Source organism: Calypte anna, chromosome 6 (genome assembly GCF_003957555.1).
Source record: "Calypte anna isolate BGI_N300 chromosome 6, bCalAnn1_v1.p, whole genome shotgun sequence".
In the NCBI taxonomy this organism is placed as follows: Eukaryota; Metazoa; Chordata; class Aves; order Apodiformes; family Trochilidae; genus Calypte; species Calypte anna.
The window spans coordinates 21384546-21598057 of record NC_044252.1 but is presented as its reverse complement, the minus strand read 5'-3'; the positions used below and the strand labels follow the sequence as shown (position 1 = coordinate 21598057).

The 213512-nt window shown below is 47.3% G+C and overlaps 5 protein-coding genes across 12 annotated transcripts; 2 read left to right on the top strand and 3 right to left on the bottom strand.

The window, feature by feature from the left end:
• Window positions 1-8415: 8415 nt before the first annotated feature.
• ARMH3 (armadillo like helical domain containing 3) lies at window positions 8416-133567 on the bottom strand. Of its 5 annotated transcripts, none has more exons than XM_030453731.1 (26): window positions 133547-133567; window positions 126073-126183; window positions 125483-125539; window positions 125207-125353; window positions 123152-123259; window positions 121914-122006; window positions 120969-121043; window positions 120210-120296; window positions 114893-114949; window positions 114023-114066; window positions 111898-111958; window positions 110876-110922; window positions 110138-110213; window positions 107446-107539; window positions 99044-99145; window positions 94978-95036; window positions 93105-93170; window positions 92031-92100; window positions 90596-90656; window positions 87716-87804; window positions 74804-74886; window positions 74548-74674; window positions 71900-71975; window positions 38425-38503; window positions 14836-14952; window positions 8416-9496 (listed from the first exon to the last, which is right to left on the bottom strand). In XM_030453731.1, exons 2-26 carry the CDS (start codon window positions 126172-126174, stop codon window positions 9404-9406), a joined length of 2070 nt encoding a protein of 689 aa, XP_030309591.1. In that variant the 5' UTR covers window positions 126175-126183; window positions 133547-133567; the 3' UTR covers window positions 8416-9403. The 5 variants fall into 5 exon arrangements, with proteins under 5 accessions (XP_030309591.1, XP_030309588.1, XP_030309590.1 ...); XM_030453728.1 differs by lacking the exon at window positions 133547-133567 and adding an exon at window positions 133188-133536; XM_030453730.1 differs by lacking the exon at window positions 133547-133567 and adding an exon at window positions 133042-133085.
• A 79-nt stretch (window positions 133568-133646) lies between these two features.
• HPS6 (HPS6 biogenesis of lysosomal organelles complex 2 subunit 3) lies at window positions 133647-138090 on the top strand. Its single transcript, XM_030453726.1, has 2 exons — window positions 133647-133715; window positions 134037-138090. Exon 2 carries the CDS (start codon window positions 134052-134054, stop codon window positions 136509-136511), a length of 2460 nt encoding a protein of 819 aa, XP_030309586.1. The 5' UTR covers window positions 133647-133715; window positions 134037-134051; the 3' UTR covers window positions 136512-138090.
• Window positions 138091-139962: 1872 nt separating this feature from the next.
• Window positions 139963-150800, bottom strand: LOC103525499 (prominin-1-A). The gene is made up of 25 exons (XM_030453727.1): window positions 150736-150800; window positions 150368-150518; window positions 148989-149050; window positions 148568-148773; window positions 148023-148143; window positions 147825-147888; window positions 147328-147417; window positions 146866-147056; window positions 146710-146784; window positions 146422-146485; window positions 146074-146233; window positions 145649-145801; window positions 145037-145160; window positions 144795-144877; window positions 144402-144486; window positions 144148-144291; window positions 143811-143882; window positions 143512-143601; window positions 143328-143381; window positions 142868-142948; window positions 142473-142541; window positions 142287-142376; window positions 141928-142040; window positions 140757-140774; window positions 139963-140380 (listed from the first exon to the last, which is right to left on the bottom strand). Exons 2-25 carry the CDS (start codon window positions 150495-150497, stop codon window positions 140329-140331), a joined length of 2391 nt encoding a protein of 796 aa, XP_030309587.1. The 5' UTR covers window positions 150498-150518; window positions 150736-150800; the 3' UTR covers window positions 139963-140328.
• A 4609-nt stretch (window positions 150801-155409) lies between these two features.
• LDB1 (LIM domain binding 1) lies at window positions 155410-180118 on the bottom strand. 4 transcript variants are annotated; one of them, XM_030453246.1, is made up of 11 exons: window positions 180015-180118; window positions 160207-160309; window positions 159640-159684; window positions 159341-159416; window positions 158943-159045; window positions 158565-158737; window positions 158121-158243; window positions 157917-158000; window positions 157487-157610; window positions 156926-157074; window positions 155410-156567 (listed from the first exon to the last, which is right to left on the bottom strand). In XM_030453246.1, the coding sequence occupies exons 1-11, from the start codon at window positions 180037-180039 to the stop codon at window positions 156337-156339; spliced, it is 1236 nt and encodes a 411-aa protein (XP_030309106.1). In that variant the 5' UTR covers window positions 180040-180118; the 3' UTR covers window positions 155410-156336. The 4 variants fall into 4 exon arrangements, with proteins under 4 accessions (XP_030309106.1, XP_030309107.1, XP_030309108.1 ...); XM_030453247.1 differs by having other exon boundaries at window positions 156932-157074; XM_030453248.1 differs by lacking the exon at window positions 180015-180118 and adding an exon at window positions 178147-178293.
• A 3684-nt stretch (window positions 180119-183802) lies between these two features.
• Window positions 183803-197061, top strand: PPRC1 (PPARG related coactivator 1). The gene is made up of 14 exons (XM_030453269.1): window positions 183803-183943; window positions 187619-187762; window positions 187873-188028; window positions 188456-188569; window positions 188942-191693; window positions 192078-192131; window positions 192501-192561; window positions 192833-192900; window positions 193062-193857; window positions 195363-195542; window positions 195707-195770; window positions 196003-196124; window positions 196254-196405; window positions 196727-197061. Exons 1-14 carry the CDS (start codon window positions 183803-183805, stop codon window positions 196900-196902), a joined length of 4980 nt encoding a protein of 1659 aa, XP_030309129.1. The 3' UTR covers window positions 196903-197061.
• Window positions 197062-213512: the final 16451 nt, after the last annotated feature.

Genomic DNA, 213512 nt, shown 5'->3' with positions numbered 1-213512 from the left:
GTCACGCTGCTGCTCACGTGCTGCCTGTTTTCACTGTGCCAGGGGTCCTGGGCACATCTCAGGGGGCTGCCCAGCTCCCAGCGTTTCCCATCTCTTCTTCCTTCATCTCCCATGCTCTGCAGAGAGACAGAAGGGAGCAGTAGCTTTAGGGGGTGGAAAAACATCCTGTCCCATTCCTGCACCCAGCCCAGCCCTCACAGCCCACGGGAGCCACGGGACAGAACGGGAATCCAGAGCAGTGAGGAGGGAGGGCCGTGCTCACGCGGCAGCGTGTTGTCAGCGTGCTTTGGTGTCAAGCCATGAAAGAAGCCGCCTTAGCAAGGCAGCGATGCTTAGCAACTGCCTGGATCTAAAAATAAGAGCCATTTAGCAAGGAAAACGCAGTGGAGAAATGCTCAGAGAACTAAACACATTCCCCTGGCCCTGTCTGTGGCCTGACCACCACTGCAGAGCTCATGTGCACAACCTGGCTGGAGAGAAAGTCCTGGGACAGTCCTGGAGATGTGCCCTTCACTTAGCCAGAGCCAGCTAGCCCTGGGACCGTCTGTGCTGCTGGACTTGTCCATCCTGCTGCTCGACCTCCCAATTTTCCTTCCTCCATCCTCTCCATAGCCTCCTTGACCACAACTTCTTGACTTCCCCCAAGGAGAGAGCAGTGTCCCAAGGAGACAGCCTGGTCTGGAGGGCTGTGTGAGCAGTGCCCAGGTTCACTGTCCCCATCTCTGGCATGCTGCAGGTCTGTCCCATTGTGGATGTGGTGGGCCAGGCAGAACTGCACAGAGGAAGTTTTCACCTTCTGCCATCCCTGGTACAGTGGGAGGGAAACATGGCTATTTTAATCCCAGCTAAGTGCTCCTGTTCCTGCAGGCAAGCAAGAGATGCTTTGCCCAGACTGGTGATAGGGGGCAAAGCCGGGCAGGTACTGTGGGGTAGGGTGGAGCAGCCCTAGAGTCAGGCTGACACAGCTGACCCCTCTGTTGTGTAGAAATCGTGGGATACAACTAACTTGCTCGCTGGTCATGCTCCTTCCCTTAGCTGACAAAAGGGCTGGGCATCCTGCCAGCATTCAGAGCCTTTGAGTCTTTCTATGCTCTGGAAAATTGCAAGGTCCTCTTGCCAAAGTGTTCCTCCTGGCACTGGTAGCCTGGGGTCTACAGGATGCTGGAGTGGGAGCAGCCTACTACCAGCTGCTGCTGCTGCCTTTCTGCTGCAGGAATGGGTCTGGTCTGTGCTCACCTGTCCAGAGCCAGGCAGGGCCCTGGGCACAGACATCTCAGTTAGTAATCATGTCTGGCCAGGGATGGGCACAGCAGCAAAGTCACAGTGAAGTGCAAAGAGCATCCTTTGCAGCACGTCTCACCAGGACGTGCAGCAGATGCAGAAAGGCTGGGCCAGGCTGGAGGAAATCACCTAAGTGACATCCAAGGCTTTAATCAACACTCCTGTGCCTCTCACAGCCCAACTGCTACTGGCCATGTCCATGTCTGCCTTGAAAGCAATCAGTAAGCCCAGGGCAGGCAGGAGCTATCTGCAAGCTGGACTGGTGGTCTGTGCTGCTGCAGATGAAGTCAGATTAACTGTTTCCAGAGGGTGGGAAGAACTCTGGTGAGTACTGTGAGTGCAGATTCCAGTTACAAGGGGTTAACTGGGAGGGCCATGCCCCAGCTGGCCAATAAGTGGCATAAGCTGCAGTGAATGGGGCACAGCTCACTGTACAGCCCATACTCTGATGCCCAGGGCCAGGAAACGTGCAAACGACAGGCATGTGGCTGGATCCAGCCTCCTGGGGCAGGGAGGGGTTCTGCTCATTTCTGGGAGATCAGGAGAGAGACATGGAGAAAACATTTCCATGCAAACCAGTCCCAGGGCTTGGTACAGCCAGCAGTGGGTGGGAAGGGGATGGAGAACAGGAGGGCAAGTGGGAGAATCAAGGACAGAGATGAGCTGGGAGTGCCAGGGGTGCTGCACCCTGAGGTGGGCCCCAGGGTGTCTCTCAGTGGCAGGGTGTCCCCAGGACTACCCATCCGCCCTTGTGGTGATGGAACTCACCCATTCACATCAGTCCATGCACGAGGCGCATTCCCTAAGTGGCCCATGCATCACCCTGTCAGTGGCAGCAACACTGCAATACAGTACATCTGCATGGGATTAATGCTGTTGCCTGGGCAGTGAAGCCACAGCCAAGGACAGCTCTGAGCAGAGGTGAGAGGGGCCAGGAGGTGTACACAGGGCCACACTGATCAGGTGACTTCTCTATACCCGGGTCAGTGTGTGGCCGACACAGCCTTACCTGGACTAACTGGTGAAGGGGCAAGATTGGAGGCAAAGCGCTGCTGAAGGCAGAGGTCCCATCAGCCACATCCAAAGCCAAGCTAGGCTGAGCTGAGCCCACCCACAACCACCCCTGTTCCTCTCCAGGACACCCATTGCTTCAGCTGATCCACATCTCCAGCTCCCCACAGGGATCCCCCAGCTGCCTGCTCTCAGCTGCTGCAGGCAGCACATGTCCCCATGGAGTTCCGCTAAAAATCTGGGCTCAACACAAAGCCTAGGATGACCCCAAACTGCTCCTATCTGTCCAAGCAAGAAGAGCCTGGCAAGGAGGCAGGAGTGCTGGAGTCTGCATCCCCCCGATGTGAAGCCGGGTGGAGGCAGAAGTGTGCAGGGGACTCTCCCCCGGCCATGAGCCCTGCAAACCCTCTGCAAAGAGCCCATTGTGGCTGATCCAGAGGGACAAGGAAAGATGTAATTTAACACTTCATTAGGTAACCACGAGGCATCGATCTGCCCTACCCGCCTGTGTGTTGTCTAATTGCATATCTTCATTTTTATTAATTCTGTTGGAAAAGCAGAGAGCAGGACTTGGGAGTCCGATCCTATCTTTAGGAAATTTCAAACAGAGATGTAATTGCCAAGTGCTGTAAATCATGGTGCTTTATCCACTGTTAACAGTATTTTAAAGCCACGGTTATCAATAGCAGTCCTTGGGATGTGCTCTTAGTGGATGCCATTAATCTTATTTTGGCTGCAGTTGCCTGGTGCCTCTGCGCACTCAGTGGTGAGGGACAGCCCTGCTCTCCTGGCAGAGAGGGCTACCAGGCTGGGACATGAGATACAGCACCCAGGAGCTGCTTCCAGGAACAAAGGGTAGAAACAGGAGCTTCTGAAGGCAGTTTCACCCCTTGCAATAATACCAGTAAACATTAGCCTTAAAGGGAGATGAGCAACTCAGCACCAGGAGCTATTTCCCTCCCAGGACCCACACAGGCCCCCCAGCCTGGAGGAAGGGTGCTGGTGGCCATGCAAGGAGCCCGGGGGGGGCTCCAGGCAGGGCAAGTGGCCTTACTCAGGAATAAACTACAATACCTACTCCATCCACTGAGGAAATTTAATCTGGATGGCACGAGACCTGGACAAGCCCCTTGGTCTGTGCAAGCCTGGGGTCCTGAGGACTTGGAGAGAAGCTACAGCAGACCAACAGGTTCTGGGGAGGTGATGTCCAAGCACAGCATCACCCAGGACACGGGCAGGGGAGGACAGCTCCCATCTCTGTTAACCAACCCTCTGGAGGCACACGGGTGGGTGGAAGCCACTGAGAGAGATTCAGATCTTGGTGGAACTTCAGCTGATGAAAATCTTGCAAATCAAGAGGAGGAACAGATGTCTGCAAGCTGCTGGGTAAGCCTTGCAAGCAGGAATGCTGTAGAAGGGAACCTCCTTTGTCAAATGCAAACCAGCAGGTGGGAGAAATCGGAATGTGCAGGAGGGAGAAAGGACTTCATATCACACTCTGCATCCTCGAAAGCTGGTCACCTGCCTCTGCCATGTCTCCTGCAATGAGGGACTCCCTGGTACAGCTCCTTGGTACAGCTGTAAGAGCTGCGGGGGCTCTGTGCCCACTCTGAATATTTCTTTGCCCCTTTTGCATAACAAATTTAAAATGTGTGGACAGAAGCACTTGATTTAGAGAGCAGAGAGTGGACTGGAGTATTCCTGAGCTCAGGAGGTACCCAAGTCTCAAGAGCCTTCTCAGTATTATAGAGAATCTGGTAAGCTTTTGTGTGCTCAGTGCCTGCGGGCTCAGCTTTTATTTAAAAAGGAAACAGATACTGCTTCCAGCCTTCATGCTGGAGGCCTCACCAGAAGCCCTTTCAGCAGCTCAGGTCTGTTACGAAAATAGGTGTGCATCTCTGCTGTGAGTCCATGCTGCAGACATGTGCCCTCCTGCTTTTACCAGGGCAGCATCCCGTGCCTGAGCAAACCTCCACAGGAGGGGCTGTCCATGCTGTGACTGTCTTCTCAGCATGCTGCTCTCTGTTGTAGATCCTGTCCCGTTGTTCTGGCAGTGACCACAGGGTGTGAAGGCCAGGGTGACACAGAGAGGTGCTGCTGGAGCAACACTTGATGCATGCTGGGAGCAACCAGCTTGGAGCTGCTGTGGAGGGCACAGATCCACGGCTGCTGCAGCCACGGGTCATCAGAGCATCCTCCTCTACTGCTGGGAGGGCTCTGGCTGAACCCTGGAGCAGGGGGGCTACAGCTCATTGGTCACTAATTGCTTTGGAGAGGAAAAGAGCAAAACCCAACCTATGCATGCCTGCAGCAGAGTGACTTGTGGACCCTGGGACTTGGCCAGGCTGAACATAACTAAGAAGTGGTTGAGGGTTCACCTGTCAAAGCAGAGCTGGAGAAGTGCCCAGCCCAGTAGGTGTCCATCTCCTTGCAGCCCTACCAGCCCCTTTGTTCCTCCATGGGACTCCCGGGAGCTCCCAGCCTCTGGCAGCAGTCTGGCAAAGATCTGGGCTGTGCTGCAGTAAGCAGCAAGCCCAGCTCATTTAATCTATTCAATTGGATTCAATTTCCAGCCCCATGATTCAATTAGCCCTGAAGGGACAGCATGGGAGAGCAGAGGCCGTGGAGGATGGCCAGGCCCATGCTCCAGAAGCCACCAAGAGGGGAGCACAGTGCAAAGCAGCAGCAGCTGCTGCTGCAGGGGCCAGGACCCTCTGCTTGTCCTAGCCCCCTGGGACATGCTGACAGGATGGGGGCTGCAGGAGAGCCTCATTCTGGCAAGGAGAAGCAAGGGCTTGTCTGTGCACAAGCTGCTGGTTCTGAGTAACATGTGGACAGCTGTAGGGCAGAGGCTGTGGAAGCCCTCTGAGCATCTCCCTTTGCAGCCAGTCACAACCCTGAGTGGTGAGAGCCACTCTGGGTCAGCTCTGAGGTCTGTATGCCCAAACACCTGACAAAAGTGTCCTAAAGATGCTTTCAAAAGACAAGAAGAGCAAGGCAAACAGCCAGTGATGTTCCTCCTTCCAAAGTGCTCCCTGTCCTATCTAGTTTGGGTCACCCCCTGTCCTATCTAGTTTGGGTCACCCCTCAGCTTGATCAATTTGCCCCTGCGCTCACCCACAGTTCTGGGTCTTGCAACAGCACTTCTCCAGCCTCCCAGCCCAGACTTTCTTTCATGATTTACTGTTGTGTCTGCCCTCTCCCTGAAAACATCAGCAAAGGCAGTAATTAGTTTCCAGAAGGGAAAAAGCCCATCTTAACCTGGCTCCTTTGGATGGCTACAGTTCCCAAAGCTGGGCTTTCCCCATTTCCTTCCAGGTTATTGCAATGCCTCATCTGCCAAAAAACCCCACCACCACCTGCACAAGGTGGAGGCACTTGGAGGCACAAACCTTCATCCAGTATGACCCTGCTCAGCACAGACAGAATGCATCCCCTACTCATCCCAGCAAGTACCAAACAAGAAAACAGAGCTGAGAACAAATTTCCAGGAGGCATCGGTGCTGACACCGAGATGGAGAGCTGCTTGTGAGTGCAAAGAGCCAGTTGTAAATCTTACAGCAGACTGCTGGCCACAAACCAGCCCTGACACACATGATGGCAGCTGTGACTTGGCAGGGTAATGGCATCTGCCTCTGCACACTGTGTGACAAGCCAGGAAGGACACCAGCTCCAACCCAGGAGGGACATGTGGGGAGGCAGGTGATGCACACTAGGGCTGATCCCCATGCAAGTGCTGTCTGGGAGATAGCTCTCTGTGTGACCACAGGCTTCTAACAACAGCCACGATGAGACCACCTGGCAGGACTCTAGAGCAGAGAAAAAGTGTGCAGTTCTTTCAGATAGCAAGAGAAAAGCATCCCAATGGGCACCAGGACTGGCCCATATAGAGGGCAGCTCAGTCCTATAGAGATACCATCACCATGCTATGTGCGGGAAGGAAAAGAAGTTTGCAAACCAAACAGCTGGTGGGCAAAGGTGCACCCTGCTCTCTGGCCACTGTACATGAGACTCAGGGGTCTGGTACTACCTGCTTCAGTAAGTACCCTGTGCCTCCTCTGACAGCCTGCAGCCCAGGCAGGGGAGACTCAGGTCCTAAGAAGATGTCTCTCTCCCAAGTCTTCAAGAAAAATGGAACCTGTAAGAGCTGGGGAAGAAGAGACAATATCAAAAATCACAGTGGCACTTACAAATCAATTTTTAATAACTCCCTCCAAAATTTAGCTCAAACTCAATTATTCTCCTACAGAATTTGGTCATTATTTTGTAAATTATTTGTATTCCTGCAGTACCTGCCTAATTTAAAGGCAGCAATCTGATTTCTCCTCCTAACTCCTCTCAAAAACAGTTCTTCCAGTAATAGAGTGGGTTATGAATTAGGTACAATAAAATATACTCAGCTTCGCAGATCATATACAGGAAAGTTTGGGGCCATCAGCCATGTCCTGAGGCTGAATGTTAGAGTTAAATTATTTTCTGCTCAGTTCAAACTAGCCTCAAAACACAAGAAGAAGTAGGGTTAAACAAAACAGGAAAATCTGCAACTGAATTTGTGAGCAGGGGGTTGCTGTCACCAGCATTATAACACACATAAGTAGATCTCACATCCATGGGCTCTCAGCTTGCTTATGTTTTCCGTACTGGCAGCCCCAAGGATATGTAAGAGGCAGAGGGGTGCTCACTACTGGCTGGTACCAGCAGCCTGGACCAAGGGGGAGGCACCACTGAGCAGCACCACATCCTCCCTCTGCAAAGGGAGAAGAGCCCAAGGGCAGGGAAACCCCCTGCTGCAGCCAGTGTGCCAACAGAAATGGGGCCATCCTCATAACTACCCCACTCTCCCCTCTGTGAAGGACAAACAGTGCACACTCTGGACAGGCAGGGCTCTACTATTTATTGAGCTCTAGGTTTGTATGTGTATCTACAGTGCTTGGTTTAGTGACAGTGTGATAAGAGGATATGTCACAGTCTGTCCAAGCTCAGCTTTGGGTGAAGGAGCCGCTGCTCCCAGTCACAGCATGGGCTTCCCAGTTCATCCCAGCAAGCAAGCACCTTGGGGGAGATGAGATCTTTGACAGCTGGGCCTATAGCAAAAAGCCAAAAATCCCTGGGGCTGTGGAAGCAGATGCATGCCCAACTCCCTCACCTCTCTGTCTAGCCTCAACCTAAGCAAAATCAGACAAGAGGAGGCATGGGGACCACTGAGTGACACAATGCCCCAACAGCAGTGACACTGGGGCAGCACCTCAAGGAAGCAACTTCATCCTCCTTTGGGAAGAAACAGATGAGATGGCTTAACAACACATACAGAGAAGTACCATGTGCTGCAAACCATTTTTACTCTTTTTTTTTCTGGACAAATAGCCTCTTTCTAGATGTCCTGGCCTGTTCTCAAGCAGAGTGATTTTATGGAGCCTGCTTGCTCTCCCAAGCACTGTTCCTCCAACATCTATACATTCCCACACACTTGCATGGCAGGAAAGCAAATAAGTGTCTGGCTCAGCTGATAGAATCCAGACAATTCTGTGTTGAGGCAAAGTATCCTATGCTGGGAGAAGCTGGTGCTCCCAAGCAAAATATACTGTCTTCATTGGGTGCTGTGACCAGTGGGTGGCCAAGGGCACAGCTTTCAGTTTTCCATGCTTGTGGCAAGTAAAGATGAAACATTAACACAATTAGCACATGCTAGCATGAATAAGCCTTATCTAGAAATGGCTGAGAATGAGCATGACACTCACATCACTCACACTAACCTAATGAGGCTAAGAGTGGGGCTAGGCACTTAAAAAAAAATTCTAGAGAAAAAGAAAAAAAGTGGATCTGGGATGTAAATAACTTCTCTGCTTCAGTCCATGAAGTCGGGCAAGATCCTAACATCACTGGTGGGAGCTGAAAACCCATGAGCAAGGAGCAGGTGTTTATGCTGCATATTCCTGAGCTGGCGGACTGACACAGCACTCAAACAGGCTCCTGGCCACCTCTGAAACACTGGCTCTGGAGCAGGAAGGTCTCCCTGTGCCCCACAGCAGCAGCCTAGAGAGCTCTTCCTCAGGAAGTTTTCAGCAGACTGTTGCTGCAAGTCTCTTAGGGAAGAAGAAAAGGCAAATGAAAGAGTGAAATAACTACTTCTCCAGCTGCATTTTAATTGTGTGCTACACGTATGGGAAAAACCAGGGAGTTCTTAGTTCCTGAAGGTCACCAGGCATATGCAAACATGTGGAAGGCAGACGTTCCAGTGAGGAAGAGGAGGATTGTCACAATGCAGTCTCTGAAGGGCGGAAAGGGGAATGGATAGAGGGGTCAGCCTGCCCTCCACCCCATGGAAACGTAATATCTAAAAAAAGTCCCTCAGCATAAGAAACAGCAGAGATAAGCTGGGCTACTGGAAGCAACAGTGATCCCAAACAGAGCTGGTTTCCAGTTACAAAGTGCTCTCTTTGATGACCCATACTCTGGCATACTGGCTCAGACTGGACCCTGTAAGCCAAGAGTCTTGGAGGGAAAGTTTCTCCTTCTACAGCAGTTTGATGGTTTGGTTCAAGTGACACCTTCTAACATCAAGAGCTAGCAGTGCACCGAATGTGCTCCTTGGGGAAACTGCTTTATATCCCAAAGCTGCCCCTAATGGGACAGCAGTGGATTTGACCTACATTGCAGGTTCATCCAGGCAGAAAAAAACAGCCCTCACCTGGGATCAGAGAGCTTTCCTCGTAGAGCAGGTGAGCAACCCAGAACTGTCTCACAGCTGGACTGATTTTATTATTTTGGTTGTGAGCTCTCCCCAGCTCTGCTACAAAGACTTCCAGTGAATCTTCCCTGAGGCTGCAGAGGGAATCTCCCACTGCTATGTCATGGGAAGAGTTGCCCATCCCTATGACACCTTACAAAATTTGCTTCCTCCTATTCAGCACGTTGATCACCTCTCCTCAGCCCCAGTCCAGTTGAAACGCATGCCTTTGGGATCAAACACAGAGCAGCAAGGCTCTCCCCTAGAAGAAATGCAGTCCCTTCTGCAGATGGAAGGCAAGGGGTGACTGGCTGCAGATCTGTAGTGTCCCTGCCCACACAGACCCATCTCTGGTCAGCCCTGCGCAGTGGCTGAGTTCCTGCTTCAAGAGATCGTAGAGAATTCCTTCAGCAGCAGTTCCTGGCTCAGAGTGTTGAAAGCAAGGTTCTTCCTCACATTGATGCTGATGGACCGAACCTGACAGAGACAAAACAAGAAGTTTTAGTCAAGGGACTTCACCTGGCTCCCTGTGAGCATGGAGCTTTACCAATGCTGACATCCAGGTTCAGCATGAAGCTGGTTTGCATGCTGTTACAGCCCCAGAGAACTTGCTGCAGCCAGCTCTCACTGAGATTCCAGTTCAGCAAAAAATCCCCAAGGATTATCTGCTTCCTGGAATAACAGGAATGTCTATGGTGACATCCCAGAACAGAAATTAAATTCCAAATGGGACAGGGATGAGAGAGGATGATGTGTTTGCCATCGTGAGCTATGACGTGTTTCCCATTCTAGGGCAAAATGATGGGCTGAGTGAGTGCTTCCAGGTTGCATCTGGACAAGCATTTTTGAACAGTGTCCACCAGAGTGCCAGCCAGCATTCTCCTGGATGAATGCAGCGCCATAGCCTCTGTCCAGCTCCAGAACCTGCAGAGTCAAGGAAAGGACAGAGGCCATACTACTGTGCTGTAAACACAAATTATCAACCAAGCTGGCAATAAACCACAGGTTCAGAGCCAGCTGTGTGTATTTTGTGCTGAGTGCCCTCCACCTAAAGCTGGCTCACTAGGTCTCTATAAAGAAGAGACACCTTTCTGCCTTAATGATGCCCAGACCTCTGATCACCCCCAGAGTCTGCAAAGAAGAGCTGAGAAGCCCTGCTGAGCAGGAGCTTCCCTTCTCCCTGTGTGGCTGGCCCAACATGCAGGCCCCACACTGGGCTCAGTCTCAGACGCACTTGGCAACGAGAAAACAAAGTCAAATATCATCTGTGTCAGCGACTGTGCAGCAGTGACAGAAAGCAAAACTGACACAAGCTCATCCAAACAACGGGATTACAGTTCCCAGAGACTTGGAGCCTCTGATAATAAGGTTGCTGCTGACCTGGTTAATGTTTTGTGCTTTTGTAAGCGCTAAAGAATAAATTATATAGAAGCAGAATGAGGAATCTAACACTGGGGGCTGAAAGTGCAAGTTAGCAGTGTTCAAGTGCTGAGGGTCCAACTTACTGCCCTGGTGAGAAAAAATAAGAGGAAGGGCAGAAAATTCCTGAAAAGCCAGAATGTGTAGAAGTATGGGAAGCAAATCAAAACACAGAAGGTTAAACAAGAAAGCTGTGAAGTGAACTCCAGTGAGCCCCACTGCACAGACTCTAACCACTTGAGCTAGCAAAGATTTCTACACTTAAACTATTTAAGCTTTATGACAACTGCACAAACCACTGACTCTCCCTCCATCGAGATGCTTGGCAGGGACCTCACATGCTGTCATTCCCTTGCAGCTCTTCTCTTGGTGCCTTTTTCCTTATCCCGTACTGAAATAACTTGGGATCAAGACTCATCAGGTAGCCATGCATTATATCCTGTTTGAAACATCACTGCAAGTGGTTTCCAGAACACTGGTTTGCACTGGGCTGTCTTCCTGCCAGGAAGCAGGAATCCCACCAACATGATTTCATTCCCCTCCTACAGAGGGTTCCCCAGGCTCAGTGATCCAGTCTGTTCTGACAGGCTGGAACAACACAGCTGAGCAGATGTTCAGAGTCCTCTGTCATGGGGAGAGCCTGCAGCAAAGGGCCAGCTGCTACATGTAGTGTAGCCAACATCCTTTATTATCACTAGCAGCATTGCTATGGGTCCCAACAGCAGAAAAGAACAAAAAGAAATGAGCTTCAGGAACTGCTGCCAGGGGCCAGACACCAGCAGGAGTAGATGCCAAGCCTGTATACACATCAAGGTCTCCAAGAAGGTTGCAACATCAGCCTCTACAAGCCCAGAAAAGGAGGCTGGAGTGAGAAGATGAGAATACAGGGCTTGGCAGAAATTGTAGCTATGGGGCAGAGAACAAGGTATTAAGCCTGTTTAGCTTGCAAAGAGAAGGGTTAGGAGGAACAGAGCAAAGACTCTCCGATATGTAAAATGAGGTCAGAAGAGAACAGTGACTAATATTTCTCTGGCTCTCCAGGGATGGGGCAAGAAATACTTGGCTTAATTCAAGGCAAAGAAGATTTACACTGGAAAAGAGGTAATACTTTTAAACCTCTGGATTGTGAAGCAGTGGAGTACACCCCCTGGAGCCAGTGTAGAGCTCTTTTTACTTAAGACACCTGGAGGTTTCAAGAGGAGCTTAGACACAAACTTTGGTCAAGAGCAGTCTAGATGGACTTAGATCTCTTTAACACAAGTTGGGGAGGGAAGTAGGCATGGTAACAACACACAAGATGACTCTGACATTTCTACAAATCTCTGCAAGGATGTAAAAACAGAGCATGTGTCTTCTTTTCATTCTGTGTGGAGTATGCTGGAGCACACTAGGGCCAGAAGAGCTTTTAAAATTGTCTTCTCCCTATTAGCAGCTTGGATCCCATTTAAGCCATAGACTTTATACAAACAGAAAATGGATGAAATGCTGACATCACCTAAAGAACAAGGAGCAAATGGAAGACTGAAAAAAGTGGTGGCATTATCCATGCAGGGAAAATGTTATTTAGTCCTAGTTGTGTGTCCCTACAGTTGGATGTGTGACACTGTACTCCTATTTCACAGCAAGTCCCATCTGTTAAACCTGTTTCCAATCAACAAGCAGCTCTTGAGAAATTTGTAAAATGGGAGGAAGGTTTACACTGACTACCACATCTAATTACAAGTCAAATTAGCGTAATTTCCCCTGAAGAAATCAATTCCTAATCAGACTATTTTGAGACTCTGCTGAAATCTATCCAACTGCAAAGACAGTGAATGTTTTGGAAAGATGTTGAATCTTTCCACACACTCCTGCAGCTGCAATGCAAGGGTCACATCCAACCATTCATTCTATCAAAGCAGCACAGACCTCAAATAACATCCCTGAGGGTTCAAAGGAAAAGGGAAAAAAGTGTTAGAAAACTTCCTAACTTCCTTCCTTTAGCCCCTCAAAGGCAGCACAACAGGCCAGAAAACCCAGATGATAAAACACTCTGCACATCACCTTCCACCACAATGTGGCTGCAGTATTGCAGGCCTTTGAAAGCTTCTTTGAACAGGTAACAGGAGAAGAAAGCAGATTTTTCTTTGGAATTAGCAAGAAAGCATGGCACTAAGGCAAAGTCGGAGAAGTGAAGCAGTGCATTAGCAAAGCACGTCAAAGGAGTGAGAACAAGATTTCTAAGCATAAAGGAACCAAGAGAATGGCTTGGGGAAGTTTCTGCTCACCCACTTATTGGGAGGCACAGAGAGATAAAAAAGCACCTGAAAAGGAAAATGGCTCCTGCATGTCATTCCCCACCAAGAAGGATTTTCTTTAATGCAATTGTACAGATGCAGATAAGAAAACCAGGCAGAGTCTGGAAGAAATTCTTTGCAAACAGATCCTGTTCAGGAAGATCTGATGGGACCAGCATGTGTTTGGGAACCATACTGGAAACCTGTAGTTCACCATCAGCTCTGGTCTTTTGGCAGAGCCCATGAAGCAAATGGGAACAACTTCACTCTGCCCCCTCCATCAAATCCTGCATCCCTCAGCAGTACCTGGTATAAAGATGATATGGGGAGAACAGGGCCTTTTTGTGGAGTTGTTTGAACAATTAATAAAGCCATCAGTTACTGTACACCCAGAGGAAAAACCAGCGTGGAGGATGGGAGGCCAGCTGGGTTTGCTGAAGGCAAATCATAACGTATCAGGTTGACTTCCCACTGTGTTGAGGGAACAGCTTAATGGAATGCAGGGGATTTTCTGTAGCTGTGAGTAAAGAACATTTAATAAGGTCCCAATTCTCAGGGCATCTAGAGAAATGTGGATTAAACAGATCCACAACTGGGTCAAATCAGCACATTTAGACAGTAATTATTTAGACTTTCATATGCTCTTAAGGAGAGGGTCCCAGGGGTACCTGGGTGGGCAGTTTTCAGAAGGGAGTTGAGAAGGGACTGGTTATGCTAAACAGATTCTTAAAAGGTATAAAATCGGGATAAATTGGTACAAAAAAATCAGGCTAGGACGAAATTAATTTAGCTGAAGTGTTTTGTAGCTGTGATGATCTTAGAACTGAGGATGTCATTTTAATCAATTGGCATGATCAGCCTGAGCTTCTACCACGCCAAGTGTAAAGTGGGGCATGCGGGAAGCAAATCAATGATGTGGACAAGAGGGTGGGGAAGGAGAAGCTGGCTGAGGAGGGCAGGAGCCCCTGGAACAGAACGGACAACAGTAACAGGAGAAGTCTGTGGCTCAGGAAGGCTATGGCCAAATTTCTTTGCATGTATTCCAGGTATATGGTATCAAACAGAAGGCCAGAGAGACAAAAGCAGGCACAACAGAGAGAATAGAGAAATAGCATGAAAGTGATTGCAAGGGTTTTTTGCCTATATCCTACTCAGTGGCAGTGCTGGAAGGACCCCCAAAAAATAAATTTAAAAGCATTCTGTAGAAGAAAGCAAAAACAATACAGGCATGCTTGCTCTGGAGCACAATAGACAGAAAGAAGCATAACATTCCCAAACTCATGCAGACTCGTGACAGGAGTGGGCAGGCATCAATTACTCATCAATCAGCAAGGACAGAGCTGGGACAATCAGCTCTCAGACTAGTGGAGAAAACTGCCAGAATTAGACATCTATCCCTTCACTGAAGCTGTAATGATTCACAACTGAGGAAAGCCAGGCTCCCCTCAAATACCAGCCACTACAAAAACACTGCCTCCCTGGTGATGGGGCCATTGGACAAGAAAATGCTGTGTTAAGGCTCTCTTCAGCAGGGTGAGCAAGCTGGCTTGCTGAACAATGTAACTATCTAACCAAATTATTTTGACTCAGCTTTCTCTTCCTGACATTAGTAGTCTCCTCTGGAAGGAGACATTTCCAGGGACTGCCATTGCTTTCTTTGCTTGGGAACCTTATTTTGTGAGTCATGATGGAAAGCAATGAGCAGGCAGGTATTTCACCAGCATCACATACTCTGCTCAGTGTCATACATTGTGGTCCACCTTCACATTAGCAAAAAGTTGCTCTGCATGATAAACCCAAGGTGGGAGCAGTCAGCTTCTCCACTATGCAAATTTACCACCACAAAGGAGAAAGGATCCCCATGGAAGAAGGGACAGAGACTCACCGACCAGTTGCTGGCCAGAGCAGTCCAGCGGTTCCTCCCTACGTATGTTATTGCAGGGCAGGGAGCTCCAGGGAGCTTTCAGACCTGTTGAGACATCCAGTGTCTGCCCAGATTCTATCCCTGCCTCAGATATGGAGTAATAATGCTGCTCAGCTATACTACAAATGCCACTGCTCAGGCCATAAGCACAGACTTTGGAAAAAGGTTATTGATTCTGCAGAACCAAGGCAGCTTACCAGCTCTTTGAAGAATGCAGCCTCTTTATGTTGCTCTGAGTAGCGCTCATACTGGTCCAGTCCGTCCTGCAGTTTCAGGGTGAGTGTGTCATAGTTGGATCGTACCACTTCCAAAACCTGCCAGACAGACAAAAACAGCAGAGGAGTCAGCATCCACAGATGCCTCAGAACAGGAGGAGCAAGGCTGAGACAGACCACAGCTCTGGCATCTGGTTTTGCAACATATATGACTTTAACAGCAAGTATTTGGTTCATGACTAACAACACAGGTGGGCACTAAAGTCTTCCTAATGCCAGTAAGGACCAGCCCTCAAATGTACAGAATTTCTCCATTTACGAGAACAGTGGATGAGCCTTTCTCTAGGACAGTAGCAGTTTTCTAAATACTATTATGTCACCAGGACAAGTACACATCATTTCATTGAATTACGTAGCTTATTACCATGCATGCACCCTAGCATAACACAGGAGATACCATGAAAACCCAGCTCTGCCTGATCCCATAGTCTTCCAATGCTAGTTTGCCAGCCCGCTTCCCTCCTGGCTTGCTAATCACCATTCACAATCTGCTAAACTGCCAGTTTCTGCAGCTGCTCAGGTCAGCTTCCACACAGAGCACTGCACTTCTCTCCTGATAGGAACAAGCTTCTGACGAGCACTAAGAGAAGATCAACCCTGGTATGGACTCTGGGTTTGGAAACAGATGGAGACATGAATCTAGGTCTTCCTGTCCAGGAGATGTTTTATTATCTGCCCTCACAGCAACCAAAGCACTCCAGCTTGTATTACTGCACTGCTCTGCTCCCAACACTAGGCTGTACTTGCAAATCCATGGTTACTCATCTCTGTCCTATTGAACTATTCATTTTCCTAACTAGGGAACACTGGAAACACTAAGAGGGACTCCCACAATGCTTCTTAGCTTCAAAACATTGCATGGACAAAAGCATCCCTCAAATCATTTGTGAGTGGTAAGTAAAGACAATCTTCCTACTAGGAACCATATAGCTCAGCACTCCTGGGCAAAACATGCTGGAAACAATTCTCTTCAACACATGAACTTATCTCTTAGCCTGTTACCATTTGATCTGAGAACTAAAGAGAACATCAACATATGAGGTTTGCATTACAGTAGCCTCTGCTCATGGAAAGCCTCAGCCAAGAGGATTAGATAGCATAAGGTGCAAAGGAAGAGGATTCTGCCTCAAGGTATCATAACTCAGAAAAAAATCTAAGAAAATTTCTACTGGCAGAGAGGAAGAACCCCCTGCAATGACAGCCATCTCCAAATTCAGCCTGGCCTTCTTGTTTCTGTGTGCAGAAGCTGCAAGAAGTATCACAGAGCCAAGAACAATGATGAAAGAAAACCACCCAGCTCCAGGAATAATCTACCCTGGGATGCAAATATTGACTAGGGATGGAAAGTAATAGTATAATGTACCTTCTGAGCAATAAGGAATCTAGCAGCTTGCATCAATCAGAGGGGTATCCAAGAGAGAAGCCAAGTTGCCCAACATTAATAAGCTGTAGGGGATAAACCTCACCTTGTTTGAAAGGTGAGGAGTAGAACATTCTTCTGCAGCAGTAACTCAGTGTGGACGCATTTTACTCAGGTCTATACCATTCCCCAGGAGCCTCCCCTTTGGCCCCCTCTTCACTCTTCTGTGCACAGTCCCATAGGGTGCTGCCCAGACAGTGGATGCAGATGCGTGTCCACAAAGCATCAGGATTCCTCCTTGCTCTGAGTAGAGATCTCTTCAGAAAATTGACAGGGGCATCCTCAAACCACAGCGAGGAGTCGTAAACTCCAAGGGCAGCAGTGGGCTCTGTAAACAGTATCCTTTAGATCAGCCCTTCAGTGTCACCTTTGAAAGGCAGCCAAGACCTCAGTTTGACACACCAGGAGGAGGACAGGACAGGAACAAGAGGCCCTGAAATCTCTGCTGTGTCACCCACTACTTATCATGGTCTCTGCAGTGAACTTGAGACAGCTTATGCCTTTAGCTATGTATTTTCTTTAGCTTCCAATCCTTATCTCCTTTAATTATGAAATAGAACTTAAAAAGAAAGGATAAGTTAAAAATAAACAGCTTCTCCTCACTGCCTGATAATTTCCCTTTCTTGCTGCTGCTGAGCAAAAATGCTACGTGGGATCTGAGATAAACCCACTCACAGATCATTTCACTTCATACCCTATAATGGATAGGAACTGTTACTGAGATTAGGACCTGCCATCCTTGAGACGATTTCATCTGCTCTTTAAGATTCAGCTGCTAGACAGAGGAGAGGTTAAAGAGCAGTAGAAGGTATTAAGAGCATTTAACATGAAGGTTTGAAAGACATCAGCTTTCCACAAAGATGACAGAAACTCACATCTGTATAACAGAAAATTGTCTTAGCATCCTTCACCATTCTCCTACATGTTGACTTATACTCAGGAAAACTACAGCAGGAAAAACACCCTTTTGCATTAAACATAGGAGATCTTTATCAGCACCTTTCTATCGGATTCAAAAGCAGGAATCTGATTTTGAGATTAAAGCATTTCTCCTTAAAGGTCTTGTCCAACCTGGTCTTCATAAAAGTCTCGATGGAAGATTCCAAGATGGTGAAGCAAGAATAACTTAAAGAGGAAGGAACTTCTAACTGGATTTTTCCACACATATTTTAAATAGCCATTCAGTTTTTAAAAATCTCACAAGCAGCTGGAAGAACACCACTTCTAGGGTCAGGCAAGGATAGAGGAAAACAGATTGTAGATTTCCAAGGTGCTTGATGTGACACCTCTCAGACTGCAAGGACAAACATGCAGGACAAACTTTATTATTTTTTAAAAATTGGATCTTTTTAGTGGAAAAAGTCCACAACCTAAATCTCTTTTTGTGTGTTACCTTAGGGGGATCAGAGTCTTTAAAAAGCAATATGACAGAAGTGAGCAACTCAGACATGGTCTATACAAGGAAAGCAAAGGCTGCTGAATTCCTTTTACCTGTATTAGCCCTTGAGGCTACATTTGTTCATTTACTCCACTGCAACAAACCAGAAGTCAGTGGAGCTGCACCACTGTAATTTAAAGATAATTTGCCATTAAATTAACCATCTGCTCCACCACTCACTCACCAACTGCTTTCCAGAAGTTCCAGAGAAATGTTACCAACTCAGGTCCTGACTACGTGTCCCCAAACCAACCTTTCAGGAGCTGGCCTGAACAGCAAGTGCTGTGGCACTCAGATTTCACCTTCCTCCTGGCGGCTACAACTGCCCATAACCCATAACTTTCCTCCCCCAGTAACACCTGTGAGCAGAGGCACCCCTCTGGGTAACACAGCAGGGCGTCTGGCTTCCAGCAGAGGGGCTGTTGTGGGACTCAGCTCTGCAGCATCCCATGCCATGCCACTGAACCCAGAAGAACAAGATTATTTCATGTTTTGTCTCCTTACTTTGCTGCATCCACCAGCTTACTGCTCCCTTGCAAACTGGATGGACAGCCTCCGAAGTCAGTGGACTTTTGTGGACACAAGCTCTGGAACTACCTCCTCTAGAATCAACTGCCCCTATCCCAAAATTTTTCGCATTCAGAACAGACTGTGCTTTTCTGTACCATTCTCTATACACAGGTTCCTTTCTTACTGCACAAGAGCTGTTCCCCCTGACTGATCCCCATCAAGAGTTCATTTGCTGCACTTCCCCAGAAGAGACCAGACCTATTGGAAGAGCCTGTCCTTTGGAGGCAAGGGAATTACATGCAGCAGCCTCCAATCCCCATCCTGCCCAGGAGAGCACAGCCACTGTTAGCAGCAAAGCCAGAGAAGGAGTTGCATCAGCAATCTAATGGGCAACACACAGAATGAGTGCCCATCCGTCTGGCAGACACAGTACACTTCACTGCTTAGTAACTTTTCTAATCTGCCAAATCTTTCCTCATCTGCATCTGCAGTCTCTGCCTTAGTACAACATAAAATTAGGAAGCACCACCAATTTACAGCACCCAGCAAAGAACCTGCTGCTGGGGAGGTTCTGGGAAGGATGCACAAATAGTGACAGAAAAATAAAGGAAAAACAGAAGCAAGACAGCAAGGTCTCTGCACAGTCATCAGTGTAGAAAAGGACAAGGATGCAATCAGTCAGCATCACCAGTACCTCACTAAAGCCCCTCCATGCTGTAAAACAGTCATTAGCTACCACGGCACAGAAGCAGTTGGAAGAGAACTGACTGAATGATCTCACATCAAGCAAAAGGCAACAAAAAAATCCCCAATCTCAACAACCCTTGGATTAAAATGCATTTTCTGCCCCCAGAAATCCATGCAGCTCATGAGGCTGGGATGTGGGGGGAGGCTCTCCAGATCAGGCCTAGCAAGCCCCAACAGGAGGGAAGAGCTGTACTTCTCTTTCATGCTAGAGGATGGAGCAGCCTGTCAATGGGGCATGTAATACCAACCCTCAACAGTGCTACTGCACGGACATAAGGGCCAAGGACAGCCAGGGACAGACAAATGTGCCTTCTGTCCTCTCCATAGAGGTGCTGGAATGCCTGTTACTGCTTGTGTATTAAATGGGGACGTCTGGCAGTGCCACCTCCAAAACCTAGGCAAAGTTCAAGATACCATGAGCAAACCCAGCAGTCTGTCCCCTCAGCTCGGAGGATGGAAGCTAAAGGAAGAGGGATTAGGGTTTCCCTATCCTACTAGAAGCTTGACGTGCATTTTACACTGAAGTCTTCAAAGTGTCTTGTTTACTACAGCTTTAGTACAAATCTTCCCCCTTTTTCTCCCCACTAATCTCCAGAAGCAAGTCACAGTCCCCAAGTGATTTTTCCTAGTGAATTCAACTGAATGGCAACATTTCTCATTGTAATGAAAAGGCTGCTGCCACCTGGATGACAAGAAGGCTATTGCCTCTCCATGATAAAGTGGCAGACAATTGACATAAATCTTACAGTAGTATCTTCTAATTAATATGGAAAACTTTTTTTTTTCCCCCCGCCCAAATGGCATTACACTTCTCACAGAGCAACTTAGAAGTTGCGGGTGCAGGCTAGAGTCTTTGCTAGAATTTAATCCCCAGGAGTGCCGAAGACAAAGCACATAATTAAATAATTAGAAGTAAAATAAAAACACACACACAGCTGCCATGTTTTCCAACAGACTCTGTCCAGACCCCAGCTGTACTCACCTCTTTCTCTCTTTCCTTTTTCACTGTCTGCAGGAGTAAAGTTCCAAGAGAGGATCCATTAAGACTGCCAATGCCATATACGTGTTCAAAGCAGATGCCATTCACAATGGTTTAAGGAAAAGCATCCACCCTAGGACTAGCAGCAGCATGGGGCTTTTCTCTGATTTAACACTACCTTATGTTTGCAGATGTCCCAGGGCTAAATGCAGTGCTGATGCTCCAACACCAGTTAGAGACCCTCAGTCTCATCAAGCCATGGGTATTAATTCAATGCTCATGAAGGCTAAGACAAAGAAGATGTTGCTATGACAGTCCAACAACTCAGATTCTCATGATACACTGTTCACAGAAATCACAGAAAGTTAGGGTTTGAAAGGGACCTCGAAAGATCATCTAGTCCAACCCCCTGCCAGGGCAGGGTCACTTACAGGAGGTCACATAGGAGCTGGACAGATAGACAAAGCTGAACAGCACACAGCAAAGAAGCCAGGGAGAGAGGGTACCTCACCTCACTTTCCATTGTTAAGACAAGCACAGGGACTGCTATACAGCTCTTACCAGGTTACTCAGACACTTTTTAGTTTTTGTTTGCCAGTCCTCTGCTCGGCTCACTAAGTATTAGACAGGACACACTATGTCCAGGAGCAAGGAGTGAACAGTCTTTGCCCATCAGTTTGTCCTTTGTCTCTGCCAGTCTCTCCAGGCAGTCCTGCTGTATCCACTGCACTACTCTGTGCCCAGCCAAACACGAGGAAAGACTAACTCTCCATGTTCCAAATCCTTCCCAAGGACTGCTTTTATACATTTGCACTTGAGTGGTATTGAAATCCGGGCCTTGCCAATTCTCTACACAAAACATTAAGTTTTGATCATACATAAAATACTATTATTGTTATTGTTATTTTACTTAGCAACATCAAGGACGGACATTTCATACCCCCTATTCCTTACCTCAGCATAGAGCCATTCTGTCAGGCTCAGATGATATACAGTAGCTCAGCTGTCTGTTCAATGATCTCACTGAGGTCTGTGATTTTTAAAAGAAAAAGCCTACAAAGTTGACAGGTTTTATCCATGGAGTGGGAGGGTCCAGTTGCAGTCTTTCTCCTCTGCCCACAGGTACCTCTTCTATAGATAAATAATTTATAAGCTCACTGAGAAAATTACTGCTGTTCTATGAACTCTGCAAGCAGAAATGGCACCCCCTTTTGGGACAAGTTATCTGCTCCAGAGATGTTTTAAAATCACAGTCCATTAGAAGCCTAAGTTGTTCAAATCTATTTAATGGTGGCAAAAGACTCACTGATCCAGCCAATATGGAAATAACACAGCTTTCAGAAACATCCCAAAGCTAAAACTGCTCTCCAGCTCCACCCAGAAGCAGTTATAAATGAACAAAAGCAGTGCCCACCCCAAGATTTTACAGAACCGGCCTTCGCAATTCTAAACAATCACTTTAAAAGCTCCAAGACTACAAAGTAGGACAAAGGCAAGTAATGACAGAGACATATATGGTCACAGAGATCAGCTATGTGCACAGCTTGCAGAAGATTTAATCTGTAAAAGGTATAGACAAATAGAAGCTACTAATGTGGTTGATAACCCTTGCCATCCCTGTGTTGCCATCACTACAGCTAGGGAGTCCCATGCTAGGAATATGACACACTCTGAGCCCCAGGCATCAGGAAGCTGAAAGCCAGCTCACCACACCAGAAAGCCTATGCCATTAACTCTTTTACTACAGAGTAATTTCAAGAAGTCATGACCATGCACACAGCAACTCCTATCAATGTTAAATTCACTTGGCTCAAGTCATTTGGGTTTGGAGGACAAGGAGTAAAAATGCACATTGCTTTTTCACAAGACCAACCCACTTTTCTTGGTTTCATGGATGGCCATGCATACCGCATTGGCACAAAGAATCCAGCATTCTCAGTGGGACTCTGGGCTCTCTTCCCCAAACTGCAGGGCCAGATTCTCAAGGGGAAATACAGGAGGCAGTTCTGTGTCATTCAAGAGAGGAAAATGGGTTCAGTAGGTTTCTGCCAAGAGAATGAACATCCACATACTGCACAACACTGGCACTTCAAAAGCCCAGGCAGGGAAAATGAAGTAAAAGATCCTGAAACAAATTACCTTTAAAATTACCAATTAATAGAATAAGCACCCTCCAGAGCAGAATTTTAGATCTGGATGAAGAGATCCACCAGAAAGTAGATGAGGTCCACTAAGCTCATCTGTTAGAGATTTTGTGAGGAAGGCAGGCAGCAGCCAGGATCATGGCAGGAACATAAAACCCTGAGACAGATAGGTTTGCTATTTCGGAATTACAGCCCATTTTGGAGTTGTGAACTCTTATCTCCAGCTGGTGGCATTTATGAAAACATTTCTCACAGCTAGGTGTGTAAGAGCACTTGCAATTTTGCCAAAGCTTGAAATGCACCACAGACAGCTATGGACTGGACCGTTAATTTTTTTATTTCCCCATTGTGCTTATAATTAACTTAAGTGCTGAAATGTGATGGGCTGTTCCAGGAGCAGCTTTTTTATGTACCAGCTGCATTCTACCACAACAGTACATCAACTGCTGTCACCAAAACATCAGACAAGAGGGAGAGAACATCCTTATGCTCACTGTGCATATCATCCATTCAGCCTACGTGGGTAACCAACATTCTGAATATGAATGCTGTGATTTATGTACAACCTTTGGTGCAATTCTCAATTTACAGAAGACCTTATCCCCCTGAACACAGAGGAGAAAAACAATCATCAGCAGCTCTCCAGCATCAGTTAACTGACCAAAGTAACAGCAATAACCTCAGTGCACAAAACAAGATTAAAGAGTTTAAGTCATGAGCTGCTGCTTCAGTCAAACTGAGAAGCCAGGACATCCAAAGCTGTTACAGTGATCAAAGACAGATGAAGATTTTAAGAACAGGTCAGAAATAAAATCTAGGGCCATCAAATGGCAAATGTTGAAACTCAAACATATAGCTTTCAGTTTAGACTGCCTTGACGAGGTGACAACAGGATACCTGATGTATACCAGAGGAGTCTCATTCCTAGTCAAGAAATTCTAATTTGCCCATAAGACAGTTGGTTTAGGAACAAGACTGCCTAAAGAACAGATTAAGATGAGGTATGCAACGAAAACCTTTCCATTCATTCTAACTCCAGCAGAAGCAAGTGGACTGTTCCAGTTTGAAGAACCCAAAATCTAATTGTGCCCAAGGGAAAAACAACAGGGAGGCTCATCCTGGTTATGGTCTAATCAAACGTGCAGTCAGAGAAGGTTTCTGGAACAGGTACCTGCCTGGTCAGGTTCACAGAAATCAGTAGGGAATCCAGGAGACTTTGTGCTCCTCACACAGCCACCATGGACTTCTACAGGATATAATGATTACAGACACTGACTTGGAAGAAATGACACACGAGGACCTTGACTTGAAGATCAAACCAAAGAGGAGAACACAGACACTCCCAAAAGCCATGCAGCTTACCACACATTTGTTCTTTCTTTTTTCTTCTTCTTTTACAGCAACTAACTAGAATGCTACTAGTACAGCCTTGGATCTAATACTTGCTGAGAAAAAGCAGATGCTAACCACCTAGCTCACTGCTTTTTTTTTTTTTTTAATGATCAGAAAATTTATTACATTTGGTTTTTACAACATGAATACATTTACTTAAAGGAATCAGCAAAACTAAATAGCAATATATTAAAAAATTGGCCACAACCAAGTGGATGCTGTACATTTAAAGCAAGCCAAAGCAACATAGGGTACGCCAGAGAAATACCCAGTTAGGGTATGGGGGAGGAAGGTATGCATTTGGAGGGCACAGAGCTTAGAAAGCTCAGTTCCATAGCTCCTACCTACAGGTGGTCAATTAAATATTGACAATAGAAGGCCAGCTATTAATGTCACAATGAAAGTCAGAAAAGGCAGTAATTCAGTAGCCTGAGGAGATGCATGAAAAGCCAAGGAAATACAGAGCTCACCTGCCTAACTGACCACATGCACAAAATTTTAATTTTTTCCATTTTAAGTCCATTCTATTTTCTGAAAACCAGAACTTCTGAATACCACCAACAAGTCTGGATAGCCCAGAAACCAGATGAACAAATTACTGGCTATCTGTACTACTTTGCAGTTCTACAATGTCTTTTTTGAAATAAGGACACTGGAATCGATATGCAAGATTTAAAACATGTTTTGTCACAAACATATACAGTAACAACACAGTACTCCTACTTTATTTTTTTCTCAGTTTCTAATTTTCTCTTTGCCTTCTGTTGAGTCTTCAACCAACATTTCCAGGCTTATCACAGTGGCAGTATCTAGAAGACTTTACTACAGCTTGAAGACTTTAAAAGACTTACGAATTAAACCTGCAAAAATTTCTTTTAGAGACTGCCCCAAATCAATAGCTCTATAGTCAATTACTTAGCTACCAGCAGTTATAGCTACAAATAGCTAGAAAAACGTTTATTATCAGTATACTAAGGTAGCTAGCTAATCATGAAAGGTGGACAGCACTTGGAAGTTTGTGTGACATAACCCTATGCAAAAGTTTTAGCTATTAAGGCTTTTGCAAATTTGGAGCTGTAACAGAGAGCTCTAAGCTGCTTATAAACAGTAAATCTTGCAGTGAAAGGGAACTTCAGTTGCAAAATTTCTGCTCTAAAGCTGCAGTTCTAAAAGTGATTTAAGCCAATCCAAGTGCAGACCACCTAAACTGCAATACAAAGTCTGGAGTTGCTCCTTCAAACACGCTTACTTCAGAAGTAAGGCATTCTATTGTGCAACTCAAAAGTCTCTTTAATCTAGACACAAGCACTGAGGATGCTGATGGCTCATGACCAGCACCAGTACTGGAATCAGGAGTAACCAAGAAGGTAAAAAGGAGCTGAGATGACCATCACCTAGGTACTGAGAATGCAGCTGTGCAAATTAAGTTTATAAGAATTATGACAGTGATGAAATTCATACCAAGACAATGGGATCGCATCTGTCCCAACTACGCGACTCCTCACAAACCCCAAACATACTTTTGGATCCTACTCTATTCTGATATGACATGTGGAAAGAGTGAAAATTGTACACTTTAATTTGTTAAATTATCCCCTTCTGTGCTGTTGGAATGTGACATTCTTTTTGAACTCCATCTGGGCAATGCCAAGAGCTGAAGCAGAATGAGACCATTTATGCTTGGAAGCATTCATGACCAGCATAGAAAACTTATTTTGCCTGTAGAAACAGAGCTGCTTAAAGCTGACTGCTAAGATACTTTAAAAGGAACACTTAAAAGGCCAGTGGGACAGCTGGAAATAAAAAGGTTACTGTCCAAGACAATCACTAGCAAGGGCAAGGCTGATGAGATGCTCAACTCTAAGGGCTGAGAGACTTCTTGACTGAAATGCAGATGTGCAGGATAGCTGGCCAGTAGGCAGTCAGAAGGCAAATCTGAGAGCAAGCAGAGAATTAAGCATGGAACGGTTTCTGAGAAATCAAATAGTCTGCCACTTATTATTGCCCTTCTCAGGGAAAAAAAGTCTGTGTGCATTCTCTGAAATAAACAGAGGCAGCAAAAGTTGGTGACATTCAGTTATTTTTAGTAATTTCTCTTTATACCTAACAGAAGCAATCAGGACTCAAGATAATAGCTATGTCTCTCATGAAGGATTCGCACCACAGTAAAATAGCATTCTACAAACCATAGATATTTGAAGGACAAAGAGGGCTTGTGTACCTGGGAACTTAAGTGTTTATTACTGCAACACTTCTGCTTATATACTTAAAGCATCAGATCTACCTCAGCACCAGCTTTCTCATAATTCAGACACACCCAGCAACAACCCCAAGACATCACAGAGGAAAAGTCCCTGCAGAATTCATATTCATGGCTAAGAAGAGACTGAAAAGATGCATCTTACCTCCACGACAGTGACAGTGCTATCACCACAGAGGTTCAGATGCTGAATGGACAGGAAGGACATGACACAAAGTGGAGGTTTATTGGTAATAGGCCAGATAAGATTATTGTGTTGGCTGCATGCCTGCCATTGACATTTAAGGAAAAGGTGACTTGTGCTGGCACTGGACCCATTCTCAAAGGATGAGGACAACAAAACTTATGCTTCTCTTCCAAAGCACCTTTAGCTGTTGACTCCTCAAGCTGAGCTAATCAGTACGCAGAACCATAAGCTAAGAACTACTTGTCCAGCCTACCTGTCCTCTGAATCAGAAATGATGCACCCTCTGCTGTCACAGCTCTAAACTGAACCTTCTGGCTATAGAAATGGGATGTATTTGTACATATAGAACTACTGAAGACTTAGACAAACACAATGCCACTCTCTTGAAGATAAGGAGTTGATCATCAAGACTTCTGTTTTCTCTCTAAATGTCTCCTTTGCCATATTTCTAGGTAAGTAGTTACAGGATCTGTAAATGGAAATATCATCTCCATGGTAATTTCTGCAGTGCTTGGAGGACACCATTGTTCTGCAGCCTAAAAATCCCTGTGTGAGGATTTAGGTCTTTCAAGAGCCTCTTGGACATCAAAAGTTTACAAAGCTATTAGCTCTGATGGGGTTTTGAATAAGGCTCAGGGAAGTGACTCAGTATTTCTCATAAGAAAAAAGTAGCTCTGACCTGGTAGAATAAAAATTACTGAGAAGAAGGAGGAGGAAAAAAGTCCACATGTTCTCTGCAAGCAAGGAAATGAGATTTGATTTACTCCATGGTTCTAAGGTGTGTTCAATTTCAGCTTGAATTTCTACAGCATAAATTCAGGCTGGCTGAGCAATGTCCCCACTAGAGACTGTCCAAAGCAATGTAAGGTGATCCACACAATAACATTTGAATCTGAATGTTCAAAGCTTTTGTTGAACTGGGTTTTTTTAGCATATTTTTGCATGTGCAACTCATAAACCTGTGTCTTCCAAGAAGTTAGAGGAAGACAATATAAAAAAGCAATTAGATACAGTGCATGCACAGCTCCTTTTTGTTGCCAATTAATCAATTTATTTATTTAGCTCACTGGTTAAATTTCCCCTTATAACTTCAGGTCTATGTTTTCCACGATTCAAGGGGATTAGATGACAAGCAAAAGTCACTAGAAGGACTTAAGGGCTTCAGTTCAGGGATTAATAACTCAGCTGCTTTTTTTTTCCTTTTTTTTTTTTTCCATCTTTAAACCTACTAATTTGCACTGCATCAGCTGGTAGTTTTATTTGCACACCTATTTTCATTCTAATATGAATCTTAAGCTCCACTCCTCCTAAAATGCCTTGCCCTCTTGATATTATTCTCATATCTGTATTTTGGACCATGCTTAAAGAGGATTTCATGCTTGCTTAAAATATTTCTCAAGAAACTGCACATTATACTAATACACACAAGTTCAAGTTCTACTTGACTTTTCCTAACTAACCAGGCATATTGGTAAAGCCGTCTCCTCAGGAATTTAATACCACTAGAAGGCAGATTGGGTAGAAGCTTTGGATTAGAACTTTCTGCCTTGGTCTCACATGTCAGAGAAGCTCTACAGAATCTGAGTTTGCATGCATCTCACCACATAGTAACACACCTTTAAGGTGGGACAAACCATTGGGGTCCAGTCTCACCCTGAGTTAACACAAAAATTTGGTACCACACTTACCCTGCTGAGAAACCAAGTGACAGAATTTGAAAGAGGACACATCTGTGCATTGCTCTGCAGAGACTTTGATCTTATAGTTCTGGGAACCATTCACAGGTGGTAGTTTCGGTGAAAACAGTGCTACAATTTGACCCAAATGCTTCCACCACCTTGGGCTGTAAGAATAAAATCCAAAAGCATGTTTGCAGGTTGAAAAAATTCAGGTAATTTAAAGTTTTGGGGTTTGTTGTAAATCTACGGTAGCCTGAACTGGTCTGACTCAGAAAAGACTCAATTCCTTCCATATGCCTTTTTAAGGAATGACTTGTGACTGTGCCTAGAGCTTTTGTTTGGTACATTTTTATAAATGGTAATAAGTAGAGCTGTTCATTTGGTTTACTGCTTCTAGACGACAACTGCCAGCTACAATCAACTGAGAGCAAACAGGAGAGCAGGGCTGGCAGCTGCCACAGGATGCATCACAACAGCAAGTGATGGATGTGCATTAGGAAATCTGCCATCATTCTTCCTTCTCATCTCTAAAGCATGTCAAGGGCACTAATTAACAGAGTATCCCAGGCACACAAAGGCTAAGAAGAAGGATGTCCCTTGTGACCTGTACTAAGATGACTACTGAGGCTGCTAAACCTTCCCAATCACAAGTCTCCAAAATGGGATATTCAGAAAGAATTCCAAGATCACAAGAGCTGCAGTACTGAGAAAAGCAGAAAAGAAATACAGTGACCTACTTTGTATTCTGCTATCACATGTTGAGAGAGACAGGATCATAAAAATGCCAGAAGAGGCACATGTAAAGGAATCCTCTCAAATGCATGTGCTGTCAGACTCCCACAAAAGAAACAAGGGTAGGGAGCAATTCAATACCCAGTGAGAAGGGAACATACAGTAGGAATTATACAGAGTAAGAGAAGCCTGTGACCTGAAATGCCACTCACCATTACCCTAGAAGGCATTAAAACCTCTTCCAGGAAGTGGCACTTCACATCAGAATGATCTGATCGCTTTTTCTAAGAGCAAGTGACAGGAGAAGTGTGATCCTAAATATTTTGTAGATATCTCTGCAGCATCTGTTCTTGACTTAGCATCAAGAGGCAAGGGAGAAGAATCTGCAGCCAACTGTGAGCACCTGGGTACAACTACAGAGGATTACTGGAGATAGGGTTAACCCCTCCAGTACCTGGATTCACGTTTTAAACCACATACAGCTCTTTTTTTGTGACAGTGTAGGAAGGTGATTTTTTTTAATTAAGGGGAATGCTACCTAAATAAAATCCTCCCTACATCTGACTTCTGAAATTTTTGCATCAGAATCAAACCAACTGGCCATTTTTCTTTGAACACTTTAACCTAACCTTTTCTTAATTCATCACAGAAAAAGCTCTCCCCAGCTTACACAAGCTGAGGTCACAGTGAACATGTATGTATGGTCTCATGTACAAAAAGCATGGCAGCTTCAATCCAGCTCTCCCAACAGAACAGCTGCCTCTATCTTCAAACTACACTTCATGTCAAGTGAAGCATTTCTGGGTGAGGATGAGGGACCAGGCTGTCTCAAGCTAACAGTGTAGGTAAGACCACAAGTTTCTGGTTCAACTAAATGGCCGACTTCCTTCTGAGTGCTTGGGATAGAAGTGGTCAGTGGTCCCAGTACAGTGTCCACCTTCTGTATGCTGAGATTTTTTTTTACATTAACTGCCCAGACCCAGCATCCTAGTTCTGAAACATTAATATAATAAATAATGACAGATGCACTTTAGGACTCAAGCAGTCCTGATTATCATCCCTCCGGGTGCTACTGAGGGTGGAAAGCTCAGCAAGTACTGGATGATATGAGAAACTGTCATCAGCTGGAGAAATTAAATTCAGATCATGTTAATATTCTCTACCGAAAAAAGTGTGTCATGCTCAGGTGTCTGTGAATAAGTCTGAGATGAGGCATTACAGTAGCTTTCTTTTTATTCTTCTGAGAAGGGGAGTTTAGCCCAGTAACAGACCTAGGTTTCCTTTCTATGCCTACAAAGCGACTTGTAGGTGGCATGGTAATTAAATAGGTCCATGATTTAAAAAAGAAAGGCACATTTTTATAGCTGAGATGAGAACTAAGAATCTGTAGTGAGATGGTTCCATCAAATTGTTCTTTTTTTCTGGAGCATTAACAACAGGATATAAAATTCCCAGAAAAGCAGTCTGGGTGCGAAAAGCAAAACAGACAATCAGGAAGTCTGAGGTCCACCATGACGACCTTGGCTCCCTTGCAAATTTACGTTTGTTTTCATGAGCTGGAAGAATGCTCCTGTCCTAGTGTTTCAAGATGCTGAGCAAAGAGTACTTCTTGCAAACAAAATGCTCTACTGTATCGCACAGCTGCATTTTTTAAGAAATGGAAGGGACAAAAAAACCCCTGCAGATATCATCACCTGAAGGTCCATCTAGATCCATGTCCTGCCTTACATCCTATTACATTAAATCACTGATAAACTGTAGAGTGACAGCAGCAGTCACGTTTCTGTCATTACTTACATTTCCATGCAAGCTGGACAGGTGCCTGATTCCAGCAAACCACCAATATGACACAGCTAAGCAAAGGCAAGCATCTAGGTTTTGGGAGGAGTATATGGATTTCTAGTGCAGAAGAGAACTGGAAAGGAAGACTCAGCGATCAGCCAGCTGAGCAAACTCTCCCTTTAAGCACTCCAAATGAGAACTGCTGGCAGAAGGAGAGAAATCTGAGGGTAGGATAAGTGTGACCTCCACATTCATTTATGGATTGATACCTCCAGGGTTTGAAACATTAATTTTCACAGAAATAGGAGAAGGTAGCAAAGGACAACACAATGCTTACATAAAAAGGTTGGTGTCTAGCTTACAAGATCAATGGTTTGATTCACAGATCTTGTTAAAGAAACATAACCAAAGGGGAACTGATTGCAGTGCCCAAAGAAAGAAATTCTCACAGTATCACCACAATACTATTATTTCTGGCTTTGTACTGGGTTATACGTGCTCACAGGGCTCCAGGGCAACTCACTTTTGTCAGCAAAGCAACATACAGACCTTCTCAAAGTCAAAGCACGCAAGAAGATAGCTAGCCACATCATGCCAGTCCACTGACCAGCTCCCAGACACTAAATCTCACTGCTAGAAAGATGCAGTGTCCTTCTCTGTCATCATGTTTCACTGCAAGCAGCTGTCATCGTCTCAGAGATGTGCCTTAGTGGAACTGGAACTCACATCATTACAAGTGTGAGCAAAAGCACACGAGAACTTCTCATCTACAGCTTCTACATAGGGCCCTAACCCAGCATTTTCTGAGGAGTCAGGAGCACAAAAGTAAGATTTAAACAGCATTCTGTGTGTTTTTACATGCAACTCAAAAGCAAATGCAATCTGCTGAATTACTGCTACTGAGGAAAAAAATGCTTGGGAAACAAAGGTGGGGTTTGTGCAAAAGCCTTAAGCACAGCATTTTGTCAGTGGGGTTCTGCACACACACAGCAAGACTTAGGAGCAAAATGTCCAACTCAGATGGTACAGTAAATGGTAGGGGCTACTGGAAACAACATTATTAGATGTCAGTTTGCAAGAAACTACCCAGTTTAAATGTTAAGGATCTACCAGGGGTTTCCATACTTAGTCTCTTATTGCCAGGGGTCATCCTAACTAACCTGTGTTTCAAGGAAGACAAAAGGTTTAAACTATAAACTAACATTGATGGAAGTGATATACCACTTAGCATTCATACAAATGAAGGTGTCTGGGTCACATCAGCTTATTTCAGAAATCCCAGCTACTTTCACACAGTAGTCCAGTCCAGTTCATTAGGTTTTTGTCTGGGAGGCTGGAATACACTTTCCCTGTCAGCAATTCTTGCTGTCAAGCAGTTATTGATGGAGAACATAAATCCACGGTTTGGAAAAAATGAAAGAGGAACTCCTACAAACAAGTGCTCAGGTAATAGCAAACACAGGGCTATGAATTAATATCCTTCCACAGACCTACAGTCATGACAGCTATGAGGCAGATGCTGCTGCTAAAACAGCATGTGCTGCTGGCAATATTTAGCTCCCCAGGAACTTATTTGTGCCTTAACTGAGCCATGGGGGAATCCTAGCACCTTCCAACTAAGGCAGTGAAATTGATTTATAGCCCCTGGCACTTGGCTGATGCAGAACCATCCTCCCCTGTTTCATCCCTCTGGACATTCATCCCCCCTGCTAGCCCCCACCCCTTGCTGTCTTTGAATGACACATCTTAGCTCCCTGAGCAATCCCTCTGCCTACCTCACATCTCCCATGAAGACAGGAAGAGTGACACACATTAGAGATACAGCATTCTCCCTTGCTAAAAAGTTTGCATTTGAGATCCCCACTGTGGACAAGAAATTTGAACTTACTGTTTTAAAACTGATATGCCAAGTGTTAGAAAGTCAAAAAACAAAATCTTCAAGCTGAGAAGAGCTCTGTTCAGGTGTGGCACCTTTTGGCTCAGCAACATTTACTCTCCTGCTCTGGGAGGCATGGAAACTGCAAAGCTCAATTTGTTTCTCACTTTGAAACCAGAGCAATGACCCAATTTGTCACTTTTGGGAAACAGTTGCAGCTCCAGCTAGTGGATCCAGAGAAGGAAGGCAGAAAAAATATCAGTTGTTACAGCAGGATGCTACCAAAGAGAAGGACAAGCAACAGTCTCTGAAGGCAGGAGTGTTAGCCTAAAGAAGCCACAGAACAAGCATGGCTGGAAGTTGCTGCAAAGCCTGCTCCCTTTTGAGAGAGAAGAATTTGACTCCAGAACAGCTACTCACAGCCACTTTGCTGTCTGTAACTGGCACAGCAGGCTACAGCCTGTCTATTTCTAGGACTCCCAGAGAGATAACTGAGTGTAAGAAAGCTTAGGGTGGAGCTCAGGACTAAAGCCACAAAGTATAGTACTATAAATCCAGCTTTGTGGGGGGCTATGGAGGAAGTTTGCATAGTATCTATATGTATTATGCACCTGGCAACAGCCAGTATCTATTGTTCCTGTTCCACAAGGGATTAAAGAACCTTCTCAATCTGAAGTTTTACAAAATGCAAATTAAATTGTGCATTCCCACAAGCCAGCCATTGACAGCTCCTCCTTTAATCGTAGCTGTGCAAAGTTGTAATTTAACCTTTATAAAAGCAGGCTGTTTTGATCGTTCTATTGCAATCCTCTGTGGAGCTTTTCCTGCCCTACACAAGTGCTTAGCAGTGACGGCAATCTGTAACATTGCTCTCCACTTCCACAGCAGCCTTCCCCGTCAGATCACACAGCACTTCAAATGCTCCTTAGTTCTCCAAGGCTCTGCACCAGTTGCCCTTCCATTCGGGAGGACACAGGGCTCAAGGTTTGCTCAAGGCATCACAGGGAAAGCTAGGAAGGAGTTCAGATGCAGCCCCTTCCTTTAGCTACCCACAGCCCCTTTTCCAAATTCAGTTAAGTACCAGATACAAAACAAATCTACCAGACATCTTGAAAGTGTTTCATGAAACACATTCACCAGCAGTGCAAGGCAAGCACTGGCACTAGAGCAGCATCAGCCTGCCTCCTCAGGATGGGCTGGGAGCTTCTTACAAAGCTGAATCTGTGGCTCTTGCTCAGGCTGGGCTCATAACTCACATGCCCAAGTCTTGCTTTGGTAGCCTGAGCAAAGAAACTTATCTAATTCCTGGAGAATTTATCCTATTTCTGCCAGCAGCAAGCAGCAGCTCCAGAAGGCAGCTCTTCAGAAAAAGTTGCCAGCATTCAATGGTCACCTATACTACAGCAGTTCCCAGGCCTTTATCAGTCCCTGTGGTACTAGCAAGAGCCAGGCATGGATATGAAAATATCTCTAAGAATGGAAGTTGAGTCTTGTTTTGATGGTTAATGGATTTCTTTTCTTACCAGTTTGTACTTAGAGGAAGTCCCTTATGTGCACAAGAGGACAGCTGCCAGAACCAGTAGGAATCAAGACGTGTCTTAGCATTTGCAATGCATGAAGGGTGGAAAGACTTCTTTACTCTGAGAGCAGTCAGGGGGATCCAGGATCATGCTGCCACCGAGAGGCACAGAGCAGATGAATGCCACTAGTGGTGGCAGTCAGGATGCTCAGGCATCTTTGTGCTGAGCCTGAAAGGAGAGTGATGGGTTTCACCCATTTCTAATTAGGGTTTCTGGGACTGAATTATGAAAAGGGTTATATGTCTCCAGCAGTAGGTGTTTTTAAAAAACAAAGCACTTCTTTTTGTCTCTCTAACAGCCTACCACTCCATGTGCCTCTCCTCCACTGATGCATGGGTAATTGTATTCTGCATGTTAATAAAAGACACTACACAGCACAAAGTCACTGCTCCAAAGATCACCTCCAGCTTCAAACCTCTGTGCAGGGAAATTGATCAGTCCTTGAAGCCTCTTCAGACCCTTTCAGCCTGGGACACTGCACAGTCTGAGGCATTATTAAATGTTTGGGATATTTCTCTGGTAAACCAAATAAAATTAAAAAGAAAAATATCTAAACCACAGAACTCCCCCACCAGCCAAGCAAATCAGCAATTTTCCAACTCCAGAAGATTTTTTATATAGATCCTTTTAAACTTGGGATTCCAACTCCATCCAATGCAGGCTTTTTATTTGAACGATTAAATCTGTTTCAACCCATTAATCATGAGTAGGTGTCTGTAATGAGACCATGAAACCCAATATCCCTGGCTCATTTGCTAAGATGTGATGACTTTAAATTAGGGCTTTGCCTTGGTGACCCCTTAGCTGGAATTTCACATCCCTGCTACAGTGTACAACACAGCAGTAGCAAGCTTGCCACCTTCTACCTCAAAACTCATTGCATTTCAGAAGTGAAGTAGCATTATGCCAAAACCATTTTAAAGTCTTCCTGGAGCCCTCACAACACATTATATTAATGTGAGACATTAGGGGGATTTATTGAAGTAGTACCTAGTACTGATGGTACTCTGCATTTTAAAATATCAAATGCACACGTGCCAGAGTTTTAACCCTTAGCACCACTGCCAGCAGTGCTAAAAAACAAAGCATTTGGCATCTGCCAGTCATTTTGCTGCGAGTTATGGAAACCAGAACAAGTTGGATAAACTGTGACATCAATAGCTCAGATTCAGAATACTTTAGGGCATCTAGAACCAACCGGACCATTTTTTGAATCACTGTGCAACTCATGGGTGTCTCCAAACTACACTTTGGGTTAGTCCCTCAAAGCCGCACCAGATAACAAAAGGCCATGTTGTTGGAGGGTGGAGAGAAACATTTGACATTTGAGATATGACCTCAAGGAAAAGGAAGTGGCTTTGTGAGACTGGCTAACCAAACCGGATGAGAGCTACGTGAGCTCTTCACATCCAGAAAAGGTAGATCTGAGACACTGTCCAGATGATTCATGCCCTGAGTTTTTGGTCTGCCTGTTTTGCATTTGACTTTCTGGAGCAACTGTTGTGTTGCTGTTTTCTCACTGACTTGAACCCGTTCTCAGCAACTGTTTCTGCTAGAAAACATGCTGAGAGCTTCTCAATTCAGATATGGCACAGAGAAAGTCCACTGCCTCCAACATACTAAATACAAGGCAGTCCAGTCATCTGGAGAGTACAGATAAGCCTATGAATTCATTTCACATAAGGTTATTTTGCCCTTTGACTTAAGAAGGGACTGAAATATCTTTGATGTCCAACCCTATCTTTTCAACTGTGCAACATCTTTAAATTCCTTAAAGGACTTGCCAGAAGGAGCCAAGCATGTGGAGAGGGATAATACCACAGAAACACAAAGTATCACTGAAGTCAGGTTTCACCAATTAGCAAGTGAGGGAAGATGCCAGTAACTGGCTAAGACTTTTCCTGTTTCATAGTGAAGAACTACAGCAAGGTCAAAATAGCTAACAAGTAGGAAGGATTGAGTTTGCTTTGTCAAGTAGAGTCTTCGCAGAGTGGCACTGGCAAGGACTACATGGTGTTGATAGACTGAGCTGGCTCACTGTCAAATCACTGGTATTTGCTCGCCCCTGGGAATCTCCCACTCTTTGCTCAAGAGTATATGGAAAGAAGGTCTTTTCCCAGTATTTCTGATCTGAATACTGGATAAACCCCACAACAGTCAGCACAGCAATACCATGAAGTCTTGTGAATGTACCTGCCTAGAGCACAGATCTGATATTCAAACTGTGGTTCCTGAGACTGAGAAAACTGGGGCTGTTTAACCTTAAGAAAAGAAAGGCAAAGAAGGCATCTTATTAATATCTATAAATATCTAAGGGGTGGGCGTCAAAAGGATGAGGCCAGTCTCTTTTCAGTGATGCCCAGTAATAAGACAAGGAATAATGGGTTTAAACTAGAACATAGGAAGTTGTACCTGAACATGATGAGAAACTTTTTTACCATGAGGGTGATGGAGCACTGGAACAGGCTGCCCAGAGAGGCTGTGGAGACTCTGGAGATTATCAAAACCCACCTGGATGCATTCCTGTGTGGCCTGCCATAGGTAATCCTGCTTTGGCAGGGGGGTTGGACTATATGATCTCTAAAGGTCCCTTTCAACCCCAAACATGCTATGATTCTATGATATGAGAATATGGATAAGGCTAGTATCTGGGAAGGTAATCTTCATTAAAATAAAAGTTAAAACAAATGTTCCCAGTAAAGAAATATCAGTCTCCTGAAACTATTAAATAACTGAATGACCTGGCCCAAATGTAGGACCTGTGTGTGTACACACAAGTTAAAATTAAATATTTCCATGTGGTGTTTAAAAAAAAAAAAAACAAAAAGAAAATAACAGGGCTATAAAGGAGGGTGGATTTTATGCAGAAAATATTTATGGAGAGAAGGGCAATTAAGCAAACACACAGATAAAAATGAAAGGTACAGCTGGAAATGTACAAAAACCAAGAGACACTTCAGCAGCCAAAAGGCAATCTTGATTGTCATTCCACATTGAATGGCTAAACCAGAATGACAACAGCAAATTTTTTTACCCCACATAAGCCAGATCCTGTCCTTGATCTCTGCCATCTTCTGTTACCTCTTATGTACTTACCACGTGGGACAGCTCTGATGGAAGGGAAACCACAGACCTGAGCTCACTGGCTAATTAGAAGTAAAGTCAAGAAGTCTCCATCCTCCTTCTCCTTGTGCAGTAAATTGCAGAGCAATGCCTACACACTCTTACTGAGACCCCACAGTCCCTCACCACAATGACATCTCCGTTATTTCTCTGCAGTTCACCAAGGCCTTTTATTGCCTTGTGTGGTTTGATGTTCTCCCTGTGTTGAGAAAAAGCATGAAGGAAGAAAAGAAAAAAGAAATCTGTCTTTCAACTTCCGAGTCATCATCTTCAAAATGCTCCGTGCATCAGCACTGATTTCATTATGTGCCTGCTGCTAGAGATTTTATTTAATGAATGACACACAAGGAAGAAAGGCTTTAACCTAACCTCCCTGAACCGCTGGGGGATGAATACTATACAGATCTGACAATGAAAAGCTCATTTCCCTTCTCAGACTAAATTCAACACTATGCAAAATTCCCCCCTATCCAAGCCCCTAGTTCTAAATTGGGCTATTAAAGGCTTTTCTCTTTTAGGGGCCTGGGTTGCTGCAATCAGTGTACCATCAATGAATAAGGACTGATAACATGAACCATCACAAAGCATAGCTGTGAATATAGTGACTCTCCAAGGCTGAACAATAAAGAAAAATTCAGTAAATTAAAACCAGTGTTCTTTTAGCCAGCTATATTGAGAATAAAAAGCAGTAGGGCCCACATATTTTTTTCCACTGCACCAGTGCAGTATTCAACTTGAGACTTCAGAGTGTTACATATTAGAGTAAGTACAAGTACAGTAAGTACTTGTAAGTTATAGAGTAAGTATCAAGTACAGTAATAAATTAAAAGCTTAGTAGGAAGCATGGAAGGGTATCATCAAGTAATGAGCAAAGACATACTCAGCCAGAGAGAGAAATGAACTGCAGAGCAAGAGGCATTCAAGACTTTTTAACAGACACAAGCACGGGATCCCATCTTCTGCAAAGAGCAACCCAAGACAACTCAAAGGAGGTCTGGTCTAGCCTGTGTACACGGTTTCTTCTCCAGAAGGTACAGAGCTGCTGACACAGCTGTATCTGGGATGATACCCCTAGCTCACAGGGTAGCTCTGTATTTTGTCCACTACAGGCTCCTGCAGAGTCATTTACCTTTTCAAGAGTGATTAACATACAATCCCAACATTTTATTTTGGAAAAATAGGCCATCTCTTCCTTTCCTGAAATCATGCACAGTAGTCTGTTTTTATTAAAAAAATTCTCTTTTCAAAATGTAAAACAAGTGAATTCAATTATGCTAGAAAATTTCTAGCAACTGTTGCCTGATACAGTCAAAAAAAAAATCAAGCTGAGCCCAACACTTTATCCATAATCAGATTTGCTGCCAAAAACTTCCTGCTCCTTTTAAATGCCATCATCCACATAGTCTCCAACCTCCCTTGCTGATAATTTTCATCATTTGTACTCACCCTTCTGCATTTGCTGAACAAAGATGTCTGCATGTGATAGTAAAGCTGGCTAAAGAGTGTCTTGTTTCTCTCCTTGCCCACATCTGAATAAGGACCACAAGAGCCTGTGTTCACTCCTGTTACTGCAGTATCATCAGTCCCATTGAGCACCAAGTACTCTTAACACCTATATTCCAGAGGTCAACATGGAAAAAACTCAATGCACTCTTGGCTTACCTGATCCTCGGAGAGCTGCGAAATGTGATTCACTGCAGCATAAGACTCTATCTTCGGGTTGAAGTGGTTGATGATGGCTCTGAAACAAAGGAGGGAAATTTTGAATTTTCAACAGGTTAGGAATGCAGCAGAAATTCCCTGCGCCCCAGCCAGCGTCAGTGCACATGGACCCACAGCCCTGAAAGTAATTCCTTCCTCACCACACAGTACTGGTTTCTCTGCCAAAGTCACACTCCCAGCTGAGACACCAGTGCAAATTCAGTCACAAGTTCACTGGAAACTGTAAGCACAGGCAATGCCCTATGTGTCAGTGCATTTGTCCCAGCAGCTACTGTGATGTGCTCATTGCCTTACTGGGACTAGGCTGCAAGTTGCTCAGTGTTCCAGTGGCACAGTGAATGTGGCCACCACTTCTCCATCCTGCTCAGAAACTGCATCTCCTCATCCCTTCCAAAATCAGTATTGCCCAACACTTTGCTGTACAGAACTGTTGACTAATGTGTTGAAGTTGATGGTTTATGTCCACTATGTTTAAAATGTTGTAGCTGGTTTTACTTGTAGTCATCCATCATTGCAGCCACTACTTTGACTTCTTCTCATAATGACTTTAGTACTCATCCACAATTTGGACCATTAGAGATAACTTATGGCAGTGTCCCAAACATGGCAGCAGAAAAAGTCATGACTCCTATTTCTCTGCCTTGTTTCTCTCAGTGTCTGTACCAACATACTCCCTTTCCCTGCTAGGTGGATCTAGAGGCAGATGGAATAATCAAACTATTTCCTCAGTCTCTCCTCTGTCTGTCAGGTGCAGCTGAGAAGACAAATGGCAAGACAGTAATGTCTCCCCAGGATAGGTTAGCAATTGGTCCAGGTGGGATAATATTCGTAAGACCCACTGCTGAGGTAAATGCTCATGATGGGAACAGCCCATGCCAGTGCTTAGAAGAGATGTGTGCTGACTGTGCCTGGAGAACACTTGCTTGGCCAAATTACAGTGTAGCAGCAGTCAGGGCTTTCACTCTCATATTCATCAGCATGAAAATTCAGAGCTCCCTCTGCAGCACTTCAGTGGGTTCCTTCCTTTCCACATCTCCCCCTGCAGAAGAGCTTTCAGCTACTTTGTCCAGACTTCATCACAGCTAAAAGCTTGTGCCCGAGCTCAGGAATAAGGGATATTCAGTACTAAAGATCAGAGCTGGTGGAAAGAAAACCCACTTGGAAAGCATCCTTACTACTTTAAATACACATAAAGAAAACCAGTGCGGAGAGGGAGAGGAATGGGAGAAGAGTAAAAAAAATAACAAACCCAAACAATCTGCAGGTTCACTGCAACAATACCAGCCACAAATCTCATCAACACACCAGATGGAGTCCATGTGCAGGAGCAGTCACTCCAGAGTCTGCTCCTACAGCATCAGTACATACTTAGTGCAGGAGGCTCCTGCAGTCTCACCAGCTTTGACAGTTACATCAGTAAAGGGAATTCAGCAGGGCCTCTGCAGGCTTCCCATACCCCTCCCTCTACCCCAGAGGAGGGCAAACAAGCAGATGTGCTCAGATTCTTCCCATTTCAACCCAACCAAAGAAGCCACTCCTGTGAGTCACAATCACATCCTCTATTACCCAGCCTCTCAAACATTGTGGTTTTCAAATTTCATGTTTCATGCCTGGCTGGAGTCATATTTACACTCCTGCAGGACACACTACAAGCTACTGAAAGAAAAGGGAACATATAACAACTTAACTTCTGGCTTGACAGAAGGCTTGGCAGCTCAGAGGGGTTCAATGCACTCACGCAGTTCCAACATTTACCAGGGAACAGATTTAGCATTCATTTGTACTCACTGCTGTGAAGCACTTCAACACAGGCTGCCTGCTCTCAAGTCCCTACGTGGATCTGAGCTAGTGGAGCAGCACCTGCAATTGCAGCTGGGATTCACCCAGGGAAAGCAAACCCAGCAACCAGCTGGCACTGCAGTAAGAATCAACAGACATTAAGGAAGAGAAAAGAATTCAAGTCTTCTTCCTCATTTCCCTAAAGGAAAATAGACAACTCCTCAGTGACTAGAGAAGTTCAGCCATTTAATTTAAGAGAGCTCTTTCACTACAGAGAATTTCTTCTCAATCTGATTTTCTGCAGAGCTGTTTTTCTGAACCTGCAGGCAGCCTGGGGAAGAGTAGCCTGAAGAAGATTCAATCCTGGCTCTGTGTAGTCAGGTTCTTACTGGCCAGCATACGCTACCCAAGGCCAGGCTCTGCATGTGGTACAGCTCCTACTTGCACATTTGCTATGAGAAAATCCATCCCTACCCAGCCCAGGCTGCTGTGTAACTGCAGAGCCTTTCTACATAAACCACACCAATATGCCTCCACTATTCTCCCATATGTCAATATCCATCTCATCCCTGGGGCATCCTTTTAAGCAACTGGCCTCCTAAGCAACAGCTGGAATTTCAGTAGTTTGCAAAGCTGCCACTCCACCCGCATTGCTTCCGAAGGCAACAGGACACTGGAGCTTTTAAGCAGTCTCCCCTTTATGGACAACAAACCAGCAGCTTTGCCATCATAAGTTCACACACCACTACCATGTAACAGCTGAGTCTTAGCAACGTGTTTTCTTTTTTTTTTTTTTTTTACACTGTCACTGCCTTGACAATTGGGATATCAGCCAGTACCTTTGGGGAGGAGGAAGTGAGCAGCAAAAGCACTTAGAAAAGATTTGTGCTGTGCTGTGATCTAGTGAGATCTTAATATTGATCATACAAAAAAGGAAAAAGGGAGAAAGGGAGAAAAGGAGGGGGAAAAGGGGAAAAGGGGAAAAGGGGAAAAGGGGAAAAGGGGAAAAGGGGAAAAGGGGAAAAGGGGAAAAGGGGAAAAGGGGAAAAGGGGAAAAGGGGAAAAGGGGAAAAGGGGAAAAGGGGAACCTTGTGCTTAGTATTCATGAAGCACTAGCATTTGTAGAACAAGGAAAAGGTAGTGTCAACTGAAAGACAAAACTGCAGTATACATTTGATAATGTATGCACTTACAAATTTTCACACTGCAAAGTCTCTCTGTCATTTGTCACACAAATTTCAGAGCACCTTTGTGACACAATTCTCCAGGGACTCCAATACATTTGGAGAGATGCCACTTCAGCAACACTGCCTCGTCTGACAGTGTCCACAGTCTGACTGATCCACAGTTCAGCAGTCAACTGGCAGGAGGGGAGACTGTCACCTGGACAAGAGGAAGATGCTGAGCCAACAGAAGGTGAAACTGGCTCAGAAATTTAAAACTGGGCTCCCAGTGGCTTGTCTTGAGGTTAATGGTTAGTGGTCTAAGGCAGAACACAAGCAATCTCCACATTCTTTATTCCTTGATCTCCAGTGAGTCACTTACACTCTGGCCATGCCAGTGCTTTCAGAAAAACCCACTCCCATCACTTCTTCATGCAACTCTTCAAAAAGCTAGACTCAGTGAGGCCAGAAGCCATGTAGACACATAGATGAATGAACCTGTATCTTCCCCAGGATGAACCACCTAGAACACTTTTATTTATGTATTTATGCATTTATTATGTATTTATTGCATTTATTTTTATCTTTGGGAAGAAGGGAATGTTTGCAGGAAAAATATAAAGTGTTCTGCCCTGATTCAGGAACCTAAGTGCATATTAATCATTTATTTGTACTAGCTGTGTTGATACTCAACCTACTAGACAATAAATGCAGGTTCTACTGCAACAGGTGTGGTACAAATACAGTGTGGTGGAAAGCCTGTGTCTCAGAGAGGTAACCACCATGGTGGTTAACAGAAAATATAGCAGTTCTGTTATTTACTGTCACAAAAAACTTCAGTTAGAGATAAACGAAGGATAGGGGGAAAAAAATCCACACATACACAGAAAAAAACCCCAAACCCAAAAACTCAATAGAAAAGGAATACTAAAGAATGAAGTCCAGAGACTGGAAAAAGGAGACAGAAGGGCAGATAGGATCAAGAAAAGAAGAGGTGAAAAGAGGGCAGGACAGAGATAATCAGCAGCAACAGCAACTGATCCAGCACAGTCTGTCCTCTGCAAATTGGAAAGCTGTGACTGCTGAAAAGTTTCTACTTTGGCTGTCCTTAGGGCTGCAACAATTAACCAGTCCTGAAAGACTGTTATTAGCCCTTTCTCCTTCACAAAAACATGGGCTAGAAGGTGCGAAGCAAGGGAATCCACATGTGAGCCCTATTAGGTGTGGGGGTTTTTCCAATAATGTGGACATCCTACTGCTGCTCTCACCTTGAGCTATGTTGAGAGAAGGTGAGCAGCATTCTCCCCCTCACCACCTTCACTACAACAGGACTTGCTTCTGAAGTAGCTCTCCAGACAGTAACATTTTAAAAAGTGTTTCTATAAAGTCTTTTAAAACTGCATAGTGTTACTCCTTGATGAACAGAAACAACCAGTGCTGCCCTTCAGAGAAGCTCAGGGTGAAAGAACTTCTGAAGATGTGTCTGCTGATAGGAAAGGGCTCCTGTGAAAACCGATCCAGCACACACAGAAAGATAAAATTTAATTGATTCCTCAATTTAATTTGCCACTAGCTGCAACATCACACATGAGTAGCAAAATGCACCAGCAATACTAAGATATCAGTCCTTTAATTCCTAGCACCTTCCAGTCCATGTGTACCCACTGTGGCAAGGAACACCTCAACCTCACAACAAGTTGGTCTGAGTCCAGTGTGCAGGGAAAGCAAAATCACTGTGCTCAGGCGTGTTGCACTTCAGCACGTTTTCTCTGACCTCCAAACTCTCCCCATCAAGTTATTGCAGATGAGCTGTCTAATACCCACTCCTGCTTGACAGCAGCTACATTTCCAGAGTCCCATAAGACATCATTGTCCTCTTGTCCTAAGCAGAGAAATTAAGCATTCTGGAGGTGCTGAAAGTAGGCTAAGGGAAGAAGTGAAAGGTTGCAAAGCTTATTATAGAGCTAGGAGTGCTGAGCCATCATTCACTGCATGAACCTTGTCTTTGCACCTACTTTACAACTCCTATATGCAATGCCTGGCATAAAGCATTCCTGTGGATACCCAAACAATTATTGTACAATAAAGCAGCTCACTTCTTCCTACATCCTGTTACAGTGGCACAGAGAAGCAGCAGTACTTGGTGGGCATTTACCCTATCACAGAAAACCAAAGGTGACTTTATATTTACTATACATATTCATGATGTTCATGCCAGCACAGTGCTCTGGGAAGCAGTGAAGGCATTCCTCTTCACTGCGTAAAGCTTGGTGCCTGGTGAGGGCAGCCAGTTCACCTGACACTACCCAAGATGGATGCACTAAGCTTGTAGAACAGGCAGAAGTAGGAAAGGATGTAGTTGTCTTTTATCACGCTCCGCTTTATAAACCTGCTTTAGTAGTAAAGGGAAACCTGAGACACAGTGGTGTTTGTTGTCCAGGAACAGCAATCAATAAGTGACCAGCTTCTCTCCAATTTGCTGCAGCAGCTCCTCCTCTCTCATGTGCTTAGCTTCTCTTTTTATAAAATGTGAATAAGAACATTCACTTCCACGAAGTGTTTTAAACCAACAAGTTGAAAAGAGCTCAAAGTGTTTTACTATTAGATATGTTGGAAACTGCTCAAGCACAAGGAAGCAAGCAAATTACACATAATACAGAGAACAAAACGAACATAAACCACCCATCTTCTTCTCCTGTTCATGTCATTGTAATCCTGGTTGCTGGAGACCTGTGCAAAACTCCCAGTCACAAGCCAGCCTTCCTGCAACAAGCTGTGTCTCAGCAAGCTGCTGTTTGGGACAAAGATCCTGCTGGCATTGCTCTCTTACACAATCCCAGCACTCAAGACAATAAAATCCCATCTGTTCAGTGCCTGCAACAATTAGATTGAGTTACTCCATATGTACAGTCCCACCTGGCAGGAGGTGAGAGGCTTTAGGTTATTTTAACACATGTCTACAAGGCATTGCTATAAGGTACACATATCTGCCATACCTAAGCTGCATGCAGCAAATAAAAGCAAGCAAACCCCCTGGAAAGGTGCACTAAATTCTTCATTCTACTGTGGTTTAACTCCAGTCTTTTATATTTCTTGTGCTCCTACACTTTACTGAGTACTAACATTAAGCTTGAAGTCCTCAACTCACAGGGGGAGGCATCTTCCAGACACAGTAGCAAACTGCGGGGAAGAATCTAAGACAAAAGAATATTTTAGTTAAAAGCTTTTGCTTTACAGCTCACCAAAAACATTCTAGTCAGCATTGCTGCAATTTTGCAGAAGAAATTAGTCTGATACACCTGTTCAGTTCTGCCATTCTGAAACCTATTGATTGCAATGACAGGCTATATGGCAGAGGGAGACACACAGCCTATTTATTTAACAATGAGGGGAAAAAAGAATATACATGTGCCAGCTAAGCTTCTTGCAGCTCTCAGCATTGTTTTTCCATGCCCCATTCTGCAAGGGCAGAAGCAGAGGATGAAGAAGCAGACCCACCCTGCAGCTCTGTAGTACATCCTTCCACTTCTGTTTGCTGGATACTGATCCAATAACATCATGTCTGTCAGGATATATTCTTCTTACAGGTAATTCCTCATTTAAGCCAATCAAACCAAATACCTCCACCCTCACACCTAAAGGACTTTTATTTGGCTTCTTAACTACAGAAATCCTCATGGGTGTGCAGTTACATCTTTGTGATTGTCCCATGACCTCACTGGAGACTACAACTCAGGGATCCATCCGTTCACATATTTTCACGCAGTCAGTCTATCACTGGAAACTAGTCCAGATAAATTTCTGTTCCTTGTTCTCAATAAGTAGGCACCAAAATTCTTAAGTATACATAACCAATGACACTTCTAATTTAACTGATGTGAATGACATAATAGAAAATATTGCCTAAACATTGGGAGTTAACGTATGGAATGAAGCACAGGGCACTAACCTGGTCTTTATTCTTGCTCTTCTGCCCATCTGTCACTGACTGTTCTACAACAAAGCTATGACTTGATAGAAATAAACTTTTCATCTTCATCATGTAATTCATGTGAGATCAAATGATACATTTTATTGCTCTGAAACACCCAGCTACTGGTGGTGGGAGTATGGTGACAGTTCACTTTTACCAATGGAAAAACATTAAATGCCCAGCCATCCATTATACCTTAGTTACAGAGAGCAGCAGTTAACTAATATTTGCTCATCTCCAACTACAAATAGAATTGGTGCTGTTTGACAGAATACAGAAATGTCACAGATAAAACATCTTGCCTGTGGGCTTGGGCTGCTGGGCACTAAGACCTGCAACTCAACCTATTGTGTTCAAGACATGAGAGCTGACCAGGATACACCAGCATAAGGGCCTAGAGCACAAGTTCTATTAGAGCAGCTGAGGGAGCTGCAGTTGTTTAGTTTGGAGGAAGCTGAGAGGAGACCTTATTGCTCCAATTGCAACCACCTCACAGGAGGCTGGAGCGAGGAAGGAGACAGCCTCTTCCCCTTCGTGGTGTGTGATAGGACCAGAGGAAACAAGCTATGCCAGGGGAAGTTTAGGCTGGATATTAGGAAACATTTTTCCACTGAAAGGGCTGTCAAACACTGGAATAGTCTGCCCAGGGCAGTGGTGGAGTTACCATCCCTGGAGGTATTTTAAATGGCATGTACACCTGGCCCTTAGGGACATGGTTTAGTGGTGAGCTTACAGTGCTGGTCACAGGTTGGAGTGGATGATCTTGAAGATCTCTTCCAACCAAAGACATTCTGTGACTTCAGGCACAATGTCTATGCTTTCACAGCTGTGTTACCAATTTTGAAATTTCAATCACCTTTTTAAATGAGAAGCACTCCTTAAAAGGTTTCTTAATACGTGCTTTTAGAAGGTCCCTATTGCCCCAGGGCTGTGGTCCTGCCTCAATATCTGCACAGATTCGTAACAAACAAAAATAGTATCAAAGTATCTTTTTCAAAATCTACAACTGTTTCTGCAGCACATGTTTCCCAGTCTTATCTCATATATATATTCATTTGTCCAAAGTTTTTCAGATATGCCAAACAACAAAAAAATACAGCCCATGGACCAAACATGCTGTGGTTCTTTTACTATCTAAGCACGCTTTGATGCAAACAGCATGATACTCTCTAGTAGCCAGGCTGTTTAGAGCAATGAAATATGTCATAAAACACTGCTTCAAGACCAAATACAGACCTTCAGCTACAACTACTTTTAACTCCCTCAAGTACAAGGCAATCTGTTCCCCCAAAAAAACACAAGGTTCGAAGAAACATATAACCCAGAAGGTGAGAAAACGAAACAAAAAAAGGGAAAAAAACCCCAAACACATTTGACAGTGGTTTATTAGAGCCACCCTCTCTGGTAATAAAGAACTTTTGGCAAATATTTATTCTCTCCAAGCACTATAAGTGGGATAGCATCTATCTGTTGCTTCATAATTCACATTACACACTGTCATCCAAGTCTTCTTAAACACTCCAAAAAGCTCAAACAGGATCAAAAACTGAAATATTTTAAATTTCTTTTATGCCTATTAGTATCTCAATTTGTATTTTATCATAGAATGTTTAATTTTAAGGAAAGTAGAAAATCAAGCTTATTGCATGCTGTGCTTAGTGCAGAATGCCTTACGGACTGCATGCACCAGCTTCCAAACATACCAAGCATAGAATGAAATCTCAGAAGTTTATAAACTATCCCACTGAGACCTTTTAAAGCTCTCCGAGAAAGGCAATGAGTATGGCTGCTAGTCTAATTAACTTAGTAAACACTTGTCATCAACCCCGTAATATCTCCAGCAAGTACTGCATGAGGCCCTAAGCACACTGTTTGCAGACTGTGCCATCATCAGAAAAACCTCTCTGCTTAGGTCGCATAACATTTCTCTACAAACTCACAATAAATCCTGTGCCTGTGACAAAAGTCTCAGAGGGAAGAAAGGCACTGCAGCATTGGCATTTGTATGGATTGCGTGAGTAAAGGGTTAGAACAATATGATCTAGTTGTGAAGTAGCTGGATATTAAATGACATTAAGGGGAGTGGGGGAGGGGGGTGGGAGGTGTGTGTAAGGAGGGAACATTGCCAAAGCGAGAATCAATCACAGTCAAACCTACTTCCCCAAGGAAATGAAGTTGAGTCCCACAGTGATATTTAACTTAATTTAACTTAATTACACCAAGTGTCAGCTATGGCTGTACCTCAACAGCCATGTGAATCTGAACATAGTTCACAATCTTAACCTTTCAGATAACAGCTACCATGCTGACCAAAACTCATCAGTTGCAGTCCGATCCAATGAAAAAACAAGATGCTGCAAGCCTCACAATGTTTTCTCATCAGACAGCTGAAAATAAGAACTATCTTTGTTGAGAAATGCCTAACAGAGGCAACTAAAGCAATGCCTTAACTTTCAAAATCTAGAACCAAGCACTGAAGCGTGGACTTTGATGAAACTCCCCCATACATCCCAAGTAATACCATGTCTTCGATAAAAATGTCATCACATATTATTTGGGACAAGGTGAACTTCTTTTTCAATGCTAAGGAAAGCTGTAGAGCCAACCAGCATTACACCTGAATAAATGCTACTCTTGTTATTATGATATTTATTTCACATGAGAGGCCAGAGTAGCTTATTAAGATTCTGTTTTCCTGAGACAGGGTACCTGGTTTATAGACCACTGGAGAGCTTCATCTCATTGTAGAGATCTAACTCCTTTGCTATATTTCATGTGTACTAGTCTTCTTTCCTATTTAATTCCCTGCAACCCTGAAAGCCAAACTCCCTCCATCCCAGTATCTGCAGATCTCACAAATCTCACTCTCTACTGAGATCTCTGTTCTCAGTTATCTATGGGGTGATGATCAGAAGCAAATGATTTACTGGAGCTGAACAAGTTAGGTTTCTGACAGGAGGTGGATATTAAATCCATTGTAATTGCAGAATAAAATGACATACTTTGTTAGCCTATGTGCATACACTCATAATTCATCACACAACAGTGAGGACAAAAGGAGAACTGGGGGTCAATTCACCACAGCCCAAATGACAAGTGACAACTTTAACACTAAGGGTTTTCAGCATCACTTCAATGGTGTAAGAGGGTTTTTGTGTTTACTTTCCTTTTACATATCCTTATCCTGAACCAAATTTCAGCCAAGCGTTGACAAATCCCATTCATCTGAACTGGCCACAGAAGGACAAATGTTTGAGGACAGGCTTTCTCATACCATACAGTGGGGGAGAAAGTTATTTTCCTCTCAAATATCCACACTCCCCTCTCATCTACCATCAAACCTGACACACACACCTGTGTTCACCTCTCCCTCAAAGCTTTGGTTTTGTAATTTATTTCCACATTTATTTTTTCTTCTCTGTTCTTTGTCTAGGTATTACTGAAGACAAGTCCAGGAAAGTGAAGTATGTTACCCAATCTAAGAAACAGTGGAGCACCAAGCATTTCAAAGTCAGTTGCTGATGTTCTCCTACCAAGCAAGCCAAAGAAAAAGCCCATCTCCTACAGTGTTTGTTACAGATAAGTCTTTTATGTTTTTAAAGTGTTTTTCAAGGCTCTTACAAAAACATAATGCAAAAAAAGTCACATGTTTTTTTCATCGGTTACATGTGATATAAAACAAGTGGCAGAGGATCTGCAAGTAGTAAAGAGGTCTGGATATTTCTCTGTGAAAACAGAGCTAAATGTTTGCCTCTGCTTTTTCTTTATTATAGCTAATACACAACTACACACTGGAGAGATACATCAGTTCTACCAGGGCAGCAACTTTGAAGAGTTCAAGCCAGTTTCTTTACAAGGCTTAAACGGCACAATTCCTAAACCAGCATCCCCAAATTCAACGATGCAGACTTCAGTCCAACCACTGAGTTACAAAAGAGACTGTGTTTTTTCACCTCCTTTCCTTTTGTTTTTTACATACAAAGCTTCCATGTATTCAGTTGTCACTGACAAGGTTTGCCAACACTCAGAAGACACAGAGACCACACAACTTCCCCAGTTCAGCAACCAAAATTGGGGCCACATTAAAAAATGTTACCCACAATCACATGACAATGCAGGAAAAAACAGGCAAACCTGATGCAGCAAGTCAGATAACCAATACCACATAGGAAATCACCACAATTAATTGCATTAATTAATTGTCATTAATTGTCATTAATTCTTATAAACTCTGATTGAAAAACAAAATGTTCTGAGCATTATAAGGCTCATTATAAATCTTGAATTCTCATTTTGCTATTATACTTGCATTGGTAAAAATGCAATGCTGATTACTTGTTCCTTTTATCTCTTCCATTCTAAGACCAAAGGCAACATTTCTTTCCTAGTCCACTTTGCTGCAGAAGCTGATTACTACTGCTGCCCCATCTCACCTCGTGGGTCTGCATGGAAGGGGTCATGATATTTTTCCTGGTATTTGTGAAACTGTGTTAGCAGCAACACCTCAGCACTAGAAATGCTTGAGATAACAGTGCTGCTATATTCTATAATGGGAAAGCTGTTCAATTTAGGTATTTGGGGAAATATGGAGGAACCTATCTTACAAGAAAAGGCATTCAGTATATATACAGATCAGACTTTGAATCTGCCAGTAATTACTGAATGTTTCTGTGAGTGATATTGCAGAGGCCCCCACTTCAAAGAGGAAAAAAATCTGCATGGCTTCTATTACCTTGGCTAACATTCATTCTGCACATATGCACAAACACTTACTATTGATAAGCACACAATAAATTTCTGACAATTAAACCCAGATTAAACACCACTCTAAACAAACTGATTTAGCATTTATTGACAGGTATTGACCACTGCCAAGACCTTTCTCCAACTATACTATTCAAACTTGAGAAAAAACCTCTTACTGCAACATAAAACAATCAGGATGCTTACTGTTCACCAACCAATCTCTGTTCTCCCTTCACCCACACTGCATTTGCTTAGATCATCATTTTTCTGGCTATATTTAAAAAGCATGCTTTACCACCTGCTCTCCAGTGCTGCATACGTTAGCTTGCATGGCTAAAATTTTCTTGTAACTTGTCTGTTACAAGACTCCTAAAGGAATTAAACCATGCAAGTCATTAGAACTTTGATTATTACTTTAAATAACAGGTCAGATGATTATTGAACCCGTTCTGTATCAAACGGATTAACTGCCACTTTAACAGTCAACATGTGTTAGCTGAGCAACACAGAAAAAGTGATGTGGACTGTGCTATTTGATGCTAACGAGCAATGACACCAGTTTGACAGCACAAAGCTTGGCAATATGCTTACTATACAATAAGAGAAAACTGCATATATCTCTCTCAAGAGAAAAGGGAAAAGAAAAAAAACCTCAGAAAAAGGAAAACTAGAAAGAAACCTTAATGCTATCTAAACGGCAGGTCTATATTTGGCTTAACAGATAAGCCACATTGCAATACTCAACAAGAAAGACTATAAAAATTAGAACCAACCTTAAGATCCCTTTCTTATAAAGAATTTCAAAATTTAGAAATTTGACTTTGTTTCAGATGCTGAATGAAACCGTATGATCTTTATCCTCTCCATTAAAATGTCATATTTATTCTTAATTTGATTACAAAGTTTGGACAAAATTTAGGATTCCAATCTAACTGTACGAGACTTGGGGAAAAAATGTGAAAAGTCTAATTTTTATGTTGAAAGCACCCAACAATTTAAAAATTTAGGTGAAAATATTTTAAAATAAGCATTGAAAATATTGTGAAGTGTTTCGATTTCAGCCTTCCACTGGCAAATTGCTAAATCCAACTGTCTCCAGCACAGAGTAACTCTTTCCACAGTGCATATATACACACAGCAGACCACCTGGCCTCTAACAGCTCACCTACCCTTTCCTCTTGACATGGAGCATGAAGCTCAACTCAAGATCTTTAAACCTTCAGATGCAGCACCCCAGCATTAGGAAGTACAACTGCTCTGTACAAAAAGTCATTGCTAGATAAACGTGGCCATAGGCCCCTGGCAGGAGCCCAGAGGTGCTGACAACAGGACCAAGTTCAGGACATATTATCCTAGGCTGGCACGCCTGTTCATTGCTCAGTACATTTGCTATCCTGCTTTAATGGGAGCCAGTAACTTTCCCTGTGACCTTTACTTCCTGCACCTGAAGTAAAGAAAGCCTGAAAAAGTAACATTCAGGCGACTTCTAAGGTTTCATTCTGCATACTGATGAACAGGGAGAGAGCCAGGAGAGAAACAAAAGAATCTCTAACCTTCAGCCCAAGTGTCACAGGAGAGCAGGAGTAAACAGTGTGCTTAAATTCCTGATCAGCAATGGCAAACCTGAGTGTCAACAAACCTTAATGACTTACTGCCCCAAAACACCTCTGCCATTGTCCAACAGGCAGAATTAACAGGAGGTAAGAAGAGCAAAGACAGACTTGAAGCCCCTATGGGTTCTCAGCAGTTATATGTTGGGACAGCTAATAAAAGCTCCAAACCAGGCTTTACTGAGCTTTTAGATCCCACCTCAGACCAGCTCTTCATTACCTAGTTATAGAGCCACATCACATATTGACTGCCTTTCCCATCACTTTTAAGTGTTTATAGCCATTTCAGGGAAACTGTAGCCAGAGACTTAGCTGCTGAAGGTCATGTTCTCTTCCAGCTCTAGCAGGAGTTAGGATTCAGCAGTTTGCTTTCTCCTGAGAGTGGGATCATTAGGATTCAGTTCCTGCCCTACCTTTACATGTTAAGTGTTTTTATAGGAAATGCCTGTCTTGCAGGCACACATGGAGACGGAGGTGTCTTAGAAGTGCCTTGAAACAGGATCTCTGGTGTCAAAGGTTGTCAATATCCTGACCTAAAGACTCAAGCATCCTCAAGATCACAGTGTTTTAAAAACACCAACACTACAATGCAACAATACTTACTTCATATGTATACACTTTTGAACAGAGAGACTTTTGCTGAAATAAACAGCACATTAAGCCCTTCTCTGGGCTCCCAAAATCCCTGCTCCCAAGTGAAAATAAAAATTACAAACACAAACTATTTATTAGGACATTAAGCTAGTGAACGATTTCTTCACATTTCCTTGCAGCACAAATCCTCTATCCTGCCCCATACGCACTGAGCAGAGCCACCATGCTGACTGTCAACTGCAGAAAAATGTAAAGCTTGCAGTCAATGGACATCTTGAATGTCACCTCTGTGCTGTGGTCTTAAGAGCAATAACTCTTCAAAATAAGTTTCAGGACAGCCATTCTGTTTGATTGCTGAATCAATAAACTTCAATACATCTAAGGCTGATGAACAAATGCAAAAATACAAGTCTGAAGCACAGGACTCCAGAATGAATTTAAGTTTTAAATGCAAAATGAGATCTTTGATCCTGTCTTTAATTAATTCATGAAACTACAAGTCAACAGATTAGCTTATGTGAACCACTGTATATCACAGGCTGTTGCATTTTCCAACATTATCCTTGCACTGTGTAATCTTATGCCAGTAGCCAGTTACAGCATCTTCCACAATAGCATCTAGTTTAGATATGAAGGAAAGAAAACTGATCACTTTTGTCATTTACTAGAATGGCTATTAAAAATTAGTATCTAATTTGCAGTTCCAGTTTGCTTTCATTGTCTGGCCTTACAATCCCCTTTTCTGTTTTAGCATTTTGTTTTCTCAAAGATGCTTGAACACTTTGAAGAGCATACCTCTGGTTTTGTTTTGAAGAGCTTAAGATACTGAAATCTTGAAAGCATTTTTACTAGTCTCTCACCAGAAAAAAAACTGCAAAGTATATATGATTGTAAAATCACTTTCCTAGTAATATTTCAAGGGTCAAATAAACCTTTTTAGATGATCACAATATACCTGGACTGAAGCTGCCATTCAATGCTTCTTGAATCACTGCTTTTCAAGATACAGACTCCTTTGCAAACCTGCTCTTGCTTCTTCATGAACTGCACTGCCTGACAGGTTAGAAAGCAATTCAGATTACACCACCTCATCTACTGTATGATTTAACCTTCTGCCAGTCTTCCAATAACTTGCAAAATTTATCAGAAATTCTTATATCCTTTCTGGTCACTGAAAAAATTTCCATGTGGCACAATTTTCATACTCATCATATAAGGAAGTGCACCCTCAACATCCTTGCTTTCTGGGGATACTCCATGAAAAGTGCTTTGTCAGATCACTCATTCTGAGCATCTGCAGCATTCTTATTGATGCACATTCCAAGCTCCAAAAGAAACACCAAGTTTCATGCATCCATAGAACTTCAGTAATCTCTGCTATAAATCTAACAAACAAATGCTTTTTAATACCTCTCTCCTGTCACAGGTTTTCTAGTTGTGCTGATGAGCTATGATGTATGCATGTCAGCAAACAATACCAGGAGAACTAACAGGGAAAATTTAAAGCCAAGTCTGACCAACAGCAACCTCAATGACTTCTGAAGTCTGTCCCTGCTCTGATGTTTAAGAGCTCTCAAGCACCTTGGGTGCCTGGAGCTACTTTGGTAATAAAAGCTGACAGATATGACCACAAATTCCTAAAAATTCTCTGCCAATGGGCAGAGATGTTCATATAGTTTGTCTGATTTAACCTAGTCAAAGTCCTTGATGCTAAACTATTTGAAGAAGAACTAGTGTGTTTTGAAATTGTCTTATAGCTGTGGTCTGCAAGTGCTATTTGATCACACCAGCAGTTTTGGGGCCATCAAGAGCAGAAAAGTCACAGGAAGACAAGTATCAGCTCTTGAACTAGGCTTCATCCATGTTTCTTCTCAATTAACAATGCTAATAGCACAAAAACACATCCTTCATTTTTGCAACTGTGGTAACTAACATCAAGTAACTGCCAAGAAAACACCAATTAGAAAGAATTAATGAGCATACAAATATGTGCTCTCATCTCTGCAGCAACCACTGTCCATCAGTTGATCTCTTCAATGTAGAGAAGAAACCAAGGTGCCATTAGCACAGACCACTTTGAAGAAAATTCATCCTCTTTCCATAGCATTGATAAGCTGGATATTTCTAACAGAACAAGGAAAAAAAGAAACCCAAACCAAAACAATCTAACAAATACCACATCCTTTTTTTTCTTTCTTTCTTTACACATAACTGGCATAAAAAAGAGCAAAAATCCAATTAGATTTCTAAAAACAGGTCACCTCTAAAACTCCCATATACTTTCTACTAGACTGCCAATGAGTTCTCATACAGATCTGGACCTAGTCCAACCTTAAATACATTTCAGTGCCCTAAAGCCCATAGCATCTCAAAAGGACAAGGACAAATTATTCACCTATGTCTCTGACTAAAATCCATTCTGCAGCATTGCTGGCACAAAATGGCTGTTTGCTATGAGTGGGCAAAATGATTTAATATATATACATATAGCTTCTGAAGCAGTCCTTCTGACAAAGAGGCATACAAATGGGAGGATTATGCAGATAAATCACAGGCACAGGACTGGATTTTACTGTACTTCTATTGTGTGTATATATATGATTTACCACTATTTTCAGACACAGTTTTGCAGTATTTTAGCATTACAAGCTCTTGTTTTATAAAGTTGATTACCACTTTCAAATACCTATCTTCCTACACCTGTGTATTGACTAATACATTAAGCTAGAATAAGACAATATACTTTTTGTTATGCAGCTATTGAGAAACACCTAACCATGATTAGATTAGCTCAGTTCAACCCAGGCCAAAATGTTTTCTGGGATGCTCCTACAGCACATTTCATCTTGTATATCTGCATTATTTATGGCATTTACACAAGGAGAACTGAAGGCTTTTATAAACTAAGACACAAATCAATACAGGCTCTTAGCAGATGAGGCCTTAGTAGGGTTCCACAGCAGCATCGTTCCACACTGAGCTAACTCTTTCAGCTGAATAACTGGTAAGAGAGGGAAGGTTTGCTTGGAAAGCCAAGAACTAGAGGCACCTGAGGCATTAATTTTCAATGAATATTGTACCTGACTCACTTTGAGGCTAAACAGTCAGGGCTAGGTCTATATGCATGCAATAGGTCACTTAAACTGGTACACAACTTCAGACTGCAAGCAATACAATAGCTCCATTTCTTTCCCAAGCTAAAGCAAAAAGGCTGTAATGCAGATGGCTTTCCCTGTCAGAGACACCATGGACTGGGAGGCAAAGTCATTTTGGCATAAATTTAGGTCATCAGCGCACCTCCCGAAGGAGAGACCCCTCAGCCTCTGCTATGTTGATGCTTATTGCAGACAGCACAGGTAGAGGGGCAGAACTGGCCTCCAGGACCAGGAGAGTCAGGAGAACCAGCTGGAGCCACAAAGCCTTAGTACCTCCATGAGGGAAAGTCACTCCATACAGCTATAGCCCACATATGGGCCAACATGGGACATTATGACACATGGCTTGAAGTGATCTTTTAACTCATTTTGGCATATCTTCATAGATAAATGTTCTTTACAAAGTACAGATAATTTTTGAGGCACTTACAGCAGAGGTCTCCCACCCTGACACACGTGTTTTCTTAAACCATCTAGTTAAGCTAGATGGGTTTCCTAACCCAACTAGTACTCTAGTTAACTCATCTAGCACTAAGAATTGAGGATAGGTTGTTTTGTTTTGTTTTTATTCTGTGAAACTAGAGTTTGTCTTCCAAGATTTTGGCAAAGGAACCTTTAAAACATCTATTTATAGAGCAGTGCATGGGGACCTGCAATATCCAGAAAGGAAAAGGAACGAACTATAAATTATCCAACACAAACTTCCTTTAGAACAGTAACCTGAAGCAGAAAAAACATTACTTCCCTGTTTAAATCCTTGCTCTACAAAGGCTCAGTAAAATTTGTCCCCTTAATCAAATTTAAAAAAAAAATAAATTAAAAAAAGGGTCTTTCACTTTTTTTAAAATCAAAGCAGTCTCAAGAAGTCCCACCAACTCAGCCTTCTTCATCTGACAAACAACAGGCTACTATTTTTACAAAGCTTTGTCTTCCCAACTGTTATATCTGAAACAGGGCTCGCAAGAAAGAAAGAAAAAAAAAGACAAAATATCCCGCTGATCTTAATTAAAATCCTGCCTTGCTCAGCTGGCATGGGTTTTACTTTCATGAAATTTATGAGTTCATGATCCTGACAGCTCTCCATGAGTTCTTTCTGGAGGAAAAAGGCATAGTGAAGACAAGAATTAAATTCTAAGGTAAAATCATGAGAGAAGAAAAATTTCCCATGGTTTATCAGTATACTCTTTTCTTCAACGGAGCTCCAGAATATGACATACTTTTCTGCCACTGCCAGAAAAGATCAAAAGGCTGCTAAACAATAGACCTGCTGATAGGAAAGTATAGTCATCCTCCCGAGACATCCCTCTTCTAAATTACCAAGAAAAATATTTCCTGTGTGCACACACAAGCAGAGCAGAAGGTCACAGAAAGGCTGAGAGGCCTTCTCTTGTGTATGCAAAGTTGGTGTGGGTCAAAATGCAGTTAAGAGACTCACATAAGAATAAACCCTTACATACATCTAACACAGTATTTCAGCCTTCTCAACTTTTAACAGTTTGTCAGATTTAACAAACCACATGTAAAAAGCTAGATGGGCAACTGTAAGTACAATATAATCCTTCAATTTTGAAAGCAGTGGGATGGGCATGCTGGCATGTTGCCTTACCCTTGGTAAAGGCTTTAAACCAAATAGCTGATTCCTGAGAAGCTGCTGACAGACAAAAATTATGTAAACGTTGTCATACTGAGTCAGGGAGCAAAGGTCAGCTTACTGTCTAGGCTTTGAAAGTGTCTAGAAATGGAAGCTCAAGTAACAGTACAAAAGAAGATAAGAATAAAATTATACTGCCTTAGAAAGAACTCTTTCTTCCAGCCACATGCAGTTCGAGATGGTATGTGAGGCAGAGGTGGTATCTGTATGATCAGTAACCCATGATGGAATTTTCTTCCATTAATTTGTATAATAATTGCTTTAAATTCACATAACATTTTAGGCATTCAACAGCTTAACCAAGTTTTGCACCAAGGATCTCTTTGGCTTGAGCTTATCCAACCTTCAGATGCACCCTCTTCTTGTAGCTCCTCTTCATCTTCTCCAAAACATTTGATCCTTTTTTTACAAACTCTTGTATATTCTCTGACATCTCTTTTCCAGCCTGAGGATTTGTCATGTATATAAATATTCTTCATACTACATCTAGTTGCATAGCTTCAGACATTCCTGCTTCCCCTTTCTGAAAGCTTCCTACATCTTTTTGAATTTTCTAAGCTCTGGATACACAGCCTATGAAAGACCAAGTTAATTAATACAAAAACTTGCCTTCTCTTTGGGAATCAAATCCAACAGAAGATAATACACTATTTATTGAGAGAGATGGGTTAAGTTGAGAAGTGAATAAAAAAAATAAACATATTATAGCTGGGTAAGAGAGTACCTTCACCTTAGACCCAGAGACCTGAATGACTTCAAACACCACAACTAACAGTTGTGCATTTTAAAGATTTCATCTAGAGTGATAAAGCAGCATAAACAGTAAAAAAAGAAAGAAAATTAAGAAAGCCAACAACTTTGCAATAGAGACATTGTAATGCTGCTGTGGAAACATTAGGATATATGCAAATCCAAGCCTGGTTTTGCAAAAGGATAGGGGTTATTTTGTGCATGCATGTGGTGAGTAGTTGCCCATGTAATTGGATCCCTGGCTGTGACAAAGGGAGAATGAATTAATATGCTAAATGGTGTGGTGAGTTTTATAAAGAGAATTTGAAGTATTTTTTTCCTAAGTTTTCCTTATATTATTTACTGTTGGCCTTCTTCAATAAATTTAGGCTGTTATCACAATTCTGGTGCTGTTTAGTGTCATGTGTTTCCATTTTGTAGGTTTAAAAAATTAAAAAAAAGTCTTGAGTATGGTCAGCTAGAGCAGAGAAGGCCTCTGAGAACAAGGAAAACCCATAAGGTTTTTCCCTCCAAATTTGTCCTTAAACTTCAGCAGCACAGAGACTACTGAACTGGCAGTGCCTTGATTTCAGGTGGGACAAAAAGCAAACATCCTGCCCACTCAGTGAGGTTTACACTTCTCAACAGAAGCACAAAGCTGAGCTGCTATACCCAGAAAAATTCATGCTTGGGTGGCAACTCTCAAAATTTGCCTTCAAAGCTTCAGTTCAGACATTCTTCATTCCTCCCCCTAGGCTACTGCATGGTGAACCTGTGCAAGGTTACTACCATTCTTGTGTTTCTGCAGCACACCAAAGAAAACAGAATGCATCCTCTACAGCATGTGATACCTCTGTAAAGGAAACCCAGAGTATGTCTGGCCTAAGAAAAGGGCAGTAAGATTATAAAGCGGAGGTCAAAAGACAACATACAGGCATATTTTCTGTGGCTAGGAGAACGCATGCTGTGCTAAACAATTTAATAATTAAATTGAAGAAGAAAATACTATTGTAATTAATATACAAAGAAGCAGCATGGCCCAGCTAATCTCATCATGAGGAGATCGAATAAAGTAGCATACATCTTGTGGAGCAATTTCATCTGGCAAGCAATTAATCCTAAGAGCACTAAGTCAAACGAATAGATTTCCCTTTAAGGAGATCACATTCATCATCTGTAATGTATTCTAAACTGCAGTTTGTTAGCCAGCCCCTGAATTTTACAGAAGACACTTACTGTCTTCCTTCCTTTTGTGGAGAAGTGATCCCTGACTGACAGGAGGGAGTGGCATCAGACTTTCTGAACCAGCTAGACAATTAACACTAATAGGTTCTGAATCAATGATGCAGGAAGCAAATAACTTAGAAAAGGCAACTACAAGCTTTTTACAAGCTTTATACTTTAGAAAACACTACAGTGGTATTTACCAGACTGATTGAATTATATCCTAATCCACTGACCAACCTGATCAGATCTATCTCCATAATACCCTGGAGCTGATAACATTACTGATGGGGGCAGAGGGAATTAAAAACCAACCAAACAAGCAATGCTTACTTACATAGAACCTCAGCAGTCATCTCTTATCCATGTTCCTCCTGGTGCAGCTCTAGGACTCTGGCTTTCTCCATTTTCTCATATTTTTAGCTACAAGACAATCCTTGCCTGACTTGTTTTAAAACAAGGATGTAGATCCATTTAGGTTGTGTTTTTCTAGCTGATCACAAAACTGTCCCAGACTCTCTGTGGTTTTCATGTTAGAAATCCTTCCACTTTCAGCTTTTATTTATTCATGACACTCCCTGCCCATTGTTCATGTTAAAAGTTTCCCATTAGTTCCAAAAGCTGTTGTACTTTTCTTGTGTTACCCTTTACATTATTAGTTTTCACTTTACTGGGTTGGGCAAATTGCACACCAAGTATCTTTCAGAATGAAATCATGATTCTTTTTGCTTGCATCTGCATTCGTCCCCATCCAAGTTTATCATTCTAAAAGATGCATGTGGAGGCCTCTCTCTCTTTTTTTTTTTTTTTTTTTTTAGGAAAAGCTTTCGGTTGAGTATTTTCCTATCTTACTGTGTAGAGGACATTATTGTTCTTCTCCCTGAATGTGCTCTTTGCATCATGAAGATTAGCAGGCTGAAAGGAATCAAAGCTCACACCCTCTAGGTGTCCTTGGGCCCAAAGTAATTCCTCCTGAAACACAGCAAATGCTTTAAAAAGTAAAAAAGCCTTATCAGACCAAAAAAAGAGCCCCAAGAACCATTCAGTGCATTTAAATCTTCACAGGGGCCACTAACTTTACCAAGAGATATATGGCAACATTTCACTTCATCTAGAAACCACACAAAATTCACCCAAGTGAATCTATGGGCCATGTCTGAAAAAAGCTTACTTGAGAAATACAGGTTTAGCCAGTGTATTCCTGCCCCAATGTCACTAAGAATCAATTCAAAAGACAGATTTCTTCAGTGCAATGAGAGGATAAGACCTATGCCTGGTTGCTTTCAGTTCTCTTCTATGCCAGTAATTTCCCTTATGTTCCACTCAGATTGAAGACATGAATGTAAAGTAGCCCCATGCCAAATCAAAATTAAATAAATAGTCCTGGAGATAAAGTGCAATGGAAAAAATTAAAATAGAAGTCCATGACCTGTGTTGTAGACCAAGTTCAGTTGGTATCACCTCATTCCAAAACCAGCTAGAACAAAACTCATATTAAACTGATTATGAGTAAATACTGCTTTATTGAGCTATTGAAAAAGCATGAGGAAAAACATATAAAAGAAAATTCACAAAACTAATCAAAATACAGATTCTGATACTCCAGGAGGCAAAAAACAACCCTACAGCAAAAAGATGGCTACATGCAAAAACCCCACTCTGAATGGCTAGGCCTTTAAACTCCTCTGACCTGAATCTAAGTGCACAGTAGTTTCATGATGCCTTTCTGCTATATAATATCGTACTAATACCACATTAAAATGACAGTAAGTGCAGGCACAATTCATTTAACAACTAATCTACCCTAGCTATCATTTTCACTTGTCACTAACTGCCTTTTAAATGCCCTCAGTTCCATATAACCATACACTCTTCCTTTAAACATACATGCAGGGGAATATGCCATCATAGGTATTATTCAAAGATGCATTTTTTGTCCCCACCATCAACCACAGCATTAATCATACTGAGAAGAGCATCTTCTCACTAATGACTGAGTTGCATAGGTGGATACCATCAGCAGGATTGAGTTTGCTGCTAAGTTCACAGCAGGCAATACTGGCCATCTGCAACATGACACTCTGCAAGTCCTCTGGTCTTTACCCTTTACTAATCTTTCAGCCCCAGTGACTGAAATAAGTTCTCTACTCAGCATCTTTACCAGTTGGACCCAGGGTTAACACACAGCACAGTGCACTTAAAGAAAACAAGCTTTCTAGCTTTTTTTACCATTTGACCCTGCAGTGAAAAAGGGTGCTCTCTAAAAGCAAATGGGTGAGGTTGGGAAGGACCTTTGGAGACCATGTAGTCAAACTTCATACTCAGCATAAGTACAGTTAGACCAATTTGCCCAAAGCTTTGGCCAGGTAAAATACAAGTAACTCCTAGAATGGAGATGGCACAAGCTCCCTGAGCAATCTGTTCCAGTATTAGGTCATTCATAGTAGGAAGAATTTGAAAAGAAACTCCCTTAATGCAATCTGACTTATTTTATTTCCTGATCAAATTCAAGACCTTGGAGTAGCACCCTTGGTTTGTGGATCTTCGTTTCTGTCAGAAGTTTATGCTGACAGTGGAAGTCACCAAAACAAGTGAAACAGGTACGACACAGTGAGAAATGCAGTTTGCTCCTTTGGCAAGGCTCAAGACCTCACACATGGACTAGCCTCAAAGCCACCACAACTTTCAAACACCAATGAACAAAGAAATCAAGAACAACATATGGCAGACCTATTGCTTTCTGAGTTTAGAAGGGAATATCTGCCCCAGTAAGACTCATCTCAAATGTCCATTAAAAGTTAATGTCAAGCTCCAATTCCAAAGCAGTGTCGCAAAATTAGGATGAGAACATTAAATAACTATTGAAAAAGTAAAAGCAATTGGCTTTTGTTCATGTACACTACCCTGCTCAGCCTTTTGAGACACTTCATGAAGGACATTATATGAGTATATCATATTCACACCCCTCTGTCAGCAGCAAGAGCTTTGCATTAATTAACACACAACCTTTGGGAAGAAGGATTCAGCTTAAAGTCCCTCAGCCAAAGTGTGGGCAACATGCACGATAAAAGGCATTTATCCTGCCCACAAAGCATTACCAGCTACATTTTCTATAGTGGATTGAAGTACTTTTTCACAGTATCCAAAGCCATCACTGAAATTCAGTGTCTGAAATCATCTTTCCCTTAGCCATAAAGGTTGCATTACCTCCCATCTCACACAGACTCAAAAACTTTCCATAATCCAGCTAATGAGAAGAAAAATGTCACTGTAATTAACACAAAGTGATGACCTAATTAATCACTAAAGCAGAAACATGAAAAAGCTTTTGGGCTTTCAAAGTCTTCTTGCAAAGTCAGACAAAATGATTGCCAGAAAGCTTTTATGGTCATTCCACTCTTGGACACTCTCAAAATCAGGAATATTTTAAAGCATCCTTCTATATCCTATCAAACAGGAGTCCACTGCAGCAAGATGCCTTCAATGCATCAACAATCTCCTGTTCCAGCCTCCCTGCCAAGTAGCACCCAAGTTCTCACTGTCTGGGCTCATGGCAATATTGTGTCAATCCCAGTACTCAAAACTGAAGCTTTAGGAAACAGTTATGTTGACATTTCTCTTAACAAAAAGAACGATTTGCAAAAACTACCCTGCACTACAGCAGCACAAGCAAGAGAACATGTGCCTAGAGCCCTGCAAAGAGCCACATCAGTGACCACTGATGACAGATGACAGTGGGCATAAACTTAAAAAACAGTTTGAAGGTATTGGCATAAAAGTGGTGAAACATCTCAACGCTGTCATGCCTAATGCCAAGCTGCTTGTACACACACCCTCTACAAGACTGACACACACTGCTTTACACAAAGAACCAGGCCCCAGAACTGACCCAGACTAAAACACATTGCTTTGGTTTTTGGTTTGGTTTGGGTTTCTTCCTGCCTAGACAGTTTTATCCTGGGACAGGTCCCCAGGCTCCTCTTTTCCATGCAGCTGCACACCCAGGCTGTTCACCACAGAAGAGATGCCAGAAGGAATGGGAGGTGAATCCTCCTGCCCAGCAATACCGTCAGTTTGTAGCTGCTTCAGGTGACCACAGAAGCACAGGCTGAGGAAGCACACTGGGGCAGTTTTGCCAGAGCAACATCCTTTAACTAAACACTTATCAGCATGAGATATCAGAATCTGATATCTGTCACAAACAAATTCTTCATGAGATGACTGTTACCTTAATCTGGTGGCTTTGATAGCTGAGAAGCATCCAAGCACAGGGGCATTTTTGACTGCTAAGCCTTCACAGTAAGCATCCCTTGAGACAGTCAAAAGAAATCTGGCCTTAAAGCTAAGGGAGAATTTGCTACTTCAGAAGCATTATGCCATAATTTTACAAATTCTTCTACTTACAAGAGTTAGAAAAAAAACCCAAAGACTTAAAAGATGATAACAAAAGGTTGCAGTCTGGGATTCCCCAGCAGCCAACTTAGTAATTCAGACCACCTGAAGCGCTGATATATCTTATGGTCTCTATCTGGACTCACACATATTAGAGCTCAAAATATTTTCACATTTTGGAAGGAAAATAGAAAAATAAAATAATTTCTTTTTATTATTATTATTATTTTTTTTATTCACAGCTTGTTCAAGCTCCCTTTTTCTCCAAGCACCATTTTACTTACACCTTAGTCTTGGCTATACCAACTGGTATTTACTTATGGTTGTGAAACTAGCTCCTGTGCTGGTAGGAGAAGACAACGTTCTCTGCCTTCAGTGAGAAGAGTTTCTAAAAAGCAAACATTTTAACTCTGAAAGCCAGGATGGGTATTTTCTTTAACTAAAAAAGTGTTACAAACAAGAGGGCCCCCCCCTTTCACAGTTCCCTGAGAACTGAGCTCTAGATTTTAGTGCAATCTTCAGACTGCAGTCCTGCAGTCATGCTAGCAATTTCTTATCCTTGCTTTCAGTTCAAGAGAAGGTAGGTTCATTACCTAAAGGAGCATATGTACTTAATGAGCAGGTACTTTGTCAATTTAGTACTAAAGGAAGAGTTAAAAGAACAGAGCATTTACATTTTTAGAGCGAAACCAAATTTTAGGCCCCCCACTAGTATAAGATAATAAGAAATACATGCTACTGGATTTTGAAAAGCTTTTTTTTGTTTTAAGTATACATCCCACAGCTCAGACTTTCAGAGAGAATAATAATTCTAGCTGCTGGTGTGAGCAACTGATTTCTTTTAAACAGAAAAAGCACAATAGCATTATACCACATCATTTTTCATGGGATGAAGGTGTTATTTAAGCTTACAGTGATTTTTACATTGTTTGGGTTGTGAAGAAAGCCGCTTAATGTTCTCTCTCCATTAAAGCAAATCTTGAAAGCTAGGTTTGAGACCAGTGGAGATCACAGGCCCTTATATTTACCCATAGAATAGGAACAATGTGGGCAAAGCTTCAACAAGCTATAAACAACTTGTTCAAACTGTGCTTCAATCATGTTCCAGTAGGGCCAGTTCTTGGAGCCACGCAAATCTGGCTGCAGAGGCTATTCATGTCTTGCTTCCTGGCTGCATTAGAGCAGCAAAAACGTTAACTGTAAGGCTGAAATTGATCAATTAGGAACTGAACTCAGGCTAGCCACAGTACCAGACAAATAATTACAATTTTTCTCATGATCAGGAGACCTTTCTGAATTTTGCACTGCAACAAAACCCCTGCGATGTTTACCAGACTGCATCCTAGCTTTGCAGTATGTGCTTTAATGCATTACTGAGTTAATACATAACCTGCTTGTGCCCAGCAAGACCAAAACGTCTAGAAACAAGTCAGAAAAAATAACTTCTGACCAATAAATTTTATATCCACCCCTAAAATAACCTAAAACCACTACCACATATGTTCTCCACTACTTTTATGGTTTTTAAAGATAAAAGTATTTGGCAAGCAAAACAAGAGAGAACTTCTTGCCTGGTGCCACACTTCTTCAGAATAAGCAGTGCAAAATCCCTCACATAAATCACACAGAAGACTACAATCATACAAAGAATTCTTTCAGTTTTCTCCTCCACTGATGGTACTCCCAAGGCTCCAGACCCTGAGTTCACTAGAACAAACGCAGAAATTAATGTGCCAAACACTGTATTTCTAAAGATGAATACACATTGCTAACAGCTTAACTAATTCCATTTTATAATCCCACAATCTGCACCCATGAATCCAGTAACTATAATCCGCAAACACAAATTCCCCTATTCACTGGGCAGCTGCATTTGATACAGAGTAGATTAAATCTGGGTTGCAATACTTCAGTAATAGATATAATATTTTTCAGCAAATTTTGCTAAGTAGCCTACAGATCCTGGCTAACCCTCCAAAACATTCAGATCTCAAGGGGGAAATGTTTCCAACAAAAAGGCCAGGAAGACAAAGGTTTACAAGTGGGAAACTCTGCTGTGAGATGCTCACCTTGCAAGAATCACATGAACTGAGATACTTGCTCAACTTGGCAAGACACAATGGCTGGGATGCAGAAGAGTTTCCTTTCTGCCAAGCATTTGCAGATCCTTGAGGATACCTTGAGGGTTCTCCCTCTCAAGTGTTATGTCCCCTTTATCACAATCCTCACAGAGCAGTTGAAAAACAGAAGAGGAACTTTGCAAAATGCCTCTAAAAAGGTCAATCTGTTTACTTGATGACACAAGGAAAGGAGATGGAAGTCACAAATACAATTGCAGATGTAGGAATGAAGCTAAGAAAGTCAGTTAAGCATGGCAGCCATTCTAGGAATAAACCACTTCCATTTCAAGTTCATCCTCACCCCAGTCCAAAAAGCAAAAAGCATTGCTTCCTGTGAGGACAAAATTTTAAAGACAAAGTGATCCCTGAAGCCTGGCGTTCAAGTGCACTGAATAAAATCAGTTGTGGTATAGCATCTCAGACAGAGGCATTTCCTTGCTATACAAAGAGCTTTGCTCAAAATTAACATCAGCTCTAGAAAACAGAAATCATCGCACACATAAAACAATTCAAATTAATTCTTAAAAAAAACCTCTGGGGAAAAAAAAAGTTCATTAAAGATAAAACAGAATTAACATTGTCAGACTCTACTTCAATCACTGCTGCCTGGGAAGAGAAATTACTGGCAAAAAGAAACACGACCTGGAATGCATCTGACTTGCTGAACCACACTGTTGTGTTAGTAGAACGGGTCCATTCAAAGCCAATCAACTAACAGACTTGCTCTCTGGATTTAAGCCAGTGGCAGAGACAAAATTTAATTAAGTAGCTGCATGAATGAGAAAGGAAAATTACAGCAGAATGAAACTGACTACAGCTGTCTAAGAAAAGCACACCAAGATGAATCAGCTAGTAAATACAGAGCAGTAACTAAAAACTAACACAATTCTCACAAGAAATCAGATAATGTAGAAGAAACTGAACTACTAGAGAAAAATCCTAAATATTATAAAAAATGTGGGAGGCATAGGTAGAGTGCCATGAAAAGTTGAAACAATGAACCCAGAGATAGAAGTCCTTCTTTGTTTTTTATTCTGTTAAGATGTTTTTACTCACAACAGCCTGTAAGTTAGGTCTTTCTCTTTAAACCTACCTGCTTCCTCTGTTCAGGTGACAGATAACACCAGAATCTGCTCACATCAAAATCTGTGGCTCCTAGCAAATGAACTTTCCCTACTAGAATATTGCTAGGTCAGGTGAAAAACAAGGAGTGGCTGTAGATGAGCTCTGAGTAACCAAGCCCTGCTACAACCACTAGAGTATTTCAGGAACTGTGCTGCTGTGCCCAGCTCCCTGTGTAAGAAAGAAAAGCATGCAACAAGAAACACATGAAGCATGAAACAAGAAACTAACTTTGCTTCTTCATTAAGGAGTAAAGTGACTACAGGTCACTAGAAAAGATCTAGAACCAGGCCAGAATCCTCATCCAGAATCCACTTTTAGTTTTTCTGCATCGCAGTTTTTTCAGGCTACCACCTGCGATTCTTTAAATAGCCTGAATGCATAAATCTTGGAAGTTTTCTATCAGCATTTGTCAGAAATTCAATCCTTGGCAAAATTACGTTAGGATTGTCAAGTACTAATAAGATACATTTTTTGAGTTTCTCTCTGGGTTTTGTTGCTTTTTTAATAAAATAAAAAAGAATTGTTGACTTGTCTTGTCTTGTACTAACCTGTGATCTGAGTTAAGTCAGACTGATCAGCAGTGACAGCACGTCAGAGGTTATTACCATTAAACACCCCTCAGTGAACAATTCAATGGAGCTGTTATTCCACCACCCGCAGCCATCACAAGCAGATTTGAGCACTGATTGGGAATGAACTCTGGCTGATGCTCGGCTACCCTGCCTGCCCAAGCACCTTCTGCTGCTCAGTTCTTCTCCACTGTCCAGGGATTACGTACACACCCAGCATGATGCTGCTGCTGGCAGCTACTGATGAAAGGAGCAACAGCTGAGCATCCTTAGCCAGCACTCATGGTGCCTTCTCAGAGAATTGGGAAACAAAAAAGTGTCTTGGCTTTTTCAGCTTTGAAATTCTGTCTTTACATTAGCCCCATTATCAAGATATTTGAGTGTGCTTTATATATAAATATATCTAGCTTTCTAAGTATCAGCATGCTTGTGATTATGTCTGTATATGTATTCATATATACACAAATATCCATGTTTTATATATATATATATATATAGGCACATAGATTTTCTTGACCATTTATTTTTATAAACAGGCTTTAAGCTTGCCCTCCCTTTTTCATTCTCTTACTCATAATGGTAAGAAATATATGTATGTGTCCATTATGTCTATACAGACAGGGAGAGGGAAGTGCGTGTAAAAAATAAATGTATTTATATATTTACACAGTCTCAGCTAACTGTAGTCCATATGCCTCCACTACATACAAAAGCATTTATCTATCAGCAGGTCCCCTTTCATACACAAATGCTATAGACATCCATTACAACATGACTGGGTCAGCAGCATTTAGCTCTTCTCTCCCCATGAACAGATGCTAAATTCCTTGATGCAAAGCAGAACAATGCCAAAGGTACAATGTGGACTGTTTGCAGCTGCCCACTTTCTAGCAAACATCTGAACAGAGGCTTCTCCTCTGTCAAGGTTTTCAACAAATGCAGATCTGTGGAGTCCTGTTAATTTAACATGAACTATAGCTTCAGAGTAGGGATGCCAGGTATCCTACAACAAGCAAGGACAGCCCAATTTGGCCTTCTTTCACCTAAATAAAACTGCTCATGTTCCTTCAAGAGTGCTCCTGCAGAGACTGACAGCAAGCACAGCTACTTTCTACACATTCACACAATGCTCTAAGTGCCCCTCCAAAATCCCCAGTCTCTACTTTTTGACCCCAAAAGCAGCCTTTGTAAAAGCAGCACCTCCTGTACATAGAAAGAGTATCACACAGGGTGGCTCATGTGGAACAAAAGTACTTTCAAGATGAAGAATATATTAAAGCACTCAAGCGAGGATTGCAGTGCTACAGCAGCAAATGAAAAATATTAAAAAAAAAGAAATTTCTAGCATCTAGTTCTATACTACAAGCTTACCTTCTGTTTGGTAGAAGTGTTTCAGTGAGAGAAACAAAATTACTTAAAATATTATAATAGGACTGGATTTCAAACAATGGGAAAAATTCAGTCTACTAATAATTTAGTTAATCTATTTATTCACCTTGAAAAAAAGCCTGATCAGGACAAAGTCTATTAAAAGAATACAGGGATTCAGCTGTCACCTTCCTCACTGCATAAGCAATCAGAAGATGACCCTTGGAACCCTACGTTAATAAAGTTTCCATTAAATGCAAACCTGCACAATTTTATCATAACGAGGCTCATTAGCTTAAAAAAAAACTACTTGTCTTAAAATGTGCTTATTTCCTCATAGGTGAGAAGGTGAGTTTTCAAACCACTAACTGCTGCAGCTTCTTATTTGAACCCCATCAGTGTTGCAGCTTTATCTTGCAGTCCATTACGTCTTGATTATTTATGTAAACCACGAAGACAAATCCACAGGCAGAAGTCATAATCACTATTGTGGGACAGAAACAGGGATCACTCATTCCAGTATGGTATGTAAAGCTTCAGACAGATAAGGCTATTATTATTATTCTGTTAACTCTAAATTTGAATTTTTTAGACTGGACAGAAATTACGAATTGTCAGTAAAAAGGAGAGATATGGAGAAACGGTAGGAACAGCTCCCTGTCTCTCAGTACTCAAAAAGGAAGTTCTGTGGCTGTTCTTTTCACTTAAGTCAGGACTAGAAAAATCAGATAATCAGTAGTAACAAATAGGAGAATAGGGTTCAACGCAAAAATATAGTTAATACCTTAATAGGATACACAAAACAGGATCTCTCTCTGCAGCTGAGTTTTAACATGTCAAAGATGCTCTAGGTACTACTCAATCCTGACTCTATGTTAAAGGAATTAGTCAGATGACCTCACCAATCCAGCACTGTGAGGTACATGCAGGACTGTTTTAGGTGTCTCCCCACCAGTTACTCCGATAACACAAATGCATTGCAGCTTTGAAAAGTCATAAAAAACCTCACCACTTACCTCCTAGTAGAAATATAAATAAGATTAAAGGAATACAGGGATTCAGGTGCCACCTTCCTCACTGCATAAGCAATCAGAAGATGCCCCTTTGAACCCCATTTAAGGCACTTGTTAAAGCCACCACACTCATGCACACACAGATGTCTTCACTTTTGTAATCTTTGCCACCAAAAACAGGAGGATATGGAATTGCTAATTTTTTATTGATTTATTTTTAAGTAGCTGTTGCAATGAAATTAAGATGTAAATGAAAGCATGACTTCCCAGTGCACTGTTACAGAAAAAAAAAGAAAAACCAAAAAAACACTCCAACAGGTAATCATTGCTCATAAAATAAGAAACAGTACTCTAAGACCACTCAAGGGGGAACCCAAGTGGCATTGTTGCAAAAGGAAAACAAAACAAACCACAAGATATTTATTCCTAGTCACCACTTCAAAACATCACACTATCACCTTCATAAAAGCACAATACCATTGGATTTCTCCAACTTCCAGCAAACTGGCTGTCCTGAAATCTATGCAGTGTATATTTACCATTAGACGAAAACAAACCTCTACATGAAATATCTGTCCCCCCTCTTTTTTTTTTTAGAGAGAGCAAATGTAAGCCAAACAGACTATCTTCTTTGACTCCCAATTCCTCTCCAGGCCTTGAATCATCACTAATTTAGACCTTTCCTAATTTCACAGAATAAAAGGTAGTTACCCACTAAGATTTCCAAGGTTGGTGAAAGACCATATGAAGCTTCAACATATGTGAGTAGCTGGGTGAGTTGGGAAAAGCTACCAAAAGCCTAAAAGAGAAATATGTTAGAAGCTTCACTGGTTCCAAACAGCACCATGTACAGGGCATGTCTGATACAGGCTGTCCAGGAAGGGCTATCAAGGTGTCAGTTTTTTGGTTGTATCTTGTCTCAGTCACATGCTGATCTTTACAAAAGCAGCTGTTTTGTAAAACAGGAAATAAGCCAATGCAAATTTTGTTGTACAAACCAGAGGTGAGCAGAAACTTCCTGTGACCACTTGTTTTTTTGTACCTTCCCAGTTTAGACTTCTATCCCTGGGTTTACTGAGAATTTTCAGGGCAGACACTTTGTGTCAAATTAAATTACATGAATTTGCCAACAGCTAACTGTTCTGCTGCTTCACTTTGAGTACATTATCCGCCCACGAGTGGTCATTTATGTCTGTTTACAAAAAATAAAAAAAAAGGATAGTAGCAAAATAAATCTTCTGGAGTAATAAATCTGGAACCATGATATTATTAAGCATACAGGCTTACTAAGGGAATGTTTGAGGTGGTTAATAGACACATAAGATGCATATTGATTTAAAAGATACTCTCAGAGAATATGTCCTACACAATCTTTTTTTGTAGTGAGGAAAATAACAAGCACTGGCAATGTAGCAGTACTGGGTTAGTTGGTATTGCAGAGACACCAAGTGTCTGGGGCAACTAGGAAAGTCATGGACTGATATTTTGTATCTTTTATGGTTTGTTTATAAGCCAGAGATAAACAGTAAATTTGCTCTTTCAACATTCCTCCAATCAATTGGATCCATGAGCCTCTCTTGTCCAGCACACAGCTTGATCAGTAACAGCTGATTCAGAAACCAGGAAAAGAAACCACTGCTGTTGTGGAGGAATACAGCACGAAAGCACCCCAAGACATTCCTTAGCCTTACAAATAGAGCATACCTTTTGCCCTTGAACAGGAGGAAGAGGTTCAAGAGAATACTGAAATGCCCCTAAATAATGAGTTTTAAACACACAAAAAAATTGCAATGTTAAAAGAGGTCTTAAAGCTGTGTATTCCAGCTGGCTTACAGTCCCCTTCATGGAATTGCAATAGAATCACACAACAGAAATCCATTAGGTCCACAATTGCTCTGCTAGCACAGCATTGTTCCCTACTGTATAACCTTTCCCAAGAATGCTGTGAGGATTAATTCATTACAGCTTGTGCCATGCTTTGATAGCATGCAATCTACAGAAGAGCCAAGAGAATTATTAGGCAAAGGACAATCAAACCCTGGTGATCTTCTCTTTATCTCAGTGTACCCTGTTTAGAGCACCAATTTAGCCCAACAAAGAGAACAAATTCAAAACCAAATTCATTACAACGAATGTGAAAGTGTCACAATAAGAATGCAGTCACACAGGAATCTCTAACATGGTTATTAACTTCTACTCCTTACCTAATGTTGACTAATGCATGGGTCACCTTGCTTGCAGGCTCTTTCCATTGACCAGCATTGGTAGACAGCCTTAGAACTGAAAGGAAAAGACTGTTAACAGTGCTGGCACAGAACCGACAGATTTCTATTCCAACACATTTAAAAAATTTGCTTTGAGTAAATGGCAGTCTGTGAATCAGATCAAAACAGAGGTCATCTTTGAACAATGATTCAGGGCGGAAGTTCCTTTCAAAGCCCATCTAAGAAATGCAAGAAGACAGAAGAAGTGAGCAGAACAATAAAACAGCTGTGAACAGGAAGCAGAGGAGACAGAAGTGCCTAGGTCCTCCTAACTGCATTCATCACCACATACTGAAGTCCATTTTCCCCAGAAACAAGGCAGTGTCCCAGGATACCTTTTATCCCACATACCATTGTCTTCCTTTGGATCCTACTTATGCAAGGTTCCACCTGAGTTGGACTGCATCCTGTAATTTACATTCACCCCAGCAGAAATAGATTCTTTACATCCCTTTTTATCTGGAATCACAGGGAGGAATTATACACCAGCCTAGAGAAAAACACTCCCTGCAGGAACAAGGGTGTTGTTCTGTTGCACAGATGGTCTCTGACAGACTTGGGAACACATTTGAAAATGTTCTGCAATAGGAAGAATTTCTAGGGAATCCAGTTCTGCCAGAGTACTAAAAATATTTATTTAGGTTAGACTCTGTATGTGTTTCTATGGTGGCAGTTACCTGCACGTCTCCTGGTACGTACCAAAACAGTAACAGATCCTGTAGCAAATATTTGGATTAATTTCCATATTGCCTGATTAGAAGGGAATTTTCTAGGAATTTGTATGTACAGGGTTTTCTGGAGGTGACATTCTACAAGAAAGGTTGACCTTCACGTTGGGAGTGAAGGAACAGCATGACACTTGAATTTAGGATTATCTAGAAACATGGATCCTACAAGTGAACCTATAAGCACAGTGGCTGCATACTCATGGCTACTGTTCTGTGAGATAAACTCTCACTCCTGCAGATCTGCAAAAAATTCAGATTCAGGGAAAACAACAAAACAAAAAACAAAGCAAAGAATTCAAATAAACAAATAAAAACACATCCCCAAAAAAGGAAATTAGATTCCACCTCCACTCCCAACATAGAAAATTTCAACCACATTAACAAGAAAACGAAAAGATAGAGTAGCTTTCTCATATGTACTAAAAACATCCCAAGGTTGGGGGACAGAAGGGTTACTGTAGTTCCAGTGAGATGGACTGACAAACAAAGAGAAGCTGTCAGGACAGCTGGTTAAACTGTGGCTTTCACCAACTTGAGACAGAGCTACCTTATCACCAGAAAAAAAACATGCCAGCTCTAAGCATCATTATTTTGTCAAACAATAGATACTGTACTTTAATATCTGAAGTAATGTATTGAAAGATAGTTTTCATTCAGGCATCTAAAACATTATTACAAAGGAGTTTGCTCTGTGTAGCAGGATGGAAAACATTCATGTGACAAATGAATTATTTCAACAGGTCAGATGTGCTTATTGCAGCCCAATTGCGTAAGTATTTGAGTGCATTATTCTTCCATTCCACTTTCCTTCAGCTTCCCTAAGGAGAAGGTCTGAAAAATTACTGGTTAGTAAAAGCACCTCATCTTACTAGATGATATTCTTGGCAGTAGGAAATGGCACAAAAATGGCTGTGAGCCCTTATATAAGGAATGAAAAGTGGAGGAAGTTTGTACAAAAGAGAATTTAATTTTTGTCTGGAGTCGCAGGAAGTATTTGGTTAGTTTTATTTAGGTCAAGATGGCTCCCACATCAGAAGTGATGTGGCCAACTGTCTGTCTCTCACTGCCCTTTAACTCCCCTTACATGTTTATATTAACTCCTGATATTAATTGGGCAATCCTGCTGAGAAAGAAACAGAGTGAAAGGAAGAAAGGTCCTTGTACAACAAAGCAAGCAAGGAACACATCTATGTTCTTTCCTTCACAGATTCAAGCAGGCAGGAACCACACCAGTGCTGATTCAGCTACCCTTGACTGCAGGCTCCTGTGCATACACAGCCTGATTATGCCTCCATGCATTCCTTGCTCTCCTTTGTTACTCTTTTCACTGCTGGGTGTCACTTGGTGGCATTCCAGCATGCCTCTCTCTTTGAAAGATGCCAGCTTCTCCCTGTTTTGCCAGTAGGCAGTTTCTTCAGCCCAGTGATTCACTTGTCATTACAAGCAGGTTTGTGAGGGCTGTTTTCTTGGTTTGTTTTGTCAATAAGTGTAGTAGATGCGATTGCTCTAGCACAGCAAGCTTCTTGTTAGAAGTTTCTCAAATTTTTTCCAAATTCTTGTTTGCATCAAGTGTTCTCTGTGCTGGCTGGTTCTGCAGCATGTACCAGCCTTCTGACTTGAAGATGTCATAATAGGTGCAAAACCACATGAACATGCATGAAATACCACATAGCCCGTTTTGCCAACTCATTTTTATTTCCAGCTACAGTGAGTGGCTGCTAGAGGGGCAATACATCTGTTTCTAGCTTTCTTCTGACTAAAAAATTTATCCCTGATAAATTAACAACTGACACAAACATCCCTTCACTGTCACCCTCACTTCCAGTCAACAGCAGTCCTGATCAGTCAGGAAGTACTCACCCATAGAATAAAGGTTATCAAAATTCTGATGCATCCGAATGATTTCATAATACAGCTCATCATAGCTGCTCGGAGTGGGAAGAAAGGTGTCTCCATAAGTGATGAACATGTTGAACAGGTTCACAACCTATACAAGGAAGTGAAAAGAAATGACAGTAGGGATATTTACACAAAATATTTTCTGCAACAGAAACAATACAAACTATTCATTCAAGATTAGTGTTGCTTAAAATAAGAGGATTTGCTTTGTACTCACCATAAGAGCAAGGGTGAAGATGTTGTGCTTGGCTAGCAACACAGTCTCATTAGACATGAGGAACTTCAACAAGTTGATCAAAGCTAGGAGAAAACAATAAGTACTTTTTAAATAAAGTTAGAAGCAAAACCATTCTCAACGATTCATTTAAATACAGATGCATTTTCACTAGTTAGTATAAGCTAACCTAAATGCCAGCTGCTCACCTCTCAGAAATGCATCTATTTACATGTGGGTTTGCTTTTTGTTTGGGATTTGGCTTTTTTGTTAGGTTTTTTTTTTCTCTTTTTGATGTTATTGTTTGGTTTTGGTTTGGTTGGATTTGGTTGGGGTTTTTTTCTTAAAATACTGTTCTGGACAAGTAAGCGATAGCTATTTTACTGTCCAACATTTTTTCTCTTTCCTTGACTTCCCAGTCAAATCTTCTCAGGCTCAAGGTGATTCTCTTGTTAGCTTAGTTGGTTCACAGAAGACTTCTCTATCTGCCAAATCCTGAAGTGAGCTTTGGGGTAGGAGAATCCAACTGTCCCATTTCAGCTTCATAGATCACCAACATGATGTATGCACAGTCAGCCCCAAACTGTCACTTTTTTTGATACATGTAGTTAAAAAGTAACAAAAATGGCATAGCTTTTCTGTAGCTATGGTACAAGGAAGGATACAGTACTTTATTGTGTCAGTTACCTAGGGCTGTGCAGTAAAGACTACAGATCTGGTTCACACTTGTCTTAAAACAACAAAAAAAGCTCCTGCTATAACCACCCAAAAATCAATCAGTGACAGGGGAACTGAACAAAAATCTTGTACATAAGAGCTTTAAACAAACTGACCACAATAAACAATTGTATTTCCCACACTTGAATAAAACAAATTTTTTTATCTTGTTTTTTCTAGCTCCTGAAAATTTCTAAAAAGAAAGCAATTTTCTTCTGCATTAAAGCTGCTTAGGACTGAAAGCTGATGCCTTCCTGGAACAGATTCTTAATGTACTCTCTGTTCTGAAGTCAACAGCTTTCAAGACTTAAAACTATCAGTATTAGGTGGCCTGCAAAGTCAAGCTGGAACACTATACAGACTTTAAATGGTTCTTATTTACCTTACTAGTTGGTAGCTGCATCTAACAGTAACTCCATACAATACTGGAATTTCTTACAGATACAACTAGAGTTTGTTAATCTGCTCTTGACCCCACCATTAGACAAGTCTTACACAATACCCAGTAAACTGCAAGAAAACCAACTCCGGTTTGGGAGAACCTCATAGCAAATACAGAACAGGTTATTCACCTCATCCAAAGGTACAGACCATGAAACAGGATGAGAGAAAGCACAGGAACAAGGTAAGGGCAAAATTTAGATTTCCCTCCCCCACCCCCACTCCATGTTTTCAAAGTATTCACAAAAGGTAAAACAAAAAAAGCCTTCAGTAAAAAGACAGACGTGAAGAGACTGGTAAAACCTGGAATTAAACAAAATCATCAGATCCTGAATGCTGTCCTGCAACCACTACCTTCCAATAACATAGAAGCTCAACAAGAGTATCATATGTTTATATATGCCACCCAAAAGGGAAGTCTACAGCCCTAGTGTGGGCATTTCCTCATGGCAGACAAAGCTACTTCAGTGTCACCTGCCAGCTGGTGGCTTGATGCTGTACTGCAAACCACAATGAACAAGGTTCTCCCCAAACTCCAGACACACAAATGATTTATGTTTCAGAGCTGTATCAGGATTTAACAATCAGCAGTAGCATCTCTCCCTTCCACGACAAAAGCCCACCTCATGAAGCAGATATATTAATACCATCTCAATTCAGCCACAGAACTCCCCATACCATCATCACCTCATCATTAGACTGAAACTCCTCAGATCAAAAGCAGAGCCTGGATGTGACAATAATCCAGCTCTAGAAATACTCATATCAGGTATTTTTCTGTAAAAGACACATTTCAAAACAAAGAAGTAACAGGTACAGATGGGCTCTCCACTGGAGCAGAGATCCAGCTAAAAACAGGTTGCCAAGGTAACTGAGCTTCCACAGCAAAAAAGTAGAGTCTCCTGCAGTCAGTGCCTTGGATTGAGGTCAGCTGCCCTGCATCTCTGTCACAGCAGCTTATTGGCCATCTCCCTATTTAATCATTAGAACCATGGTTTTATCTCTTCCCCAGCCACACAAGTCCACATATAGCCACATCTCATGACCAGGCACTGCTGTTCAACCACTAGCAGCTGGGGCTTCTGAAAGCAGAGTAGCAGAGCTCTAGATTTCCTATAATGAGTGGTGTGAAGCCTCTTGTTCATGCCATTGCCTCTCACACTTCTACCAGAGCACTGCTGAAAGGCCCTTGCTAGCAGGTGATCTCACAGCATGACAAGAAACCGCTGAAGATACAGACATAGTGAACATGAAAGCTGTCCACGGTGAGGAGACAGTTTTTAGAACTAGTGTAACCATCATTTATCTAGAGAACAAACACTCACCAGCTGACAGAGACAAGCACCCTACAACAGCTCAATATGGTATTTCTCAGATACCACCCTGAAGCACTTGCACTGCTCTATACTGGTGACAACACTTCAAGGAGAACTGTTGCTCTGTTCCACTCCAACAATAGCCCCAAACTTCATTCCAGATGTTGTGATGAGTTTGCTCATATTTAATTTTCCTGTTACAGTTAGAAAGCTGGTGAGGGACTTCTTAAGATGTCAGGATGTCGGGTAGTGATAGGACTAGGGGGAATGATTTCAAACTTGAGAAGGGCAGATTTAGGTTAGATATTAAGAAGTTCTTCACCATGGAGGTGGTGAGACACTGGTATAGGTTGCCCAGAGAGGTGGTGGAAGTCCCATCCCCTGGAAATTTTTAAGGCCTGGCTGGCTGGGGCTCTGAGCAACCTGATCTAGTGGGAGGTGTCCCTGCCCATGGCAGGGGGGTTGGAATGAGATGATCTTAAAGGTCCCTTCCAATCCTGAAAATTCTATGATTCTAAATTACCACTGCTTGAAATCAATCTTTATACCTGATTTCCTTGGCTCCATAGCCCACTGACAGTTGACCTGTTCCTTCCCTGAGAGCTAGGAAGAAGAGAGATGTGCTTTACTTGAAGAAGAAACAGTGCTGGGCTCAGAGCTGGTCAGAAGAGCTAATCCACCAGGTTTGTTACTGTCTGCCCTTCATAAATAAATTTACCCAATTGCTTGGAAACCACATTCCTCAAAAAAAGCTGCAGTGCTCCTAATTGGGATGTACAATGCACTGGTGCTCAAAGAGCCACTGATCTTTTTCCATACCAGCACATTCTGAACCAGCCTCTGCTCAAGTGGCTCTAAGAAACAGGAACACTGTGGAGAAAAAGCCCTTAAATCTATGGCTACCTGTGTCTCTGTACTCTGCTTATAAGTCAGACCCTGTGCTGAAAATGAGGACAGCTATGCCCTGGAGTTTTGAGGATTAACAACTTTTAGATATAGCTTCCTGTGCCCAGTGCCTTTCAGTGACAATTACACATACAGAATAAACCTTCAGAGTAAAGGTCCAGCTGGCTGAGCGCCCCTCTTCCCCTGAGCAAAAGTGGGGCACTGCTACTGCTACTCCTGAACAACCTGAAGCCAAAGCAGATGTGTCACTTTTTCCCTGCTGCAATCAACTGTTCTCTCATATCCCATTTGCAGGCTGCCCTCTCACACTAGCCAGGAATTTATCCATGTTAGCTCCCAAAGGAGCAGTATTTCAAGCTCTCAGCTGTGCAGACAGACAGTACTGTGGCCCTTGCTTGGGCTCATCCAAATTATCCCTATTTATTTTGTAGGATTTAACAGTGATGGATAGTTTGGGTATGAAATATATTTCAACACTAACTGGAAAAAAAGTAATAATTTTTCCAATAGCCTCTAGAGCCTTTTTTTTCCTAAAGATACCTGTCTTTGTCACTCCTTACCAGGACACAATACACCCACTGTGGCAAGTCTTGTAACATTCATAATTTCATAGTGCAATAGTGTCACTAGAACTTCTTTAGCAACAAAAGCAGGAAGCTGTAACTAGCATCAACTTCGCATTTTCATTCAGGCTCCTCATTTTGTGACCTGACCTGAGCACACTAGCTATGCTTCTTAAATCAACAAGAAAAGAACTCAGCCTTGAACTTTTAAAGCCTCAAAACCAAGCAGAAAAATATATTGAGTGGACACTTAAATTGGACATGAAGGCATATGGTTGGCCATATGTGAAAGTGGTGTAAAGCACACAAGGTTGGTTTTAGGCAATTTTCTCTCCTAAGGATTATTATAGTCAAAGGATAAAAAGTGACACCACCAGTTTTTACAGATACCATCCCTGCTTTTTAAACTGAAATTAATGAAATGAAAGAGGCTCTTGGCTCCTCTGCTGCACAGCTGCTTTTGAGGATGATAATTTCCCCTTATCAGCTCTTGTGGCCAGCCTGTCTGCTGAAGAGCAACTTAGGTACTTGCTGCCCTCCCGCAAACCAATCGTGTTTGGATTGTAAGACTGTAAGACTGTAAGACTGTGGGCAGGCAGCATCTCCTCTCCTACTAGGAAGGTAATTCCTGTAACTGCCCTCAACTCCATCCTTCCCCTACCAGACTTAGTTTCTCTCCTTATAAGCCCTGTTTCAAACATAAGTATATGCAGCCCCAGCACATCTGGGATTCACATAAAGTTTTTGTTCTATTTGGTGTCTCAGTGTTCACTCTTTGGATCACGTGTAATGCATCAGAAGCATGCAGGTAGGTTACGTAGGGAAGCAAGGAAAAAAAAGAAGTATCGTCCCTTGGGCAAGTCAGAATGTAGCACAGACTCTGCCAAGAGCATCAGAAGGCTCTGATATGTTATTGCACAACAGAGCAGAAGAGAACAGCCCTAAGACACACATCAATGAGAGCCTGGATGGGTTGAACACAGTATGGAAGCCTCTGTCACTGAATCTGCTGTGCCTACAGGTCAAAAATCTTCTAATGGTGCATATAATGGCCCTCAACAAAGGAGCAGGAGAGAAAGAGAGATGTAAGGACTCCTCAGTTGCAGCATAACATCAATTAATAGGATCTTGTACTCTACTGAAGTCCTCCAGTTTTCTGCCCTCCAGCTCTCAGGGCACACTGGGAAGAGCAGTGATTTTCCTCTTCCCTCTGGAAGTTACCATGGTACTACCAACAGTATATTCAGTGTCCTGCTTTCATGTTTCAACACACAACCCCCTTAGGATGATCCCTACCCACATATCTTCACAGGGCAGGTGATAATGACATCTAGGGAACACTTTTTTTGCTGCAGAGAAATCCTCCGCCTTTGAGAGCTTCAGCAGGACAGTAACCACCCTGGATCTCTTAGAGCCAGCCTGTTCACATATATATACTCTCAATACAAGGTTCACACCACTAGTAGTAAGTGGTGAGCCAGATTCAGTAACTCTAGTGCACTAGACTGGAACTGAGAAGAAACTGGATTTGATTTCCTCAGAAAGCAGCACTTTGGTCTTTCTGTGTTTGAATTTCTCCAGCATTAAAAAGAAAACAGCACCATTCTGTCTACAACAGCACTAGAGGCATAAATGAAGGCAGCCCTGACTTTACACCTGATCAGACCAAAGGCAGACCTATGCTCAGTGTTACATTTCCAAATGGACAACATCAAATGCCCATTGAAGAGTAATAGTGCAAAAAACTCTTTCTTGTAACACTCTTCCAGATTCCACAACTCAGCATGATCCCCTTACATGAGAGAAAGTACAGCACAGAATCTGGACATTAAAGACTTTCATAACATGGCAATACCATAACCACAGGATAACCACATATGCCACTGTGCTGTTATAAGTAGGAGAGACCATGAAACAGAGTAATCACCTGTAATACCTGAAGAGAAATTCAGAAGTAGGGATGTAGAAGGCTCAAACACAATACACTGAGATGAACTGGTGTTAAAAGCTTGTAGATCAGGCCACATTCAGCAGAACAGTGATTAAAACAAACTCAGCAGGAAATTAATATTTACAGATAGGGTTTGATGGAAGGGAATCAACAGAGGTAGTTTCCAGATAGAGCAGTAGGAATGGGAAGCATGTCTGAGAAATATCTACGTTGCTATTACAAACTAATGCACCAGAATGCCCCCAGGCATAAACTATCCCAGCATCCTTGGACAAGCGAACCAATTACTCAGGGACAGCACTTGCAGCCTCCCATCAATCAGCCAAAGCACTGGAAAACAAGGCTGTTGCACCATTGCTGCAATGGTCCCTCTCAGGGGAGCAGGTGAAGCAATGAAAGCTCTGTCAACATCGCTGTTCAACACGCTTCACCTCCTTCCCTCTGCTCTGATAAGGAGATAGCACCCTCCTCATAGTTGTAACAGCTCACCCAGCTAGATGGCTGCCACCTCTGCCTCCCTGCTTGCCACCACAGGCACACAAACACCTTGTTCCCAACACCTAAGCCTGGTGGCACACAGCAGCTGGCTACTGGCAGGCTCTCTGCCACCAGCATCTCAGCACTCTGTAGCTGTTCCCTCTTGTCCCCATGACTCTCAGCATGAAAGCAGCCTGTATTCTTAATGAGAAACAACAGTTTTACACATGCTGGTATAACCCATCGCTCCCAGGATCCACTGAGTAGGGCACCTCACTTCCAACCTTTTACTTTCTTTATGTAGTCCCCATCTCTGGCACTCACTGTTCCCACCTAACCACAGCCAGCGATGTGAAAATTGCAGTCTTAATGGAAATGCTGATTGATGATGCCAGAACAATGCTGCTTGATAGCAATCCAGAAAGTAGGAAGAGAAAAACCAAATTTTCCAACTTCACACCCACAAGCTTCATTCCTCTTTAGAGTAAAGGAAGTATAGAGCCCATTTCTATTCTGTCTGAGTGCAGGTTCATGCTGCTAATTAAACAGCAGACTGCAGAGTTAAAGTTGCACATTTCTGCATGGGGTTTTAAATCAGGAAAGGAGGGGCATCTGGAGACAGAGCAAAACCACTGTGAGAGAACATGGAAAGACAGCAAAGTAAGATACCCAGAAGTGGTGCTTCTTGAAAACAAACACTGCATTCTGAATGCTGTCACCCCTCTGTGCAGGCATAGAAATGGCTGTGACAGCACTGACTATGAGACTTCTGTCATCAAAGAGACTCTGTCCCATGAGAAATTATCACACTATCTCCTCTAGGTCACCATGACCCACAAACTGTTACAGATTCACAAGCAAGTTATCCAGTATTAGCTTGCTTTATTTAAGAAGTAATCCGGAGGACAGAGTAACACATCTAGATGAGACCTGCCAGGCTGAGGTAGGATGAGCAGAAGCTTAGACTTTTGTCCTCTTAAATGATGAAATTCACTCTGTGTTCATCTGAGCAAGGCTCTGTTGGTGAATAATTTCCATCCTGATCTTACTAGGTAATATACAGGTAATAACAGACACAGATTCCATTGCCAACCAAAACCAATCTCCAATATTAAACACATTAAAATAAAACTAGAATTAAGTCACAGAACACTAAGAAGGATTTAAGTAAAAGCAGATGCTTGCTAAATGAAACAATAGATCATTCCTTAGTTTCCCGCACTGAAATATGGTTCCAGGGAAGCATTTAAATAAAAGAATAGGAAAAGGATGTTTAGTCCCAACCCTGGGGATTCAAAATGCTGAATATCTCCCTTTCCAGATCGTGCAATGATTTCTAATCTAACATTTCTGTCTGGTAATACCTCCCAGCCTCTCTGACCCCTGACCACAGCCTATCTAGTCCCTCTTATACTGATCTCCTATTGCTCCTAACATGCTACTACCCCCAATTTCTCTTTGGTTCTCCATCCTTCCAAGTCAAGACCCCTTCTGGTTCCAAAGATATACTCACCCCATCAACTCAGATCTCCTATACCTGTTCCAGCTACTCAGTGTGCCACCTTCAACCAGCTTGTATACTGTTCTTGACTATTCCTCCCTCAGTTCCCAGTGCTCCCTCTGAACTACCACTGAAGACTGCAGAGGGAGCCCATCCTTCCCACTTCCAGCCTCATTCCTCAGTGAGGCTGTAGGCTCTTTAAAAAGCCAGCATCACTTTGTACTCAACTCATGAGATCCCAAATCTACAGCATGGCATATGGCACATGGCTGGAAGCTCTCAGTCACGTGAAGATTCCAATGTCTGTCTTCAAAAAGCTGGGCCAGCCTCCCACTGTCAAAAGGCACAGTGAAATGTGATGGTAAGCACCAGGTAAAATCTGCATGAAGGAGAGTATGTTGATGTACAAAGGAGTTAAAGCATTTCATCTATAGTTCTCTTTACCATTTAGAAGCAGTGCAGTGAAGTCAAAGAATTTCTGCTGGACAGTGTTTGAAAGGTCAAGTCTCACATAATAACTTCTTTTTCTTCCCGAAACAGTAAGTTTTTAACAGGCAAACAGATCTTCTGTCTCACCCTAGATCTCATTTTCTGAAAACATTTTACACTTAACACACAAGACCTTGTTCCTGATACCCCACCCCTACACAAGATTTTTAGTAATTACCTCTGAAGATGCTGTGCAGGAGAGACCATTTTCTTAAGATTGCAGCGCTAACCCTTCACAGCTTAAAGACATTTCTTTGTTACTATAGAACTCTTCATTGTACAGAAATTACCACAGCGGCCTTATCTATAACATCAGCTGGACTGTCACTGCTTCCTCTGAACTCTTAAGATGAATTTCAGAAGTCATGTAGAATACAGTGCTGTTGGATCTTGAACTTTGGTCGCATTTTTTAAAGCTGTATAAGACACTTCGCCAGTTTGTAAGAAGGTCAAATTTTAGGGCTTTAATTCTTTTGCCTAAATTCTTTAGGGTATATTTTGATGTTTTTATGATCTACTCTTGCTATTGTAAGTCTATAATAGAATTGCTTTTCTGTTTCTTTCAACTTCTGCTTAAAGCAAACCATAGCAACTGCAAAGAAGTTACCTGCACACCCTAAGCTCTGAGTGAATTGCTCAAGCATTTCTAATTTTGAGGTGGGAGGAGTTGAAGAAATTAGGTCTTTTTATATAAAAAGCCTAAATGACTCATGAAAACTCTTTCTGGCATAGCTTCTAATGCTTGACAACAACATATATAGCACCTTCCATCACTCAAGGTGATGTACTGACTAGTTAGGAGTTCAATAATTAAAGCCCAAACCTCAGCTTTATGGCCAGCAACTTCAGCCTCATTTTCACATGACTAAGAGCAAAACTTAAGAAAAACACTGGGCATAAAATGCTATTTCTGAGATCAGGAAACTGTTTGTTACTGAGTAAGTCTTTTTATCAGCTCTACAAAGTACCTTACACTTGACATTAGATAAATCAGTGTTTTAAAAGTATAAGGTACCTGGCATAACAGTCCAGGAGATTTCCATTTGGCCACAATGTAAGGAAAGAAGTCAACACAATAATACTCACATTTTCTGACCTTGACCAAAATACCAGGCTAGTAATAAAGTACTGTCACAGAAGAAAAACCTGAAGATCACCTTCAGCACTCAATGGGAAGAGCCATATGCTAAACAGACATCACTGAACTAAAGCTGGAAAGGTCTACTAAAGAGGAACCATGACCAACAGGCACCTCGGCTTGGTCCACTGTGGTTGGTAATCATTTTCATAGGCTAATTAAATGACAACTGCTTTTCACTCTCCAGCATTCTTATTAGGATATCCCCAAATCTCTCTCTAATACTTATTTTCACACTACTTCTAGACAGAGACAGCTTATGTACTACTTTTGCCACCTGCAGATCTTCCTTTCGGTCAGTCCTGCTTTCAGTTAAGTTCTCAAACCCCTGCATCATCTTCTGTCAAACATTCTTGGTCATCTGGTCAGCACAGCTAAAGATTTATCTTGTACTGAGTGCTAGGGTCCTGGCCCTTCGGCTTAAGACGAAAGAATAACTAATCAGGAAGGTAAGGTTGGCATACAACCAAAGACTCATTAAAAATATTGTTCTTCCTCAAGGTCACATGTTGCAACAAGAAGTCCAACAGAAGAAAGATCACAGGTAAGGAAAGTGTCACATAGTGGCGTATCAAAAAAACTGTAAAGTATTACAGACTGCAGGAACAGCTTGATACATCTCCTGAGAGATGCCAAACACCTGGCTCCACTGCTTTTCTTTGAAACCACTACAACTTAAAATACAACTTAAAAAGGAAATGCAGAAACTTTCTCAAAGTACAGCTGGTCTTCAATACTGTAGACAAAGCACCCACAGAGGAAGAGCATATATCCATCAGATGACACACAAGTGGCTTTCCTTAATTAGAGACTAGCTAACATTAGAATCAGCAAGTGAACAGAAGGCTCCATACACTGCTACTGCTTCCACCTACAACCTTTCTCAGTTCCTCCACACCACATACCAACTGCCTACCCCACAGTATTCCCTTTGTCTTCTTCTCCCACTCAGTTTTCTGCCTGAAACAGCTCTCCTCCTTTTGCATGCCACACAAAATTCTCTCCTTTTCTTTCGATAGCTCTGGATAGTTTCCTCCAGATTCTTTGTTCCACTCAGCACTGTTGGGGGCTTTCCATTGCTATTATCCACTCTGCACAACAGGGGCATTGCTTCAGTCATCACACATCTTGTTACTAAAGAATAAAAGTGGGGGCTTGAAGACCTTCTGTAAAGTACTCCCAATGGGGCAACCTGAGATCTCAGACCTTACAGTGAATAGCTGTTCCCTTTTAGCTGTCCATTAAGCAGTGATAACTAATTCTTCAATCCAAAAGAGAATATGCTCACACAAAGGATAGAAATTAATTCCAAAGTCCCTGTGCTCTTTATTGGAATTGTTTGTCAGATACATCAAGACCAGAAAAATAGCCATTCTTTCTGATCAAAGGCAGCAACTTCTGCATAATCGAAGAGCAGCCTTGACAGGGATAAGAGTTAATTATTAAATATAGCTCAAGATAGTGTTGGCAATTAGCACTTATTCTGACACATATAGCACTCTAGAAGGTATACACTGGAGCTGCCAGGATAGGTTCTTCTACAGGTGCATGTACCATTCAACCCAGGCCCTTCCAGCCTGTATGAATCACCTGGCAGCTACTAAACAATCTCTCTGTTCACCTCAACATCCTATAAGAAAAAAATGACATATTCTTACTGTAATTTACTCCTGCATGAGAAGATCTCTCTAAATATGCAGAAATCTACAGTAAGCATGGAGCTCTTCAGCTACATCAGATGTGCAGGCAGTCCAGGTTCTTCACAGAAACCTGACCAATCTGAGTGCTTTTTACTTTACTGCTTTGCTTCCAAAACATGTGCAGTACTTAATACCTTTGAGGCACTTTATGTTTCCAAAGCACTATACAAACACCAGCTAATTAGAGACAGCTAACAAGAATATCCCACGATACTGAATCTCAGTGCATAGCAAGCATTTTTATTCCCCCCTCCCCAAAATAGGGACTGTTAGTAACTGAAAGACGCTTAAGACTGTCTTCTCCTAACTGCGGAACAGTAACTTCAAGCAAAAGGCATTATATTTGAGACTTCCATACTGCTACTGTGTGGGAAAGACCCAGCTCAGTCTGGACAAATAGGAATTTGTTCATTGGATCTGATCATTGGATCTGGTTCATTGATAACTGCTGGGAAGACATCACACAGGTTGTGGGTTGCTATTTCTAGTCACAATAGACATTGTGACACACTGACACTGTAACACATTGTACAGACTCCTTTCCTGAACCAGCATTACACTGTAGCCATGCCTGTAAGAACTCAGTTCTGAAGAAAACAACTGGGAAAAAAAATTGCTAATCCTTTAATTAGAGGCACCCACTTCACCTTCCACAGGAATAATTTAGGAAGTCTGAATGGGCCACATGTCACACAAGGCAAAAATTTAATAACTGAAAGTGACTCAGATTGTTGGTTTATTTCTCCATACCTATTCTCAGCTGTGCCTGGCTGCTGAGGGGCAGTACTCAGTAATTGTACACAGCTTCACAAGCCACTCATCACTGCCTTTTTCAAAAGTCATTCTCTCTCAAATTCCTCATGGGAGCTGCATTGTACCAGGCAACTCGTTGATCCTAAGTCTCAAACACAGCACCAGAAATACACAGTTAGGGCCACGTTCCCCTGAATTTTCATAAAATGGTTAAGCCACAACAGCTAGGGGATAAACTATACCTTCCTAGCTGAGCTACTTCAGTGTTTGCAAGATTAGAACAGAAGCACACACCATATCCACAAAAGAAACCTGTTAGGTCCCATTATCCATTCTGCTACTTCCTTCCTCAGGCCTCCTACACAATGATTGTGTCATAGAAGTCCTACAAAGCCATGTCCAGTAGATTGAGTCAAACCACATAATACTTATGAATGTCAGGATACCAGCAGCATGAACCAGACTATCTACCATCAGTGCAGAGGTCAGATTCTCTTCCCTCACTGACATTTCTAGGTTGGTCTCTTCAGGAGGAGCTGCCACACACTATTGTATGTTTTTACTCTTAAAGTAAAAAGGAAAAGTAAGGTCCATCTCCCGTTGTGAATAGAAAAGAGGCAGGCTTTTGAGTAAACACCTGAGAGAGAAACACTACTGCATGAAACTCGATTTTTCCAATCAGGTGAAGGAAGGACTAAGGTAATGAAACAGAGTCACAAAGACATTTGGATGCTATGGTGATCACAGCCAGACAAGAAAGCAAATTAGCTACCATTATGATAATGATCCGGCTTTCCAAAAGAGATAATTTGCATCTAGGAACCCAGAAACAAAATAAAAATGCTTTAACAGAATTGCTGCTTGCTGTTTAAACTTGTAACAATGGAACAAGCAACCATGGCCACCAAAGAGCCATCCACTCTGGGCTTTTTCTGTTTGATTATCCCTGCACATGCAAAGTACCTGACCAGAGCTCCCTCCAGGTGTAATGAAGCCTCACTCTGCATTTCTTCTGGTAGCACAGCAGCTTGTGCACAATCTGAATGCACCGTCTGGAAAACAGACAGCAAAGGATTAATCACATTGCATTTCCCAGCAATTCTACATTGAACATGGAAATGTCTCTAAAATCAGCAGCAGAGAGACAGCCAAATTCAAAGACTGTTAGAGGAGGATGGGCTCCTAAACAGAAACAACAACTACAAGAACAAACCAGATGAGAGGAGAGAAAGGGGCCTGTATGTCAGTTTTACCTTGACATGATTGGATCGAGCACAGATGCAAGTTTGTTGTTTATATATAACACTTTTCACACCTTGCTGCCCTTACCTGAGTGCCTCATAACTGCAAATGCAGTTACTTAACTTGCAGGCTCCATGTGTATGGGATACTGTGCTCAGATTTTATAAAATCAGGACATAAAGGAGCTTTTCAGTTTGTTTGGCCCAAATGATGAGACAAAAGGAAATGAGAGAGTCAAACAAACTGCAGTATTGTTTAGTTTGAAGCAAGCAGTTTAATTATATTAAAAAAAATACAGATTTCTGTCAATTTTTCTAATCTCCTTAAATAAATTAATTATGAATTTTGGAATGATTAAGTCATTTACCTACAAGCTCTGAAATTCCCCAAGATACAGCTACTATACTTGTAAGACTCCAAAACCTGTAGTATCTGTTGTTCATTCAAACTCTCACTTTCATAAATAACAACAGAACTAAATATAATGATAGCTAGAGAATTTACTTGTAAAGACAGAAAATATCTATGAATTTGTTAATTTATTTTTATTTATTGATATTTAGAAAAAAGACAGCAGACTTCAAAACACACACAAAAATTACTTTTTCCCCAAATACTTATTTCTGAAAAACACATTATCTTGCCAGTAGCAACATCCCTCTGAAAAGACACCACTGAAAGAGACTATACACCAGACAAACACAGAGAAATCAATTTTTTTAATTTGCATGTGGGTTATTAAAAATGGGGTGAAGACTTGAAAATAAGGGTTTAAAAAGTCTTAAGAAATAATATGCAGAAAGCATACATTATTCTTTCCAGAACCTTAGATGACCTCAAAAATACCACAGTGGGGTAAGGACTGAAACTAATTTTAGACAAAATACGTAAAAACATTTATAATAGCTGATTGTCACATTCAGTGCTGTATTTTAAATTGCATTGTCATAAATTCAGCCAAGAAAAGGCAGAAAAGACAGACACAGACAGCTATCTTCAGTTCAGGAACAGCAATCACTCTGGGGAGGGATGTGCTATTAGGTATGTTACTGGTACCAGACAATGTCCAGCTCCTTTCCACCAAAGTATTTGTAAGACTAAAATTGGCTTCTACAGAAAAAAAAAATTAAAGTACTGACCAAAGAGAATCTAGCAATAGGTGAAACATTTCTTCATCATTACAATAGGTGTTAACACAAAATACTCTGTGGACATATCTCAGCGCTGAAACCTGGTGACTGTGTATGGCAGCATCCAGCCCTTTGGGTGAAACCAAGGCATGGAAGAAAAGGCATGAGGAGGGGCATAACAGGTACCCCTGCCTAGGGAGACAAAGCACCAGCTACCAGCCTATAGACTCCAAAACCACAGTGCTTTAGTTACAAAACTACTTCAGTTATTAAGTTATCTATCTTGGTGGAGTGTCTGTTTTTTTAGCTTTGTGCTGAGGATTCATAATACACATAATGGGGAAAAAAGCCCCGCACCTTTGGTCAAAGCAACCTGAATTTCTCATTCAAATACTAATTTACCCTCCCTCAAGCAGCTTTATATTGTCACCATTTAATTGCATTGCAGACAAATAGAACACTATTTGCTCATTCAGAACACCCACTTTGTCTGCATTAGCTGTATCTGCTATGAGATGGTTTCAGACAGGAGTGTAGTGAAAGGACTGCACAAATATGCCAGAATGAATGGATAGAGATGTCCACTCATCGTTGCTACTGCTCATTATTTTTACTCTCATGAGGTTTCTATATGCAATTTTACTTTTGAACCCAAGCATTTCACACCTTCCCTACACTATACCCATCTACTAATAATTCTCTAATTGTCATTCAAAAATATTTCTGAAAAACTCATAACTGAACCATACAAGCCTTGCAAAGATGCTGTAGTTGCAATTATTTGGGCAAAATGTAACAGGCTGAAAAGTTACCTTAAGGGAGAACAGCCTATGCATCTTTATTTCTTCTGCAGAATATAGTGCTGTTAAAGCCTTGGGGAAATTCTGTACGGCACAAACAGTCAGACCAAAGCCAATGATCTGCCTAAATCCTGTTTCTGCCCTACAGGCTAAAGCAGAACAAAACATCTAGGAGCCTTTTGGGACACATGGAGTGCTCATGTGTAACCCTGTCCTCTAGTCTTTTTCCTTACTGCTGAGTCTTACCACTTATTACTTCGTAGGCTGCTTCAGGCTTAAACCTCTTTCTCACACTCCTTCCAGGCCTCTGGTCAGCTGTCCTTGGTTTTTGAAAACTGTCTTTTCAGTTTCATAGACAAAGATTCAGCTTTTGCAAGTAGGGATTCTTGCAATTACTGTTGTTATGAAACTTCTTCCAGGCTGAAAAGCTCTTTGTATTCCATCAAGCAGATTACCAAATCAGACTGAAAAGTGGAAATTAATTTTGCTTTTAATTTTTTTGGCACATGGCATTTCTGAAGTAGAAAAACTTACTGGAAGAGCTCAGAAAAAGCCATCCTGCTTCCTACCAGCCACAAAGTGTTATTTCAGCCAGAAGACTGCTCTATGACTTGAATTGTGCCCAAATTCAAACCTCAAACAAAATCATGAGTCACCCCACAGACACTTACACATAGAGATCCATAGGAAATTCTTTCATCATGTGTGTTACAATGAACTCCACCATCAAATCTGAAAGAAAAGAATACAATAAAGTTAGTATTGAATTCTCTACCATTAACATCTAGTGGACATCAGCAAGGAAGTTAAACTACCCCACCTACCTCTACCAGATAATAGTCCTGCTTACACGAGAGAAATTTCTCTTTTTCTGTTTGTTTGTTTTTCTTTTTTTAAAGAGAATTAAACATCTTCTGGAATTTAAAAAAATCTCTACTGGAAACAGAGGGCGTGTAACATAATTTGCTTTGATACACTGCTTCCCCACATGCTAACCCCCCACTATTAGTGAAATAAAGGATACACCACAAATTCTGATGCTTTGAATTGCTCTCATACTTCAAGCCTTGTCACTAATGGAAAATTCCATTGAGAAGCACACTTTAGAAAATTATTCTTACCAAAATGCATAACCTAGATGTTTAGTAAGAAGACACTGTAGAGAACAGCTATTTTTCCCTAAAATAAATTCTGAAGCAAGTAAGTCTAGACTAATCTCAAAACAGACTAAGCTTCTGCTTAAGGTGCATTCAGAGGGGAAAAAAAAAAAAAGGAAGAATGTCTCTAAGATTTAAGGACTTCCAGTGTGAAGATGAGAAGCAGAAATACAACTGAAAGAGGTTAAGTTACTATGGTTCAGATAATAAACATTAACACAATGTGTGTGGGTGCTCTGCCCAACACAACTTTAGCATAAAATGCTTAACCCATGCCAGTGGTAACAACTGTGAGACATAACCTCCAAGGGTACTAACAGCCCAGACAAATTACTCAACAGTGGCTGAAAACAGTCTGGGGAAGGAGTGCATGCAAACTGATAAATCTATAAAGATTCTTCACGCAGCTGTAGTGTCCTGGCTTCAACAATCACCTGTTTGAAGATGGAGGTCTGACAGTCTTTCCATATCATCAGACTTAAGTCATTCGGGGATTCAGTTTCCATCCATTTCTGCACTGATTTATGTTTTGGCCTCCACGGCAATGAGTGTCAGAATATAATAATCATATGCTGTGTAATAATCATATGCAAGTTTTCAACTGACCCTCAACATCCACATGCAAAACCAGTTCTAGCTACTGATATTCCTATTGAGTTTTTGCTCAGAAAAGGCTAAATGCCCAGAGAACACCTTCCCCCAACAAACAGCTCTTCTCTATAAACATATATAAGATTTCTTGCTACAAAACAGCTAACTTGGTTTAATCTCTCTGTGGGGCAGCCAGGAATAGAAATGGATGTTCCATTGCTGGAAATATCTTCAGTACCTAACTGCCCTCCTTCTAAATCCACCCACACTTCTTCTTAGTCCACAATCTTGTATTCCTACTGCAGAACAAAAGATGCTTCAGGAACCACAAGCACATGTGTACTCTAACAATACTCACCAAGCACTGCACACACCAGCGGGCGACAGGGCAGGTTCTTGTCTGCTGCTTTTTTCCGATGTCTCATTGGCTTCAAACACACAAAGATGAAAAGAAGTCAGGAAAAGCCTGAAGTCACATTTTGTGTGTTGCTTTATTTTTCATGCAAACTGTACCATCAGCACAGACTTCCCTTTGTTTTTTTCTCCAACCTATGTTCATGCTAAAGGCAGTGGCTGGTGCAAAACTGTGCCTGCTTTTCAGCATACTGACCACTGCTGGGTTTTTTTGCTTCTCACAGGGGATGGGGGAAGAAAAAGAAACCAGTAATAGTAATTATAATAATGATAATAATAGTAATAATAGTAAGTACAAAAGTACAAAATGGCTTTGGTCTTTATTGTAACAGACCAGAAAGGCTAATAGAACAGCAAGTTTGGTGTCACGTGCAAATCACTAGCATCCTTGCAGGATGCTCACAATAAAGATGTTTTTTTTCCTGGCCTGGACCACTTTGAAGTGCTGCTTCCCTGTCAGATCAGGTGGATGGAACTTGCCTGTGTCGTAAAGACAGAATGCATCCAGTTAGAGTAACCACTTATGTTACTTCTAAATGCACAGCTTCATGAGCCAGGTAAGGGCACTTCTTCCATAAATACACAGCATAAAGAAAAAATACAAAAAAACCCTGGAAAAAGTATTTTCTGTTTTGAAAGTGAGTCACTCCACCCAGGATGAAGCATAAGCAAATGAAAGCACTTAGTGTAACTCCATCTGGCTATTAATATATGGCATTAGGGCTAATGCTTGCAGATTAAGGTAGAACATTCTCTCAGACACTGACTTCCTCAGAGATCTCATAGTACACAGCTTTCCTCCAGCTACACAAGCCTCTGAATTCACTCACAGGGCAACCAGCTCTTTGTTCTTTGAAAGAGCAAGATATTCCAAAGGCAATTTCAAAATCGTTCCCCAGTTACTGCCATTTCTCACAGTATTTCCACATTTATGACACAGTTTTCAATATACAGAGACTCAAATCCTCCATCTTCTCACCACAAACACAAAACAGACCACCTGGTATTAAAGACTCACCATCCTGTGTAGGTTTACTCGAAAATTCATGTTGTCATCATGGAGAAAAGCATTAGCATACTGATCCTATTGAAAAGAGCAAGAAAAGGAAGGAGACATGAATAGCCAACCATGTGCCCAACACCTTTCACCTGCCTCTCAAATCCAGTTCCAGTTTCTGTGTGAAACTCCCAATATATAACTATGAAGTTAGAAAGCTGCCTGTCACCTCCTCTTGTCCCCACCCATGTGGCAAGTCATACAAAGGAAACTTCTCTTGATCCCACTTCTACTTTAGTTAAAGTCTGCACTATTGCTTATTTTGTTAGCAACTTTTCATTTTCCTCCACAGTGACAAGATGTTAACCAGTGTGGTATAATGCATCAAGTGGTTCTCCAGCACAAAGTTCCTGTGACTGTGTAGACACAAGTTTATAGTGGCATTCTGATGGACCCATTATAGCAGAAGTTGATGCAGTACTAGCAGGTAAGTTTAGCAAGTCTCCCATCCCTTAGGCAAAGCTTATTCCAAGACAAGCTCTAAATCAAAGTGATTCCTCCAAATAATGCACAGTGGTTTGGGTAATAAATATGCCCTCCATTTAATACCAGAATGAAAGCCCTTGCTATGTAGAAACAGAATTTCTTATGTTGTATTATCCATGCATCAACCTGAAGAATTCAAGTGCCAAAACCATTTCATTTTAAATATTTCAATTATGATTAGCTTTCAGACTGCATCCTTGTCACAGTTTGAGTACGATGAATTGAAGAAGGAGGGCTTTGAGACCCTGAGCGGGGCAGACCACAGAAGGGTCTCTTCTCTCCCATTCCCTGCCAATACTCTATGCAGCCCCTCCTCTCTTTTGCCCACTCCATGCTTTGCTGCTGTTCCCCTGCACTCCTTCACCCTCAGCTCAACACCTGCTCTGCAGAGTCCACATTCATCAGGTGCTGGGCAGAGCCATGGAGCCCTCTCCTGAGTCCGCCCTGCCCCAAGGGCCCTCAGGCACCTGTCCCTGCTGGCATTGAGATTGGGTTGTATATGTATGCATTTGTATACCTTTGTCTTTTTGTTCCCTATCCCATGTGTTAGTAAATCCCCTGTTCTAGTAGATCTGTTTCTGTTTTAATTTCCAACTCTTATATCTCTCATCCTTACTCCTTTTATCTTCCCTGTGGGGTGGAGGGGGTAATAGAGAATAATTATGTCCTCTGGTTTTAGGTCCACCCAAACTGCTAAGCCATGACAATCCTGAAGAAACATTACTTCATCCTTACACTGACTATCAGCATTGCTGATTTTTATTCTTTGTTAAGAATGAAAGGTCCTTACCTGCAAGCTAGCAAAATGTAAATGCCACACAAATGCAGTCACCATTCAGGACATCAGTGAAGCCATTAATACACAATTCCCATGAGACAGTACAACATTCAGCCAGAACTGCTGATAATACTTCTTCTCACCCTACTACCAGACTTGATACTTGCCTTGCTTGTAGAGCAACCATGCAGCTTTCTTTGAGAGTCTTATCCTTCTTGGGCAGAAGGGATATGGCATATGTTCATTTACAATGAACAGCACAGAGCTGAAAGCCATTATCAGGCTTACCATTTGAAAGCTACAACACAAGGTCACTCAACAGATAAGAGAGAAAAGGCTTATGTGCACTCTGTTCTCTCTTCATCCCTGAGAGTTGGTTAACCCAAACAAGATTATCCAATTTTTAACTACTGCATCACATTCATTAGCAGAATGTTAAGTGCCTGAGGTCCTCACTATTCAGTACCACTGCAGATCTTCAGTTCCCAGTCAACAAGAGGCAGGGGATGTGCATGCAGAGAGAGCCCTGTAACACACCATCTGCTGAACACTGTCACACAAGAAACCTACCTCTGCTATGCATGTCAGGATAATCAGACACAGCTTCCCACTGTGTAGCCGGTGTTCATCTGCAAAGAAGGAAAAAAAAAAAGTCCTGCATGAGCCTAGAAAGAGGGAGAGAGCTGTTGCAGCAGGAGAAAAGCCCAGCCTTAGAGATTCTTTGCACTCCTACTTCTTCCATGATACCTAATATTCTAACTTCTCTCATTAAGTACTCGCCCTTCAGCCTGACCACTACATCCCACCAATTCTTCACCAGCCTGCACCAACAGCAAAGGTTTTGATTTGACATTCCAACAACACTATCGTAGAGGCTTCTGTCTCATTCAGTTTTACTTCCACAGCTACTGTAAATATAAGGATTAGTCCCTGTGTTTCTGTCACAGCAGAAATACACTCTTCCCTCCGTTAGACAAGATGGAAACAAAAATAACATCTTTGCTGCAGGTTATGAAACAGGCAGCAAAGCCTTGGTAGGAGCACAGCACAATGTAGCAGAATGATTCCTGACATGATAGCTCCAAGTCCTGAGTTTTAACCCCAAAAGTGAGAGACATCACCAATTTTCTCTGTGCAAATTCGTGAAAGAGGTTGGCAAAGACTTAGCATTTTCATCTGAAGGAGTTCTGCCCTGACTGTGTTGCACAACTTGTTATTCATTTTACAAGCTTCTTTGTTTCATCTCTCAAGCAGCTTTTGCCCTGAATGATAACTGTAAGGCTGAAAGACTCACATAGAGGGACTAAGGCAGAGAAGTACAAAGTTTATTTAGATTATTTAAAACTATTCTCTAACAATTTTAAACATGAAATTAAAAAATAACATTAAAGCAAAAATTCAAGCAAAAGCGCAAACACAAACACAAAACACAAACACAAACAAAAAAGACACACACACACAAACACACACAAAAAACAACACACACAACAAACAACACCACACAACACCACACGACACCACACGACAACAAACGACAACAAACGACACCACACGACACCACACGACACCACACGACAACAAACGACAACAAACGACAACAAACGACAACAAACGACAACAAACGACAACAAACGACAACAAACGACAACAAACGACAACAAACGACAACAAACGACAACAAACAAAAAACACCAAAACAAAAACAAACCAACAAAAAAACCCAAACAAGATACTCCCAGCTACAGAGTAACTAAAGATGGAAGAAAACTCTATTCCAAGCCCTTGCTCAAACCAGGGCCAGTACAATCAGGTTGTTCAAAGTACTGTCCCATCAAACTGATTTGAAAAGTTATGTTCTAAAAAACAAACCACTCACACCACACACCCCCAAAACCCACGACAATCAACAACCAAAACCAACCACAACAGCATAGCTATAACTAAAGTCTGAGGAAGCTTAAAACTGCACATTCCTGAGACCTCCAACAGCTTCTCAAAAGCATAAGACTACTAAACATGGAAACCTAGACACCCGCCTTACACTTAACTTGGAGGAAAGGGAAACCTGAAGCAGTCAGACCACTTCCATGGAGATTAGATGGTAACACCAGCCAAATTCCTTGCATCTTCACAGGTCACTTTTACAAACACTTTGCCAGTTAAAGTGTATATGGTAATTTCTAAGCATAGACAGAATGGCCTGAGCTATCTGTTCTGTCTAGTTTGATGCCTCTTTTGTTTTCTTCTCTAGGCTGCTGAGGGACAGATACTTACTAAGAAGTGTGCTGATTTTATCCTGCTGCACCAAGGCCAAGATGAACTGCAAAGCAGGAGAAATGGTCTCAAAGAACTCTGATACACTGGAGCCTTGTTATTTTTCTATTTTAAGGCTTCCCTGTATATTTTTGTAGGTGGTGTTACCACTCCTCTTTCTGGGGACCACTGCAAAGTTTTCTTTTTCACACCAAGTACTCCACCTTCAGCCAGTGTGTTGTGAACGTGCCATTTTCAGCATTATGGGGCAGCTATGCAGGTAATTACTCACACAGACAATTTGTACTTTCACAGCATCCTCCATTAAAGGAACAAAGCAGACCACTTCCTATGGGGAGGTATAGCATTCTGAACTTCATTTTACAGATGGAAAAAAAAAGATGTAGTTTTTGTTTGTCCCAAGGCATCTGCCTCTGCCAGTCACAAGAGAAAACAAGGGGAGGATCTAGCAAACACAATCTATTAAATTGTGCTCTCTGGGACAGGACCAAAACAACCACCTAGTCCTGGATGTGGAACAAACCAATCTCCCCTCTAAGTGTTCCCACCTGTCTCAAGATGCATGGAGTAAATTAATTACTCAGTTTTCTCCTGTTGCTTTACTGGTTTCACATGCTTGGGATTAGGTAAGAGATAAAAAAAAGTTAGGCAGGGCCACATCTATCATCAAAATATAAGGACAGGCATATACCCACTAGAATTAAAAAACAACTGGAAGGAACAGTTTTTTTTAAATGCTCAATCAGTGGAAGCCATTGCCACAAACTACCATAGCAGCAAGGAGATAAGTCTGTAATCCACAGAAATTCCAAATACTACACGAGCTAGAACCAACATAAAAAAAGAAACATCAACCCCTGTCTCATGCCAGAATAAAGTAATCCCTCACTGGCTTGTTTAGTAAGGAATCTCCTCTATCAGATTTCACTCCATCTGAAACTAATCCAGTTTGGGAGCTCTTAAGGCCCAGTGCAAACTTTCCATATTACAGTGACTAGCAAGTACAGAAGTTAAATTGAAAAACATAAAATTGTTCTATCAGAGACTTGGATCAGCAAGAGAGACCCTGAGAAAAGCAGTGAAACTTATGAGAGAGCTGGCAAGCAATCTATAGGAAATGACAGAGCAAAGACTGAGCTGGTTTAGATTTAAGACAAAAGCAAGAGGAAACATGAAAGCAGACTTCAAATACATAAGGGCTGTCACAAAGAAGAAAGAAATAATCCATTCTCAGAATTTACCCTGGAGAAAATAATAGGTAATTAATTAAATCACAGCAGAGACTTTCAGATGCACATAAGTTTTTCTCATAATAAGGGTAGTTAAACACTGGAATGGGTAGTCTAAAAACGATGCTCCATTATTCGAGTGTCTCTATCCAACCTCTGAGCAGCACCTCTGAGAAGCAATACAGAAGCCTTGGTTTTAAGGGGTGCACTACATATTTTCATGAAGTCTTTTTTGGTACTAACTTCAATTATCCACTTTTAACTCAACTAGCTTGCATACTGAACAAAAATAAGAGAGCCAGGTAAAATTTCCCAGCAGTACAGTAGGTGCAAGAAAACTCCCCTGCCTGCTCTCTAATACAGTGCAAAGCATTCAAGTTCAATAACCAATGTATCATAATTCTGCAGCTATCTCCCTATTTTTGGTCAGTTGTTACTTAACAGCAAGAGTTGGTAATGGGCTGAAATATGGTACAAATATCATTTGTTATGTTCACACTATGGTCCTGAACAAAACAACACCCATGGGTACCTTGAGCAGGAGATAAAGCAATACTTCAACTATGGCAAGCTGAAATTAACCCCCACAAAATTATCAGGAGAAACAAAGAGCACAATATGGAAATATAACTTGTCAAGCAAGTTACTTCCAGTACAGCATAAGTCACTGCTGTCCTCTTTATAAAAGTTGTCTATTTAACCAGCAAGTACTAAAGGACAAAAGAAATTATTCCTTCTAATGCTGAGCTTTGCTTCCTGAGTTGGCTTCTAAATGTTCTTAAAAATACAGGTTGCTGGTGCATTACTTCCCCTTTCTGACAGTTGGGAATCATATACAGTCACCTCTTGTATAGGGGCAGGCTTGATTAATAAGTACTATTACTATTATTATTATTATTATTATTACACTCTTTGCATATTTGATGTCTCTCCTGATAGCATTAGGTCTCCCCTAATCTCCTAGCTCTTATCTTGCAATAAGAAATCATTTCATTTTCTCAAAAGGCAGAATCTTCAGTCACCTAAAGGAACTCCAGTTAACTTCTATTTCTGGAGTCACCACACATGTTCTTATGTCCTCCTGACTTCAAGAAGCAGTTTGCTGCATCCACAGCTGCATCAACAGAATTTACCTTTTGTGTCCTGCATCACAATCGAGCTGTACTTCAGGAAGGTTATCAGCAAGTTGCTAGTTTGCACATCAGCGTCCAAAGGGAGCTCTGCAGAACTTATAACTGGAACAAAGCAGATAAGACATATTTACCCTCCACAAATGCAAGAGATAACCGTACAGAGAACCAAGTCACAGATTAGCAGATCTGGAATAGGATCAGCTTGTTTGCAGGGTCACCTGACCTCTTCTTCCTTCATGACCATCTAACAAAGATTTTATTTTGAAGACTGGTACCACTCCCCCAGAGAACATCTCTCCAGCTTAAAGTATAGGTTGTGGTATCCAGCAAAGTAAAACCCTTTTTTGCCCTCCCACCTCAGGGGAGACCAGCCTGCTGTTTTAACACTCATCAACATTCCCAACCTAGGGAACTCAAGATACTCTCACTGATATCCAATAAATTCTTACAATCAACACAGTTAACTTTCACACTGTTGTCAGTCCAGAGAGTGAGGCATGCTCAAAGACCCTGCTCAGTTTCAGCAGTATTGGAATTTCAGTTCCAAAAGGTCCACATCAATTTCATTCTTCCCTCCCAACATCAGCCTCTTGCAGAGGCAATAGAAGATAGTAACAATTACTGCATTACCAAAATGAAAGGAAAGAGAGATAGAAAGAGCAGATTTATAAAAGCAAGAAGCAGAAGCAATCATAGCTTGCACTAGAGAAATCACTGCACAGCGGAGAATAAAAATGTACTTTCCATACCTGCAGCAGAACATCAGTTCAGTGGCACTTCTCTAGGATATACTTTGTTACCACCAATTGTACTTTTGACACCTTAACACTGGACATCATCTGCCTTAGACTTCACAAGCAGCTATCTCAATTACTCAGCTAATTGCACTACCTGCCTCCCAGTCACTCCCCATGTACCCTCTGACAGTTTATGAGCTGTCAAACCTCTGTCATGTGACAGAGCCATATTTTTACTGATGACTGAGCCTGAGCTGTCTGCAAGGGCCATTCCCAGCTTTCCCATTCAGAGAGGCCTCATGAGAAGTACTGAAAGGGAGGGAAGAGATAAGAAGGAAAAATGCAGCACACATTTACCTGCAGATCTTGTCAGATAAGTTTGATAATGCTCAAGATGAATTTGTTCAGAAAAAAAACCCAAAACAATAAAAAAAACAAACTGGTGGAACTACACTGTGACGACTTCAGTAAAGCATTTAATACATTTTCATATGAAAAACTCAGTGAGGCTGATAGGTGGGAACCAAAACAGAAATTTAAAGTACAAAGAAATGGCAAAGGAGAAGCAATTGGATCAATTATTTATCTGGGGAGAAGTTACTACTTGGATTCCATAGGTGTCAGTTTAGGAAAGTCATCTTTTTTGTGAGTGACTTGGGAACAAGAAACTTTTGCTTGCTGATGAATCTGCTAATGGCAGAAAGTTGGGATTTATAAACAGAGGGGAATATCAGGCTGCACACAAACCATGAGATAAAAACAGGGACCAGATAATACAAGATGGAATCCAGCAATGCAAACTATAAGGTCATGAATTCAGGGATTTGCTTCCATGGCAAGCTCAGAGCCCATCAGCTGCTAACAAAATGCTTTAATACTAGATCACAAGACAATGACCTACAAACACAAAGCACTGAAGAGTGTGATCCTACAAAATACCCAGAAATGCACTTCCAGCAATGCCCTGCACATGTTCTGGTGAGACCTTGTCTCAAACACTGTCCATAATTATGCTGATCCCCTGTTGAAAGAGGATAAACTCATATTCAAACCAAGTTTAGAGAAAGGCTAGTAGACTGATCAGAGGAACAGAGTGCCCTTCTTATAACACAGCAAAATACACATGTAATCCAACATATGAAAAAGAACACCTGGTGTTCCAACATCATGACATGCTTAACATCATGACAAATGGATATAAACTGACAAGGAATTCAGGTTGGAAAGTTGAATATTTCTAACTAAGGAACAAGATGCTGAAACTGCCTTCCAACAGAAATTACTAGGAAACAAATTCAACAAAGCAAGACAGCATTTGATAAATTTAAGAGATTCCATGATGGTATGCCTACAAGCACGAGGCTCTAGATCCAGAGAGTCATGGGGATTTTTTCCAGCTCTATGTGCCTGTACTGACATGGCAATAACACTGCTGTCATGGCTGTGTAGGAGCTCAAACTTGCATGTTTTCATAGAATTTTCTGATTTCATAGAATCATCTAGTTCCAACCCCCCTGCCATGGACAGGGACACCTCCCACTAGATCAGGTTGCTCTGAGCCCCATCCAGCCTGGCCTTAAAAAATTCCAGGGATGGGACTTCCACCACCTCTCTGGACATCCTGTTCCAGTGTCTTGCCACCCTCATGGTGAAGAACTTCTTCCTAACATCTAATCTAAGTCTACCCTCCTCTAATTTGAATTCATTCCCCCTCGTCCTGTCACTACTGACATCCTAAAAAGTCCCTCACCAGCTTTCTTGTAGGCCCCTTCAGATACTGGAGGGCTACAATAAGGTGTCCTCAGAGCCTTCTCCTCTTCAGACTGAATAACCCCAACTCTCTCAGTCTGTCTTTACAGGAGAGGTGCTCCAGCCCTCTGATCATCCTCATGGCCCTTCTCTGGACACACTCCAGCATGTCCATATCCCTCCTGTAAAAGTGGTTCCAGAACTGGATGCAGTACTCCCGGTGGGGTCTCAGGAGAGCAGAGTAGAGGGGGAGAATCACTTCCCTACTGGCCACACTTCTCTTGATGCAGCCAAGGATTTGGTTGGCTTTCTGGGCTGCTCGTGTTGAACTCGAAGGAAGTCATGGGTGGCTTGAATTATAACTTCTAGAAGGCTCTCTCTCTTTTCAAGCTTTATAGACTAAGACAGGGCTCCCTTTGCACTGGAAACAGATCTGCAGACCACTAGGACATACATCTTAAGAACTATATTATCTCTTTTCCCTCTATCCTCAGGAATGCTCAAGGCTTTTCTACTTTCTGAGGAACAGAAATGGTATTTGATTAGACTGGAGCTTGCAGGAAGTAAGGAATTACTCATATCTGATTTTTGGGTGGCTAGGTTTGGGGCTCTGAGGGGAACTGAAGATCCTGTACGCAACTGTATTTTGGTTCAGAGAAAAGTCTGCTTTAACAAGCAATACCTCTTATAATTCAAAAATAGTATCTCAATTTCGTAAATAAAGTAAACAAAGCTTATTTACACCTAGAACTGGATGAAGAACAGGATGAAGAAGACAAACCAACGGTAAAATGCAGGTTTCTTTAAACTGAGCACTGAGGAGCCCAGAACACAGCAGAGGTTCTCATGGATCTTAGGATAATACAATCACTTTGAAAAGAAAGATTGTATGCAGCCCTTGGAAAAAACAGGCCAAATAGATCAGTGTAACCATGCTGTTCCAGTCACATCAAAGACATTATAATGGGGCTTTTACCTTCTAAAGGCTGTACATCCCCAAGCATGAGCTGTTTCAGTCCATTCAATCTTGAAGCTCTGGGGCTCCTGACACCTTGCTAACATGCCCAGTCTGTTGGCAAATTCAGTGCAATAAGACTGGAAGCTTTTTCACCCCCAATATTATGAATACCTCAAAGATGTATCTAACTCTGAAAAATGTATTTATATCCCCAGTGGGTTCTTTTGGAGCTGTTACAATGAACATAGTGAATTAATATTTAACAACAGTAAGCAAACTGACATTTAGATAACTATGGTGACAGGCACACTTCATTTACATATTATGGATCAACAGTTTTTAGCAAATCTCTTTTAAAAAAAAAACAGAAAAAAAATCACTCTGAAGAATACATCACTGCGTGCCCTTATTCCTGCTACAGACCTTGATTTATTTTTTAACACCCATTTTGAAACTTTAAAAGGTCTTAATTCACATTACAGGCTAGCAGTCTAAATTTTAAAATGGAATATGAACCCATTTTTAATCTCAGTCAGCATTAAAAAAAAACACTTGAAACTCACAGATAAGACTTTTACATGTTACTGTTACTTGAAAACAACTCAACTACATATTTTTTTAAATTCAGGAAAAGGAAGGAAGCAACCTTTTCATTACAAAGACAAAAAGACTCTTGCTAACTTTCAGCCATAGGCAAATTCTACAGTTGAGCTTCAAGACCTAAGAAATTGTGGAAAATTCTGACATAACTTTAAAATAGTAGCAGCAATATCAAAGCACCACCAAAGTAAACTAAGCCAAGGTCCTCAAAAAAAACCCGTCATTATCACAGAGTAGGAATCATTAAGGTGACAGCAAACAGAAATAAAGAATGCTTCCTGATGCAATTGCTTCACGATATGACCAGCCCCCTTTCTTAAATTTACTAAACATACATGCAGCAAGAAGCTTCAGGCTTAACAAGGACAGTGTCTCTGATGAAAGCAGGATGGAGATTTTGCATTGCTTTTGTTTTTTGGTTAATTAAAAAAAGAGAGTGCCAACAAATAGTATGTAGGTAAGCAAGAATTCTGGCAGTTGTATAATATGGTGCATTGGTGGATATACTTGAAATGAACACATTAAACAGAGATCCACAAAATGCCTGTCCCTCTACATTTTATGTTGTATGCACAGGGAGACCTGAGATACAGGGGGCTTTTCAATGAACCTTTTGATATCCATGGTAACCAGACAGAATTCATCCGCAAGGAGGATCATCCTTAACTAGAATATGAAGTGACCTGAATAGCTGATATAACTGAGTAACCCAGGCTGCTCCTCCCCAGAAATATTTCCAAATTGTACTCTATCCAAACTGACTATATTAAACACTTTCTTCAGATCTCAAGGATGACATTAAAATACAGGACAACAGCCATTTGATTTCTACTCATAAATTAGGCTTTATCTATCCATACATTACATGAGAGAGTTTTATTTTATATTATTTCAAAGCATATTTATATGGACATCTTTCTTCTCATTAAGAAGAAAGATTACAGGGCAACAGTCATTGACAAAATCTATCAGAGAAAAGGTAACATGAAGGAATCCCTCCACACCCAGATAGCATTCAAATCCAAATTAATGCAAAGCTGGGGACAAGTACATCAATAACAAGCAGGAATCCACCACAATTCTCTGTAAATCTGTTCCAAAACCAACTACTATAGCCCATAAGTTGGCAGGGCTGATCAGGAGGGCTTTAAACTAGGTTTGAAGGGGGAGGGGATTGAAACCAAAGATGGGCCTGAGGGTGAAAAGCCTGAGTTAAGAATAAAATCAATAGCCCAGCTGAAGTCCATGTACATGCATGCAGTATGGGAAACAAACATGAGGAGATGGGAGCCATTGTGCAGCAGGAAAGCTGTGATGTAGTCACCATCACAGAAACGTGGGGGGGTGACTCACATGACTGGAGTGCTGCTATGGATGGCTACAAGCTCTTCAGAAGGGACAGATGAGATAGGAGAGGTGGAGGAGTGGCTCAATTTGTTAAAGAATCTCTTGACTCAGTAGAACTTGAAGTTAGTAACAATAAGGTTGAGTGCCCATGGGTCAAAATCAGGGAGAAGGCCAATAAGGCTGACATCCTCAGGGGAGTGTTATAGACCACCCAACCAGGATGATCAGAGCGATGAATTATTCTACAAGCAGCTAGCAGGTGTCCCAAAATCACCAGCCCTTGTTCTCGTGGGTGACTTGAACCTGCTGGATGTCTGCTGGGAACTCCAGACAGCAGAGAAGAGGCAGTCTAGGAGATTCATAGAGCATATAGAGGATAATTTCCTATTCCGGCTGGTAAATGAGCCCACCAGGGATGCATCTCCGCTAGACCTGTTCACAAACAGAGAGGGGCTGGCAAGAGATGTAGTAGTCGGAGGCCATCTAGGGCACAGTGACCATGAAATAATAGAGTTTTCAATACTTGTGGATACAAGAAGGGCCAACACTAAAACTTCTACACTGGACTTCCAGAGGGCAGATATTGGCCTTTTCAGAAGACTGATTCAGAGTGTAGCCTGGGAAACAGACCTTGAAAACAAAGGGATCCAGAAGGGATGGGCGTACTTCAAGGAGCAAGTCCTGAATGCACAGGAGCAGACTGTCCTTGTGTGCCCAAAGGCAAACCGGAGGGGAAGATGACCAGTCTGGCTGAACAGGAAGATATAGAAGGAAATTTGAGTAAAAAAGAGAGCTTACAGACTATGGAAAAAAAAAGGCTGGCTACTCAGGAAGAGGTTAGGAATATAGTTAGGTCATGTAGAAAGAAAATTAGAGAGACAAAAGCACAATTTGAAATCACTTGCCACTTCCATTAAGGATAGCAAAAAGTCTTTCTACAGATACACTGAGGGGAAAAGGAGGGGCAGGGAAGACCTCCATTCTTTGTTGGACATTGGGGGAAACGTAGTTACCAAAGATGAGGAAAAGGCTGAGGTATTTAACTTTCTTTACCTCAGTTTTCAACAGTAAGACAGGTTGTCCTGATGACAGCTGATTCTGGGGCTTGTAGAGAAGTAAGAAGCTGAGTAGCACCTTTGTAATCCTGGTGGGAATAGTGACCTGCTGAGTCACTTGGATCCCCACAAGTCTATGGGAACAGACGGGATCCATCCCAGGGTGATGAGGAAGCTGGCAGAAGAGCTCGCCAAGCCGCTCTCCATCATTTACCAACAGTCCTGGCTCACTGGGGACATCCCAGATGATTGGAAGTTGACGAATGTCACGCCAATCCACAAAAAGGGCTGGAAGGAGGACCCAGGAAACTCCAGGCCTGTCAGCCTGACCTCAGTGCCTGGCAGGGTTATGGAACAGATCATCCTGAGGGCAATCACACAGCACCTGCAGGATGGACAGGGGATCAGACCCATCCAGCACAGGGTTAGGAAGGGCAGGTCCTGTCTGACCAACCTGATCTCCTTTTATCATCAGGTGACTCCCCTGGTGGATGAGGGGAAGGCTGTGGATGTGGTCTACCTGGACTTGGGCAAAGCCTTTGACACCATCTCCCATAGTATTCTCCTGAAAAATCTGTCAGCCCATGATCAGAGGGGCACTCTGTGCTGGGTTAGGAACTGCTGGAGGGCCGGGCCCAGAGAGTGGTGCTGAACGGTGCTGATCCAATTGGTGGCCACTCAGCAGTGCTGTCCCCCAGGGATCAGTGTTGGGCCTCGTTCTGTTTAATATCTTCACTGATGATTTAGATGAGGGGATTGAGTGCATAATTGGCAAATTTGCAGATGACACTAAGGTGGGGGGGAGTGTGGATCAGCTGGAAGGCAGGAGGGCTCTGCAGAGGGACCTGGACAGGTTAGAGAGTTGGGCTGATTCCAACAGGATGAGGTTCAACAAGGCCAAGTGCCAGGTTGGCCACAACAACCCCATGGGGAGCTCCAGGCTGGGCACAGAGTGGCTGAGAGCAGCCAGGCAGGAAGGGACCTGGGAGGCTGTATTGACAGGAAGCTGAACATGAGCCAGCAGTGTGCCCAGGTAGCCAAGAAGGCCAATGGCATCCTGGCCTGGATCAGGAACAGTGTGGCCAGCAGGTCCAGGGAAGGGATTCTGCCCCTGTACTCAGCACTGGTGAGGCCACACCTCGAGTACTGTGTCCATTTCTGGGCCCCTCAGTTCAGGAAGGAGATTGAGGTGCTGGAGCAGGCCCAGAGAAGAACAAGGAGGCTGTGAAGGGATCCAGCACAAGTCCTGTGAGGAAGGGCTGAGGGAGTTGGGGCTTTTCAGTCTGGAGAAGAGGAGGCTCAGGGGAGACATCATCACTCTTTACAGCTCCCTGAAAGGAGGTTGGAGCCAGGCAGGGGTCGGTCTCTTCTCCCAAGTAGCTACCCATAAGACAAGAGGGCTTAAGCTCTGTCAGGGGAGGTTTAGGTCAGATATTAGGAAAAAGTTATTTACAGAAAGAGTGATCAGGCATTGGAATGGGCTGCCCAGGGAGGTGGTGGATTCTCCGTCCCTGGACATTTTTAAAAAGAGACTGATGTGCCACTCAATGCCATGATCTAGGTAGTGAATTAAGGGTTGGACTTGATGATCTCAGAGGTCCTTTCCAACCCAGATGATTCTGTGATACTCCCAGGCAAAGAACCTACCACCGGAAATATAAGTAAAAGACTATATAGAATAACTAACTGACTGGGTGTATCTTCATGCAGATACCAGGATAGTACTATTTTCAGAAGGAGTATCAGCATAATTTTTTGAGCAATATAGAGGGCAAAACAGAAATAAATTTAAGTAAAAAAATCTTGTTCATGTTTAGTAAGGCAAGTTGCTCCAGGAAGAGACCATCAGGTTACATCTGTTCCAGACAGACCTCATTAGTTGCCATCTTGAGAAAATGCTTTATTAGTTATTTTACAGTTTTTAAATTTTCCCCAGGAGATAATTACATTTCTTACCATCTGAAGAAGGTGGGGTGGTTCCAAGTGGAGTGACAGGTGTCACTGGAATTGGGCTTGTCGGTGTTGTCATCAGCCCCATTTCAGGATGGCTCTAACAGAAAACACAAATGCCCAGATACAGTCAATAGGTTCCCTAGGCACTAGTCATATAGATCACTGCTTGTACTGTTCCATGCTATTGCACAATAGACTTGACTAATGAAGCCTCCAGAAACTTCAACCTCTCCTCCAAAAAGCAAGGCTATGGTTCTTGACCTTGGATGTCTAACAGTTAAACTGTACATCAGTTTCTTTAATCCACAAAAATAAAAATGTCAGAAAGTGGTGGCTGTCCCTGGCAGACTGATAACATGCCCTTCCCTGGTGTAAAATGGGAAGCCTACACTGTTTATAGCTTCCAATTTCTTTCCAGAATAACTCAAGTATTTTTGCATTTGAAGTCTTCCTCCAAGATTCTTTAACTTCTCTTTATAAAGCAAATTCTCCCCACTCCAACCCTCCACCTGCTCATATTCAAAGATGATGGCAATTTATTACTTCCCTGTCTCACTATAAAGCCCAGGCACTGCAGGAAGGTGCATAACACTATCATTATCGATCCTCTCAGCTTCCATCAGTCACTTACTCTCCCCATTTCATCTTTGCTAATAGTTGCCTGCCTAATAATTGCTTTGACTTTACTCTTTGTAAGCTTCCAGATCTATCTGCACTGGTGAGACTGTATGCAATCTGCCATGCTATTTTAAGTCTGGCTGCCAAGCAAAGTGTCCATTTCATATGGCAAGTTTTACATAAATGTATCATCTCCCTTAATATATCATCACAATTTCAAAATAAAGGAAAGGGATACAGACCTGCTAAATTGACATTAGTTCTGTAGTATTTTTCACAAGTGGATTTCCTCTACCTTGTCTTTGAATATCTCATTTTATGAGCAACTATAAATGCATGTATTTTATGGGAAGCATATACACACATACTATGATTCAAAGACAATTTAGGTCAGTACAGGTATCAATTTAAACTCTGTAATACAAGTTTACATTGAAAATCTTACATTAAAAAGGCTTGCTTCCATACATTTTGCTATGGTGTTTATTTTTCTTTTCCCCAAATGCTAACCATCAGTTGAGAGATCACAGTGCCACCTGCCAGCAAAAACTGAAGGCCAGAAAGATGGGAACTATATCAAAACTGTCACATTTCAGACATCAACACAACTGCATCCCTGTTTTTCCTATGTGCCCACACAGCAGAAGGTCTTTAGCAGTCTCTATTCATGCAGTCTCTAGCAATGGACACCAACTTAGAAGCATTCATCAGCTTTTACAAGGGTTTTTGTTTTCACATCAGAACAGAACCTATACCTTGCTCTTTTATAAATGAAGGATTACAGACAATTCATCCAAGAACATCAGACCTCCACTGCAATTAAACACACTGACAGGTTTAACGTCCACAAATCTCTAGTTTATAATTTTATTTTTAATTTAAGAGCTTTTACTCTATCTGCTCTTTTCTGCCCTACTCTTTTCCCTCTTGAAGGCCTCTCCTCCCTCCAGGCAGAAAGGCCTGAGTTAGTATTATACAGAACTGAAAGAGCAGAAATCTCTCACAAGTGGTAGGAATGAATAACCTAGGAAGGGACAGGCAGAAAACTCAGCAGATCTGTCTATCAGACCTCTTCCATCACCACTACTGCCATGAGTCCCCAAAGGTCCCTTCTGTCATGCCAAGTGTCTAGACTGTGATGTATGGGCTGCACTTGGAGGACCTGAAATAACTGGGGAAAGGTATTAACTGTTTTGCTGATGTCATTTTTCTCACAGATTACCAGCACTACTTATAAATCAAAATTAAAAGCCTAAACCTGAAGGTTTTCCTAAACACATTACACTATACTTCCAGCCAGCCACAGCACCAACACTCAATCAGACAGACTTGTTATCTGTCTCCCAGCAATAAACAGTTTTGCAAGTTCACAGTGTCTAGAAAAACATACAGAGGTTTGTGATCAGAAGTATGAAGCAGCCCACTGCATCTCAGATGGCTGCCATAGCTGTTTCTTCACCACACGAAGTGTTATGCTCAGGCAACAGTCTCCCAAGCAAAAGGGGTTGGACTCTCCAAGGAAATTTGAACACAAGATGGTATTTGAAACAACAGTCGTCACATTTCACTTGGTCTCTGAGCAAAGGGTACACAAACAGACAACAAGCAGTCTGTATACTACACCCAGACAGGACAATTCATCCAAGTTTGAAGCCAGATCAGCCACCTTCCCTCAACCCTAACTTAACAAAACTATGAATTGTTATTAGAGCTGCAGCAATCTTATGCCTAGTAGTCTGCTCACTCGGTTCTCCTCTGAAGAGGATCAATAGGGCACAGAAGGTACTCCATGCAGCCCTTCCCATTCATTGGGAAAAATGGCTCAATGCAACATGAGACATGCCTCAAAACTTTGTTCATTTTTTGGCAAGACAGTAAGCATTTCATAAAAGTATAATAAGCCCAGGCCCTGGCCTGCTTTTGATCTTTCATGCTCATCTACACCTCTGACAAGTATGGTGGTGGTGGTGGAATAAATAAAACAACAAAACTAACTTTTCACCAATTCTACTTCTGACTCTCTAATTTCAAAGACATCCACTAGAAAGAAATTAGCAAACAACACACTGAAACTCACTTGTGCTAGAACTGTGATGAAATTCCGGTTTAAGTGAACAGCTTCATAGAGGGCCAGAAGGATTGCTTCATTCGTTCTGTGGAAAGGGTACAGACAAAAGCACAGATAGTTAAGGGCTAACAGAAGATAAGAATCCCAAGAGCAAAGCTTTTCAGAAGCATGGCCTATCTAAAAGAAGAAAAAATATTTTCAACTATATAAAACTATGCAATGCAGTTGTTCTTTCTATTGAGTAGTACTTAACAATTCATAAAAATAGCCATTTTGAGAGGTCAACCACATTCTTAGTTCCCTTTCCTGCACGAGGTCTCACTCATTGTTTAAAGGGTTTTCCCCTTTAAAGTCCTTTCTTTTCTGGAGAGAGGTTGCTCAAGACACCACAAACATGTTTCATATTTATCACTTACCTCCTGGATTTAGAAAACATTTTGCTGGGCACAACTGGGCGCAAACCATCAATCCTCAACTCCCACCTGCCTATTATATGTCTAAACGCCTCATAAAAAGCACAGGATTTTCTTATACATGCCATTACAAGAATTCCAGCCATGGCTCCTCCTGCTGCACCCTTGTCACTTAAACAAATCTCTCATTGGCCGGAATATGATACCACTTTAGTTACAAGAGAACTTAACACCTTTAACTTTCTTTGCTACATTGGAACAGTTCCATGGTGAAGCAGATCATGATGACCAATGTGGTGAATGGCTCTTCATTGTGTAATATCTGTGTACTTACTGGACTGAGATCTTCTCATCAGCATCTGCTATGAACATGCTGCCCACCTATGGAAATAAACAGTATTACATAGGAGAAATTTGTGAAAGACAAAGAGAGAAGACACTGGTTTAACTACATAAGTGGCCTGGGAGAGGTGTTCTCACCCAAGCACGCATGCAACTTTTTTCTAATACTAGTAAAATACAAACGGGAAACAGATTGACAATCTGTAGAGGGTTTTTTTGCACTACTGTCATTGAACACTGCTTCACCTGTCAAATCACAAAAGAGGGGAAAAAAACACAAAAGTACCGCATCTTGAACCCCTACCTAGATTACACAACAGAGATCACTGCCTACCTGCTTGTGGTAGCAGTTTTACCCATGTCATTCCTGACAGACAACTGCCAGCACTGAACAATCCTTATAGGAAACTTTCCTGTCAGATCTCAGACTACAATTAAATCTCAGACTGAAGCAAAGCCAAACTGAATTAGGGAACAGTGAATACTCTTTATAAGGAAGAAATTCACAATTGCCTTTGGAAGGTTCACCTCTGAAAATGCAGACACTGCCCTTTGCAGAATCCAAGCATACCACAGCTACAGTGCACCCAAGCACTTTTAAGAAAAGAAGATAGTCAAGAAACAGATCTCTAAAGCTAATGACAAGATTAGACTTTTGCCACAAAAATATGCATCTTATCTGGTTTAGGCTGCATCAGCAAAGCAGCGACTTCATTTTCAAAATGTCCAACAAGTAATTGTGATTTTGCAAATAAAGTCAACTAGAATGAAAAACATAAATAACTTCAGTTGTCAATGCCAGAATTGACATCTCATCCTTTGAAAAAGCTTTCCCATCCAGACAACAATTAATTCCTCAGAATACAACCATTTCAGCTAATTTTGGTTTAGATTGGATCAATGTATGTCCTCCTCCAGAATTTGCATTCCAAACTGTTTTTGGAAACATCTTCCTTCTGAACTTCCATGAAGGCACCCATTTGACGAATAGAAAGACACTGCTTCCTTTCTTACCATATTAGTTAGGGCTGAGAAGAAACCACTCTGGTGCTCCTCTTCCTTGTCTTTGTACTGCCTGAACAAAAAGGAGTAAGGAGAAAGATGTAGGATTAGAAATGGAACTAGAGTTATTTTATCTAAATCCGTATGAGACAGTCTTCTCTGATAAGGATACAGTATGGAGAAAGATTCAACATTCACAAATGCTTTTTAAGAATTCACAAAGAGATGCAGAGGGTATTTAAATATCTACAAACTGTGTAGAGTTGAAGTGGGATTTCTAAAAGATGTGAGACTGAACACTGCCTGTGCTGAGTCCAGGCCAGGCTAAAACTGAAGGAAAGGGACCAAGTGAATTAGGGAACTTTGTTCTACGCTGGCAAAACAATAACGAACCACATAAATACACACAGTCAGAACAGTTCCATTTTGACCACCACCTGCTACAGACCAAGCCAGTCAATGACCCTATGGCCAGCAGAAAGCACAAGAAATTAGGGTTCGTAATGATCCTGCATGAGCCCACATTCCTGAAGTGAACAGACTGGTAAGAGAGTAAGTGAAGCCAACAAATAGCTTAGGTACCTCAGATTTAAACTTAGTTGCTTCATTTGCCTTTCATATGGATTAGCAAAGCTCACATGGCCATTTATTGTATCTTTCATACAGGAATCCGTTGACATACAATGTAACATGCAAAGAAAACTAAATTTTTGGAAGGGGGGAAAAAAGAGCTAAGTAATACAGGCAGTAATCTGAGACAACATTTGTTAGAATGAAGGAAGTTGGGTGGGTGAGATTTCCGCTTTACTCATAATTTACTCTGTTAAACATATTCACATTATTTGCTTATCTTGTAAGTCATCTGCCTAGCTATCATAGCAGCCTTAAAAGGAATAATTAAAACATTTTTCTAGTTACTTAGGGAATCCTAACACACACACACACACACAGTCTTGAGTTGCTCAGGTGAAATTTGTTTAAGTTTCCGAATCTTTCTAAAGCAATTTTTTCTTAGGAAAACTCACAGAATCATCATGGTTGGAAAAGACTTTTAAGATCACCACATCCAATGGTCAACCCGGGAAAACAAAAAAACATCAAAACACCAAACAAAATAAAAACCCACCATGCCACTAGAACATGTCCTGAAGTGACTCATTTACATGTTTTTTTAAATACTTCCAGGGATGGTGATTCCACCACCTCCCTGAGCAGCCCATTCCAGTGTCTGACTACCCTCCCAGAAATAAATTCTTCCTTGTATCTAGTGTAAAACCCTCCTGCTGCAACTTCAGGCCATTTCCTCTAGTCCTATCATATCTACTTGAGAGAAGAGGTCAGCACCCACCTCCCTACAACCTCCTTTGCGGTAGTTGTAGAGAGTGATAAGGTCTCTTCTCAGCCTCCTCCTCTCCAAACTAAACATTCCCAATTCCCTGAGTCTCTCCTCACAGGACTTGTTCTCCAGATCCTTCACCAGCTTGGTTGCCCTTCTCGGAACTCACTCCAGCAGCTCAGTGACTTTTTTGTAGTACTGAACACAGTACCCGAGGTGCAGTCTCACCAGTGCTGAGTACAGGGGCACAATAACCTCCCTAGTACTCCCCTTAAACTGCTGGTTCTAATGAAGCAAAGGCTGGGAATATGTTACCCCTTCTGCTGGCTTTCTGGCTCTTTCTTCAGGAGCAGTTAAAGCCTTCCACCATTTGCAAGTGCATACATCCCCCAGTAATCTCCAGTTTGGCAGGCGGATAGTCTTGTATACATTTTTTGGTTTAGATTGTGTTTCATTTAAATAAATTTTCTAACAGAGTACTCACTAAATCATTTAGCTTTGGACTAAGATTTTACATAAGGTTCATACGGAAGTAAAATCCATTGAGAGTAAAACCATAAAATAGGTATCTTCCCCTTCAGCAAGATCTCTCACGAAGCCCATCAGCACAGCTGGTACAGATGCATTTACACTTGCAATGACAGCAAGAGCCAAAGTATGTCAAAGCATAAGACTATTCCCCATCTCTTCAGGTGCAGCAGGGCTGTTAGGCGACAAATACGTGGTTTAACACTTAAAGTTTGTGGAAATGTAAAGCAACTATCATAGGCTGAAAAACAAGAGACAATTAAGGTTAATTACCTGTTATATTCTGATAAAGCCTGGGCAATTACAAGTCCCATTCCCTGGGAAAAAAAAAAAAAGGGGGAAGAAAAAAAAAAAAAAGTAGTGAGAAATCTTTACATTATAAATCTCAGTGCAGGAAATCACACACTGAACATACATAGCAGTGCAGTCCCCTTCCACCAAGATAACCTAGCAAGTTATGAAGTATTTCTCCTGACGTGGTTTGAACTGTTAGGACATGCTATAATACAAGAACATCATCCAAAAATCAAGATGATTAATTTTTAAATTCTATATCTAATTACTAAGTTTAATTGAGAATGTTTACTCTCCTTGAGCCTCCAGACAGAGTTTACTCACACAAGAAGCCTCAATAATGCAGCAAAACTCTTAGGAAAACTCGCAGAATCATCATGGTTGGAAAAGACTTTTGAGATCACCAATTCCAATGGTCAACCCAGGAAAACAAAAAAACACCAAACAATAAAAATCCACCATGCCGTTAAAACATCAGTGGTTTCAGACTGGACTACACAGCACTGCAAACAAGATCATCTTGGGCATAAGCTATCTTGTACCTCTTTGGCATGTGACAGCAAATAGTGTATGGGTAGTTCATAAACATATAATAGATCAACTTAACATGATCCTTGTCAGCTAGCTTTTTAACCAGCTTCAGCCTTTAATTAGTGATCAAACAGTCCAAACCATGAGCTGCCTAACCTATTGCAGGCGTGCAATTAGTTCAGTTATTCTTCACAGTAACATTGCTCCTACACCTCCTTTCTCCCAGACACTGTGACTGCATCCATTACACTAGCACCACACATGAAAGAGGTGTGCTGGTGTCCCCAGCAGCACAGAGGAATCGAGTCAGATACTCACATTGAGTGTGGCCTCATCATCTACAATGGAGAGCTTCACGATGTAGGGATTCACAGACTGCACAGGACAGGGGAAAAAAGAAGAAAGAAAATTTGGTTTAAGTTCATTTTTCAGGAAAAATACACAATTATCTTTCAAAGAATCTCTCTTCTGTCCCACAAAGCACAATAGACACAAAGAAAAAGCAGTCACAGCACATGCTATGGCTACTGTGCCTGGGACACCTCGTCTTTACTCTCTCATCCAGGCAGTCTCCTAATTTTATTGCGAAGAGAGGGATTTTCAACTCCTCCACGAGCTCATCTGTCAGTCTTGAAAGTGGAGCTTGCTGTCCTGCAAGCCTGTTATCTGCAACACACACACTGTTATGCAGCAGGAACAAGCAGTGAAGCTGGGACTGAACATGAGCATTCTAATATCTCCCTTCTGCAATACCTTGCAAAGACTGCTTAAAGGAAGGAGGATCCAGGGGAGTAGGGCAATTTTACAGATTCACCTGCTGCTGGGTTAAAGCTCAACACTTTCAAGTTTATGCCCCTGAAAGCTACAAGTCTCTGGAGAAGACAAATTCCTTGATCTTAGCTGAACAAAGCACACGGGCTCCATCTATAAACGTATGCCCTAATAACTTAGGAAGCATTTTAGAACAGCAGCGTACATTTGTTTTTCCTGGTTTCTATGTGTCACTGCGATACCAATAAAGTTCATTTAGAACAAGGACAGATAATTAAAGGTTCTATCTACATACTAAGTCCAAAGTGGGTGGGAAGAATGAAATACAAAGCATGCATCAGATGCAGCCCTACAAGTTATACAGCTATCTGACTGTTTTACCCATGGCTTGACAACAAATTGCTTTGGGAGGATCAGGCTTTCATTTTGGTTCAGAAAAGAAACTAATCAGAACAGAACAAAGCTCAGACAGTCTGCCAGCCTGCCTCCAGCAGCACACATCCCTGTCTGCTGTCTCAGAAAAAGACAGACAACTAACACAAAAACCATCTGTGCATGAAGCATGCAAAGACATTTCCTTGAGGCTGGAGAAGGAGCTCCTATCAAGTAACAATATGTGGTCCTCTCTGTACAGCCATGTGCCCCTCCACAAATTAAATTCAGTATCAGTAAAGCACAAGCAAACTTCACAATTTGATAATTTAATATATTAAAATCTGTCATTGTAAATGTAAATTTTGCTAATTTCAGTCATATTTTTCTCTCCTTCTACAACAAGGAGAAACTCTCCACAGCTCACACGCAGAAGAGCAGCAGGGCCAATAAAGTGCTGGGGCTTTTCCAGGCAATGGGCAGCAGAGCTATGCTGGATTAGAGGCTGCAGGGTCATTCAAATTCCTGGATGTGGGCAATAAGCAAATCAGGAGATACTGTACCACCAGTCCGCCCTAAAACTTAGTCCATCCCATCAAAGGGAAGGTGTGGGTTCAGCACCATTTCCAGCCTATGAATAACTCTTAACACTCCCGTTGTCCTTGACTTTTCAAGATGTATGCTCCATGTTTCCTACCTTACCTGGCAGCAAGATGTCACCAGTGATAGGATCACAAGCCTGGCCTAGCTTGCCATAGATCTCCACCCTCTATCTTTTCACTTGTCATTTCCATATCTACACAAGTCCATTTAATAACTTTTGCCTAGAGTACCCTATTCCCTTGACAAGTTCCATGCCTCCTCAAGGCTTCCCTAGAGCAGCAGGCAGATGACTAACCAGTGTCATTCACACAACATATAACTCTATATGGAACAAAGCAGTTTCTAGTGCTTTTCAGTGTGCAAGTCTGTACCAACACGAGTCTATTTCTTGTGCTGCCCACAGGGTGTGCAGTTTGCTCCTGCTCCTCCTAGAGAGCAAACAGTTCCATTTATTGTTTATGAGCATTAATCTGCACCTCTGCAATGAACCTGCAAGTGATACAAACAACACTAAGCCTAACCAATACCCCTCGTCTGCTTCCCTGTCCTAATTCTGCAGTTTCAGAGTTCAGTAGCCCTCCCACTGGGAATCACTGCAAAAGTTTAAGGTCTAAATTACACCTGCTGCTCCAGAGCTTGAAAAGTGGTTGATAACTATTTTGGAAATTTCTAAGTATGTCAGTGAAGTGGTTGTACAAACTTAGAAGTAGCTTCTGCCTCCAGAAAGAACTCAAAAATAAGATTCTCAGCTCTTCAGAGAACACAGGTCTTTTCCTATCAATGCCATCAGATAACAAACAACACAGCACTATGGTCTCCTTGTCACTGATGAGGTACAGACACAAAATCTTAGAGCCTGGGAATGCTCAAGATGTCCTCCATGAACTGCTCGCCATTAGATGCCAACAGTCTCAGATGTGCAGTTGGAAGCTGTGGCGAGATCAGAATCAAAAAATTTTTAAAGCAATCTCCATGCAAAATATGCCATAAAAAGTGAGCATTATATGATGAGGCACACAGGTCTGGCACTGAGATCTCCTCCATGCCCCCATATGTACCTCTGCATCCAACACAAACCTATGGGAAGCTTTTTTTTTTTGTTTCCCTAGTTAGGTGCTTAACCTGTCTTCACACCTGTAACAAACCAAGGCCAGAGTCCACTCTACTGCCCCTCACAAGACTTTTCTCTGAACAGTCATCAGGGTTGATTCAGCAGCTTTGTTGCCAGTCCTGATGGGGCCATCTCCTCTGCAATTAAACAATCTTAAAGGGAATGGGAGCTTGAATAATTACTCCTTTTGATAAAGGAATTCATTAAAAATAACTGAAATTGTGCAAAACCCTTTTTTAAAAAAAACAAAAAACAACATGAATATTCTGGTTCTTCAGTGAAGTGTCTCTTCAGTACCTGTAGCTGATGATATCAAGGACAGACAGTTGCATGTAACTGGACATGAGGGGCTGTTGGATACGCTACATGCTGCCAGACAAGCACACAACAGGGAAAAAAAATGCATTTTGACTGATTTCTTTGAGCTATGCCTAGCAAAACACAAAATGTGCAATTCATGTTGAACATGAAGCAAAAAAATATCCTCCTAGAGGTTATCAAAGAATCTAACTACTTAAGTCATTACCTGACTGTGTTTTAACTTGCTATTCTAGAAGTCATCCCCAAAACACTGTGAAACTGATCAAATTAAAACTCTTCCTCACAGCAATTTCTCTGTTTGGCAGTCTTTTTTTGTACACTTAGCTTCACCATTTCCCTGACACAGTCAACTGTGCAGTTACTCTTATGTTTCTCTCACATAGTATTAAGGTAAAAATATTTTTTCCAAAATCAGGACTGGGATTGAAGAAGACCCAAAATATAGCTTACTATTTGAAGTATATATACACAATATATACTCCAAATAAATACTTGAAACTACTTTTGAAAATTAAAAGCTTTCAGATCAGGCATCAACCCTTTAAAGGGCCAGTGTAAAGACATGTAAATAAGTTTTCTGCCTAAAATATAGATCAATGAGTAATACACAATCTCAGCTACATGGTAATAAAAACATGGACATATATGCACCAGGGAATTTGAGAGGAGACTACAAAATTCACATACCCAAATACAAAAACATCCTGATGCAAAATGCACTTGTATTCACTTTAGAGACACAAAAATCATAGTCAAGTAACAAATTTTCAGCCTAATTAGATTTTCTTAAGCAGCTGGAAACACAGTTTAGCAACCAATGAAGTTCAGAACAAAAGAGAACCTATCAGCTGCAGCACAGTTAACTAAAAAGAGAATTCCAAAGGATCTGAGGCATGAAAGTATGCTACAATACACTGACAACCAGGCAACCACCAAACTGACTCCAAGGGGCAAAGAACAGCAAATGAAAGCAGCTACTCAAGAACAAAGATTATGACTGCATTAGTACAGGCTTTGCTTCTAGCACTGCTTACAAAGGGCTGTGTCAGGCAGCCATCATAGAAAACCATTCTTCAGGTTGCTTTCAACCTTGCCTTGAACTACTCAAGCTGAAATTCTCCTTGCTATGTCTGCCTCAGTTTGCATTGTACTAAAGAATCAACACAATTTCTTTTAGATGCCCAGTTTGAAAACATTTAAGACAGTGTTTTCCAAAGCACTTGACACAACACAATAATCTGCAGAGGGTAGGGGACAAGTCTTATGTAGTCACAGCACTCTACCTTACTAAGGACATAAACCACAGTACACAGGGATCCATAGGTTAGGGGTGGGACTACACAGCTCCTCACCTGTTTGACCTGACTGTTGTAACGAGACTCTGGTCCTTCCAGTCTGCCCTCATCTGTAACCCTACCCATACAATTCCCAACAGTTCTCCCTCATGGCCATATACTGAAACCAAATTCCATGCTCCCATTCCATGCTACAACAACACAGATTTATGAATATGATCTGTAACTCACAATTCTGACAACCAAGGGAATAAAAAATTATTAAGGATTACTTTGAACCCAAATGAAGCTCCTGTCTTTGCCTATTCTCTAGGTCTGTTCATAATTCAAAACAATATCTGTTATAAAACCAGGCAGGTTTCAAGGCCTGTGCTCTCTCAGTTATTCTACTGAGTGGGTATTCCAGCACTTTCCCATTTTTTGTCAATCTAAGTATTATTAAAATATTCCCAATTAAGAAAAACAATGATAGATCATTAAAGCATCATGCCTCACGCAAAGAAAAGCCAATATTAGGTGGGTTTTCTGACATTTGAAATGTTTCTTCTTCAAGGTGATGAGCAACAGAAAAAAAAATGGGAATACACCACAAAGTAGCACAGCCACTTTAGAAAAAGGAAGATGTATGAAGTTTTTCAGAGATATAGACAGATTTCTCTTGGCAATACGAGCTGTGATGTTTCAGTTCACTCTTTGGTCATAGATTCACCATCTCTTCTGGGTGTCTGTGTCTCCTTCAGTCTGGTAGTCAGATTCTGAACCACAAATTCAGTCTGAAGCTCAAGAGGACTGACAGCTCTCTTACTTTGGGGATTACATATAAGCTAAGTTACACATACAGAGGCAAACATTCAAGTTTGGCAACTCTTCAGAAGGACCTTCCTCATAATGCTTTCAAGAAGGAAATGCAAACCCCCTAGGTAGTTTCTTTCATACTTGCACACAATGAGCTGTATGAGTATGATACACATTTGATTATACATATGTCAGAGGCAGATACAATTTCCTTCAAAATTCCTGAAGCTCTATGCCGACATCCTGATAAATATTGTAGTGTTTATTGCTAAAAACTGTACTGTAGGTTGCCTTAATAATCCAGAGGACAGTGTAAGCCATTGAAGTAGAAAGAAGTGATATTTCTGTTATCTGGAAAAATACCTACCTCATATTTTCTGTAGTTGACCAGTAAGGCAAGAAGGACAACAGCATCATAGCCATGTTCCCTGCGACTAAGGGGGCTTGACAGGATCTGGAATAAATAATCACATTGTTCTGTTTGGGCCTGCTTCAGGAAGCCTACAGTGACTCTCAGTGCACAGCCATGAAACGTATGCATAAGAGGAAATTATGTCCTAACTGAAAGAGTATATTAAGGTTGAGGGGAGTATCAGTGCTTCCAAGAAATTCTGCAGACAGATAAGTTTATTTATCACTTACAGAATGCATGCAGGCTTTCTGGGAATAAAGGACAAATCTATTTCTCAACAGCACTGGACAGTATCTCAGTACATCACCGACACTATCTGTGCAAGTTTTCCGAGTTTCCCCAAACCCAGTCCCACTTATAAAAAGTATAATTTGTTGAAGAGCAAAAATAACCCTCAATATATCCAGTCTGCCCTTTGAAAAAAATTCCTCTGATACAGGAATTCTCTGTGAAATTAGTCTAGAAATCAGGTCAGCTTCTATCTATGCAAAAATGTCTCAAATGAAAATAATACAAATACTTTGTAGTGACTAAGAACAGCAGACTAGAATAAGGAGCAGACAGCATTAAAAAAAATAATCTATGACTGAGCTATGAATGGAAGCAACACGCAGTGCCAGTCAGCTATGCTGCACTTAAAAAGCTGTAAAGCAAATACATTACTGAAAGCTCACAATAGAGAAGAGGCCCTGCAATAGAATGAAGAAATCTTACCTGTAAAATAGCTTCAAATATGCTGTTAATCATCACATATTCCAGGATTGTATTCTGGCTAATGTTATCTGTCACCTGAATACAAACACAAGTTTTAAAATCTCACCCAAAGCCTTTCATGATGGTGTAGTTCTCTCTAGCACACACTGGGAACAGAAGAGTTCTACTATCAGGTGATACACATTTATCCAGAATCTCATTTCGTCAGCAAGTCAAGGTGTGACTAGCAGTAGAGCTAGACAGAAAGTAAAAGGAATCAGTTCTGCCTTCCTACCTTTCTCTCTGGCAAGAAATATGACCAGTATACTAAAACCACCCCCCTTCCTTTACAGACTAATATTTTACACAGCTGACTGACAAAAGCCACCAGCAGCTGAAGCAGGCTGCTACACAGGAAGCACAGAATGAAAAAACAGGGTGCATACACCCCACTAAGCACCTTCCCACCAAGAATAGGGCAGTGAAGATCTCTCTCACACTTATTTACCTCTTATTGCAGCCAAAATAGTCCAGTTCACAGATGACCATCTCCAAGAGATGATGAATGGCTATTTGCTCCAGTGTCCTCATTCACATCCTCACCACTCTCGTCTACTCCACACTTCCTGCCTTTCCTCAACCCCTCTCCTCTGCTCCCTTTCCATTTATCTGAGACTTCTTAAATATATTTTTCCCTAAAAAAAAAAAATCACTGTGAATCAAATCGACACTTCCTCCTGTGTATCTCCACTTTTGCCTTCTATCTTAGAAGGTCAGAGCAGCCTGCTAATCTGTATTGGCATTGTGGTTAGCCAAATGATGCATATTCTGGGCTGACTCTTGTTCTCATTCAGAATTTCTTTCCCCCTGTGCTTCACACTGCAGCATTCTGCTTTGATACAGTTCCATCTCTCAAGACATGTCTCATATAAGCCTTAAGTTATGATATAGCTGGTATTTATTTACCGTCACTAAGCAGAGAAGTAGCTTCAGACACAAGCTTTTGAGGCTTTCAGAACCTTCTGCACAGAGAAGTGAGTCCAAGCTCTCCATCAGATTCTAAAGAAGAATAATCACATTATCTCAAAGTGATATTTAAAATTATTTGAAATGTTCGCTATAAAAAGCTTTTCAGGAAATTCAAATACAAAGAGTGTCAATATAAAGTCTTCTTATTCCAGAATCAATAACTGAGCCATGAATATAATTACACAAGGCATATTCTCACTGGTTCTCAACATCGTTTTGTGTTAACTACATTTTAATGACTAAAGGCATGTAGTCATTAAACTAACATCATGATCATTTTCCAAGAGTTAACTCTAGAAGCACAAGAGATTTTTGTATACATTTAACAACAGATTTTATTCACAAAGTAGACCTGAGTTCTACAATTATGAGCTCCCTTCATATCTGCAAGACAGTAACAGCAGTGCTTTCTCTTCCCAATATTCCACTTTACTTACAAGCACTATGAGATATTTTTTGTAAGCAGCACACCTCCAATTTTATTATGATTAGTTATGATGAGTTGCTATTGTTAAATATTAGTTATTTATATATACTACATAGCCTCTGACACGTTAATAAACAGTTGTTTTCCAGATACTAAATTACAGATAATACAGTTATTCTTAAAGGAAATTGCCTCTGATAGGCAAGTTACTCAACATTTTTCCCCAAAGCATTACTATTTGTAGAGAGATGAAAAATTACTACTTTTTGTAAAGAGACAGATATAACAGGAATTCAGCTTTATCACTGATTACTTTGTCATACCCTAAAACTCAACATCTTTACAGTGAAGAGCATGAAAGATGTTGAAAACAGTACCAACGCTGATGGAAATGTGAGAACACAGGATACGCCTATCACCCAAAATCTAAGCACAAGGTATGAGGTCCAATGCTTGGTACTAATGGCCTGTGACAGCCTATTCTGTCCCTACGATTTCTTAACCATCGTGGCAGCACAGCATGGAACCTAAAATGAAAAAGAAAAGTGCCCTGTTCTATTGCTAACAAACACAGGGACCCCAAGTGTCTTTGTGTCACTAGCAGGTAAAAAACTTTGAGACTTGCTTTTAATGAGTGGGTGCAATATTTCCCCCAAAAGCTGCACCTTAGTAGAAACACCTATCTACACAGGTGCCCCTGCAACATGGCTACTGTGCAAACTGTTTCTCTACATTGTCAAGGTCTTACCTTCATACATAGCTCTGCCTTATCAAAACCCACAAGCATGTTGATGATATCAAAACCAGAAGTGGATTTGTTCTTCTGATGGACACCCCGGATCAACGCACACAAAGTCTGCAAAGGGAAAAATCAGAGAGTAAGATGTAAGGCAACATCTCCAACCCAACAGCAAACCCTGCCCTAAGACCCTCTCATAGTGTTGGCAAAGCACAATGCTAAATCGTAAATTAAACACTAAACATAAATTAAAACCACCAGCTTGGAAGCCACACATTTTGTCTGACCTCTCGTCCACCTCTCATTTTTTTTTGTGGAGACTCAAAAAGAGAAATTAGAGAATAATAGATCTGTCCATATTTTTTCTGTTTGTCCAACCCTTTCTTTCATAGCACTCTGAGGAGATGTTTCCTCTTTCCAGACACAGTTTGGAAGCTGTCTGTACCAAGTTTGCGCCAAGACAGGACCACAATCTTTGGAAAATAGAAGGAAAATTGATCATGAAACTGCAAGGCAGAAGCAGTGCCCAGGATATGGACAGACATGCCTTATTTCTTTCAGATTACCTTCTTATTTCAAGTATGCCAGAACACACAATTTCCATACAACACAGTTTATCACAGACTGCCTGTCTATCCAGCAGATGCTTTTGCTATGAAGAGCACAAATTTCTGCTATACTACTTTTGACCAATACAATGTCTCTTTCTCAAAGACAAAAAAATAATCTGCAAGACTATTACACAGCCTAAGTTTTCCTAACCACTCACAGGCTTTAAGAACCTGCTCACTAAAGGAAATCTCTTTCATGTTTCTTGTTGCAGGCACTGGATATTGACTAGTACCAAGTTCTTGGATATCACTGGCAACACTTAGGAATCAGAAGACTATGCTTTCAGCAGACACTTTGGAAAATTTATGTACAGCAAATGTCTCGCTTGCCCCAAGAAAGGGAAATGTCAGTGGTTACTTCTATCATCAGGCAACTCTGAGGTCTGTGATGAGGGGTATGAGCAGGACTGCAGTTTTAGCCTCTGGCTTACATTCACCTGTGAGAAGCTAATAGTTTGAGAAGATGTAAAACTCTAGACAAGCAGACTGCCTTTTTTTTTTTTTTTGTCACTGTCAGAAACAGGATACCAGGTTAAACAAACCTTTGGACACCATGGTCATGCTCAGAAAATGATTGCTTAAGTTTCGGTTTCAGGATCACTCTCCACATGAATACAATCTGATTAAGAGCTCAGGATGTGTTACCTGCTTCCTACTCACACTCACACAGCAGGATTTTATACTTGACTCCTGTCCTAACTAAACCAATGCAAGATTGTATGTTAGAGGTGTAAATATTCAGTTTTAAATGAACTTTTCCCAGCCTACTGCCTGTCCCACATCCCCAACAGGAGACTTCTCCAAACTTGAATTTCTTATCTTGTATTCCTACAGGAGAGACAAATGCATTCACTGAACTGTAAAAATCAGTCTGTGAACTAATAACATCAAACATCGAGAGAGGAGGGGAGTGTCCCCTGCACAAGACATGGTCATAGCTTTGTCAAGGGGCAACCTGCAAAAAAATGGCTCTTAATTTCAGGTGACAATTCTTCACAGCTTCTAATTAGGAAGGGTTCAGCAGGGACAGCCTCCTATATATATTTCACACTAAGTTCTCAAGAGCTTTGTTTTATTTTCAACTCATATGGAAATTCAAAAGGGAGGCTGAAATGAGGAAGAACAGGAGAAAGTAGAAAACAAAGCTACAGAGAGTGTTCAAGTCCCCAGACTGAGAGCCTGCAGTGTGAACAAGCCTCCTCTTTCCCCCCATTGACATCCACTTTATGATGCATCACCAGGTCCTCAGGATTTCTGATGTAAGTTACTGTTCTTCAAAAACTGAAGACTCTATGAATGTTTTCAACCTCCACAGATAATAAGTAGCAGCTGCTCTGCAGACATCACTTCTCCACAGGAGCAAAGATGTGAGCATAAGATGTTTGAAACCAACAGCCAATATACTGCCTCAACAGAAGCAAAAGAGAGCACTCCCTGTCTCCCAGCACAGTACCTGTAAAGCATTGACCACTCTGATTGGGTGGTCCTCACCCAGTGCCTGGATGCAGTGCTGAAACAAGCAGTTGATGTTATCTTTTATCTTCATCAACTCTTCTCCATCCAGAGCCTCCAGCTTCCCTTCTAGATATTCCAAGTTGACCTGTCAGGTTAAGAGGCAGAGTTCAGGCACATTGCACAACCAACAACACTTTAGAAATGAAAGTTCTTGTGCTGCCACTTCACAGAAAGAACAGCAAGAGCAAATCAGAGAATGTTCCATTCCTGTTACCTTCATGAGAAACAGCTCCTCCCAAAACCTCGGGTTGCATTTACTAGGGTCCTCCGTCTGAAAGGAAAAGGAGGAGTCATGAGAACAAATAAGAAGAAATCCTTCAGTCAGAATTTAAAGAAAATAATTATGTTAGTAGCTCAGACTCATCATAATGCTACTGGATGACTAAGTGGTCCCACAGAACAGAAGGACAAACAGAAGCAGCTCTCACTTGGGATGCCTCTGCTTATTTTTTATTTTTTGAGAAATACTTGAAAAGTCATTACTTTCTGTAGATCACAAATGATCCTGGTAGACAACAGGACAAAGTCACATTAAGGAAGAGAGCAGAATACAGAGCTCAGCATGACAGTAGAAGTCCTTACCTCGGAAAATTAATCCACATGCAGAACCCTGAATGCAAACTAAACCAAGAAAGAGGTATTTAAAGGAGATACTTCCTGGAGGTATTTGACATGGCTTAGTGGTGGACTTGGCAGTATGTTATGTTAGTGGCTGGACTTGATGATTTTCAACCAAAAAGATTCTACGAAACAAAAGGAAATTTAACACAACACTTTAGGAAGAAGAGATGCTCAAGTCCTTACCGTGAAAATCTCATCATACATCAACACAACTTTCTCCTTCAATGGCTTCTTGGAGGCTGAAGATTTCCGTAGCAGTCCACCTTTCTTCTCTGTTTGGGCCATGTTGTATACCTTGGAAGTAAGAACAGACAAACAGGCTAAGGAAATCTGAAATTTTCTTCAAGGCATTCTGGCCAGCCTCAACCATGGAAGACTTTTTCACTGCACTGAAATATTAATAGTCTCTCACAAGCTAAAAATAGGCACTTTAGTAACTATACCAGATAAGAAATCAGATCAAAAGTATCATCTAGTCCTATACCCCATTTCAAAGAAAGATGCAGAAGTCCAGGCACAAGAAGATACAGAATAAGGTCCTTATAGATAAATTTTCCTAATTCTCCTCTGCCAGAAACAGATCCAGATCAATACAGCTTACATCTAGTAAGATATGTATTATTTTTCATCTCATTGCATGAACTGTGATACTTGTTATTAAATGAATAATGGGCCTTTTTGATGCTAGTCAAGCCACAATGATATCTTGTAACAAAAAGCTCCTGAAAATGAAAACATCTTATCAGCTTAATTCGAAGCCTACCAAAGCACTTCAAATTCCACTTTTGCACTCTATGAGGCAGCATCCAACTTTAGGAAACATTCAGCTGCAAAGCATCCCTAAAGCACTCCTACCAGCCTTGCTCAGACCTTCTTCTGTACCATGTCCCTCCTCAGCTGTGCCAGCTGCTCTGCAAATCAAGCCAGAGAAGAACCCCATCGTCAAAAGTTATCACACGTGGTCCAGTGTGGGAAGGAGGACAGAGGAACACGGGAGAATAAAATTTCCTGATCCATTTGAAAGCAAAAGGTTTTCAACAATACAGGTTTTACTGTGATTAATTGGTTTCTAGCATTTACTGGTTATCCTATTTTTGAAAATAAAAATAATAAAAAAGGAAGTATCATTATTACAAAATGAGCCATTAAAAAAGTATCAGCCATAGCCCTAGTCCTGAACTTCTGTTCTGTTCATTCCAGGGGCTGAGTTACAATGCATGACTTGCCATGTACTCTAAACCTCATGTCTGGTGCTACAAATCACTTCACCACTCTGACCTTGCAAATATGTATTTACCCGCAATCACAGAATTTTCAGGCAAGCATCACACCTTTAGCACTGTTCTAACTTCCTCTGTCACTGCAGCACTGTCACAGCTACTTAGCAGAAAGGGCATGCCATCCCTTCTCATATCCCCAAGCTCCCAACCTTTCTCCCATACCTCCAAAGGTAATTACACACACAGCAGCAGCATACCTCAGGCAGAGGCTTGACTTAAATCATGCTCCAGAAAAACATAGGCAGGTTCTTGTGGCAGCTGCACTCAGCCATGCTAAATTATGCATAGAGAGGTAAGTTCACTGCAGGCAGCATTAGGACCCCAGAGCTTTCCAAGCTGGAAGCCATGGAGACAGCTTTGGACTTAGCCTCCATCCCAAACTGCTTAAACCCCTTCCACAACTACAGCATGTTTAAATCTTTCTTTCCCTGAAAGAGCAAGTTCCAGAAACTACTGAATGCCAGTTCCAGAATCTCTTCTACATTCCTTCCACTGCAGACAGCTTCTGATTGCTTAAACTACAACTATGTTCTCAGCTAGGACTCTCAGACTCCCAGAGTGTTATTCAGACATCCAGCCCTTGAGCTGTAAAGCTCAGTTCTAAGTGGCAGGAAAATATCTTTGAGCCTGGAGAAACAATGCTGCTGCAGAAGATCCTACCCTGGGTGAGAAGGAAAGGAGCTTTGCCTGGATGGGAAAGCAGAGAGGAGGACAGAGAGCAGTAGAGCTCACTAGAAAAGCTGGAGAGGTGTTTGGTCATCTACTAAACAGGAAATACACACACCTGGCTGGTCAAGGGCTGAGGGTGTGTGTGTGTGTGTGTGTGTGTGTACATGCGTTGGGGTAAGAACGGAAACAGCCCCAAGACATACTGACCGAAGAAAGCTTAGCAACTGCTGCACCATAGCCTTCTGTAGATACTGACATTATTCTGTATATCCAATTAAGATGGCAAAAGGTATCAGTCCAACAAACGAAAAAGAAAACATTATTCAGTCATCTTCATAGCTTCTCTTTTACAGACTTTGCATTATTTTTAAACTGTCATGGGAAATAAGACATTATTCTAATTAAAAACATAATTAGAAACAGAGTAAAATCTATTAAAAACCAAGTCAAGAATGATGTCACTTCTAGCCCAGCAATACAAATCTTACCCAAGATCGCACAAAACAATTTCCCAACTAGAATTGTAAGTTTCTGAAAAGTAGCTGCCAGCCCCAGCACACAAACACATCCATCAGTGTGCTTCTAATTGAATTACAGCTAATGAATCCCAATGTCAAAAATAATAAACTAACTCTTGGTGCTTCTAGGTCAGTGTTCCTGAATCAAATGCGTACGTGAATGGGGAAGGATCAATACACTCTGCTTAGCCCCAGGACTCTGAGAGCTGCATTTTAACACTTTTTTTCCTACACTTCCAGAAAGAGAAAAATCCCACAAGATGCAAAAGCTTGATGCTGGGTGAGCATCAGAGGGGTTGCATGATCATGTGAAAACTCTAGCCTTGGTCAAAATGGGACTTGGGATATTCTCTCAACCAAAGCTGCAGAGAGCACACACATAGAAGACAGCTAGAGGCAAGGACTAAATAATGTTCAAACAATTTGCTATTCTACAAATGAGCATATGGAAGAACAAGAGGACGAAAGCAAAAGTCATTTTTCATGCCAGTGCTTTATTAGGTTGTGCTTGTTTCATGACCTATGATGATCAGGACATTCAAATGGATTTTTTCTATTCACTTTATGCAATTACATTTCTAAATGTCATAAAGACAGAAATGAGAAACTGCATTTTGGTGATGTGGACCTTCTAGGCAGCTGAAGAAAACAACAGCTAAATGCACAAAATATTTATAGATAAGTTGTAGAGGTGTCAAATTATCAGGATGCTGTGATAGATTATGAAAATAACTTTGACAGTTATTCTTTAATTGCATCCCAATTAAAAAGCATCAGTGCATTTTCACATTATAGGTTCAAATGGATAATTTATTCTGGCAATAGGTCAGTCACATTAACACATGCTGCTAAGTGAATCCTGCTGCAGTCACTGACAGCACAGGAGAGCTACCCGTCAGGGCAGAGAAAAGCATAAACATGTGGCTTTTGTAACAGCAAGAACTTTGCTGTACAGCAGAAGATGCAAGATGCTTCATCTGGAACTAAAAGAAGCCTCAACAGAGCACGAGTTTTGGCAGCTCAAAGGCGGGAACATAAAAGCCATGGCAGACAAAAGTTCAGGCAGAGTCTTGCTTTATCTGTCATCAACTCTGGGATCAGCTGATCCCATCAGGAAGAAAGGGATGAGCACATCCAATCACCCAGCTCCTTTCTATGTCATTCCAGAATTCATAGCGGAGACATCAACCAAACATGTGACATTCGGATGAACACATCTCTGTGAGCCTTTCATTAGAACAACCACAGGAAAAACAAACCTGACATTTTGTGTCCAAGGTTAACTTGGGACTTGTGGATGTTGAAAACTCTGGTTGCTTCACATTGTCACTCTGCTCTTGTACATACTTATTATTATTCCATAAACCATCTTTAACAGCAAATGTTCTGCTGTAGAGAATATAATACTAAAGAACATTTACTCTATGATGGCACTAGGATCCAAAATTTGTAGCTTCTATAGTCTTGCATGCACTCCTACAAGCACTGTATTCTACATTTAATTGCCTAGGCTAACAAACCTGAAAAATTACAGATATATATACACAACCTCCACTTAAAACCAGACATGATTAAGTGTACTTTTTTCAGTGTGGACCCCTCAAAAATTACATTTTAAGTCTACTAGGCTAAATAAAACCAGATGATATTGAGTGATGACTTACTTGGCACAACATTATTCCTTGTCTGGAAAAGGCAGTGCAAAATATGTGATTTCTGTTTGTTAATGCCAAGGCCCTGGACATGAATCAATACTTATAAAGACTCTGAATAACTGAGATATTTTTGCTTTTAGAATCCAATATCCCTTGACCTGCTACTGCTACCAGGATTGGACTCACTTGTTTAAATATTTCAAGGCTGGTAACTGTCCCTACCACTAATTACATCCACTTGGGACCCACTGTGATGATGCACTGCCTTTTGAGGTATTTTGCAGATGTATCAACTATGTCTAAAAGAAAGTTGTTAACAAATTATCTCAGTCATCCCAGAGAGAAAGATAAACCCCTCCCTAAAAGTTAACCTATTGTTTCTCAAGCTATGTGTTAAAAGGCAGGTAGTCACTAAACTCCTCAGTGATGTTCCAGGAAAGCTTCCACTTTATCCACACACAATGAAGAGTCAATACTGGACCTGAGCAACAGGCAATTAAAACACAGGTTCCAGCACTCATCCATCACTGGAAGCAACAAACAAACTGCACCTATCTCAAGAGTCTATAAACCCCAGTGCATAGGCAGTCCCTTTACCCAGGTCAAGCTCCAGTGTTAAAACCCCCAGGACCACCCAGAAGCACCACTAGTGAAAACAAGAGAGGTGGAACACACTGGGCCTGATTTTGTCAAGGCTTTAGTAACCATCATGACCAAATTCCTGTTATATATTCCCTATTGCAGTTTATTCTCCACCAGCTCTTGCACTGGCAATTATGGTTTGTGTTAGTACATCTACAGCGCTTTTATCTTTCAACCATCCTCATAGAATGAGAAATATATTTTAAGGATGTGCTGATGACAAAAACCTACCCAGATCCTACTTCTTTTTCTGCAGTACCAAGCAGAATAATCTCCAGCTCAGCCCCAGTACCCATATTTTTACTAGCAAGTCCTTCCATCCTGCTCAGAGAAGTATCTATGTATGTGCTTCTACACAGTACAATCTAAAGTTACACCTCTACTGACCGACATATTTTTTCCCCTTGAAAAACAGGAAAAGAAGCTTCCTAAGGCAAATACAGCCACAGACTTCTCTCGCTATACCTGCTTCAGCAATGATATAGAATAACATCCGACCTATGTTTTAACACTTCATGTATAATTGCCTTTCATTTCTATCTGTCCAGTTAAAATAACACCCAATCCATCAACTTCACACCATCAGCCAGTTACACTTCTTCCTGTCAAGTCCATCTAGACAAGTGTCACATGCTTCCACCTCCATCTGTTCACACCATTTTTCCAACTTAACGTTTTAATTTCATCATGCTTCCTTTCCACGTTCCTGACTACAATGCTCTGCTCTCTCATGTCAGAAAATCTCTTTGGGTCTTCACTTTTCAAGCCCTTCAGAATCCATCCCACCTAGTTTACTACACAATATTCCACACTGCCTCAATACTGCCACCTAAAAGTTTATGTCACTTTGGATCCACCTTCTTGGATGTTTTTCTTCTGAAAAAAAACATGCTCCCTGTAACCTTCCCCTGCTCTCTTCCTATGGCTTCAGCTGTCGGTATGAATCCAAGATCCAAGCTGAATACAGTGCAGCTGCATGACCTTGATTCCAACTTCTGAGGAAGCTGCTATGTTCTAAGAAGCTGCACAGTAGAGCCACACCAAGATTAAAAAAAAAAACCTAGAACTGCAAAGGGGTAATATTTTTGAGGTACAGACCTTTAGAAGGAAGAGCAGAAGGGAGGAAAAACACAAATATTAAAAAACAAAACAAAAAAGGTGTAAGGCCTAAAACAAAAAAAGCAATTAAAAAAACCCAAAACCAAAAAAACCCACAACACAACAGGGAACCAGAATATAGTAGCTCAGCAACTTTGAGTGCCAGGCTGACCCTTCCCCTCTTGAGGGATGGCTGCCTGGTGTTAGCAGGGGCAGTGAGCAAATGAATGCTTAGTCTAGCAGCTCATTAAAGCCTCACTGTTTCTTTTGTGCACACTAGCCAGTGTTTCACATTTTCACATGGTATATACCCTGCTTGCAGAGTCTATTTGCACACAGCAAAGCATCACAGACTTAGGATTACACTGTTATTGGAAAACCAAACTGATATCCCTTTCCCAGCCAGCCCTAAAATTCCTCTTAAAATTTTTAGTCACACTTCCTAGTAGAGAACAAACAGCTGGTGAACTGCAATCACCACTAATTGCAAGGACCCAAATTATGTTTGCTTTGCATATTGCACCCACCTGCTCAGCCCGAATTGGCTCTCATCACATTTTCAGATTAGAGTCTCTGCTTCAGAGCAGAATTTGTTACAGCGACATAGGCAACAGGGCTCTGACTGGGGCTGCAAACATGCTTATGTGGCAAGCTGCCTCTGCCTTCTGCATACTAAAGAGTTCCCATTCCTTCACTACTCCCCTTTGCTTTGCAGATACAAGTGCTTGTAGGACTGCGAGCTAAACCAGATCAGTGATAAAAGAATATGCCCTGCTTATCACTCTTCAAGAGGCATCTTGAACCCAAACCACTTCAGCAGCCAGCTGACACTGTGGCCCATCAGCCGCATCAGCAGAGCCGAAGGGCCGGGCTGGGCCGGCTTCTCACACGGCAGGCACCCCTGGGTGCGCTGGGTTAGGCAAGCAGTGGAAAAGCGTTATCATGGGTAACAGCAGCAACGCAGGAGGCAGAAAGGGACCGACAACTCCTCAAGCAACAGACTCGTCTCAAACTACTCCCGCATGCCCCAAGTCCCCAAGAGGCGGCCAGGGTAGGGCGAGCAACGAGGTGCCCTGGCAAAGCAGGCTTCGCCGCCCCTCCCCGGAGCCCCCCGGTAAGGTGCCGACAGCACCGGCTGCCCAAAGGGCGGGAGGAGGCTGCCCGGCGCCCGGAACCGAGCCTGCGGAGCACCCAAGCCTGGGAGCGGCTGGCGGGCCCCGCCGCCGCCGGGACGCGGTGCTCAGCGAGGCCCCTCGCGGCAAAGACTCGCCGCTCCGCGAAGGCACCCACACCCACGGGGCGGTGGTGGAGCCCCAGAGGCCGGTGCCGCCCCCCCGCTACAGGCCCGGACCGGGGCGGACGCTCAGGAGGGGGGGCGGGGGCGGGGCCTGGCCCCGCGGGTGGGGGCCGCGTCCCCCCCGTCTCTCCGCACTCACCTGCGGGACAGCCGTTCCCCTCCCCGCTGCGCAGGCGCCGCCTGCCGCGCATGCGCTGGGTAGGGGCCGGCTCCGCGCGGTCCTAGCGCCGCCGGCACCGGGGGTCGGGGGGAAAGTAGTGGAGGGCGCTGTCAGCGCCGGGTGTCGTCGTTCGTTCCCCGGGACTGCTCTCGGCGGCGCCCGCAGGCAAGGGCAGCGGAAGGGAGATTTCTCCCCGGGCCAGACGGGGCTCGCCGCTCCCTGGGGAAACTGAAACACACACACACATATACACCCCAGCTCCCGGTAGAAAATGGCCCCTCCGCCTACGCGGCCTCACGGGCCATCCCCGGGCCGCTGCCCCGCCGCCCTCCCCGTACCGGCGACGGAAGTAGGAGAGGGACGGCCCGGTCCGTCGCGGCGCGGCTCCGCCCGGAAGCCCGCCGCCTCGTGATTGCGCAGTGCTGCGTCCTGCCGAGCCCATCCGAGCGCCACCCGCCCGGCCCCGGCGGAGGGCCCCCCGGCCCCGGCAGGCAGCCGCCGCGGCAGGTAGGCCCCGCGGGCCCCGGCAGGAGTAGGGGGTCCCGCCGGTGCCCGGGGAGGCGGGGCAGCGGGGAGTTCCCACGGGCGGAGGTGGGTGTCCGGGGAGCAGGTACCTCGGGGAGGTTGGTGCCCGTGGAACCGACTCTCAAGAGCAGGAAGGTGCCTGAGGGTTTCCTCGGATTAGGATGGTCTTCAGAGACGCTAAGGAACAGGGTGCCTGAGGGGTCGCTGGGGAACTGGGCATCCGGCGGGGAGGGGAGGCACGGCTCGGTGGCGGCAGGAGCTCCGTGCCCCCTGCTCGCCCTGGTGCATGCTCTCGGTCACCAGGGCAGGCGCCCCGAGATGAAGCCAGCCGGGATGCTGCGGCAGGTCTCCGACTTTAGCGACTTCAGCCGAGGCCACTGGCTGCAGGAGCTGCTGTGCCAGGGAGAAGAGTCCATCCATGTCCAGTTCAGCCCCGATGGGCATCACCTTTTGGTCCAGCAGAAGAGCCGGACACCCCTTTTGCCCCGGCTTGTGGCCTTCCAGCGTCATGGCATCGGTGGAGCCAACTTGGAGAGGAACTGGCAGCCACCACAGCCAGCCCTTGTGGGACTGTTCTTCCTGCAGAGCCCTGTGACACCGGGCTCCTGGGTGCTGGCCATTGTGTGGGAACACGGTCGGACCGAGGTCTGGCACTTTGTGGTGGCTGTGGGCTGGCAGCTGCTGCAGACTCTGGAGCTCTGCCAGGGTTCCCGGGCACGAATCATCTCTGTGTGCAGCCAGGGAGCCAGCCTGGTGTGGTGTGAGGAAAGGCCTCCCTTGGATGCCCACTCGGACATGAGCAAGTGTGCCTTCAGATTCTGTGTCTGCACCCGGGCTCTGGAAGCAGGGGAGCAAGGCATGCGTCTGGGCACCATAAGGATAGTCCTGCATAACAGCCCTGAGTACCAGGTCCTGGCCTCCCCTCAGCACGTCTTCCTGGTGCCTACAGCTGCCAGCTCTGTCACCACCTCCAAGTTCCTCCTCATCTGGCACCCTGAGGAGGCAAATCTCACCATCACAGCCCCTTCTTCAGGCTTTGTACACAGCAAAGTGTTGCGCTCCAGCAGCGACTCAGACTTCAAGAAGCTCCTCCTTGGCTCTGTGGGTCTTCTTTCAAGTTTAGCGCCTCTGGACATTCATACCTTTTCTGTGTCCAACAGTGGAGGTCTGCTGCTGGTGAGCACAAAAGGTGCTGTGAACATGGTGGAGCCAGATGGGACAAAGAGGCATATTTTTGACCTTGAGGGAGGAGCCCTGTCCCAAGGAAGTCCTGTGCAGGTGAAGACTTTTGGCAGCATTCTTGCCTGTGTGCTGGCTGGGATTTTGTACGTTGTTGACCAGAACAGTGGAAGGCTCATAGAAAAGAAAATCCTAAACATGAAAACTGTGCATTTCCTGGAGTCCCCAGGAGAGGAGAACAGCATCCAGCTTCTGAGTCAAACTGGCATCTACAGCTTTAGCTTCTCTAAACCCGAGGACAGCAGCAGACCTGAGCCTTGCCTGGTGGAGATGGTATTTGAGGAAGCCTGCAGATACTACCAGAGGAGGAGCCTCAGCAGCTCCAAGCTGACTGTAGAGAAGTTGAAGAAAGGTGGTGTGTTTCAGGCTCCTGTGGCCCTTGCTGCCATCTTGCAGCACAGCCTGTGCCAGAGGCAGAAACCAGCCCGAAGTCTCCAAGACACTTATGCCAAGCTATTGAGCACAATGAGCCTGGAGCTACAGAGCTACAGGAGCCTGGAGCTCCTCAAGACCTGTGTGGTGTGCGCCCCAGAGAGTGAGGTGGAAAGCTACTGCGAGGAACTGGTGGAGCAGGAGGTCAGCCGCATTTTGCACTCTGACATAGACAAGGACAATTTGGCCTACTTGAACTCAGTCTTTGCTTCCTTCCCCAAGGCTGCCTGGAAGGCCACAAGGAGCTGCCTGCAGCTGCAGCAGAATAGGGATGGCCTCTTGGTAGCCAGGGCTACCCCAGAGGTGTGGAAGAAGGTTCTGGGGGGGCCACAGCAAGAGGAGGTGGGTCAGAATGGTGTGGTCCCTCTCTTTGAGCTCATCTGCACCTCATTCCTGAGGTTCAAACCCAAGTGGCTGCCCAGTTTTGTGGAGCTGACCCAGCAGTATGTTAGCATCTCTTGGGCTTTCAGCAGCAAGGAGGGCCCAGAGGGCCGGGTGCCACTGTACAAGAGAGCGCTGGGTGTGCTGGCCAGGCAGAACAAGCACAGTGAGGCAGATGATGAGATGGAACTTGAACTGCTGCTCTGCAGTAAGAGGCCTAAGGCTGTACTGCAAGCTCTGCACCTTCTTATCCGCCTGAAGCGGTGGCAGAGGGTGGTGGAGGTGGCAGAGAAGTTCTCCAGGCTCAGCCCCTTGCTTAACAAGGAGATATTCACCACACTGCTGGCAGAGTTTGCCCAGCACCGGGAGCTGGACCCTTATCTGGACATGTTGTGGCCATTGTGCCCTGCTGAGCTCACCACCTCGGACATCCTCACCATGGTCCTGCAGCACCTCCCTCGCTCCCAGGGGGACCCAGTGCCCTTTTCCAGCGAGGGGAACCAGCTGACTATAGGCTTGCTCAAGCCACTGCTGCAAAGGGTTGTGCAGCGTCCCTGTGTCCAGGATGAGATGTACTCAGATGCTTTGCAGAGCCCCACCTTCCCCCCTCCCACCCCACCCCGAGACCACAAGATCCCCTCAAAAGCATCAGCCAGTGATGCCCCTCAGACACCTATGACAAGGACTTCCTCCCCCTCAGCACTGGTACATGGTGACACTGTGTGAAGGTGGGGAGCACAACAGGATCCCGAGCCTTGGGTGCATGAAGAGGGGAATGCCACGCCATGCCAGGAAATCCAGCCCTACCTGGCAGCATGAAAGCCTGCTCTTTGCTGAAGCCTTCCTGTGGCAGCATCTCAAAGTCTGTTGGGTGGCAGGGGTTGAGGGATCTCATCTGAAGCCAGGTCAGGCTTTCTGGCTTTTCTAGCAAGTGCAATTGCATGTGCCCCAGCGGAGGAGCAAATGCCAGGTGCATTTGCAGATGAAGGCGCTGGCTGCACTACAGGACTACAGAACTGCTCCCTACCCACAGCGCTTTGGTTTTGGTTTGCTTTATAAGTTCACTTCTACTTCCCTGTTTCAACAGGTTGGGTGGTACATTCATGCTCTGCCTGGTCATGTTTCTTGCATGGGGTCACTGAGTCCTGCTGCCCTGGGTTCACTCAGATGCTAAATGTCAGCGTGGCACAGCTCGAAGGCACTGGGGGTCCCAGCACACGTGCTGGCAGCTGCAGCATTCTGTGTGCTGTCTTGCTGCAATTCCTCTGGGATCAATCCTGTAGCTGTGACTGATTGCAGCTACTTAGCTGAAGAGAGCAGCCTAATTCCCTTATCTCTCTATCCCGGACGGTACCCAAGTTCTCTTCTGAGCTGAGAAGCTGGCAGCAGCCTGTGTGAACTTGAGGCTGGTCCTGCCTCTTCCTTTGTTTTGTGGAAGCTTAGATTATGCTGCAGGACACCCGGGCCCTCTGTTCCCATCTCCTCTACCTTTGCCCTTTGCACACAAAGGGGCTTTTGTCAGGGTTGTCTGGCTCATATTGTGCCTTTGTTTCCAAAGTCAGTGTAATTTGAGAGCAGTTGTGGAGGAAGATCCAGGTTCCAGCTTCTTTCCAGTGCTCACTGCCTGGTCCCCTTCTCTGGGAGAGAGACCCTGGCTATGGCTTTGCTCCTGCATTGTTCATGGTGTGTAGGAGCTGTCTCTTGTCTTGCTGGGCTGGCATAGTCTGGCTGAGATGGGATGGGCTTGGGGAAATTAACCTGCATTAGTCCTCTTGAGCATGGGGTTAAGCATGGAAGACAGACTCCTTTGAAAAATAAAGGTTCCTAAAGCAGTACTGGGGCAGTGATGGATGTTGTGAGGGTGCACGCTCTCAGGGGGTTGGCAGTTTCATTTTGCTTCTGGTGAAAAATACCCAAGCTCAATTCACATTGGTACTGCCAGCATGCCTCACCACTGGACTCAGAGATCCAGCCATGCCCATTCCCACCACCGCTCTCAGCCCCCTGAAGCTATGGAGGCAGGACTCTGCACCAGCAGACAGGTGACCATCCCAGAAGGGGCTATCCCAGGCAGTGCACAGTGTGGCAAAGGCAAGCCTACACATTGCTGGGAACAAGGAGACCCATCTGGGGGCTTCTTGTTGGGAGCATTGTGGCTGGGCCCAAGATGAGGTTTGGGAAAGGAGAGTATTTTATCAAGTGCTGCAACTCATCTTTCTTCCTGGCTAGAAAACCAGCAACAGGGACCATCAGGATGGCTCTGGCAGGGCCTTGCTGCCCTGGACACACAGTAGCAGAGCTGCTGTTGGAGCAGCTCTTGTTTGTCAAACCACTTTAAAATTGTGGCAGGGCCTCTCTCAGACAAGAGCTCATCTGCAGAAAGTCCCTGTGATAGAAAAAAGTCCGGCAAATGGGAAGAGGAACTGCTGCAATGGTTCTCTAGACATGTGCTGGCTATTGATGAGACCTTCCGTATCTTATGGTGGCCCTAGTGCTGCAGCCATAGGGTACTGTGAGTTTCCCTCCCACTTAAGGGAAGTGGACTCTGGCAGCTGCCACTCATGTGCTTGGAGCCTGGCCCAAAAGCAGAGCTGGCAGCAGCCACCATGGGCATTTTGTGCTAAGCCATCCTTGTCTCTTCCCCAAGTAGCTGCTGGTCCTGCCTGATACTGCTCTTGCCCACTGCCCAGTGATGCTGAGGATGAGGATAGACCCTTGCTCCTCTCAGAGCCATGGCTCCAGGACCTGGAATGCTGCCTTAGGGCACCTCTGAATGGGGAGCTGCAGAGAGCAAGCCCCATGCTTTGGCAAAGGCTGTGCCCCCCCATCTGGTGGGAGATGTTCATTGTCAGGGTCAGGTTTGGATGCAGTGTGCTGTAGCAAATAAGGAGGGTCAAGCTTCCAGCCTTCTAGCACTAGTTCTGCAGAGAAGAAAAGTCTTCAGCAGAAGGCTTGAGCAGGGAGGGAGCAGTGCCTGCAAAGCAAGTGAGCAGAAGCCAAAGCTGGCAGGGATCCTGCACAGGCTGGTGTCCCCCAGGCACAGCAAGGGAAGAGGAAGCAGGAAACAGTGTGATGGGGACAGCCTGGGGGTCAGGGGTGGAAACCCCTACATAGAGCCCCTAGAGACACACCAAACTGCCACAAGGGAGGTTGCAGAGCAAATAGTGCCAAAACTGAGCTAAATGATCCCCAAGGGGGTAACAAGAAATCCCACCTTGAGGACCAGAAAGGGTGGGCATCCCTGGGGGGAACAGGAGCTGAGATGCAGCTGGGTGGTAGGCTAGCACGGGGATCTCTTTGCAGTCAGGACAGGTGGTGGGGGGAGATACCAGGAGATAAGGCCAGTGCAGCTTCAGATAATGGCCTGAAGGAAAAAACAGTGATTAGATCTGAAGGCAAATGCAAAAAGCGATAAAGCAGATGCACGTAGTGGAGGCCGAGCTTGTCCAGCTTGGCCCTGTTGCTCACTCTAGAGAGACTTGGACTTTGCACCAAAGGAAATGAGTCAAGCAGCTCATGTACATCCCCTGTGCCTCACCCAATTTCAGGATTGTCCCTGTGCACGTGTCCAGAAGAAGCACAAAGCAATACCTGCACTTCTCTCACCATGGGTGCATACCAAGTTGCCCTTGGTTTATCTGAGCACACAGCTCTTGCCATGCCTGTCTGTGACACAGCAGTGTGGGGACATGCAAGAGTAGACACTGAAGGTCTCCATGCTATCATACACAGTAGAGGGAGGGAGGTGCAGGCTGCAGGCACCCCTTAACCTAACTGGAAACCCCCAAATAACACATAATAGGGTTGCCAGAGGGTACAGGGAAGTGCCTGTGCTCTGGGGACAGCATAGGGTGGCACTTCATGGACATGAGGCTCTTAGTGAATCTTTTCCCAGGGAAGGACCTGGCACCCACCCAGCAAGTGGCACCTGGCACAGGTGCAAAGGGCTACCCACTGAGGGGAATATAATTTAGCCCTGGTGACACTGCATCAACCTAGGGGCTGGGCCAGGACTCCCAAGAGCTGTCTGTGGGCAGAGCATGCTTGGGGACTCCAGCAAGAGCCTTCTGGTCCTAGGCACAGCCCCAGCTTGTGCCAGCAGTGGGGAATCTTCTCTGCTCCTACTCCTGCATCCTTCCATCTCAGCCAGACACAAGTGCAGCTGCATGCCTGCAGTGCACACAGAACCCCATTTATTGTTTGACACCAGAAATCACAGTCTTGGAAAGAATCAAGCTCCCTGCAAAAATAAAGTCATATTTTTCGAGTAGGGGGCCTGGATGAACAGGTTCCCACTGGCCAGCAGCGGATGTTACAAGCCACCCTGAGCCCACAGGGTCTGGTGGAGGGTTGAAGTCCCAGCTGGAGCAGTGCAAGGGGTAGTCCTCCTTCCTCACATACCAAGGCATTTTCACATGATGGGAATTGAGGAGGGGGGCTCAGCTGGGAGGTCCCAACCTGCTTCTCAGTGCCCAAGGAGAAGAAACAGCAGGCGGAGCAGCCATGTCTATCTCCTCCGTGTCCCTGTGGTGGGTGATGGGGGCTAATGCCTTGTGGATGGCTGGGGTAGTTTGTAGAAGTTGAACGTGGGTGGCCTGCAAAACCAAGGTCACCTATGTCACCCTCAGCCACAGAGGAGGAAAAGAGACAGCCCAGAATGTGCTGGGATGGTCAGATGTCATTGCACCCCTCTCACCCAGTCCCACAGGAAAGAGCGTACAGAGACCCTACCCCAAAAGCTTAGGAGAGGCTGGAAGCAGCAGCAACCTCAAACTTAGGAGTGTGGGAAGATGATGGGGGGACCCCAAAACAGTCTGTTGCACAGGTCCCACCTTCCCAGTCTATCCCTACTACCAGCGCCTTCCTTGGCCTGCACTCCCCTGGTCCTTCCCCTTGCCCCCCTCCCTCTGTGCCCTGTGCCCTGTACTCCTCTTCTGCCAGCCCACACAGGAACCTCACACTGCTACTTACATCTCCAAGGCTTCATTCCTGGAGGGAAGAAAAAAGAGGGAAAAATGTCAGTGGTGCAGGAAGATGCCACCTGGGACAGTCTGGCATCTGCCAGTGAGACAAGGGAGGACATGGAGACCTGCTATGGTCCTCTCCATCCCAGCTGCCTGAATTGGACACAGAACATGGGTTCCTACAGCCCCCCTAAACATTGCTGCCCCCAGAACATCACTGCTCCATCCTGGGGCACACAGAGCAGCTCAGGGGCACACATCTCCCCTGTGCCATGATTTCAACTCTCCAAAGTTTCCCCGGCAGCTGAGCCTGTGTCTCCAGTCAGCGGCTGCAGGGGGAAGTGAAAGTCCCCCCCCCACCTCTTCAGGGAACCCCGGGCATGCTGTGGGGAGGGCACAGCCCAGCTCAGTGCCATATCCTGCACACACCACCTACAAGCCCAGCATGGTCTGAGGAGAGCCAGGGCACCAAATGAAGAGGAGCAAGGCAGGCAGGGAGGAAGGCTGGCTGGGCCTCACTGGGCTGCAAACCATGGCTCCGAGGGTGCCTGCAACCCAGGAGCAGAGGGGTGGTGGGCAGGGAGCCCTCAGCAGCTGGAAACGCGACTGGAAACGCAACTGGAAACCATGGCTCAGCACCCACAGGGGTCAGTCAGCTGTGCTAGAAGTGGGACTGTCAGTCAGAGGGTCCCAGAGGAAAGGGTAAAGGGCCCTGGAGGGATGGGGGGGAAGCCCTGGGGTGGCAGCAGCCATAGGTGCATGAGTGAGTACTGCACCCTCATGGACACACTGCCAGCAGTGTTGTGTTCTGTGCCATATCCAGACGTGGTCCTGTATGGGGGCCCCAGCACAAAAAAGTGGTATAAAGCAGAGCAAGTTTGTCAGTGGAACACCAAGCCAGGCTGGGGGCTGCAGCTGTGCAGTGCAAGCCGGGCTCCTTCCTCCGAGGAGGGGTCCCATGCACCTTCAGCTGCCCAAGGGAGCTGCAGAGCAGGCAGAGCCAGGCTCTTCTTCAAAACCTCTCCATCCTTAGAGTCTCAAAGTCTCAAACCACCTCCCTGGTGCCCCCAGCTCACACTGTTTTAGGATCATCCCCATGGGGTACATGAGAGGGTGGTTTGTAGTGCACAGAGGGACCCTAGACCCAGGGTGGCGGCAAGGGACAGGTGGCTCCTCACCTGTAGACATCAGCGATGTCCATGCGGCGGTAAAACTTGGCAAGTCTGACAGCCAGGATGATGCTGGGCAGCAGGAACATGGTGCACCAACCGAGGCTGAACCAGAAGGCATTCTGGGTATGGGGAGAAAGCCATCAGGGCCCAGAAAGCAACTGGGAGAGCCTCTTCACCACCAGACTCCCCTGGTGACCCACCCATCCACCTCTTCTCACAGCCTGGAGTTTGCTCTTAGCCACAACATTGCATCAGGGAGAGGGACAGAGAGATGGGTACCCCTCATCCTCGGCATGAGAGGGACAAGGGAACCTCACTGCCACCCCACACGTATGTTACCAAACACACTGCTCAGGTCCACTTACCACAGAGTCCAAAATGTAGTCACAGGTGATAGCCTCCACATTATCCAGGGTCTGAGCTAGGGGCCTGCAACGTGCCACATCTTCCCTCAGCTGGGGACACAGTGGGAACAGAACATGTCACTGTCCCCAGAACCCTGCAGTCAGTCCTTGCCATCCCTCCACCCTACCGAGAAAGGCTCAACTCACCCTGGTCTTGGCCCAGGATATGTAGGTCTCAAAGTAGTTTAACAGCTTCTTCAGGAAGGCCCGTGTCTCCTGAGGAGAAAAAGCAGAGATTGGAGATGCTGCACCCACAGCCCACCCCATGCCCCGTGTTCCTTCGGTGTCAGAATCCAGGGCTGTCAGATCACCTCAACCCAGCAGCAACAGGGCTGCAAGCTCCCATCCACCTCAGCCCCTTGCCTGGGGTGCCATTAAGGGGAGGGGACACTCAGAGATGCAGGGGACTCCTGGGGAAGACAACAGGGCAGGACAAGAAGCCAGACATTGCTTGGCATCCCTGCACAGAAGGAGGTCTTGATATGGGGTCCAGTCACATCCCCCAAGGTGCCCCAGCAGCAGAGCAAGGCAGGCAAACTCACATTCTTGATGATGTTTCCTGTCTCCCTCTCCAGAAACTCATGGGTTGTCTTGGCATCATCCAGTGCAGTTTTTGTCTGTACCTGGGTTGAAAAATACTCTCAGCAGTGAGATGGGTGAAGTGGAGTCTCCACATTTCCCCCAACCTGTCCTGGAGCGCAGCATCTCCAAGCTACATCTCTCCAGCAGTAACACCCCGGGGCAGAGGGAGCCTGAGCCTGGAAGGGTCTGTGTTATGAGCCTCCTTGCTCTGCCACATAAGCAGCCACTGCCGTGGCTGTAGTGGCACTGTAGTTATGCTCTGCCCCATAAGCAGCCTCGAGTTTATGCTCGAGTAGTCCCACAGCAGTCACCAACCCCACTGTAAATTAGCCTCCACCATCTCCACTGTGGGACTTCATGGGCACTTTGCAGGATACCCTGGAGTGGGGTGCATTCAGGAGGCTCCCTTGTGTTGCTTACCTCCAGCTGGGCAGCCCTGCTCTGCACCAAGTGGATGTTCTCCTTCAGGCTTTGCTGGGGGTGGAGAGGAGAAGATCAGAGGCACAGACATTGTGGCTCAAGCAAGACCCCACCAGCATGCTCTGAGCTCTGGGGGAGCCCAAGTGAGCACCTCTAGGACTTTTCCCACCCCAGCATTGCTTACCAGTGAGCCAGAGAAGCTCATCTGCATCTCCTTGTTCAGGTCCCTCAGATTGAAAGCACCAGTCTTCAGGTCCTCTTTCACGTCTGTGCCCTGAAGGAACTGCAGTCAGTTGTGCCCCCCTGTACAGGGTCCCTGCCCCACCATAGCCATCTGATGGAGGCCAGGTTAGTGAAAAGTGCTGGGAGACAGTGGAGGGATTTGCCTCCCCTTGGCACCCAGTTAGGCCTGCGGGGGAGGCCCCACAGCCAGTGCTTTTGGGGACATGGTAGCCATGGCTTTGGGGGTACATGGTCTCTCACCACTTTTTTTGCCAGCTGGTCCAGCTCTGCAGCCAGATCAAGGAGGCTTCCCTTGGTTATGTTCAGATCCAGCTGGAAAAGGCAGAGACAAAGTCATGAGACTGGAGGCACAGGGCTAATGGGGAATGGGGGGCACACCCCATCACTGTGGAGCAGAGTGGAGCCAGGGCCTCTGGGTTAAAGGAGGTGCCCAGTTGCCCAAGGGGTGACACAGGTGGCAGGGGACACCTATGGAGCCTGCAGTGGGCCTCCTACAGCAGCAAAGGGAAGGGGTAGTGGACTGCCTCAACACACATCCAGACACCCCCACCCCAACACCAGGCTCCCACCAGCCCACCTGGTCCAGGGTGGGGGTGAAGTTGGGGAGCTGTGCATCCCGGCTGGCTTTCAGCAGCAAGTCTGTCTGTCTTGGGCTGAGCAGGGAAATGGGGCTCAGAGTGATGTTTATCTTCTCAAAGGCCGTGGAGATCTCTCCTGTGTACTGCCAGAGCAAGTGGAGCCATGATGGGGCATGGTGCTGGCCCCTCACTGTCCCAGCACCAGCACTGCCCCCCAGCTCTGCCACCCAGAACCTGGCACCCCTGTGCTCACCTGGCTAATGTTCAGGAGTTCATCCAGGGACACCCTCTGGTCCAGGTGCAGCGTTTGCCACAGGGCAACATCTTGCTGACACTGACTGCAAGATGGGTTCACAGGGCTGAAAATGGGGCAGCCAAGGGCCATCCTCTCCCAGGAGAGCATGTCCTCACCCACACAGAATCACAGAATGGCTGGAGTTGGAAGGGACCTTAAAGATCATCTAGTTCCAATCCGCCTGCATAGGCAGGGATACCTTCCACAGGCAAGTTGCACTTCCTTCCCTGGCATCAGCACCTGCCTGGAGCCAGGTCAGGTAGGACAAGCTGCTCCCACCCCAGAGAACATTCAAGGGTGCCAAGTAGATGTACCCCTTCCCAAAGACACAGTGCCAGAGATGGGACCCACCTGTACATCTCTGAGAAGTTTGTTGTTCCACCCAGCAGCTCTGACGGGTTGAAGCCAGGGATCAAGCCAGGGGTGTCCAGGATCTAAAAGCAAGGGAAGAAATGGAGAAACTAGACAGGCAGGGCAGGACACCACACCACACAGGCCATCCAAGCCTGGCCAGTGCTCCCTTCAATCCATCAGCAGCCCTTGGAAAGGCAGCAATAGCTCTGGGCAGAAATGTCTGCCCACAGGGACCTCACCTGGAAGAGCTGCTGGCTGCGCCAGGACTCACAGATGACCATGTAGATGTTTCCCCCCAACACAAAAGTGATCAGCACCAGCACCATCAGCAGCCACGAGAAGATGAAGCTGAAGCCAACCCCTCTGCCAGGACAGAGACACAGTCAGCGTCCAAGGCCTCATGCCCCCAGTGTTGATGCTGCCATTGCCTCCAGCTCACAATGCCCAGAGCCTGCACACCACTTGTCCCCCCAAGCAATGCCATTCCCAGAAGCATGTCTTCACTCTGCCTTCAGCTTCCTGAGCACAGCACAGCTGTACACTGAGGAAGCTATGCTTGAACCCCAGGATAGCTTCCCAAGCCTTGCAAGCCAGCAGCCACCCACAGAGCACATGCACCACATGCACACACTGTCCAGGCCCCAACAACAAGAGAACAGACTCTGCTTGAATGCCATTCACTGGAACCATGCCAGTACCCTTGTTTTTACCACCTGCAGGGTGAGCTGCCGTGGACCAGGCTATTAAGACATGGTAATCTGATGATTTAGCATCTTAAGCACCTCCAGGCCAGCCCTGCCCACCCATCCCACCACTCCCACACACATCCTCGGCAGCCAAAAGAGCCTCACGCCATGAAGAAGTTCCCGCCAGCGTTGGAGAGGCTGCTGCGCTGTGTGGGCAGCACACTTTCCTTCAGTCCCAGGGGTCCCAGCAGCAGCCCGAAGACATTGCAGAGAACCACCAGCAGCACCATGCAGCACAGGAGGACACACACACTCCACCTGGGGCAACAGGAGGGCAGGAGTCAAACAGCAGATCCTGGCAGCCAGAGCAGCACCTTGCATCCCACCAGCTGCATACTTGGGGATGAAGAAGCTACCCCCCCCAGGTACTCTGGCAGAGAAGGAGCATCAGTGCCTGCGAAGCACAGATCTGGCTACCTTGGACCCACAGCCCAAACACCGAGCAAGATTCCAGCTCCATCAGCTAGAGGATCGAGAGTCTGAGCCTCTCCAGACAAAGGAGCTGAGGGTTGCAGCAGCCCCTTGCCTACCTGAGCCTATCCATGGCAATGATCGGCTCCCTGTACTCCTCCAGCGCCGATGTGGCATTGCCCACAAAGGCCCCAACATTCTCCTCCACATCCATGAGCGGCAACTGCTCCTGCAAGCTTCTGATCTCCTGCCTGATGAGGCCCAGCTGGCCCTGAGCCTCTGCAGGAGAGAGGGTGGCTTTGGTGGAGGGTGGCTTTGGTCAATGGTGGCATCAGTGTAATAGCACACAGGGACATGGGGACAGCCAGGGCAGCAGGGGAGGCCTCCAGACAGGGAAGGGATGAGAAGGGAATATGGAGCTCTAGGAGATGGGGAATTTGGCCTGTGGGGCACAAAGCCCTACTTACTTGTTACCTCATCCTGGGACTGCTCTTGCACCTTGGTGGAGGTTGTGTTCAGTGTGCTGTTAACCTGCATCCAGGGAGGCACAGCGTGCACACATCACTGCCCACAGCCTAGGGCTGAGCAGCACATCCCCCCTGTTCCCAGATCCCGGTGGCACAAGACAAGCATGCTCCTGCCAGCACCCACAGAGGGCAGGCCCTGGGCTCATCCCAAGCCATACCCAGCAGCACATCCTCAGCATCACCAGAAGCATCCAGCACCGTGCATGTGTGCAGGGGGGAGCCACTCACCTTCTGTAAATCGGCCTCTATGTTGGAGCCTGACACATTATGCAGTGCTTCCAGCTGCTGCTCCACACCAGGGATCTGCGGGAAGAGTCTGGGGTGAGGGGACTGGGAGGGGAGGGGGGCTGGGGACGTTGCTGCGGGGGCCCCTCGCCTCCTCACCGTGCTGAAGTTGGCGCTGAAGGCGAGGCCGTGCAGGGACACGGTGCTGCAGGGGCTGCCACAGCGCCACAGGGTGTCATTGAGGTGGTCCTGCAGTCTGGCCAGCCTCTGGCTGTAGTTGCTCTGCAGCTCCTCGAGGTGTGGATGAATCCTGGCAATGCTGCCGAAGGCGACTTCCAGTGTCTCCATCCCTGGGGAGACATTGGAGGGCTCAGAGACTCATCCTTCCAGTGCAGCTGGGCCTTGTTCTCATCCAGCTGACCCTCAGAGACCCATCAAAAAATGCAAAGTAGGAAGTTGCATTTCTTCCCACAAAGTCCCAGCATTTGCCCTGCAGATGGACTAGATGGACCCCCTCCCTTGGAGCCCTACCCAAGCATGCACCCACCCCAGCTCTCAGCCCCAGCTTCCCTCCAAGTTCCATCTGAGGCCTTGGCAGCCCCACAGGGATGGGGCCACTACCTTGCAAGAGGTCCTGGAGAGATTCCAGAGTCCCATCTGTACTGCTCCTGATGCCAGAGTTGATCATTCTACCTAGGTTGGGTCCAATGTCTGCAGATATTCAAGAGACAGTTTCAATGACAAGACCTGCGGGCTTGCAGGGGAGCAGCCAAAAACACTGACACCCCACTGAGACCCCATCCCACAACCACCACCCAGACAGGGGGCAAACTGAATACCCCCACCCTGCTACCACCTGCATCAACCTCCCTAGAGAAGAGCCTGGAGAGGGAAAAGCAGCAGCTGGAGCAGAGCAGGAACCCCCAAACCCACTCCCTTTAGATATCCCCATGAGACCCAGCCCAGTGGCCCCCAGCATCAGCACCCCTTTGCAGGGCAGCGAGGCACATCCATGAAGCATCCCCAACTGCCATCCTCCCAAGTACCCCAGCCCCTCCTGAGCAGCTTGATCCAGATGCATGGGGATGCTCCAGCCCCCCTCTGCTGCACACTCTCACCCTGGAGGCTGCGGTTGGCGTGGCCCAGCGGGACATCACTGCTGTCAATGATAACATTGATTTCCTGCAGGGACAGAGGTGGGGAGTCAGTGCAAGTGGGGACACTTCCCCATCTCCAGCCCCTCTGTCACCTTTCCCCAGGGGGGCTCTTTGCCCTCCAGTCAGGCACCCTATCTGAGGCAGAGGGACCAGGCATGCCTGGGAGATGGAGCCCACGTAGACGCGGATGTTGTCTAGGGTGTTGTTGGTGTTGGAGAAGGTGCCACGCACAGCCTGGGTGAAGCGGGTATTGCTGATAAAGGCACAGACATCACCAGCCCTACAAGGGAAGGGCAGCATGGTCAGCACACAGGGAGCTCAGTCCCAGTAACCCTTCCAATGGACCCCCAGGACCCTCCAAACCCACCCACACCAACCCCAGGCTGCAGGGTCTGTAGCACACTGCTGAGCTCTGCTTCCAGAGCACCCCAGTGAGTGCCCTGCACACAGACAAGGGACCAGAAAGGAGGGACATGGGAAACTGTGTGCCCACATTTCTCTGCACTGAAGCTGTTGGGGACAGTCTGCACCACGACAACACGCAGCCCCCCGGGGCCAGCTCCCCACCGCTGATGCTTCCCCTTCCTTTGTCCTGCTGGGAGCTGCTCCCATGAACAATGGCAGCTTCCTGGCACGGCCGCCAAGCGCCGGCATTTCCACCCGCCCTCGTGTCCCATCCGGAGCCTCCCAGCAAACACACTCACAGCAGGACTGCAGAGACCAGCAGGATGGAGACCCAGAGAGCCCGGCGCCGGCAGCCCATCCGCCGGCTCTGCTTCTGGTACATGCGGCCCCCGCAGTTCCCACAGCAGCGGCAGCAGCAGAAGCAGCATCCCACGAGGGGCACAAAGATGATAAAGAGGAGCCCGATGGCCACACAGACCAGGAAACCAAGTTGGTAGTGGAACAGCTGGGAAGAAAGAATGACAGACCACTGGAGGTCTCCTCAGCTTTGAGGGTCCTATTCAGACCCCCATAGGGCAGGATGGATACCCCCAGAGTGCTGCACACCTCCCCTTGCTGCTGCCCAGCACCTGGGGCTCAGCTTTGAAGCAGCACCTACTAACACCCTCCAGTCCTTGGTGGTATCAGGCTGCTGGCTCCCTGCCCTGGCTCCCCACTCACCTCCTGGATATGATCCACAGTAGCCTCTTCACTCTGGGACTGCCCAAAAACTGTAATCAGTTCTGGGAGACAAGAGGTGGAGAAGGCAGTGAGCAGGTGATGGACCCTGGGGGTTCCCTCCAGGAGGGCCCTACATTCTGCTAACAGCAGAGGGGGGCTGCTAGCACCAGGCATCACATTCAGTGCTGCAGCCCAGAGCAGCTGCAAGTGAATGGCATGTTTCTCCCTTCCAGCTCTGTCTCCCTGGCCATCACGTCTCACAGCCCTTTTGCACCTGGGAGAAGCATTGCCAGCCCCCAGGCACTCAGGGGTCCATGGAGCAAAGGGGTACTTGCCCCAGCAGGCAACAGGGCGGGACAGGGGGAGGATGGTCCTCCAACAACAGCCTCCACCTCCCTTGAGCCACCCTTCTGCAGCCCAGCTCCAGCCCAGCCAACCCTGATAGCATGGGATGGGGACTGGAAAAAGTCCCCCCACCACACTGCCTCTTTGGTCCCCATGGTTGGCCCTGCCCATGTCCCGTGGCCTCATTATGAGCTCTGTCAGCACATGGTGCTGTGTGATTGCACCCTGGTATCTGTGTGACATAAACAAGGCCACAAAACTGTTTGCCAGACACACATTTGCCTACGAATTGCTGGTGAGCAGGAACTGAGCCCAGAGAAGGAGAAAGCACAAGTGCCAGCAGTCAGTGCCAGTGGCCCCCCCTTCCCTCCTTGCCCCTCTGCTTCAGTTTGGTGAGCAGCAATTGCCATGGGGACATCAAGCAGTGGCATGGGCCTGGCATACCCCATGCCAACCTGCAGCCACAGCAGGGCAAAGCTGTGCCACCAACACATCACATCACCTGGGAGGCAAAGGAGGGAGGGCGAGCGCTGGCAAGCAGGGTGGTGTACAGGGGGTGCCTGTAGTGCTGCCATGTAGGCACTGGCACTGGATGTGCTGCTCCTGGTGACCACAAGTTGGGTCCTGCCTAAGCATATTTTTGTCACATGCAAGCATGGAGGGCTGCAAGCCAGGCAAGGACCCTGCAAACTCACAGGAAGCACAGGGTTTGCTCTGCACTTTTTGTTGGGGCTTAGGATGACCATACTTGGAAAGAGGATGGGATGGGACTCAGCGAGGTGGCACTGCCACCAAACCTTGTCCTGGGGCCCACCTGAGACTGCCTCACTATAGATATGGTACAGGGCAGAGCATAGCTGGCAATCTTCAGGAACCCCATTCCATTCACCCCCAAACCTCTCCTAACTCAGTATCCCATAATTTAAACACCAGCTGGACCATCACCAGTGGAGAAGTGCTCAGGCTCAAACATGACTCCGTAGCTCTGAGCATTCCCCCACTCCATGACCATCCCCCCACTGCTGTGCACCCACCTACGGGCAGGGCGTTGGGCTGCACCAGATGCAGGAAGCCATGCACAATCTCCACCAGGCCCGGAGTGTTGCTGCCAGGTGCCTCCAGGCTGAGGCCATATGCTGTCTTTGAGATGTTCCCCAGCTCCATTGCAGCAGCTCCAGTGGGCACCTGGGCACAGAATAAGTGTTGTTGTGGTGTAGGGCCAACCAGCCTGCCCTGCCTCTTGCCTCCAAGCAGGAAATGAGGGGAGAAAAAATGAGGCACCTGCCAGGTCCTGCCCAGAAGGAAAGAGCTGCGGGAGAGCACCGGGGAGGGACTGTTCCCAGCACCGTAGGGTATCAGGCAGGAGGGGCTGTGGGGGATGAAGCGGGGACAAAGTACTTACCCTGTCCTCTGGACCTTTGTGCACACACGGCTGCTGCAGGGCACAGCTACACAGTGCCAACGCCCGGGCTTTATGGCTTAAGTTTCAGCGTCTCGCCGAGGAAAGCAGCAATGCTGGGATGGCCCCACCCAGCCCTTGCTACCTCCTGGCACCCGGCCACCCCGGGCCACCTCTATACCCGGGTCAGGGTCACCACCAACCCATCCCAACCCCAGCATTAGGGAGAAACCCGTCTCCTTGCCCACCTCTTCACCCCTACCCTTTTTCCACCCTGTTCCCCACACCTCCCCTCGCCCCGGCTCGAGTTTCCGTGCCCTTTCTGGTTTTCCCTTGTCCCAACCCGGGATCTGGGTGATTCGTGCTGATACCGAGGGCAAGCATCCCCCTGCCCCACACCAGCATTCGGCTGCATTCCCTTCCGATGTGGTGCACTCGGCTGGCCAACAGTTTCGGCATAAACCACCTCTAGCTACAGAACCATTTTTTGCATTTAAAAAAACTCCCCAAATGGGGCATTTAAAAAAGCTTCCCAAGCTGCAGCAAACAACGGCATTTTCCACACGCACCCTAAAGCCCCCAAGTGGGGAACAGCCTCGGGGCCCCCCAGATGGGATTTTTCCTCCAAGGCTGGAGATCTGCCAGCGCCTGCCCGGCTCCATTCCCCCTCCCCGCCCGCCGAGGACACCCCCCACGCCTCGGTAGCTACGCATGGCTCTACTCCTACCCCACCCCCTGGTCCTCTACACCCGCCCCGCCGGAGGTCCGGGAAGCAGGGTCAGGACGGTGGTCGCTGCCGGTTGTACCGCTGATGCACCCAGTGGACGCGGGGAGTTTTCGGCAAGGCTCAACTCGGCACCGCACCGAGCCCGCGGCACAGCGGCCCCGGGAGGTATGGGCAGGACCGACTGAGGATGCCCTTTCCGTCCCGGCCCCCCGGGGTCTGCCCGGGGCTTGCGGCAGCTCCGGCTCTCGCCTCTGCCGGGAGGGAACAGCTCGCACTTGTCCCGCTGCGCCTTGGCACACACTTCTGCCCTGGAGGGACCACAGAACCCGCCCCATCCCACCCCAGCACCCTGCATCTGCCCCTGAGGGTCCCCAGCTCCTGCCCCATCCTACGCCAGCAACCTGCATCTGCCGCCGAGGGTCTGCACCTCCTGCATCACAGTACCCCAGCACCCTACCTCTGCCCTGGGGAATCCCTTGCTCCTACCCCAAACAGCCCCGGCATCTGGCATCTTCTTGGGGGGAGCCCAGAACCTGCCCCATCCCACCCCAGCACCCTGCATCTACCCCTGAGGGTCCCCAGCTCCTGCCCCATCCCACTTCTGAGAGCCCCCTGGCCCTGGTGCTCAGCCTCTCTGCCCCATGCCCAGGTGATGACCTCCCCTCTGCCCCACAGAGACCCAGATCTGTTCCCACACTGCCAATTCCACTGCTTGCCCTTCCAGCAGCCCTCAACCCCCATGTCCAGAGCCCTTCCTCCTGCCCACCTTGCCCCCATGTCAGAGCCCAGCCATGTCCCACTCCCCCCTGCCTCCTTCCCCAGACCAGCTGGTGTTCCCATTATGGTCCTTAGTCCCTGACCCTGCATGGGCACCATGTGCTTTCAGGCAGGCACTAGCAGAGTCCAGGTGAGCCATACCTGGCCCCCCAGCACTGGTGGCTTGCTGGGCCCCACCTCCCAGTTACTGCTTAACTTTCCCTTGCACAAGCAGGTGTCTGTTCTCAGTAACCTTGGGTGAAGGTGGCATGGGAAGGAAGGCAGCCCTGTCTCAGGATTTCCTCCTGGCCTGGCCTATGCTGGGTGCCAGAGGACCATGTGGGACCCTGCAGCTTGGCACTGTCACAGGGTGCTAGAGGACACAGATACTCTTCGAATAAAATGGAAAAAAAAACAACAAACCAAAAAAAGAAAAAAGGAACCATTAAGTTACTCACAGCGCTGGGACTGATACAGCGATTTCACAAGTATCCTTGAGCTTTCTTTCTTGGATCCCAACCACAAATTGTTGCCTCAGGACCCTCTGCCAGTTCCTGGGGCAGGGCGCATAGTGTAGAGCTGGGCACCAGAGAACACATATGGGATGGGGCTGGCTGTCCTGGGTGCTGCAAACCCCCTCCAAATTAGCATGTGCCCAGCTCCCACAGCTATGCAAAGGCAGGATCCTGCTCCCACCTGCCCAGCCATGAGCTCCCACCACAGCACGGGTGTCCTGCAAACCCCTGACCACAGACTCGTCAGGGAGAAGGACAACAAGGTGACATCCCTTGGTGCAGATGTCAGACCAAGCCCTGGTCTGCTCCAAATACAGGAACCGAACCTGCCACCTTCCCCTGCACCAGCCCTATTCCAGGAGCCCTGTTGGCCCCACATCCCTTTTTCCTCCCCTGTTACTGCCAGACCTGCTTACGCCAGCATTACCCGAAGATGTTTAGCTGGGGGGCGGGGTTTGCATTTAGTGAGACACCCATGGTTTAAGCCCAGTGTCCCCATGGCTGGGCCTACCAGTCTCCAGACCCCCCCATCCCGTGGAGACAATAGAATACATTTCTGGGGCCAGCTGGTCAAGGGAACCAGGGATCAGCACCTTGCCCCCAGCACTGGTGTGGGGACCCCCAGCTTCTGGAAGATCAAGGTAGCCCCCATGCACAAGGCTGCTTCTGTGCCTTCTGATCTGGGGGAGGGGAGACACTGCCCCTCCTTTGCCCCCCCCAAAATCCCTGCCCACCACTTGGCTGCTGCTGCCCTGTTCCCACAGTGGGGCAGTGCCAACCCCCACTGCTCCCCAGGGAAAGTGACCATCACCTTGGTGTCAGGGCAGGCCCTGAAATGCTTGTTTGGTCTGCTCAGAGACAGGCTGTTTCCCAGCAGCCCCATGCCCTGTCCTTGATGGGATTTCTGCTTTCCACAGCACAGCAGGGAGCAGGTCAGTACCTGGCTGGAAACCAGCAGCTCGAGGCAAGCCAGCATCATACTGGGAGCTCACCAAGCCCTGTGCCCACATACCCATGCCAGGGCACTGGGAGCACGGGGGGGCCCCCTCCTGCCTTGTCCACACCAGCCAGGTCCCATGCTCAGAAAGTAAGTGTTCATGACAGCCTCAAACCGAAAAGTCATTTTATTGGTACCATACATGACTCATAAATGGCACAAACTATGGGGGGAGGAAGAAGAAAAAAAACAAACAAAAAAAAAACCCAAAAAAACAACCAACCAACCAAAAAAAACCCCCAAAAACAAACAAACAAAAACAAAAAACACCCAAACAAAAAAAAAAACAACAAACAAGCAAACAAAAACAAAAAAAACCAAAAAAGGCATTACAGTGTGCCTGGCAGGGGGGCAGCCAGGGGCTCTGCATTCTCCATGGGAGCCCAGCAGCACAGTGGCAAGAATCGTACCTTAATTGTGAAGCAGAGCCCCTGCCCCCACCACACTGGGCTCCCACCCAGCCCATACTGCAAAGGGGCCTTGGGGACTCCCCATGCCTATGGCTGGAGGTCCACCAGGCTGAGTCCTCTGCCTCCAGGCTGCCCATGGAAGGGCCCAGGAGCTAGCACAGGCATCTCTCTGGGCATTTGGGGCTTGAGATCAGGCCTGGGCTGAGACAAAGGGCTCTGTTCCCTTGCCCAACCCCAGGGACAGCAGAAGGAAGGACACAGGGTGTCCCACCACCCCTGGTTGGCCACCCACCCCCTGCAGTCTCAGACACAATTGGGTGAGACACAGGGTGCAGGCAACACCCGCTGCGTGGGGTTCAGCTCCCAGGGACACCAGCCAGCCCCCCACGGCAGTGGAACACATGCTGTGTGATTCCCAGGGGAGAGCTGGGAGTGGGGCAGGTGTGTCTCACATAGGGAGTGGGGTGCACACCCCATCTCCCCCAAACTGCAGGGCTGCTCTGCCTGCCCCTGGCTCCCTTACACACACACACAGACAGACACACAAAACTCGCACACACACTCTTGCACACATACACATCCCTACACAAGGGAAGTCCCCCCACCCTTGGCCAACCCCACAGCACCACTTGCTGCAACTCCATGGTCAGGGTGATGTCAGGGGTACCCACAGACAGCCCTAACCCTCAACTCCCCCAAATCCCCCCTCTGAGGCTGCTGGGGTGAGCTGGTAAGCACAAATGCCCTCCCCTGGCACCTCCCATCTTCTCCTTGGAAGAAGCCTTGGAAGGGAATTTTTTTTTCTTTTTTTTTTCTTTTTTTAAACCAAAAAACCCCCAAAAATTATTCTTTTTCTTGTTTCCCGTAACATCAATGGAGGCACCTGCTCTAGTGATAACACATTGAAAGAACAGTATCGTACACACTGTCTACAGCGCGGAAATGTACAAGCACGAGGTACACAAACCCGAGGGGGAGGGAGCAGGGACAACAGCACACAAGATTTACATTGAGGAGGGATTAGGGGGGCTGCTCCCCCCAGCCCCTGGAGGGATTAGAAAGGAAGTCTGCAAAGTCTCTCCTTGGTTTGAAGCTCTCCGAACTGGATATAAAATGAGACTCCCAAGAGAAGAAGCCTGTACAAAAGTCAGGACAGGGTGAGAGGGGTCAGGGCAGGGAGGGGAGGACCAGCGAGGGGGCTGGGAAGGGCTTTTCCCAATTTTTTTTTTCCTTTCTTTTTTTTTTTTTAAACTTACAATTTTAATAATATTATTTTTTTCCTTAAAAAAAGACGAAAGTAGGAGGTACCAGGAGCCAGGGGATGCAAAGGGGCCCCAGGCAGACTCACGCAAGGCAGGGGTAAAAGCAGGGGCTGCGGGCAGAGAGCAAGGGCACTGGCTGCTCTAGCAGAGCCATGGGTCCTCTGTGCACCCCCTTAGCCCCCCAAAGCCCCTCTCCACACACTTCCTATATACAGAGTCCCCCCATGGCCCTGCTGTGCTCTTGCCCCGAGGGAGCAAGGGGAAGGGGAGGGTGCAGGGGAGTAGAGAAATGTGACAGGGCCCAATCCTCAACACCACCCCAGCGCAGCAGGATTTGACCCCAGCCAGAGGAGGCTCTGTGGCAGAGCCAGCAGCACAGGGAAGGCTTTCCATCACTGTCCCCCTCTCCTGCCCCAGGCCCAGGTTGGGCTGGGAATGTGCAACCCTACTGCAGGTGACTGCCCAGAAAACCCCAGCCATAGGACCCAGGGAGGAAGAGGGTCTCTGGGCTGTGCCAGACTCCAACACACAGAATCTACACACCACTGGCTTCCTGCTAGTACCAGCTGCTGCCAGCACCTCCCTCCTCATTCCCCTGCTCAGCAGGCAGTGAGCGGCTGGGCACATTGGGGCAGGGACAAAAAGTTCTCCAGGGAAGAAGCAGGGAGGAAGAGAGAGAAGGGGGAATAATGATGCCACAGCCCTGGAAACCCACCCCTGCCCTGGGGTCCGGCAGGGAGGCAGGCGTGGGGGGAGCGGGGAGGCAGTGGGGGGCGAGGGCTGGGGCTGCCCGCCTGGCATATGCCCCGGGCTGTGCATCTTGCTGGCCACGTGGCACCGATCCAGCCCCGGTACCTCGCCACTTCCCAGTCACTCTCCGTTGCAAATGTACAGGTAGATTGGTTGGGACTGAGTCCGCGGGGCGGCAGGGGGGCCGTTACTGTGACGCCTGCGACGTGGGGTTCTCTGACTTGCTCTCCTGGCTGGAGGGTGGTTTGCTGTTCCAGGGGCTGTTGGCCCCCAGCGCCGGCGAGTTGTTGAAGCTGTCCTCGTCGTCAATGCCATTGGCGGCGTCAAATTGTGTGTTCTCCAGCCGGGTGATGAGCCGCTCGTCCTCGTCCCCAAACTCCCCCCCCATCAATGTGGGCTCACCTACCACCATCACATCCTGAAAGGGGAGACGGTCCCGAAACATAATCGAGGTGGGGGGAGCCCGGGCCGCCAGATCCACCCCCAACACCGCAGCCCCTCTCCACAGCCGCAGGACCACCTCCTCATCTACATCTCAGGACCCAAGGCTCAGGCCATCATCTGGGGCAGCACATCCTCACCCCCTTGGCAGTGGAGCCAAGCAGCTCTAGGAAGGCATCTGGGACACCTCCCACTGCCTCCCCATCATCCGGAAAGACCCAGGGGGGGCTGGGACAGACCCCAGAGGTCTGCCCCTACCCACTCTTGGGGGCTGAGGCAAGGAGCCCTCCCCTTCACCCCGGGGGAGGAAGAGAGAATGGAAACGGGATGCTTACAGGTACCTGACTGGACAGGGCAAAGGTGCTGGCTGGGCTCTTCTTCTTGCTGTTGCTGTTGTTGGTGTTTCCTCCACCAGAGCTCATGGTGCTGCCCCCTGACATCTTCCTTTTCCGGCGCTTGCTGGGCTGCTGCCGTGCTGGCTCCGCTGGCAGAGAAGGAAGATGTGGTCAGCCCTGACAAGGAGCTGGTGCCCCCCAGCCCCTTCTCTGCAAGGACCACACCCCCCAGGAGCATTGGCACCCTCCCGGCCTCCATAGCTTCACTGTCTCCACAGAACAGAGGGCAGGAGAGGATGTAGGGAAGATTTCTTTCCCTGCTTTGCTTTCCAGGAGCAGCTGGCAGCCCCTGGGCAGGAAGCACTTGGCTGCCTGCACCCCCACTCTGCCCCAGCAGCAAGGTAGACCAGCAGAAGCTGAAGCTGGCTGCCTAGCCAACTGCCCCCAGCCTCACAAGATGAGGCTAGGGATAGGCTCTGGGGCTGGAAGAAGACTCCTCCACTGAGAGCAGGGCCGGAGCAGGCAGCCCACAGGCAGAAGAGCAGGCAGCACGAGACTCACCAGGCGGAGCAACCATCCGCTGCCACTTCTGGAAGAGGCAAGTCTTGAGGCAGTCCCGGGGACTGAGGCTATAGGTCTTGTGCCGTGACATGAGCTCCTGCATTGGTTCTAGGATTACACAGAGCTGCAGGAAGTAGACAGACATGGGGTTACACCATGATGCTCCAGGCACCAGCAAAAGCCCCTCTGTTGGGCAGCCAACTGTGCTGCATTGACCAAAGTTGTGCTGGGAGCCTGTGGGCTCTGGCAGAACCTCTGAGCCCCAGCTCCCAGCAGCCCATCTGCAAAATTCCTCCTGCAAAACTTGCCGTGCTGCCTACTGGCACCCCAAGGCAGCCAGGTGTGTCAGGCAGCTGAGAGGACAAGACATGCCCACCCGAGGTTCCCCACCCTGGGATCAGAGCTGCATCCCTGTTCCTCGCATGCTTACTCGGAGGTAGTTGAGTGTGGAGTTAGAAAGCCCACAGCGGGTGATGTTCTTGGATAACTGGTCCAGCATCTGTGGGTCCTGTGCCTAGGAGTGAGAGGGACAGATGGCTCAGACACATCCAGGCTGGTAACAGTCTGCAGCAGGGAGAGGAGATCAGCAGCCCTGTCACTCATGCCCTGGGAGAGTTCCCAGGGCAGTACTCACATGCATGGCAAGGATGCTGCGGGGGATGAGCTCTCGATGCTGGCGGATGCTGAAATGCCATGTCTTTATCCTCATCATGTCGTCGAACATGAACTCCAGGTACAGCCGCCCCTCCACACAAACCTGGGCAGGGCACAGGGTCACACACAGGCTGCTGTCCCCTTCCCTCAGCCCAGACCCCTGAGAACCCACTGCTGCATGCTAGGACACCCTCCAGGTTTGCTCCTGCCTGCCGTAGGACTTGGCATAAGCCAAACCCACAGCAACCAGGGCATCTCTGCAACAAGGGGATGCTGCAAGGCTGACTGAGGTATATGGAGTTGCAGCATGGCACTCAACAAGCCACGGAAATCAATGTCCCTTGACACAAAGGACCACAGCTGTTTTGAGTACATGCTGCACCAAGACAAGAGGGGCAGGAGAAGCTGCAGGTGCTGCCAGTACCTGGGTGAACATGGGCTTGCCATGCTGGGTGACCATGGTGCACTGGTCGCAGTCCAGCGAGACAAAGTTGTTGTGGAAAGACTCCTTGGGGTGCTTGAGCACGTAATAGAGCTCTGTGGCCCCCCCTTCAAAGATGCTGCGGAAGTAACGAGGAATCAGTGTCCGGCCGATTGCTGCAGTGGGAGAAAGAGGAAGAAAATGTCAGTAAACCTGGTTCACCCAGACGTGTCCTGGGGCTGCACAGGAAGGAGGCTCCCCAGTTCCTGCCAGCTGGAGGCAGCTGAGCCCTGACACCCTGCCTGCATCCCCCAGCACAGCACAATCACTGCATGTCCTGCTGGAGATGCAGTGCCCTGGGGAAGGAGGGCTACTACTCACTGTATCTCTTTGGTCCATCCTCCAAGCAGAAAGTGATTGTTAGCATGGCATCATCCTCGAAGAACTCCGTAGTGAAGGCATCCCACCACAGATTGTCACATTCCTGGGGACACCAGAGAGATGCCAAGTTACAGGGAGGAGAGAGACAGACAGAGCTGCTGGGAGGCTGGGTACTCAGCTGAGTGCTGACAAGGATGACGAGCCCTTTTCCAAGCCCATGTGAGGGACAAGGTGCACAGGGACCTGCACAGCAGGGCAGGAACCTGCTGCCAAGGGGATTCCTCCTAGAGTCAAGGTAGCTCGCAAGTGCAGGAAGTGCAGAGGACCCCGTCCCCAAAACACACACCTAGGAGAGAGTCCCCCTGCCCCAGCCATGCCCTCCTCCCACAGCTTCCCACCTCTGTCCAGTTCTGCAGCCGCTTGTTGAGCTCAAATATCCTGTAGTCTGTCTGGTTCCCATATGGTGTGTGCCTCCTGCCCAGAGAGCAGAACAAGCAGTCAGAGAGGGAGGAGCATCAGGTGAGGAGGAGTCCCAGTCCTGCAGCTGGGGATGCACAGCCCCCCCAGAGCTGGGCAGAGTCCGAGCAACCCCCCCGGAAACCCCTGTGGCCAGCAGAGCGCCAGCCCTGCCAAGATATCCCCACTAAGGGTACAAGTCCCCCTCCTAGTAGGTTCCCCATCAGCCCCCCGTTCTTACCCAATTCCAGGCTCCAGGTATGTTGGTGGATACATGGGAGTAGGTCTGGGGGTGGAAAGAAATGCAGGCAGATCAGGTCTCCCTCCCTGCTCACCTCTAGCAACAGGAGGTCAGGATTACTGCTCATATATGCATGGTGTGGGCTGCAGCCTGGCTGCCAATGCCCCATGTCCCCATGGGGCGACCTGCACCCCTAAAACTGGGCTCTACTTCATACCAGTGGCTGCTCCACCGCAACCAGGAGATGGCCCACAGATCTCCAGAGATGTGCCAGGCAGGGACAGAGGTTGGAGAAGGGGCTTTTTTTGGCAGAAGCTAGGATTGCTTTCTGTTCTGGGTAATCCCAGGGGATGTAATCAGCTCAGGGACCCTGAAGGGACATCTGAAATATCACCCTTTCTCCACCCAGTCCCACTTGTGGTTGTGCTCTGATCCTCTCTCTCCCTTTACATTAATTCCACATGCTACCATCTCTGTTTGCTGCTGAGAAGAAGGACAGAGAGACCCTGAGGTGTAGACTACAGAGGACCCCCAACCTCACAGACCCCTTCCCAGGCCCCAGCTCACCCCACATCTCGATCCAGCATGGTGCCTGGGTGGAAAGGGGGAAAGGCGTTGCCGTTTGGGGGCTCCTTTGGCGAGTACAGCTTGAATGACTTAGAGGAACAGCCTGGAGAGAGAGAGGGGACACAGGTCAGTTGGGGGAACCCCACAAGGAGAAAAACCTTGCTGCAAAGAGGAGGATGAAGGATGCAGGACCAGCCAAGTCCCCATCAGCACAGCTTCATCTCTCCTCTGCTCCCCCCAATCTCCAGCCTGGCCCCTTCACCCTGTACACAGCTCCAGGCCTTCCCTGTACAGGATGGGGCCCACAGGGTCACGTTGAGCTCTCAGGATCAGCAGCTGGAGGGGCTGGGCTCCACCCCAGGGATTTCCCACTGATGCCCAGAGTTTGTCAGGTCTCAGCTGGCCTCGCTCTACAGATAGTGCCTGAGGGGGACATTCCAGCTGGTGAGCCAAGGTGGGGGGGATGCTGGCTGGGGAGCTGGCTGCTTCCCCCAGCCCTCCATCCTACACCACTTCTAATCCGACCGACCTGACCTGGGAATCACAAGGGATCTTTTCGCTGACCTTTTTTATCGCCATGGCGACGGGTGAATAATCGCCCGGAGGGAGGGATGGTAGGTCCCCAGGCAGCCACCATCTGCTGCTCAAGCAGGCCAGCGGCGGCCACCAAGGCTCCAGGTGGAGGGAGAGACCCCACACACCATCCCCCAGCCCTGATTGAACCACCCCAACATCTCACTGTCCCTCACAGCACAAGGGTGAAGGACAAGGAGCCCACAGGGTGCAATGTGGGGTGCAACGGAGGGTGAAACATATGCAAGCCAGCACCCAGCTCTGAAAGCAACCTGGAGCCCACTGATGCCTGGGATCCAGGCACAGGGATGCCCACCAGATCCAGCCACCCCAGCATAGCCAGGCCTGTCCAGACTCCTGAGGGAGCCCAGCCGGGGGCTCCCACACTCGCTGGCCCCTTCCCAGTGCTGGGGCAGGTTCCCAGGAGGAGCAGCTGCCAGCACCCCTCCCTGCGCCCCACGGGAGCCCCGGCACGCCCCGCGGATGGCAGGACCCGGCACGCTGGTCCCAGGAGCTGCCGAGGCACGCAGCTCCCCCCAGAGAGCAGCCGGGCAGACGGGATGACCTGGATGGGGCGCAGCAGCGGGCGAGCTGCCAGGCAGTTCCGGATCCACCGGCTCAGCCAACCCCGCTTCACACGGGCACGTCACCCCCCGCCATGCCGCAGGCGGGGGACACAAAGCCAGCCGTGCGGGACTGCTGCCACACCAGGGCCGAGGCGGGATCCCCATCGGCTCCCCGCAGCCCTGGGCTGGGTACTTCCCGACACCCACAAGCCACCAGGATTGCCACCCGGTGTTGCACAGAGCGAACCCAGCAGTGGAGGGAAGTGTCCGGAAGATGCTGAGCACTGCCACATGGCCAGGCTGCTGGGAAGGATGCAGTCACCCAACTGAGACAGATGCAGGAGGGGAGCAAAAAGCACCACCAAGGTTAAGGAAAGCAGTGCTACGGGCACTGGGAACAGAGATGTGCAGCTTGCTGCAACCTGCTATAATTGGCCTAAGCCAATACAGGAGCCTGAATGACCAGGGCTTCACCACTGCTGAGCCGCTCGGGATCCCCAGCCCACAGCCACAGGGATCACACACACAGCTGAGCAAGCAAGGGCTGGTCAGAAATAGAGGGAGTTACTTCCCAAGTTAAATATAACTGGCAAGAGGCAAAATCTGCATTTCACTCCTCAAATCTTGTCTTTTTGGGGCACCAGTGCACTTTCACCATGTTTCCCTGCAGCAGCCAAACCCAGCCTCTCTCACACAGGACACACCAGTCCCACAGGGCTAGAGCCAGCCTGGCTGCTGCCAGGGGCTTGCTGCTCCTGCTCCTCGCTTCTGCCCACCTGCAGTGAGGATAAGTGGGCCACGGCACAATTTCTCATACAGCTGCTAACATCAGCCCCTTTCTCTTACCTAATGTTTTCATGATTTTTTTTTTTAATAGGAAGGTCAGAGCTGGTACAAGGGAATTTTGCTTTCTGCTTTAATCCCTGTCAACTTGCACATAATGGAAATTATAATTACACTGAAATTTCGCTAGCAACACAACATTTCCACTTCCTCTGTGCTGCTGTTAAATTACAGATGCTGAGTGTGCTTCATGCACAGTAAACTTCCAAAAACGTGCATCTTTTCTTGAAAATGAAACAATTTGTTAAGCAGAGACAGCAGTGGCTGGAGATGGAAAGCTGAACCACTTGTTTCTGGTCAACATGATAAAACAGTCAGATGCAGAAGGTCTCATCCTCCAATGCTTTGTTTTGATTCATCAGTGAGCAATGGAAGGAAAAAGCCCCCAGGGTTTCTTGCTGTCCTCAGTCCCCATCTCACTTCTTGGGGTGCAGGAAGGTCTCTTGGGGTGATGAGATCAGGGGGACACATCTCTCTATCCACCCTGCTTCTCATGCTCTTCCCTAACTCTGCTCCTGGAGGTGGGACAACAGATGAGACAGCCTGCTGCTCCAACCCAAGCATCCATCTCCATGCTGGGCCTTTCCAAGCAGGTTAATACAGACACAACCTGATTTTGGAATTTCACTGAGTGACTTATCTCAGGATGTACAGGAGCAAAGAGGGGCCTGTTACGGGATCTCAGCAACTCTGATAACCTGACCAAGAAATATTTTTATGCAGCATAAGTTGCTGGATTCAGTAGTTTTAAATTATGCTAAAAGTAGCAGTCGAAATTCCATGGTCACTGCGACAATCACAGGACATGCATTACATGAAATAATGCAATTACTTTACAGTGACACCAATCATTACCCAAAAAAGGGTCACACCAGTCTGGGAGATCCCTCCATCACTGTTTCTCCCCTTCACACTGCCCCAGCTCCCCACGAGCGCTGTCCTGTTGGGCACAGTGATCCAGACCTGCAGCATGCAGCCCTTCCCGAGACAAGCCCAGCACATGGCCCCAGCCCATATTTTCCCATACCCCTGCTCTGAGCACAGAGGATCCAAGCAGGATCCGGGCAGGCTCGATGCAAGCAGGGATGCCATTTGGTGGCTGGATGTGTGATGCTCCTGCAGACCCCAAGCCGATGGGAGAGATTTCCTGTGGCCACAACCAGGTGCTCACTCAGCACCATGAAAACATGCACATGGCCAGCAAGAAACAAAATCAGGCTGACACTGCAGCTGACTAGCTACCAGCCTGGGCAGGTCCCAGCAAACATCCCAGTGCCCATGGCCAGGCAGGCAGCCCCACAGCTCCTCCTTGGTGAAGAGGCATGGGAGAAGGGAACCCCGCAGAGGGATGCCCTGGCTCAGCACCCTGTGCAGAGGCCAGGTCCCTGGCCAGGGGCAGGATGGAGTTGGCTGGTGTTGCACAGAGCAGCCACAAGAGCTCGGGCAAAGAAGCAATTACAGGCAGGTGAGTGCCAGGGGAAGGGAAGGCAAGTGCTCTGCTATGATGGTGAGTCACGTACAGCCTGGCAATGCCCAACCCTCTACCTGCCTTTTCTCTTTTTCCCTGCCTTTGAGCTGCCAGCCTCATGGGGAAAGCTCTTCTGGTGCACTGCTGGGGTGGTTCACTGGAGCAGGAACAGTTAAAACCTAATCCAGCCCCCAAAGCATCAGGTTCCTCAAGGAGCCAAGAGCATGGCAGGCACCTGAGTCAGGAGACAACAGGGATACTATGAGCTGAGACCAGCGCTGGCCAGGGAGCTACCTGTATGGGCAGGGGACACACAGAACCTTCCCTAGTGTCTACTGGGGAGAAAAAACACCGCCTAAGCTCCCCTCACTCCAACCCATGGCAAAGAGCTGCTATGGACAAAGGCAAAGAAGCACCAGTGTCTCGCTCCTACACCTTCAGCCACCGGCAGGAATCAGTGCTCCTCATCCCATAGAGGACCCATTCCCAGCTGGCCAGCCAGGCATTTTTTGTGCAATCAGCATTGATCAGCAACAAGGAGCAGGAGCTCCAGAGGCTAAAAAAAGAAAAAAAACAAGAAAACAAAAATAAATTTTTAAAAACAAATGAAGAAACAGGGTGTGAAAGAGGCTGTAGGGTTACAGCTCAGCAGAGGAGCATCCTGCTCCTCCCAGCAGCCGGGCTGGGAAGAAGGGCTTAGCCTTGGCTAAAGGCAGTCGCTGTCTCCCAGCATGCACCCTGCCTGCTGCTTCCTGCCTAACGAGGCTTCAAAGTGTAAATAGCGGCATTGTTTCGCAGGGCTGCCTCGCCGGGGTGTGGAAGCTGTGACAAGGAAAGGAGATCCATCTTTCCATCCCAGCCCTGCCAGCAGGGCTGCTGGGAGCGTGCTCTCCAGAAGGGTGCTCTCCAGAGCCAGGTGCAGGGCGGCATCTCGAATAACTTGCAAGGATTTGCCAGGTGACAGTGTCTGCTGCTGAGGAAGCTGGCAGGGCTGGGGTCAAACACAGAGAAGTATCCAGAGCAACTGGGACTGGCAGAAGCACACAGAGCAGTCTCCACAAACCTGCTTTCACCTCTTCTTTCTCCTCTTTTTCAGAGCAGAGGGGATGATGCAGCAAGGCCAGCTGCAAACTCCAGTGCTGTTATTATACTGGTAGGACCCCAGGCAGCACACACTAAGGCATGGCCTGAGACATACATGCCAACAATCTCAATTTGCAGCACCCCCATTTGCTCTGGAAATGCAGAAATGACCCAGCTGAAGCTCCCAGGATGCCGAGCTGTCTGGGGATGCTCCTGGAGGAGACCATGGGATGATCCCACAAACACAGAAGCACCCAGAGATTGAACATGGCCAGCATGTGGCCCAGCCCTGACCCACACAGAGGCAAAACCTGCAGCACTGCCTGCCCTGCTGAGTGCAGAGATTACCCTCTTGCTTTTCTCAAGCCACACATCTGAGCCAGCCACAGAGATTAATCTCGACCACGAGCTGCCTCACTGCCCACTCCACATGGCTGCACACGGTGTCCCCTGCATGCAAGGTGGCAGGGAGGGACATGTGCCCCAGCTCCAGGTCACATCCTGCAACACTGGTACAAAAGCAGCACACAGAGCAGCCTGGACCAGTGAGTGTTCCTCTCTGAGTGGTCTGAAAACTCACGGGGATGGCCAGAGGAATAATCATTAGTTGCAGTTAATCATTACACAGCGACAAACCTAATGTAAATGGCAAGGCAGCATTATCCAAAAAGCTCTGGGTAAGGAGAACCCAGTCAGGGATGTGGATTTGGGGGGATGAAGCTCAGAGCAGTCCTGCAGCCTCAGCTCTGCCAGAACCCAGGGTCTCCTGGGAAGGCATCCTGCAGAGCTGGGTACTCAGTGGGGATCCAAGGGACCTTGCTGCCCTGTGGAACCCTTGGGTCTAGCAGCAGTCTCCTCTTTCCCATTCAGGCTCTCAGATGATTCCGACATGTGGACAGGGATTTCTCCAGAAGGGAAAACGGGAGAAAAGCATGCCCTGACAATTGCAAAACATCCTGAAAATTGAATCACGTCCAAGCCTGCAAGCCCCAGATGCAATCCCACAGATAACCCAGTTTCAGCTCCACTACTATCAACTTACCATGAGGCAGTCATTTCCTGCGACTCTCGGGGAAATATCCCACTGTCCCTAATTACTCCTTTCGGCTTGCTGTCTCAAAGATGATCCGTAATCAAACACTGTCAGTTTCACCCTCAGGAATGCACCTTTCACATTTACGGCCTCTTTCCCTCTCACCGAGACCCCTCCACCCCATGGCCCTGTCACCCTGTGGGGCTCCGGTGGTGATTGGGCTCCTGTCCCTCCCACAGCACACACCAGGGCAGCACTGGCAAACAAACAAACAAAGAAGGTGGTGTGAGCTGGAAAAAAAACCCTTATCAGCATCTTGTGAAAAAAAACACCTGACAAACTAGGATTTTCATCTTCAAAGTTTTTTAAGGTTTTGCAGCAGCTAAGAAAAATTAACAGCCGCAGCAATAGCCCTGCAGAGGCTGCAGCCAGCATCTCTGCTTCTGGTCCCATCTCTTGCTACACGTTGCCTGCTACACGTGTGGAGGAGCAGAACTTCACAGCTCCAAACAGTGTTGTGCAGCCCTCCGAAGGGACAGGATCCACCTGGGAGAGCTGGAGGGCAGAGAAGTGGTGGCAAGAGGATGAGGTCTGTCCCTTGGTCTGCAAGGGCGGATCCCTGAGCTGATACCCCAGACCCCCAAGCTCTGCAGCTTCGGATTATGGGAGGCTGTCAGCCCCCACGTGGCGCATGAAGAGCCGCGATCCCGGGATGCAATGCTTCACATCGCTCCCCACCGCTGCCAACGCCGCCGAGTGCTGCACGCTGGGACGCGTAGTCTCCAGAGACATCGGCCCCCGACAGCCGCCTCGCTCCATGTTGCATCCTAGCAAGAGCCCCGCAGCCCTGGCAGCCGGCCAGCCGCCCACTCCAGGGAATGGGGGAGAAAAAAAAGCTGGATAACTCCCACTGCGGGGATGAGGTGGGAGCTGGCGCCTTCCTGCTGCCCCCACCGGGGTGGTGAGCACCCAGGGGGCGAACCTCAATGCTGGGGTGCAGTGCTAGCCCCAAGGGCTGGAACACTTGCTGTCTCCTTCAGTGGGAGGGACAGTGCAAGAGTGGTGGGAACCTGCTCGCAGCAGCTTGCAAAGTAGCTCCATTGCCTCTTCAAGCTGTCAGGGCAAGCCTCTGACACCCATGGCTGGACTACTCTCTCTTAAGGACTCAGTTTAAGAGACGACGCAGGAAGCTGATGCCGAGCAAAGGGCCACTGGCAGCACGGGGGACAAAGCAAACGCTTGTGGCTGCTTGACTTGCAGCACACTGCTGTGCTGACAGCACATGCTGTCACTGGCATCAGGGCTTTGGACAACCAGTGCAGGATGGGGTCATAACCCCAGAGGCAAAGAGAGAGGGTCCAGCCAAGCATACCTGCCTAGTGCTCCCAAGGCTCCAGCAACCCAGCTCCCAGCCCCAGCAGCACAACACTGTAGAAACTGTCAACACCACCGAGGCACAGCCCTAGGGAAACCTTCTCACCTGGGCATACCTGGTCGCAACACCAGTTTGCTCTAAACAACACCAACCGGTGTGGCAGCAAACCTCATCGTGGCAAGCACTACAACCCATGAACACACATGCTGCAAAGAACTGCAGGAGCACCCTGTCCTGGGGTTGCCCAGAGGTTTCCAAGGAGAGGGCTAGGAGAAGTGCTACAGCTGCTCTGCCACAACACAGGACCTTGGGTTCATATTTTTTAGAGACACCACAAGTTCACACCAGTGCAGAGCTGCAAGCACAGGGAAAGGCTGGCACGCTGGGAGAGACCACTTGTGGACAAGTGCTGCTGCTGCCCTGCCAGCCACCAGACGAGGAAGGGGCCCAGGGCTGGTCCACCTCACCCTCCACTCCTGCAACTCAAGGGGCTGGGGAGGATAGAGGCTGTCAGCTCTCACCACCCTCCAAAAAAAAGCCAGAGGAAGCTTGAGGTCCCTAGCTCAGGGCACCTCCGCTTGCAAATGAACTTAAGTGGCTTCTCACTGCCTTCTTTCTCTTTTACATAGACTGTAACCTGCTGTGGCCAAGGGGAAAAATCCCCCAACGAATGACACTAAAAACCCTGTATCACCAAACTCTCCAACATCAGCCTGTGCCCCCACTTGGATAACAACTTTTCTTTCCCCTTCTGAAGCAACACAACTTGCATGTTACTCTGCTTGGCGCTTCTCTACTGTCTTGAAGGCAAGCTTGGATCACAGACCTGGGATTTCTAATAAATCAGGAGGTAGAAAACATGGTTCTCCTGCAAACCCCACAACTCTCCCACAGTGAGAACACTTCAAAACCTGAGGCTTTAAAGAAGGAATAAGGATCTCCACATTTGCCTGGACTGACAACAGAAGCAGTAAGAGCCAGTACCTGACTAGCATTGGAGGAGTTGCTACAAAATCGCCAAGACAAGGTGCTATCAGAGGCACAGGCAGAACAAGCTGGGAAGACCCTAGGAAGGGGTGTTTGCTCCCATGGCTGCTGCAAGCCAGCTCAGACCATCCTCGTGAGAAGGAAGCAGCTGGGGTGTTGCAATAGGGGGTAGGTGCCCCACTCCATGCCCCAGAAGGCGATCTGCACAGGACCCCACAGCCTCCAAGCTTATGCCTCACCACAGACCAGCTGCCACCGTTCATTCAGGCTCCTGCTTCCACACCAGCCTTGGCTGAAGCCAGTGACTGCATGCTCCCTGGGTTCCTGCCGTGCCAGAGCTGCAGCAAAGGGGATCGGGAGCTGCCCGTGCCAAGGGAACCCTGGCAGTACTGCCCTGGGGTGCTTATCTTATCACCCATCCTGGGCAAGCAGGCTGGCACGGACCGCTGGAAGTCAGAGCCCAGCCACCCACCCCAGATCAGGGCAGCATGATCCCCCTGTGGGGGCTTCAGGGGAACATCCCCATAGATAAGACACCCCTCCACAGCACTAGCATGCATCTTGATTCCCAAACTGGAGCTCCAGCGCCAAGTTTCCCCAACCCGTAAGGTTGCTGCACCCACCCCAAGCCTGGCCCCCACTCCAGCTGCCCCAGGCCGAGCTGATGCTTTGTCTGCCAGGGAGGATGAGACCCCTGCAAACACAGCCCTCTGAGCCCAGACCCCCCAAGTGGGGCAGCTCCTGTGAGAACATGCATGGCCCCACTGCATTTGCACCCCTTGGATCTTTCATTCCCTCTAAGGCACTCATGGGAGGCTGGTGGGACCCTCTCAGCTGTGGACAAGGATGAAGTTGCAAGGGGAAAAGAGGGGAGGTGGGTGTGCAGCCCCAGAGCTGGGCACCAGTCCTACAGCCCCTGTGACAGCAGGCACAGGGGGACCGGGAGGGCGTGGGGCAGCTGTCAGGGGGCTCGGGCAGGGGAAGGAGCCTGGGGAAGAACAAAGGGAGCTGTGGCTGGGATGGAGCAGGGTACAGTGGAGCATGGGGCTGCCAGCAGAACCCCAAAGGGCTGAGGGTGCCTTCTGAAAGACCTGGGGGATGGAGAGGGGAGCTGGGGAGACAGGCAGGGAGGAGGGAAACAGCCATGAGAGCTGGTGAAGAAGGAACAAGCCGGAGGTCCAGGAATGCATAGGGGAGCTGGGGCAGAGGAGAGGTACAGGGGAGCTGGACAGGAAGATCAAAGCTGGGGGGACAGGCAGACGAGGGGGTGGGGTGTGTGGAAAAGGCAGGGGAAGGAAGCTGGGGGGCCAGAAATACACTGGTGAGTGAGGGGGAGGAGAGGGACCGGGGACCTGAGAAGGGATGGAGAGGGGAGCTGGGAACAGGGATGGAGCTGAGCAGGGGCAAAGGGGCGGGGGGATCCGAGGGGGCAGGAGGCCGGGGCCTGCCGCGGGGAGCCCAGGCCGCACGGGGGGGCCGGGCGGAGAGCGGCGGCGCGGCGCGGTGCGGCCGCGCACAACTTCGCAGGCGCGGGGTCTGCGCGGGCGGGACCCCGGCCCTCCTCTCCTCCGTCGGAGCGGGGCCACCACCGTGCGGACCGGGGACGTGGGGAGAGGGGGGGTAAACCGAGAGCGGGAAACTTCCACGGGGTATGTGGGGGTTGGCGCGGAAGGGGCTGGGGGGGGGGGCGGCGTGACTCACGGCGGCGGCGGGCGGGGGTCCGGCGGCAGCGCGGGCGGCGGGCGGGCGGGCGCTGGGCCGCCGCGGGGGCGGGGCGGGGCGGGCGGGGCGCGGGGCGGGGCGGGGGCGCTTCCTTTGTCTGCGCCGCGGCCGGGACCACAATGGCTGCGGCGGCGGCGGAGACCGCTCCCCCCACACCGGCACCCACCCCCCCTCCCAAGCCGGCCTCTCGCTGCCATGGGTGCTCACATAGCTAAAGAGGGGGTCCCCGGAGAGCTGCTCCTTCCCCCTCTCTCCCACCCAGCCCCGTACCGGCGCTCCCCGTGATGAAAGATGGGGGAGCCGGGTCCCGTTGAGGAACTCGGCACAGGACGGCCAAAGGTTTCCTCCCCCCCGCAAAAGTTCCAATAAAAATATACTTTTTCCCTAGTTTGGTTTGGGGTTTCTTTGAAGTTTTTCATGATTTTTCTCTCTGGAACTTGTTTTCCCTTCCCCCAGATTCTGGTGAAGAAAAAAAAATGCAACCGTTTTGTCAGGGAGTATTAAAAATAAAATGTGATGGTTTGCCACTGCCAGCAAACCCTAAGGGTCTCTTTTCCTTAAGAAAACTCCAAGGTCTTCCAATTTAGAATTTTTACAAAAATGCCTAGTTTCATTATAAAACAAATCTCCCTATGAACATTTCCATTACAAAGAATTCCCATTTTTTCCATCCCTCCTTGCCCCACACCTGTCCCTTTCAAGCTCCAGCTCCTCATTCTGGCAAATCACACCAGCAGACCAGTGCTCCCAACCCAGATGGAGAACCCGCAGCAGGGATACAAGCCATGACCCCAGAGCCCCATAGGGTGGGCTTATAAGGGCCATATGGGCTCCCTGCATAGCCCCAACAGCCCCCAGCTCTAGGTGGAAGAGCTGGTCTCAGCAGTAGTGGCTGTCACAGGCACACACACCCGCGCTTTGGTGCATCCAGGCTTGCACATGCAGGATGGCGTGCACACTGATGGGCTGGCATGCACTCGCATGTCTCCCCAAATACCTCCTGGCACACCCCCATCCGGGTGTTCACCCACGCCCAGGGCATGCACACCTTCCCACACCCCCTCGCTCACATGGATGAGCCCATGCCTTGTCCCCTCCCCGAAACAGCAACCACAACAGGTCAGGTCCTGCCAAGCATGCTTGTACCCCCCAACAATGCACTCAAAACCTCAGCCACAAGGTTTTGCAGGTGTTCCCTCCTCTATGCTTGTGAATCCCCAAAGCCCTGCACCAGAGGACAAGCTGGCAGTAGCACTGCCTTCTCCAGTTCCCTGCACCGCTTGGTCAAGCAAGGCTTCATCCCCACACTGCTCCCGATCACTCCATCACGCCTTATTTCCCCTTCCCCTTGCAGGCAAACCTGCAGTGAGCAGGGTCATGTGGATAAACAAGAGCAAAACTCTTTATAAAACCCAGATAAACCAAGAGAAAAGCTCACAGTAAATCCCAAAATCTCAGTGAAACCTTGCTCTACAAAAGGCACATGCAGCTGGAGGCACCCATGCTGTCAGTGCTGCAGGAACTGTGCAGGGGGGATGCAGTGAGCACCCTGACACACAACCCCATGGCTGCCTGTTCCCCTGTCAGCCTGCATCTGTGTGGCACCAGGAGACAGGTAGCTGAGATTGGCTGTCACCCGCCATCATTAGGCCAATAAACCACAACAGCCATCACACCAGTGACAGCTACAGCACAGCACAGCCCTCCTGGTCAAGATAGGCCACTAAATACAGCCCACCTGTTCCTTGCTCCCGCTCCAGGGCTCAAGGATGCATGAGGCACAGCCAACCACCAGCGCTCACCACCATGCTGTTACTGCCAAATACTGCAAAATGCTGCAAAAAAGGGTGTTTTGCTCCTCTCACAGAACCTCCAAGCACTGGCGCCATGGCTAGGGCGATCAGAGAGGAGGCCCCACTGCTCCCCAGGCTCCATGGCTAAGAGCATCCATGCCAAACATGCCCTGAGCAATTTATCCCGGGGCTCAGCAGCCCTCTGGGACTGCTCACGTGTCCCTGCTCAGCTCTGACGACAGTGCTGGACTGGTCCACGTGGCTGCAGCAGCCCCAGCTGTTTATGGTTATAGCTGAGTTAATAATTAAATAGATGCTGGATGGAGAGCAGAAGGGCTGGGATGCAGCTGGGAAGTGTGTGTGGTGGCAACAGCAGTGGGGGGAGCCCCTTCCTAGCGACGTGCTCATGCCTGCAGAGTGGGGGGAGCAGAGGGCAACTCCTTTTTTTGTCATGGGACACTGCATCCCCAGCATCCCAGCCTCCACTCTCCTCTAGCAAGGGACCTACATCCACCTGGGCTCCCCAAAGCCGAGCTCTGCTCCAACACCCAGTGCAGGTCTCAGACAGCACACAGGGAGCAGGAGAGCATAGGGATGCATCCCAGGGAGGCAGATGGCCAGAATCTGATGGAGATTGTAGCAGCTGAGCAATGCCCAGGTCTCACTGACCCCTGTGACCAGGGCTCAGTGTGCTCACAGAGAAGACATGAGGGATCCTAAGTGAGCAGGGCAGCAGAGGTAAGGCATGCTCTGATCCCCAGCTAGGGCCCCGGTAGGCACAGGCATAGAGCAGGGACGCAGACACATGCTTATATTAATAATAATAAAAATCTGACAGCTTTGCAAATGGCATAGCCTGCACAGGGGGACAGACTGGCCTGACAGTTCTAAACCTCCTGGACTTGCCCAATACATGGCAAGACCAGGGCACACTGTGTCACACATGCAGATGCAGTCTGCAGCTGTGCAGCCTGTCATGCACTCCAGAGCCCCCCTTTCAGCAAGACAGCAGCAACCATCACCCCCCAAATCCTCCCACCTTTCAAACATAAACATGCACTGCTTCCCTGTTTCTCAAGCAGGGGCTTATCACCCCGCTAAAGCAATACATGCCCAGACCAAGGGGAGATCTGAGGCAGGAGGGGCCCCCTTTTTTGGCTGGAGAAGGCATGGCTCCATCCCTCCCTGGGAGAGGCTTGGGGGAGGCTAGAAACTCAACAGTGAGTCACGCAGATCCTGGGGGCTCCTGGGATTAACCCTTCAAAACCAGAAGTTTTTCCAGACACCCAGAGGCAGGATGGAACACACAGGGGCTGGAGGAAAAGATTGCCTGCCAGGGCAGGAAGTTAAAGGGTCACATCTTGAACATCCCAAAAGGGTCAGAGAAGATCTGAGTACTCAAGCAGGAAATGGCAGCAACCAAGCGTACACATTTGCACCCATTCCTTTCAAAACAAGAGGAGAGGGCAAAGATTAGAAAAGGACGCAGGACCGCAAAGCGCATAGGGTCCATACAGGGTGTTCACCCTCACATCACACCTTGTTCCAGCACAGTGAGTTGGCTGCAGTGCTGCCATGCTAGCTGCAGGCTCCAAGGAGAAGGTGCAGTCAGCAAGCAGGCTTTGGCAGGTCCTCCTGGCAAGGGGTTTCCCCGTGGCACTAGCACCAGAGAAATGCCCTGCAGTGTTCCCGTGCTGTCCTTGAGACATGGCAATGTGTGTCCTGCAAGAGCTCAGCCCCAGCACGGCCACCCGCAGCAGTGAGCCCTGGCCCCTCTGGCAGCAGCCCGGGGCCAGCCTGCCAGAGCCGCAGGCTTTTAAGGCTCCTCCAGAGGCTCCAGGTGGATTCTCTCATGTTACAAGAACGGTTCATTTTACAGCCCTTTTCCTGGCTTGGGGCTGGTCCCTGCAGCCCAGCTGGGTCTGAGATCCCACGGCAGGGAGAGGGTGATGTGCAGAATGGCTGCACAGCTCCAGAACTCTGTGCCTCCTCTCTATACCCCTAGCAAAGACCTCCATCCCCCAAGGGGCAAGCACTGCTGCTTTAGAGAAAAACAAAGGCACAGCCCTCAAAAGCTCCAGCGGCTCTCACCCTAGTTGGGAGAGCACCCTGGTCACTGGCCTGCTGCTCCCCTTCCCCTCTGCCTCCAAAGCAGGACCCCTGGACACCCCAACAGAGATTTGCAGGGTGGGAGCTGCCACCCATCAAACCCCCACCCCACAAGGAGAAGCACTGGGCTGGTATGCCCCCTGGTACCCACAAATCAACATGCCCTCACACATTGGAAGCTCTCTGGAAGGAGGCAGGGGACATCTCCCAGTGCCATGGCCACACCTGGTTGGCTCGAAGCAGGTAAGCCTCTGCCGACAGAGCCCACTCCCCTGCCACCCCTCACACAGCACTCCAGAGTGGCTCTCTGATTATAGCAGCATCAAATAGCTCCATCAATAATGCATCGCTTCTGCTTCCTCTTGTTGCCGTGTTTTTGTTGCTAACATGCATGTCCTTCCTGTTAGCGGCCACCGCCTCCTCCCCACCAGCCAGGCCAAGCAGGGACACGGCCACCATGGAACAGGGATGGAGGTTCCCTGAGCTCCAGGTCCAGCACCTGCCAAGAAGCAGACATCCATTCTGGTCCATCCTGCTTGGGGGCACCCCTGGGCTTCAGGGGGAACCTCACTGCTGGTCTGAGCCTCTGACCACACGTGGGCTGGCAGCAGGCAGGACACCATGGCACATGGTGGCTACCCAGATTTGGCAGGGGCTGCCGAGCTGAGAGGAATGTGACAGCGTCTCCCCAGCTGGGAAATGCCTCACTGCAAGGATTTTTGGCAGCCTTGTGACCCCAGTGCCCTGGCAGTATCCCCACTCCTGACCCCAACCCTGCTGCCCCATGCCAGGCTCCTCCAGCAGCTCCAGCACTATCATTCCAGAGGGGGAAAGAGCTCCGGCTGCCTTGCTCCTGCCTGCCACTGCCCGCAGCTGCCCCGGGCTCACCCCGGGCCAGTCAGTGCAGGCAGGTGGGGGTGCCTGGGCCTGCCCCATGCCCGGCAGAGCTGTGTGCCAGCCTGCTGCTGTCTGCTTCTGCCTCCCCGCCGGCAGGAGCTGGGGCGGCAGGAGACAAGGAGGGCAGGAGCTCTCACACACCACCCTGCAGGGCAAAGAGGGTGGGCAGCTGCCAGCAACCCCTGCCCTTGTAGGGAACCCCCAGAGCTCTGCACAACTCTGGCCTGAGGAGGATGTGTGTGGCACAGCAAAGGTTGGTGCAACCAGCTGCTGCAGAGTGGGGGGCTGCACAAACCATGGGGGTCTGACACCCTGCCAGCCCTGGCTCAACTCCGTCCCCGGCATAGTCAGTGTCCCTGGCTGGCTCAGGAGGCAGCTCCACCTGGGCTGTGCTGCAGAAACCTGGCTGTGCTCCCAGTACCAGCCCCTCAGTGTAGGAAGGGGGCTGGGGCTGCTGCTCCTACAGAAAACAGGGCCCCCCACAGCCCTCACACTGAGGGGCCATCCTGGGGGGAAGGCACTGTCACCTCTGGTGCAGGGGGACCTCTGGGACCTGCCTGCTGATCCGGCAAAGCATAAACCCTGTAAAGAGGGTCTCAGGCCTCCCTGAAAAAGGGGCTGCAGAGGGGCGTGGGCAGCATGTTATCAGCTGCCCCACGGGCAGGGTGGGGCTGAGGCCAGGCAGGGGCTGGTGCCTGCAGCAGGGGAGATTACACCCCAGTCTAACGTTCACTCCCATCAGCAACCTGCCTGAGAGGGACGGGTGATGGGGGGCTGATCTGACAGCTCTGCAGGGTCCCGTCTTTCCCAGCACACACTGGCAGCGCTGTCCAAGGACACCCTGCATCTGTGCACTGCCCACACTCCTGCACCTCTGTGAGCACGCTGCAGAAAACCTCCCCAAACCCATCAGCATCACTCCTGCTGTGGCCATGCCACCCTGGCACAGAAGAGTTTCCAAGACAAGGATCAGAGGTCCTGGGCAGACAACTGCCATCACTCCTGCCACAGGTGGGGCCCAGCGGCCCCACCAGCTCCCCAGCACCCTCCCCCCAAGCCCCCCCGCAAGGCACCGCCAGGAAACCACAGCCTCAGCCTGCAGCCAGGCCGATAACGGTCACCCAGCCCCATCCTGCCTGCACCCACCGCCACCCCGGGGAGGGGGCACCCAGCCCCGACACCCGCTGCTTCCCAGGCAGAGGGTAAAGCAGGGGTGCACCCACACCACACACAACGGTGGCCCCACAGGACCCGTGTCACCCCATGTCACCCTGCTGTGCTGGCAGTTCAGTGCACCTCAGTATATGGGCAGCCATCGCGCACAGGCACACGTGCTCCCAGCAAGCAAGGCAGCCCCACACCTCGTCTGTACAAGCAACACACATGTGGCTAAGGAATCTCGCGGCAGAAGGGGGAGGGTGGCAGGAATCAAGTGAGCTGAACATGCAGGGGACAGGCAGAGGGTGCTTGGGCAGGTGTTGTTCCTGCCCTGCCCGGGGGCATGTAGCCACCAGGCTAGCACATTGCTGTCCACAAGCACTCCCGAGTGGCAAGGACACCTTCCTGCCCTGAGGGTTTCATCCTGGCTGGCTGGCACCCACCCACCCACTCCCCAAGGGAGCTGCTTTCACAGCAGCTTTGTGTTGAGAAGATAACACTATTTCTGGAGTAAACTCGGATCAAGGCACAGACACCCAGCACTGAGCCACTGGTACCACACTAACCCATTCATGTTTCTGCAGGCAAAGACAAGCAGGCAGCAGGGTGAGCTTGCACTGGCCCCAAGGAGCACTAACATGTCTCCATCCTCACACCAGTTACCCAAAACTCCTGAGAAACTGCCTCACCAAGCACCGGGTAGCCATGAACCCATCCTGCCTTCACCAGAGTACGTGAAGTGATATGGCACAAGTGGCATCTACCAGGCAGACACTTTGCTGCACAGGGAGACAAGGCAAATGGCATCTTCCACCCAAGCATCGCCAGCAACAAGAACAGCGCCTAGGCAAGAGCATGCAGCCATGCCAGATGAGGCCTTGGGAGCCCCACGTTCTGTCCCCCCCAGCACCCCAAAGCGCCAAGCATTGCTGGAGGGTGTTTCAGAGCTGGAGCCCAGGCACTTGGGCTGCCGACCCCCCCGCCACAGTGCTGAGCCCGCTCCCCGCCGTCCCTCTCCCAGCGCATCTGTCACAGGAGGCACGTGGCACAGCTCGGCCTCGTGACGGTGGGGGACGCATGGCGCCAGCTCAGCAGAAGGGAGGGAAACAGCATCAAGCTGTCCCCTGGCCAGGCACATTCACTCTGTAGTGTGTGTGGGTTGGTATGTCCTCCCTCTGGCTGAAGGGGTGGCACGGGCAGGTTCCCTGCAGGGTGTCCCAGGGAAGATGCTGACCTCTGGAATGTCTCTTCCCTGCCATGAAGCCAGAGCCAGCCCTGTGGGGTGGGACCACAGCTGCACTTTGCTTTCCCCTACCCCCTCTGCACAAACACCATCAGTGGAGGTGAAAAAACAATTATAATAATAATAATTAAAAAAGAAAGCAAGGCACAGGCTGGGAGAGCAGTGCCCCTGGGGGTTAGTACCCTGATGGTGTCTGGGTTCCAAGACCTGCCAGATGTGAAGGGCTGAGTCGGGTGTGAAGGGCTGACCTGAGCAGCCAGGCAGTCAGTCCTGATGCAAGAGGATGGCAGCACCAACATCAGCACCAGGGTGCTGCTGCCCCGGCCTCCTCCAGCTCCACAATGAGTCTGGTATGCTCCCCCTGCTCATACCTCCATTTCTGGACTGGGGACCAAGTCTGTCCCCTCCTCAGCTGTCCACTGATGCTCAAAAGCTCCCCACCATCCTCAGGCACAAGGCCCATGGCAGTTCCCTGCTAGGCAGCTCCCCTAAGCCCCATACCTCTGGCAGATGGGGCAAGGAACAGAGAAAACATCACCGGTGGGCTGCAAGAGCAGTTGCAGCGGGGCAGGATGTGTCCCTGGGGATGGCAGGGAGCATGTCACTCCCACAGGAGGGCACGATTCCTAATGGGGGTGGCCGAGACCCCCCCAGCGGCAGCTCCAAGGCAGGAAACTCCTCCAAGTTAACGCAGCCCCTAAGAGCAGCCTGGGCAGAACGGCTCATTAAATGTTTCTGGCTGGCGGGAGGCCAGAGGCAGAGCTTGTTTTTTCTATATTCCGATAAACAGTCCGGGGAGGGAGAGAGGGAGGGGGACGCAGGCTCTGGATGTGCCATCCAGCCCCGGCGGGGGAGCATTGGGGAGCACACACACTCGCATGTGCATGCACGTTGCACGCACCCGCGTGTCCTCCCCACCGTGAGTGAGCAGCAGCCTCCTCGGGGTGGAGGGGACACACGGTGACATGTGAAGCCACCCACAGGGATGCTGCCAGCCACGGGGTGACTTCATAGCCTCCCCACCACCGCACCGAGGGAGGACACGGCCACCCTCTCCCCCCAACCCCGCCCCCCGCCTCTTTTCGCCCACCAACATGGCGATGACATTCCCAGTGGCACGGGGCCAGCTCCCAGGGGGACGTGGCGGAGCTCCGCCGTTAGCTGTCGCTCTGCCTTCACCCCCGCCGAGGTGGGACCCCCGCCAAAGCTGGGTGTCGGTGGAGGGGGGGGGGTGTCGAGCCCCCCGGTGCGGGGTGCCTTGGCAGAGCGGGTGCTGTGGCTGCTCGGCCTGGCTCGCAGGGAGGTTCACGTGACTTTCTGCTTGAGGAAGCAGCGCTCTGGCAGCTTCCAGTGGGAGATGGAGGAGGAGGAGGAGGATGGGGGAAGGGGGAAGGGGCCGCCTGCCTTCATGGAAACACGGCAGAAAAGCACAGGCAGCACAGGGGTGGGGGGCTGCCAAGCAGGGGCACCCCCGCTGCCCAGGCCTGCACCGGAGATCCAGATTCAACCCCCTCGGGGGATGTATGGGGCCCGTGTGCTGTCACAGCATCCCTCTGCCCCCCAGCACAGGGGTCCCTCAAGAAGTGCCACTGGAAAGCTTCCAAGGGAGCTGGGCCGAGGAGCATCCCTGCTGTCCCCTCGCAGGGACCCCCCGCACCAACATCCCAGAGGAACAGAAGAACCTCATCCCCAAAACCCCCATGTGCCCCTGGACACAGATCCTTCCTCTTCCACTGAGACCCAGTGTCAGAGCAGACTCTGGTTGCCCTCTGGGATTCCTGCCTTGCCTCTGGCACAGCAACATTCTGCAGCCAGAAGCAGGCAATGCAGCCAGGCCAGCTGCCCCAAACCTGCTCCAGACCCAGGGCATCCCAGCAAGCATCCTTGCAGAAACACCCTGCCAGATGTTGAGACCTCGCTAACTTGTCACACCCCCTGGGATACACCAGCACTGCCTCAGCAGTGTGCAGGGTCTGGGATGGGGAAGAAGGTCCCCAGCAATCACCCCACAGCAGCTATGGAGAGAGAGGGAACCAAGCATCCAAATCCAGCAGCTGTACAGACAAACCCTTCCAGAGCCCCTGTGCCCCACAGCCACATAGGAAGCAGGGCCACAACAGAGAACTACTGCCCCAACCACGGGGGCTGCTCTGGAGTCACCCCACATGGTGCCACACAAGCTTCTTCCCAGCAGCCCTGTGGAACCCAGTGCCTGTGAGATGCCAGTCATGGGGCTGGCACCAGTGCCCATGACATGGGGCACCAGCCCCTTAAGCAGACCTCAGCATCCATGCCATGGGGACCCTGCTCCACAACCAGACGCCAGCACCTATGCTGTGGTGTCCTAGTCCCATACCTGGACACCAGCACCCATGCTGTGGATCCTAGCTAGGCATCATGCACCCATGCTCAGGGAGCAGGCATACCACAGGAACCCCACCTCCATGGCTGGACCCAATGGTGGTACCATGGCGCTGGATTCCCAATTTCTGCACCCTGCTGACCCATGATCCATAGCTAGATCCCAGCACCAATACCATGGGGACCCCAGCTCCATAGGCAAGCTCACAGCAGCTATGCCACAAGAACCCTGGCACCATAGCCATATCCCACATCCACACTACGGAGTCCCAGCCCCACAGGCACCCCTCAGCACCAATGCAATGTGGAACCAGCCCCATAACCAGCCACCAGAACCAATGCCGTGAAGACCAAACCCCATAGGAAGATCCCAGGATCAGTGCAATGAGGGTCCAGCCCCATAGACTCCAGTCCCCACGCTTTTGGGGGCCCAGCCCTATAATGAGACCCCGACGCCACCGCCGTGGGGACCCCAGCCCCATAGCTAGCCCCAACTCCCATACCACCCCATAACCAGTCCTCAGCCCCGCTGCTTCGGGGACCCCAGCCCCGCGGGCAGCCCCCCCACCCCCGGTCCCCCGCCGCCGCGGCACTCACCAGGGCATGCACAGCCCACTGACATCTTCACATGCCTGGCGCGGCCGGGGGTCGCTGCGCGCTGCCCGGGCCGCTGGGGTCTCGCATGGGCGGCGCGCCGCGGGCTCCGGCGCGGGGGGTGGCGGGCAGCGCCGCGCGGGCAGGGGCGGGCGGTCGCGCCGAGGATCGGCGGCGGCGGCAGCGGCGGCAGCAGCGGCGGCGGGGGCGGGCGGGGCGGGGGCCGCAGCAACGGAGCGGGGGCGGCTGCGCCGGCGGCGGGCGCGCCTGTGCGCGTGCGCGGGACGACCCCCTGCTTACCCCCACCCCGCCCCCCCTTTTCTCCCCTGCCCGCGGGCGCGTGCGTGATGCGTGCGTGCGTGCGCGCTCCCGCTGCCTCGCCCTCCCCCGCTCCCTCTCCCTTGCCCTCCCCCCCGTGTAAGCCCGAGGGCGGGTGGGCGCCGCCATGTCAGGGGCGGATGCGTTCTCCTGTCTCTGCCGGGCCCTGAGGGACCATGGGGGGGGGGGCCGGGCGGGGAGAGGGGGCCAAGAGCCTCTGCGTTTGTCGGAGTCGCACGGGGCTTGGCGCCTTCCCTCGGGGTCTGCAGCTGTCGTGAGGGCACCACAGCCGCCCAAAATACCCGTGGTTGAAGGCTCCCAGGGCCGCGGGCTGGGTAGCCCCGAGGATTTGTCCACAGGGAAGTGGCGAGGACTGAGCCTCTCTCCAGGCTCGCTCGGCCAGGAGGAGTGCAGTGCCTCTCCCCAGGGCCCCGTAGAGGCCCCAGGCTGCAGCTCCCGGCAGGAGGCCAGCAGCCTCCCGCCCTAGAGGCAGAGAAGCGACCAGCGGGCGGGCCCCGGTGCCTGGGAGCCGATGAGGCCCAAACTTGGAGGTCAATGGTAGCTGTCTGGGCCACAGATCCCAGGACAGCTCATGGCGATTGCCACTCGGGAGACGGTGTCTGTGCAGGAAGGGACTGTGTGGGACCTTGGCGGTCCTCCATCCCGGGGCACCATGGGGGGCTGCCAGCGCCAAGGGAGGCTGAAGGGAGGGCAAACGGGAGGGAAGATGCTTGGCAGCCGCAGAGCCAGGGAGCAGGAAGGCAGAGGTTTTACGGCAGTGTGAGTCGGGGAGGTCGTGGCTGTGGTTCGCTGCACCTCGTGCAGAGATGGCAGGGGCTGTTCCCAGGCAGGAGGCAGGGGAGCGGCTTGCATATCTGCTGTAACTTCTGCCTTGCAGAGGTATGACCACATCTTTCCAGGGCCTCCCTGGGGATGTCTGCCCCACGAGCATTGCCCCCGCAAACACAGATCCTCCTCCAGCCCCAGGGATGCACAGCTCTGCAGGACAGAGCGTGTCCGCTGTTGGCAGGGCCCAGATTTTAAAAACCTCCCCAGGGGCAGCAACACCCTGGCTGCAGGGGCCCCTCTGCAAAGGCAGCTGCCATCCCAAAAAGATGCAGCTTCAGCCTGGCAGTGGGAGTACTATCCCGGGCAGAGCACACTGCCTGGGGGAGCCTGAGCTCCCTCCCTGCTGAAGGGCCAATGCCAGCCCATCTGCCTGTGGCCGGGTGGGATTTGCGTTCCTCTGCACTGGTTTGAGCTCCCCATTGCAACCTGCTCCCCTTATCCCTGAGCAAGCTCTGGGTGCTGCAAGGCTGAGCCTATGTGGCACGGGGCAGAACCACGGTGGCTGAGGACACACCTTGAAGTGTGAAGGGAGGAGAACTGCAAGCTGGGACACAGTTACAATCATTTTCCTTTCTGCGTGTTTGTTTTACCTTGTAAACCAGCAGGAGTCCCTGGCGCTGCCCCAGCTCAAGCCCCCCTGCTGTGGATCAGAGGTACCTGCACATGTGTTTTACTCTGGTTGCCCCCAAGGACCCCATGTGCGGGGGATATGGTTCCACACACAAGGCTTATATGAGGCTAGGCGGGCTCTGTGGGGGATCAGCCTCGCAGTGCTGAAGGATCCTACCACACACAGGGAAGGAGTGATCAGGCAGGTCACTGCGTGTTCTGGATGTGGCCCAGGGAGGGAACAGGGAGGGAGGGTCTGGAGCAGGGATGACAGCTGCAGGGCTCTGAGGGCAACATTGTTCCTCATATGCCAGGTGGTCCCTGTGTGCTGGGCCATGGCAAGCCTCCCCTGGTGGCTTCCTGCTGGTGAAGAGACATGGGCTTTTCCGAAGTGACTTCTTTCATGCTTTAGACATACTGAGCTCAGGAGAAGCAAAGTGTTATTCAGAGACAACCACTCCTGGGGTGAAGATGGAGCCTGAAGTGCTTCCCCAGGCTTCCCTGGCTTCCCCTGCAGTGTCAGGGGCAAGCACCAGCCTAATGAGCCTGTTGTTACAACTAAGTCTCCCATGCTCAAGCACCCCTGAGGTGATCACACATCCCCCCCTCACCAATATTTGTACACAACCCAGTGTGCGCCTGCAGTGTTCATGCGTGGGTCCATGGCCCTAGAGAAGGACCCAGCTGCCCATCTGGCACTTGGGGCGGACAAGAGGGTCAGTGAAAAGCTTGGAAGGTGCAATGGGCTTGTTGGAGGGGGAGCAGGAGGGGATCAGCTCCCCTAGATGAAAAGCCTGTTTGTTGCTAGGGAGGAGCAACCCCTGGGAGGTAGGAGGTGACAAGCGATCACAGAGGCAAGTCCCTTGTGGGAGGTAGGGAACGAAGGAGAGCAGCAGGATGAGGCTCCACGTGTTGGACATGCCCCTACTCAGGGGCCAGGCACAAAAGAATGAATAAAGCAGCTCTGTCTTGGGGATCCCTGAAGGAATCCGGCTCAACGTAGAGGCCAGGATAATTAGCTCCCACTGGGTAAATCCTGCTGTGGTGAGCTCCCACCAGTGCATCCCCGTTGCGCTTGTGTTGCTGCAAGCACCTCCCTGCACCCCATGAGATGATCCTGCTGTCTGGGAACTGGAGGGAGGCCTCCGGAAGGTGGCAGCACCCAAAGGGACTCAGGGCTATCAGCGCAGAAACAGGGCCAGTAGCATCCCCGGCCCCTTCTACGGGAGCCAGGCTGGTCCACAGCTGTGTCAAACGAGCCAGATTTGGTTTCCTCTCATCTCTCGTGTCCTCCAGGCAATGTTCTGCCTGCCAGGTCCGGAGAGCTACCCGAGCCCAAACACAGGCAGTGACGTGGTACCCAGTCCTGCCTCATAGTCGTGCCCGTTGGCCGCAGAGCAGATCACGGTGTTCAACCTGCCTTTCAACCCTTGTCCCGCACCGGTGCATATCGCCCACCAGCCCCCATCGCCGGGTTCGGCTCCATGCAGCACCTCGCGTTGCCGCAACGGCACCTCCGGCGGACAGCGAGCCCCCTCCTGCTGCTGCCCATCCCGCAGCGCCTCCGTTCCCTCTTCCCGAGGGATGTGTCACCCCGGCGGCCGGGTGTAGGCGGGGTGCCGCCGCGCCCACGTGTGAGGCAGAGCTGGCTGGGGGCGGTCCCCGCCACTACCGCGGGAAACGCGCGGCCGCCCCGCCCCCATGGGGCGCTTCCCGCCAGTGATGCCCGCGCCGCCCCGCCCACCGCGCGCCGCAGCCTCCTCGCCTTCGCCCGTAGCTAAAATGGCGGCGAAGCCACAGGGTCTGCCCGCCCTCAAGATGGCCGACCCCCTCCCGGGTCCCGACGCTCACGCGTGCCGGCGTCCGCCACTTGAAGGGCCGGCGGCGTCGAAGGGGTGTGCTCCCGCCATGCCCCGCGCGAGGCGGGGCGGTGGCCGCCGGGAGCTGTAGTGCGGGGTGGGCGGCGGTCACGTGTCGCGCCCGGCAGTGGCCGCGCTGGGAGCTGAGGTGCCAAGATGGCGGCGCTGCGGGGCGGAGCGGTGCCCGCCACGGTTGGGGCTGGGGTCGGCGGAGCCGCCGCCGGGACTACTCCGCGAGGGCTGGCGGGCGGCGGAGGCCTGCGCGAGCCGCCCTTCCCCGCTGGCAGCCCCCTGCAGGTAGGCGGCGGCGGGGAGCCGCGGGCCGCGCTGTGACACGTGGAGGCCGGGGCGGCTCCCGCGGCGGCGGCTCCACGTGTGCCGGGAGCGGGCCTGCCGCGCCGGCGGCGGGGGTTTGCCCAGGTCGGGGGCGCCCCTTCCGCGGGTACAGTGGGGTGCACGGTGCTCTCTCTCTGCGGTGGGGTGCCGACGGCATCGGCGCGGGGAGTTCGGGGGGGCTGGGGCGGGGGTCTCGTCGGCCCCCCGGGAGATGACACCCAGACCCCGAGGAGAGCCGACAAGGGGGGAGCCGGCTCGGTGTCCCCTCGTCCTCTGTGCTTCCTCCATCCGGGCGCCGCACTCCGCCACCTGTAGCGGAGGGAGAGTGGTGGTCTGGGACACCCGTCGGTTTCGGTGTCCGGAGCTCCCAGCGGAGAATGGTCGCGGGGTGTTCTAGGGAGGGGGAGTTTTCCCCGAGCTGAAGCCGAGGGCTTTTCCGGGGATAACTAGTGGCTTATCCCGTGAAAAGCCTTTCCCGCTCTGGGGCAGTTCTGGGGCACGGTGCCGCCGCCGACGGTGTCGCCTCGGTGGGACCCAGCCGGGGCTGTGTACGGGTTCGCTGTTGTCTGGAGGGGGTTGCAGAGTTGCAGCACCCCTGGACGGGACCTTGGATCACTTGATCTGTGCGTTGGTTAGGATTGCGGGGAGCCCCACGTTCCCTGTCCCTCCCAGGGAATTCCTGCCTGGCCGGCGAGGCGGGAATGGGGAATGCGGGGGAGATTCCCTCATCTCGAGCCCTGGTAGGAGGACGCTGACCCCGTCTCGCTGTTCCCTAACTCGGGTGAAGCGCTCTGCTTTTGGGAGGAGAGCTGCCTTCCTGCCTGTCACTTCCTGAAAATAGCTGAAGATTCCACGGCGCATCATCTGCTGATGCTGTACCAGGCAGCTGGAGTCCCCAAGCTCCCGGGCTCACCCCACGGGTAGCCAGCACCGTGCCCTTGGTGGCAGCTCCGGCCAGGTGAGAGCTGCCTTGGCCTCTTGCCTGGAACTGATGCTCCATGGGGAGGATGGCCGCCCTGTGCTTGGGGCGTGTCCCCATCACCACTTGCTGGGCACACGTGTCATGCATCGCCGGCTTCGCTCTGCCGGTCAGCTGCCCACAGAGGCCTTGGCTGTGGGTACCACAACAGTGGGCACCGCATCCTCCACTCAAGTTGGTAGTGTAGGAGCTGGTGGCCAGACTCTGGCCATCTCTGTCGTGCTGTTGGCTCAGATCCCAGCTCTCTGTGTGCCTGAAGCTCGCTCTGGGCCTGCAGGCATCTTCTCTTCTCTCCTTAGCTAGGGGTGACAGGGGGCTCTGGCCGGGAGAAGCGGGGAGTAGAGATGTTGGAGCAGGCTGGGCTGGTTTGTGCCCCCGCCCCAATTTGTAAACGGCCAGGGCTGAAGGAGGTGCCCGGCCCCAGGTGGATCAAAGGGAGTCCTGGGGGAATGCGGCCTCGTTTGCCGGTGACTCATGGCTGTGGGACTCCTTGTTTCAAGCCGCTGAGTCAAAGGATTCGAGGAGGGCTTGAGAGATCGCCTGTCTTCCCACCCTCCCTCCTGCGCTGTGGGCACGAGCTGCGGGAAGAGGCAGTTTGCGTGGGAGGATTTTCTTTCCCTCTCTCAAAATGTCCAGCGTGGGTCACTGCTGCAAACCTCTAATTAGATGCTGGCTTTAGGGAGAGAATCAGCCCTCTGTCCAGATGGACAGGGCTGTGCAGCTCCGTGAGCATCCCTGGAACCCCCTTGCCATCAGCAGGCAGGGAGGACCCAGTCTCCACATCCCTCAGGTGCTGATGTTCTATGAGACCCCTCCTGCCAGCTCCTTCAGCTGTCTCTGCTGACTCAGGGCTGCATGGTGCTGGGTGTGCAAGCCTGGATGTGTTTCCCCTCTTATCCTCGAATGTCCAGAAGGACTGTCTGGGAACTGACCAGGCTGTGCCACAGATGGCAGCCAGTGGGGCTCTGTGCCATGCTCTGATTGGCAACCAGCACCAGCCAAGGGAGGGGGCTGGGGATGCTGAACAGCCATAGCCTGATCTGCATGGCAGGGTGGAGTGGGGCTCCAGTGTCACTGATGGACTCCACTTCTGAACAGAGTGCCTTGGGAGAGGCTGCCCAGGCTGCTGAGCTGCCTGCTGAGCTACTGCAGGCTTCTGCTCTTAGCTGCTGCTGTGTTGGCACACAGTAATAGGCTGGGGGAATTTGGGCTGGGTGGTTGCAGGGCATTGTTGTGGGCATCCTGACTTTGATGTCCAGCCTGGTCCTCAGATGCCAGTGCTCCGGGATTGTACCAGGGTTGCTGCTGGCTGTGCTCTGACTGCAGGAGCCTGCTCTGTCTGATTGGAAGAGCCCCAGGGACTGGGGGTTTGGGCACATGACACTGCTGTTCCCATATTTTAGGAAACACCTTTTTAGTGAAGCGCCTGCTCTCTGGTGCAGATGTCAATGTTCAGGAAGGTCTTGTACAGAACAGTGGCATTTTGTCCTGCCTGAGTTTAGACTTTTGCAAACTGTGGTACCTGTGAGAATCACATGTGAGCTGCATCAGATGCATGTCCCCCAGAGCCTAGCCTAATTTTCCTTGTGCTGCTGTGGGAGGGAGAATGTACGGCTGCCTGTTCCCCGCCAGCTTTGGGAAGGAGGTGTGCTCTCCCAGGGCTCTGTCCTTGGTGCCCTTATCTTCCCTATGTGTGTTATCTCTGCCTAAGTCCATCTGCAAACAGGAATTCACATCCTGTCTCCTGCTGGTGACATGCCTGTGCTGCTGCTTTGCTTCTGGCAGGCAGAAGCTGTGTCTTCTGTCTGCCAGTGGCTCTGCTCAGCTGGGGGCTGTGGCCCCTGCCCTTGCGTGGTGTCTGACTTTTCCTGGCTGCCTTGCAGTGCTGGGCTGTGTGGCATGGCAGAGTGTGGTATAAAAGACCTTTCTGAAGTTATCGGGTGGTACCCAAACATCTGGGGCTAGCTGGGGGTCTGGGAAGGATATGGGCCTGGGAATTTGAAGGAAAAACAGCAACAAAGCCAGTTTGGTCCCAGATAGTGAGCACAGCCCATGTCCTTTTGTAGCCTAGAGTAGAGGTGTCAAGTTAGGGCCCCCAGCAGTGGCAGCTGGCTGCATCCCTGTTGCTGACTCCTGCACTTTTGTTATTAATTTCCTAATGTTTTTGGGCTTATCTGAAATGCTGACAGCCAGAGTCAGAGTGAGTGACAGTCCATGGGGTGTGGGGAGCCTGCTGTCCCCTGTCCAGCACAAGTGGTACATGGTGTCAGGCAGAGCCTGGGAATTGGTAGGGATTTATTAATTCAGCTTTCCCAGTTCTGCAGTTGTGGAGCAAATCAGTCAGGAGTTTTCACTGTAGGGGCATCCCTGGTAATTGGAAGGCTCTCAGAATGAAAGTTGGAGAGGGCTTTGTGCAGCAGGGTACACTGGCCCAAACTCTCTCAAAAAGCAAGGTGAGAAGGTCCCCTGTGCCATTTTCCAACCTCCAGCATGGCTGTGTCCCACCTGTCCCTCATGCTTTTGGGGTTGCTGGGGGTGCAGCAGTGAGCTGGGCCACTGTTAGCACAGGCTGTTAGGAGCCCATGTGTGCTGTAGAGATCAGCACTCATAGTGGTGCTTTGCACAGTGTTTACCTGGCTCCATGTTCTCCCCAACAGTGCTTTTCCCTTGAGGAGGATGACCTCAACTTCACATCGCTGGATGCAGAAACCATCTTGGAGGCTGAAGAGATCTTGGGGACCATGCAGAGCTATTTTGACTCCTCTGTGATTTCCATCATCGAGGACTTCTCTCTGAGTGAGGTGGGAATGGGAAGTGGTGGCTGGTCTGGCTCCACCTGTGGTGGGTGTGGGGATGGCAGCAGTATGCCCCATGGATGTGCCCACTGTCTGAAACCAACCCTGCCCTGCAGCAGAGCAAGGCCTGCCTGGATGCACAGAACGAGCTGTCACTGCTGACTGCCATCACTGAGATCCTGGACAGCACAGATGATGAGACTCTGTCCCCCTTTGACACCATCATGGACATGGAGCTGCTGACCTCACCTCGGGAGCGGGAGAATCCTTCGGTAAGTTTGGGGGCAGAACCAGTGTGACCCTGAAGTAGGTGTGAAGATGCTCAGGCAAAGCTCTGTCAGAGATGTCTTGAGCTGATAGGACCCTACTTCCCAGCCACCTGGGGTGGTTCCTGTGACCAGCAACATGAGAGAATAGCTGAGCACCCCTGGACACCCCTGGGGCACTGGTGTGGGCTTAGGGGTCATGCCTTTACCTTGGGTCCTGGTGTAGAGACAGATGTTCCAAAGGCTCTAGGGAACAGTGGTGCCTCCTCCTTCTCAACCAGCCAGGACTGCATGCGCTGTGGGTGAAACAGGGTCTGAGCTTGCTCCCAGGTCCTGTGAGGTGACATGCAATGGTGGCTGCAGGGCTAGGGGTGGTCTGTCCCTTCTGGCAGCAGAAACCTGCTGCTGCCTTATTCTCTGTCCATCTCTTCAGTTTCAGAAGTTTCTCAGCTTATCCCGTCCATCACTGGAATGCGAAAGCCCTGCCCTGGAGCCTCCCAAATCTCTCAGGCCACTGAGCAGCAGCAGCGTCTCTGTGATTGGAAAGGTGAGCAGGGGAAGCTCAGAGAGTGGCATTTGAGTGGTGCTAGGCTAACTGTGTCCCTGCTGCTGCCCTTTCACCTCTGTCTGCCTGCCTGGCACAGGCATTGTTGCCCAGAAGCAATGCTTTTGCGGGGCAGTGGGAGCAGGGGCTTGCCCTCTATGGTGGCTGTCGTGGGACTGGGGATGCTGTGGGTGCCCCCATAGGGGGGTGGTGGGTTTTCAGCTCTGTTATGTCTTATGGGGAAGGTAAAATGTGCTCCAGCTTCCTGTGTGCCTGGGAGTTCTGCTGCGAAGTTGCAGCAACCCCACCATATGACTGGAGGGGGGGTCTGTTGAAAACCTGGGAGCTGACACTTGCACTGGTTCCCTTTCCCAGGCTGACACAGACCTGGCTTGGGACGGTGCTGCTCATAGCCTTGAGGACCTGGCACTGCCAAAGAAGCAAGTTTGCAGCACCCCAAGGGTGGAGAGGAAGCTGGGCAGGCATTGGGCCCGAGAGCAGCCCATGCCACAGCGCAGTGATGGGGAGGAAGAGGAGGAGGAGACTGCCTTGAGCTTGGAGCTAGACAGCATGGAGGCTGGGGAGTTTTGCATGACCAGGGTCGGGGCCGGGGCCATGCTTGAGGATCATGAAGACCCCTGCATCATCAACACGGGTGACGTGTCCCTGAGTGAGCTGGTGAAGTCCATGCACCCATACTGCCTGCCCACCTTCACTGTGTGCCTGGACCCTGAGAGTGAGCCTGTGGCCAAGGAGCTCCTGAATGGTCCTGTCTTGCTGGAAATTGTGCCTGGTGAGGGGGACAGTGTGGAGATCCCTGTAGTTCTGCAGCCGCTGCCCCCCAACTTACCTGATATGGAGTCCCAATTTCTGGGAGCAGAAGAGGGTACAGGGGAGTCTGTCCCAGTGGATCAAGAGGAGATGCCAGGAGCTCCATCCCGGGAAAATGGGGTGGAGGAGGAGAAGAAAGAGAAACCACCAGGGAAGGAGCCCTTCAGCAGTACACCAGAGAGCAAGTCCCAACCGGACACAGCAGTGCCTGGAGCCTGGAGCCCTGACAGCAGCTCACAGCACAGCACAGAGGCTCCAGTGAGTGGCAAACGTCAGGGCCCTGAGAAGGGACGTGGCTGTGAGAGAGCAAGGAAGAGTCGGAAAAAGAAAGCAGAGGAGGACCAACGCAATCAGGCCAAGCCAGGCGGGGACTGTGTGGCCCACTGCCTCCGCTCAGCCAGCTCTGGGCAGCCCCCAGAACAGCCATTTGCCAGCCAGCAGCGAGCAGCTCATCCCTCTGTTCAGGTCTCGGACTTCCTGGCACAGCAGCTGGAGCGAGCACGTAAGGAGGGAAAGGTGAAAGTTCATGCTGAGCAAGCGGCGAAGCCCCAGGGCAGGCCCCGGAGCATGGTGGGGGCCTCCCTGCCCGAGAAAGTGCAGCAGGAGCCACAGAAGGAGCCAGTGCCAGAAAGTGTGAGTGTGGCCCTGGAGAAGGCTGAGACCACAGTGCCTGTGGAGAAGACTGCATCAAATGTGGAGGAGCAGGCAGCAGTGGCAGATCCTGGCCCAGCAGACCCAGCTGAGGGTGAGGGGGATGCACAGATCACTTCCAGACAGGATAGTGGGGTCTTGGAGTCTGCCTCTTCACTCCCAGAGCAAGACCTAGGGCTGGAGCCCCTCCAAAGCCTGCCAGCAGCAGAGTCAAGCAAGAGCCTGCCCAAGGAAGCCAAGCCCAAGGCCCTGAGCCTGCGGGAATACCGCATCCGCATGCTGCACCGCCAGCCCAGCCAGGGCAGCAGGAAGGATGGAGAGAAGCAAGTGGCCAGCAAGTGGCCCAGCATCCCTGAGCCTCCAACAGAGCTGGCAGAGATCCCCTGCCTGGTGTCACCCATGCACCCTGCCACTGAAGCAGCTGGTGCTCAGAAGAGCCCAGAGAAACCTGACAGCCCTGCTGCTGTCCCTTTTCCAGCTGGCAAAGTTCCTGCTGCTCAGGCTTCAGTTCCAGCACCTGCCACAGCTGTGCCACCTGCCACAGCTCCACCACCTCCATCAACACCAATGCCATTTGTCACACCCAACACAGCCCCCACTGGGATGCCACCAACCTCCACTGGTGCTTATGCCCTTTACCCACCAGTGCCTTCCTGGCCCTGCTTCAGTCCACAGCCCTTGGGCTGCCATGGTTTGCCCCCGCCACCCACCACTGCCCCCCCCAGTACTTTTCACATGGTGCCTGCCCTCCCGCCCCCAGCCATGGCCTGGCCCCCGCCAGCCATGCCGCCCCCGCCTCCCTTTGGCCCTGGTGGTGCCTATGCCCCAGTGGGGTGGGCACCGCCACCCTACTGGCCAGGAATCCCTGTGCCACCGCCAGTGCCTCCCCTGGGATATGGAGACACCGGAGCAGGGCTGCAGGGAACTGCTGCCTTTCCAGCTGGTGGCCACACCAGCACAGCCCTTCTGCACGGGCAGCCTCCTGCTGCCCTGGCACTCGTCTGCCCGGAGCTGTCGGCCTTCCACAGCCAGCCACCAGCTAGTGAGGTGGGGGCTGCAGGTGGCCTGGCCAGGCCAGTGTCCAGCAGGGTGTCAGACCCCAGGAGGCAGGCACAGCTGGCTAGGGAGAGCTCTCTTCCTAAGGCCCTTCCAGGTCCTGCTCAACCTCTGGCAACCCCATCGGCTGTTGCTGCCCTGCCCAGCAGGGTCCCCCCTGAAATGCCAGCTCAGCAAATGGCAACTCTCCAGGTTGCTCCCACCCAACCTCCAGAGGATACCCCTGCTGTGGCCTCTACCTTTCTCCCACAGGCTCCCCCAGCTGCCATGAATTGCCTTGGGGAGGTGTCTCCTGCCACTGGCATGGCTGGGGACTCCCCTGGCACCCACCCCATGGAGGAGGCTGCAGGGCTGGACAAGGAGGCAGTGGAGAAAGCCCTTCCAGAACCCAAGGCAGCTCTTAGGCAGGAGCTGCCTGGCCAGAAATCCATCTCTCAGGCTGCAGCACCACCATCAAAATGGGGTCGAGAGAGCTGCCTATCAACCAAGGCACCTGCTGCACAGCCATGGAGGCACCAGCCACTCCTCAGCCCAGCACAGCCCAATGACAACAGCAAGGACATCGTGCAAGCCTTCATCAGTGAGATTGGTGAGCAGGAGAGTTATTGGGCTCTGGGTGAGCATCACCAGTAGGCATGGCTCCTGTGCTGCTGGCAGCCACAGGTAGTGGGACTGGTTCCTGGCACTACTGAGAGTGAGGGTGGTAAAGTTGTGCCTGCAGGCTTGCAGGCTCTTCCCAGTGCTCTGCCAAAATGTTTCCTCCAATAGCTGGTCTGGATGTGCCCAAGCTGGTGCCTTCTGGGGCTGCAGAGTCAGGTCCTCCTGTCCTTGCTGTGGGAAATGCAGAGCTGCTCTAGGCTCTGTTGCTGCACTGTGGAGTGCTGACACAGAGGGAGGATGGGGCGGGGTGTATCCCCATGGTGCTGGGAAGGTTTCAGCTGACCTTATTTGCCATATTTTCTCCCTGTCCCAGGGATTGAAGCCACGGACCTGTCCAGCCTGCTGGAGCAGTTTGAGAAGTCTGAAGGTGCGATTGCAATGTGCTGTGCCATCACCATGGGGCTCTCTTCATGCCATACTTGTCTTCCCAAGTTGGGGTGGGAGCAGAGGTGCTGGGATGCTGCTGCCTGTGGGCTGGTGTTAACCTTCATGGGTGCCTTGTCCTTGGGGTGTATCTGCCCTATCTCTTGGCCTGTGAAAGTGGCCAGGCATCCCTGGGATGGCCAGGGGGGTGGTGAAGAGCCTGGGAAGGAAAGAGAACTTGCAGCAGCTCTCTGCAAGGAGCTGGGTTGGAGCATCATGAAACTTCCCACAGGCTGTGCCTTGGCTGCTCTGTGTCTCCCCCCTGCCCCTCCAGCCCAGCTTCTTGCCACCTTCACCCGTCTACTCTTTGCAGGCAAGAAGGAGGAGGTTTCTGTGCAGCCCCCCATGGAGAGGCGGCCAGTGGGGAACTCTGGGTGAGTACTGAGAGCTGTGCAGGCAGTGCCCCAGTGTGGAGCTTGGAAGAGGGCAGAGTCCTGCCTTCACTGGGGGCATGGGCTGGCACTGAATATTTGGGGGAGCAGCGAAGGGCATGACTGGGCTGTACAAGCTCCAGCCTTGCAGCTGTCATGGATCCTGTGTTCCCCCTCTCTGGACAGGGCAGCAATTCTGGCAAGTGCCCTAGGCGTGGGGGCTGGGGCTCGGCTTTGGCTGCTGTGTTTGACAGAGCTTCTTTCCCCTTCTCAGTCCTGAGACCCAGCAGGACAGGAAGCCCCTGGACAGCCTGCAAGCCTCTGAGCTGGCCAATGTGGCAGGTAATGCCTGGGGTGAGACAAGGGAGCCTATCATGTCTGGACAGGAAGTGCTGTGGGTCTGGGGGAGACCACAGAACTTGAGGGCAGGTGGGCAGGGAGAAGGAGCCCTGGGTGGGTTGCAGTAAAGGGCTACCCTTGAAACATCTCTGGTGCTCCCGCAGGTCTCACTCCCCCAGCAACACCTCCCCACCAGCTCTGGAAGCCATTGCCTGCTGTCTCACTGCTGGCCAAGACCAAGTCACCCGGGTCTGTGCCCCAGGAAGGGCCCCAGAAGACAGCCAAGCTGATGAAAGCCAAACTGCTGCCTCCAAGCAAACTCCAGGGGAAGAGCCCAGCCCCTGTGGGTTCAGCCCCTATCCATGTCTGCTCGGGAGACCATGACTACTGCATCCCAGATACAGCACGATCAGAGAGCAGCAGCAGCCCTGGCATGCAGCCCCCCACCAAGGGCGGCTCCCGCTGGAACGTCAAACACCACCGGGACATCACTATCAAACCCATCTCCTCCTTAACCAAACGGACGCTGGACCAGCCTGAGCCCACCCCACCAGTTCCCACCATCACTGTGGGGCCCAGCCAGGAGTCCTTGGGGATGGCTTGCCAAGACCCCTTGGATTATCGGACTAGCGTCCCTGACAAGGCTACTGCTGGCTGCAGCAGTCCCCCCACCTCAGTGCTCCTGTCTCCAGCTGCATCTCCGTGCCGAGACCAGGAGGTGCGGACTCCCAGTTCCCAGCCCAGCAGTGCTACTGTCAAGAGGTCCCTGCGCTGCTATCGTAGACCCCGGGACTCCCCTAGCCCCTCTGCCAGCAGCTGGAGGGCTGGCCAGAGCTGTGCCAGCCGCTCTTTCAGCTCCAGTTCAGATGGAGCTAGCGAGTCCTCATCTTCATCATCTTCATCCTCGTCTTCCCGATCACGGTCACGGTCATTCTCCCCACCGCCCAAGCGGTGGCGAAGGTAAGTGGTGGAGCGTATGTCTGCTTGTTCTGTGGATAATTGGCTGATCTTTTGCCAGGGTGCCCAGACACCTGTACAGACCTACTTCATGTCTGTGTTTGATCCTATTGTCTTTGTGGTCCTTCTGAAGAGGTGCCTGGCTCATGAAGAATGGGGGAGCTGCTGCAGCACCCTGCCAATGGGTGCCTGGCCAAACCCCACAACAGGGCAGGTGTTCCTGCCAAGCCACACTTCCTGACCCCTCCAAGAACACTGTGGTACAAATAATTGGCTGCACGTTGGCTTTTGGATCCTTTTTTTTTGGGGTATCATCGCAGGTGTTGGTGTTTGTGCTGTAGGGCTGGTGCAGTCTGAGGTGTAGAAATGAGAGGAGCTACAATGGAGCCCTCAAGGGAGCTGCTGGAGGCAAGCAGAGAAAAACCTGTCTGACCTGGCTGCCTTGGGGATTCCCTGCACTCCCTATGGAGGTGGCAGCATAGGAAAGTGGGGCAGCTTGGTATCTTGCAGAATGCCTTTCTTTTGGAGTCCTCTTGCACCTGAGTGAAGCACAGCCTGTCCCAGCTGGGGTGAGAGACACAGGAAGGAGCTGGCAAGAGATCCCTCATCCACCCCTCCCTGGGTGTTCAGACACTTCTGGAGACATCCCAGGCCACTGGGCATGAGTGGCTTGTCCAACCAGGGCCCTTCCATTGTTGGACAATAGGTGTGGAGGCTGGAGGGGTGTGTACATAGTGCAGTATCCCAGGGCTGTGCAGCTCAGGGACTTGCCCCATCTGGCTTGGCTTTCTGGCAAGTGCAGCTGTCCCTATGCAGAGAAATGTCCCCACAGGCTGTCATCCTGACCTGCTGTCCTCCTGGGCAGGCAGTGGTAGGAGCACACCCAGCTTGAGGCCTGGATTTGCCTGTGGTAGGGACCACCTGTGAGCAACATGTTTAGAGAGGAACTCTGCTGCTGGCTGGAGGCAGCACAGCTTGAATCCTAGAGGGCTTTCAGTCCTGCTTTCCTTAGAGACACTCTTCTGGCTAGGAGGATGTGGGCACAGAAGCTCAGCCCTGTCCTTGGGTTATTTGGAGGCAAGCTCAGTTTCCATTCACATGACTGTTGAAGATTGTTTCCATTCAACATGGATGTGATGGCTCCAGTGTTACCCTGTGCACCTAGTGGAGCTCAGCATGGCAGCCCCAGCCCTTCCTCTGGGCCCTTACCCAGTCGTGGCCATGTGCTGCATGGTTCCCCTGTGACTATCTCTAGCTCTTCAGAAGCTGTGCCTGGTGTGAGCCTGCTCCCGTGGTGTTTGGAGCAGAGTGGAGCAACATCTCTGTAGTGGCAGTACTGACCAGCAAACTTGGGCAGCGGTTTCCATAGCCCAGCTCACCCTGGGGTTAGGTCCTGTATGAGTGGTATGCTGGGTACCTCTGGGAGGATGGAGATTTTTGTTCTCCAGAGCCCTGTAGTGCTGGTCATGAGGAGGGTTGTCACTGAGCTGTGTCTCTCCATTCTCCAGATACCGCTCAAGATGTTCCCACAGCTCCTCCTCCCGCTCCAGTTGTGGGTCATATGGTAGGTCTCGGGATAGGTCCTCATCATCATCATCAACATCCTCCTACTCGTCCAGGTCCACATCCCGCAGCCAGTCACGATCCCACTCCCCTTCACCCCGCAGGAGGAGTAACAGGCGGAGAAGGTGAGTGTAGCCATGCTGCAGGGATGTAAACTCCCTTCGACTCATCTCCTGTGTCTCGGGCAGGGGTGTACCCACTCCTTCAGTAACTCCCTCGTTTCTGGGATCACTTTCTCCTCCCACCCCCTTGATGCTGTAGCTTATGTGTCTGGTTTCTGCTCTGCCAGATACAGTTATGATGCGCAGGACCACTACCAAAGGCAGAGAATCCTCCAGAAGGAACGTGCAATAGTGAGTGCTGGAGAGTTGGGAAGCTGGGGCTGGAGATTTGGGGCTGCCCGGCCCTTCCGTTGCTTTAGGAACTGTGGCAGGCATCATTGCTGGGAGGCTCTGGCCACGGCATGGTGTGGTGGGTGGTGCTGCAGGGTGGGTGCTCTGTGCCAGAAGTCTTGCTCACCAGGAGGGCTTGGAGGTGCCAAGTGTCCCCGTTCCCATCTCATGGGTGGTGCATCTTTGCCTGCAGGAGGAGCGGCGGGTTGTGTTCATTGGCAAGATTCCCAGCAGGATGACACGGTCGGAGCTGCGGCACCGCTTCTCCGTGTTTGGGGACATCGAGGAGTGCACCCTACACTTCCGCTCTGAGGGGTAAGAGCTGCAGGGACATGAGGCAGCCCAAGGATGGCTCCTCTCTTTCCCATTCCTCCAGGGGACAGTGCAGACCAATGGGGAACTAGTACCGAGTTGCTGCTGATCTCCTTTCTTCTCCTGCTCCAGGGACAACTATGGCTTTGTCACGTACCGTTATGCCGAGGAAGCCTTTGCTGCCATCGAGAGTGGGCAAAAGCTGCGGCGCCCGGATGAGCAGCCCTTCGACCTGTGCTTCGGCGGCCGCCGGCAGTTCTGCAGGAGGAACTATGCTGACTTGGGTGAGTCATGCAGCCCCCAAGCTCGGGGAGGGGGGAGCAATCTGGATCTACTCTCCTTCCCAGAGGTGTTGGGGCGTCTCCATCCTTGGATGGCTTGGCTGGTCGGGGCCACTACCAGGGATAGCCTTGCCTGGAAGGCAGATTGCACAGGGTCTCCCCATGCCTCCAGCACTGTGATGGAGGCCATGTCTAGTCCTCCATCAGGAGCTTTGGGTCTAGAGCTTTGTGCCTGAAGCAAGATGAGAAGGAGTCACTGCAGGGATGGCCAGCACTGTGCTGGTGTTCCTCTGGCTCAAGGCAGCCTCTCCCTGTGTCTTCCAGACTCAAACCGAGAGGATTTCGACCCAACCCCAGTCAAGAGCAAGTTTGACTCCCTGGACTTCGACACGCTGCTGCGGCAGGCACAGCGCAGCCTGCCGGAGGTAGCAGCAGGCGAGGCGGAGTGCCCGCCCCCACTTTTATACTCAAATACAAAAGAAAAAAAAAGTATGGAGTGAGAGATGGGGTTTTTAAGAAAAAGAAAAAGCAAAAAAAAGAAATTTGTTTTATAACTAGTATTTAAGGAGGACGGGTCATTTGCCTTCGACTGGAGGGGCCCGGGTGAGTGGCAGCTCCAGGCTTGTCCCAGCCATGTAATAAATGTGGGTGCCCAAACAGCAGTGCTCCTTTGTCTCCTCCTTCACTCTGGCTCGGGCTGTGACCCCTTGGGGACTCTGTGCTGGTGTTTGGCCCCATGAAATATAGCACAGGTTGTGGACTGAGTGAAAGAGTGGGGTGTCAGTGGGAAGTGGGGCAGGACTGGGGCCACTAAGCCTCTGAAGGGTCTGTGGCTGCCCCCAAATGGCTGGCACGGGGTGAATGCCCCCTTGAGGACAGGCAGCATGGACCTCTCTGACCATTTCTCAGGCTCTGCTGGATCGAGGACTCGGCACCCAAGGTGCTGGGTTGGGTTTTGGGGCCACCTGCACCTCCTGTGGTGGCCACGGAGGGGCAGTGAAAGATCCTCCTCCACCGCCTCTCCCAGCTGCCAGCTAGTGCACAAGGGGGTTTTGGCCCCTGCCAGGAGCACGGACAGGGGGCTGTCTGCTCTAATAGCAATGTGCTCAACCGAGGCTTCTGCCTGCCCTCTTTGAGCCTGCTGGTTGCTTTTGCTTCATCTTGCCAGAGGGAGAGGAATCTCTTTATCTCTGGGTGTCCCCAAGGGAGAAATGTTGGTGTGACTGCAGAGAGGTCACAGGCAGGGTGGTGCTTTGCAGAGGAAGGACAGTGATGGGAAGATGATGGAGGTTGCCCTTCCAGGCTTTGCCATGTGCAGGGCCTTGTGCAGGAGGAGAAGGGTGGTCCCAGGCAGCACACAATGGAGTGGGCTTTGTCCTGCTGCATGCACCTTTCCCTGACCAACTAGTGATGGCTGCTCCTGTGCCAGCAGCCAGAGAAATCTCATACCACGGGCTGCTCTGTGGCTGGAACAAACCCAGGGATCCCCAGCACTGGAGTAGGGATGAGCTAGCAGCACTGTCTGGGAACCCTGAGGTGGCATCGAGCACCCTGGCTTCACAGCTGGGACAGGCTCAGGCAGGCTGTAGTGTTGCCCAGTTGCTCTCTTAGCACACCCTGGGGTGGGGGATCCTGCAGCTACCTGGCTGGGGTCTGCAGAACTGGGGGGGAGTGGAGAGAAAGGACAGGCGGGGGCTGGACCCTGCCAGGGCTTCTTGCAGTGCCTAGGGCGGAAGGGGGCTCGTCAAAGTCCCCCCTCGAGACCCTTGGCTGTATGGAGGCAGCGCTCACTCTTCTAGTAGGAGAGCAGAGGGGAATAGCAGGCCATAAACCCAAGGTGGGGTGTGTTCCAGTGGGTGTGACACAGAGTAGGGGTTCAGCCAAGCTGATGCTGCCAATTGGATCATGCTCAGGCCCCTTTTGAAGTACGCCTGGGGTGTGCTGCAGCAACCTGATGACCTGGGAGTAGCACAGTGGTTGGAGTCCATCTATGCCTTCTCTGCTGCCTTGGATGGAGAGGGATGCTCCTGCTCCTGCCTGTGCACTGGGTGACACTTGTGACTCATGACCCTCTGTAGCTCAGCCCAGTGAGGCCTCTGCAGTACCCCAAGTATGTAGAGTGTAATGAGGATACCAGGAGGCTGAACCCCTGGGACAAGCTTCCATCTTGTCCTGTCCTGTCTGGCCCTGGACTTTGCACAAGGGAGAGTCTAAGGAGGCAGCTGCAGACAAGTGTGAGCAGGATGGGGTGAAGCGGGCAGGGGGCTGTTAATCAGTAATGCAGCTCTTCTTGGGGATGGAGGTCGGCTGGGCAGGAGGGGATGAAAGTAAGTGACCAGCAGGGAGTTACCTTTTCTGGGTCTCCTTTTTCTGCTGCACATGTGCAGCCCCTCTCCAGCTCAAGGCCACTGGGCTGACCACTGTGCTGACAAGCATCTCCTTGCTCCCTGAGCTGCCACAGGAGCACTGGGGGCATGTGGATCCAAGTAAGAGTGTTGCAGGGAAGAGCACCTGTTCATCCAGCTGCAAAAATACCTGCAAGCCGTATGCTGGTTCAGGGCTGAAGAAGGACTTGTGAGCCCAAAAGCTGGGTTATCTTCTACAATTGCTTTAGCCGGTCTCAAAGTTTCTTCACAGTCTTTCCTTGAACCTCTACATTATCTGTGGAGGCACACAGGAGCTGGAAATGCCACAGGAAAGCTGGAGTTGGGAGTGGGGGATGCCCCCTGTCAGAACAATACCTGTGACCCCAGGGATGTGCTATCCCATGGACCTGAGGTGTGCGTTTGGGCATCCCTGTGAGTGAAGCATCACCCCAAATGTGTGTGCTGCAGTCAGTGGCACCAACACAGCTGTGTGCTGGTGTTCCTGGGGCTGGGCTGCACATGGTCCCCTCTACTCATTCATGTGAGTGAGAAAAGGCAGGGAGTGTGAAAGCATTTGTGTTGCCAAAAGATTTAACACCCTGCTGTTGTGCCCTATAAATCTTTCAAGTGTTCAAGGCTGGCTCTATCCCCCCTGTGTTACAGTTTAATGGTTTCCGTTAGCAATAACCCTGTCCCTGTGTTATGGGTTTATTGACTTAAGGTCTGCTGTGCATGGTGTGAGAGTTGCAGAAAGGTGTTTTCCTGCTGCCCAGTTAGTGACAAAGGTGCTGTGTCAGAGGGGAAGCAGGAGAGCAGGACACGGTGCACAGCCAGATCTCTGGCAGTGTGGGTGCTCGTGGGAGCTGTCTGGAGAGGGACAGGGGACAGCAGTGAGGGGCCATACATGAAGCAAGCACATTCCTCACTCAAGCCTGCAGCTGCAGAGGTGAGTATAGCTGTTGTGATAGCTGGACAGCAAGAGTGCATCTCTTGAGCTCTAAGGCAGATGGGACATGCCTGCCTTTGGCTCTTGCTGGAGTTGTTGCGTGTATGGATGGCCTCTTCCTTGACAGCTGGCAGCTCTCTGTGCCTCCCCTGTGCCAGCCAGACCACCCTGTGGTACTGCAGACAGCCCCTCTTGGGAGTTTGGACCTGGAGCTCCCAAGGTAGAGCCATGCCTTGACTCTCCTCTGTGCACATCAATAGGTAAGTCCCTGTTGGTGGCTTGTGTGGCTGCGCCCAGAACAGTCCTACTTGGCTTGTGAGTGCTGTTTTGAAAGAGGCTGGGATGCAGCTCATGCAAAGCCTTTGCAGGAATAGCATCAGCAGTACTTGTGGGGGTACCAAAGGCATGCCAGAAGTGAGGGGTAGAGCTGGGGCTTTGTAGGGACCCCTGCTCCTGAGAGGAGTCTCTTGGAAGAAAATCTGCTTCACCCAAGATACACAGTGCATATAGGACAACCAACCTTCTTCCTACAAGAACATACACAGGGATTATTTTTTTTCCTCTCCATGTTAAACCTTGTTTGAACCACATGTGCAAAAGGCCGAGGGCCAGCAATTGTCTGATGGAAGCACCTTCCACACTTCAGATCCAGTTTAATATGTTCAATGTGCTCATCCTGAGAGCCGACAGGGATGTCTGTGGGGGAGAAGTGCCAGGCATGAACCTGGCTCTGCAATGCTCCTTGTTCTTTGCACCCATCCCCTTCCTTCCTTGGGACCACCAGCCCTTGAGTTGGAGGCCAACTCAGCACACTTCAACCGGCTCGGAGGTCTTGACCCAAAGCAGAGGCTGCTGTTGTGTTGGGGTCTGTGCTCCTGTTGCTGGCAGTCTCACAGCAGTACCCAGCTTCAGTACCTGCAGAGAGGGGGCCATGGGAGTTTGGTGCTGTGATCACTGAAAATGCTGGTTCAGAGGAGCCCCTGAGAACTGGGAGGCATGCTAAACCCCCTACACCAGAGTCTGCAGGTTCAGGGCTCCCTCACTCTGGCAACCTCTCTGCTCTCTTGCCATCCCTCATCCCAAATCCTTCCTGTCTCCAAGCAAGCCCTGCAGGCCAGACAGTGTTTTGTGCGTGCTTTTAAGTTTGTGCCTGTGCAGCTGAGTGCCACTGTTATTTCCCATGATCTCCCTTACAGCTACTTTGCAGTCATCCTGCTGTACTTGTGTTTCACATTAGGACTGTCCTTCAGGGAAACCTAGTAGTCAAGTGTCCTGTAGTTGTGAGCAAAGATGCAGTGAATGTTCCGTGCCTCTAGCCTGAACACTTGCTCCACCCACACCACCAACCAGGCTCTCCAAATGCTCCCTGGCTCCTTGGCAAAAAAGCTGCAGTTGCAACATGCCACAGGATGCAAACAGGGTGATTAAGGGACCATCACACCTACAGGCCTGGTGATGGCAGAGAGAAACATTACGTAAGATCCAGGAATAGACGTGAAGCTTGAAGAACTGAAAAACCCTACAACTAAACCGAAACAACATATTCTCCCCCTCCAAATCAAAACCACATGAAACCTGCAATCACAATTTTTCTATCAATTCAGGAAAATTCCCTCCTGACCCTAATCTGGCAATAGCGTTAAGCCTAATGTGTGAGCAGACCTCTTGGACTGTGACACTGGGGGCACCAATGCATGAGGTCCAGAGCTTGTCTTTAGTGCTCTGTAAGAAGAAAAACTTTTAGAAGACAAATAAAGAGGGGGACAAGGAGGGGGAGGGGCGGGGAGGGGAGATTGTCTATTCTTCTTCACACTGACCAGCAGAAACCTGGAAGCCTGGGGTTGAAGCAGCCCCTCTTCCAAATTACCTCAGCACTGTTGACTCTTGGCCAGCCAGGAGCTGTGTCCCAGACCTGAACTACCAAATCTCCAGGGCTCCTTCATTTAGACTTTCTATTGAGAGAGTTTGATAAAACTGTAATTCAAATTAATCTGGGTTTCTCTGCCCCATTACTTGGAAGGCTGGTCTAGAATTTCACTCCTAGCAGGGCTAGAAACTCTCTGATTCACCATCTAAATTTAGTCATAATTTTTGTGATTTAATATTTTGTGATTTGTGATATTATTTTGTGATTGCATATCTTAAAGATTTTCTCTAACATTGTCTTATTTACAGTTTTCTTTCAGTGCTTCTTCAGAATATTTGTCCTCTCTCAGCCTCTCCCTGGCAAGAACAATCCCTTCAAGCAGATCTTGATCATTCTGGTTCTTGTTTGTCTCAGTGTCCAAGTATTTTTTCTCTGTGCAGTAGTAATTTATCCTCCTCGGATGCAAGCTACAAGGAAATTCTGGAAGTAGCTTCACAATGCTTTGCACAACAGCAGTATATTTCTGTCTCTTGCTAAAAATAACTTGTCTGATGCATACTAGCATCATACCTTTTTTTCTTTTTCACTGAAGCATCATGCTGCTGCCTCACACTCATCCTTCAGTGCAGTAAGGTCTTGATTCTTTCAGTGCCTCCATTTCATCATTTTAAGCAAATGTCCTTCCTGCTGGTCTTCAAGTGTTTAAGTTTTCCCTTTCTGCTGTGTAATATTTCACCCTACTTTCCCCATCTTGACAAGGTCAAGGTCCCTTCTTCCGTCTATGAAGGAGCTACTTCTCTCAGTACTTGCAGTCCCTCACAACCCTGTGCCTGCCTCCACATTTTGGGAGGTCACACTTGGCTCTTCTGAAATTAGCAACAGATTTACTAACCTGAAAATGTATTCCCAAGATTTGTGGTCCATATCCCTTCCTGCAGCCTAGTCATGCTGTTTTGATGCATCTTAGGCAGCCTCTCCTGTATCTCCTACCAAACTGCGACTCATCTTCATATTCAGCAGCAAGTTTTTCTCTTGATTCACAGTGCATCATCTTTAACTCTGAACCAAGTGCCTTAATCTAAAAAATGGGCAGCCCCACCTAAGTATGATTTTCTGTTGACTTCTTCCTGTTTCTTTAGGTATCTCCATTCACTACCTGTGTTCCCTAATCACCTTAACTTGAAACAGAGTAAGCCCACTGTCTGGTTTTGACTCCAGCTGACTCCTGTATCTTTTCCCCCACCCCTCTCCTTCGCAGGCTGCTGCCTTTGTTGGGTGCCTGCTCCTTTCTGCAGCTCTCTTGCCCTACTGAGGAGGCAGTCTCAACAAGCACTAAGACCAGGCAGGAATAATGTTGTTGTTTACATTTATTGAATTGATAAGGAAATTGCTTTCTGTCTTTTCAGAGAGCCCTGCTATTCTCATGCTGTTATTGCCGTGGCATTCACTAGGAAATTAAAGACTTCTATAATCGTACAATTTTTGCTCTTTATTTCTCATGTAGATTTGGAGACAGCAGAGTTTCTACTCAAGGCTGCATCTGGTGCCTCTGTAGCCAACCCCTGAGAATACCCATGCAGGCCCTTTTTTTACCACCCTTTCTCCCACCTCCTCATGACATGTCTAGCCATGTCATCCCCTTTTATGTCCTTACAATGACCTGTTCAATTCACAGTGTTTTCACAACTTCCTGCTCCAGTCCTACAGACCAGGTTCTCCCAGACAGCTTCCACATGTCCTCGCCTCTGCAGCTTCATGCCAGGCATTCCTCTTACTCCCAGCATGTGCCAGGGTGCACCATCCCTGGGCTTTTCAGATTGCCAGTTTTTAGGGATTTGGCTTGGTACAACCACAGCAAATACCAGAACTAGGGGAGAAACCTACAAAATCAGTTGCCACAGACTTCAAAAATTATGGGGGGAGAGCAACTTTTACTAGAAATGGAGAGGGAGATAAAGGACATGGTGTTTTTGGTTTAACCGCAGAAGATTCTGGTTAGGTGATGACTGAGCCTTAAGAGATAACACTGCTAGGACAAATGGATTTAACATCTTCAGGCTTAATTCAAGGAAGACCCACAAGTCCACATGAAAGCACTAAGCAAAGTAAATTGAATATAGCTAGAGGGCTTAGTCAATGGATGTTACAAGGTTGTGAAATTGTGTACAATATCAATATTGTGTACAAGCTCTGTTCCCAGGTGAACTGGTGAGTATTGGAAACTGCATCTTTAAATAGTTTATTTTTAGAGGTAGGATATATGTAGGGAAGCAGCAGAAAATATGCTTTCTCTGTTACCTAGAGACAGTTGTAACTTGTCCCTAAATAAAGCAGCTCTTCTTCAAGCTCCTGAGGCCAGATGAATTCCTGAATACCGCTTGCTTAATAAAGCAGTGCTACATAGGCTTAGAAAACAGAAGTTTTACAGCTCTAGCCATGCAGCCCAGAAGTGGGTATGCTTGACAGCATGACTCAAATGGCTTGATAAAGCTAACAAGCAAGATGTCTATAAGCCATCAAAAATCTCGAAAAGTGCACATGGGACATTCATGGTTTAAAAGAACCCTGCACATTAAGTGTATAAGAGAAAGATCATAACATTTTTGAGGAAACACATGGTACAAATGCATGAGGAAATACATCAGACTATTCTTGAGGCTGCTACAGTCTTTGAAGCCCCAAGCTACTGGACAGTTAAACACCACTTCGGTCTCTTTTCACCAGTGGACAAGATTGCTCTGTACACTCACTCCACATGAGTGAAGAGACCTGCAGGACGTCCTCTGGTTGTGAACTGTAGCTGCCACAGGAGAAAATTAATGTCAGAGTTCTCTGGATGCCTGGCTGAGGCAGACTCCAGAGAAGGCAATGCTATTAAATGGCCTGGGATAAAAGGAATAGGTCCAGAGTAGGACAGTAAATCTGAAGTGCCAGGGAGAAGAGTGACAGGAGCCAACACCACTTACTGCTATGGACAGCTGTTCTTCTAATTCCTATCTCTAGCAACATCTCTAAACATCTCCATGTTGGTAAAGCAGTAGCTCCCCCCAGAACTATAAGCGAGGCTCAGGTTTGCATTTGTTTCCTCAGATTCATGGTGCTTTGACTAGTTGTTAATTCCTCAGACCTTGCTGCTTCCCATTTGCCTATTCACTTTTAAGTAATCTATTAGCAAAATACCTGTAAGTTGACAGGGACTGAAATCCAGTCTGAAACCATCAGTCACAACCTGATTATTTCAGCAGAATTTTCCTTAGGCTGCTGGAAGTCACATAACAGAGTGAGGCGATTACAAGGCTAGATCCAAATTTTTTGTGGAAATTATACACATACTCATTCCTGCTAGCCTGCAGCTGCCTGTGAGGTGGTGTAGGATACTCAGTAATTAGCAAAAAATGTTCGAATGTGCACAGCTGTGCGTGGTGACAGTAGACTGTAGTCCAGGTAATTTTTCTTGACTTCTCTTAGAGCTAAATGTTGGTCTCTTGATTCCCTGAAGGCTTCTTCCTACTGAGTAAATCATGTTTTTGTTATTAATTTTTAGGGTTTAGCAAGCTGCTGTTTAAAAACTCTTTTGGCTTCTCTAAATGTGAACATGTTGGTTTGTGGAATTGGGTTTGTTTTGTCTTGTTTTTCTTTAACTTGGCAGAATTTGTTATTTTCTTTATTTCTTCTTTGGCCATAACCTACACTTTTTGAAGGATGCATTTTTACTGCTAAATGTGTCCTTTGCTCAGCTGTTTAATTGTGCCATACTTGGACATAATTTTCTTATTGTTAGCACATATTGTGTGGTAGCATATTTAAAGTTTAAATATGGGGTTTCAATGTAATTGCAAGCTTCTTGTTCTTTCATCAGTTACTTTAAAATTCTTCTCAATTACTCTCCTGAATTCTAAACTTACCCCCTTTTGAAAGAGAATACATTCATTTCCCTTTTAACTTACACTGCACTGCAGTGTACTTTGTTACTGCTTCCTCTCATGCAGCAGTATTGAATGTGAGCACATTGTGTTCATGATGACAAAGCAACAGTTCACTACTGCATTTCAAACTCCCTCCTATGTACTACTTGTGGTTAAATCAAGAGTTCATCCTCCACTAGGCTCTTCTGAGTGTTCATTCTAAGAACTATTCACTTATGAGGGATAAAAATACAGTCTTTGCATCTGTCTTTGACATGTTATCTAGCTGGCCTAATTAATATCTCCCATTATCATTATGTTTTCTCCTCTGACAAACTCTTGAAGTCCTCCAGCTGTTTTTCATTCCACTATCCTAATCAGGTGGTCAATAGTATATGCTTAGCATAACTTAGACACATGTCAATACATAATGGTTCTCTAGTAGTTTGAACAAAATCCCAGGAGCTTTTTTTCATGTGGGGGTTTTTTTCCTCTTTTTTTCCCCTTTCTTTCCCCCCTCTTTTTTTCCCCTCTTTTTCCCCCTCTTTTTTCCCCCTCTTTTTTTTCCCCTCTTTTTTTCCCCTCTATTTTTCCCCCTCTTTTTTCCCCTCTTTTTTTTCCCCTCTTTTTTTTCCCCCTTTTTTTTTTTACCCCTTCCTTTTTTTTTCTCCCTATGTTTTCTGAAACCTGGAAAAATACCATGCTAGTAGCCTCAATCATTTTCTGTGGCTTCACATTCTGAGCTCCTACTCTGGCAATCATCTTTGAACTGAAATGAGACAATGTCTTACATAGTCTTGTGTTTTTGTTTTTTGTTGCCACATTTTCAAAAATAAAATTCACATATTCAATGTCTAGCTCTGGGCTCTGTGCCATGAAAATTTCTTCCTTCACCTGCTCCTTTTTCAATTTGCTGAACCTATGCATGTAACTGAAAATAAAACTTCTATCACTTTGGAGAAGGGCAGAGATATTTTCTAGCTTATGTGTTCCCCCCATCTTCTGTGATAACAAGAATTTTATGGTCATTGCAGGTTAAGATCAGGTTACTGTGTACAAAACATTCAGATTTTACTACCCATACTGGAGTTCTTGTCAGGGTAATGACTATAATAATAATTCCCTAATCTCCTCAATCTCTGCTCAGAAACTGGAACTGCATTTGCCACTTTTTGCTTCTTGTTCACCAGGACCAGTTTAAGCAGATGGTTGCACACTTCATGAAATAATTCTGTGGTTTCATATTTGAAAGACTTCAAAGTTAATGGGGAAATCAGTCACTGAGGCTTCAGCATGTCCCTCACACCTTCATTAGCAACCACAAAAATGTTTAACATTGAGCATAATTTTGAACATGGCTGTGAGTGCAAGACACCAATATCAAAAGGCAGTCCTGAGTGTTGCCTATATTGCTACAGTACAAGAGGTCTTGGGCTCTTTCATGAGCAACTTTAAGTTCTCAAACTTTGCTTTCTGTGGACACTGCACCTGTCAGGTTGCTGCTATGGAGTGCTTGTAAGGTGCCTGTTCCCCTTATTTCTCTTCTAGGATGCAGCAAACCATTCTCTGAGCTACCCATATTCTTGGTTAAGTTAATGTTTTGTTGTTTCCCTTTTCTGTAACATTTATGGTCTTGGTCAACCTCCTTACTGAACTGACACACAAGTATGTGTTGTTTGCTAATCATCCTGTTAAGAGCTTTGTAACTATGTAGATACAACCACATAGATTCCTGCAAATTTGACTGAATCAAGCCAAAGCTGATTAAGTTCCTCCAAGTTTCCTCACAGTCAGTAGTGGCACATGCAAAAGGTAGCTGACCCTTTCCTCTCAAGTGAGGGAAAAGCAGAACCCAGCAGTTGGCTTTTCCTTTAGCAGTAAAACACCTCATCCATCACTCATAATATGACCAGCTGTGCTGTCTCAGATGTGTGTGAAGTGCAGAGGAATATGCTTAATGTGTGCTTAGGATGTGCAAGGAACAATGGGACTTGAGCAAAGCACATGGTATGAACAGAGTCTGCCTTTCTCTGGGTTGTGGTGGATGCCAGATGCAGCCCCAGCTATAGTCTAGGAAAAAGGTATCTTGCAATTTCATACTTTGCTTTGCTAAGGACAGCTGCAAAACCGTGTGGAAACATCCAGGGTGGAATAATGTGCAGTGTTGTATTCATCAGCAGCTTTCATCTTAAGGGTTTTCTATGTATTTATTTGGATTTGGAGGACATCTGTTTGTAAATGAAGGACTCTATCCATTATCTTCCTACAGTATCACTACTCTTGATATTTTTTCTTTTATTTTTAAACCCATCCTGAGACTTTTTAAGGTATAGTGTTATATAAACTTAGACTGTAATAAAGACAAAAGAATTATCTCAAGTTGTATTTGCTGCAGACAGCTTGGCTGTTTGAGCTCTATCCTGGCTTCAGGTGAACATCTCATTATGCCCTCAAAACAGTTGCAGGCTGACCTAGTGTTCACCTTGCTGTGTACACCCTTCCTTTTATTACAAATTTCTTCTTTTCTAGTCCAATTTATTCAAATTTCCTATTCCTTTAATGGGGATAAACCCACCACAGATTATTGCTGACCACCTTCCAAATCTATAGCTTTCCATTTACATTAATATTACAGCTACTGCCAACACATTGTCTTAAGCACTGAAAATCATCTGAAATCATCCTGAACCTAATTAATATCTCTTGCTTTCAGGCTGTCTGTCCATCTCTAGTGAAGCTGCTATTGCACACCACAATGAAACCCTCTAAAAAAGTGATCTGATTGGTGCTGTCTTCATCCATCCTGCACACACTCTTCTATATTACTTTCTTTTTCTTAATTACAGGCAAAAAAAAAAAAATCTACTTTGTCAGGTTTTATTTCAGTGTTAGGATGTTCAGTTCACATTTGTGTGAGCTCCTCCCTGGAATGGACCTGGGACAAGCCTTTGGTCTTGGCTTGCATTATTTTACCTTTGCAATCCAAAAATTGCTGCAGGGAACAATCCTGTCCTGGTGAGAAAACCGAGCAGATAATATCTCTTTTTCACCACTATAAATCATTTGACAAAGGCAATATATTGGAATTAAGCCAGATCCCCCAGAAAAAGGCATATTTCTCCTTAAACTTCAGTGAGTTCTCATTTGTTGCTCTGCTTGATGGGATGTAGTCTGCATTTGGTTCTGCTTGGCTGGAGCTCCCTGGAGGACTGGGTCACTGCTTCATTCTAAAGCTCACAGTGTGTGGACAGAAGCAGAGTTTGTGTGATATGGTAAATACAATTTGCTAATGACTGGCAGAGGGTTACAAAATTGAGTTTGTGCCTTTTTTCTCACATGGTTTTGTTTATAATTGTGATTCAATGCCTGCCGGAGAATGCTGTACCCCACAATTATAGCATTACAGAATGGTTTGGATTGAAAGGGACCTTAAAAATCACATAGTTCTAAACCCCCTGCCACAGTCAGGGACACTTCCCACCAGACCAGGTTGCTCAAAGCCCCTTCCAACCTGGCTTTGAACACTTCCAGGGAGGGGGCATCCACAGCTTCTCTGGGCGGATTTCTTGCTTGCATTTCCCTGCTTCCCACACCACCTCTCCACAGCAGCAGCTCTGCCTAATCTTGGCTCTCCCTCGAGCATGTGAGATGTTACCTGCTACCCTAAGGAGGAATCCCAACCTCTTTGTCTGGGGCCCACAGGAAAGGCTGACTGAGCCCATCAAAGCTGTAACACACCTATCTGCTCTGTTGTACCCTGCCTCCTAAGGGGGCCCATCCCTGGCCCATAGGTCTTCATGCACCTGGCAGTGTGCTGCTGCCTGTAGCAGATCTACAGAAGAGTGTTACACTGTCATATCCACTTAAGAAAGAGAGCAGTCTGATCTCACTTCACTGCAGCTGGCCCATTTCATTCTGACATCTGCTGTACTGAAGATACCACTTTCAGAACAGGGTTTCTGGGAGCACCAGCCAGATAGGAACAAGACTTGCAAATCAGCAATTTACAGTCCATCCCCTTCTCCCATTTCTGTGTATCTGGATTGCTGGACCAGCAAGGCAGGCAGTCTGTGGGAGAGATGTGGGAGTAAATCATTCTTCTGCTGAATCCCATAAAGGCCATGTGATTTGATGGGGATATTTTTTATTCCCACTACTCAGCTGCCTCTGGCATCTCTGGGATGCAATACCTGTTGCAATACCTGGTGAGGTGCAAGAGCAGGTGAGAAGACAGTTTTCTGCTCTAATGTGTTTCTGCAGTCTTTCTGTTCTTATAGTAAAATGGATATTGGAGAGACTTGCTGTAGAATCTGCCTTGAAAATCTTACCTCTAAGATGCCAGGCCCTGTGTGGTGTTAAGTGAAATTGTCTGCATCTCATTAACATCAAAGCCTTTTCCCTGCTGGTCTGGGCAGCTCAGCAGTAACCAGCAGATGAACCAGAGAACAGCTACACTCTCCACTAAGCTTTGGCTGCAAACAATTAACATCAAAGGAGAGTCACTGTTATATAGGAGGAAAACAATGCTCCTACTGCAGCAAGTCTCATGGCTAGTGGGGAAGCAGGGGGAGGCTGGAGCTCTGCCCCAAATAGAGTTTGTGCTGAGATGCTTGCAGGAAGTGAGCTGAGGGGAGGGCTGCTGGGGCCTGCTGGAATTGTTGAGCAAGAAAATGGAGGATTCATTTGGTTTAAACAAGACTGTCCAGTGGTGTTGCTGGCAACATGATGCAGGCTCTGGTGTATAGGACCTGATCCTGCCTAATTCTGGGATCAAGTCAGATCTGCCGTTGTCTCAGTATGTTGGGAATTGCTCACATAGCTGTTGCTCTTCCTGGGTCTCCTTGAAGGTCAGACCCACTATTCTTTACAGCCTTCTTCTGCATCCCTCTGATCACAAGTTTTGGCTAGCAATTCTAGATGTTACTGCCCTTTTTTTAAAACGGAGAGGCCTGTGGGAATCAAAACCATTGTTACACTTCAGGAACACTCCCTTAAAACTCTCAAGCACTTTCTCCTGCTTTAGGTATTGGATGCTTTGTTTCATGCTTTCCTCAACCCTTCCTCTCTGCTTTGGGCTGCAGTGAGAAATACAAATTGTTATTTATCACACTGATAGTCTTGATTATCTCAGGGGAGGCAAGGTCTGGAAAAATGTAGTAATTATCAATACTCACCTAATGATTGCTCATATGTGTCCCAGATGGAGATCAGAAACTTTTTGAATAGGTGCTGCACCAGCACAGAATAGAAATGTGGAGCCATGTGAAAGACTTTGCTATCTAAACATCAGTCAGATGTTTAGGAACAGAGAATTGCAAAAAGAGAATGAAAAACTGTAACTCTCTACTAGTAAGATACTGGAGGTCAAAATTAGAGATAATATAACCACAGCAAGATGTGCAGCCAGCACACGCTTTCCTTCCTGCTAGCTCCCACTGTGGGAGTGCTAACTCCAAGCTACAGGCAAGTGATGGAGCTGCAGGCACAGCCCAGAGGAGTTAAAGCCAACAAGGCCATGAGTCCAAGTTGTAGGATGTGGCTTTTAACATGGTACTTTCTCCAAAGGGGTAAGAGCACTTTGTGGAAAAGCTTAAGCCAATTCTGTTCATACTTTCTCAGAAAAGTATGTTCAGAACCCATCAGGAGGTCTGAAGGACAGCTAATACTGTATGGGTAACTGTCAAACTGCCAGAGAGGAGGGACTATCCACCCTGGAAAAAGGAGGGCCATGTGGGAGGCTGTGCACAAATTGAGTTAGAGGAAGTCTAGGGAGAAGAGATGCTTAAAAGAGCACTTCAGCACTGCCTGGGTATAACTGGACTGAAGAACATGGGCTATGTTTTTTTTAAGAGTGGTCTGCAGCTGCCAAGGAAAACAAATTTGGGAAAAGACCTCCTGAAAAGAGTTAGGGAGACTGAGAAATCAAACTTGCTCTGAGGGCTCAGAGGAGACCTTACAGCAGCCTTCCAGTAACTGAAGGGAACCCACAAGAGAGCTAGGGAGGGACATTTTACAAGGGCTTGTAGCGATAAGACAAGGGGGAACTGTTTTAAACTTGGAAGAGGGTAGATTTAGGTTAGATATTGGGAAGAAATCCTTTCCTGTGAGGGTGTGAGACACTGGAACAGATTGTCCAGGGAGGCTGTGGATGCCTCATCCCTGGAAGTGTTCAAAGCCAGGTTGTGTGGGACTTTGATCAACCTGATCTAATGGGAGGTGTCCCTTACTGTGGCAGGGGGATTGGAACTATGTGATCTTAAAGGTCCCTTCCAATCCAACCATTGTATAATTCTATGAAATGGAGATTAGTAAATTTAAGACCAGTCTGTGGTGTACTAGTGCCTAACAGACTTTTGAACTGGCTCTAGCAAGTGGCATGTCTGAACTTTGAGTGGAAGAAAGATTCCCATGCTGCTGACACAAGGACATTAGAATGAAGACAATTGAACTACAATAGATCATCACACCTAAACAAAGACCAGGATATCCCAAAAACTGGAATGAGGTTCAGCTAACGGGATCATTCCTGACCTGAGGTTCCCAAAGGGCAGAGAAATTTGCCACTAAATCATGTCTTTTGTTCCTTCTTTCTACCACTGACAGCTTTCAAACCACAGCTGGGATTCCCTAGTAATTAAACCAGGCTTGTCCACTCAAGAAAAAGCTGTGCATTGCCCTCTTCACAAGGAAGATGCATCATTAAATGTGTTTCATGCCTCTTGTAAACTCTGGTTGCTGTCTGCTCTGGAACTTTCCACCTCCTACAATTAAAAAACCAGCCTCTGATCTTCTCCACAAGAAAAGAACCAATTAATATTCTGTCCTTATGCTATAATTTGGGTTTCAGATAGCTCTGTCCCTTCCTTGAAATTTATACCCTTCCCCATTGGAGCCTCCCAGGCACACTGGCAGAGCACTCACACCTTGGTTTTGGTTTCCTTTTGTTGGACTATCCAAACCAAGCTGTCCTGGTCTCCTTTTGTAGGATAGGTCTCCTTTGGTAGGTAGGATTGCTGTCCTACCTATGGACACCAAGAGCTTTGCTCTGATCCTCTTGGGAGTTCCCTTTGAATAAGACAATCAGCTTACAGCAGATGTGACTGCCCCTGGCAGTTTAAAAGCTTCTCAATATCCACAGGGAATACCTTATTTGGGACATCCTACTCTACACCTGCATATAGCCAGCTTTGAGCTCAGCCTTTCAAACTGTCTAATTCTGTGAGGTTTGCAAGGTGAGGGTAATTGCTCTAGTTTTGGGGTTTAGGGGGCTGGGAAATCAAGGCCCGAAGTCCTGGGTTTTGTCTCTGGCCTTGCTGCAGGGTTTGGGGTAAGGCATTTCATCTTTCCAAGCTCATCCCCTGAGCTTGCAGAAAGCTGGTGCCACAGTTTTCTTCCTGCACAGGCAGTACCACCCCTGTCCTCTTGCCCATCAATGCACTCGCTGCCGGCCGTCAGAAATGGAGTTTATTGCATCATCAACCCCCTGACAGCTCATGCTGAGGGAGGTCTTTGTTCCTGTGGTGTAAGACCCAGGGGGTAAATGGTCACTGCTGAAACACAGGAGGTGGTTGTGTCACGGAGCTGTCACTGCAGGATTGGTATCAAGAGGTCTCTCGGCTATTAAAGCAAAATGTCTTTCCTTTTCATGGCACCAATAGACTTGGTCTTTTTAAAGTACACTGTGGAGTGGGTAAGACTTCAGCTCCTCCTGACAGAAAACTGTCTGTCCGGGATGAGATGCCCTCTCAGGGGTGCGATGACTCTTCAGGGGTGGCAAGTCCCCTCAGGGGGACAGTGACTCCCTCGGACGTGGGGACAGCCACTCAGGGTGGGATGTTCTTAAAGCGGATGGTGATCCCTCAGGTGGGATGTCTACTGAAGGCCGGTGACCTCTCTGGAGTGCATCACCCCCTCAGAGGAAGGACGTCCCGTTCAGGGGCAGGAGACCCCTCAAGGGTGCCGCGTCCCCTCAAGGAGAAGGATGGCCGCTGGAGCACGGTGACCCCTCAGGGGTGCGACGCCCCTC

What these genes read in the sequence shown, in the direction of transcription:
- ARMH3 (XM_030453731.1), bottom strand. Translation starts at nt 126,174, where the DNA reads ATGGCCCAAACAGAGAAGAAAGGTGGACTGCTACGGAAATCTTCAGCC. An exon ending in AGGCAGAGCTATGTATGAAG is followed by an intron (nt 122,007 to 123,151) that starts GTAAGACCTTGA and finishes ATTCTTCTTTAG; the next exon opens with AATCTGATGGAGAGCTTGGA. An exon ending in TATTTGAAGCTATTTTACAG is followed by an intron (nt 120,297 to 120,968) that starts GTAAGATTTCTT and finishes TATTTATTCCAG; the next exon opens with ATCCTGTCAAGCCCCCTTAG.
- HPS6 (XM_030453726.1), top strand. Translation starts at nt 134,052, where the DNA reads ATGAAGCCAGCCGGGATGCTGCGGCAGGTCTCCGACTTTAGCGACTTC.
- LOC103525499 (XM_030453727.1), bottom strand. Translation starts at nt 150,497, where the DNA reads ATGGAGCTGGGGAACATCTCAAAGACAGCATATGGCCTCAGCCTGGAG. An exon ending in ACCAGCTGGCAAAAAAAGTG is followed by an intron (nt 143,602 to 143,810) that starts GTGAGAGACCAT and finishes CAGTTCCTTCAG; the next exon opens with GGCACAGACGTGAAAGAGGA. An exon ending in TATCCTGGGCCAAGACCAGG is followed by an intron (nt 142,377 to 142,472) that starts GTGAGTTGAGCC and finishes CTGTGTCCCCAG; the next exon opens with CTGAGGGAAGATGTGGCACG.
- LDB1 (XM_030453246.1), bottom strand. Translation starts at nt 180,039, where the DNA reads ATGTCAGTGGGCTGTGCATGCCCTG. An exon ending in ATGCTGGATCGAGATGTGGG is followed by an intron (nt 159,685 to 160,206) that starts GTGAGCTGGGGC and finishes TTCCACCCCCAG; the next exon opens with ACCTACTCCCATGTATCCAC. An exon ending in GCAGCATCCTTGCCATGCAT is followed by an intron (nt 158,001 to 158,120) that starts GTGAGTACTGCC and finishes TCTCACTCCTAG; the next exon opens with GCACAGGACCCACAGATGCT.
- PPRC1 (XM_030453269.1), top strand. Translation starts at nt 183,803, where the DNA reads ATGGCGGCGCTGCGGGGCGGAGCGGTGCCCGCCACGGTTGGGGCTGGG. An exon ending in CCGCCCAAGCGGTGGCGAAG is followed by an intron (nt 193,858 to 195,362) that starts GTAAGTGGTGGA and finishes TCCATTCTCCAG; the next exon opens with ATACCGCTCAAGATGTTCCC. An exon ending in TCCAGAAGGAACGTGCAATA is followed by an intron (nt 195,771 to 196,002) that starts GTGAGTGCTGGA and finishes CTTTGCCTGCAG; the next exon opens with GAGGAGCGGCGGGTTGTGTT.